This window comes from Pongo abelii, chromosome 3 (genome assembly GCF_028885655.2).
Source record: "Pongo abelii isolate AG06213 chromosome 3, NHGRI_mPonAbe1-v2.0_pri, whole genome shotgun sequence".
NCBI lineage: Eukaryota > Metazoa > Chordata > Mammalia > Primates > Hominidae > Pongo > Pongo abelii.
The window spans coordinates 140186944-140392181 of NC_071988.2; the positions used below are offsets into that span (position 1 = coordinate 140186944).

Consider the following 205238-nt stretch of genomic DNA (forward strand, 5'->3'; position numbering starts at 1 on the left):
CGCTGCCTTTAAGAACTGTAACACTCACCGGGAGGGTCCATGGCTTTGTGCTTGAAGTCAGTGAGACCAAGAACCCACCAATTCCGGACACAATCCTTTTACAAATTAAATCAAAACACTTTAATTCTTGCAATAATTCTACTTTTCATGCTACGGTCCTTATAGTGGCCTGGAAGGCCTTAGGTGATCTGGTATCCATCACCTTTCTAACCACAGCTCCTCTTTTTCAAAGTCTCTCATTCTGCAGCAGTTGCACTGGCTCCCTTGTTGACTATCTTATTTAAGACATTTGTGTTAACATGCCCACAAATATCAATGTGGCTAACTTGTACGCTTTAGTTCAGTCTTTCCTCAGGTGTCATTTTTCTCAACAAGGCCTACCCTGACAACCTTACATAAAATTTCACCCTTCCTCCCTACCCTGACTCCTGATTCCTATTACTCCAAACTAATCTTTTTTGAACCATAGCACTTATAATCTTATAACTAATTGTATAATTTACCAATTTTATTAGATCTTTTGTCTTCTCCTACTTGAATGAGCTTCTCGAAAGCAAACTATTTGTCTGTTTTCTTTCATCAATATATCCCCACATCAATGGGTCTAGTCTCTGAAATAAGTGCTAAATAAATACTTGTTGAATTAATTAATTTAACAATAAGTAACTGGAAAAGGCAGATGACAGTTTTAACATATATATGTTGTTATATTTAAGTGCTACAAAAAAGTATAACTTTTCATAAAAATCAATAAATTTGATTAACAAAAATATATATTTCCCCAATCATACAGACTTAAAACTGTCTTCTAAATAACAAAAAAAAATCGATTTTAAATAATAATTAAAATTAGCAAAATAATTATTAAATGTAGGACAAAAAAACAAAACCTCTAACTTTTAAATGATAATTACCAGATAATTCTTATTAAGTTATCCTAACAATAATACCAAAAGGAAGATACTGCTGGTTTCCTTCTACAGATGAGGAAACAGGTTTGGAATGGATAGATAATTTTCCCAAGGTCACACAAGTAGCAAAGCCCAGACTTATTTTATACCTAGTATCATTTTTCTCCCTTTACACACAACACCAGTTAAGAGCATGGGCTGTGAGCCAGTGAGATTACATTCAAATCCACTTGAAACCTTAGGTTAATTACATTATTTCTCTGTGCCTCAATCTATTCATCTGTAAATTAGAGACAATAATTGTATAGTGCTCATACAATCGTTAGGATTAAATGAGTTAATGAGCACGTAAGTACTCAATAAACATTAGTTATCACCATTACTACTATCTCCCTTAGAGACTATAAATAATTGTAGTCAGGTGCAGTGGCTCACACCTGTAATCTCAGCACTTTGGGAGGCTGAGGTGAGCAGATCACCTGAAGTCAGGAGTTGGAGACCAGCCTGTCCAACATGGCGAAACCCCATCTCTACTAAAAATACAAAAATTAGCCAGGCATGGTGGTGTACGCTTGTAATCCCAGCTACTCAGGAGGCTGAGGCAGGAGAATCACTTGAACCCTGGAGACGGAGGTTGCAGTAAGCCGAAATCTGCCACTGCACTCCAGCCTGAGCGACAGAACAAGACTCTTTCTCAAAAAAAAAAAAAAAGATACTGTAAATAATTATTTTCAGAACTCTTTTGTGTTATTTTATATAATTTACCTTCTTAGTCCTTTTCGGTAAGTTCTGTTCAGTGCTATAAAGAATGGTGGGTATTTCGAAATTCGTATGGCTTTTATCAAATTTAAGTCCTCCATTCCAGAGATTTCTTTCTGGACCTTCTGTTTTCTAAGAAATACTGTCCATTTACATAAATTATCATCCTGATAAAAGGGTTTTAAACTAGAGAAATACAAAAGTCACTTATCTGGTTCTATTCTACTTAGTTTTCTATAGTTTTACTTATATAATTAAGAAATAACTACTAACACGTCTTACATATTAAGTTGAAGGTTTTTTTAATGATTGTTCATTTGGAGCTAAAATATATTTATTTTTCTCTGTATAGTGTAAGTATGACATTTATTTTAAACTTTTTGTTTGAAACTTTACAAAGATGGCAGAAAACAAGTCTATAGACCAATCATATTCCTGAATAAAGAGGCACAATTCTCAACGCAATGTTAGCATGCAGAATCCAGAAACAGGTTACAGGTAGAATACACGGTGACAGAGTGAACTTTAAAGAATGAATATGGAAAGGCTGCTTGAGCACTGTCCCAGGAAGGCAGAAATTAATCTATTCATTTATGACTTTTTAAATAGACCTTTTGAGGGTGTATGATTAGCTACTGTAAAACTCACCCAGGTGAAGTGTACATCTCATAACTGCTGAGTCATTAATGGAATTGAATAGCCATCATGGCGATCTGATGTCAGAAGATCTCTGACACCCAGATAGAAGGCTGACAGACGGGGTTCCTCATGCCCATTTGAAGATAAGCCCTGCCCCCAACCCAGCCCAGTCAACCATTGATCTGTTTTCTGTCACTATAAATTTGCCTTTTCTGAACATTTCATATCAATAGATTCATACAGTATGTAGTCTTTTGTGTCTGGCCTCTTTTCACTTAGTGACATGGTTCTGAGTTTCATCTATAGCATGTATCAGCCATAGCATGTTTTTTAAAAAAAACTTTTATGTTAAATTCAGGGGTATATGTGCAAGATGTGCAGGTTTGTTACAAAGGTAAACGTGTTTCATGGGAGTTTGTTGTACAGATTATTTCATCACCCAGGTACTAAGCCTACTCCCACCCTCCGCCTCCTCCCACCTTCCGCCCTCAGGTAGGCCCAGTGTGTACCGTTCCCCTCTATGTGTCCATGTGCTCTCATCATTTAACTTAAATTGGATTTATTCTTATATAGCATCGGAAGTCTTTTATTTTACGTTTTTTATTTTTTATTTTTTTGGAGATGCAGTCTCACTCTGTCACCCAGGCTGCAGTGCAATGGCACAATCTCGGCTCACTGCAACCTCCACCTCCCAGGTTCAAGTGATTCTCGTGACTCAGCCTCCTGAGTAGCTGGGATTACAGGCACCTGCCACCATGCCTGGCTAATTTTTGTATTTTTTGGTAGAGACAGTGAAGACCTATTCCAGTTATAAATACTAACTAATAGGAATTAGTTTCAAAGTTTGCCATAGAATTTTCTCTCTGAAATGATTTCCATTATAAAATTTGAAATATAGTCCTACTGCAGGGGGGAGACTTAATTTAAACCTTTTGGCAAAGACAGAGGTAAGATGTGCCTGAGGCCAAAAGAGTTAGTCAACTGTGCCTTAATATACTAAGCTACATTCAAAAAAGTTTGTCAGTTTTGCTTAAATGTACTACCCTGCATTCATTTTTCCTTCTGTACATTATGTATAATTTCCCAGAATTCTTTTTCACTTTTATCATCCTGGCTTCCTCATTCAACAAACGTTTCATTGAGTATGTTCCAAAGTACTACTGCAGGTAAGATGAATATGACTACATTCTTGCCCTCCAGTAGACTGGGCAGAAATATTTTATTTCTCCAACAGAATCATTGTCTAGTTTGATATATAGCACATTAACAGTGTATTAACTACTTCAGACAGTAGGAAATGAATTAAATCTCTAATTGATTAATTCAGTATGTTAAAAATCTGTATATCAAGTTCACATATTAAAAAGGTCTGGTGTATTCCAATGGTATGTTTAGAATATGCATCTGGAGAAAGTTGTTCCTTTCTGGTAGAACCTGAAGTTTTCAATATTCACTGTAGACATTCATCATATAAAACTAGAGTCCAGAGGATAGGCTTTTAGAGATACTAGATATGCTGACATTTTCATGTTATTATCCACATATACATTAATACATTCATGCACAATGAACAAATGTATTTAATTCAAAGGGCTTTAAACACATACCTAAATAATAAGGTAACAAATTCAAAGGGGTTTAAACATATACCTAAATAATAGTGTAACAGAGCCATCTAGTGGCCACATAAAAACTTGTTTCATGTGATTTTGTTTCATTCCATCAAGTTTTACATAAACGTAAGTTTATCTTCCCACTAATACAGATATTTATAATGCTTATGGATAATGGGCCAAAGTAATTTGGAGCTGGGGTACTAGAGTAAATGTTTGACATCCTAAGACATCTATAATCTATATTGTGTGTAGAAAAAGGAGAATTTTAACAAGTGATCATTAAATTTTCAAATTATCTTAATAGATATGGGATGAAAGCATTAGATGTTTTTAAATTGTTAGTTTACAAATACCCCAAAACAAGATCTTCTCTTTTAATATGCCATATTAAATGTTAAAATAAATAACACTCTTATTTTGCATAAAGGCAAGTAAGCAAAAAAAAAAAAAAAAAAAAAAAAAAGCCTCACTAGGAAATAGACTAAAGCAAGGACCACAAGCCATCTTCGAAAGAAAGAAAGAAAAAGTCAAGCTTTTGAGATGTTAAATATTTAATGAAAAATAAGTGCAGAATCTCACTGACGTGCAAGCTTCTACAACCAAGTCAGGCATTCACTCTTAAAGTGCTGGAGGCCAGTTTGAGATCATAGAACACATAGGCAATCCAATTTTTCAGGCTAAACCATAAAAGGTTCACCATGTTGCTTGCCAAACTTTTCAATAAATTTATATTATAAATGCTTCACAATGGCAAACACTCTAAAATCCCAGCTCCAAAATTCTTGGATCACCATCACCTCAACATTCATGGATCCAACTTAAACCACATTTTCAATGTCCCTCACTGTTCTCAAGTATTAGCATCTCTTCTTGTCTAACTTAAATGCCATGGTAAATCAATACAACCAGTCCCTTGCATGCATTCCTTTTCCCTTCCATCACTTTGCTCACTCTCTTGGCAAACTACAACTTGGTTAACTCCAACTCCCTGTCAGCTCCATACCAGCACCTATGCAGCTGAGCATGATGAAGAGAAAATACACAATCATGCTAGAGATTTTGACTTTGAATTCATTACAAGAACTCAAGTGAGCTCCTAATGTGACCGGGGAAACCCACTACTTTTCCAAGTCTATTGATGCTATCTCCTAATTATATTTTTTCCTCTCTCCTCAAGTTTCCAACACTCTCTCCCCGATCCTCACTCTCGGTTGATGGCCTGGTTTCCTATTACCCCGGAAAAAAACATTAGTAGATGAGAACATTCAAAGTTCACACCACCCACTCATCCATACAAGCACCTGTATCCATGTACTCCTATTTCTATAGATGAACTGCCTAAACTATTATCTTAGGGTAATCCCTACTTTTGTGCACTAGATCCCATCTCATTTCCTAAGCAGTTCATCAAATCTCTGCTGCATCATTAATTTTTCCATTTCTACTGGATCTTTCCCATCAGAATACAAACATACTTTAAGTTCTCCTATCCTTTAAAAATGACCCATTCTTGATCCCACATCCCTTTCCAGATATTGCTGCATTTTTCTTCCTCTTTACAGTGTAACTCTTCAAAATAGTTGTTCCGAATCCATGATTTCCAATACTTCTCCTGTTCTCTCTGAAATTACCCTTAACAAGGTCCCAAGTGACCCTCATATTGCTAAATCCAACGGTCATTTCTCAACTTCCATCCTACTTGTATCATAAACAATTGACCACTTTCTTTTGAAAAACTTTTTTGACTTTTAAGGTATCACACTCTGCTGGCTTTTCTCCTTACATTACTTCTCAACATCCTTTGCAGGTTCCTACTGTTTTTCCTGGTAGATTAATATTGACAGGCTCCAAGGCTCAGTTTCTTATCCTATTTTCTTTTTTTCTTTCTTTTTTTTTTTTAAGAGATGGGGTCTCGGTTTCATGCTCAGGCTGGAGTGCAGTGACATGAGCATAGCTCACTGCAGCCCCGAATTCGTGGGCTCAAGCGATCCTCCTGCCTCAGCCTCCCGAGTAGCTGGGACTACAGGTGGGTGCCACCACACCTGGCTAATTTTTTAAAAAAATTTTTTGTAGAGACGGAGTTCACCATTTGCCCAAGCTGGTCTCAAATTCATAGGTTCAAGAGTCTTCTCTCTCAACCTCCTAAAGTGATGGGATTAGAGGTGTGAGCCACTGCACCTGGCTTCTTATCCTACTTTTTATCTATCCTTCCTTCCTTGGTACAATTATCTGATCTCATGGCTTTACATACCATCTATAGTTTGACAATTCACATATTTCTTTCTTCAGCCTAAACCTCTCCCCAGACCTCCATATTCATTTATTGAACTCTGTACTCAACATTTCCACTTGGATGCCTAAAAAGCATCTCAAACATAACATATAAAACTGTGCTCCTAAATACTTCTCCCCGAAAACCTGCTCTTCCTGCAGTCTCCATCTCAGCAAATCACCAAAAACCTTAGTCATTTTTCTCATACCCTATAATCCCTTTATCTTATATACTTTACTATATCCAATCTGTCAGCAAATACTGTCAGCTCTACAATAAAAATATTTCCAGAATTGAATCATTTATTTCTTTCACTGCTACCACTAACCCAACACCATTCTCTCATCTTATTATTGCACTACCCTAACTGTTTTCCCTGCTCCACCACTATCTCCATCACTACCCTAGAATTTTTTTAAACAGAGCTTTGAGAGAGAACATGTAAATCCTAAGTTAGATCATGTCATTCTACTCAAAACTCTCCAAAGGCTATCCAACTTATTCCAAAAAACTAAAAACTGTATAATGACCTATAAGGCCGTAAGTAGCCTATCATTACCTTTCTAACTTCACTTCCTACTTGCTTACCTCATTCCAGCCAAACTGGTCCAAATTTTATTCTTCAAACATGCCAAGCTGAGTTGTCTATTCTTTCATAACAAATTATCCCAAAATGTAGTAGCTTACAACAGAATTTATTATCTCACACACTTTCTGTAGGTCAAGAATCCATGTGTGGCTTAGCTGGATCTTCTGCTACAGTGTCCCTCCCAGGCTGCCATCAACAGCTGGGGCTATAGTCATCTCAGGGCTCAACTGGGTAGGGATCCACTTCCAAGCTCATTCACATGGTTGTTGACAGAATTCAATTCCTCATGGACTACTGGTCTGATAGCCTCAGTTCCTTGTGGGATGTTGGCCAGAGGCAACTCTCTGTTCCTTGCCACATGGGCCTCTCCAACATAGCAGCTTGCTAGATCAAAGCAAGCAATACAGAAAGGCACAAGAGGAAGTGGTAGCAAAACACAAGTCAGGTTTTTATACCTGGTCTCACATTGCACCACTTTGCCATTCAAGAGATTACATAAAGGAAGGAATAACATGAGGTGGGGTCACTGGGAACTTTGCCTACTGTATCAAGTATGGCCCCACTGAGAAAGCATTGGTTGCTTCGAATATTCCTCTTCCAAATGTCTGCATGTTTTCCTCCCTCATGTTCTTCAAATTGTTGACCTTGTGTCACTTTCTGAATGACATTTCCCCTGAACACCTTTTTAAAATTATAATTCCTAACTTCCAAACACTTCTCATCTTCTGTGCTCTGTTTTTCTCCATGGCACTTATTGACTTTAACATACCATATAATTTACATATTGTGATTGGCTTCTACTTTAGTTTAGCTAAGCTAGTCCTACATTTCCCTTCCCTTCCCTGAATAATTCCAGGTTCAAAAAGACCACAAGAGACATTTTGTATGAGACTTGGCAAATGAAAGTAAAGCAGCATACACTTTTTACACTTGGAAGGTCAGTGTGGGGCATGAGGCAATGTTGCAGATCATGCAAGTTATCACTTATCTACTAACCATCTTGTAAGTGTGGGGCAGTAGCCAGATCTATAGCTTCTTCAGTCATCCCAGATCTTCTGTTTCAACTTCAACAATCCCTAAGTCTGTGACAAAGGGCATCAGCTTCTCTTGCAGATCACCTCCATCATCAAAGCTAAACCCTTGAAACCAGGAAGAGATTGGTCCTGATTCTAGTTCATTCTCAAGGATTACAGCTCATTCTTGTAGATGCCAATTTTCCTTGGTCCCTCCACTGTACAATTGTGTAAGGTCAGATTCTACATATATGATTTTAATCATACGTATTTCCTAGTAGTTCTGATTCTGATAGAACTCTAATACTCTTATTTGCATCTGTTTTCTGCCACTAAAATGTAAGCTCCATGAAATTTTTTTAAATTCTATTTTGTTCATTCTTTCTAGCCACAGCATCTATGACAGGACCTGGCATATAGTAGAAACCCACTATTTAGTGATGAGAATTTTTTTTTAATGTACAGTACAAAGAATAAGTATTAAGGATGGCAAAAATGAGATGAGACCAATATTTTCTAATGTTCTAAAAGAAAGATTACTATAAAAAATAATAAGAACTGAGATGCATCTTAAAGGACGGGTAGGAAGAATAGGTAGAATATTCTATTCTATGAAATAGCATGAACAAAAATAGGAATGAGCATGGTAAGTGTAACATACATTGTATGTTGGCCTGGGATGAGGAATTTTACGTGATAATCAGTAGGAAAGTCATTACACTTTCTATAACAAGTGCTTGACATGTAGAAAATATTTCTGGAAATTTAATCTTTCATTAATATACTTAGTTGATTGGAAGACAGAATTAGAAATGTAGGGAGACAGCTCAGACATATTATCTTAGATTAGCAGTGTGATATGGTTTGGATTTGGATTTGTGTCCCTGCCCAATGTCCAACTGTAATCCCCAGTGCTGGAGGAGAGACCTGGTGGGAAGTGATTGGATCATTGATTCCCCCTTGGTGTTCTTGTGATAGTGAGTTTTCACGAGATCTGGTTATTTAAAAGCGTGTAGCACCTCCCTCTGCTCTCTCTTCCTCCTTCTCTGCCCATGTAGGATGTGCCTGCTTCCCCTTCCGCCATGACTGAATGTTTCCTGAGGCCTCCCCAGCCATGCTTCCTGTACAGACTGTGGAACCATGAGACAATTAAACTTCTTTTCTTTACAGATTACCCAGTCTCAGGTAGTTCGTTATAGCAATGTGAGATCAGACTAATACACAATGTAACAATAGAGAAAAGATAACTATAAAAATAATGTAAACAGTTGTAACTTGGCCACTGTAGAAATCATTAGTGCTATAATAATATATTGAAATACTTCTGATTATCTTCCTTCTAATCACACAGTAGGATTCCATTTCCCCAGGCTTTTGGAGTTAGGTGTGGCCATGGAACTTGCTTTAGTCCATAAATATGAGTCAAAGTAACATATGTCACATCAGAATGGAATCCTTTAAGAACATAATGACTATTTTCCCTTCTCCCTTTAAGTTGCCTACAACCATTACAAATGGTGAAGGCCTCATTAGCCTGGTCTCTAACATGAACATAAGCATGACAAGAAACAAACCTCCGTTGTTTTAAGCCACAGAGATTTTGGATCTTTTGTAACTGCAACACAACTTCATCCATCCTGACTGTGACACTTTTAGAATATGTCAACAAAATTTTATACTCCCCTCAAGATGGGCTAATTTCCCACCCCTTGAATGTGAGCTGGCATTAATAACTAACTTCTAACAAGTGATGGTGTGTAGGCCATAATAAAAAGTGCTGGAGCTTCCTGTCTTGAGTCACTCACTCTGAGGAAAGCCAGCTGCCATGAGAATCATGAGGACAGTCAAGCAGCCCTATAGAGAGATTCACATGCTGAGGAATTGAGGCTTCCTGCCAACAATGAGCATTAACTTGTTGGGTCTGTGAATGAGAATCCTGCCGCACCAACCCCAGTCAAGCCTTCAGATGGCTGCAACCCCAGTCAACATCCTGACTGCAACCTCACAAGAGACACTGAGCCAGTTAAGCTGCTCTTAGATTCCTGACCAACAAAAACTATTTGAGATAGTAAGTGCTAATTTTTTTTAAGCTACTAGGCTTTAGGCTAATTTGATATACAGCAATCGATAACTAATACATTGGTTGATACAAAATATTTTGATACAAAAATATATCAAATACTGAAAATAGAGGATAGGGAAAAATAAGAACTAATTTCTTTGCTTTGAACTTTGAATGATTTGGAAAACATTGTAACGGCACTAACTATAAGTTACTCATATTCTCAAGTCTTGAGGCAAAGGCCATGTCTGCTCAATAAACATTTGCTGGAGTCTAGTAAATGTTTAACAACTGAACAAGATGTTCATAACTGACAAGAATATTTTAATATAGATAGGAGGGAACGTCCATCTCCTCTCTTTTGGACACTATGCTCTTTTTTAACACTACATCATACTGCAATACACTATACTTTTATTACTGCAGCAAAACCAATTTTTACAGCAGAAGTATCATGCTGCTAGTATACACTGGAAGTTTAGATTTCCTAAGTGTTTTAAGATGGAAATAAGTCCACAGGTTATTTCCTCACTATATTTTCTCCTATTCATCTCAGCATTCATATGACAGATGTGCCATTCTATGTTAAATTTTTCTGATGACTACCAGTTTCAGCACTAAACCACAAAAGGAAAAAAGATATAGTGCAGGGAAAAGCACTGTTGAAGAATAAATATTCTATAATGAACTGTTCACTCCATGTATCAAAAGCAGAACTGAAATGTTACCTAGTCATCATTTGATCAGTTCTAACAGGTTCACCTTGCATTGTATCTTTAAAATCCTTAGGCTGGGCACAGTGGCTTGCACCTGCAATCCTAGCACTTTGGGAGGCTGAGAAAAGAGGATTACTTGAGCCCAGGAGCACAGGAGATCAGCCTGGGGGCAATATAGTGAGGGCTTGTCTTTCAAAAAGAAAAAGAAAAAAAAAACCTTAAAAAAAAATTAGCCAAGTGGTGGCACACGCCTAGCAGGAGGCTCGCTTGAGCCTAGGAGGTGGAGGTTGCACTGAGCCAAGATCATGCCACTTCACTCCAGGCTAGGCAACAGAGCAAGAATGTTTCTGAATAAATAAATACATAAAATAAAATCCTTAAGCCAATCTTCATTTACCAACCAATTTTTAATTCTTCTATTTGTTACCACATTGTCTCTCCTGAATATCCTAAGGCTCAAAGCCTTGGTTTGAATACAGCTAAATTCATTGGGTTTGATCTCAAATCAAACTTAGAAATACTGTCATCTCAGCCACAAATTTCACACTAGATAGAAACCACTACTAAATTACTACTTTGTCTTAAAATAAAAGTATAATAGACTGTAAGGGTATAATTGCTTTTTTAAGTTAAACTTTGTTTTACATTTACAGAAAATTTGCAAAAATGGAGTCCCCACACATCCTTCATCCAATTTCCCCTACCATTAATATCTTATAATACCATGGTATATCTGTCACAATAAAGAAATCAGTATTGGCACTATTACCTAAATTCCACACTTTATTCAGATTCGCTAGTTTTCCATTAATGTCCTTTTTCTGCTGGAGATCCCAGCCAGGATACCACATTACATTTAATCATTATGTATCATTTTCTCTGGCATAATAGTTTCTCAGATTTTTCTTGTTTTTGAGTAGTGATTAGGTAATTTGTAAAATGTACATCAATTTGGTTTTGTGTGAATTTTTCCTCATGGTTAGTCTAGGGTATGGGCTTTGAGGAATAAAAACATGGAGGTGAAGTATCCTCATCACATGGTAACAGAGTACACATTATCAACATGCCGTATCACTATGTTAAATATTGATCACCTGCAATCCGTAATGTGTGCCACTTTTCACCAAAGTTCAGCTTTCTCCCCTTTCCTTACGCTACCCTTTGAAAGCAAGTTACTAAGCACAGCCCACAATAAAGCTGGTGCTGGTATCAGAAAGGGGAATTAAACTCCATCTCCTGGAGAGAAATGGCTTTCTAAAGTAAACATAAAACCTTTTTGATTTCAGAAACATATTGAGTACTTCAAAGCATTCAGTAATGCAACTGACTGTTCATATAATGAAAGTCGTTCTGCTAGGCACTTTAAATAAGAATTAGACATAGTCCTTCACCACAGTTTATAATAAAGACACTACAAGAAAAATGTGAGTTAAGTACTATAGTATGTTAAAAAAAGGAAAAAATCAAATTCAGTTGAAGTAATGAAAATTTTCATAGAACAAGATATTTGAGCAAAGCACTGAAAGCTGAGTAGAATTTTGACAGATAAAAATAGATGAGAATGTAGTCAAGATGGAGAAAAGATCATAAAATATGGGGGTAGAAAAGAACAGATTTTCTAAAGTCCGGTTTCAGACAAAACACAAAGTTCTAATCAAAGGCCAGGACACACGGGTGCACACAAGCGTGCATGCACACATGCTGTCATTCATGTTCATTGGTGTTCTAACACCTTAAGCCAATGGAAACATTAATTTCAAATCTTCAATCAGACTTTTTAAGTTAGCATAAATGCATGGTGTTTTGAGCCAAACTGTGCTTCCCAAAACTCATATGTAGAAGCCCTTATCCCCAGCACCTCTGAATATGACTGTATTTGGAGATGGGGTCTCTAAAGAGGTAATTAAGGTCAAATGAGTTCATTAGGGTGGGTCTTAATCCAATTCGGCCAGTGTCCTTTTAAGAAGAGGCAATTGAGACAGGCAGGTTCAAAAAGAAAACGATATGAAGATACAGGGAGAAGACTGCCATACACAAGCCAAGGAGAGAGGCCTCAGAAGAAACAATCTAATGACACCTAGATCTCAGACTTCCAACCTACAGAACTGTGACAAGTTTCTGTTGTTTAAGCCACCTGGTCTGCGGTATTTTGTTATGAGAGTCCTAGCAAACTAATACAGATAATTATTTAGATTTAAATAAAATGTAACTTGGCAGAACTCCCTCCTGTGATTCAGTATGCAAGCCTTGTTATCTTTTCGGTTCATTAGTGGAATGAAGTGAGTGAAGTAACAAGACAAAGTAAGATAGGGTGAAATATGGTGAGCCTTAGAAGCAGCTCTGTTATCTCAAATAAAAATGTGTCTCCTAAAAGCTTGTCCATTCCAATCCGAATGGCAGTTACTGCTCTAATTAAATCTCTCCCCCCAAAAGTATGTAATGACTTCATGTTTTTGCAGATCTCCACTGTACTTTATTCACTCGTCTTGATACCTTTTTCCTTAACAGCAATTGCTACAATGTGCTGCTCCAAATGGTCCAGCACTAAGTAAAAACTTCACCTGGTTTGTTTCATACAGGAGGAAAAGGAAAACAGAAATTTAGCGTTCTGTTAAAAGCACGTGTCTAACAAAACTATTCCTAAAGGTTGGAAATTCCACTTTACAATGGCGGTAGCTCTATTTCATTGCATCCTCCAGGCAATGTACAGCGGGTAAGACTGAGGCGTTCCGCTTTCAGGAATTAAGAGTCCAACGGCGGCCAGATGTGGGCAACAAACTGCAGGTCAGGGTCAGACTGCAACATGGGAAACGTGCACACGCGCATGAAACCGGGTGTCTCCTAGGCTCATCGGGTCTAACATCCTTTCATTTTTTTTTTGAGACGGAAACTCGCTCTGTCGCCCAGGCTGGAATGCAGTGGCGCGATCTCAGCTCACCATAACTTCTGCCTCCCGGGCTCAAGAGATTCTCCCACCTCAACCTCCCGAGTAGCCGGGACTACAGGCGTTCACCACCACACCAGGCTAATTTTTGTATTTTTAGTAGAGACGGGGTTTCGCCATGTTGGCCAGGCTGGTCTCCAACTCCTAACCTCAAGTGATCCGCCCGCCTCGGCCTTCCAAAGTGCTGGGATCACAGACGTGAGCCACCGCGTTCGGCCGCTTTTTCTAATATTGTCTAAAATAAGTATCCTAAACAGGAAATACCAAAATAATCGCCCTCGCTTTCGTGACCTACACCGGTAAGCGTCAGGATCTTTCGCTATGCGAGAATCTTTTGGCTCTCGTATGTGCGCATGCGTCTGGATCCGGAGGCAGGTGACCCGCTCAGACGTGGACCATGGGCGGGGGAGGGGGGAAAGGAGCCGCGGAGCGGGTGGTAGACAGAACAGGTGGAGCCGCGGCGGGGCTAGGCGGGGCGGCGAGTGAAACAGCGTAGGCTCCGCCTCTCGCGGCGCTTCCCCCGGAATAGCGTCATCAGTTCTATAAGAGAGCGTGTGCCGAAAGCCTCGGCCTTTCACATTCGGGAAGCGTCGGGATTAGGTGAAAGTACGCAGTTGTCTTTCGTAAGTTAAAATGATAATTGAGCTGAAACTTACTGCCTTACCTGAAAGGCAGCGCAGTCAGGATATTGGTAGGTCGGGGGCGGCTTTGGAAACCCTTAAGTTTACAAGCATGCGCGGACTTGAGTGCTCATTAGGTCGCCGGACGGCCACATGCAGCCCTGGACCCTGAACCCCGGCGTGCGTGGGCCGTGGGCCCTCGGGGAGAGGTTCCGTGCAGTCGGGGACTCCGGGGAAGCCTGTTTCGCCGTCTGTGTCATGTGGCCATCTTGAGTCTACTCTGTCGCTCTTGTGCCATAGCACCCCGAGAACCGTCAGTTTGAGCCAGATGGTGAGTAATAACCTGTAGCAGTTTGCTTGCTGGTTAATTCTGGATTGTGAATCTCCATGTATCTTTGGGACCTGTCAGCCGTGGCAGTCTCCCTTCCTAGCCATGGAAGAGCATATTCTTGTTTATTGGCAAAGCTGTCACCATTTAATTGGTATCAGATTCTGACTTGCACAAGTAACATTATTCACTGTTAAAAACCTAGAGGGTGCCGCGTTATTGGGCAAACTTTTCTAAACCGTTGTTCAATGTTTCTAGGAAGCTGAGCTGAACATATTACGATGGATGATGGAAACATAAGGTACGTTTCTTTTTTGATATTCCTGAGTTAATCTGAAACGCCTTAGCGCCAGGACGTTGGAAAGCTAAAGTTGGCCCGTTTTGCTGGCTTTTGTAGTTTAACAACCAACTGAATTAGCTGATAAGATCTCAAAACAGTGAGGTAAGTACACAGCTCGGAGTTTTATAATGCTTTTTTTCTCTTGCAGACTATCAAGAAATCCAAAGTGGTAATGGGCGAAGTTTATTCAGCATCCGGCAATGGACTTATCGTAGCTGGGGAAACAGGTGTTCCGAATAATATCCTGGAAGTTATCAGGACACCTATTTTAAATATAGGCCTGAATTTTTTAAAGTAATATTTAAGGTGGTCCGTGATAATTAAATAAAATGCTTAATTCATGTGGCTACTCATTGTTCCTTGACTGAGTGATTAATAAACGGAAAGGTAGTTAATAGTGAACATAATACCTATTTAGTGTTACACGCCCATGTGGAAGTAGTGTGAATGAGTACAGTTCTAAGGTTATTGTAGCCTTTGTGAAAAATGTAAAATATAAAAATTACCAGGTTACCCCCCAAGGGAGACAGCAGTCTTTTTAAACCATACAAAAATTTAAGGCAACTATACAAGGTGAAAAATTATGTATTTATTTACACAGATATGCACAGAACACTTGTATCTTTCAAAAGTCACACTTAAGACAGTTGGTTATAGTAAAAGCATGTTGTATGAACAATGTATTCTTAAGGATTGAGCAAACTGCAGGCTGCTTGCTGCCCTTTAGGTTTGCCAGTCCCTGATGTACTTGAAACATGGATGTTGCTTGCTCTCCAACACTGTAGTTTAATTATAAGGGCAGCCTGTGAGAAAGTTTCAATAGACATTTTTCTCACCTATATCGCATGTTTTTCTGAAGCCCTCGTGCCAAGTGTGTGTGCCATGTGTACCTCTATTTACATATAAACGCTGCTTTAAAAGTTTATCAAAATCATGAGTTTTTACAAAAGTTTTTAATGCTCATCTGCATTATATGCAGCATTGGAAATCTGCAAAGTAGTAAAACTATAAAGCACCTTTAGGTTTGCACCAGTTATTACAGAAATGGGGATTTGTGAAAAGGATGTAATTTGATGTAGAAGAGTAAAGTCCTTTAATGACTGGCATTCAAGAGGATTACTTAAAACAATTCGTAAGTTCATGCTAACCTCTTATCTATATTTATACTACTGGGACCTGGGGAAGGATCCATGACATTGAAGTATCTTGAGTGTGCCTTTTAAATTTGAGCATTACTGCTAAGAATGTTCTGTAAAGGTGCATAGTTAAGCAGCTATCCCTTAACTCTTGGAGAAATAGCCATAGGGAAACCAATCATTTAGGTAGGAGAACCATGGGGAAAAAAATCCAGCATTTTTTCTGGAGTTTGGAATCAGTGTTTCACCAACTGGTCTCACTTTGAGGCAAGCCTGTTTTCCCCCATTTGAAAACAAGGGCTGCTACTATAAGATCTACTGGCCTTTTGCAAATTGTCAGTGATGTGCAAAGCTGCCTAATGCAGTGCCTGGCATATATATGTTCTAACTGCTGTATGCATTAGAACTTTTCAATGTGTAGGCCAGGAAAGCATTTTGACTAGTATATCTTAAGATTGGATTGTATCAGGTTGGTCTTGGGAAAACCTGCAGGTATAAGTCAGTTACAGGGAAGTGTCAGTGGGTGGCACTCTTACATCATGGTCGGGGAACGTGGACTATGATGAGGTGCTTGTTAAAAGCAAATATAGTAGATTTGTTAATATGTTGGAGAAACTAGGTTGTATGTCCAGCTGGCATTTAGTTACCAGAAATCCTTTCAAATTTTACTAGTTTATACGCTGTAGGTAGAAAGTATTTTTATCTTACGGTTTCTGTAGCGCTTGGTACTCAACAAGGATACTTGTTTCCAAATATCATATCACTTTGAGAATATATTGTGACAGGCAGATGTCCTTGAGGCTTTACTACTCCTATTCAGGCCTAAAAGTTTATAGTGGAATTCCTTAACCATTGATTTCCTCACTTGACAAAGGCTACAGAGAAAATGAAGACTTCTTGTCAAGTCTTTTGAAAACATCTAAGCATAAATATGCCACTCTTGTGAGTGTAGTAAAGGGTACCGCATTTATGTCAAATGTGGGTATTTAATATGATTTCAGACACCATTGATTCAATTAAAAGGGGTTCTCAGTTCAAATGTAAAAATGATCTTTTGTGAAATCAGCATAAAATGATTTTGAGAAATAGGCAGGGGATAGATGAGGCTTAGAAGAAGTCACTCCAGTGAAATTAGGGTAGAAAATGTTCATTTAAGGATTATCACTTCCACTACACTGAGGTCTCTGAAAATGTTCACAAATTTCTCAAAAGCAGCAGGGGGTACACAATTTTTTACCACAGCATAAAGCAAAAACATGGATCTCCCCCTTTGTTGTCATTCTGCTGAGTGCTAATAGTGGGGATTCAAAGTTTTCCATTTGTTTAAATGCTGCTTTGAAGTTTCCATGAAGAATTACAGTTTGGTGACACTTTTTATCCAAGGTACAAAGGCTGAGACTTTGGTATAAACACCAGGAGAATCCTTGACTCCACAGCCATACCCCCAGGAGGTCACCCCATACACCACCCAGCTCTCTCCGGGCCGTTCACACATGAGTGGTCCTCCGCTGTCTCCCTGGCAGCTGTCCACGCGTTTGTGTTCATGGAGGTTTCCAGCACAGAGCATTCTCCCTGTAAACCGACCCTTATAACGTTCTTCACAAAACCTCTTAGGAAGTAAGGGAATGGCTGCTTGTTGTAGTGTTCTTGAATAGGCTCGTCCTACTCAGACCAAACATCCGATTAGTGGCATTCCAGATAACCATCACAACATTTAACAGTTACTGAGCATGTAATAGTCATGAAAATAAAATCCCTGTTGTGGCATTAGTGTAGTTTAAAATGAGCAATGACTAACTGGTATGTACTATTGTTAGCTGCCTTTTTTAGTGTTGACACAATCTTAACCTTTACAAATTTATTTCTCAGTACTGAATTGTCTGAGGAATAATGAATAACATTTATGGATTTGTAGAGTAAGGTGACCTAAGAAAGCACATTTGTGCAGGCTTTCGTATTTGAATTCTGTATATTAAAAAGCATAGAATGCATTAATGCTGGTTTCGCATTAGCACATCAATTCATATCTACTTCACTGAATTAAACTTAGTTCTCAGTTTATGCTAAAGTTCTCATTAGAACCAACAATACCTCCAGAATATGTCTCAATTATATGCATGCATTTCACACTAAGCAAAATTTCTCCAAATAAGTGAATCCATTTAAGATCTTACTGCCCATTGCACACCCAAATATGTGGATAATACCAGACACAAAAAGGTGCCCTACTTTTTTTGATTATGCCTCACCTGTGTCACCCCATCCTGTTATGTAACAGTTGGATGCTGTTTTCTGTGGCCTCTCTCTCCAGAGTGGTAAACAGGCTGGCAAAACGTGGCTGCTGAATCTGGCACATTGCTCTTCTGGTCCTTGTAATCTAACCAGGGCTATGTCATAATCACTGCTGTCGGGTCGATACTCCCGATGAATCACAATCTGTTGAACTCCAACTTCTTCCTCAAACTCCTCTGGTACCAGAGTATGATAATCTCCAACCCTAACAGCATAGTTCCTAGTGCTGTTGCCATACCTGAGAGGCAGACAGTACTAATGAGAGACTTGCTTCAGATACTGAAAATTATTGTCAAGAAGGAAGACTAATGAAGATACAAGCCTTTCTTCCAAATCATCAGCCCCTTTTGTAAATTCAACCTTTCTTTCCATTTATCTGACCCATCATTCCTGATCCTCTACTGCAAACCCATTGTCATAACCTCTTGTCTTCATTTCACTATGTAATCTGTTCTCCAAGAATGAGCAAATGTGGAGGATGAGTGGAAAATAAAGACTAATCATTAACCTGTCATTTCCCAAATGAAAAGGGATCAAAACAGGAACAAATAGGTCAAAATTATTGTCCTGTGTTTGCCATTTTTGTTGCTCTGTTATTTCCAAGAATTGTTAATTTGTCATGAAGCTCTGTGAGGGCAGAAACTAACATTGTGTCCCTCAAAGTACTTAGTACAATCCACTTCACTCTTGCAAGGTGGACTTAAACTCCTTCCCTTTCCTCTAAAGTGAATGCAAACCCAAACTGTACTTTCAGATAAACATATATTCATTCTATCCTTTCCCCTCTTTTAAATCTTTATTCAGATGTCACCTCAATGAAGCCTACTTTGACACCCTCATATTTAAAATTGCAACCCATCTTTCTTTGTCCTCCCATCATCAAACACTCCCAATATCATTCATCTCTACTTTTCCTCTTTTTTAAGCATCACTTTCTAACAAAACTATCTAATTTACAATTTATTACATTTATTCTCCTCCCTGCTTGAGTCAAAGCTATTCCAGGTCAGAGATATCTTTATTGTGTTCACTGATTAATCTAAAACACCTAAAATAGTATTGTGCCGTTAATTAGGAATGCAAAAAATTGATTGTTAGTGAATGTTTATTATTAAGGTATACTTTCTATATTCCATTAAAATAGAAGCAATATTTACCAGATGGATAGTTCTCAGCCTGTTTTTCAGCCATCATACTTTAATTCTGATACCGAACCCACCTAAAGCAGGGTTTCTCAATCTCAGAACCTATTAACATTTTGGACCAGGTAATTATCTGTTGTGAGGGCTGTCCTGTGCATTATAGTGTGTTTAGAAGCATCCCTGGCCCCTATTCACTAGACGCCACTGGTACATGGTACACACACCCTTCATCCCCAGTTGTGATTACCAAAAATGTCTCCAGACATAGTCACGTGTTCCCTGTTAGGCAAACTGCCCCCAGTTGAGAACCTCTGACCTAGAATGCATGACACAACCCATCTCCTAGTTACTTCCTCTTTTTCACAGAAGACTAGAGCTCCATGCTCATTGCATTCCACTACTTATAACATTCTTAAGACTTAATTTCCAATAACTTTTCCTTTGTAGTTCCGTGACTTACTCATCTGCAATGAGTGTATTCTCCACCTCATCTCAGCCACCCATTTACAATGTAAGACCTAGACCTTGTATTCACCAGATAACCACACACCTCTGAAATCTTGATTTCACACATAACATATTTCTGCCTTCTGTTTTTACAGCTCTAAAATCCTTCAAACCCATTGGACTTCTATCCTTTGGCCCCACTATTTTTTCATTTCAGTCTTTTATTACTTCCCTTATTATCGGGCTTGGATTCTACCATCTGCCCATTACAACAATCACTCTTGAAAAACTACCCTGCTTGTCTTTTACCTGCCAAAACTCCAGCCCTGGTTTCATCAGCTCCACCTATTTTGTGCTGGCATCTAACTGTTAAAAGTGGGGAAGCATGCATGTAACAACTTTCACCTTAATTTTTTTTTAACCAAAACTTGGGTTTTTATTGTTTACAAGATCTGTACTTGAATGTGAACTTAGAACTGAGTTGGTATTCAAAAGCTTGGCATTTTCTACTGTCTATTTAAAATAAAACTTCCCACTTCTATAAAATTACTGGAGGTTATGAGATGCCTGAATATTCTAATCCTTAAGTAGGGCTCTGACCATCTTGTATATATAATTAACTGTCAGTGCTCAAAAACTAAACAGTGCAATAAAGATGATTTGGCTTATACAGCTACCTACTGTTGATCTTTAATATTAATAGTTAATCTGTGATTTCTTGAGACTCAATCTTAAATCATCACATATCTTTAAAGTTCAGAGGCTTTTTAATATATTGTGCCTAAAGTATATGCTCTTATAGCTTCCTTGAAAATTTAAGTGAAATTTAGGATTATTTCACATACTGAAACTAAAAAGTAATAGGCATGGAGAGTAATCAAGTACTTATTTTCCCTTCTACTTTCTGTGTGCTAATAATATCACTAGTATATTCATTAAATTTTATTAACAGTACATTCATGTATTTAAAGTAAAACCCCAAATGATTTAACACTTTTCCCATGAGAATTATTGTAAATACATCCTTGAAAGTACTGCTGAAATGTTGCATTTATATTTTTAATAGAATTTAAGAAATTATCTAGAGCTGTAGTGCCCGATATGGTAGCCACTAGCTAACTGTGGTTATTGCAGCACTTGAAATATGGCTAGTCTGAATTGAGATGTGCTGAAAGTACAAAATACACAGAATTTTGAATACTTAGTATGAAAAAAATACTAAAATATTGTCCCTATAGATAAGAATATTATCTATAGGAATATTATAATAAGAATCTCATAAGAATCTCAACTTTTCTATTAGTTACATTTTGCAATGATAATATTTTAGATACACTATGTTAAATATATTATTTAAAGTACTTTGACCTGTTTGGGTTTTTATCTTTTTTTTTTGAGACAGGATTTCACTCTGTTTTAAGTCTTATTGCAACAATATTTTCCATTCTGTAAGAAACAGCTGTGACGCTTGGCTAAATTAATCTTTGCAGCTAAACTGGCTGTATAAATCTATTCCGCATTATCTATAAAAATTGAGTCTTCATCCAGTAAGCAAAGAAACAGGACATTACTAGCACAGGCAATTTATTTTTAAAATAATATCAATGTTAAAGCCCTGGGCAATCTTGCCTTAATGTGTCATTTCATGCCAAGACTATTGCAGTAGTTGCCTGAATGGACCTGCTGCTTCAAGTTTTAAATTTTTCAACCCATCCCTCATGCTGCCGCCAGAGTGATGTTTCTGCCTGATAATATTAACTCCTTCTGAGTACCCTTCAAGGGATCCCCAATCTATGTGAAATTCAAATTCCTTAAATGATACACAAATCCATCTAAGAACTGGTCCTTGTTCCCCTCTCTGATACCAGCCTGGCCCCTGTGCTCCTGTCATTTAAACCGTTTGAAGAGTTGTCTTACAAACCCACGTCATTATCCAAACTATGTGCAATGTTGTTTCTCTCATCCCCTCTATCCTAATATGGCAAAACCTGATTTTGTCCTGATCAAGTCAAAGATCTCCTAGGAGGCTCCTCCTAATCCTCTGCTCTCCTGAAAGCTAGCCAATCCTTTTGAACACTCTCAATTCATATGTAACAGTTTCTAGGACTTAATTAAAGGCTTCTCAAGGGCAAGGACCATGTCATGATCACTATTGTATCCTTAGCACCCAGCAAAGTGCTTGGCACAGAGAAAGCACTTAATAAATGTATATTGAATGAGTTATTTTGAAAGACATTCATGTCCACATACATACACTCTCATCCCTAACTTACTGAAATTAAAAAGAGATCTTACCAATTACCATACTATAACAAAACTATCAAAAAAAGTTTCTATTTCATATAAAAACCCCATGAAAATCCAATGTTCTTGTTAATGCTGGCTATTCATCAGAATCACCTATACCACTTTAAAAAATATAAATGTCCAAGCCATACGATCTCTGAGAATATAAATTAATACGGCTGGTGTAGGATCACAGGTGGTTCAGATCCACAGTCAGACTTGGGAACCACTGAACCAAAGACTCAAAAGTGTGGGCATAACTCCTGCCTGTACATGCCCAGAATTTCACTGGATGAAGTAAGCATCCTAAGAGATTACTAATAGAAACCAAAATGCAAAAAGCATACATGTTCCATACATACATTGTGTTCTTGGATCAAGTAGATTTTGGCAGGTAAACCCCAGAATTTGTATGCTCACCAATCAGCAGTTAATATTAAACTGAGAATAAAAATATTTACCTAACAAAAAGGCAAACAGTACCACTCTTGTCAAAATGAAGTTCTTTGTTAGTTCATATGTATATATGGAATACACACACACACACACACACATTTTTTTTTTCTTTTTTGAGACAAGGGTTCACTCTGTTGCCCAGGCTGGAGCGCAGTGGTGCGATCACGGCTCACTGCGAGCCTTGATCTCCTAGGCTCAAGCCATCCTCCTGCCTTAGCCACTCAAGCAGCCGGGACCACAAGTGCGTGCCACCATGCTCACTAATTTTCAAAAATTATTTTTTGTAGAGATAGGGTCTCACTATGTTGCCTTGGTTGGCCTCAAACTCCTGGGCTCAAGTGATCCGCCTGCCTTGGCCTCCTGAAGTGCTGAGATTATAGGTACTGCACCCGGCCAGTACCTATACTTTTAAAGTTGTCCTAATTTAGGGAAATGTACCAGCTAAACCTAAGCATGGAGTCTCACACTCCTTTAACTCCAATTATTCTTAGAATATATTTTGTGCTTAGAAGTTGAAGGGCATCTGACACAAGATTGGAATAGTTTTCCAACCAAATTTTTGTCTTCTAGTGTCACCTCTCCTAGTGGGTATGATTATATGCTTTAGGGATAACACTTTGGCTGAAGTACTCAATATGTGTGTGGACTTCAGAAGTATCTATTATGGTTCTAGGCTTCTCATGACAACATATAAAGCAATCTTCTTTTGCAATGTATTTTAAGGTCTTTCTAGTTGAACTTTTGTTATTTTGATAGACTTTATTTTATCCAAAAATGCTTCTAAAACAAACATTTCAGGTTTTGGCTGACACATCATTCAGTTGTTTGCTTTGCTGAAATGCCTTCAACTCCCCCTCAAATAAAAATTGGATGAAATTCCCAGAGAAGCTTGAGCAAGAGAGGATCTGAGACACAGTAGTTTATTAAAATCCAATGTCCAAGTTTCTCTGAGACTCTGAGGCTAAAGTAAACAACAACAACAACAAATTACTAGAATTAAATGTAGAATTAATTCAGGTTGCAGGGTCATATTCTTTGTGTTTCTTCTCTACATGGATTCGTTTCTACAGGAAAACAATATTTTACATCAAGCCGTGCACATCTGCTACTACTAAAATCTGTTTTTCCTCTCTGGATGAAACTCAAAAAGTAGTTGACTAAAGTTGTTTATGTAAATGGTTCCAATTGCTTACAGAGAAGTAAACCTCAGTAGAACCTGTGTTAGCCCTTACACATACACAAATACTATGTGTACTACAGAAATAGTTTTAGCATGATTGGTGATATGTGTATTACTGAAGACTATGTTCCTAAGAGCTCTGTTCTACCATATACTATGTCATGATGAAACATATATTAGGCACCTGACACACTGTGTTCTTAAAAAGTAAGTCCCATTACCTCTGTGGCCATCTCTCTAATTAGAAATATCTAGTCATTTCTAACAATTTCCAGCTACTACTGCATTTCTAGGGCAAAAAGTCAATGAGATAAAGTCAGGTAAAGTTATATTCTTGAACAAGTCCACTTTGGAGTAAAATTACAGAAATAAGAAAGCCCTTCTTTCAGGTACATTTATTCCTGCAAAATCATGTTTGTTATCAGAATAAGCAATTAAAAGAAATTAATATTCAGGAACTTTTGTCTCAGTTATATTGCTGCACCACAATAGACATGGAAGGTCATTTCATGGTACTTGTAGTTACAATCTAGAATAGAAAGCAAAAATTAGCAATTTATATTATGTAAGATTCACGAGCCAGTTACAAAAGAACTTAATTTATCAAAGTTTCCACTTCAAATTGCCAACAGGATACTGCATTCCATGTGTATTGCATTAACATTAAGAAAAATGTGAAAAATGAGATAGCCTTTAATAGTGATTTACCAACTACTTCAGGTGCACTTGTTACATTGGCATGGAAATGTGTGAAAACTATGAGGGAATAAGGGTTGAGTTACGAAAACTTTGCCAGCCTTCACATAAAGCACCCTTAAAGAGACTACTCCACATGAAATGAGTGTAATTGAGGCTAGTGGCATTATGGCATTAATATGGCAGAGTGGAATTATGGCATTTTGATCTCATCCTCATCAGGCCATCATTCCTAAATTATTCTGATACAAAGATTATATAAAAGAGTGACTGCTATGAAGGCAAACAAATAAGCATAAAATGTTCTCATCCTGTATAATAAAATAACACAAATGGTAATAACAATCTATGCCTTATTGTCCAGAAATGGCTGCTCAAGAACACTGGCCTACATCACTGCAAGAATTAGGTACCAAGGAAGCTCTGATGAACAAGAAATCTTTAGGTATACAGAAACCCAGTAGTTGATAAAACAGTGGAAATGTCAAAAGGGGGTGAGGGGAAGCTAATTTCGAAATATGAAAACCCGTTCCCCTACCTATAGGCCTTATATTAAACTAAGGTATCTTTCACCTGGCATCTAAAAGGACAGGAACCTCTCAGAGCCCTACTACATTGCTTCTGTATTACAGTCTGTATTTTGCAAATTTCAGTGTTTCTGATGATGAAAGGAGGATTTGTTTTAAGCAAAAGTCCCTAAATCTAGGAAAACAAAATTTGGAGCTTGTTCTAATCACTGGTAACTAGCTGTATGCCTTTTAATAAACTTACTTCAATAAAGATGTGAGCTGTAGCCTCCTTAGGCGCTTCAAACAGGAAGTCTATGAAATCCGGCAAAAGGTAAAGGCCAAGTCAGAAGGATATATAAAACATTTGCAAAGCAGTTTTTTCCCTACTCACATTAAAAGAATCTTATATTATAGCCAAAGCATATCAAAATGCTGCATATCATAATCTGCTCCTCTGCTCTTTAATCAACTATTTTTATCTTAAACTGTGCAAATAATGAGAAGAAATTCCAAATGACATATGGAAGGAATTATCTGTTGATCTCGGTTTAAAAATATCATCATCCTCTAAAAAGTCCAACATTCTTAAATATATTCACTATCTGGCAACTGAGCCACCACTTTCATCATGCAACAATCATTCAGAGTATCTACTATGTGCCAAGTCATACAGTAGACACTTGGTGTATAAACACAAATGAGAAATGAGACGATTACTGACTTTAAGCAATAATCAAGACAGAGCAGGCCAAAGGAGAAATAATGACATGTAAACAAATAAATCCAACAATAACAACAACAACAAAAAAAAGAGCCCATCCAGGGAACCCAAAAGTTAAAGTTTTTAACCTCAAGTGCAACTTTTGAGCAATCTTCCTACTTTAATACTTTAAGCCTTGAACTCCTATGACTGTAACTTTTGGCTGAAATTTGAAAGACAAGAAATCTTGAATAACAGGAAGATAATAGATTATTTTGCTTAAATTCAAAGCCCCAAAATAGGCTTCTTCAAGTTCTTTGCAGTTTTATACCTTATTCTTCTCCATTAGTAAGTGAAATAAAATCATCCTCAGTTCCCTACTTTCAGTAATACGTCTTCAATTCTTGCCTTTTTAAACTCCAACATAAAAATAGCCAATGTTTGTTTTGAATTTTACAGTTTATAAAATACTTTCACATACTTTGCAGATCATTTGTTTCTCACTGTGGAACATTATTATCTTCATTTTACAGATGTAAAATGAAGTAACCTGAGACTCCAAGAGGTTAAATAATTTCTGCAAAGTTAAACAATTAACAATTGGAAGAGCTAGAATTGTAACCCTGGTCTTGGTGGCCAGATCCAAGTCTCCTTATGTTGTATTGTACCAGGCTCTACTGATTTCTAACAGCCTCTCTACCTTCACTCCCTCCTTTCCTTTTCACCTATTTCTATTATTATAATAATCTTATAACAACTGGTCTCCCTCCAGTATAAAAGTATAAAATTAGGTCCCTTCCTCACAGTCCCTCCAGTTCCTACTTAAATCATTTGGTAACACAGACCAATTTGCCAGAAAAAGGCATGTAAGTACAAACATATACAAAGATTTTTTTAATATAATATCAAGCCCATTCACAGATGCCCCCCTAGATTAATAACTTTGCCTTACCCCCTCAGATATATGCCATAAGTCTCCAAATGACTCATCTCCTGAAACTCTTCATTGATCATCTTTCAAGGCTCAAAACTTAAGTGGTTTCCCACTGCCTAGTAAATGAAAGAGAAATCCATAACCCTGGCATCCCAGGCCATTCTCATCTCTCTCTTCTAAGTTCACTAACAAATCCCAGATCCTGTATTCTAGGTAATAATTGCCATCCTTCAAACATAGCTTTTGCTTTCTCACCACAGTACTCTAAACATTACATCTTATCTACCACCAGCCTCTACCTTCACATGAACCTAAGCTCTCTCTGCTTAAACAGACTCCTTAACAGAACTCGCTTTTCCTCCCACATATAGCCCATTCCATCTTTGAACTGTCCTCGTGTCAAAGAAATAAAAAATAAACAACAGAAGACTCTTTTTTATGTTAAAACAAAAATTATCTTATCTCCCTTTAACATTTGTGGTATCTGAAGCAAAAGGCAACAAATCTAATCCAGTCCCACACAATCTTTCCTTTCTGCTTGCCCTTCTTAGAGCACCATGTCCTTTTCTCATCGTGTGGCACACAGAACTGAGCACAGTTCTCTCTGTTTGATGGACACAGTGCTTTTCTCCCTGACAGTTGCTTGAGCACAGAAAGACAGAATAGCAAAGTTCTTCACTGCTTTGTCCGGACACCGTTCGTCAGTGCTACCCAAGACTGAATTAATTTCATGGGCAACCATATTGTATTGCTGAGTCTTATTAAAGTTGCAGGACACTAAAACCAGTGAGTTTTTCACTTGTGCTGTATTTCAGCCAAATTTCCTGGAACTAAAGGCAGCATTTTATTTCATCCTTATTCCATATTGCTTGTTAGAATCAGCCTATCAAGATATTTTGCCAGATAAGGGTAGGGAACTTAGAGGACCAGTCAATAAGTGCAGCAAACCACGATGACATGCGTATACCTATGTAAGAACCTGCACGTTTTGCACATGTATCCTGGTTTTTTTTTTAGAAGAAATTTTTAAAAATTGGTCTTCCCATATATGAAAAGAAAAGATATTTTGCCATCATGATCCTACCTTCCAACATATTACTTGGCCCTCCCCTTCTTCTGGCACCCAAAAATATAATCAATTTACCATCAGTGTCCTTTATCAGTTTAGCAATTAATATGTTGAACACGATAAAGATAAGCGTCTGTCAATTCCACTTATTCTTCCCCATCATCATTCTTCAACTATCCTTTCTCTAAGCAAGTGGGTCTTAACCTAAGCAACTCCTGGGTCTCATCTCCAAAGATTCAGCAGATTTAGAGCAGAGGCTCAGGAACCTGGACTATTAACAAGCTAAATGAATCTAACATTGTGGTAAAAATATCTCACTTTAAAAATGGTGCCCTAAACTTTTTCTGGTCATATCAGCAAAGTCAACGTCTCCTTCCTCTCAGCTCCTATAACTACATAGTAAACTCTGTAACAGCAAGGATTCTATCTGACTTGTTCTCCACTGTATCTCTAGTACATAGCAGGTGCCTGAGAACATTAAGGGCTCAATAATTATTTGTTAAGTGAATGAATTAACATGATCTTTATTGTTCATGCCACTCAGGTAACACAGGAATGTGTTAAACCCACTAGTAAACAGGTGGACTCTGAAGCTCAATTATATCCCCAAATGGCCACTGTTATGTAAAATACAGGTTTGGTCAGGCTGGGAAGGCAAGGCGGGCAGATCACTTGAGGTCAGGAGTACAAGACCAGCCTGGCCAACATGGTGAAACCCCATCTCTATTAAAAATACAAAAATTAGCCAGGCATGGTGACGCACACCTGTAATCCCAGCTACTCAAGAGGCTGAGGCGGAAGAATCCTTAAACCTGGCAGGGCAGAGGCTGCAGTAAGCCAAGATCGTGCCACTGCACTCCAGCTGGGGCAACAAAGTGAGACTCCGTCTCAAATAATAATAATAATAATAATAATAAATAAATAAAATACATATTATCTGCAGCACCTTGAATGTGGAAGATGACTGCACAAATATTTACTGAAGTACAAAAACAGAAGAAAACAGAGATCCTAGGAACAAGGATATATGAGAATTTGGCATATGACAGCATAATCAGTGGGTAAAGACTAGAATATTTAATAAAAAATGCTGTGAAAACTATCCATAAAAAAAAGTATAAGATTAGGTCCTTTCTTCATACCATATACTATAAACAAAAATAAACTGGAAAAATTAAACTTCTAAATATTAAAAGCAAAACTATAAAGGTAATTTTTAGGAAAAAAAATAAGAGAATATCTTCACCAAATGGGGCAAAGATTTTTTAAATAAGAAATACAAAGCTTTTGTAAAACTTTTAAGAAAATGATGACACTTTTAAATATATTAAGATAGTTTTGTAAGAAAAAGACCATAAACAAGTAAAAGGACATGGTCCAGACTAGGAAAAAGTACTTGTAACACCTGACAACAAAGACTTAGCCCACAGAACATATCCAAAAATTTAAAAAATCAATTACAAATAGACAAATAGCCCAATACAAAAACAGGCAAAGTATATAAACAAAGAATTCATGAAAGAGGAAGACATTGGTCAGGTAAATACAATTAAAAAGAAACCCCAAAACTTTGTGATTGGCAAAAAATTTAAAATTTTGATAGTATCAAGTTTAGGTGGAGTCGTGAGGAAACAGGAACTTACACATTGCTGGGTTATAAACGGATACAATTTCTTCAAAGGATAAATGGGTAAGGCTTGAAAAATTGAAGGGAATCCATATTCCAGGACCCAGAAAAATGTCCCCATGTGCACACACCCAGTGAGACTTGTACCTGGTTGTTTATTGCAACATTGTTTTCTATCAATGAAAGAATGGAAAGCAGCTAACTACGCAGCAACAGGGGAATAAATAAACTGGTTCAGTCTTTCAATAGCAGTTAAAATTCATAGAGCAGTTAAAGTGAATGAACAAATCTGCATGAATGGATTACAAGTACATAATGAGGCAAAGGTATGTACCATATGATATCACATAAGAAAAAACAGAAAAATTTCTGCTTGCAAAAATGTTTCAACAATGTGGTACACATTTTTTTAAAACTTCATTGTGACAATGTTCAAAACACAAAATTAAAATACTATAATTAAACTCTGTACTCAATACATTGCTTTAATAATTATCAATATTTTGACAAGCATTAGTATACATATTTAAATACCAAAATCAATGCTGAGGAAAGGGCCATTAACCAAGGCCCACAAAAAAGCACTAAACAAGAGAAAGTAGAGCCAGTTCTACTGCAGGATCTGCCACCATGAACTCTGTGACTCTGGTGACTGCGTGACCTCTCCTCTGAACTGGGAAGACTTCAGAAAGGACTGATAAAATGTTTGGGACAAGAAGAAATAATCAGGACTAAACTACAGGAAACCAAGAATGAAACAGATGCAACCTTTCTCAAAGGTACAAGACACCAAGACTCAAAGAATCAAAAACACTACAACTGCATTCCCTACTCCTTATCATTATAACTAAATAATCCGAGGTCTATTCTACCTCTACAAAGATATAATTTCAGCCTCAGATATGTTCTTGGGGGGAGCACTGACATTGCTGCCTCCTCTCCAAAAACCCCTCTTCTTCTGTTCTCCCTAAATCCAGAGTTTGTTTTAACACCAGGGTAGCAAGTGGCCTTCTAAGGGCTCTCTTTGCTCCTTTTGTCACTCCCTTATTCCACAGGGCTGCTGGCACAACAAGCAGCGAAAGCTCATAGCCTGGCTCTGACACCTTGAGTGCTGTAGAGCATGAGGGGGTTGGAAGAACTGATGAATAGAAGCTACACTGGGTTGTTTGGGAAGGTGGACACATACCTCTTGAAACAGTGTGCTGCTGTGAGGACCCAGCAGCTACTCAGGAGAGTAGCCCCGCAGAGGAGCCTGCCATCTCCATGGGATGACTTCAGCCGGAGGGAAACCTGCCAAGGCCAACCACCCCTAAGAAGAAAATGAGCTACACATCAACGTCAGTAAAAGGCAAAAAAGCAAAGGAAAGCACTGGTTAAAGCAATGGCTTTAATAACTTTAATGCCTTGCAGGTGGGGGAAAAGGAAAGCAAAAGGGACTCCAGGATACAATCCCTTCCTACTTTGAGAAGGAGACCCCACAACTCCAAGCAGGCCTGGCATCAGCAACTCTGAAGATTTGCTTATAGGCATTTGTATAGATCCCACCTATCTGACACTCTTAGAAACAAGTTGTCTTCTTTATATTTCATGATTTAAAGTGTAATTTCTCTCCTCACTCTACCTCGCCTATGCAGTCTGAAGAAGTATTTAATAAAGTTTTCCATGAGTAAATTCTACAAACAAAAAACTTAGATTAAACTGAGTCAAGTCTGAAACAAATACATTCTAAATTAGATGAATCTTTGTAGTTATACACACTTCCAGGTCTCCTGTTAAATTATTTTGTTTCTGCCATGTAACTTTTCAGCAACACATCTAATCTCTTAAATCAGGCTGGTATAAGAACATGGTCTATAAAAAGTAAACATAGGTCAAAGGACAGTGAAATTATCAGTGAAATCTGAATTTAGTTTAGAAAATAAAATGAGTACAAGTCCCTTATATAACAGAACATCCCCAGTTTGTAACACTCTATGTATATAAATAATTCTGTAATATAAAAAATCTCTTCTGGAGGAAATTTTACCTTAAAGAATTTTTCCCACCAATGATCCGCTTCTGCCGACGGTGCAGTAATCTCAAGCCACAAACAGATGAGAGGGACTCTGAAGCAGAAATAGGTCATTAATTAAACTATCACATTGCTGACGGAGGGGTAAGACGATAAGTGACATACTCCACTGATGCTTCCTCCTCTATGTCAAAATGCCTTTTCTCTGCAAATTAAAATTTTTCTTGTAACAAAAATAGTTTTCTCATTTGACTAAATGACAATAATTTGCAAGTAGACAAGAAACATTATGAGGTTTCCCATTCTTCACCTCTGAGGGGTTCATGGGCTGCTGACTGGTTTGACTCTGTCCAGTACTTTATCCTGGTAGGTACCTATATCTCCTGCTGCTGCTATTTGGTGTAATGTGTGGAACAAAATGTATGGAACATTAAACAAAATAAGAGAACTGCAAAGGCAGTAATGGCCTAAATTACTTACTTTCCACATACAACACTGTTCTAAGTCACATAAAAAAATGTAACTCAGAAGAGCAAAGCACATTCCCAGGCTAGAATTCTGATCTGAATTTACATTTACTTAGCATGTCAACATATGGAAAGGGTTTGCTAAGCCAATTGAAGTGGTAAACTATGGTTAAGGGTATACAGGCAAACCTCCCAAGGTAACAGACTTCTGTCAAGAACATACAAAAAAGAAGAATTAAATTAAAAATATATAAAAAGGTGGTATATGAAAGAAAGGCAAATGCAACAGGTATGACTAATTTTTAAAATATTTGAGAAAATAGGAGAATTTATATAGAGGTACTTTGTTTCTTTGGTTAAATATATGTGTATAAAGTATAGATATGTACTGTTTTTCTATCTAAGAGGAGGAGGGTGGGAACTGTGCCAAGAACAGGAAGACCTAATCAACACTAATGGTCTCCCATAATAACCAGGTAGAAGAGAGCCCAATAGGGAATCAGCAATAGTTATTTCTTGATGGAGAAAGAGGTTCAACAATGTGTACGAAGATGATTAATTTGCGAAATGATCTCAGAGGTATGCTTTCAAACTTTAACCTTCATTTCTTAGAATATGAGTCCTCTGGATGACACTGCAAATTGTAAGATATTAGAAAAAACATAAGTTTCCAATAATGCTCCAAGTTGGGTCAATGTATATGATGCCAAGAGAAGGAATGATGTAATGTTTAAAACAAGCAAAATTTTAAGTTTACATCATTCTGGGGCAAAGAACCAGACTGCAAAAAAGTAAACTCTATTTAAAGTCATACACTATTATTTAAAATTTTTTAAAAGAAAAATGAAGTTCATTTATAAAAGGAACCCATCAGATGACCAATAACCAATGGCTTCAGTTGGAATCACCTTATAGATGTCACCAGGTCCTGAGTATCAACGTAAAATCAACTGGTTAATATGCCAGATTCTGTAATCTGGCATCTAGCTGGGCTAAGATGAAATCTTTTTACTTGAAGTATGGTAGCATTGCCATAACCATGGAAAGATATCAAAAAGAATATTGCTATAATTCTAGGAAGGCATTAAAAACAAACATATAAATAATGTTTTTTATGTTTTTCAACTGCTTACGGAATTTCACATAATTCAAAGAATCAGTTATATCCCATTTGTAATGGTAATTTAAATTATTAAAGGGAATTTAGTAAATTAAGTTATAATCAGTATTCAGGGGAAAGGGCTGGCCAAATCATTCACATGTATACATATATCTATACACACATTCATATATAAAAATATGTATATATATTTAATATATATGAATAGAAAATAAAGTGAAAAGGATTGTAAGTTTTCTTTTCACAATCAGAAGCCCCTCAGACAGCAAAGAATCATATTAACGACATCCAATTCATTTATTGCATTGTCTTTGGCAGTTATTAAAAGGTGTTAGAAAAAGAAAATCCTCAAATATAGGTGCACTTGATTTTAACAAAATCCAGTGTATCAGAACTATAAACTTTCAATCCAGATAAAGAGGTGACTGTTCTTTTCATAAAATATACCACAAATTTCTCCAAAATAGCTCATTCTCTCAGTCATTTAAAGAATGTTTCATAAAAATTAAATAGGCCAGGTGCGGTGGCTCACGCCTGTAGTCCCAGCACTTCAGGAGGTTGAGGTGGGCAGATCACCTGAGGTCAGGAGTTCTAGACCAGCCTGGACAACAGGTGAAACCCCCGTCTCTACTAAAAATACAAAAATTAGCTGGGCGTGGTGGCAGGCGCCTGTAATCCCAGCTACTCGGGAGGCTAAGGCAGGAGAATCGCTTGAACCCGGGAGGTGGAGGTTACAGTGAGTCAAGATCGTGCCACAGTACTCTAGCCTGGGTGACAGAGCAAGACTCTGTCTCAACAAAAAAACAAAAACAAAAAAAATTAAATGTATGCAGAGCTTTCAAGAACTCTATTCAATTAAAGTATGAAACATTACTGTATCATATGAAAGGATTACTTATCATTTTCCTTAAATTTTTAAATTTCAGAGAATAAAATCTACAAAACATCATTTTCTTTTTGAAATTCATTTTAAAATCCTTGTTTAAAATATTAGTAAGACTTTAGAAATGCCTTTAATTCATTTCTATATTTTCATTTCTTTCCTTTTTATGAAGTCAATATCAATTCTGAATCTTCAAAGATAGCAACAAGCATGAGAGCTTTATTACATCTAAAAAAGGAAACACAGAAATGGCTAAGAAAGTGAAAAGGGGATGATCCCAAAGATTACAAGGCCCTGTAAATCCACTCCTACCCCTGAACCTTGTTCTGCCTGTCAGCCCCACCTAGGCAAGTTTGCCAAGAACTACCGGATCTAAGTAATAGCACAAGACATGGGCCTGTATACGTTCTTGTTGTACTAGATTTCTGTTATCAAAGTACTGCTTACAGTAATGGAATGGGAATTAGTATTCCTTGACTTGTTTAGGGCTCCAGAAGGTGACTTACCTTTATTACTGTTACCTGAGGCCTTCTTGCCAAAATAATCACAAATAACTCCTGCATCTTCACTGTGGCGGCAGTTGTGTCTTCCAATATCTTGCTTGATACAGTCAGCCAAGGACCTCTCATTTCCTGTGCACCTCACATTATCCACATGGATGGGTCCTTTTCCTTCTCCAAAATAAGCCATGGTTCTTGCTCTGGCAGGACCCCTGAAGACAGAACATTCTTAATCATGTGAAGAATCAGTCAGTCATATATCTGAATAAATCACAACATGTATTCAATTTTATTCCTTAATTTTTACATATTAAAATTAGCATCTGCATGTGCTAAAAACCATTTGTTTCATGACTGTTAAAAAAATTAAATAAAAAAGGTAATAACTATACTTTCTCTGTTGCCATACTCCACAGCTACTTTATTACATCACTTGCCTCTAATTTAGCTTTTTCTAAGAAACTCACATTTAATGGCACATCAAAAAATCATGATAGTCTTTAACTCTCATTTAAGCAGGAAAAAATCACCTCTAAATTTTTTACCCTCTTAAAGAGTACAATACCCTCTTAATACTGGTATAATATTGCAAAGAAAATGATGAGATTAAATAATAACCTACAGAGCTAAGAACTAATTTTTTGCCTCCTTTAGAAGAAAAATGTACAATTTTTTTAGGCCGGGCATGTTGGCTCATGCCTATAATCCCAACACTTTGGGAGGCCAAGGCAGGCAGATCACCTGAGGTCAGGAGTTCAAGACCAGCCTAGCTAACATGGTGAAACCGTTTCTACTAAAAATACAAATTTTAGCTGGGCATGGTGGCACGTGCTTGTAATCCCAGCTACTTGGGAGGCCGAGGCAGGAGAATCACTTGAACCCAAGAGGCAGAAGCTGCAGTGAGCCGAGATCGTGCCATTGCACTCCAGCTTGGGCAACAAGAGCAAAATTCTGTCTCAAAATAAATAAATAAATAAAATAAAATAAAATAAAATAAATTAGCTGGGCATGTAGGTAGTCCCAGCTACTCTGGAGGCTGAGGTGGGAGAATGGCTTGAACCCAGGAGGGAGAGATTGCAGTGAGCCGAGATCACGCAGTTGCACTCCAGCCTGGGTGACAAGGCGAGACTCCGTCTCAAAAAAAAAAAAGTACAATTTTTTATATTTATTTACTTTTTTTTAAAGACAGTCTCACTTTGTCACCCAGGCTGGAGTGCAATGGCGTGATCTCAGCTCACTGCAGCCTTGACCTCTTGGGCTCAGGAGACCCTCTCACCTCATCCCCGCAAGTAGCTGGGACTACAGGCGCATGCCACCATGCCTGGCTAATTTGTTTGTATTTGTAGTAGAAACGGGGTTTCACCATGTTGCCCAGGCTAATCTCCAACTCCTGACCTCAAGCGATCCACCCACCTTAGCCTCTCAAAGTGCTAGGATTACAGGAGTGAGCTACCGCACCTGGCCTAAAAGTACAATTTTTAACAGAGACAGAGAAAAACAGGAATCATGACTAGATGGCAGATTTACTTTTAGTTTATTAATTTTTTGTTTTAATAACACATTTTAAAGTATGCAAATACAAAAATATTTAAATGAAATAAATATTTCAAACTAACGCCATATTTAGAACTCAATTTCTGATAAATTAATGAAATAGTTATCAAAGGCAAAAGCTTTCAAGCAAATTAATGAAATAGTTATCAAAGGCAAAAGCTTTCCAGATGAATTACTGGAAAACTATCCTTGAAATCTCAAGTTAGGGAAAAACTTAATAAAGTGGACATAGAGGGTATAAACTATAAATTTTTAAATTGATAAACTTAAAAATTAAATTAAGAATGTAGCTTTCCTAAAAACTACCCTAAGGAAAGTGAAAAGATAAATTTAAAAGTTGATATTTCTAGAAATATATTTGTTGGTGAATATACTTTCTAGTAGAGAAGAATGGCATACAATAGACAAAGAAATCATTTAAAAAATAAGTAATCTGTTTTTAACAAAACTCTAGGTGATTCTTCTGCGGATAGTTCTGCATCAAACTTTGGCAAAGAAAACTAAGTTATTTCTCCATTGTTGCACATATGTTTTAAAATTATTAGACTTCTTACAATTATGTATATATCCTTATACATAAATCTTTGTGGGCAGCTTAGATTTCTTCCTAGAAGTTTTATTCTATTTTTTTCTATTTTTTAATTAATTAATTAATTATATTATTTATTGTATTTTTTTAATTTTATGTATTTATTGTATATCACGGTTCTTGTCTGTCTGAAATTTATTTCTTACTATTAGTGTTAGTAAGAAATCTAGCTTTATTTTTGTCCTTAAAGTAGTTGTCCCAATAACCTGCTGATTTGAAAGTCTTTCTTATTTATCATGCTATATGCACACAAGCCATTTCTTGGTCTTTACAGTTCAGTAATTCACAACCTTGGCTACCCATCAGAATTGCCTTTGAAAACACTTAAAATATAGCACAACCTGAACCTCATCTCACATGAATTAAAGTAGAATGGGTAGTATTTTTTCAAGTTCCAAAATGATTTCAATCTACAACCAAGGTTGAAAGCCACTGCTGCAGTGTCACTGACCTCTTTGACTATTCCTGTGCCAGTACCACATGGATTGGATTTCAGATGAATTTGGAAGTCAAATCCCCCTCCCCACCCCATATGCACACCAAGAAAAATGAAAGATTTTTACTAGCATAGTATTTAATGTATAAATTTATTTCTATTTTGTCTTCACATTCAGGATTGCGGTACATCTCTTCATTGATAAGGTCTTCTAGCTTTAGTAAAGACTTAGGTTTTTCACATAGGTCTCAATTCGTACAAAGTGTATTCCTAGTTTTTGTTTTGTTGTTAGTTTTTGTAACTTCTACAAATCTGTTTTTCTTTTTATTTTCTACTTATCCCACAGGCAGACCATTGCCTTTTAAGTATTTATGTTTTATCTTGTTACATTAATAAACACTAGTTCTAGTCTCTTTCCAGTTGATTCTCTTGGGTTTTCTAGGTGAACAATCATATTATTCATATAGATATTCTGACCCTTCCTTTCCAATACTGATACCTCAATTCTTAAGGCTTTAGTGCAACCTCCAGACAATGCTATCATTGCAGTAATGGCAGGGACTCTTTTGTTCCTATTTGATGCTTATTTGTGATATAAAATTAAAGCAGTTTAATTTTGTTCTCAGCTTCCTAAGAAGGAATGTTGATTTTATCATACAACTTTTCAACATTATTAAGATATTTGTTTAATCATTTATTAAAATTATTGTATATTTATGGGTGACACACTGAATTACATTAATTGAATGCCTCAGTTTGAATCACTCTTACATTCCTACAACAGACTCCACTTATTGGTGGTATATTGCTCTTTTAATACATTGTTGAATTAAATTTGCTAATATTTTGTTAGCAAAATAACTTTGTATGTAGATTCATTAGATTGAGGCATAGTTTTCTTTTTTGTGTGTTTACTTACCTAGTCTTGAAATCAAATTAAATTAGCTTCATAAAATAAATGGAAAGATTTCCATAAGTTTCTTTGCTCTGCAACAATTCATGTAATTCAGAAACTGTTTCTTAAGGACTGGTGAAAAGTCCAGCAAAAAAAATCAGTCATTTCTTTCATAGGCATTAATCTAATTGGGTTTTCTATCTCCTGTATCAATTTTGATAATTACATTTTTATTGAAAATGTAGTTTCCCAGATAATCATCCATTTCATCTAGATTTTCAAGTGTATTTGCTAAAAGTAGTTCGTATTATTAAACTTTTTTTTTTTTTTATGAGATGGAGTCTCACTTTGTTGCCCAGGCTGGAGTGCAATGGCACAATCTCAGCTTACTGCAACCTCTCCCTTCTTGGTTCAAGCGATTCTCCTGCCTCAGCCTCCCAAGCGGCTGGGATTAGAGGCATAAGCCACCACGGCTGGCTAATTTTTGTATTTTTAGTAGAGATGGGGTTTCACCATGTTGGCCAGGCTGGTCTTGAACTCCTGGCCTCGAGAGATCTGCCCGCCTCGGCCTCCCAAAGTGCTGGGATTACAGGCGTGAGCCACCGTGCTCAGCTGTATTATTAATCTACTAGGGTTTTTGTTTAACCTTCTATATATCTGTGCTTAAATTTCTTTTCTGTTCTCTATGTTTACTTGTATTGTCTCTCCTTTTTCTCAGGCAAAATTGCGTAAGATTGTTGAGATTGTTGTTTATTAACCTTCTTTAAAAATAAAAATAATTGCTGATAAGGTATAGGTATAATGTAAAGAAATTTGAAATTCAAATCGGCGTAATTTGAAGACAATAAAAAATTAATAGAATTTGGAAACAAAAATTCCAGATGATTCCCAGCAGTTTCAGAGGTGAGAATGGGTGGAGGTAGAAAGTAAACCACAGTATGTTAAATGTCTTTATCTTTTTCAGGAAGGGGAAGTTACAGATCACAATTTTTGAAATTATTAAGAAAATATGTTTCAGTATGTTTGCTAAAAATTTAAAGAGAACTTCCAGAAAAACAATAAGAATGTTGAATTTCTAGACCACTGAGAAAAAATGAAAATTGAAAATTGAATTAATCATGCAAATCAAAAAACAGATGATTACAGAAAAAAACAGAAAATAAAGCATGATAAATAACATAAAACTAGACGGCAGGTAGAAGTAGACATACAGAAAATAAAATTTAACTCATTTAAATAAACCAAAAGGAACATTTCTTAGGAACTGATCAACTTGCACAAACTAAAAAAAAAGCACCATTTTAGATATATCGATAAGTAGAAATTAGAGAACATTTTAGCCAATAACAGCACATGATTAAATAAATTCTCATTGATATAGTGAAATCTAATACATTTTCTTTTGACTACTCTTTCTTTAAACAATTAAGGACTCTGCCATCCACAGAAAAAAGGGAAAGGTTTCTCACTGGTTTACTGAATCTAGTAATTCACAGCTGAAAATTTCAATGACACAACAGTTTCTAATAATTAGTCTTTAAACTGGATGTCAAGTGCTCCTGGTAGATAATAACTTTCCAAGGGATACACAGGCTCTAAGTGAATCTAATTTTTATATCCTCAAATTTCACATATATTATTTCTTAAAAATAATCTTGCTGCTATCAAGATCAAACTTCTCTTTCAAAACTTCTCTTCTCTCACTTCACAAAAAGCATATCTTGCACTCATTCCAAATCCTACCACAGTGCATTCCTCCAAAGTTTGAAAGCCTCTAAAGGGGACAAAAGAAAAATTCAAAATATATGATAGCGATGAAGCTTCCTTAATCCAAGCAACACAAACCCAACCCATTGGTCTAATTAAGAAATGAGAGCTTTGGTAAACTTTTATTTTCTATGTTTAATAATTATTTAATAATTTTATTAAATTTTTTGCTGTTTATTATCAGTTGTATACTAGAAATTATAAATTCTAGAGAAACCTGAAACTTGTTAGCATAATTTCTCTCTCTCCATGTACATATGTGTGTATATCTGTATATATGCATACATGTGTATATGTGTGTATGTGTGCATATATGTGTGTGTATATACATATACACACATATTTTTAAGGCATAATAACACTGAGATTCCATGGGGGAAGAAAATTTAAAATACAATTTCAAGGAGAATAAAAAGCTGTAAAATTTCTGGTCAAAGAAGTATTTTTTGTTCATGTATTTTTTAAAATGGATAGCAGAATCAAATTACTATATTTGTATTTCACTGGATATAATTAAGAGTGGTGTAACTGTTTTATATTCAAATGTCATACAAATACACCAGAAATTAAGTCCTTTGCAGCTATTTAAATGTAAAATAGATATCAGATATACTTAATTTTAGATCTCTATTAAAGCAGTGAGAATATACAATTTTTAAAATTTTTTAAGGATTAATACGCTAACAAACATGTTCAAAAACAATGCTATATTGGAACATATGCTACTGGATCCACATAAAGTGTAAATAGAATGGAATTTCCATCATGACTACTTAGTCTATCTCAATGAATTTAACTGATCTCAACACATTCTCTATCAACAATCTACAAACAATATGCTCATATGCTAGACTTTGTCAGACATTATGTAATGCATCCATAAATAATGCCTTTTACTTTCTGTTCACTTTAAGCATATCTGTATTAGTTACCATTCACATTTCCTTTTTTATTATCTCATTTCTGTCTTTCCCATTATGAAAAGCCTCTCTAATACTATTTTGATTCTCAGTGTTTCCAAGGACTAATCCTCATGCATCACAGAACTGGCTGGAGGATAGATCTCTGAAATTCCTATTAATGAGGCTCAAACCTTATAACAGCTTCAAAGTTTCCTGGATTGATTTCTACAAGTCCTTTATTAAAGATTTTTTGTGATTCAAAATAGACATGATGAAAAAAAGATCCTCGGCACTAGTCACATACCTGTTTATAATTATATATATATACACACACATATATACATATACACTGAAAATATACGTATATGTTCTTATATGAAATCCAATTTCCCTTCAGTGGGAAATTATAAAAATATTCCAGTATATTTAATCAAATAGCTAAACAATTCTCACTTAAATACTATTTGATGGCAAATTGCAGATTATGTTTTCCAATTTGTTATAGTAACATTAAATTACTGAATTACTTGTAAGACTATTTAAAATGCAATTATAAAGTCTTTTGATGCTTTTCTTGATTGATAAGTATTACAGAAATATTGAAAGCTGCAACAAACTTTGTTCACTTAATCTAGATTGTGTTTCTCATCTAAAATCACTTCTTTTTTAGCTTTAATTAGGTATAATTGATATAAAAAATCTTCATCAGTTTGGACATATGCATGTATCTGTGATACCATTACCACAACCAAGGTGCTAAATATATCCATCACCTCCAAAAATGTCCTTGTGTTCTTTTCTGAGGTTTGTTTGTTTGTTATGTTCTGCTTCTGTTTTCATTTGGCTTTGGTAAGAACACAAATAAGATCTATACCCTCCACATATTTTGAACTATACAGTACCATATTGTTAACTATAGGTACTATATTGTACAGTAGATCTCTAGAACTTATTCATCTTGCATGACAGGAACTTTATACCCATTGAAAAATAATTTCCCATTTTCTTCTCCTCCCAACCCCTGATAACCACCATTCTATTTCTGCTTCCATAAGTTTGACTATTTTAGATATCTCACATAAGTGGAATCATGTAGTATTTGTCTTTCAGTAACTTTATATACATACATACATACCACATTTTCTTCATCCATTCATTTAGGCTGTTTCCATATCTTGGCTATTGCAAATAATGCTGCAATGAACATGGGAGTGCAGATATTTCTTTGACATCCTAATTTCAATTATTTTGGCCATATACCCAGAAATGGGATATCTAGATCATATGGTAGTTCTACTTTTAACTTTTTAGGGAACTATTTTCCATACTGTTTCCATATTATTTTCCACAGTGGCTGTACCATTCTACATTCCCACCAACAGTGTGCATAAGGGTTTCAGTTTCTCCACATCCTCACCAACACTTGTTATCCTTTGTTGTTTTGACCATAGCCATCCTAACATGAGGCTAAACTCACTTTGAGTTAAATGTTAAATGGACTAAATGATTGTGTTAGGCCATTCTTCCATTGCCATAAAGAAATACCTGTGACTAGGTAATTTATAAAGAAAAGAGGTTTAATTGGCTCATAGTTCTACAGGCTTTACAGGAAGCATAGTGCTGGCATCTGCTTGGCTTCTGCTGAAGCCCAGGGAGTTCTCAATCATGGCAGAAGGTGAAGGGGGAACAGGCAAGTCACACAGCAACAGTAGCAGCAGAAAGCGGGGTGGGAGGGTGCCACACACTTTTAAACAACCAGATCTCATGTAAACTCAGGGCATGAGCTCATTTATCAGCAAGGGGATGCCCTAAGCCATTCATGAGGGATCTGCCCCCATGATCCAAACACCTCCCACCAGATCCCACCTCCAATATTATGGATTACATCTCAACATGAGATTTGGGTGGGGACAAATATCCAAACTATATCAATGATGATAAATAAAAAGCAATGAACAATTTAGAAAGAAATCCAAGTAATAACACACAATTATATGTGTGTTGATGATGCCTGATGAATATGCTTAGAAAATTTTTCTCTCCTTAAACTTAGCTGAGACACACAATTTGAAGATCAACTTTGGTGCCAATGTTTCCTTTTGTATTTCCAGAGGTAATACTACGTTTCTTGGATCACCTCCACCAAGACAATAAAATTAAAATATGGCCAATAAACCAGTCTCAAAGAGCAATATCTTTTAACGGCTGATTTTGGGTGAGGAAATGTACCGGGAATGTAATGCAAGAACAAGAATAATTTTTTTTTCAAATGGAAAAAGGAGTGATAGAAACACAGTGAGCAAAAGAAATTTAAAATTAACCACTGACTAAATTCACTTTCACATCTAATATAGACTCTCCCTACTTTACTGCCCCATAGTTTGAAAATTGAAAATTTATATCACAAATGAAGGATTAATTGGCTGTAGGACAACTGGAATTGCAACTGGGTCCAAAACTGAGCCATAAATTGAAGCAGTATCGAGTAACCAGAAACAACTTTGATTTTGAAGTTTACCCCCAACATGTGAACTTTTATTAAAACGGAAATGCTTTTTAAAATAAACATGTATTCTTTATAGAAAATAACCATATGAACTGTTCAATATTTAAAATGAACATAGATATATAATTAAGGATATATTTTTAAATCCAAATTACTATTAGTAATCTACTCTGAGCTAGGCAATATATATATATATTATCTTAAATTTATAACCCTCTGAATTATAACATTTTCCGTATTTTTGTTACTTCAAAATCATTACTTAGGGTGCTTTCACAGTCATTCATGACATATGCAGAGCCAGTAAAATTTTAAATTACCCAGCTGAGGTCTAACCAACAGGAGATGATCTGCCTTCTTTTTTGCTCCTCTCCTACTGTAAACAAGTGTCCTTTTCACATTCTATTTAGTGCCATATTCTTATTGTAACTCACGCCTGAGGGAAGCTTATCTAATGCATGCATTTTCTCTCTAAGTCACACCACAGCCTTTCTGCACTTAGGAACACTATACAGCACTTCGGTACTATAAATGGGGGCCAATTCAAACAGTGAAGTCATCAGCAAAGCAAGCACAGAAATGCAAAAAAAAAAAAAAATTGGCACCACACAGACTGTAAAAGAGGACAACTGTTTACAAGTATGAAAGCTGAAACAAGAAGGGAGAGCAGTGACCTCAGCTCTAGGAGCAATGGCTCAGCATTTGCTAATTCAGTGTCCACAGTGACTTTATAACTACCAAGAAAAATGAGAACCAACAGTAATTTCAATAACTCTAGAGTCCCTTAAAAGGCTACAGTGTTGAAACATCAATCACAGAGAAAAGGTTAACTGATAGAAGCTGATACAAGCAGTATTATGACTAGTCAGTTATTAGACTATTTTGTTATTACATAAAAAGCTACATTTCTTGTGTGACATAATATTTCCTGTGAGTAGAAAAATGTGAATAGGCTCTACTTACTACTTCTTCATAATTCTGGATCAAATCAATATGCGGCCAGTATTTTCAAATGAATGACAGAAGCTCATTTTAAGTAAAAAGTAACTCATTAGATTAAGCATTTAAAAATTCAGATATGCTCATCAGTAACCATCCCAAATAATTAGGTTTTCCTTACTTATAGCCAAGCTGACGACAGATCACAGCTGCATCCTTATCAGTCCATCCATCATCACAGATTGTTCCCCACTGGCCATTGATAAAAACCTCCACTCGTCCTTCTTTCTTATTTTCTCCATCCATCAGTCTGACAGGAAAACCTAAGTCATGATTCAAATGTATTAGAACAGCCCAAACAAGCAAACTGATTCTAAAGCATGAGTGACTCTACAAAACACAATTGTTCTTTTTAAATCAGCTATAAAATCAGATGGGAAATACTTTTTTGAGAGAGAGGAGATATAGCAATAAAAATTTTATCCACTTTTGTATGTCTCTTGCAGCCTTGAATTCAAAGTGCTCACCTTGCTCAACCTTGTATCCCCAGACTGTGGAATGGTGCCTGGCATACAGAGGATATGCAATTGCTGTTTGTTGAATGAATGAATAGCATTATAAAACTGTGAATTATTTTATTACACCTTACTTCTAAATAGTAAAAGAACATTAACTTGAGGTTGTTTTTGCTTCATGTCTGTTCATTTACCCATGAACAGAGAGCTAGAAGTTTATATGCCGAAGACAAGATTTTTAGAAAGATATAAATAGACACAAGCTTGGCATTCATAGTTGGGTAACTTGATTCAAGTCTAATGCTGGAGGAGGCAAAAAAAAAAAGAAAAGAAAAAGAAAAAAAAAGCAGTAAATAGGGACAATTTCCATCTAAGGCTTTCCATTGATTTTAAGGGAAAGAATTAAGTCACAAAAATTACTGACTTAAAAGTTGAGAAACTGAACTCTAGCAAATTAAGATTTATCTAAGTTAATGCAAATGAAGGGATTTGTAAAGTGTCACATATCACCACACCAATAATTATGATTTTGAATCGAAACTCCTCACTGTGACTTGCATGGGTTGAATTGTGAGGTCATTAGGGTGGGCCCTAATCAAATACGCTGGTATTCCCATAAAATGGAGAAATTTAGACATGAAGAGGATGATATGAAGAGACACAGGGAAAGGACTGCCATATACAAGCTAAGGAGAGAGGCCTGGAGCATCTCTCTCTCACACAGCCCTTCCCTCACAGTTCTTTCTGAAGGAACCAACCCTACTGACATTTCATTGTGGACTCCTAGCCCCCAAAACCGTGAAACAATAAATATCTGTGTTTAAGCCACCTCTGTGGAACTTTGTTACAGCAACCCAAGCAAGCTAACACTCACACATCTGATTACCTAGTTACTAGAAGGGTCTGCAGCTTCAGGGCCAAGATTTGCTGGTAAGGATTTAGGGAATACAATAAAGCATGGTAAAATTATCAGCAGAACTAGGGAGGTAGACGTCTGCAGGTAATGGACAACATATTATTTAACATATGTTTAAACCAATATGTAAAGTTACTAAATCAACATTGGTTAACTAAAAGAAAATACTGTTAGCAAGATGGACACACTCTATTTTTATTCCTCTGACCCATTTTTTACTTCTCCATCCTTCTGTGTTGCCCCAAGAGTTGTTGGCTCCCCAGTGTCTATCCCTAATCATGTTCACTTCATGGGACCAGGCAGTATAACAGAATCACAGAGCAAAATCAAACTCAACAAATGTTTATGGCATGCCAACTCTATGTATGCACTGCTTACTATTAGCTGGATAAAAACTTGGAGTTTTAGCTATGTCATAAAACACAATATTGAAACTTCATATTTCTCATTAATATATCTGAAATTTGGGAGTTCTTTGCAAGAACAGAAAGTGAAAAAGTGATCCTCAGATACCAAAATCAAACAAATGAAATTCTTTTATTAAAGTTTTCACTTTTTATATTTTTGGATATTTGGTTGAAAATTAAGAAAACATTTGCACATGAAATTAGATCTACATGTTCCATTCTGGTACTTTTACAGGCACATTTTCATATACTCTGAAAATAAAAATGATAAAGTGTTTTTAAAGTATAACTTGCATGGCTTTGTAAAAATAATGCATACAATATTTCTGAACCTAATTTTAGCCATTCATTCTACAAAATCATTAAATTCTTAATTCTTGAAGGGAAATTGGAAGACAAAAGTCATGCCACCCATACGTTGTCACTATTAAGCTTGCATTGTTACAGAAATAATAATACATAGCATGTTTTATTTCCAAAATCTTAAATATATAAAGTTTTTGGGAAAGCTAAACAATCCTATCGGTATACAGTTATCGTTAATATATATCTCAAGCTGACTTTCAGTACTTTTCTTCAATTTTTCCTGTAACATAATACATTATTTTTATAAAATAATACTGTCTTTTAGAAAAAAGATAAATTCTAACATGCATACATACACAGTAAAAGACTAATTTTAGGCCTGGCTCAGTGGCTCACACCTGTAATCCCAGCACTTTGGGAGGCCAAGGCAGGCAGATCACCTGAGGTCAGGAGTTTGGGGCAAGCCTGGCCAACATGGCAAAACCCCATCTCTACTAAAAATACAAATATTAGCCGGGCGTGGTGGCAGGCACCTGTAATCCCAGATACTTGGGAGGCTGAGGCAGGAGAATTCCTTGAATCCGGGAGGTGGAGGCTGCAGTGAGCCGAGACTGCGCCACTGAACTCCAGCCTGGGTGACAGAGTGAGACTCTGTCTCAATTAATTAATTAATTAATTTAACTAAGCCTAATTTTATACTGTAAAATTGAGTAAGAGGCAACAACCTCACTGGGAAAGAAATCTTTGCCAGGACTTAATACTCTGAACTTTAGAATTAACGTAATATTAAAATGAGAAATCCATATTTTTACCATCCCAGAAATTTCTGCCAACTCACTTAACTGTATTTTTACTAGAATTACTTTTACTAATCTAGAATACTGCTTTTGAGCATTCCACCTACCACAGACCCAAAAGAGTGTCTATAGGGCTATAACTAATTTTGAGAAAAGTTTCCCTTGACATATAAAGTTAAGGTCCAGAAATTATCCTTCAAATAGCTGAAAACAGCAGTAGTCCAAGAGCTCATCACTGCAGTGCCAAAGAAGTAAAAAATCTCCATTGTTTCCTAAATGCTGTTATTCATATCGTTATTCCGTTATCTCCTCCTCTAAGCTTCCCTTTTAAATATATAGTAGTTTTTAATAGGTGGAAGTAATGATCTATGAATGAACAAATAGTAATACGATTCTATCCCAAAAGGATATTTGGCTCAGACATAACATTCTTCAGACAAATGACTTTAGTTAATAGACACATTACTGAGATTAGAACCCAAGAGATTCATAATAATGATCATATGTTTTGTTAATAATTATCACCGTCAGGTTTTTCAATTTTTTGAAAACACATCTAGAGTCCTAGAATTAAAAAGATTTTCAAGGGAACAGAAAAGATTAGTTATTCCAACCATATGATGTATTTAACAACACATGCCTACAGAGAACTCAGCTCACATAGTATTTCATCACTGGGAGCTCACAGAGCATATCTGCGTAGATCATCCCATGATTCCAATACCTGCTATCTGGGGCTGAGAGAATCCATTTCCAGCAAACAAGTTCTATCTCCCTCAACCACATGTAATCATCCACCACATAATCCTGGGAGGATCACAAATCTTTCACAAGAAGAAGGGGCAAGGGAAAAGGAGAACAAAATGAAAAGAAAGAAAAATGGAAATATGGCCTGCAAGAGATGGAATAAAAACATGTATTTCAACTTGGTATAATGCTAGATTAATGCAGTGTCACTAAGCTCTCACAGTGTAGAGTACAATGAGGAATCAGCCACAGACTCTGACAAATTTAAAGTATGTAATATGGTTAATACTCTGAGATTCAAAAAGTTGTTACTTTATAACATGAAGATTTCAGCTTCACAGTCTCCAAACAGGAGAATACAAAGAAGTTGATTCAATCCAAGGTTAAAAGTAAAGACCACCTAAGGCTATTTTAACATCTATTCACACACACACACACACACACACAGATATATATAATAAAGCTATGATAGCATACAACAAAGTATTTTGAATATTTCCCTCTGTATTTTTCATTCATATATATTCTGCCCTCCTCACCAGACATTAAGAAATTTATCAAGAATGTTTAACTGCTATCTACTCTCAAGAGGATCTTTATCTATAATTATTTCAATACAGTTAGAGGAGCTAGTTACCTTTTACCCAACAAGTCTAAAAAAGTGTAAATGAAGAGTAACAGAGGTCCCTGATGGGTTTCTAAAATAACAAGTTACACTAGAAAGATGGGTGAGCTATTAACTTTAATTAATCCACTTAGAAGACCACTGAGAAACTTAAAAGAGCAATGGATGGTTGGTGACCAACGAATGACAAGGCTTCAGGACTAGAGAAGAAATGAACCATGAGGCAGGGAGAGGAAAATATTCTTATTTTAAATCCTGTCCCAAATAGCTCACTAGAATTCAAGGTAAATGAAAATCAGAATAAGTGACCAAGGAGTAAGAGGAATAGGTACTGCAGCTTCCTTATTCCATTTTGCAGATACAGATGATTGTAAACATTGTTAGTGAGGAACTTAATTTTCTAAGTAAAGAAAAACAATTTAAGGGTAGAAATTTCATAATGTTGGTGCAGAGACTCAAAAGATTATTTTTCTCTGCATAAAAATTACTGAAAATTAGACAGTTATGGGAAATAGACCCCAAAAAAAGGCAAAGATGAGAAACACTTCATATTCAAGGCCAGTGGTTAGAGGTGCAATGGCTACTGAAAGATGGAAACTTGAGAGCTGCAGCCAGTCCTCACCCAGAGAGAGCCTGTGTCCCTCGCCGCCAGGGTAGCAGGCAATGCTAACATCTTCGCGGTGGCTGCAGTCATGCCTTCCCCACTGTCGCCTGGAACACTGAAGAAATCTGGTTTCCTTTCCTGCGCAGCTGACGTCATCCAACCATATGGGCCCTGTGCTTTCTTCAAAATGGTTGGCAGATGCTTGTTTACCAAATCTGTGACAATTGAATAAACACTGTGTATAGAACTTCTGTCTCTTGGTTCAGGGAACCACAAAGCATTTAACACAAGCAACTTAGTTCTGTGACATGACTTCAGAGGGTAAGTATCTGTTCTTTCTCCTACCTTGAGGACGCAGTTTAGAGCTATGTTCACCCATCACATGTTTTAATCACCTTAAAAATGTTTGATTATTTCAACAAATAACAAACGAAAAATTAATACTTTTTCCCATTCATTCTTGTGTTTTGTCTACAAAACCAATCAGAGAGAATGCAAAGAGATCAATCTCAAATTCCTGACCATAGAAATTGTGACCAGAAAGTGAGAACATTTGTCTCATTTTGCTTCTGATGCTCCCTCTGAACTCATTTGATTTCAGCAGCTTCTCTTTGGTTTTCTCTCTTTCGAAATAAAAAGTGTGGATTAGTTCAGTGATTGCTCAAGCACTATACCTAATCCATGATTAAATTTAGATTTCAGCCCATCAAAACCAGAATTATAATATTCTTAGCTTTTCATAAGGTATACAAATTCAACTTTAAAATTTTTATCAATTATATTTGTGTTCCAATTGAGTGTATTTGTAACACTGCACTACAGAAACAAAACCTAAATGTATAATAAATATATATGCTGCAGAAAGAGATCTGAAAAATTTTTTAATTAGAAATTAAGTCAATCTGCACCTTCTTTCATCCTCCCAATTTTATTTCCTTTTGTTCCATAAAATCCAAACCTCCAGAAATCACGGAGCTTAAAAATCTTTAAGAAGTCTTTTAGTTCTAACAGTCTATAAGATTCAACTCTTACTCATAATAATAATTCCCTACTTGATGTTTTTATTATTTCTGTACTAAGAATATGAAGAGATCTTTCTATCTGACATGAATTTTCTTCATTTTTTATGCAAGTATTTATTAAATTTATTTGACAAAATGAATATTTTAATAAATTAAAACAATGAAAATTTTAATCATTCTATGGCTTTTCTTCCTTCTATTTTGCTGACTAATCAAGCCTTGGCTAGAAAAGTAATAAGCCTAAATCACATATTGCTCACTTTTAACTTATAGACCATTTTTTCACGAAATACATTAGATTATCATCTGTCCATAGCAACTACATAACAGATAACAGGAAGTCATTTTACTTTGGAATTGCATTTGTACAAAGAAACCCAAAGTTTACTTTTTCTCATTACAAAAGAATATTCTTTTTCAAAAATTCCTTTTTAAACTAGAAGCAAATGTAGCACATGCTTTGACTACCTTCTAACACAATCATTTAAAGTTTTTTACACACATTATTGAGAACATTTTTTAAACTAATAAATGTGAATACTCTGTGCATAGATTTGTGAAACAAAATAAAATATGAAGAAAAAAATCAGTGTTGTTTTCATTAATAAGAAAAAAATATGAAAAATAGAAATAACAGGATTTATGAATCTCTCTAAATGTGAAAATAAATAGAAATGACATGATTTTATGAATCTCTCTAAATCTGTGAAAACAGAGTATAGTTGGCAGTCTAACAGAGATTTACTTAAATATAAAGTGATATTTATTAAGTAATTCTTATCAATTGTCAGTATATTGTATTTATTTGGCTGTCATATCATACCCTTTTACACAAAAATTACAGTAACTTCTCTGCCCAAGACAAGACAAAATAGGGGGAAATTATATGAATATTATATTTTCATGATAGCATTACCTATCATAGGAAAAATTATGCTGACCTAATATTAAGTAAATTACAGTATGAAAATTCTATGGATATTGTTATCATTAAAAATTGTGAGTATGTAGCAATATAAGGTTAAAAATGTGGATAAAAATTACATGTCCATTACTAGAGCTGATATGAAGTTATGTACCCAAATTATAATGATAGCATAAGGATAAAAAAGTATGGAGTTTTTTATTTTCATCATTTTCCAATGGTTTTACATTACTTTTATAATTTTTAAAATATATGTTTAACATGGCTTTGCCTAGCTTGAATGAAGGTATGTTTTTAAAGTGTAGTGAATATCTGCAATCAGCTCTAATCAAGCTAAAATGAAATATTTTTGCCAGGTTTTTTAAGCATAAGACGATTACTTCAAGCATGACAGAGAAATATGGAAAACAAGAAAGAATGGGCATTCATAGCTTTCATTCAAATATTTAACTCAAAAGCATCATTTGCAGTTACTTCGACCAACTTAAGTCTTTACTCTGGAATGCATTATGTGTGTGACATAAAATATATGTCCCAAAGTGTGATACTCAGCTTTCAAGAGAGTGAGGTCAAAAGCAAGTTCTAAAGGTCATCTCCTAACAAGAGGGCTGTTTTTCTCAAATAAAAGTGATAATTATTATCACATTCTGAGAAAGGGAATAATGTAATACCAAAGCATTTGACACTAGACTTCTCTGCAATTTTAGACAATGATGTCAAAACTAAAAACATCCAATAGTAATGACGTGTCAGAATAAAAATGAGCATTCAAAGTCTTACTTGAATAGACACAAGGGGACTTAGAGGTCACCCCTGGCTTCAACTAATTATTCAAGAAGAGGGGTCATGGCAGGAAAGGTAAATGAAATAAACAGCAAGAGGTGGTTATTCATCATCCTAGAAAATGTCATTATTTTTCATTGTTGTACTTCCATACACAGGTAGGAGAGAACAGGTATTTTTATTATTATAAAAATTACAAGTAGGGATTAACATAATAAGACTTTTAACAATATAATCTGGCATTTAACTGCCTTTATATTAATGAACCTTACTTAAATCCCAACTGTCGACAAACCACGTATGTATTCAGCTCAGTCCAGCCATCATCACAGACAGTTCCCCATTGGCCTCTGTAATATACCTCCAAGCGACCCTCATGGCTGCCTTTCCCACCTGCAAGTCTGATGACCCCATCTGTGTTAAGGAGGAGACACAGAGACTAAGCAAATCAACTTTCAAAAAAAGGCAAAACAACATTTGTATTTCACAAGAAATATCAACATATTCAGGCCTCACTCTAGGCCTTTTGCTAAACTTATATTACATCTGTGCTAAATGACCCTCTAGGTTATCATGCTGTTTCTGAAGTTTGACATAACACATTTCTGTCCTAATAAAATATTCTTTCCAGCTGGGTGCGGTGGCTCGCTCCTGTAATCTCAGCATTTCGGGAGGCTGAGGCAGGTGGATCACCTGAGGTCAGGAGTTCGAGATCAGCCTGGCCAACATGACGAAACCCTGTCTCTACTAAAAATACAAAAATTAGCTGAGCGTGGTGGTGCGTGCCTATAATCCCAGCTACTTGGGAGGCTGAGGCAGGAAAATCGCTTGAGCCCAGGAGGCGAGGTTATAGTGAGCTGAAATCGCACCACTGCCCTCCAGTCTGGGCAACAAAGCGAGAATCCGTCTCACGGAAAAAAAAAAACAAAAACATATATATATATATATATATTCTTTCCTTTTTATTGGTACTCCTATTCTCTATGTAGAAAAATATATCCTGATATAATTCCAAAGTATCTATTTAGATTTCTCTAGATTAACATTTGGGAAATTTCATATAACTTTAGTCTCAAGTCAGAGCAATACATGTCATTTGAATTTAAAAAGAAAATATAGTAACTTGGAAATAGCTCAGAATTTTAACTGCAAATGAAAAAAATACTGAAATAGGATGACAGAAAAAACTATTCTGGATAAAAGACAGTCTGTCATGTCAATGCATATATTCTTTGTTAGGCATTCATGAATTATAAAAACTGGAAGATATGTCTCGCCTTTGTTCTTTTATTCATAATACAGATCTGAATTTGAATCTTATTAACTCAATAATAATTAATTTGCCTATAATTCTATAAAGAGCTTCTAAGCAGATAAATAGTATAATAAATTTAATTCCCAAAAAAGTAGATTTAAAAGCCATTTTCAACCAAAATAACCCAAAAACTCTCAATGAAACATATAAATAATCTTGGGTAAGGGTCATACTTTTCATGAATCTCAGGGATCTTTTAAAGTAAAGGTCTCTGAGCAACAAACCTTTTATTAATATAATACTTTACTGTCTGCAAAGCATTATGACATGTATTATCTCATCTGAGCATCACGCGATGTTACAAGACTATCCTCATTTGAAGGAGGGAAAAATGGCAGTTCAAGAAAATGAAGTGCTCTGGCTAAAAATCTGGTGTAAATACATTTCTATGGTGTATTAATGTGTTAATCTGCTAATAAAAACAACTGCATGTATAGAAGTATGTGAAGAGAAAGATATAAATCTGGTATTTCATAGATTCTAACAAGTTATTGATTTCCACTAAAGAAATATGTAAACAAAACATTTTTTTCTTCAAGTTCTTTTTACTAAATGGTTTCTGATGAGTCAATTTCTCTTGCCTTTTCCATTTCCTTCTTCTTCTCCCTAAACATGTAAGTACATACACGCACACCAGTTTGTACTCACATATGCCCTTCTTACAACACATGACACATTTTGACAGGCATGCTGTCATTTGGAATAGTCTGGAAATTGTGCATAGCAAAGTTAACTTGGTTTCTTTCACAGTGTGCTTTAATCAACAATTGCATCAATACCAGCTCTAAACACATTCTGAGTCAAGAAACGTTAATAGATGAATGCACTAAAGATGGAATTATTACACCTAATATCTGGAATGTATCACTGCACACTGATTTTGACTATTGGGTACTATATACTGCAACAAAGTCCTATTTTCTGATCTAGCTTTACAAGACTATAAAGCCTTAAATTGAAAAATTCAGGAATAACTATGAATAAAAAGATGGTATTTTAATATATGGTTTGCATTCTTTTTGTTTGTTTTATTTGGTGTATTTATTTGTATGCTCATTTGGTAATGTTGTTGAAATTAAGGAGAAGGGAAGCTGTGGCAGGCCCACATGGTACTGGGGGCAAGAACTGGTATACTAATGGAGTGAAATCCTTACCTGTTAAAGGGGTACAGGACACTCCAGCATCTTCTTTATGGCCACAGTTATGCTCTCCCCAGGAGCTCTTTGGACATTGCTCAATTGAAAGCTCATTCCCAGTGCAGCGTACTTCATCCAACATAACTGGGCCAGACCCTTCCCCAAAATATGCCTGATGCCATGCTTTGGCAATGCCACTGAACAAATAAAAGAATATAAGGATTCTGGATTAGACACCAAAGATTGGTCTTTTATTTTTTTTGTCCCTAGTAAAAGTATTATTATTAATCCCCACTTATTAATTCACTTCATAGGTCATGCATGACTTTCTGTATTTCTTTGTTGTGTATTTGTTTGTTGTCCTTTATATTTTCAGCCATTACACGTTTCAAAGCTAGGTACTCCCCAATATTTAACCTCCTTTTCTTCATTAGTAATGGAACCTCAGATTTTTAGAAGGACAATGGCTATCCAAAATTAAGATCACATTTTGGCCTCCCCTCCTTCTTGATGACTAAGTTTGTTTGTTTGTGGTAAAATAAACATAACATAAAGTTTACCATTTAAAACATTTTTCATTTATAGTGCATTAAGCACCTTCACATTATTGTACAATATCACCACCATCCATCTCCAGAACTTTTTCACCATCCCCAAATAAAATTGTGCTATTTTAAATGCCTAAGTTTTGTTTTTGTTTTTGTTATGTTTGAGTCATAGTCTCACTCTGTCGCCCAGGCTGGAGTGCTGTGGCATGACCATAGCTTACTGCAACCTTTAACTCCTAGGCTTGAGCAATCCTCTCACCATAGACTTTTGAGTTGCTAGGAATACAGGTATATGCCACCACACCTGGCTAATTTTCTTTTTCTTTTTTATTTTGAAGTGGTGGGGTTTCAGTATGTTACCCAGGCTGGTCTTGAAATCCTGGCCTCAAGCAACCTTCCCGCTTCAGCCTCCAAAAGTGCTGGGATTCCAGGTGTGAACCACCGCACCCAGCCATAAGTTCTGACCAGTGATATTTAGGTGGAAGTACCATGTATTACTTGTAGGAAGTATCTTTGTTCCACTTCCTTCTCCTAACTGCAAGGATGGCTGGAGCCTAATAAGTTATCTTGGGCCGTAGGGTCCCATTCTAAGGATGACAGAAGTGCAAACAAGAGAGATTCGGGGCCCTAATAATTGCAGAACCACCAAACTACTCTTGAGCTGGCTACCTCTAGTCTCTTTTCCTAAACATAAAATACACTCGACTCTAAACTTGTTTAAACTGCTGTTATTTTCAGTTCTTTGTTACTCACAGCCAAATCTATTTCTTTTTTGATGTTGTTGTTATTTTGAGACAGGGTCTCACTCTGTTGCCCTGGCTGGAGTGCAGTGGTGTGATCATGGCTTAAGGCAGCCTTGACCTCCTGAGCTCCAGTGATCCTCCCACCTCAGCCTCCTCAGTATCTGGGACTACAAGCGCATACCACCGTGCCAGTGAATGTTTTATTTTTTGTGGAGATGGAGTCTCACTATGTTGCCCAGCCTGGTCTTGAACTCCTGCACTCAAGCAATCTTCCCACCTCAACCTCCCAAAAGTGCTGGGATTACAAGTATGAGCCACCATGCCTGACAGCCAAGTCTATTTCTAACAAAAATATCTCTTTACTGAAGTTTATTTGTAGTTAATTTACTTCTCCCACAATTCAAAGCAATAGCATATTCTTAGTACCCCAGATTTAAGTGAACATCACAAACCTGTCAAAGTGATTAATAATTTCAGATATTGCATTTTCAGTCCCTTTTAGGCTTTTAATTTTTAGACTATAGCATTTATACTTTTAGTTTGTTTTTCAATGATACTGCATCTATTCCCCCATTATTTTAGCTGCTCTTTTCTTATAACATTATAACTTGAGAATTTACAACAAAAATATATTGAAGAAAAAAAGTGTGCTAAATGGCTGTAATACCCCAGTAATGGTAAAGTCTTAGACATCAATTTTGTGGCTAAAAAGGAGCCTGATTGACTATTTCTACTAGAAAACATGGAAGTTTCTTTTAAAAGAACACATCTAAGAAAACAAAAATATCTAAAAGTTAACACCTATTTTAATATCATTAGAGGGCCAGACGCAGTGGCTCATGCCTGTAATCCCAGCACTTTGGGAAGCCAAGGTGGGTGGACTACTTGAGCTCAGGAGTTGGAGACCAATCTGGGCAACAGGGCAAAACCCCATCTGTACAAAAACATACAAAAATTAGCCAGGTGTGGTGGCACACACCTGTGGTCCCAGCTACTCAGGAGGCCAAGGTGGGAGGATTGCTGGAACCCAGGAAGTCAAGGCTGCAACGACCCGTGATCATGCCACTGCACTCCAGCCTGGGTAACACAGAGAGATCCTGACTCAAAATAATAATAATAATAACAAGAATATCATTAGAGCAAATGCTTAGGGAATGCTCCGTCATCACCTGACTCACTTTGAGTTTAGAATTCAAAGAGTGTGCCAAGAGGAAGGATAAAAGAATATTATAGGAGGTATACAGGAAGCTGAGGAAAAGAAGATGGCTTAAGCAAAATATTTTTATGGAGTTAACATTTTAAAATTTAGAATCCTGGCACTTGAATCACTATCTGATATTTCTAACACAGTGGACTCTGAGCAATCTGCCCCAACAAAAATTAAAGACTAATATCTAGAACTAATAGGACAAATGTAAGGAAAACATTTGGAATTCTAACACAAACAATATTGGAGTCCTAACACAAAGGAATCCTAACACAAATGATATTGTCAAAATGACAATTTTGTGAGTGAATTTGTTTGTTTTGCTAAGGGAAATGTAATGACAAAACAGAAAGTCATGTCTACTCTGGAAAGAGTCAATAAATGCTCAATTAATAGAATTGTTCTAAATAAAGTTTTCAGTTGTTTCAAAGTATGTCTACATGCCTAGAGAAGAGTGCACTAATCATGAATAAATATTCGTATATTACTGACCATGTCAAAAAGCTTACTTTTTCCAAGCTCAATCTTTGAAGTGGAGAAGTATATGTGGACACAGACTCTGAGCTTCCAATCTGGGCTCTACCTTCAACAAGCTGGGCTACCTTGGGGAAGTTACTAAAACCTTCCAGGCTTAGGATGCAAAGCTGAACACAGGGATGATAACGGCTAACTTGCAGGTTGTAGGAATTAAACTGATGCAAAGTAGGAGCTCAATAAATGCTGGTTCCCTTCCCTCTTCTGGCACTGTTAAGGAATCCCCACGTACCCCCGACAGTTGATAAATATTTTTCACTGCTAAGCAATTTATCTAAAGACCATTTGGTACTTAGTTTAAACAAACACCATGGTTGTTACTTTCCTTCATCCCCAAAAAGTAAAGTTGGGGGAATGGTAAGGAAGGGAGAATCAATCAATATCTTAACATTTCCTGGTTTTAATGTTGTTTTATTTATTTATTTATTTTAAAGTAAATTTCAAAGAAATATTTATGGAAGTAATTTATGGCCTATAAGAGACTGAACGAATACCTGTATGTGTTATTTTTTATTATAGATTATAAGGTTACGGCCCAGAAGACTATTAAGTAAGCTCTGACTTGCATCACTAAACTTCAGATTTTCCTGTGGTAGAGATATATCTAATCAGAGGCAAACATTTTCAAATATTTGAATGCACATAAAGTATTTTATTTAAAAAGGTTGTTGTGCCAAAATAAAACGTTTTGTGCAATGAAAGCACTGATGTTCCTAGAAAAATATGTTTTAAACCAAAATGATCTTGCAATAGTAGTGTACAAGGCTATGAAAAAACTTCAACTGTTTTAAAGATTACTTACAGTAGAAAAAATATCCTCTCCCAGAGAAAATATGTTCATAAAACACTTACTATAGGCTGGGCGCCGTGGCTCACAGCTGTAATCCCCGCACTTTGGGAGGCTGAGGCGGGTGGATCACCTGAAGTCAGGAATTTGAGACCAGGCTGGTCAATGTAATGAAACCCTATCTCTACTAAAAATACAAAAATTGGCTAGGCATGGTGGCGTCTGTAATGCCTGCTACTTGGGAGGCTGTGGCAGGAGAATCACTCAAACCTTGGAGGTGGAAGTTGCAGTGAGCCAAGATTGCACCACTGCACTCCAGCCTGCCTGGGTGACACAGCGAGACTCCCTCTTAAAAAAAAAAAAAAAGAAAAAATACAATAAATTAAACAAGGGAACAATTTAACACTCACAGAAAATAAAATTCAAAAGTCATGTAAAAGCTGTAATTCCCACCGTTTGGGGATGGAGGGTGAGTTACTGAAATGTATTATTTGTAATATGTTTATGAATATACTAATATTGGTTGAAAGAAGAAAACTGCTTGGAGTTGTGTGCGTGAGACCTGTGGTTCCTTTTTACAGGGAAGATACAGGATAGGAGAGAAGAAGCCCTACGCCCTAGAGGAGAGGTCAGCAAAATATGACCTGTGCACCAAATCCAGTATGCTATCTGTTTTTATATTGCTCATGAGCCGAGTGGTTTTTAAATTTTATAAACGCCAGGAAAAAAAATCAAAATAAGAATATAGCTTGTGATGTGAAAAATCAAGTGAGATCCAAATTTTACTGTCCAGAAACCAAGTTTTATTGGAATGATGCCACACGAATTCCTAAGTTATTGTCTATGGCTGCTTTCATGCTACAATGGCCCAGCTGGGTAGTTGCAAAGTCTATTTACTCTCCGGCCCTTTACAGAAAAAGTTTGCAGACCCCTGCTCTAGAGGAAAGAGATTAATGAAAGCAAATGTGGAAACTGACTTAGAGAACACTGAGAGTTGAACGACAAAACAGGAGGAGACAGGATCACTGACAGAGAAGCCAGATAGGAAAGCTCTAGAGAAAGGCAGATTAACAGACTTCTTGGATCTTTGCCCTGAGATAAATGCCACCAAAAAAAATCTATTAAGGAAAATTTCAATGGGTATAATTCATTGAGCCATGATTAGGTGCTAGAAGGAAACCTGAGATCAATATGGAAGAACATAAAATTTGATCCCAAACTGGTAACAAAAAGATGAAATCCAGATGGCTTAAATATAGGGAAAAAAAAGAAAAGAAAGAAAGGAGGGAGAGAGAAAGAAGCAAAAGGAAAAAGGAGGAAGAGAGGAGGAGGGAGGGAGGGAAGGAAGAAAGAAAAGAAAACTAAAAAGTTACTAGACTAAAATATAGGAACATAGTTTTTATAACCTTGGATGTAAGAGAGAATTCCTAGGAAACCCAGAAGTCAGAAAACAAAAACTAATAAAGTTAAATTTAACCACATACAAATTGAAAACTACCATACAGCAGAACACACCATAATCAGAGTCAAAATGCAAACGAATAGGCTGGAAGAAACATTTGCAATTTGCAAAAAAAACTCCTAGAAATGAATAATAGTAATAACTTGTTTTTTATATATATATATACACACACACATGCACACACATTTCAGTTACAGTTTACTTATATAAATATGTGTGTGTGTGTATATCTAGATAGATAGATAATTTTTTAAAGACAGGGTCTGGTTCTGTCACTCAGGTTGGATTCCAGTGGCACAATCTTGGGTCACTGCAAACTCTGCCTCCCAGGCTCAAGCCATCCTCCCACCTCAGCCTCCCCAGTAGCTGAGACTACAGGCACATGCCACCATGCTCGGCTAATTTTTAAATTTTTTGCAAAGATAGGGTTTCTCCATGTTGCCCAGTCTGGTCTCAAACTCCTGAACTCAAGCAACCTGCCCACCTCAGCCTCTCAACATGCTAGGATATTATCACATTTTAATAAAAGACAAAGCAATCAACTTACAAAAATAGACAATAGAGAGGATCCAATTATGCACAGAAGAAGAAATATCCATGGCCAATGACCACAGGATAAGATGCTCAAGATCACTAGTGGTAAAATTAAACAATAATGCATGCTTACCTATCACATTTTTGGAGATTTAAAATATTAATATCACTTTCATACAATTTTTAGGCAAAAAGACAACCAACTGAAGGCTTTTTAATTCCCTAGAAAAAGTAACAAACAAACCCTAAAGTCACGCTTTGGCTGAGAATACTCTGATAGGCTGAGAAAGGGGAGCTGAAGTATATTGTGTTTCAAATACATTAATTATTACATGACACACATTCAAGGAAAAAGCAAAAGTTCTGGTTAATTGCCTTTGAACTTGGCCCGTTCCTTAAAGGAGATTACAAGATAAGACAGTAGAAGCCCCAAACATTGACTCTGGGGATGCTATGTATTTTTAAATCCTCTCTGAAAACACCACTTGGTGCAAAGGACATGGTTTCATTCTCTTGTTTTGTTTTGTTTTTGCTTTTGTTTTTTGAAGACAGAGTCTCTGTCGCACAGGCTGGAGTGCAGTGGCACAATCTTGGCTCACTGCAATCTCTGCCTCCCAGGTTCAAGCGATTCTCCTGCCTCAACCTCCCGAGTAGCTGGGATTACAGGCTCCCACCACCACACCCACTAATGTTTGTATTTTTCGTAGAGACAGGTTTCACCATGTTGGTCAGGCTGGTGTCAAACTCCTGACATTGTGATCCACCCACCTCAGCCTCCCAAAGGATTACAGGCGTGAGCCACCACGCCCAGCCCAGTTTCATTCTTTTTTATGGCTACATGGTATCCTATGGTATACACATGCCAATATTTCTTTATCCAATCCACCATTGATGAGCAGCAACATGGACAAAGCTGGAAGCCACAGTCCTAAGTGAATTAACACAGGAACAGAAAACCAAGTACCACATGTTCTCATTTATAAGTGGGAGCTAAATATTGAACACACATGGACATAAATGTGAGAGCAACAGACACTGCAGGCTACTGGGGGATGAGAGATGTGGGTTGAAAAACTACCTATGGGTACTACGCTCATTACATGGGTCCAATATACCCATGAAAAGCTGAAAATTAAAAAAAAAAAAAATACTACCTGGGTGTTTTATTTTCTTCTCATCCATTTCTGTATTTTTATTATTTTAACGATACAAAAATGTTTAAAACAAACTAATCAGAATAACCAGCAGAATAAACTTGAGAACAACGACAAAAAACATTAACCAGGAAACTATAATGTAACACAAAATCAGGTTTTCTGGCTAACTTTTTAGTTTATTTAAGTTAAGAAAATAGTATTTACATATTCACACATTTCTTCAGCCAGTCACTAGTATTTCCTGGTACTCAGAACTGTGCTGGCTTTCAAGAGAATACCAAAATAATTAATGACTCTGCTTTTAAAGAGTCATGAATTACAATACTGAGGAAATCAATGTAAAACTCGTGAACTGTTCAAGTAAATGTGAATTTGATAAAGCTGTGTGTTCTCTGTCCTTTATGGAAATTATTTCCATACCAGCCCCAGCAGTTCATCTGTAATAAAAGCTCTAGTGTTGCCTAGTTTTTTACCCTCTGACAATCTGTAAATTTTTGGGCAGAAATACTCTGATCTAATACCCTGAATTATCTTCTGTGTAAAAATATTTGACCTACATAACAGCAATCCCCAATAAACACTTACTGAACTGGTTCTATTTCCGATCCCTATTCAAAACATTCTTAAATATATTTAGCTAATCAAATTGTATTAATACAAAATTTTTTCTTTTGTTTCGCCCTTACATACACAGAAAAAGGCCAAATAAATGGCACCATCTGACTAACTCAATCCCCAGGCTTAGCTACTGCTTTGAGGTAGACCTAGAATAGAGTTAGGCCATTCTATTGTACAACAAAATTATTTATTAGGTTATAAAAGATTGGCTCTTTAACTGCAATTATCAGTTTGTGCCATATCCAGAGTTTGTAATCCATGGATGAAAAAACTCATTTTTAATATCCCAGATTTCTCTCTAGAAAACAATCCCCGCCATCTCCAATAATGATGTTTGATGTGTATCAAATGCTTGCTGCATGCCTGGCACTGGTCTAACAGTGCTTTTAGATATATTAACTCATTTCTTCCTCCCTGCAACCCAATGATGCTATTATACCAAATTTACTGATAAGGAAACCGAGGCTCAAAAGTTAAATAACTTGTCCAACATTACACTACTACTAAATGGTAAAGTTTGTCTGACTACAGAGCAGACCGAAACACTGAGCATTCTTGCAGCCTTCTGGAACGCTGTCACTTGATGGCTGATGGCACCTCAAATACAGTCTATCTAAAACATGGTCAGTATCATTTTCTTCTTAAATTTAACTTTCTCTCTTAACTTCCTTATTTCTTTCGGCCCTATATTTGTATTTATTCTTATTAACACCTCGCCATTTTACAAATAATGTAACATAACAGAAAAAATCCTAAATTGGGAGACATAAACCTCAAGACTCTGCCTCCCACTAACAGACTTCGGGAATACTGTGTAATCTCAGTGGGCCTAACTTCCTCAACTGTTAAACAAGTTATCTTTCCTGCTCAATAATTCCATACACCAGGCTATCTTTGTTGTAAAGTTTATACCAGGGGTGTCCAATCTTTTGGCTTCCCTGGGCCACATTGGAAGAAGAAGACTTATCTTGGGCTACACATAAAATAGACTAACACTAACAATAGCTGATGATCTAAAATAAATAAACAAATAAATAAATAAATAATGTTTTAAGAAAGTTTACAAATTTGTGTTGGGACACATTCAAAGCCGTCCTGGGCTGCATATGGCCTGCGGGCTGTGGGTTGTACAAACTTGGTTTATACAATGTTTTTTAAAATTTAATGAACAGTAAAATAAAAGAGCAAAGAAAAACAATTTTTTTTTTTTTGAAACAGGGTCTCACTCTGTCACCCATGCTGGAGTGCAGTGGTGCAACTGCAACTCACTGTAGCTTCAACCTCCTGGATTCACGATTCTCCTACCTCAGCCTTCGAGTAGCTGGGACCACCAGTGTGTGCCACCACAACCAGATAATTTTTTTTTTCTTGTAGAGATGGGGTTCTCACTATGTTGCCAAGGCTGGTCTGGAACTACTGGCTCAAGCAGTGCTCCCACTTCAGCCCCACAAAGTGTTGGGATTATAGGTGTGAGCCACCATGCCTGGCAAAAAACAATTTTTAAAGAGTAATTTATATGGGAAGAATTTGTATTCTACTAGTCAATAATATGGTTCTATATAATTTTAGAGCAAAAAAGTAAAAATGAAAGCACCCTAAAAGGAAAGAAAGTATCCACAATTTTTAAATTCCCAAGTAAATTATGGCACATCCACAAAATAAAATATGATCTCACAGTACAAAGCTATGCTTTTAGGAGTTTTTGAAAGACATGGAAAATGCTTTTAATGTTAAGCACATAAAAAGGAACTTTAATTAAAATGTCTCCAACTAAACTTCACTGGGCACATATGCGTTCTCAAGTTATCTAATTTTCTAACACCTGGCTACCTCCTTTCCCGCTGCTCATCTTTCTCCATGTTCTGGGTTAATCAAATTTAAGTATCTTAAGTATAATAATTCCTTTTGTATTTAGGAAGTTTGCCAGCTACCAAAATATACAGACACCATTAAAAGATGAAGGTCAACAATGACAGCATCTCATAAAGAAACTGTAACCACTACTCCAGAAAAGCATGATGTAGTTTCCCTGTGGGAATTCAACAAGGCAGATAAAACTGAGATGAAATTTGCTTAAGAATGAATCATAAATTGAGACAAGCAACAATTATGTGTCTGCTATCAACCCTGTGCCATTAAAAAACGATCCTCATCTGAAAGTACTTAGCCTTTAAATGAGCAAAACAAATTATAAAGAAAGAAGAGTCGTAGAGTACTGCTTTAATGCAAACTTATGAGAGAACTATAAAATCAAGTGCAAGAAAAGTAAACGAAGAATGTCAGCTCAGAGCATCAGAGTACTTATAATAAAAACAAATCTCTATAAAGCTGGATTGTTATTTGTTACAAGTGCTTGTGGAGGATTTTTGTTTGTATATTTTAATCACTTTTCCAAAGAATCCCCTCATACGAAAAGCAGCAATGAGCTAGTGTTTGAGAAAGGCGTTAATACTTTACTTAACCCATAAGTGTGTTCAACATTAATATGGCCTTCCTTGTGATTCTATCTCTACATTTTTTCTATGTAACTGACTATCCTTGTCAATATGGCCTTTGTTTAAAAACTGTTTCTATTTAAGTGAAAAAAATATTTGTCTCTCAAGAAAGAACTCTACATTACAACAACAACAACAACAACAAAAAGAACTCTACATTACAGCATGAATTTCTATTTTTATATTTTAGAAAGAGAGTCTTGCTGTCTCATCCAGGCTGGAGTACCGTGAGATCATGGCTCACAGTAGCCTCAACCTCCCGGGCTCAAGTAATTCTCCCACCTCAGCCTTCCTAGTAGTCACGACTACAGTTGTGCTCCACCACACTTGGCTAATTTTTTCTTTTTCTTTTTCTTTTTTTTGAAACGGAGTCTTGCTCTGTTGCCCAGGCTGGAGTTAACAGTGGTGCAATCTCGGCTCACTGCAACCTCTGCCTCCCGGGTTCAAGCAATTCTCCTGCCTCAGCCTCCTGAGTAGCTGGGATCCCAGGTGCCCACCACCACACCTAGCTAATTTTTGTATTTTTAGTAGAGACAGGGTTTCACCATGTTGGGCAGGCTGGTCGCAAACTCCGGACCTCGTGATCCACCCATCTCGGCCTCCCAAAGTGCTGGGATTACAGGCGTGAGCCACTGTGCCAGGCCTATTTAAAAAATTTTTTTTGTAGACACAGGATCTGGCTATACTGCCCAGGCTAGTCTTCAACCTATCCTCCTGCCTTGGCCTCCTAAAGCATGAGCCACTGCACCTGGCCACAACATGAATTTTTGGAATCACTTCAATAACTGTAATGTAACTAATATTCAGTGTGTCACTTAAATGTTCTATGGATTTTTCTAAGCAACAAAAGCTTGCCTTTACCCACAAATATATTAATAATCAAAAATGCCTTTTACCTTAAACTTAGAATAACCCATATTGTAAGTGATAAGATTAAAAATGCTATTACTATACCCTAAAAGTTCTTAATATTTTTGGCAAAGACATAGGTTTCTTAGTAACTCACATGAAAATCAATTAGCACATCACTGAACACATAACTGATAACCCACTGAATACACATATATACACATTAGAGTGTTTTAAAAATATAGAAGTTCAAGATAACAGCTAACTAAATAGAAGTTCCAGATGGAGGAATAGTGTTTGATGTTCTGTCATTACCAAATGTTGGTTACTTTGAATGTAAGCAATAAAGATGTTTAACAACATCTTTAAAATATAACAGTACCTAATTAGAGTGCCCTTGATAGCCAATGTATATGGTACTTACTATGTGTGCTAACTGCTTATAGACACAAAACCCTATAAATTAAGAAATACTTTATAGATGAGAAAACTGCAACTAAGAGATATTCTGTAGCTTTTCTCAACTCCAAAAGTGGGATTTAAATGAAGGTTTTTCAGTGTCCAGAACACATGCCCATAATCATATGCTATGCTGACTCCAACAGCAGGCACCGGGAAACTTTGAGAAAATTGCTCTTGAAATTGATACCCAATCAAAACACTTTTAAAAAATCTTGTCTCAAAAACGTACTTGTTAGTTTTTTCAAAAGAAACCAAGAGGCCATATTCCTAACCAACCCAAAGAAAATGATCATACCATAGTAGACAATGCCAGTAATCACAGCAAAACCTGTTGACACAGGATCTGCTGCGTTTGTTCCTGTCCCACATGTGAACTATAAATTAGGATTTAGGTCCCATAGTCAGTTACAGGAGAAAGTCTAACTTCACAGTAAAGGATCAGGCTGATGTCACTTAAACCAGTGCTCAATTTCAGCTTCATTTGTGGGGAAAACTAGAGCTTTTCATGATTCCTGGTGAAATGCAAGATGAGAATACATCACCTGTGATGATTTCCAGACAAAATGTTTGCTTTGATCTAATCAAGCCTTTAAACCTAAACTCTAATTTTATGAATTACAAGAACCAGAAGAGTAAACTAAATGACACCAGAAGGAAAAAAATGAGACAAATTCAGAAGATGGGACAGTCTCCAAAACAACTGGCCTGGGCTCTTCAACAAGTCAGCATTATGGAAAACCCAAACCAAACCAAAAAAACAGCAACAACAAGAAACCCAGGCCTTTCTAGAGTAAAAGAGACTTAAGGAACATAATATCCAGATTGGTCTTGGACTAAATTCTGCTTCAGACAAGCCATCTGCCAAGGACACTGTAGGGGCAACTCTGAAAATTTGAATAAGATGAAGTATTAGACAATATTAAAAATTATTACCAATAATTAGCTGTGATAATGATAATCTGGCTACGTAGAACAATGTTCTTATTTGTAAGAGATGCATGCTGAAGTGTTTATAGACAAAGTGTTAAAATGTCTATATTTTACTTTAAAATACTTCAAATATAACATAGAGTTTTGAAAAAGAGAGCCAATTATTTTAAAAAATTGCAAAAAAATTGAACTGTAAAAACTGTTCAAGGTTCAACAATCATGCTCCAGTCAAGGATTATGGTTAACTGAATACAATGAACAGGGAAGAACAGGCCTCCCATCATTGGACCCCTCAGTGCTAAATGAAATATTTTTAAATTCTGAAGTAAATGATTAACTAAATATTTTTAAAAATCTGAAGAAAATTATTAACTTTTAAAAGATCCCCCAATATAATTTTAGAGAAACTTTCAGGCTTGTTATACCAATGTTCAGAATCACTAAACAGAGGGATTAGAAGGTCTAAAATTATAATATTCCAGAATAATCCCAACTGAGGCAACCTGGAATGTTGACTTTCAAACTGCTGTTTTCATGACATAGGCTTCCTTTCCAACCCTACAGGGGAATTATTTCCTCTGTACATTAATAAATATCCTTTGTTCTAAGCACATACCTAACAAGGAAGTGCAGTTCAAAAGTTTAGACAATATTTCATGACTAGAATTTAAATTTGAGTTACAAGCTAACAACTAGTTTTTCATCATATGGGATTTGATTAAGTCACTATAGTTTACAGTGCTGGTTACTACCTGGGAGTAACGTAAAGATTACTAATGAGAAGTAGTAAAAGCTTAGATTCTTAGTGACATAAAATCAGCCTAATTCAGATACAAGCAGGTTAAACCTACAGAGTACATGTAACTGCTCTTCAGGAAGCCTACAGCCCTACTACAAAGATCAAAAGGTAACTTGTTCTATTTGTTCAAGGAAATGTGCAATTTAAACAAACAGCACCTGCCTTTGGGTATGGAAATAATAAGATTCAAAAGTTTAAGCAAAACAAGAGTAGTAAAAACAAACCTGAGGCCCAGCTGCCTACAGATCACTTCTGCATCGGCATCATCCCATTGGTCATCACAGACGGTTCCCCACTGGCCAGCATGGTAGAGCTCCACCCGGCCTTCATGCACACTGCTGCCTCCAACAAGGCGAATGATGGGGAACGTTGGGCCTGTGCAATATGAAATTAAAAATAAGCAAAACCTAGGCATTTACATTGATTGATAAGATTAAGTATATTCTATATTTTTGCCATTCTCAATAATTAAATAATATTTATAAAGCCACACCAGTGATATGGACATACATATATATATCTAATATATTATGGTAATCTTGGCCAATTAAAATATCCCAAATTGAATTATATGAATACAATAACTCTTAGGAGGAAATGTGTTTAAATTGACTTTTCCCCAACAACCTCAGAAACTAGAAAAAGCACACTCAAAGGCTGCGCGTTACTGGAAACGTGTTTGATTTTTATAGTGTTACGGTGGTGGCATTGATTTTTTTTTATTTACGGTAACTTGAGCATTACCAATATGTCATTATTAAGAATGACACTTATGTCCATAACATACTCGTTTTCAGTATAGAATTATTTATGTATTTGTAGAAATCAAGTCAAAGTTAGTATCTAATTCGTTATAACAAGTTGCTGGACATCATGGCCAGTACCTCAACAGAACAACATTGAAACTTCATTTGGGCATGAATCAGCTCATATCCGTTTTTGCTGATAAGGACTATCAAATGTGACTACCTTCTCATAATCTACAGCCCTGATCTAGCCCTTGTCAGACTGTGAACTTCTCTGTCTCTTCTCTGCCCTGGATAAGACAGCACACTGAGGGACTTCCTATTACATTGCCTAATTTTGTCTTCCTGAGAGTATTTATCTAAAATTGTCACTGATTTACTGTTTACATGTCAGTTGTCTCGCTCCTCTTGGCTAGAATGAGGACAGAAATACTGTGTTCCTTTACACCTATGTATTTCAGGTACCTAGTATATACAGGCATATAATAATTATTTATTGACTGCCTCAACTGACAAGCAATGCTAAATAAACCTAGAAAAGATACCCCAAACAAGAAAAAATAATTGGCAACATCCATTCATTAATTTCTGATTAACAAACAGATACCAGACATATGCCTTGTACAAAGTGTTATGATCAGTGCTGCAGGGCATTTGAAGGGACACTAGACAGAACCTGCCCTCAGGAAGTTTACTGCCTAAAGGCATCGATAAAAGGAGTACAGACAAGAGATTATCAAAAACCCTAAGGTGGTTCAGAAGCAAAGGACCTTACTCATGGTTGGGGGTACTTAGGGAATCACTTGTGAAAAAGCTGTTTTTTTAAGAGGGCCAAGATAGATGGGATTTGGAAGTCAGAGATGAGGGAAGCGTGTTCAGGCCACTTGAACATTATGAACAAAAGAAAGAAGCACAAAGCTGAATGAGTCTGGCAAAGAATAAGGCAGTCTAATTTTACTAGAATAAAGGATGTAATATGGTAAAAATTAACAGGTTGGTCCTCTATTATGAAGTCTAGTTGTACTTTTTGCCAAATACTAATCATTTATCTGTATGAAATATGTATCTAATTTTCCACAGTGTAGCAGTCAGTAAACAGCATTTGGATATTCACACTTAAATTCAAATACCATATTTGAGTTTTGTACATGTTCTGCCAAAGCAAGCACTCATATTTGAGTTTTGTAGCAGAAATTTAGATTAGTGACTATCTGCATATACTGTTTACTTGTATAAGTTAACTAGCACTTAAAATTTGTTAATGGATAAAGACAGGTTTAATATATATGGCTGAATGATGGTAATAAAATTCTCACAAATTATGATGTTTATTTTTCCTTTAAAAAGCTTACAAAATACAGAAAAAAATACAGAAAAACATGTATACATTTCTTAATATATTTTTCCCCACCTGTTAAGCTTGGAGAAAACAGAAAAACAAAAATTTTTAAGAGAAAACTGAAAACCATCCAGGACCTAGACTGTTTATGGCATACCACCTTTCACTTTTCTATGTTGTGTTTTATTTTAAAATGTGGTTTCTTTTTCTTTTTTGGATGACTGTTAAAATATAAAAAATACAGAAAAGCACAAGGACAAGATTTAGTTAACAGCCCCATCCTTCCAACAAACACAAAAATCATTTGAAAGAAAATTCAGTAAATCAATGGACTCATATTTAGCTTATAGATAATTAAACTCCCCACGTTTTCATTTAGATTGCTGCTATTTTCTGTATCCAAGTTGTATGCAATCTTCTACTTTGTAAATGTTTAAAAAGCTACAAGTACAGAATGACAAGACACTAAGTGTAATTCCCAAATTTAAGGGAAGTATACTAAAGATCTATCACTATCCCTTAAGGTGAACTCAATGTTCGCTGACTTCAGCTATACAACTCCACATTCTCATTTAATATACCATGAGAGAATCTTTTTAAATTCTCACTTCTAATTTATCATAACTTTCTATATTTTATATATGTTTATAGATGACCATAAAATTATCTTTGCAACCAGAATATAAACAGATGAATAGATTATAGAAGGTGGAAGGAGTAAAAAATGTAGATAGATATCCTGAAAAAAATTATAAGTATTTTTAAAATTTTTTACTTTACTACTTGAAAAACATTTTATCAATCAGGTTGAGCATAGAGTAAAACCAATAATCTACAAAGAGCAATAAATTATTGGGCCCAGTTCACATCATCCTTGAAGCAGCATTGGATTTAGCAAAAGTAGCATTACCCAAAGGTAGAGAACCAAAAGAAGGAAAGGGAAAACTTACAAGACATCAAGGTTTAACATATGCCTCTCCCAGTCAAAAAAAAAGGATTACAACTCTCAGAGCATACACCTGGACTATATCCCTCCATTGGCTCTTCCAGCCAATCCAGAGGAACTACTCCAAACTGGGTCTCTCTCTGTTTTGTGGTAGGAGCTTCCTTATTCCTCCCCCTGATACTTGTACTCAAACAAAAACCACTGCCCTGGGCTGACTGCTACCATTCCAAGTTCTGGGATATCTGGTCATGCCGCTATCACCAAGGAAAGTGCAAAAAGGGATACCGTGAGAGTATGGTGGCTTCAGGTTGTGATCATTCATTAAAATACACCATGGTACCCAGAAAACTCTTTCACCATCTTAAAGGCAGTTGTTCCTTCCTCTACTTCCATGAATATAAACATATCTGTACACGGAACCCATACTGATAATTACCACATACCTACTCTATGGAGTTTGGAAGAAGCCCTCATTCAAGCCAACAATCCATTTTTAGGGAAGGTGCTCTCTCCAGCCCCAAGAACACTGATGCCATAATTATATTGCATTACACAAAGTGAAAATATTTTGTTGTATTTGCTGTATTCTATATTTGCTTTCATGATTATTTTCCAGCTTGATTCCATCATAATTTTCCACGACTAAAATATGTGTTTCATATACAATATATTATACAGTATATATATATTACATATAGAGTATACAATATTTATTTGAGCAAATTATATAAAATAGAAAATATGTTAAAAATGAGATACTACTGGAAAATCAAATGGAATTCAAATTAACCATACTCATACTGAAGACTAATTAGATGGTAAAATATTTTGACTCACACTTATTTCTGTAATTAAAGTCTTTAAGGAAATGATTTAACTAAGACACTTTCATCATCTGGAATCATGTTTAAAACATAATGAAAGTAAAACAACAGAACTTTTTTCTTTTACCATGGGAAAAGCTACACGTGACAGCAGCTGCCATCTTCTGAGGACACACCCCACCCTGCCAGATGTCTTTTTCACAAAGCAGTATATTTTCTTCATCTCCTTGGCAACGGACATTGCTCCAATAAATGGGAATAAGGCCCAGTCCAGAAAACGGGGTTTGTTTTGCTATTCCTTTTCCTCTGGAAGTACAATGAGCGACATTAGGTTTATCAAATGTAGGCAAAACTTTTTATCAAAACATTTGGATTTGAAAAAAAATGGAAGAAATCAACAAAGATGAATATGGAAGAAAAGAAGAAAGAAAGAAGAAAAACACAAAAGACTACATAAATTTCAAGGAAATCAAAACATCAGATCACAACGTGGGTTGCCTACCTATGGAATTCTTTTCATCAATCTTGAATAACTACTTTATGTGCCTTTACCATCAATGACTGATTTAGAAGAAAATGGCCAAGTACTGCAGACATAAAAAGTAAGGCTGTGTGCAAGAGGTGTGTCACGAGCTTCAGTGAGGCTTGGACTCCAGTCTGGACTCAGCTAAAAGTCATGCCAAGCTGCAAGTAACTCGAAGGCTTTGTCTCCTAATGTGTCTAAAGAAAAATCTGGATGCTTGAAGATTCTTTCTGACTCTAACATTCTAGGCTAGCATTTTCAAAATTATTATTACTACATCTAAGCACAATAATATCACAGGAGGCAATCCATTTATGATTTTTAAACCTTACACTGTATATAGTATTTGCTAGCAAGCCTTTGAAACCAATTAATAAAATAGCAACATGCATCTCTTTCCTAATACCAGGAGAGTATTTTTAAAAGAAAAAATGAAAATAATAACATACAGATGGGCTCTGCTTTTAGCTCATCTAATCCACATATTTTTGTAAGTAACCTCTGCTGTGTACAAATTGGCATTAAATTTTAAAAAGATGAAATGCTTATCTGATTAACATGGTAATCTCTACAACTGTCTCCATGCTGCAGCATTCCATCAACCGAACTATAGATATTTGGGGCATATCTAAAATGTAAATGTGTCTTCACAGCAATAAAGCTGGGTTTCTCTGATTTTATTGTGTGATTCCTTTTTTTTTTTTTAATGGACTACTGAGAGATGATACTATATAAGCAGCTAGATCAGCTTATCTGAAGTTTGTTTGCAAAATAATAGTTTACATACTTTCATCAATCAAAAGACTAATAAACCACACAGTAGTTCACACCTCCACTATAGCGTTCTTGTTTCTTTGTATCTCACAGAAAATTTTATTCCTTTCTGATTTTCCGGGATAATAAAAGCACAAATAGGTATGTATATAAAGGAAGACACTGACATCGGCCTACAAATTTATTACATCTCTTGCCCCTCAAAGGAAAAAGCATGAAATCAACATTCTTTGTGACCTGCCCACCTGCCAATGTCTGTTTGCCAGAATAAGTATTCATGATAAAATCAGTAATTAACATTTCCAAGCACCATAACACTTTATAGGCTCTGGCCTTACTCCTTCTTTCATCCTGATTTATATCAACTCCTCAAAATAATTAATTTTAATTTACTATGATAACCCTATTTATTGCTCTAACAGCATCAAAAATCTAAGCAAAATTTAGGCCTTCAAGCTTTGCCTCTACTCAATACTCATTCCTCAGCTTCCTAGTGGGAAGACAAGAGAAATCTGGTAAAAGTTCTACTTCTTCATTTTGTGTCATCATATTACCACTCTGATTATTAATGCAAAATACTTGCAAACTGCAAACCTCTTTTTTTTCAGTCTTTTAGACTGTATTTTTTAATAACAAAATATTTTCCATGCTTTCTAAAGATCTCTGGTGATAAACGCCAAGAAAAAACATATGTTAAGTGTGCTTAGAAAATATAAAGGAGACACACACACAAAAAAATAAGAAAAACAAAAATAAAACCTGTTGTCCCAACAAGAAGCCTTCTGCTCCTGGTGAAACTCTATGGCACAATGAATAAAGATGCTGGGACTGATGAATTCAAAATACACTGACTTGTCGTAAAGACGGTGCCTAGGGTTACAGCAGAGCCAGTTCCCAGGCTGGCAGCTCCTCAGGACGGCAGGACACTGCCAGAGCTGACAGAAGCTGCCATCTTCCACAGGACCTCCTCAGCACCAAAACCTGAGGCCTGGGACATCACCATTTCCCCATCAAGGACAAGGGCACTGGTAAACATTGCCCCTTTCACAGACAAATGGAAACTTGTGGGTGGATAAAAGTAGAAAGGTAAAATCAAACGACAACAACAAGTTAAGGCTGTGCTAATTAATTAATTATAATTAATAATTAGAATAATTATAATTAATTCATTATAATTCTAAGAAATTATAATTTTTAGAATCAAATTTTTGGAATCTGTAAAGGCAAAACTTGCTTCAAAGGCCTCAGTATTTTGTTAAAGACAAAGACCAAAAGATGCTTTTAAATTTTCCCACTTAGTATTTGCCCATTTTCCTAGTTCAGCCCAGGTAGTAATATGTGAAGTACATTTGCATGTGAGAGAATTCATTTCTTCCATTTGGGGCCCTTTCTTTATAGCTCTCTTGTGAAAAGTGAGAATGAGGAAAGTGACAGTAAGAAACAAAGATACAAGCTTTACAAAGCAATGACGGGCAACCAGCATTATTCTCAAATACTAGCAGACTGATTTGGTCAGGGATGGGTACACTCACCCCAGCTGCAGCTGGTGACAAATGACTGATGCATCAGAATCATCCCAGTGGCTGCTACAGACAGTGCCCCAAACTCCTCTTGCATATACTTCCACTGTGCCTTCAAACTCATTTTTGCCACCACGAAGTCGTACTGATCCTAAAGTGGAAAAGAATCCCAAAATCTTTTAATAGTAAATAATCATTTGAACATATTGAGCCAGTCCTGGGTTAACATGATTTTTAAACTTAAGTAGTAAGGGATCCAGGCAGAATGATTTAGCCTCCACTGTGTGCGGCATGTGTTTCTTCAAGTGAGGATTTAGCAAGCTCCTTCTTTTTTGTAATTAACATCTTGATGTCAATGCTAATTATATTTTCTTTTTTATCTAGGCAAACAGACAGTCCTATTATAATTTTTTTCTTTATTCCATTATCGCCTCATCAAGAAGCAACCACTGTAATTTTCAAAGGGGGAAAAAGTGGAAGAGTATGACTAATATCAGATCTCGTATCTCAAATACTAGATTACATCACACATGAAGTTTTTATTATTTATTACCTTCCTCTTCTCATGAGGTCATCAATAAGAAACACAGAAACAAAATTAAATGTTCTGCATATGAATTAGCTGTAATTAGCTGTGTTATATCTTCCATTTGATTTGTTCATCCACTAAGAAAAAATAAAATGTGTTTTCCCCTTTTAACTTTCAGTAGTAGTCATTAAAATTCTGAAGATTATGTCCATAATCTTCATTTTGAAAATATTGCCTAATGCTAGTCTTGGAAAAATAGCCACTAGGTAGTATGTAAAATTGAATGCCCCCGGAAAGTCACCTCCTCTAAATATACCACACCCAAAGAGCTGTCCCAAAGTCCACAATTTAAGTCATTCCTTTCGGTCTTTAAAAGAGCCAAGATTTAAATTCAAGCACCCTTGGGAAGGATAACACTTTGGTCTTAACCCTTAAGTGTGGTTCAAGGACCTACATTCCTCTTCTCATTGGGACTGGTTCCAGAGCAGGCACTGGGAGGCAGCAAGTGGGACAATTGAGCAGTGACAGAATTAACCTCAGACAACTTAAGAATTGCATAAAATTCTGTTTAAAATCACCTACAATGGCCTTTATTTCATAGGTAAGAAAACTAAGAAATTAATTTAAAAAATCAATCTTACCCAAAAAATCTAGCACAATTTGCATATTTCAAAGTTATGTATGGCTTCATAATAACTTCCAAAAATATTAGATTCACAAAGTACCCATTCATTTCATTTGTACAGGCTTAGTCATCCACCACTATTATTTTCCACATCATCATCCTTTAAAAATGTAAGCATTTAAGAAAAACATATTATATTTCTCATGACAAAAACAAAGTCTCGTTTAATTCAAACAAAAGGCAATAATAAATGGAGGTGAACATTGTACAGTACTGCCAAATCCTGAGTATTCAGGAATGAACAGGGCATGGGTCATTCATATGACAAATCATCTAAAACTCATTCATATATTCTAAACTTCTTTAATTCACACTAAGCAAGAGGAAGTCCTGCCTAGCTCAGTGAAGTATGAACTACAGAATATTTTTAAGGAAGTATTTCTGAAGAGTTCAACTGATCTTTAATGATTTTTTATATCACAAAACCTCTTCTACAGAGGTCCACATAATATTATGCACATCACAAATGCCAGCAGTTTATTTTAGTCAAAGAATTCATTTGCTGACCTCAAGCAAACTTTATTTGAATTGATATTTAATCTATTATTTCTTTACTAATTCCTCCCCTTAATCACGAAGTTACTCAGGTCAAAAGGGCTGGAAGATAGTTCTAGTAATGAAAACAAAGGAAATATGTACTTATGCACATTAAGTGATCATAAGATTTAAAATAGTGCCTACATCAAAAAGCTATCAAGAAGAAATGATATACACATAGAATCTAAATGATTGAGGCACTTAGAGGTGAGAAGGAGAAAATCCCGAGTAAAGTATAATTATGACCATAACAATATAATGGCAATGATAGAGCTGGAAATAGTTTCCAGGTCAACTATCAGCTGCACCATCATTTTCTCTAACGCTCCAAGCACACTGTGAAAGCCTGGATTCATTTAGCAGTATCTGCTATATGGCAAGAAATGTGCAGTGCTCAACCAATTTTCCTTTAACAAATGAAGACAAATATTTGCAATTCTTAAAAGGCAATCTGCATGTCAATGACTAATGAATTCTATGTCAGATTCCACTCCAGGCACAGCCAGCCCCCACACACACCTTCCTAACAGTGTCCTCCACATGGTTTATCCTTTCCTAAGGGCCATAAAAATGTCTATTCTGAGGAAACCATCTACCTAGGACTCAGAATGAGTATTTATATCATTCTATAAAGCTCAGTTCTTCTAATAATTATTTGAAACACCTTTTTTAAAAACAGCATTCAAATATGCTCTAAAAGACTAAAAGTTTGAACACACGATTCATTCTATTGTAGGAGCCAAGAGCACTTTCTCTGCCTTCTGAAGGTTCACTGACAAGAGGCATATTATTAGGATAAAAGGCATATAAATTTATTCGATCGTGGTTTTACGTGATGTGGGAGCCTTTAGAATGAGAACCCAAAGCTATAGAGGATATTGCCCATTTTTATGTTCAGGTTTAACAAAGTGTGGACAGCCACGTAGAAATACGTTTGGACAAAATGGGTAGGATCTCATCTCAATAGACTGAGTGGGGAAACACAGTAAGGCTTATCAGTTTAGATTTTTCTTGGCCTCTTTGAGTTTCGTTTTGTTTTTTTCTGGGTATGAAGAAGAACCCTCTCTGGAATGGGGGGTCTTATGACATGTAATCAAACAAGGTAGGTCAGATAAATTTTTAAGGCCAGTCTTTACACAGAAAGCTGGGACATGAGGGGAGTTGAGTAATATTTTTAGGTTTTATGGCTGACTGTGGAAACAAGGGGTTCTGGTGTCTATAGCCCACCTTGGAAAAGAGGAATTCTAGTTTCTGCGGCTAGCCTCAGGGGAAAATGAAGGCCAGTGACAGGAAAGTAGGAAAAGATCAAAGGAAAACTTGTTTCTGAGACCACTTCTGAGGGCTTCATTTAGGGATATCATTTTCTGAGAGCCAACACTATATACATTTAAGATAAGTAGTAGTTTTCATTTGTTTTCTGGCTTTATTTTGTTCTTGCTGCATTTATTCTCTTAGAAAAGCTGAGGTGGTCAAGATCTTAAAAACTATAATTTATGGCTGGACACAGTGGCTCATGCCTGTAATCCCAGCACTTTGGGAGGCCGAGGCGGGCGGATCACCTGAGGTCGAGAGTTCAAGACCAGCCTGACCAACATGGAGAAACCCCGTCTCTACTAAAAATACAAAATTAGCTGGGCATAGTGGCACATGCCTGTAATCCCAGCTACTTGGGAGGCTGAAGCAGGAGAATCACTTGAACCCAGGAGGCTGAGGTTGCAGCAAGCCGAGATCTCACCACTGCATTCCAGCCTGGGCAATAAGAGCAAAACTCCTTCTCAAAAGCAAGCAAACAACAACAACAAAAAAAAAAACTATAACTTATTTCCTTCTACTTATGGATGAAGAAGCTACAGACCAAAGCAACTGAGCAGTTACAGAGCCATGATCAACTATCTCCTAGTTCCCTGCCCTGGTTACTGACCTTCTGCCTCCAAACTTAAGCAAAGACCCTAAAATACAATAAGTACCTTTCAAAACTCCAGATATTACTTTATGCATTATATATCACGTTAGTGTTCACCATCCTACTGAAAATACTGCAACTAATCCACCAAATCTTGTATGGAAATAAGCCAACTAGGCAGAGAAGCATAAAGTAGCCTGAAGTTTCTTTACACTGTGGAACAGGAGAGAAGTGGCTTTCTGGTGCTCCTATAGTTGACGCAGATCCTCCAGTAGAAACTGATTTGTCCCACAGCTGTACAAAGTTGTGGGAGGACTATGAACGTGTGTGTGTACACATTTGCACAAATGTATAGGTACACAATTACACAATGGAGAAAGGAAAATAACCTTAGCTCAAAGAAATCCGCGAAGCCCAAAGCTAACCAAGTGAACTAATTTCTATTGCTGTACCTAACAATAAAGTGATTTGCATAAATTGTAGACGAAATACTTTGTTTGGCAAATATTGTTCAATTGTCTAATTTTTTATTATCAAGAATTGATCCCTCACCTTCCGCCCACATTATCCTACAGCAACCAACCATTCTTCGATACTCTAGTCAGAGTTTGTGTCCCTGGACCACACCCCAGTGTGTGTGATCTAGGGTTGCACTGTCTTAAAGTCTCTCAAGTGCCACGTGCACAGAAAACATTCTATTCTACATATTTCTATCTTTAAAATGCGTTAAGAATAATAATTTAAAGTCTCAGGCAGAGGTTTTAGGTCAATTATATTAAGCATTATAAACATGCAGACCAAACTAGTAAAGGAAGAAAGTCTGGAATTGTACCACTATGCGTGATGGCATGTCATGCAGTGGAGGTCCCAGAGTTCCTGAAATGAACGGCTACCAAAAAAGAAAAAGGTCAACTGTCTGGTGGTGGTGTAACTATTTAAAGGCAAAATGTTCCAATGTACAACAATGTTCAGAATTCTACTATCTTAATTCCTTGATAAAAATGTTTAACTGTTAAACATTTACAGTAAAATAGTTTACAACTGTTTTCCTTCTAAGTACGTAGGCCTCCAGTTTTATAAAGGAAAGAAAACATAAAAGGTTCGTGTAACAGAAATTTGCTTGATGCACAACTTCGCCAGAAAACAGGAATTCCCCAAATAGCGGGACAGGCATTCAAGAAGAGTTCTCTTTAACCATCTTATCCATCTCAGTCAATACAGGTAAACTAGAGAACAGCTGACTGGATAAAAATTCCCTAAACAAGTCTCATTGGTTTCTGAGCTTTAAGATATAAGACTAAGGCAAGGCACAGTGGCTCACACCTGTAATCCCAGCAGTTTGGGAGGCCAAGGCAGGAGGACTGTTTGAGCCCTGGGGTTAGAGATCGGCCTAGACAACAGAGTAAGACACTGTCTTTACAAAAAAAAAAAAAATTAAAAATTAGCCGGGCTTGGTGGCCCACATGTGTAGTCCCAGCTACTCAGGACACTAAGGCAGAAGGATTGCTTGTACCCAGGAGTTCAAGACTGCAGTGAGCTATAATTGTGCTACTGCATTCCAGTCTAGGCGACAGAGCAAGACCCTGTCTCAAAAAACAAAAAACAAAAACAAAAGCAAAACAACCTTCCTTTCCATATTCCATATGTGAAGGAAACCTAAAAGAAATAGGAGAAAAGGAACCAAATGAGTCAACTATCTTCACTCTATATACCCAGCTTATTCCATAATAAAGCAAATGAGAAGATATCCCTGTTTAGCCTAGATAACATAGCAAGACCTCACCTCTACAAAAAATTTTAAAATTAGCCGGGCGTGGTGGCCCGGGCCTGTAATCCCAGCTACTTGGGAGGCTGAGGCAAATGATCGCTTGAGCCCAGGCATTCAAGGTTACGATGAGCTATGACTATGCCACTACACTCCAGCCTGAGCAACAAAGCAAGACCCTGTGGTGGGAAAAAAAATGCATGCCTGCCTATTTAGTTAACCCCTCATTAAAATGTACTTATAAAATAGCATTCCTTAATTTAAAGAGAAAGAAAATGCAGTAAAAACAAAGACCCATGCCAATAGTGTTTTCTGAATAAAATTAGTAATAAATATTTTAAAAATCTTTTTTTAAAAAATCACAGTTTGATAAAAGAGTAAAAAAAACTTAATGCTTTCACACAAATCCTTTCTTGTCTATTATTGAACCTTACAGATGCATAAAATAATTAGTTTTAGTCATTTCTATTGTTCTAGTGGAATAGAAAGAATGCATACTGGCAACATCCAGCTAGTGTTCAGATCCTTGACAAAAAGTACACTTAAAACTGTGAGTGATGCCGAAATTTCAATTTATGACCTATTCAAAATAATAGAAAAAAAACCATTACATGTTGAACAATTTAGTACACATATTTGACATTAAGTTAAATATAATACTATGTCTTATACCAAATGCAACACTATAAAAATATACTAAATGACCATTCTCTATCAATTATAAAATACATAAAAAAATTACAGTATCTGAAAACAACTGAATTGGGGGACTATTGGTTGAATTTTTCAAGTACAGTAGGGGATGCTAGGTTAATTTTTATGTTATTTTCTTTCTTTACCATATTCTACAATACTAAGTTATACTATTTTCATCTATAATTATATTTACCCATTAATTAAACCTGCTATATCTTTGCTAAATAGTATATTTTATTCAAGTCATCCCAGGCCAAGATGAATCAAATCATTTTTAACATACAAGGCATTCCCCTGAACCAAGATCCAACTGAGCTATATTTGCCTCCATTAGTTCACATCTATAATTCATACTAATTGTTCATTTATTATTCATGTATACAACTTAAATGCTGAGAAAAAAAATCAGTTGGTATAGTTCAAAACGAGAGTGCATTCTCTAAATTAGCAATTCTACCCGTTTACATTGTGCTTATTAGAAATTTATAAATCTTATAAATTATTCCTTAGTTTAAAACATTATACGATATCAAACAAAAAAAGATGACTCTGTCCATGGTTAAGCTATAGTAGGCTAGCAATACATGCATATAACCTCAACAGAAGGTTTCACAAATTGTGTGTCCCCAGACCATCTACAAATAAACAAATGGTACGGGTATTACCATTTTATTGTATAGCAGTGAGTGATGAAATTGAAACCAAACAATAATCTCCTTGTCTCCCAGATCATGCACCACAGGGAAGGTAATGAAAATGCGTATTTTTCTTCTGACACCTCACCCAGAAAATGGCTGTCCTCAACCAGAGGACAAAGGTGAATTTCTGATTCATCTTTATCAATGCTGCACCTAGTGTGAATGCAGTAAATGTTTAATGAATAAATGAAACCTATCCTTACCCTGTTAGAAGAATCAGCATTACACTTTGTATCCCCTCTGCTGATCCTAATAAAAAGTACTGAGGCTAAATGTGCATGTGTGGCTTGTAGGGGGGTAAATATCATTACTTTAGTGTTTTGCATACAATAATTTTTTTATTAATATTGTTGCATTGATTTGTAAGAAGGAGAAGGAGGGGAAGAGGAGACTGCCCTGGAAAAGGAAGATGCTAAAGGGGCAAAAATAAACATTTCTTTAGTTTCTAATGACAGCAGACCAACCGTGTAGACATCAGTCTAAATCAATTGTTCATATAATGCCTATTTACTATGCAGCTAAGGAGAGAGGCTTCAAAGGACTGCTTTCTTTAAAATTTAATTCAGGGGAAAAAAACCTTCAAAATTAGAATTAAATCATATAATCATGTTTACTTAATAAATGAACTAACTTCAGCATTCTCATCAGTTATGAAATTATTCATTTCAGATATAAATGTGTCATAATATTTGCCTGCAAATAGCATCTTAAGACAAGGAAATATGCTTTGTTAACCAAACCAGAGTCTAAATGTTATTCATCCAGATATGACTAAAAAAAAGAATGTAACATTTTACAGCACTTTATAAATTACTTACTATTATTTTTTAATTGCATTAAGTTTCCCAAATATAAGGACAAGTCCCAACCATACTCCTTAGCAAACCCTTTTGGTTCTGATCAACAACTACCTTGTTTCCTCCTTGCCAGTTGAATCCCCAGATGATTCAGCGGTTAAGCTAACTAATCTATGTAATCATGGTAATTGTACATTTCTTTCCAAAGAGTGTCAGGAAGGAACATGTGATCCAGTCTGGGCAAACGAAATGTGGAAGTCTGTGGGGGAAATTCCAGAAAGGTTTCCTTGTTGTTTCAAAAGGACATTCCTGCAGAGGGGCTTTCTCTTTTCTTCTGCAGATTGTTCTATCTGTAAGTGAAGCCTGGAATAACCACCAGCCTAAGAATAAAGGCCACGCTTCTGAAGAGCATAGAGGAGACAAGAAAGTAGCAGAGGAACAGAAGTGTACCATGCTGGAGTCTGCCCATGATATGGACTTCTTGTAATAGGAACAATAAGCCTCCTTATTGTTTCCGTTTTCTATTCTTTGCTATCAAAACCACCCAAATTGATTCAAGACACATCCATACCCAAATTCATAATTATCATGTTTTCTTCCAAATCTTCCAAAAGCATCTTTATTTTCACAGTCATAATGTATATATATAAATTTCATACCCTTCTTTCCCCTAAACATTATCATAAACACTTTCCTTTTATATATATATATAAAATATTTACAATAATTATTTTAGTATCTGCATAATATCCACCAAATGCAGGTACCTGTGAGTAGTACCATATTACTGGATATTTCATTTTCCCTTCAGTTATAAACCAAATTACTTCTACATAGGCTACCTTATCACAGGGGTCCCCAACCCCCAAGCCATGGACAGGTACAGGTCCGTGGCCTGTTAGGAACTGGGCTGCCCAGCAGGAGGTGACCAGGAGGTGAGCAAGCGAAGCTCTATCTGTATTTACAGCCACTCCCCATTGCTCACATTACCACCTGAGCTCTGCCTCCCATCAGATCAGCAACAGCATTAGATTCTCCTAGGAACTCGAACTCTATTGCGAACTGTGCATGCCAGGGATCTAGGTTGCATGCTCCTTATGAGAATCTAATGCCTATGAAACCATCCCCCAGGTCCACAGAAAAACTGCCTTCCACAAAACTAGTCCCTGGTGCCAAAAAGGTTGGGGAATGGTGTCTTAACACATAGGTGCACACATGCATGCGCATACATGCACACACACACACCACAGTGACCACATAAGTAAATATACACCCCTGGACAATAGCTCATAAAAGGCAATAGTAACAGGATATCTTATTTTCTTCTCTAAAAAAAAAAAAAATCACACTAGCTAAGAATCAGATAATGCCCCCAAATCTAAGTATTTGACATCTGCCTTAGTCTGAAAAGCAGATTGAGCTCAATATTTAAAATCAACCAGGAAATGTATCAAATCTGGTATTGCTAATAAACGTTTTTCGGCACTGCTACATAGAACCAAGATGTAGCACTTAAAAGTGGCAGGGGACAGCTTTCAGCTAACTTTTTAATTAACATTCACTACAAACAACAGACGGAGTTCAATGAGTACAGCCTGTAAACAATAGTACTTGGCCCACATGTCCTCTATCTCTATTTCAATCAAGAGATTTTGGGTGGGTAGGTGCACATGAACAGATGAGCATGACAAGACAAAAAGTCAGATCTCTGACTCATCCTCTCCTCCAAAATCTCAATGATTAAAACTTTCTCATTTACTTAATCTGTTTTACCTCTCAATCATCAGCCACCTATGGTTGGCTTGTAAAAAGGGAGGTTCTCAGCACAGTGTCAAGCAAGTTGCCCCATCTGCTATGCCAACCAGAGACTAGAAAAGTTACTGCCCCTCCTAGGCAGGAAACACCAAGTTATTGCAAGCTATTGTGTTTTGTTGTGTTTGTTTTGCTTGTTTTAGAGACAGGGTCTCCCTCTGTTGCCCAGAATGGGGTGCAGTGTCATGACTATAGCTCACTGCAGCCTCTATCTCCTGGCCTCAAGTGATCCCCTTGCCCCAGCCTCCTAAAGTGCTGTGATTTCAGGCATGAGCCACCATGCTGGGTCACAAGCTATTGTTGAGGGAAATCAGTTGCCTGTTAATTCTTCCTGTAGAAATGCAAAAATAACCTAGCTCACATTCAATTAATAACCATATTCTGGGCAGCCATGGTAGCTCATGCCTGTAATTCCAGGTACCTCCCGCCTGGGAGGCCAAGGCAGGAGAATCACTTGAGCCCAGGAGTTGGAGACCAGCCTGGGCAACATGGCAAAACTCCGTCTCTACAAACAGTACAAAAAAATAATAATAAATTAGCTGGACTGTAGTCCCAGCTACTTCAGAGGCCAAGGTGAGAGAATTGCTTGATCCTGAGAGGCAGAGGTTGCAGTGAGCTGAGATGGCACAAATGCACTTTGTCTCAAAAAATAAAAATAAAATAACCATATTCCGGTGAACTAGGTTATTACTATCCTACACTGGTCAAAGGAAAAACCAGAAGTGCCATTTCTAAAACCACACAAAAAGTTACCATTGGCATGCCTTACACTTGCTCCTAAAGCCTAACAGGGTTAAGTCACAGAATGGTGGGCTCAGTTAGTCTACATCATCACCTACCACTATACATTTTAGGTGGGTTCTAATGCCCTTCCATGTGTTCTGCCTGACTGTGACAGAGTTTTCAGCATCTAAATCACTCTGACTGCTCAATAGAAATGCATGTTCCATTCCTGATCCAGATCTAAGAATCACTCAGAGCCCGAGCTACAGTCTAAGAATCTGCATTTCAACAAGTCCCAAGGTGATTCTAAATGCTCATAATGAGACCAGCTCCCTGAGCTGATTCAGCGTATTCCCAAAGCCAGAATGATTTTTTTTTTTTTTTTTTTTTTTGAGACAGAGTTTCACTGTTGTTGCCCAGGCTGGAGTGCAATGGTGCGATTTCGGCTCACTACAACCTCCACCTCCCAGGTTCAAACGATTCTCCTGCTTCAGCCTCCCAAGTAGCTGGGATTACATGCATGCGCCACCACGCCCGGCTAATTTTGTATTTTTAGTAGAGACAGGGGTTTCTCCACGTTGGTCAGGCTGGTCTCGAACTCCCGACCTCTGGTGATCCACCTGCCTCAGCCTCCCAAAGTGCTGGGATTATAGGCGACAGCCACCGTGCCCAGCCCTAGAATGATTCTTTAGTATTAATTTGCAAGTTTCATAAAACCAGGGCCCAAGTATCATGTTTCCTGCTCTCTGACATCTGAGCCACTGGAACATCCACGCCCAGCCCTGGCTCACCTGAGGTTCCCACCCTGCCCCTTCAACTTGGCTTCAATCAACTCTTCACCACAGAGACACCAACTTCCTCATTTTTCTCGATGCAACAAGATATGTGACTCTGGCCAGCACTTTATTTTTTAAAGGAGGGATCACATTACTATAAATTGTTATTTTCTTTTGCCCTGGATATCTGTAAAGAAAAAAATATGTCGGGCATGGTAGCTCTTACCTGTAATCCCAGCACTTTGGGAGGCTGAGGCAGGAGAATCGTTTGAACCCAGGAGGCAGAGGTTGCAGTGTGCTGAGGTTGCGCCACTGCGCTCCAGCCCGGGTGACAGAGAGAGACCCTGTCTCAAAAAAAAGAAAAGAAAAGAAAAGAAAAAGATACCAGATATCTTTTAAGCATACGAGACTGTAAATTATGTGCATCGGGCCAAACATAATTCCCTTTCTTCCTGTTAGACTAGTCCATAAACTACAAAATGAGGATTACTACACAACACAGATATTTCTACTTGTATATGTAAGTAAAGAAATACAGCAAAATGAGCTGTGAAGTAAAAATACACATATCTAACACTATTTTCTCCTACACTCCTCATAATACATCTTCACATATTTTCATCAGTAAAATGTAGGAACTCACTCATAAGGTTGCTACAAGAATGAAATGAGGCTGGGAGCGGTGGCTCACACCTGTAATACCAGCACTTTGGAAGGCAGAGGCGGGTGGATGGCCTGAGGTCAGGAATTCAAGACCAGCCTGGCCAACATGGTGAAACCCCATCTCTACCAAAAATACAAAAATTAGCCGGGCGTGGTGGCAGGCGCCTGTAATCCCAGTTACTCAAGAGGCTGAGGCAGGAGAATCGCTTGAACCAGGGAGGCGGAGGTTGCAGTGAGCTGAGATTGTACCACTACGCTCCAGCCTGGGTGACAGAGGAAGACTCCTGTCAATAAATAAATAAATAAATAAAAATAAAAGAATGAAATGAGAAAATGCACATAAAATGTTTAGTCCAGCATTCAACACAGAATGAATGCACAGTAAGTCCTAGCTAATATGATCAGCCCAGGTTGTTTTGCGTACACGCTCAGTGCTGCAAAGGTCTTTTAAATTAATTTACTCAAAACTTGCTTTTCTCCTGATGAGGGAACCAAAGCTCTAAGAGTTAAGAGTCTTACCCAACGGTGCACAGCTACTGGCAGAGCCAAAGCAGACACCAGTGTTTTCTAAAGCACAATTCAATATTCTTTTCACCACTCCATGATACTTTTGTTCACACCCCTAATTGAAATGTAGGACCAAGAGAGCCATAAGGTTCAAAATATGCCAGTCATCTCAAAGCTATAGATTATGCCCAAGCAGACCTGGAGGAGTAAATGATAGAATAAGATTGAGTCTGTGAAAGTAATTCATTATTACACAGCTGATCGTTTTCCTATTTTTTTGTGGTGGTGGGAAGGGCATTTATCTCCCATCTTGAGTGGTTTCTTTTGTTTCTCTTTTGTTCAATCACTTTACTCCAGGAGGTACAAACAACTATTATGCAGTATTTGGGATTTTGTCTGGTGAGAGTTAGCTAGGAACATAAAGGCGTTCAAAAGATTTACATTTCTAGTCAACTGAAGAACGTGAGGTGGCAGGAAATCCAAGGACAAGTTACTCTCCATGTCTGAAATATAAGGCTGAAAGAGTTATGTCAGAAAGAGAGCAACAGATCACTATCATTTTTTAACTTTAAATTACTTTTCTTGAGTCTGTGCTTATGTACTTAAAGAGAAGTTGTATATTCTCTCCTACACATTCATTCTCTAATAATTCTCCACTCTTATCTATTTATAAAACTAAGAATAATATGAAGATGAAAAAAGTCAATGTTTGCTAAACCTAAGATTTTACTATAATCTCTTATGGTGAATAATGAGACAATGCTAGCACTCTGTTTGACATCACCTCAAATTTTTTATAGCTACATTGACATTCTGTTCATGAAACACAAGTAAAGCGATGACTTCATTCCCAAGGATGAAGGATAATTGATCTTAACCTTCCTATCACTTTTCCTTAACTCAAAGCACTAATGCAATTGAAGGTACTGATAAATAAAATTTCTCCAGGAAATGAATGACATTGTGACAGATAACCTCCAAGTTACCTCCAAAAAGTACAAAGTACAATATGATTCAGGATCTCAATTCAGGAAACCCTTGCCCCACAGTGTGAATGGAAAGCTGCCAAAAATATTTTGTTGAAAAGAAATTCAAACTTTGGAGGATATTTTTTCTTCCTCAGTTTTTAAAGAAAAAAAAACTAATTTCAACAAAATCCCAACAATTCAAAATGAAGCAATGTTCAAAGCTGGATTATTCATTTACATTAAATTTATTAGTGTGATGCTTTTATTACCACAAACCTAAAACATTTTGCCACCTTTATCTCCTGATGTTACCAACTAATCCTGATAAAACATATAAAGCTAAGTAACGGCTCTGGAAAACTGTGTATGACTGTATCAAGTTGCTACTTCACCAAGATAGTAGTATTCCCATCTCTTTTCCCTTTCTTTTTTTCCAGTCACTAATGATACTTACCATACTGAGCTGGAGTATGTGAATATCGCTGATTTTGGCCACTTAATTTTGTCATACTTTTTAAAACAGAGGTCAACAGTTAAATTAAGGCAAAAATTTTACCACATTTTTCCAAATCGGAGTCTAAAGAATGGAGGGAAGGTTATTGGTTGTCACGTTAATGTAACATTTCCCTTTCCAGAACAAGTAATTATGCCTCTTTAATGTAAATATGGTAACCCACTCAACGTAAGCTAATCTAGAGAACAGACGCCCAAAGCACACTGTCACCCAATACACGAGCGCACACACACACAGTGGCCAGAGGACAGAGCAGATCCAGAAACCGAGAGCTCAGCACCTTGCATAGAAACTGTCACCCCTGACAACCTTCACACAAGCACACCTGGCTGGCTGGCTCAGATTTGCAGCACCAGTATACCTTACTGGTAACCCAGCTGCAGCCCACCATCACAGCCCGCAATGCAAGCCCACAACCCCACACCCCGTCACTTTCTCCAAGAGACCTGTACGCCGGCCCCAAGCCTCACTGGCTCCGGGTCCGTCCGGAGTTTCCGCGGCCGCCCCGAGGCCACTAACCGTGCCTGCAGTCGCAGTAGCCCCAGTCCACCTTGCCACGGGCGTCTCCGTAGAAACACCAGGGTCTGCCCGCGCCGTCGGGGCTCCGACAAAAGTTGTGGCGCTGTCCTCGCAGCTGAGCCCAGCTCGCCGGGGGCGAGCGCTCCAGGAAGGGTGGCACCTCCGCCCACTGCAGACACGGGGCGCCGAAGTCCGTCACGCTGACCCATGGCTCGCCGGCAGGGCAGCCCCAGGGGTGCGGCCGGGGCGTGTGCCCGGCCTGGAGGGCATGCGGGCGCTGGGCAGGGAGCGCCCGCGGGGGGCGCGGGAAGCGCGGGAGAGGCGGCGGCGGACGCGTCCTCGGGGGCCGCTGCTGGGTGGGAAGGTAATAGGGGTACTGCAGACCCGGAGGGGGCGAATGGCGGTGGCGGTGGCGGTGGTGGAGGGAATCATTGAGGACAGAATCAAAGCCGACCACTTCGGGGAGCGCCCCTAACACCAGGGCCAGCACGAAGCGGGCAAGCGTCATGGTGCCAGCGCTGCGGGGTCTGGTCCATGCTCCCCAGCTTCTCGGGCTTGGAGCGGAGACGAGGAGGGGGCGGGGGCGGGGCTGCCGCGTCCCTCGAATCCCCCAGCCCCCTTCCGCCCCCGGGCGCGGACCGCCCTCGCCTCCCCAACCTCGCCTCCCGCCGCTGGTGCCCTGCCGTGCCTCGGCTCCTCTCCCCCGGCGGCGGCCGCGGGTGGGGAAATCTGGAGCTCAGCCGAGCCCCGGCCAGCGGAGAGGACCGGAAAAGAGAAGGCGCGGACGCAGCGGGGAGCGGTGGAGCCTGAGCCCCAGGTAGCGGCGCAGGCACGAGCCCGGGAACTCTGCCCCCTGGGGGCGGGCGCTGGCCGCGCAGGCTGCCCGGGTCCTCCGCTCGGCCCCTGCCAGGCCCACCGCAGTCCGCCCGCACGGCACTGCCAGCTGCCTGGACCGAGCTCGAGGGTGCCCGCACGGAGCACGGTCTTGGCTGCCCCTTGCCAGCATGCAGCACCAGCACAGCCCGGCGTTGGCGGCTCCCAAGTCTGGCACCGGCCCCTGCCGTCATCTCTCCTCCAACCTCGTCGCCCCGTATCTTGTTTCCTGTGTTTTGAAATCTTTACCAAAGTGTGGATGGATTTAGATGCAGCTCTCTCCTTACAACTCCCAGGATAAAAGTTATCAAAACCCACGAGGAATGTTAAAGCCGTTTCACTGAACTATAAGCTCTTCAAGGACAAGACCTCGTTTTATTCAGCTTGATATCCCCGTGCTTAACACCGTGCCCCAATAAACATTGGCTGAAATTAAATTCCTGAACCGACTCAGGGGAAGGAGCTTGAGTCTTTCTGCTTCCTGCCTCCCACTTTCCAGCCGATGCCCTGGACAACACCAGTTGTTTGGTTATTATTGGGATTCAGTGAGGCTCTCTTAATACCAAATTTCCTCTCTAACCAGAGAAGACTTCATCCGTCCCGGTTTCCATCCTATCCAAAAAGTCCATCCCCCTAGCACCTGCCTTGTTTTTTGCAGGGCAGAGGACTTCAGTTAAGCCTATTCATTTGCCTCTCCAGGGTAGACTCTGCCTGCTGACAATTTTGAAGCTTCACTGTTGGCTCGACCTCAGCTTAGGAGGGCCCTTTCAACACTCCTCGCCCCCCTCCCACAGGCTCCAAAAAACTGTTGGCTTAGAATTTAAAAAAAAAGTCACTGGAGCTGGATGTTTTAGTATTTCGCCTTTCAGTTATTTCTGACTATGCTACCAAAGTTTGACAAGGAAAAGGAAGCCCGTAAAGAAGGCAGCATTTTATTTTCTGGCATGGTCATGTTTCATTGTGAAAAAGCAATGCTGTCTCATAATATAATGTACCCTGAAGAAAACTTGAACAAAATTAAAATGTTTATTGTTAAAACCTAGAGTTCAATTAGGAACTGAATTAATTCACTACTAGCTTTAAATAAGCCATCTTTAGCCGGGCGAGGTGGCTCACACCTGTAATCTCAGCAGTTTGGGAGGCCCAAGCAGGCGGATCACATGAGGCCAGGAGTTAGAGAACAGCGTCGCCAACATGGTGAAACCCGCCTTTACTAAAAATACAAAAAGTCGGGGGAGTGTTGGCGCGCGCCTGTAATTCCAGCTACTTGGGAGGCTGAGCCAGGAGAATCGCTTGAACCTGGGAGCAGAGGTTGCAGTGAGCCGAGATCGTGCCACTGCACTCCAGCCTGGGTGACAGAGGGAGACGCTGTCTCAAGAAAAAAAAAAATCCATCTTTAATTTTTGTGGGTCGTTTTGTTTTTTGTTTCACTCTTATTAATGAAATATTTGATTTTACTTCAGAGAGAATTGGGTAAAAGAAATGATATTAAGAGTCCAGGGATGTATTTGTCAAATCTTTATTCAAGATGTTTTTATTCCAGTTGTTTTTACCCATTATTTTTTTACTAATACTTTTCTGGCTCCAAAAGCATAGTTAAATCTATACTTGTGGAAGACAATGAAAGATAAAATATATATCTGGAGTAGTCTATTTGTTCATTTTAGTAAGGGTTGGCAGAGCTCACCAATCACAGATTTTTGAAATAATAGGTGACAGTTCTATCAGGGGTCAGCCCTTTTTCTTTCTGACTGTCTCTTCCACCTCAGGCTACACACCTGATGGCCCAGGGAAGGCTCATTTTAGGACTGTGGGGAGGCTGTTTGGACCCTGCTCCCGTCCCTTCCCACATTGACCCCTACAATCATTGCTTCCATGCTTCCTGGGGGTCCAGAAGCAGACCCAATTTCCATGCATCTACATACCTTGCAGACAGGAAAATAATGAGAGAGAAGTGAATAAAACAGAAGACTTATTAGATCTGAGCTCCAGAGAGGAGCATGGCCTCGGGCAGTCTGGCCTCTCCTCCCCTTCCCTGTACTCTGAGGTCACTTAACATTTAACAGACTATAAAATTGACATACACAAAGTGGAGTTACCCACAGAAAATTCCACATCCGGATTTCATCATTTAAGTTTTAAAACATACTTTTCTTAGAAAACATAAGGGCATTTATGTAATTATGATTTGAGGGCCTCAGCTTGGGTTTTGCCTTCTATTTGACAGGAAAAGTGTGTCTTAAATAGCTCTCTTCTTGACATGTTAGTCCCCTCCTCTGCTAATATTTTCTCTTCCTCTCTTCTTTCATTCCTCCTTGCTGCTGCCAACATACAGATGTTTAGAATTTCCAATTCCCAATTCAGTCCCTGAAATGCATTTCTCCCTGTTCTACCTGTCACATCACAGGGTGTGTGGAGTTGGGAGGAATTAAGAGTACAGGGGTTTGCAGGAAGAAATCTTTTCCTTCTATCTCTATTAAGGCACTACTTAGTCAAAGCTCCCTTTGACTAAGGGATTTTCATCACCCTCTAGTATAGATAACAATGCCAAAGGAGAGGAGAGGCAATTCCGTCTTGTTACAACTGTAAGAATCCTCGTCATGTGCAGTGGCTTAAGCCTATAATCCCAGCAGCTGGGGAGGCCAAGGTGGGAAGATTGCTTGAGCCCAGGAGTTCAATACCAGCCTGGGAAACATAGTGGGACTCCGTCTCTCTAAAAAACATTTTTTAACAACAAGGAGGCTGAGGCAGGAGAATTGCTTGAGCTCAGGAGATTGAGGTTGCAGTGAGATGTGATCACGCCACTGCACTCCAGCTTGGATAGCCGAGTGAGACCCTGCCAAAAAAAAAAAAAAAAAAAAAAAAAAAAAACTCCCGCAGCTGATCCTCTGCTTTCCCTTCCTTTCAGCAGCAACAAAGGAGCAAGGAAAGGGACAAAAAGAAACAAATGACATCTTGCAGGCACTTCTCATCTCAACACTTAGAAGTCCCAGGGAGGCCTCCATAATGGGACTCTGTCACCTCTATCACCTCTGATTTCATCAATCCTCTGTCATTGATTTGGGACCTAAGAATTCAACTCTCCTTTGCCACACAGCCTATTCTGGTAGGGCCTAGATCCAGAACAACAACTGGAAACCTAGGGAAGTGAAGGGAAGAGTCTCCCTGCACACACAATGGCAGGGAGGGGGTGAGGGTGCAGTACACATACATCTGTATATCTGTACTTTCCCACGGCAACTATGTTATACATGAACATTTGGTTTTGTGGTAGTTTAGGGGATCATCTTACTTCACATAAGTGATGGGCTGAATAGCTCTTGTGTAGTTTGATTTGGAAACATAGCCGATATGTATATTATTTTTAGAGAGTTCCAAAAACCAATATACAAAATAACTTTTGGAAAAGGCCCATTTACAATTTAGATAATGCCTGTATTTAGAAAAGCTAAGAACTTTTAAACAGATGGCTAAGAACAGTATTTACTTTGACAATTCCAATGGCAAAAAAAAAATTGTCAAAAGAACACTGAGCATTGCTCTTTCACATCAAAGGAAAAAAAAGTCAAATAATATGAGGAACTGTCTAGGGACTGTAGGGCACTCAAAATTATAGAACATTGTCCAGCCTATAGAGAGGTGAAAATAAAATTAGATGACAATATAATATTTTATGTAAAATTCAAAAAAAAAGAGAAACATCCAGAAAATAAATGATGTATTGCCAAATGAATAGCACAATGCTTTGGCGTCAGAAGTCCCTGTTGGTAGGCAGTCTCTGGAAATACAGGGAAAGTCTCTACCTATGCCTTGTATTAGTCACACTCTTCTCTGCCCGCCCCAAACCATGAAGACATCTGAGGGCCAATGATTGCAACAGTAGTACCATAGGAGTCATTTGATCTTGATTTTTCTCATGGTTTAAGGTTGAATTTCATAAACAGAACAAAATATTTTTTAAGTTTGGATTGATGTTTAAAATTCACCTGAACTTGATATAATTCCTATGCAGAAATTAGTTCTACAGACTCATTTTCAGGGTTACCCAATTATATATGTAAGGAGTGTGTGTGTGTGTGTGTGTGTGTATGTATGTGTGTGTGCCTCACACTCTCTCTATATATATAGTTCCTAAACTTGGTTACTTTGGCCTTGGCATCAAACCTGTGCTTGATCTGCACACTAATCAGTAGGGAAATTCAGACGAGTTTCCTTACCTCCTAAGCCCAAGGCTCCTCATCTGTGGAAAGGGGAGAGTGACAGTACTTGCATGCTAGATCTCTGTGAGGGGTAATTGAGATAATGCATGTAAACTGTTGAACAGAGTACTCCATATTGTACGGTGGAATAGCATCAGTAACTGCCATTGAATTCTTAACCCCTCAAACTAAGTCACCCGGTGAAAATCTACATCAGTGTTGCAGGAAATTTGTGTAGATTTTCCCTCCCCATCATGCTCTGCCTCTTACTGCACCTCAGCAATTTCTCCTTTAAGATTGATGGCAGTCATGAGGCTGCTGTAGCTCTGCTCACTTGAGCGCTTGTTCTCTTTGTATGTTTTCTCTCTTCCTCTCCACAAGTTTTGTCCCTGAAAGCCAATGAAATACTAAGTATCTCAAGTTAAAACACTTTTCCAGAGGAGTTTGCCTAAGTATAATGAGTGGTTTTCAAATCCCTCAGCCTTCTAGTTGCAACTGGGCTGTGATCACAGAGGAAAAGAGTAAACAGATTGAAAGAAACACAGCACCAGAACTGCTTGCCAATGATCTGGGAATCACAGAATCTTAGTGTGGAAAAGGGCTTAAAGCTCCAACTTTCTGTCAAATGCAGGAATCCTTCCAGAACTTTCTGACAAACGGACCTCCATCTATTTCTTTGTTTCTTTTTTCTTTCTTTCTTTTGGAAATGGAGTCTTACTCTGTCACCCAGGCTAGAGTGCAGTGGCACGATCTCGGCTTACTGCAACCTCTGCCTCCCAGGTTCAAGTGATTCTCCTGCCTCAGCCCCTGAATAGCTGAGATTACAGGCATGCACCACCACGCCTGGCTAATTTTTTGTATTTTTAGTAGAGGCAGGGTTTCACCATGTTGGCTGACTGGTCTCGAACTCCTGACCTCAACTAATTCGCCTGTCTTGGCCTCCCAAAGTGCTAGGATTACAGCCGTAAGCCACCATGCCCGGCCCCATCTATTTCTTTAAAATTAATCATGGGAGAAATTCCTACTTGGGAGCCAGCACACTCTTATCTCTAGAAAATCCAAATTGTTCAGAAAATCTTCCCTTCCACAAAGCCAGAAGTTCCCTACAGGTAGAAACCTACTTTATCTAGCTGTAATTCTGTTTCTATCCTCCTACTGATTTGGGGGAATGGAGGTTATTTGAGTGGGCAGTAACAGTTGTGGAATCCACCCCACCTGGGTTCAAATCCCTGTTAAATTATGTATTCGCTTCTTGGCCTCCAGGGGATGCTAAAGACTCTTTTCTTCCCCATTTCTCTCTGTCCTCAAGAAAGAGGAGATGTGTTGACTTGAGGGAGGGGCAGATCGAAGAGCAGTAATTAGTCCACATTACTAGGGTCCATTAGTAGTATTATCATGTGAGGTATAAATAAGTCTGTATATGGCTGGGAGCAGTGGCTCATGCCTGTAATTCCAGCATTTTGGGAGGCCAAGTTAGGAGGATCATTTGTGCCCAGGAATTCAAGACCAGCCCGGGCAACATAACAAGACCCTGTCTCAATAAAAATAAAAATAAATAAGTCTGCATAAGCATAAGTAATCAGTTTCCTATTTTACCTCCTTTTGCTTATTGTGTTTTTCTTTACTTTATCATTGGAATCATAAGAACCATCAAGCTGAGGTTTGGGTAACAGTTGTAGTAAAAGGTAGGAAAAGGCGCTGTTTAGTTATTTGGCCTAGGTATTAGTAAACTGCTTTGGGGTTTGGGGGCAAAATTCCAGTTAATTTTAAAAGCTTGCATTTGACTAAGCTTGTCCTCTACATATAGATGTCTCCCAGGGAATTCACTGGGAGTGGGGAGGCATGAAGATCGTGTCAGAAGTGTTCAAACCAGAGCAACTCCATCTTGAATAGGGGCTGGTTTCTTGGAGGATGAGACCTGCATTCCCTAGAGGTTAGGCATTCTTAGTCACAGGATGAGATAGGAGGTCAGCAGGACTGGCTCCATAAGATACAGGTCACAAAGACCCAGGTGATAAAAACGAGATGTGGTAAAGAAGCCAGTGAAAATCCACCAAAAGCAAGATGGCGATGAAAGCAACCTCTGGTCATCCTGGCTGCTCATTATACGCCAATTATAATGCATTACCGTGCTAAAAGACACTCTCACCAGTGCCATGATAGTTTGCAACATCCAAAAGTTACCCTGTGTAGTCTAAAAAGGGGAGAAACCCTGTTTCAGGAACTCCCAACCCCTTTCCCAGAAAACACAGGAATAACCCACCCTTTGTTTAGCAAATAATCAAGGAATACCCATAAGTATACTTAAGCAGCCCATGCTGCTGCTCTACCTGTGGAATAGCCACCCTGTTATTCCTTTACTTTTCTTAATAAACTTGCTTTCACTTTACTCTGTTGGCTCACTCTTGAATTCCTTCCTACATGAAGCCAAGAACTCACGTGGCCTCCCAGTTTTGGGGTTCACCCTGTGACAACATGATTTCAGGATCCTAGCTTCCCAGTAATCCATCAATTACTGATAACCTCTCAAAATATAGTTTGCCTGTCCATTATATGGAGGTAACAATTCTCCTCTACAGGATTAAAAATATTATGTTGGACACTAAGCAAATGACTATCATTTAAGTTTGTGAAAACAATTATCAGGGCTTTTCTGCTTTTTCTAGACTAAATGTACTATTTTTCCTTCTACCACTTCTTATTTTGATGCCTTATGCTGGAACCCCTTCTCTGGTTAAGCTCAAATGCAGCAATATGCTCATTAAACTGTAGCTCATAGAATTAAAAAACAATACTTTAGATATTATTTGACTACAGCAGATTTCAAGAGAATAAAAATGTTCCCCTTGTTTCAAATATCATACTATGATTATATTAACTTGTTTACAGCCACATAACATTTGGTTCTTATACAATAAGCACAACATTACTTAAATTCTTGTCAGCCTGAAAATTGTCAACAGCCCTGTTCAAACTGTGAAATCTTCCCTAACAAAATTCTGGTCTCAAAATATGTGTTAGCCTGGCACGCTATACACACAGAATTTCACAATCATAATCACATTAATCCAGAGCTCTCTTCATTATAAGCTCTTTAATGGAAAGAATTATGTACTCCACAGTGACTGGTCCTTAACTGGCAGCCAATGAACAGTCATTGAACAAATAAGGTTTTTAAGTAAAGTGCAAATGAGTTTTTTCCTTTTTTTTTTTTTTATAATATGGTAGTGTAGTGTCTACAAAATACATCACAAACCAGAAGCCAGCAAAATGCATATGCCATCCAGATATGTTTTATGTGCTACCAACTCATTTTTTTTTTTTTTTTTTTTTTTTTTGAGACCAAGTTTCACTCTTGTTGTCCAGGCGCGAGTACAATGGCATGATCTTGGCTCACTGCAACTTTCGCCTCCTGGCTTCAAGTGATTCTCCTGCCTCAGCCTCCCAAGCAGCTTGGATTACAGGTGCCTGCTACCACACCTGGCTAATTTTGTATTTTTAGTAGAGATGGGTTTCACCATGTTGGCCAGGCTTTCCTCGAGCTCCTAACCTCAGGTGATCCACTTGCCTTGACCTCCCAAAGTGCTGGGATTACAGGCGTAAGCCACAGTGCCCAGCCCCAACTCATTTTAAAAATTAAATTTCATTCATGATTTTAAGATGAGTAGCTCACACATAAAATTATTGATTTCTACCTTCTTTTATGGAACTGTTAGAATACTTTAGGCTGCAAGTAAAACAAACCTCAAGCTGCCTTACAATAAGGTTTTTTAAGGACCATATAGGTCTCATAAAATAGGAAGCATCAAATTCCCCAGGGTTAATTCCTTCAATGTCTAACTAACTATGCTCTTGAGGTCCCAGGCTCCTTGTCTTTTTCTGCCTGCCCATCTTACTGTTAGCTTCACCTTCATACTGCCAGCAAATGGCAAGACATCATATTCAGATAGAGCCTGTGTTTAGAGGAAGGAGACTTGTTATTTCTGTACCTCTTTTTTAGGAGCAAAGAAATCTTTCCCAGAAGCCTCCTTGGAGATTTTTTCTCTAATGTTGTTGACCAGAATTGGGTCACATACTTGTTCAATAAACATTCTCTGGCAGGGAGGATAAACATCCTAGGATCAGCTTGGACTAATTATCTGGGGTATAATGGATGCTTGGGAAGAGATTAATCCAACCTATGTGTACTACCTTGAAAAATCAAAAGATCTGGCAACACTGCAATCCAGATTCTCACATGGCAACAAACGTCGAGAGCTGTTTCTATCCTCACAGAGACCTAGAAAATGATCCTCAGTTCCCCATGGTCCCCACTTGCCTGGCCTTTGTAACCATTTGAGTTTTACCACACCTAGTTTATACTTCTTTATCTGGCAGGAATTTCATGCTAAGTTATAATGTTTCATGGGTATTTTAGTCTATGGATTTTTCACAGCAAATGATTTGTAGGTAATTGTGTGAGTTATCTATAGCACATAACAAATTGTTCCACAACTTAGTGTTTTAAAACAACAAGCGTTTATTATCTCACAGACTCCTGAGGATCAGAGCTCTGGGCGTGGCTAATCTGCAGCTCAGATCATGAAGTTGCAGTAAAAATGTTATTGGGACTGCAGTCATCTGAAGGCTTGACTGAGGTAGAGGAACTGTTTCCCAGATCACTCATGTGGCTATTGGCTGGAGGCCTCAGTTCCTTACCACATGGACTTCTCCAAGGTGGTGCTTAAAACGTAACATTAGCTTCCCCATTGCAAATGATACAAAAGAACAAGCAAGACAGAAGACACAAAGACTTTTATAACTTAATCTCAGAAATGGCATATCATCACTTCTGTCATTCTCTATTACTCACACAGTAAATTAGCCCTGGTACAGGGCAAGAGAAGACTATGAAATGATGTGAATTCTAGGAGATAGGGATTGTTGGGGGCCATCTTTGAGGCTGGTTAACAGTTATATTCTGCAAAATTGCTCTAAAACAGAGAATTTAAAAATACTGTGTTTATAATGTGGCCATATGTATTTTCTAAATGCTAAATAAGTAAGTGCATTTTCAATGAAACAAGCATTTTAAACAAAACATAGGGTCAGTTCCAAGCAAAAGTGTTTTAATTTCCCTACAATTGCATCTCCCACTATACTTTATGAGCAGGATCATTCTTGTTCTATTATTTTTCTGGTTACAAGAAAGCAAAAGATTTTATCCATGAATTTAGGTATCCGGACTCACAGTAGGACTCCAGAGTGTACCAGCTGCCTGATAAGACTTAATATGTCAATCAGCCTCGAGTTATTAATATCTTAATAGGGACAAAAGAATGCATGAAACTGACAAGGGAACTACAGGATTTCAGGCACCCTCTGAACTGAGTCCCGAGGAGCAGAAATTTGGGTAAGAAAGATGCTTCCTGAAAAGCTATCACTTGTAAGGCCTCTCATATTAGAATACTGCTAAAGACAAAGAATTATAAAACAAAACCAAAACAACCATGATTTAATTTGACAAAAAGATTACCAAAGTTTTTCAGTTAAATTATATTCGCTATCTGCAAAACAAACAACTCTGAGTATTTTGTAATGCATCAGAATTTCCTGTCCAATAAATTAAGCTACACACATTTCTATTGCCTCCCAATACACTCTCAGCCAAACAAAAAACCCCAAAGCGTCAAAAAGTTTATATGCATAATGCAGCTATAACAACTAGAAACAAAATTTGCTGGTACAGCTAAATCAGAAAGAATTTCTTTTCCCCCCCTTTCATAAAACAGCTACATTGTGAAGGACATATGCCCTCATTTTGGTGCTGAAAGATTGACACAGTTTTGAAACAGAGACTCATTGGCAGTATTAACAGCTGAGCTGTATAATAAAACAAACTCAGGTCATTAAAAATATGACGCTACCCTAGACTAGTCTTTATTTTTAGAAGGCTTAGAAACCTCTATCCAGTGTAAAAGGCTTTTTCATATGACTTCATGTTCTTTGCTATCGAATGGTCATTTAAAAGATGAAATATGGTCATTAAACAAGTAAGACAGTATTTGGCACATAGCATTAGTTAGTTATGTTGCAGTGCACAGCTGAGGCTTAGCAGACAGCTTTATATAAGTTGCTAGGTTCCATCAGGATTCTAAAATAAGAAATGGTAACTGGTTAGACTTTGTTCTGTGAAACAATGCCTATTAATGCAATGCATATGTGTTGTGGAATGTTCGTCTTCAGAAATATTTTAAGTAAATTATTTTGGAGAATCAACAATAACTTTGGATAACATTAACCTTTGGACCTTAATTAGCTCAAGGCATATAATGATTAAAGCAGAAGGAGACGACCTGTTAAAAAATAGATCTCTAGAAGGGAGGAATTTAAAATGTTTAAACATTGAAAACACACAAAAACCAGATAAATGACGAGTTTAAGAAGACAAACGTCATGATTTTCATTTTTGATTGTGATACACAGTGTCTTTGGAAGCTATGATTTTATACTTTTTAATTTTCTATATTGTTTTATTTTCTAAATATGTTTGATAAAGATCTTTAAAGAGAGAGTGCAAGCAGAGTAAAAATATCTTTAATGTACACCCATCTAGTAGCATCCATTTGATTACTTAAGGATATACTGACTTATTCATAATGAAGAAGAATTTTTCTCAAGTGGTTGGATGGATTTGTGTTGACTGTAAGTAAGCTTTTGAGGGAGATATTGGATCTTATTCATTTCCAGATCCTCATTTAGTGAAAGCTGCTCAATAAATATTTTTCACTGATTCTATCTCCAATCTCTTACATAGTTCTCTTTATGGTCAGTGAATTAGATTACCTTTGTGAGATGTTTGGCTGGAGGTAAATGCATAGAATGTAGTGAATACAGGGTTACAAGGTTGTTGTTACTGTTTCCTACAAATTTAATAGATTTTATGGGAAATGTTAATGAAAACTTACTTTGTTTAGAATATTTTGCTAAAAATATACATTTTCCACTACATTTTCTTTCTAATTCTCTCAGAAAATGGATTGGATTATCCATTCTAGAGGCTTTGAACAAGATGGATTGTAACCTACACAATTTATAAAAGCATCTGGATATGAATTTGGAACAACAATAATTTGAAAAGTGCTTTAAGCAGTCAGACATATGCTAAATCAATCAGAGAACACACAACCACCTACATTTCTCTTTTGCAAATACAGAAGAACACTGGGATTTTACTGTTTTTCATATAGCTTCACTCTAGCCCATGGGGCTCATGAAGTTGCAGTATATTAAAATATCTAAAAATATTTCTGCATGCAGTATAAATTACTGTATTTAAATCAGCAAAAAAAGCATATGCTATAATCAGGAAAAATAAATGAATAGATCAGATATTTTTGGGAAGTTAAAAATCTGACAGAAAAGATGTAATTAACGGTACTGTTTTATTTCAAACAGAAACTCTCATTATCTACACTTCATGACTCATAAGCCTAAGTTACTCTGAGGGGGTTGAGAATATTTACCTTTGCTTGCTTTTTATTTGCAAGGATTAAAGCCAGATTATTTTCTCTTTTTGTATACCTAAGTATCTAGCAAGGTTTGTTCCAAACTACACTATGTTGTTAATGCCAAATCAAATTTTAGGTGAAATAAAAAGGGACAAACTATAAAGAAGAATTATAAACAGTAAATCTAATAAATAAACATTAAATTTTTTTTTTTATTTTTTATTTTTTGACACGGAGTTTTGCTCTTGTTGCCCAGGCTGGAGTGCAATGGCACGATCTTGGCTCACCGCAATCTCCGCCTCCTGGTTTCAAGCGATTCTCCTGCCTTAGCCTCCCGAGTAGCTGGGATTACAGGCATGCACCATCATGCCCAGCTAATTTTGCATCTTTAGTAGAGACAGGGTTTCTCCATGTTGGTTAGGCTGGACTCAAACTCCTGACCTCAGGTGATCCACCTGCCTTGGCCTCCCAAAGTTCTGGGATTACAGGCCTGAGCCACCATTCTCAGCCATAAACATTAAATTTTAAAATCTATCCTTATTCTTTCAGATTTGTCTGTTTGTTGAACTCTAGCTCATGTTCAAAGCTTGCTTTAACAGCATACCAACTATAGACAGGGGAAGAGTCAAAGTGAATATCTTGACAATTTAGAGAAAATAATAAGAGTTGGCATTAATTGAACACTTACTCTGTTCAAGACCCCACAATAAGCATATCATCAATCATATCAATCATTCATTTTATGTATGTTCATTAATTCTTCCCAAAGCCTATAATATAGGCAGACAGGCATTATTATCCAATGGAGAAAAAATAATAATAAAAGAAAAGAAAACTGAAGCTCAGAGAGTTTAATCAACTTGCCTAAATCTATACAGGTAGTAAGTGATAAAGATGAGATACGCAGGCAGGACCATAACCACTTCATTGCAGAACAGAAAATAAGCTTCTTTTTCTTTTTTTTCTTTTTTTTTTTTGAAACAGAGTTTTGCTCTGTTGCCCAGGCTGGAGTACGGTGGCGCGATCTTGGCTCACTGCAACCTCTGCCTCCCGGGTTCAAGTGATTCTCCTGCCTCAGCCTCCCGAGTAGCTGGGACTACAGGTACCCGCCACCATGCCCAGCTAATTTTTGTATTTTTAGTAGAGAAGGGGTTTCACCATGTTGGCCAGGCTGATCTTGAACTCCTGACCTCAGGTAATCCACCTGCCTTGGCCTCTCAAAGTGCTAGGATTACAGGTAAGCCACTGTGCCCAGCCAATAAGCTTTACTTGCAACTAAATTATCCTAATTGTTATCTTCAACTATAAAATTCAGTACAGATGCTCAATTCATGATTTCTCAAAAGCAAAGATGAAGATCCTAGTAGACTTCATTAATCTACAAAGTTATATTAGACTGAAGTCTTACATCGGGTTTTAGGAATTGTAGCCATGCAGCCATCCAATTTAGAAAAGCAGATTTAAAGAACTTAAAATCTTCAGGTCTCTGGTGACTGAGTTTATCAGGCAAGTTTTCACACTTGAGCACCAGCTGAATATAAAGATCTGGACTTTGAAAAGCTGAAAAACCAAATGGGAATATTACAGCTAATGAGGGGCCACCACTTGCCACTGAGCTGAATGCCTGACCTGGTTATGATTTTGTCACATAGGTGAGTTTCTATGGCATAATTTGGCAGTTACCAACCCAAGCTATGAGCTCACACAGCTTGGGTTCAAATTCATCTCAGCTGCTTATTATCAATTTGAGCATTTTGGCAAGTTATATAACTGCATTAAGCCTTTTAAAATTGTCATAAGAATTAAGTGGGATAATTTTTGTATATTTTGGTATAACACTTATTTTAGGTCTGACTTTTTTTTTTTTTTTTTTTTTGAAATGGAGTTTTGCTCTTGTTGCCCAGGCTGGAGTGCAGTGGCACCAACTCGGCTCACTGCAACCTCTGCCTCCTGGGTTCAAGTGATTCTCCTGTCTCAGCCTCCTGAGAAGCTGGGATTACAGGTGTGCGCCACCACACCCGGCTAATTTTTTTGTATTTTTAGTAGAGACAGGGTTTCACCATGTTGGCCAGACTGGTCTGGAACTCCTGACCTCAAGTGATCCACCCACCTCAGCCTTGCAAATGCTGGGATTACAGGCGTGAGCTACCATACCCAGCCAGGTCTGACTTTTCAAAAAAAAAAAAAAAATATATATATATATATATACAGAAGTATTAATTTAAGGAGAAAGTGAGAAATATTTAGTTCATAAACTGCTCTTATTGAAATTAATAGGTTGGACACAGTGGCTTATGTCTGTAATCCCAGCACTTTGGGAGGCTGAGGCAGAAGAATCACTTGAGGCCAGGAGTTGGAGACCAGCCTGGGCAACAAAGTAAGACCCCATCTCTACAAAAAAAAAAATTTGTTTTTAATTAGCTGGGGTTGGTGACCCACGCCTGTAGTCCCAACTACTCAGGATACTAAGGCAGAAAGATTGCTTGCACCCAGGAGTTCAAGACTGCAGTGAGCTATTATTGTGCCACTGCACTCCAGCCTGGGTGACAGAATGAGACCATATCTCTTGAAAGAAAGAAAGAAAATAACAAAAATAGTTATTTGAAAACTACTGGCCACTAACACACAATTTCAAAGAAATTTTGCATATATTATGTTATATTATGTAACGTAGCAATTAAGGACTGGCCTTCAAGAGGAGTCAGAAAAAGTTTGTGTTCAAAATTTAACTCTGCTTCTTACTTAACTTGGATGACATCAAGCAAGTTGCTTAACTGCCTTTAGCTCAGTTTACTTGTCTATAAAATAAGGATAACTCTAATACTTCAGCAGTAATTTTTTTTAATTTTAATTTTTTTGTAGAGACAACGTCTCCCTATGTAGCCCAGGCTGGTCTCAAACTCCTAGTCTCAAATGATCCTCCCACCTTGGCCTCTCGACGCACTGGGATTACAGGTGTGAGCAACTGTACCCAGTGGGTAATCATTATTTGACGAATAAATAATGAAATAACAGCATGGTACCTGGCATATAATACACTTTAGATAAATGTCTGTTAATAATGTTAATGAAATTATTATTGTTAAAGTATAAGTACAAAATAAGAAATCTAAAGCTCAAGTAAAGGGAAGTGAAAAGGACTTTGGCTTTTTCTCCCTATTGCTTGCAATTCAATTTGGCCACACACTGGGCCACTAGACTGTCTTCTGAGAAAAGAGGTAGGAGAGGGAAATGTTAGACATGGTTTAATGAAGTCACATGTTCAATGACAATTGAGACTCAGCCTGCCCAGGAGCTAGGTAAACATTAGGCTCTCTGGCCTCAAGTAGTTGGTGCTTAAGAGCAGGCATAACAATCTTCTGCCAAGGGAAAATATTGATCAATAAACATAAACGTTACCTGAAAGAGTTCTTAACATTTCAGTGATTATTTTGTTAAGAAAGAAAAAACAAAGATTGTTTGTTTCAGAAATTTTTAAGGTGCCCAGCCTAGGCTTCTGTGTGAATTCCTGAATAATAACAGGCCAAAAGAATTCAAGGCTGGGTGCGATGGCTCATACCTGTAATCCCAACACCTTGGGAAGACAGGGTGGGAGGATGGCTCGAGGCCAGCTGTTGGAGACCATCCTGGGCAATATAGTGAGACCTCTCGTCTACAAAAAATTTTTAAAAATTAGCCAGGTGTGGTGGTGCGCCTCTGCAGTCCTAGCTAGTTGGGAGGCTGAGGTAGGAGGATTACTTGAGCCCAGGAAGCCAAGGCTGCAGTGAACTATCATCATGCCACTGTACTCCAGCCTGGACAACAGAATGAAACCCTGTCTGTCTCCTTTTCCGTCTGGCGGCAGCCATCAGGTAAGCCAAGATGGGTGCATACAAGTACATCCAGGAGCTATGGAGAAAGAAGCAGTCTGATGTCATGCGCTTTCTTCTGAGGGTCCGCTGCTGGCAGTACCGCCAGCTCTCTGCTCTCCACAGGGCTCCCCACCCCACCCAGCCTGATAAAGCACACCAACCGGGCTACAAGACCAAGCAAGGTTACGTTATATATAGGATTCGTGTTGCCGTGGTGGCCTAAAACGCCCAGTTTCTAAGGGTGCAACTTACGGCAAGCCTGTCCATCATGGTGTTAACCAGCTAAAGTTTGCTCGAAGCCTTCAGTCCGTTGCAGAGGAGCGAGCTGGATGCCACTGTGGGGCTCTGAGAGTCCTGAATTCTTACTGGGTTGGTGAAGATTCCACATACAAATTTTTTGAGGTTATCCTCATTGATCCATTCCATAAAGCATCAGAAGAAATCCTGACACCCAGTGGATCACCAAACCAGTCCACAAGCACAGAGAGATGCGTGGGCTGACATCTGCAGGCCGAAAGAGCCGTGGCCTTGGAAAGGGCCATAAGTTCCACCATACCATTGGTGGCTCTCGCCGGGCAGCTTGGAGAAGGCACAATACTCTCCAGCTCCACCGTTACCACTAATATAAGTAAAGTTTGTAAAATTCATACTTAATAAACAATTTAGGACAGTCAAAAAAAAAAAAGAATGAAACCGTCTCCTAAAAAAATAAAATTAAAATAAAAAAAAAGAATTCAAGAAAATTCCTCTTCCTTAATCACAGATGGATAATGCTTCTAGGGCTTCCATGCAGGCTATAGTTAGCTGCAAATGATTTTATTCTTCCTTCTTTCCCCAGGCCTCCAACATCACAAGCTCTCTTTGAAATATAACCTTGATCTTTAGCAGGTTTCTAACCATTAATTTTCTGTCAGAAGAAGGGAATATTTCAATAAAGGTGATCATTCAAAAGGTGGATTTACTTATTTTTTCTTAACATTAAATTATTCTTTATATTTATTGTTATATTTAAATAAGGAGATACTATGTTGCCTCGTGGATAGCACATAGATTGGCAATCAATGGACATTATGTCAAATTCTACTTGGCTATTTTATACCTCAGACTTGCTGTTTTTGATTGAGTTGCATCTGTAGATGACAATATCACCTCATAGTAATGTTTTGCAGAGATGCTGTAAAAAAAATGCTGTTTGTTACTTCATATGCACTCAACAGATGGTATGTTTTTGTTCCTGTTTGTGTGTGTGTGTGTGTGTGTAAGGGGCAGGAGAATTGCTTGAACCGGGGAGGCGGAGGCTGCAGTAAGCCGAGTTTGTGCCACTGCACTCCAGCCTGGGCAACGGAGCGAGATTTCGTCTCAAAAAAAAGAAAAAAAGATAAATGTTCATTCAATATTATTAGAGGATTAAATGTTTGCTCCTTTCCAAAGCATGTGTCAAGAAGCAGTTTTGCAATCCAGACTGAAATGGAACTAGTCAGGAAAAGTTGTTATAAACCCTTGAGAACACGCTAACCTTTAGAAAAAAAACTCACCCCGTGTTTATTTGGGACCCTGAAGTCCAGTAAATAATGTGTACTTAATTAAAATCTTAGCTTCTTTGGGAAGGAAGTGAACTTTCTTTGTCGTTCAGATTGGTAGGCAAAGGAATTTAGACCAAATTAAAGTGTTGTTGAGCCTTCAAAATACAAAACAAACAAAATAATTCTTCTAAGGACTAAATTATATGCTGATTTTTTTGTCTTCCTACACTGACATTTTAACTCTTTTACTGTATTAAAAATATAAAGTGGCCAGGCGCAGTGGCTCACGCCTGTAATCCCAGCACTTTGGGAAGCTGAGGCAGGCGGATTGCCTGAGCTCAGGAGCTCAAGACCAGCCTGGGCAATATGGTGAAATCCCGTCTCTACTAAAATACAAAAAATTAGCTGGGTGTAGCAGCGTGCACCTGTAGTCCCAGCTACTCAGGAGGCTGAGGCAGAAGAATTGCTTGAATCCAAGAGATGGAGGTTGCAGTGAGCTGAGATCGCGCCACTGCTCTCCAGCCTGGGCGACAGAGTGCAACACCGTCTCCAAAAAAAAAAAGAAAAGAAAAAAGAAAAAATATAAAGCATTTAGGCCATTGAACATTATCTGTGATGCAGTTTCATAAGTATTTCTTGAAGGAATAAGTAAATGAATCAATGATTGTCTTTACTCTGTTCTCTACCTATCTAAATCTTATTAATCAATGTCCATTTTTCCCCTATAAATGTCCTTCCAGAGGATTCCAGCCCAAAATGTAGATTAAAACAAGTGCCCTCATTTTCAAAAGTACTAGACTACCTTTTAGAATTCACTACCTCTCTGCCCTAAGTTTCAATTGCTAGTCAACTCTGACTCAAATGATCACCTCTGAGTTTAGGTTAGGCCCAATCAATTATGTTCTCATAATCAATTCTCAGAGACTATTCAATGAGTATGTAATCTCAAAGCATTAGTCCCAAAATTGAACTCAGGACTCTTAAGGGTGCCACCATGCTATTCCAGACAGTCAATTTTAGGAGGAAGTACAGTGTAATCCCTGACTTTTCATGCCAGTCTGCTCAAGACACTGAGGAACCCCATCCAGGCCAATTCCAGTCCTGGCTGTCAACAGACATCAAACCAAAGTAAGCCCTATGTAAAACAGATATTTTTAAAAAGTGGCCGGGAGCGGTGGCTCACGCCTGTAATCCCAGCACTTTGGGAGGCTGAGGCAGGTGGATCACCTGATGTCAGGAGTTCGAGACCAGCCTGACCAACATAGTGAAACCCTGTCTCTACTAAAAATACAAAATTAGCTGGGCATGGTGGCGCATGCCTGTAGTCTCAGCTACTTGGGAGGCTGAGGCAGGAGAATCGTTTGAACCTGGGAGGCAGAGGTTGCAGTGAGCTGAGATGGTGCCATTGCACTCCAGCCTGGGCAACAAGAGTGAAACTCCGTCTGAAAAAAAAGAAAAAAAAAGAAATCTGTGCTTCTTGCTTTTCCATAGTCTTCACTTTGGTTACTCTTGCCCTCTCTAAGAGTGTGCTTCCTGAATCAGATCCCAGGGCCTACTTTCCTAGGTGTGGTGCTTTCTAGAGACTCCTAATTAAAAGGCAGCCTTAGGAGTACAATCGTTGAGTTACAATCTTTCCTCTTTCTGTAATTCCCTCAGTGCAAACACTTTGTTGTGGACCATATCAGTCTCTTGGTGTTTTCAAATAGTACCAGTGAATCTGATAAATTCCATTGTGCTACACTAAAATAACCTTCAGGGCCTCTTCCCTATCTCAAAAAGTCTTAATGATGGTTTTTTAATGATACTTTGGTTTGCCATCCAAAGGAATGAGAGAAGAGGTTAAAATTCTAGACCAGGTGAGAGGTGAAGGTGAACAGGTTGAGACATACTTTTTGTGAGTAGCTTGCTGAGGAGCTTGATTCTTCTGAGTATGTGGCCAACAGCTTTTTCCCAGCTTTCCAGTGCCTGCTAAAGAATGAACTTGGCCGGGCACGGTGGCTCACGCCTGTAATCCCAGCACTTTGGGAGGCCAAGGCGGGCAGATCATGAGGTCAGGAGTTGGAGACCAGCCTGACCAACATAGTGAAATCCTGTCTCTACTAAAAATACAAAAATTAGCTGGGTGTAGTGGTGTGTGCCTGTAATCCTAGCTACTCGGAAGGCTGAGGCAGGAGAATCACTTGAACCCTGGAGGCAGAGGTTGCAGTGAGCCGAGATTGCACCACTGCACTCCAGCCTGGGCATCAGACATCTCAAAAACAAACAAACAAAAAAACAGAATGAACTTGAGCAAGTCATTTGGGGAAAAGGAAAGTTTGCCGCTCGATGTTTGTTATTTTCTATGGTGATTTCTAAACATCTCCATTCCCTATTGTCCTTCCCTCTTTTTCTCAGCCATTTTTCCTCCTGAATGCTCTTTGTCTCTTCCCACACCCACTTCAGTGGTATTTTTTTCTGCACAGCTTACTAAGCCTGAAGTTCTCCCACTTCCTTTGTTTCTATCTTCGTCTTCCACGCACATGTTCTATCATTCTTTAAGATTCTTCTTTTTTTGGGGGATGGAGTCTCATTCTATCACCCAGGCTGGATGGAGGGTACAGTGGCACAATCTCAGCTCATTGTAAACTCCGCCTCTTGGGTTGGAGCAGTTCTCCCACCTCAGCCTTCCGAGTAGCTAGGATTACAGGCGTCCACCCCCATGCCCAGCTAATTTTTTTTGTATTTTTAGTAGAGACGGGTTTTCCCCATGTTGGCCAGGCTGTTCTTGAACTCCTGACTTCAGGTGATCCACTTGCCTCGGCCTCCCAAAGTGCTAGGATTACAGGCATGAGCCACCGCACCCAGCCTCAAAATTCTTCTTTTGAAATCTGTTACTTGCATAATGGACATGCCAGCTCTGAAATTTTCCTCTTGGGACTGGAATAAAGGGAAAAACAGGAGAAAAAAAGATAAAAGAAGCATTAGCTCTGTTTCTCATCTTCCTCTGTGGGACTAAAGAGAGACAGAAACCAGGCTCTCTCTCTCTGTGAAAAACCCATGAACCTTGGAGGTTTCTTTATCTCCCTTGACAGATTGAAGCCTTAAATATCTGTCTAAAGTCATTAGACTGTTAAAGTGTTTACATTTTATTTATGCAGTATTCTGTTAATATTATCATTACCATGATTGATCATATTAAGAGAAACAATGCTATTTCCCATTTTTTTGTTATTTAATCTTATCGAATCTGGTATAATTTGTTGATATTATTAAAACAGAATAGTGTAAAATGTCAACATGTTAAAAGACTCATAAAATGATTACATATTTCAGTGAGGCATCCAATTGATACTTTAACATTGTAGACATAATAAAAGAGTTCCTATGACAATTATTTATCACAAGGTATTTTGCCACAAACTCATAAGAAAATTCATGACATCAGCTTTCGGAGTGAAAAAATACATTGAAATTTAAATTATAAAATATATGAGTTGTGATTGTGAGATTTTTATCTCAGTTTTTCTAGAAAGTATGCAAAAATGAAGCATTTTTACCACTGTGACATTATAGTCACTTGTCTGCTGAAATTACAATGAAGAAGAAGTCTTTTGTCTTAATCTATAATGAGTTCAGTAGAATGGCTGCATACTTCTTCAAGCTGTTGAGCATCCGCTTGTTGCTAAAGAGATTTACGTTACTATCTAGTGAGGTTTAGTTAGTGTGATAATGAGGGCACAAGGGAAATTTTCAAAAAACAGTTGGGTTTTAAATAGATAATGTGAATTTAGCTACAAAGAGGCATAGATCACAAATATCTAAAGATAAGAGCTACTACTGTGTCCCAACAGCACAGTGGTTAAAGGTAGTAGGAAATGAATTAACATAAATGTGAAATAATTCAACCTAGAATACCAAAATGGTACTCAAATTTCTCCACTTAAGATATCACATAGAGGGCTGGGTGTGGTGGCTCACACCTGTAATCCCAGCACTTTGGGAGGCTGAGGAGGGCAGATCATCTGAGGTCAGGAGTTCAGGACTAGCCTGGCTAACGTGGTGAAATCCCGTTTCTACTAAAAATACAAAAAATTAGCTGGGCATGGTGGCGCGCACCTGTAATCCCAGCTACTCAAGAGGCTGAGGCAGGAGAATCGTTTGAACCCAGGAGGTGGAGGTTGCAGTGAGCTGAGATCGCACCGTTGCACTCCAGTTTGGGCAACAAGAGCCAAACTCTGTCTCAAAAAAAAAAAAAAAAAAAAAGATATCACATAGGATGTGATATGTTATCACTTAATGAAGGTATCACATGGAATGATAGAGAATTGCATATTTTAGAAAAGTACTGACTGACTATAAATACATAAATAAATAATTCTAGTGGAAAAATCATCCAGCATATCCTGACCAATGGCTTAAAGTCTGCTTTTTGTTTTTGTGCTAGTTGGATAGTAACAGTGGCCACTGCTTGATTAATTACTGGCAATGATAAATCAACTTAATATATGTTACCTCACTCAATCAACCCAGCAACCTGTACAAGACAGACATTTTCACATAAGCATACTGAGGTTTAGTGAGGTCGAATAATGTGCTACATCTTAAAAGGTGAAACCAGGACCGAAGCACTTGTCCTTCACTGCTAGGACACCTGTATGCAGGGAAACTTACAGGCAATGAGATGGTCACAAGATTTCTGCCCATCTTCAAACAGATGCATACAGTACTTTGTGAACTCACTAGTGAAAAGCTAAATGAAAGCAAAAATATGAGTGCACTGAGGTTTAAAATAAACCTAAACAAAGCCAGTGGATTTCATAGTCTGAGCTTTGTCTGGTTTCCTGATTGGTGATGAAATATAGTTGAACTTATGAGCCTCTCAGAAAAACGGAGACATTTGTGGGGGAAAATATGGAAAACATGATAATCCTCTGGACTGTTGTTCTCATAAAATATAGACATCTCTCTCAGACAGCAACAACATTAGCCATGACCTACACATTCTTTTTAAAATACATCACTGAGTCCATTTAAAGTTACAAAATGTGTTACTCAGTGCACAAATAGAATAACAGTTGTTCAAACCAAATTAAGGGCTCCCCTCAGATATCTCTTTTATTGACAGTATATTGGTACACAGGAACTACAGCCATTAAATAAGTACTGTATTCTCAACCTAGAAGATTTGGTGGGAAATAACTTCTGAAATTGATGTTGAACAGAACAAGTGGCTTTCTAGTTAATGTTTACAGATACTTTGGTTCTTCCTGAATGACTTGTGAGTTCTATCACATTCCTGCAATCACTTGTATACATCTTTCTCTTTTACTAAACTGAGAACCACTGGAGTGTGGGCTCTGAGTGTGATTCCTCTTTGTTTACCCAGATTATAAAAATAATTCATGAGTTTATAGTGATACTAAAAAAGAAAAAAAGGGAGAAAGTGAAGCTACTCTTCAGAGAAGAATGTTAGATAATGAACATAGAAAAGATGATAGAATTAGTAAATCACCATTTTCCAGACACCAACATAATACCATTCAGGAAAGTATCATTAATAGATGCTAAAACTATTGAGTGGTTAAAATATTGTTGGAGAACGAGATATTTACTGTCAAAGAATCAACCACACATTCATTATAAACTATTCAGGAATAAACATTTCCTTTACAATTGGAAAAAGATAGTAGACACCTAAACCAAGTGACAATAATTAATATTAGCAATAACTGGAGAGATTCCTTCTTCCTCTTCTCCTTTGATATGTTTTGGCTGTGTCCCCACTCAAATTTGATCTTCAGTTCTAGCTCCCACAATTCCGATGTGTCACGGGAGGGACCCAGTGGGAGTTAATTGAATCACGGGGGCAGGTCTTTCCTGTGCTCTTCTGGTGATAATGAATAAGCCTCATGAGATCTGATGGTTTTATAAAGGTGATTTCCCCTGCACAGGCTCTCTGTTGCCTGCCACAATATAAGACATCCCTTGCTCTTCTGCTATGATTGTGAGGCCTCTCCAGCCATGTGGAACTGTGAGTCAATTAAATGTCTTTCGTTTTTAAATTACCCAGTTTCAGGTATGTATTTATTAGCAGCATGAGAGCAGACTAATACATCTTTTCTTGACAGAGCCTTTCTTCATGTGCCAGGCTTGGTGTGCCTGAAGCTATGCTTTCTAAATGGACCATTCTGCTTCTTCTTTCCTATGTTGTCCTCCTTTTTTTCTTCTTCTTCCTTCTTCATCAGGCTGAGATATTTCAAATAGGAAGGACCAGGAATTTGGTTACATATAGAGAAAACTGGAAATAATGGGAGCAAAGGAAAAAGGAGTACTAATATAGAAAAAGGAAATGCTGGAATGAATCCTGTGCCATTGGATTGGAACTGGAGATATCTGTGTAAACTCATTGTTTCAAATAAATTGATAGCTTAAGGTATAGATAGATATGGATATAGAAATAGATAAAATAACAGAAACAAGGTCGGGCACTGTGACTCATGCCTGTAATCCCAGCACTTTGGGAGGCCAAAGCAGGTGGATTTGTTGAGCTCAGGAGTTCAAGACCAGCCTGGGCAACATGGCAAGACCTTGTATCTACAAAATATTTGAAAATTAGCAGGGTGTGGCGGTGCACACCTACAGTCCCAGCTACTCAGGAGGCTGAGGTGGGAGGATCGTTTGAGCCTGGGAGGATAATTTGAGGCCAGGAGGTTGAGACTGCAGTGAGCTGTGATCATGCCACTGCACTGGGCGACAGAGTGAGACCTTATCTTAAAAAACAAAAACAGCAACAACAACAACAACAACAACAAAAAGCCAAAGGAAACAACCAAAAAAAATAGAAACAGGAATAAACATATGTATGTGTGGTTGTACATACAGCTGTATGTCCAAATATGCACACATATATTTTGTAACTCAATACCCTGAGAAGTCCAAGAAGTAAAGAAATCACTTTAGCGACAAGCATACCTAGTGCCTAGATCTAGTTTTCTAGAAATAATTCCACTAGAAGGAACCTTGGAGTTCTTCTCCAAGGGGGACCTTGGAGAAATGGCTGATCCCAGGGACAGAGCAGGCATGCCTTGCTGGGCTAGAGAATAAGGAAAGAGCAAAGAATAGTGGGAACATATCAAAAGGACACAGAAACCAGTTGGAAGGGGCTTCACTGGCCAAGGGTCAGACAATTCGAGCAGCAAAATAAAGGAGGTGAAATCTGACTTCAATTTCCCTGAGTAGCTGGTGTATGACAGGGTAGGACAGACAACTCTAAAAGGACCAAACCACAGCTGTCCTCAAGCAGCTCTGGCAGAGGTTCAGCCTCTTAAGCACAGAGGCCTCATGCTGCTCTCCAACAGCTAGAATAGTGGAGATGTGCTTGAGGCAGAAGAGGAAACTAGAAGAGATGGCACCAGGAAGTGAGGTCCAAAACAAACCAACAAATAAATAATGATGGTAATGGATGAAAACTCTTTGAGTAAAGTAGAAAGCCATGAATCTATAATGATGTTAACGAACTAATTAGGTTCACTGGCACAAAGCATAATCTCAACAGTGTTGTCGAATGTCACAGTCCATATTCAGGCAAGAATAATAAAAAAATGCTAAAACTGATGGGTGAATGTATTAGTCTGTTCTCATGCTGCTAATAAAGACATACCCAAGACTGGGTAATTTATAAAGGAAAGAGGTTTAATTGACATACAGTTCCACATGGCTGGGGAGGCCTGACAATCATGGTGGAAAGCAAAGGAGGAGCAAAGGCATGTCTTACATGGTGGCAGGCAAAAGACCATGTGCAGGAGAACTCCCCTTTATAAAACTATCAGATCTCATGAGACTTATTCACTATCATGAGAACAGCACAGGAAAAACTGGCCCCATGGCTTAATTACCTCCCACCAGGTCCCTCCTGCAACACATGGAGATTATAGGAGCTACAATTCAAGGTGAGATTTGGGTGGGGACACAGCCAAATCATATCAGTGAAGTATGATGAGGAATAGGACATTCACATAGCCTCAGAGTGTTTTGTTAATTACTTAGTAATTAATAACGACAACATATTTAACCAATTTTAAAGTAGAGAAAACTGAAAGACACCATCTTAACCAAGTTTTCAAAGTTAACATCATCAGATAAAGGACAAATTGATAGCTTGTGGGTCTTGATATGATGCACTGAGGAGACCACATCATTTATGTGGTATTTCTGTCAAAAATGCACAAATCATGAGAAATCAGACAAAACCAATTTGGGGGACTTTCTACAAAGTAACTTTTCAAAAGTAACAAGAGCATGAAAGAGAAAGACAGGAAATGTTTCAGACTGAAGGGATCTAAAAAAGCATGTCAACTAAATGTGTCATGTGATCCTGGATTAGATCTAGGACCTATGATGGACATCATTGGACGATTGGTAAAATTTGAATGGGGCCTATGGATTAGACGGTAATTTACAATGCTAATTTCCTGGTCCTAGTGTGATTTTGTAGTAGATTGTCCTTGTATACACGAAACAAACACTGAAATATTAAGAGATAACATGGTATAATATCTGCAACTTATTCTCAAATGGCTCAGAAATATTATCAGAGGATCTGGGTGATAAAAACAAAGGGGAAACTTTTGTTTGAGATGTCAAAACACGTATCTATATAATTTATGATTTCAAAAGGTAACCACAATGGAAGCTGATATTTAGGACTGAATGAAAATGAATTTACTTATGCAAATTTGTAGAATATAGCTATGATGGTAGTTGAAAGCAATTATAGCACTTGAAATACTTATATTAGAAAAAAATATATGTGTCATTTGTGACAACATGGATGAACCTGGAGGACATAAGTTAGGTGAAATAATTCAGGTTCAGAAAGATAAATGCCACATGATCCCATCTGTGAAATATGAAAAAGTGAAACCTCATCAGAACAAGGTGTAAAATGGTGATTACCAGACTTGGGAATAAGGGAACTGGGGAGATGTTGATCAAAGGACACAAAATTTCAGTTGGACAGGAGGAATAAATTCAAGAGACCTATAAAAAATAGCACATCATGGTGACTGCAGTTAATAACAATATATTGTGTATTTGAAATGTGCTGCCGGGAGCGATGGCTCACACCTATAATCCCAGTCCTTTGGGAGGCCAAGGTGGGCAGATCATTTAAGGTCAGGAGTTCGAGACCAGCCTGGCCAACATGGTGAAACCCCTCTCTACTAAAAATACAAAAATTAGCCAGGCATGGTGGTGCATGCCTGTAATCCCAGCTACTTGGGAGGCTGAGGCAGGAGAATTGCTTGAACCCAGGAGGTGGAGTTTGCAGTGAGCTGAGATTGCACCACTGCACTCCAGCTTGGGCAACAAAGCAAGATTCTGTCTCAAAAATAAATAAATAAATAAATACATACATAAATACATAAACAAGAAATTTGCTAAGAGAGTAAATTTTGTGTTCTCACCACAAGAAAATAAGTATGTGAGGTAATTCATATGCTAAATAGCTTGAATTTGCCATTTCACAATGTATGCATATACCAAAACATCATGTTGTATACCATAACCACACAATTTTTATTTGTCAATTAAAATAAATCAACGAACTTTTTAAAAGAAAATAAGAATATAAATAGGACAAAATGATATTATGTACTTCCCAGTAATGTCATTTGAGAAAGACATTATATCATCATTGTAATATTTTTGGCAAAAATATTTCAACTGATTCTAATCATGAGGAAACAATCAGACGAATTGAAACTGTGGGACATTCTATCAAACACCTGGCCCAAATGCTTCAAAAATGTCATTCTCATGGAAGTCAAAGAAAAATAACAAAAACAAACACAGAACACTCCTAGAATAAAAGCTAGAGAAACTCATGATCTAAATGCAATGCCTGTCTGGTCCTTGTTTTGCCCTGGATTTTTTTTAAAAAGCTATAAATGTCAATGCTATTATTTAGACAATTGGGGACATCTGAACATAACATAACAGTATTACATAGTATTAACTGTATAGCTTGTGATAATATTATATTTATGTAGAATAGTATTTTTTTTCTCAAGAGGTGATGTGTCATGACATCAGCAATGATAAACGGACAATAAATCTGACAAATGTTAATACTTGGAAAATCTAGGGGATGAGTACTCTGATAGTTGGATGTTCATCGTATTGTGAGGTTATTTTCAATGTTTCTTGAGGTTTTACATTTAAGAAGCATTTGTTAAGCACTATGTGCTGGAAATACAAATAAACAAGACCCTTCCCCAAGGAAATCCAAGTTTTATGGAAGATGTGACATGATGAAATTGCTGTAGTGTATGCTGATAGGTGCATGAATACAGACGTTAAAAAATACACATTGAATGGAGAGTAAATTTTGTTAATAAAAACATCAGAAATAAAGCTTAGAAAATTAAAATTCTCATATGCTATAGTCCACAGATAATTATTGTTAACATTTATGTATGTTCTTTCTTTCCTCTCCCTTCCTCTCCCTTCTCTTGCTCTCTACCCCTGGGAGATGGGAGTACTAAATGGAAGTCACATGGAATTTTCAGTTCTGTTCTCTGATTTTTTCACTCATTATATCATTGCAGAGTATTTTCCTTGCCATTAACATTTCTTTGAAATTTCCATTTTGGCTGCACAATATTTAATTATACTCCCCCATTGTTGAAGATTTTTACCATTTCCAAATATTCTCTATTATAAATGATTATAATAAGGAAATGATTAATAAAAAAGGGGTTTGGATAGCAAGAGAAAATGCTGGTCATAGTATGAAAGTAAATAAATTTTTAATATATTCCTTTTGATATATTCCTTTCACTCATTTTATAACAGGAGATGCTACCCCTTATCTAATTTTCCAGTTAGTTTATATAATGATTTTGCTGAATTAGCTCATGGTGGTATTTTATATTGAAGTAACAATATGGCAATATCAGGTTATATGTTAATACTAAGTATTTGTAATGTGAAATTATAATTCTTCATTTGATTTTTCTACTTCTGAAAGAAGTTTTAATATAAAATGCAATTTAAAGGAAACACTTTATTATATTAAAAATAATTTTCCTTATTTAATATCCCTCTCCCTTTAACCTTCCCCCTTAAACTTCTCTGTGGATTTTATTATCTCTTGAAATGAAAATGTCTTTGGGCATTTATATATCTGAAAGATAAAATGCCTAACACACTAACAGTTAAAGATAATTTTTCACCTACTCTGTTGAGGAAAAAAATTCAGTGTTGGGTTTTTTTGTTTTTGTTTGTGAGACAAAGTCTTGTTCTGTTGCCCAGGCTAGAGCACAGTGGGGTGATCATGGCTCACCGCAGCCTCAGCCTCTTGGGCTCAAACAATCCTCCCACGTCAGCCTCTCAAGTAGCTGGGACCACAGGCACACACCATCACATTCAGCTATTTCTTTCTTTTTTGTGTGTGTGTACACTGGTCTCCCTATGTTGGCCAGACTGGTCTCAAACTCCTGGCCTCCAAAAGTGTTGCCACTACAGGTGTGAGCCATTGCACTGGGCTACAGTGTTGTTTGGAGAAATTTAAAGGGGAAAGGCACTCTCACATACCATTTATGGGAGTGTAATTTGATATAACTTTTTTGTAGGATAATATATTTAAAATGCTAATATGCATAACCATGTTCTTATCCTTATTTTAAGGTTTTAAAAACATATACAGACAACTTTTAATTGTCCTTGGGAGAGAGAGACTAATATAGAGACTAATATAGCTAACGGAAACATTAAAATCCACTGACAGTCACTTTACACAGGCACTTCAGTGCCCTCTTTCCTCAAAGATTTTTTTAAATCCTCTAATAAATAGCAAAATGATGGACAACATGATCCCCTGCTTTCCTCTATCTCCAGACTACTCTTGGCAGATGTATCAGTGATTAGTGAAATAGCTAAATAGCCACAGTGAGACAAAGTAAAGGCCAAATGCTCGTATAATCCCCAAACAGGACAGGTAGCCACTGAATAATTAAGGTTTGACTATGCAGTAGATATAAATTATGCCTAACAAATCCCTTCTGCTCAGCCCTTTCATTATATAGTACAAAATGGATTGTATAGAGTAAGTCTTTCCACAAATGTTTCATAGCAGAGGATGTTTCAATGAGGATTCTAAATTAGTTAAATGGTCTAAGTACAGAGGAGACAAAAAGGATAATTAGAAACATGCTAAATGGTTGGCCAGTACTAAAGTCTCTAATACCTCTTCGGAGACTCCTTTATGTTATCTCTATTCCTATAAAGAAATGGTAATAAATCAAATAGATTATATCCACAGAAGGCATTTTACAATCATACAAGTGTCCCTAAATGGCAACTTAATTGGAAATAAATAAAAACTTTACCTTATACGGTTATAACCCACAATTTTCTTAATGAGCAGAGCTGCCTATTGGGTTTTTATAGCTAGTCTTTCCCACTTTCAAACTCTGAAGACATGAAATGTTCTTTTTGTTATAGCCCAGAAGCTTTTTTGTATTCTAAATGTACCCAAAATATTTTTATTTGAGTGTCTGTGCACACTGTGTATCTCAACACAAATGTGACGGGTCCTCCAATGATGGGTCAGGAAGCTTGGAAAGTAAAGTTACCTTATGTGCTAAGATCTATTTCTTCCAACGTTTGACAGTTGTTTACCTTTAAGATCTTAAAAGGTTAAGTGAAGCATCAGTATTGTCCTCTCGATGTTACTCTTTATATTTAGATTAATGTCTTTTATATTGAAATGCAATTGCCACTTATTTTATCAATATCATAGAGTCTGAAAATACTTCTTTTTCTCCTTAATCTATTATTGTATTATTTTACTTGTTATACTAAAATGCAACTCCTTGATTTAGTGTTATTTATGCACTTTTGTAATGTAATCAATTACATCCAATCCATAAGTAGCAGCAGGATTATTGACAACATTCAGCACAAGCAATGAGGTTGATTTTTAGATTTTAGACACTTGGTTGGCTGCTAAATAAAAACAGCAGTTTTGGCCAGGTGCAGTGGCTCACACTTATAATCCCAGCACTTTGGGAAGCCGAGGTGGGAGTTTGAGACCAGCATGGGATCAGGAGTTTGAGACCAGCCTGGCAAACATGGAGAAAACCCGTCTCTACTAAAAATACAAAAATTAGCCAGGTTGGGTGATAAGTGCCTGTAATCCCACCTACTCTGGAGGCTGAGGCAGGAAAATGGCTTGAACCTGTGAGGCAGAGGTTGCAGTGAACCTAGATTGTGCCACAGCACTCCAGCCTGGGCTACAAAGTGAGATTCTGTGAAAAAATAAATACAAATTAAAAAAAAAAAAAACAGCAGTTCTAAATTACCAAGTTAATGATTTATCCTTTTAACTCATTTCCTTTTATTTCACTAGGTCTAGTTTTTTTATTTTTTAAAAATAATTAATTAATTATTTTTTTTAAAAATAGAGACAGGCGTCTCATTGCCCAGGCTGGTCTCAAACTCCTAGAGTCAAGAGATCCTCCCACCTTGGCCTCCCAAAGTGCTGGGATTACAGGTGTGAGCCACCATGCCTGGCCTAGGTCCAGTTTTATTTATTTATTTTTCTTAAAAATTGATCATGCTATATTATCTTTGCTCTCCTGTTGGTAGACTCAAGATAAAAATACAACAAACATTTAATGAGAGTCAACTACTCATCTTGCCTAGGGTAGGAAAAACTTAATGAAGTTCAGTTCTGGAAATGCCATTATAAAGTGGAAATGTGTGAAACAGACTCTGTTCCAATTGGTAGATACAATATTATAAGTGGATTATTAATGATTCATCAAAGAACTTGGCATTTAAAAATATAGAAATGTATTATGAATATCTAACAATTAAAAAATTTATCTCAAACCCATAAAATTGAGCTGTAAATTATGAAATTATAGATTAGATTGCTAGAAGGTACTTGTCGATGAATCTAATTTAATATCTTCATTTTACAAATGAGGAAACCAAGGTGCAGATAAGTTAAATAATTTTTTTTTTTTTTTGAGACAGAGTCACACTCTGTCACCCAGGCTGGAGTGTAGTGGCACGATCTTAGCTCACTGCAACCACTGCCTCCTGGGTTCAAGCGATTCTCCTGCCTCAGCCTCCCAAGTAGCTGGGATTACAAGTGCATGCCACCACACTCAGCTAATTTTTTGTATTTTTAGTACAGATGGGGTTTCGCCATGATGGCCAGGCTGGTCTCGAACTCCTGACTCAAGTGATCCACCCGCCTCAGCCTCCCAAAGTGCTGGGATTACAGGCATGAGCCACTGCACCTGGCCCAAGTTAAATAATTCTAATCAAAATCATACAATTATACTGCAGCAAAGATGGGGCTACAAACTAACATATCAAACTCTCAGTTTGATGCTCATTTTAGTGCCGCATACTGAACTCCTTATATGAGTAGTGTATATGTGTAGTCCAAAATCCATTAGCCTCAAAAATGAATGGAAGAATCTATAAATAAGTAGACGCTGATTCTAAAGATGCCCTATAACACAGTAATTATTATATTACTAAAGCATATTAGTAATTATTTTGATTACTAACATCTTAAAATTTCTTTTCTCTTTCTTTCTCTCCCTTCCTTTCTTCCTTCCCTTCCCTTTCCTTCCTTCCTTCGTTCCTTTCTTCCTTCCTTCCTTTTTCTTTTTCTTTTCTCTTTTCTTTCTCCTTCCTTCCTTCCTTTCTCTCTCTCTTTCTCTCTCTGTCTCTTTCTTTCTGTCTCTCTCTCTCTTTCTTTCCTTTTTAGAGACAGAGTCTTGCTTTGTCACCCAGGATGGAGTACGCTGACACAATCTGCTCATTGTAACCTTCAACTCCTGGGCTCAATTGATCATCTTGTCTCAGCCTTCCAAGTAGCTAGGACTACAGGTGCACACCACCACACCCAGCTAAATTAAAAAAAGAAAATTGTAGAGATGAGGTTTCACTATGTTGCCCAGACTGGTCTTCAATTCCTGGCCTCAGGTGATCCTCCCACCTCAGGCTCCCAAAGTGCTTGAATTAAAGGCATAAGATACCGTGTCTAGGCTCGTCTTAAAATTTAAAACTACTTCTTTCTCAGTAATCTCCTTGGAGCAAGGTGTAATACATTTTTCAGCCAATCATTTCTTTTTCACAATAATAGCCTTTGCAACATCTTAGCAGAATCAACAAATATTTATTGAGCATCTTTTATTTTTGAACCAGGGACCGTTCTAGGCAGTTGGGATGCAGTGGTTGAACCAGACAGAGAAGGTTCCTGTTATTACAGAGCTTACATTCTAATATGTGTGCATGCACACGTTTGTGTGTGTGTACATGCATGTAGTAGTCATAGGGAGCAAACAAAATGAAATGAGAAAATATCACTGATATTGTTTCGATGCTTGTCCCCTCCAAATGTCGTGTTGAAATGTGTTCCCCGATGTTGCAGCTTGGAGCCTACTGGAAGGTGTTTGGGTCATGAGGGTGGATCTCTTATGAATGGCTTGGTGCCCTCCCCATGGTAATTAGTGATGTCACATTCTATTAGTTCACACGAGAGCTGGTTGTTTAAAAGAGTCTGGCATCTCCTCCTCTCTCTCTTGCTCCCTCTCTTGCCATGTGATATACTGGCTGCCCGTTTGCCTTCTGCCATGATCGCAAGCTTCCTGAAGCTTTGCCAGAAGCTGAGCACATGCTGGTGTCATGCTTGTACAGCCCGCAGAACAGTGAGCCAAATAAACTTCTTTTTATAAATTACCCAGTCTAAGGTATTCCTTTATAGTGATGCAAAATGGGCTAATGGAATCACAAAGTAATAAAGGCTCTGAGGAATAAAAGGATGATGGAGAATAACTGCAGGCTACTCTAGTGTGGAAAATAAAGGTTTCTTGAGGAATTGAATACTAAAGAAAAGAATGACTGTAATCCCAGCACTTTAAGAGGCTGAGGTGAGAGGATCACTTGAGGCCAGGAGTTCAAAACCAGCTGGGTAACATAGTGAGACCCCTGTCTCTATAAAATAAATAAATAAATAAATAAATAAATAAATAAATAATTGGGCTGGGCATGGTCACTCACGCCTGTAATCCCAGCAATTTGGGAGGCCAAGGCAGGTGGATCACCTGAGGTTGGGAGTTCGAGACCAGCCTGATCAACATGGAGAAACCCCATGTCTACTAAAAATACTAAATTAGCCAGGTGTGGTGGTACATGCCTGTAATCCCAGCTACTTGGGAGGCTGAGGCAGGAGAATCACTTGAACCTGGGAGGCGGAGGTTGCAGTGAGCCAAGATCACGCCATTGCACTCCAGCCTGGGTAAAAAGAGCGAAACTCTGTCTCAATAAATAAATAAATAAGCCGGGCATGGTGGTGCAAACCTGTAGTCCTAGCTACTCGGGAGGCTGAGGTAGGAGGACCACTTGTGCCCAGGAGTTTAAAGTTAAAGTGAGCTATGATCATGCTACTGCACTCCAGCCTGGGTGACAAAGTGAGACACTGTCAAAGAAAGAGAGAAAGAGAAAAAAAGAAGGAAAGAAAGAAAAGAAAGAAAGAAAGAAAGGGAAAGAAAGAAAGAGAAAGAAGGAAGGAAGGAAGGAAAGAGAGAGAGAGAAAGAAAGGAAGAAAGAAAGAGAAAGAAAGAAAGAAAGAAAGAAAGAAAGAAAGAAAGAAAGAAGACAACTAGAAAATAGCTGTTAAAGAACACCCCAAGCAAAGGTGAAAGCTAGTGTAAAGGTAGGGAATAAAGTTGGCCCACTCAAGAAACAGTAAAAACAAAAAGAAATAATACTGATTAAAACAGAGATAAATAAAATAGAATAGGCCAGGAATGATGGGTCATGCTTAATCCCAACACTTTAGGAGGCTGAGGTGGGAGGATTGCTTGAACCCAGGAGTTTGAGACCAGCCTGGGCAACATAGACCCCTGTCTCTATAAAGAAATAAGTAAATAAAAATTAGCTGGGTGTTGGGTGTGGTGGCACATACTTGTGATCCCAGCTTCTTGAGAGGCTAAGGTGGGAGAATTGGTTGAGCCCAAAAGGTCGAGGCTGCAGTGAACCATGATCATGCCACTGTACTCCAGCCTGGGTGACAGAGCAAGACTCAGTCTCAAATAAACAAACAAATAAACATAAATAAATAAATAAAATAAGAATATAGAAAGACAATAGAGAAAATAAATAAAACCCAAAGTTGTTTCTTCAGAAAGATTAACAAAATGACAAACGATTAGAGTGACAAAGAAAAAAACAGAGAAGACTCAAATTACTAAAATCAGAAATGAAAATGGAGGCATACCAATTTTACAGAAATAAAGAGATTATAAAAGAATGAAACATGAAGACTGAAACACAAAGAAATAGAAAATCTGAATAGACTCATCACTAGTAAGAAGATTGAATTAGTAATCAAAAACCTCAAACAACAACAAAAAAAGCCCTGAACCTGAAGTTTGCCACCTCCACTGGCAAATTCTATTAAACATTTAAAGAAGAACCAACAACAATCCTTCTTCAGCTCTTCCAAAAAAACTAAAGAAACATCTTCTAACTCATTCTATGAGGCCAACAACCCTCTAATACCAAAGCCAGACAAAAACTACAAGAAAAGTACAGACCAATATCCCTTATGAACACTGATGCAAAAATTATCAACAAAATACTAGCAAACAGAATTCAACAGCATATTAAAAGGATTATACACCATGACCAAGTAGAATTTATTCCTAGAATGCAAGGATGGTTCAACATATGAGAATTAATTAACATAATTAATTAACATTAATTATTTAACATTAATTCACATTAACAGAATGAAGGAGAAAACCCACATGATCATCTTAATTGATGCAGAAAAAAGCATCTTACAAAATTTAATACCCTTTCATGATAAAAATGTACAACAAACCAGAAATAGAAAAAAAACTACCTCCATGTAAAAACTATATATGAAAAACCCACAGCTAACGTAATACTCAGTTTGCCTTTTCATGGGAGTAGTTTTGAATGAAGTTTTAAAACAAATAAGATTTTCCCAATATTGTTCTATTCCACTTGCATTCTGTTGGTCAAAGCTCATCAAACATACAACCCTGATCCAAAGGGAGGGAGCTGAAAATTTACATGACAAAGGATGTGGATACAGGGGTATAAAAAGTTGTGGGGATCTGGCAATATATCACATCCATCCTCATGTTTGTAATGGATTTTTTTTTTTCAGGCCACACACCATATATTCAGCATATTTTCACCAATTGTATTCCAATTTCTTTTTGGTGAACTATTTCTTCCCCAGTGTATGCACTCTTGGTAAATTAAGCTATTTTGTGCTCCTGTGTAATCTAAGCTAGGGGTGGCAGAGCAGGACCAGAACTAGGTTAAGGCAAGTGAAGTTCTTAGGGTGCAAAATTTAAGGAGCACATGTATTTATATAACATTGAGTGTATTAATCGTTTTTTTATTTTTTTTTTTCTGAGACAGAGTCTCACTCTGTCACCCAGGCTGGAGTGCAGTGGCACCATCTCGGCCCACTGCAACCTCCACCTCCCGAGTTCAAGCCATTTTCCTGCCTCAGCCTCCCGAGTAGCTGGGATTACAGGTGTGCGACAGCATGAGTGGTTAATTTTTGTATTTTTAGTAGAGATGGGGTTTCACCATGTTGCCCAGGCTGGTTTTGAACTCCTGACCTCAAATGATCTGCCCACCTCAGCCTCCCAAAGTGCTGGGATTACAGGCGTGAGCCATCACACCCTGCCAGTATTAGTCTATTTTCACACTGCTATAAAGAAATACCCAAGACTGGGTAATTTATAAAGGAAAGAGGTTTAAATGACTCACAGTTCTGCATGGCTGGGGAGGCCTCAGGAAACTTACAATCATGGCAGAAGGTGTAGGGAAAGCAAGGCATGTCTTACACAGCGGCAGGAGAGAAGAGAGCAGGGGGGAATCTGCCAAAAACTTTTTAAAACCACCAGATCTCATCAGAACTCATTCACTATCACAAGCACAGCATGGGGTAAACTGCCCCCATAATCCAATCATCTCCCACCAGGTCCCTCCCTTGTCACGTGGGGATTACAATTCAAGATGAGATTTGGGTGGGGACACAGAAACAAACTTTATCTCTGCAAGTGTCTCCTTAAATTTTGCACCTTAGGCAATACACTTGCCTCATCCTAGTCTTTGCTCTGGTCCCCAGCATTCACTCTCTTCTTCCATTTTTTAGCAGTAGAATATTTTCAAGTTTTAGTTTGGAGACCACATTTCTAACTTTACTTCCAGATCTGTGTATGTGTGTCTAGCATTCAGGAAACGGGAAATGAACAGAAATATTATATTCAACTTCTAGGTGGCAGCATCTTTTAAAAGAATTAAGCTGCTTATCCACTAAGCTCTGTATCCCCGGTTCATGTGAGCCGTCTATGGTTATCTGGCTAGTCGACAGTCCATAAGGGATGACAGTACAATGAAACAAAAGGGACCACGTGGTCTTTGAATGACATTGTGGGACAGATTATCTGCCTTGAACTATAATCTGGAGTGTTACATGAGAGATAAATAAATTTATATTTATTCTTGATCCACTGTATTTTGGAGTGTTCATCGCTTTAAAACACAAAGTCAATCAGTCTTTTGGGTTTTTAATCTTAAGCTCAGTGAAACCAAGACAGAAAAAGCAGTTGGAGCTAATTCCAGTAGCAGCATATTGACAAGAGATTTTAGGGATTTCTGTAGCCTGGACAATCTACACTAGAGCTATATTTCAACTCCTGTTCAATCTTGAACCTGTTTTAGAAATGTTTCATTAATTTTGTGACTTCTCTGTTATCTTTTCTACAAATACAATTTGCTGAATTTTGCCAGAATTAACTGTGTTACCTGTAACAATAATCACATTCATACTTTCCCATATTTTGGAATATTTTCTAATGATAGATTTGCTAGCGTTGGGATTATTGAGTCAACATTCTTGACAGTTTTTCTAGACTTTGATATAAATACCTGTCTATGTGATTCCAGAGGCCAAACTAAATAAAAAAAAAATATTCTTTATACTTGCAGGAGATGACAAAAGTAAAGTAATTGCTTTCTTTACAAGGTAGGTATTTTAGAAAAAGAAAAAGGAATAACTTTTTTCCATATGACCTTCTGTGATAATGTGTGGCTATTGCTGTAATTGTGCCAATGAGATAATTATGCCTAGGTCCTTTAGTAAAGGCAACATGCTAACATTAAACTTTAGGTATACAATAGCTTTATACCAAAGACACAGCTTGGTATGTGTATAGTATGTAGTTTGACTGTGTTGTGAGAGGAGGGAAAGAGTCTGAAAAGGGAAGGCTAGAGTGAAAAAGACACGTGGAGAAAAGAGATATAATAAAAATGTGCAGGGCATTGGTATATTAACTGGTTCACCTCCTAGTGAATCAGAAAGCAACGCTTTGGTTGTAAGGACGACTAATGTTAACGATTCTTTGCCTATTGTTTACAATCTAACTTGTAGTTCCTTTTATAAATGAAAAGAAAAATTCTGTGATTGTATATTCAATTACTCTGCTTTGGAGGTCCAGTACCAAAAATGAACACAGTTGTGGGTTTTAATAAACATTTGTTTAGAATCCATCCCATTCCTGGCCGGGTGCGGTGGCTCATGCCTGTAATCCCAAAGTGCTGGGATTACAGGCACGAGCCACCGCACCCGGCCCTCATTATTTATTTGTAGACTTGCCCCTCTAAAAAAGAAACTGAACAGTTTATCTTTGAATTGCTGAGAATTCTTACTTTTCAAAAATTTAGATTACATATTATTCACTATCCAAGGGTAATTTTTATGATGTGGGAGGTTTAATTTACTTATTAAAAATTAGCAAATGAAGTCTGTGTTAAATGAAAAACAGGTTTGTGACTTTCCATGAAGGTCAGGGCAACCACATTTTGAAATCATTAGCAATGCTACTTGGTTTAGAGAGTTAGTTTATCGCACATTTTTAAGGCAAAACTCTTTAATTTACTTGGGAAAAAAAAGACATTTTTCCCCTGAGATTCATATTTCTTTCCTGCGCAGATTTAGCCAAGGAATTGACACATTAAAATTTTAAAAGGATAATAAAAACATGACACTTGAAAGTTTTCAAAACTTGGCTTATTTACAAATTTTTCAATATTTTATTATACATTATTTCTGTTCTATTAAATCTGAAAACAAAGAATCTTCACTGTTTATTCAAGTAATATTCACTCATTCAAATAAGACACATTTTTAATTTCCTTAATTTTTTTTTTTTTTTTTTTTGAGACAGAGTCTCACTCTGTCACCCAGGCTGGAGTGCAGTGTCGTGATCTCAGCTCACTGCAACCCCTGCCTCCTGGGTTCAAGCAATTCTCCTGCCTCAGCCTCCCAAGTAGCTGGGACTACAGGCATGCGGCACCACACTGGCTAATTTTTGTATTTTTACTAGAGATGGGGTTTCACCATGTTGGCCAGGCTGGTCTCAAACTCCTGACCTCAGTTGATCTGCCTGCCTCGGCCTCCCAAAATGCTGGGATTACAGGCGTTAGCCACTGCATCTGGCCAAATAAGACACATTTATTGAGCACCTTCTACGTACCAGGGAGTGAATAAAGCAGAGAATGAAAGAAATGTCCTGCTCTCATGGTACTTATAGTCTAGTGAAATATGCATACAATAAATATGAAGACATATACATATAAGCCAGGTGGTGATAAATGTTATGAAGAAAAATAACGCCAGGCAAAGGGACAGCAAGCAACAGAGGTGACTGCTATTTTATATAGATTGTCCAGGATCTTCACTCTTATGGTTTATAATCTCATTTTGGAGATCAACGTAATTTAAGGGTCTTGCTAATAATTCCAATGCCCAGGTCCTACAAAGATTCTACCATATATAATATATAATACATGCACACACACAAATCTTTTAGAAAAGACAGTATTCAGCCAGGTGTGGTGGTATATGTCTGTAATCCCAGCTACTTGGGAGGCTGAGGCAGGAGGATCACTTGAGCCCAGGAATTCCAGGCTGTAGTGAGCTATGACTACACTCCACTGTACTCCAGCCTGCACTGCACTGTACTGTACTGTACTGTACTGCACTGTACTCCAGCCTGCACTGTATGACTGCACTGTACTCCAGCCTGGATAACAGAGTGAGACCCTATCTCACTATCTCAAAAAAAGCAAAAAAAGGGCTGGGTACATTGGCTCAATGCCTGTAATGCCAGCACTATGGGAGGCCAAGTCTAGAGGACTGCTTGAACCCAGGAGTTCGAGACCAGCCTGGGCAACATAGCAAGATCCCGTCTCTACAAAAAATAAAAAGTAAAAAAATTAGCTGGGCATGGTAGTACATACCTGTGCTCCCAGCTATTTAGGACGGTAAGGTGGGATGATTGCTTGATCCCAGGAGGTTGAGGCTGCACTGAGCCATGTTTGCACTGCTGCACTCCAGCCTGGGTGACAGAGTTAGAGTCTGTCTCCAAAAAAAAAAAGCTAAAACAAAAAGAAAATATTAATACTTGACCTGATGATTAATTATATATCTAAGCACAGTGTTATTTGGCAATATAAGAACTATGAAATATGAGGCTAAGTGAATATGGTTTAATTTTTGAGATACTGAAAATCCTTTATTTATAAGCAAATTGTGTTTTTAAAAGTTCATTTGTAAATATGTATTTGGATCTATGAACATTTTCCCATAGAAACAATATTAAGTATAAGGATGTATATCCAAGTTTATTATTTACCTGAAATGCTGTTAATAGCAATTGAAGAAATAATAGAAAATAATATTGTTTCTGATTATAGTCTTTAAACAAGTGGAGTATCTATACAAAAGAATCAGATTTTTTTCCTAGGGGATAACACTGAAAAAGATTGAGTTCATTTAGTGGAAAACAGAGAGAGAGAAAAAAAGAAAGAGACTGTTGAGGGGACTTAGGGATTTTTAAGGTCTTTAGAGGTTGCTGGGATCATTCGTTATGTCTAATTGCTTTTTATATTGCTTATTCCTCTATTTTTGAGAAATCATGTTATTTAACACTATTCATATTAAATCATGATTGAAGCTGATTTTTTTCTCTTTTCACAAATCTAATTAAGAATAGAGGCAAAAAGAGAGTAAGTTTTTTTTGTTTTTTTTGTTTTTTGGCTTAGAAATAATCAAAAAAGAAAAATAAAGTTTATTTATAAGAATATTACAGGCTGGGCATGGTGGCTCACACCCTGTAGTCCCAGTGATAGGTGAAGCCAGCTGGACTGCCTGGGTAGAATGGGGACTTGGAGAACTTTTCTGTCTAGCTAAAGGATTGTAAACACACCAATCAGTGCTCTGTGTCTAGCTAAAGGATTGTAAACGCACCAATCAGCACTCTGTAAAAATGCACCAATCAGCACTCTGTGCCTAGCTAAAGGATTGTAAATGCACCAATCAGCACTCTGTAAAATGGACCAATCAGCACTCTGTAAAATGGACCAATCAGCAGGACGTGGGTGGAGCCAAATAAGGGAATAAAAGCTGGCCACCCCAGCCAGCAGCCACAACCTGCCCGTGTCCTCTTCCACGTTGTGGAAGCTTTGTCCTTTTGCTCTTCATGATAAATCTTGCTGCTGCTCACTCTTTGGGTCCGCACTACCTTTATGTGCTGTAACACTCACCGCAAAGGTCTGCAGCTTCACTCCTCAAGTCAGTGACACCACGAACCCACCAGAAGAAAGAAACTCTGGACACATCTGAAGGAACAAACTCTGGACACACCATCTTTAAGAGCTGTAACACTCACTGTGAGGGTCCGTGCCTTCGTTCTTGAAGTCACTGAGACCAAGAACCCACAAGAAGGAATAAATTCTGGACACACCAGCACTTTGGGAGGCTGAGCTTGGTGAATCCTTTGAGCCTAGGAGTTCAAGAGCAATCTTGCCAACATGGCAAAACCCCATCTCTACAAAAAATACAAAAGTTTAGCTAGGTATGGTGGTGTGCTCCTGTAGTTCCAGCTACTCAGGAGGCTGAGGTGGGAGGTTGAGGCTACAGTCAGCTGTGAGGTTGCTTGAGCCTGGGAGGTCGAGGCTACAGTGAGCTGTGGCTGTGCCATAGCACTCCAGCCTAGGTGTTACTCAAATCCTGCTTCAATGCAATATTACAATGCAATATTGAAGCACAATTTGAAATAATGAAGAGTTGAAAAGAAACTTAACATCCGCTAGTAGGAAAATAAGAAAGAAATTTAGACTTAGAATATATTGAAAAAGCCACTAAAGAGAATGGTTCTGAAGAATATGTAATGAAGAAGGAAGAAAACAAAATATGTTTACTGCAAAAGAAAAGGAGAAAAAGCTGGTGACAAGAATGTCTGATTCCATACAGATTTTTCTAGAAGCTTTTAAACCAAAAAACTTCAAGTGTTATTTCTAGGTGATAAAATAACTGGTAGTTTAAAGCTTTTTCTCTATATTTTTTAGATTTCTAAAATGAACATTATTGATTTTATAATTTTAAACATACTTTTCTTAGTAATAGTAATAAATGCAACTCATACTTTTCTGAGTATGAGTTGCATAGGAAAAGTAAATAAGAAAAGGATTTACAGTAACTATACTAAAACTATATATAAACTATATATAAATATATAAACTATATTTTAATGAATCTATATGAAGAAGAATATTTCTAAGAAGAAAGCAACTGAAAAGAAAATTTTCATTTACCTCATTCTTTTTTAAATGAAAGAAACAGCGTGGGGGTAAAGATTCTGTTGACAGAAAATCATGCTGGCCCCAGATTTCAGGACTTTTGTAACAGATCTCTGTACTAAATTACCTCTATTGAACTACCTTGTGAGGGCTCTATTTTTCTGACTGGATGCTGATTAACAGTAGTATTTTTCTTCTAAGTAGTACTCCTGAATAACAAAAATTAGATGTGCAAAATCATTCTACATATTGCATACCGAGCACTTTTCTCTCTCTGTCTTCTGTGTGTTCGAGCATAGTCAGCACACTCCTTTGTGCAACGTGTGCCCCTCTCATCTTCCACCAGCTATCCTCAGCCAGAAACCAGGTGGCTCTGGCCATGAGTAAAATCTGGATTGGGATCAAAAAAGGGGTTTAAATCCTTTTTTTGGATTAGCAGAATCCAAAGATTTTATGGAAGCAGAATCCTTGCTTAAAATATTGTTTTAAAAATTCAAAAAACAAGTAGTATATTCCAGAACATAGCGCCTATTCTGACATGCTATTTATTGCCAGTGTAATAGATCATCAGGACCATCTAATCTAGGGTCTGTGTTTCCTCCAGGCAGCAAATTTTTTTTTACTGGTGCTCTGACCTTAAATGAATCTCACTATATTGCAGGAATCATCAGATAATTCTCATGAATGTCCTTGTTTTTAAAGTTTTTTAAAATGAGCCTTAAAAAGCAGCAGGCCAGGCAGCTCACTCTGGTAATCCCAGTGTTCTGGGAGGTCAAGGCAGGAGAATCGCCTTAGCTCAGGAGTTTGAAATCATAATGAGACCTGTGACTGTGTGACTGTACCACTGCACTCCACTTTAGACAACAGAGTAAGACCCTGTCTCTATTTAAAAAAAAAAAAAAGCAGCAGCAAACTTTTTTTTCCCTGTGGGTGAGTTTTCTAAAAAATGTCAAAGACTGAATAGATTGTTTTGTTCAAAATATTGAAACTGAAACGTAGTTTCCCTGTAACTATTTCTCTTATTATCCTTTTAAATTAAAAAGAAAAGCAATACAATAGTAAGAAATTGTTACAGTAAAGATAAAAGTTTTAAGGCGCCCTCCTTCATTCTGTTCCACAAGTACATAAAGGACTAAATGTTTCCCTTTGTGGACCAGTGTTAAGAGAGCTAGGATTCAAAGCCACTCATGCATCTAAAAAATTCCTGCTTCGAAGTTATTTGATATTTCCTTTTATGCCTTGGGTGGTAAAATTTCAACAATTACATGAATGTTAAAGTGATGTAGAACAAGATACAATAATTTCTAAAACTGATACAAAAAAGAAGCGTGCTTAGTGACCTTGCATCTTTGAACTAAAGTGGAACAATAAACGGCCTGGTCCCAGCAAATGCAAGCAGGAGAACCTCCTCCACCACCATTGAATGTTGATCTATGGAAAACACAGACAGAGGTTTGAAAAAGGCAGGCTGGAGACTCACTGTCTCATCGGAGCTGCTGTGGATTATTTTAGAATTTTCACTTTTTACAATTTCCCTCGGGGTTTCCCTAACTGTAATGCACTAAAGATTAAGCTGATTGTATCAGTGGCAAAACATTGCTTTATTTGTATAATTAAGTTACCAAATTTGCAGATTTTCAAAGAGCTATTGTCTTCATGCAGTCACATCTTTAGTTGAGGCTTCCAGAAAACAGTATTTTCCTATTTTAAATGCCTGTGAGGTAGGCATATTACTATTCTGATTTTATGGAAGAGGCTTAGAGTGGGTCAGTGACTTGTCTAAGGTTCCATGGTAGGTGACAGAGACAGGATCTGATCCAGAACTGACTCTAAAACCTTTGGTGTCTTTACACCTAGGACTTGCTGCCTCACTTTGGATGCTTACACTTTTTCACCATTATAATCCAAGTTACAATCAAAATATTTTTAGTAACATGTTTGATTATTTATCCTCAGAAGAAATTCCTGCAACAGAAGTATCATTCAGAAAGCCCTCACCTCTTAGTACACCGAAAGAGATCAGAGCCTGGTTCAAATCTTGACCTCCAAAGCTAAGCTGCTTGTACTTAGAGCTTCACTAGCTGTACATCCTTGGATTAGTTAATTCATCTGAGTTCCCCATCTATATGATAGAGTTAATATGAATACTTAACTAGGATTATTGAGAAAACCAAATGAGTTAATACATTTAAAGTCTGGCACATAGTTGGTTATAACTATGTCACCAAATTACCCTTGAGACAGTTGATATGCATTTGCACTCCCTAATAGCAAGTGTTTTTATTATGTTAAGCCACTAAAATGTTGCATTTGAATTTACTTCTCTGGCTCATACGACCTCAGGTGTGCATGCCCAATTTCTGACCTGTTTCTGGTTCTTAGGTTCCTAACTCTTGTCCCAAAAAGCCTCCTTCTTTTAATGTTCTCAGAGCTCATCACTCTTTACCATTCTAAAACTACCACCCCCTGCCCATAGCCTTCCATCACAGTTGTACAGATTGTCTGCAATAAGGCCTTGAATGGTTTTCAGGCTTTTGATCAGTTTCTGCCCTCTGAAGACCTTAGAGCAGTCTGCAGGATGTCTTCAGTTTTAGTCTTGTCACAGAGTTCACTGATTTCCCCAAATCAGCAGTGACCCCCAAAGGTTCCGTCTGTAACCAGGTGTACTAGGCTTCATTTTGCATTTATCTGGCACTTATTTAGTATGTGTTTACTGAGTATCTCTTACGTGCTAGCACTGTGCTAAGTGTTGGGAATAGAGAATGAGGTAAGCATAGTCCCATTCTTCCAGGAGCTTGCAATGTAGTCTAACCATGTCCCCACCATTGTCTTTAACATGTCAGTTAGCTGTAATTCTAGGGAAGGAAGCAATCTTTGGAGTACACAGACAATGCACCAGGATATAACGTTGCTCCTTGAGGCTCCAAAAGGAACCTGAATTCCATAAAGCCATTCCAGGCTAGAGGTGGAATGATAGGTTCACAATAACATTCCTCTGTCCTCAACCTGTTTAAAAGCCTCCGACATTTCCTCACATTTCCAGAGGCCTTCTCATTTGTTCTCATGGCCTCAGACATCTCACTGATTATATCTTGCCCTCTCCTCATCCTCTGGTTTAGTGCCCTGAGGAAGCTATCCCTAAGCCCTGAAAGGAGAAGTCCGACTGTATTCCTGCTGAAGTTGTAGAAATCACTCTTCCATCACTTTACTGATAAACTCTGATATCTGGATTTCAAACATTAATGAAATTAGGTTTTCATTTGCTGGTTGGTTACTGGGAAGAGTTTTTCATATCCATTCACTGTCCTCTCTCCCCAGAACTTACATGTGGGTCTGTGTGGCTGGCATGAATCCCAACTGGGAGCCCCACTCCACCTCACAATTCTCTCTCCTGGCAGGCCTCAGCAAGACCTTGAGATATGCCCAGACGTGTCTGAGTTCTAGTGTGAGCCTAGTTTATTCTGAAACTAGGAACTTTGCTCTACATGTTTATAAAAATGACTGTACGTTAAAAACTTTGTAGGAATAATTATGCCAGATTCTTAAAGGAATTGTGTTGGGTGTAGTGGTATTATGTGTGAAATTTGTCCTTATTTTCTACATTTTCTAATGTTGTGTCATGTAATTATGGCTTTTATCATGCAAAAAAAAAAAATGTATAGCCATACCAAAGAAAGGCTTTCTGCTTCTGGAAAATCATGCCCTCTCTGGCAAGGCTTCAGCTGTTCTGGGCAGATGTGAGTCTGTATTCTAGGGTTGGGGCTTGCACAATATTGGTGATCCAGCCCATCTGTTACAGGCTGAGGTTTTGGATAGAACTCCAATTGTTCTAGTGAGGAAAAGGACTGCTAGACAGGGAAACAGAGGTAGAAAACCAACTTTACATGTTCTGGGCATGTATCTCTGATGAAGGAAACCAAAATATTCCTCTCTAAAATACTGGGGATTGTTGAGCTAAAATTAAGGTTGAAAGGCAGGAGTACACTGTGCCCCTCCCCTCTGCCTTTCGCACCTGAAGATGGGCTCCTTTGTTTATCAGCTCAGAAACAGAACTCAGAGATACTGGTGCCAGAGGATTTAGGAGCAGACTTTCCTTTTCCCATAAATTTACCTTTCCACATTTTTTTGCCTTTTGGAAACGTGAACATACTCTTTTCTATTACATCATGTTTAGCCTGAAGCTGCCTCCTTACATATTTTAAGTTCAGCCTAAAGGTTTCTCTGTACGTAGCCAACTATAACTTACATGGAGGTGTACACAGACTAAAGCCTATGCTTGTGCAGTTACTGAGTTTTGGTCAAAGGGGGCCAACTGTTGAAACCATATTCAATAAAGTAAATGCCAAGCTGTAACCAACCCAGCTGTTTCCTATTGCACTTCCATTTTCTGTATGTCACTTTCCTTTTCTGTCTGTAAATCTTCTTCCACCACATGGTTGCACTGGAGTCTCCCCGGCTCAGGAGGCTGCCTGATATGCGAATTGTTCTTTGAACAATTAAACTCTGCTAAATTTAATTTGGCTAAGATTTTTCTTTTAACATTTCTTTGTCTTGTCACTACATAGGATTTATGGGCCATTGTTAAAATACCATTTCAGCAGGCCCCTAAAACACTACCTTGAAAGATAAATGTTTGCCCTGAGGCCTCTCCCACGTAATGGGTACAAGTGTTAGTAAACTTCTGCTTATTTTTCTTTTGTTAATCTGACTTCAGGAGAGTGTCTCAACCAAGAGCCTAAGAAAAAGAAAAGAAATTCTGTTTTCTCCCCTACAATAGCATGCCAAGTACTAGGTCAATTAGCAAAAGAAGTAATTCCAACTCTCATCAGCCAGTGGGATGTATTTCTTGACTGGTTAAGAGTGGCTTGGGACTTGCTAGTGGTAACTTTTAGAGACTCTAGCCTGTGGGAAGAGTCTCATTTTCACTCTTGAATAAGAAGCCCTAGTTATTTCCTGATCCCTTTACAACTCAACCTCGAACACAGAGACAAAAGCACTGGAAAGCACAGTGTTTGCTGAGTTTCCCTGTCCTCTGAACATGTTTTAAGCCATCTTTCAACGGTTTCTTTGTCAGAAAAAGTAATTTTTATTATTTTTTTGAAACAGGATTTTGCTTTGTCACCCAGGCTGGAGTGCAGTGGCACAATCACGGCTCACTGCAGCCTCACCCTCCCAAGTTCAAGTGATCCTCCCACCTCAGCCTCCCAAGTAGCTGGGATTACAGGCGCACACCACCATGCCCAGCTGATTTTTGTGTTTTTTTTGTTTTGTTTTTTGTTTTTTGTTTTGTAGAAATAGAGGCTTGCCATGTTGCCCAGGCTGGTCTCAAACTCCTGGGCTCAAGTGATCCTCCCGCCTTGGCCTCTCAAAGTCTGGGATTAGGTATGAGCCATTGTGCCTGGCCCAGAAAAAAAATTCTTATTTACTCCAGTCTAATTTTTTTCATTTTAATGTCCCCTCTATTTACCTGTACTAGAACTTCAGACAAGAAATAAGGATACTACTAGCAGCCTGTGCTAAATGTGGTAGTAGGATGACTTGATAATTTTACTATATTTTAGAATGATCCACAGTTACAGTGTTTTTAATATGTCTATTATCTCATTTATGTTGGAATAGGAAAGACTATACCAAACATCTTAAAGGGACTGTGTTGGGAGTAGTGGTATTATGTGTGAAATTTATGCTTCTTTTATAAATTTTCTAATTTTATAAATTATTATCTAATTTATATATTAAGCCTTTATCATTTATATCAATTTTTTTCTTTTTATGAACAGTAGCTATATATGTTAATTTCATATGAGTCATTTCATTTATTTCTTTTTTCTGTTTGTAACTTTCCCAGTCTATGCAGATTGTTTTGAAATTCTGAAAAATTAACATAATTATAAAGTAAAACCTAATTATTGCAGAAAAGTTAATAAATGCAGAACAACATTAACAATTTAAATAATTCATAATTCTACCACAATGGAAAATCATTTATATATTTGTGCATCATTCAGTTTAGTGTTGTTTTTTTTTTTTAGGATGGAGCAATCCTTTATTTTTACACACTTTGACAAGGAGGTTTTCTGTAAACAACCTTTCCAGTGGAGAACAGAGAACATGAAATCAGCCCCCAGACATCAGCAGCTGCTCTGCTCAGGGCTGAGGCTCCCCCTTGCCCACATGGTGAGGTGGAGGGGTGCACTTCCTTTCCTTTATCAGCTTATCCTGCTGCTTCCTCACACGTCTCATGGTTTTCTGCCTAAGTATACTCTCTACGAAATCATCATATTCTATCTTGCACTCTTTCTCTGCCCAGATACTACTGATTCCATGTGCACTTTCTATCCACTCTTTTTCAAAAGTATGACATCGATCAGGAATCTTGTAGGGCTGTTCAGCACTTTGGATTGTCAACCATCGATCTACGTTAAGGCCGAACCTTTTCTGCACGTCCAAGAAAGGCATGGTGATCTGATGCTCACAGCCTTGTCTCTTCTCTAATTTAGTGGTTTTTAAAAATCACAATATAATTACTGGATTTACGGCTAAGCAAGGCTCAGCACGCTCGCCATGCTCATAACATTCTTCTAAGTGATTTCTTTCACCTAAATTACTCTCCTGCTACTGTATGACCTGCTTGTTGGCTAGATTTGTTTGGTCAGAATAGGTACTGCCCTCAAAAGCGAGGGGGTAGGCATAATAATGGTCCCTTCATAGATCTCCACATCTGAATCCCTGGAACCTGTTAATATGTTATGTTACATGCAAAGGGGAATTAAGATTGCAGACAGAATTAAGGTTGCTGATCAGTTGACAGATTATCCTGGATTATCCAGGTAGATTCGATGTATCCACAAGGTTCCTTAAAAGTGGAAGGGAGAGGCCAAAAATGAGATTCAGAAAGAGATATGACGCTGAAAGCAGGGTCAGACAGTTGCTGTGTTGCTGGCTTTGGAGTTGGAGAAGGGGAGCCATGAGTCAAGGGATGCGGGTGACTTCTAGCAGTTGAAAAGGCAAAGAAACAGATTTTCTCCTATGGCCTCCAGAAAGGAATGCTGCCCTGTTCACACCTCAATTTTAGCAGAGAGAGCCCCATGTGAGACTTCTGAACTACAGAATTGTAGTTGTTTTAAACCACTAAGTTTGTCGTAATTTGTTACGGCAGTAATGGGAAATTGAATTCCTTCCTTCCTTCTACTCTCTCAAAAAGTAAGGGCTCCTCAATGCCAGGCACTGTATTAGGTGCTGGGGCATTATGCTAGATGCAAGAAACAGCAGTGAAGGAACTAACAGAAGGAAACAGAGCAGAGAAAAAAAGAATTAATGCCACCCTTAATTCCACAGTTTAGCAATCTATCGGAATAGCTGCAGCCTCTCTGCCTCTTGCTTTACTGTAAGAAGAGAGTTTTCTACATAGCCCACATTTCTTTACATCTTTTGAGAAGAAGCACCTGACTGCCTTTGTTCAAGACTGTATTTTCAAGGATGTTTCTAGGGCAGACATCAGAATATACAGAACAACAAGTAAAATATAGGACAGAAAAAAATGACATTGATATAATGGCAAAAAAAAAATAAATTTCACAATGGAATATTCATTTTATATGTATAAAAGCAAGTTAGGTGGGGCGCGGTAATCCCAGGACTTTGTGAGGCCAAGGTGGGTGGATCACTTGAGGTCAGGAGCTTGAGACCAGTCTGGTCAACATGGTGAAACCCTGTCACTAGTAAAAATACAAAAATTAGCCAGGCATGGTGGTGCATGCTTGTAATCCCAGCTACTTGGGAGGCTGAAGTGGGAGGATTGCTTAAATCCAGGAAGTGTAGGTTGCAGTGAGCTGAGATCACGCCACTGCACTCCAGCCTGGGCAACAGAGCAAGACTCCATCTCAAAATAAATAAATAAATAAATAAATAAATAAATAAAATAAATAGAAGCAAGTTAGATGAATTTAAAATCTTGATTATAAAATGTGAGAACAAGTTTAGTAAAGATAAAAATAGGAAAAACTAGAAATGTTAACTAAGCTATTGTATTAGTCTATTCTCATGCTGCTAACAAAAACATAGCTGAGACTGGATAATTTATAAAGGAAAGAGGTTTAATTGACTCACAGTTCAGCATGGCTGGGGAGGCCTCAGGAAATTTACAATCATGGTGGAAGGCCAAGGGAAAGCAAGGCACCTTCTTTACAAGGCAGCAGGAAGGAGAAATCCAAGCAGGGGAAATGGCAGACACTTATAAAACCATCACATCTGTGAGACTCACTCATTATTATGACAGCAACATGAGGGAACCTCTCCCATGATTCAATTACCTCTACCAGGTTCTGCCCTTGACATGTGGGTATTATGGGGATTATAATTCGAGGTGAGATTTGGGTGGGGACACAGGGCCAAACCATATCAGAAAGTTGAGGAATTATCTGGTTTCTGGAGTTTGCTCTGAAAATACTTTCTGGTTGGAAAACCAAGTAGAATGCAAGTTTATATATTGTGATTATATTTCTATTTAATATTTCTTCAGAGCTAAAATATTGGCATTGAAATGATGGGATCAAAACTGAAGAAGTATGTGTTTTACAACAGCAAGAAAAATACCTAACGAAAATACTTGGGTAAAACTTTTGAAATGTCATACTGAAATTATGACTTCTCATGTATTTGATAAATTACTTTTAAACAAAGTAATTCCTGAAGCACTGAAAGAAGCAATGCTTTGATGTTTGACTGTGTTTATTTATCTACTTTCAGATGTAAAATCTGTAAGTTTTCAGAGAAATAATCATTGAAAGATATCAAGTAATAAACATCTACCAAATAAAGCAGAAAAGAATTTTAGAGTGCTTTTTGTTTCTTTACATTGATTCCACAAGTGTGATGTTCATCTGATTTCCTTTCACGTGTTCCTACATCAGTAAGTGAAATAAAACAGTTCAGAACATTTACTCTAGTTTATTTAAACAAAAGATTTGCAAATATAAACTTAAGCTTAAAAGGCATTTTTCCTTATTTATCCAGGAAATTTATGCATTCTTAAAATTTTCCCCATGATCATCATAGGAAACAAAAGAAATAAAAAATCACATGAAGTTCCACCATCCCGAGATAAACACTATTATATTTTGCACATTTCCTTCTAGTTTTTTGGGATCATATATTTTATATGGCATCATATAGCAAAATACAATACACAACCTGATTTTTCACTATAAAAGTAGTATATTCTATTGTAGAAAATTTAGAAAAATTGTAACATAGATAAAAAACTTTAAAATACATAATTGGGTTAATGACTTAAGTCAAATTTACTATCAACTATGAAAAGTTCGGTGGGTGGGTTCCAAGATGGCTGAATAGGAACAGCTCCAGTCTACAGCTCCCAACATGAGTGATGCATAAGACGGGTGATTTCTGCATTTCCAACTGAGGTACCGGGTTCATCTAACTGGGGCTTGTCAGACAGAGGGTGCAGGACAGTGGGTGCAGTGCACCGAGCGTGAGCTGAAGCAGGGTGAGGCATTGCCTCACCCGGGAAGCACAAGGGGGCAGGGAATTCCCTTTCCTAGCCAAGTAAAGCTGTGACAGAAGGCACCGGGAAAATCGGGTGACTCCCACCCTAATACTGGGCTTTTCCAGTGGTCTTAGCAAATGGCACACCAGAAGATTGTATCCCGTGCCTGGCTCAGAGGGTCCCATGCCCACTGAGCCTTGCTCATTGCTAGCACAGCAGTCTGAGATCAAACTGCAAGGTGGCAGCCAGGCTGGGGGAGGGATGACCACCATAGCTGAGGCTTGCTTAGGTAAACAAAGCAGCCGGGAAGCTCGAACTGGATGGAGCCCACCACAGCTCAAGGAGGCCTGCCTGCCTCTGTAGACTCCACCTCTGGAGGCAGGGCATAGCCAAACAAAAGGCAGCAGAAACCTCTGCAGACTTAAATGTCCCTGTCTGACAGCTTTGAAGAGAGTAGTGGTTCTCCCAGTATGGAGTTTGAGATCTGAGAACAGACAGACTGCCTCCTCAAGTGGGTCCCTGACCCCCGAGTAGCCTAACTGGGAGGCACCCCCCAGTAGGGGCAGACTGACACCTCACACGGCCGGGTAGCCCTCCGAGACAAAACTTCCAGAGGAGCGATCAGGCAGCAACATTTGCTGTTCAGCAATATTCACTGTTCTGCAGCCTCTGCTGCTGATACCCAGGCAAACGAGGTCTGGGGTGGCCCTCCAGCAAACTCTAACAGACCTACAGCTGATGATCCTGACTGTTAGAAGGAAAACTAGCAAACAGAAAGGACATCCACACCAAAACCCCATCTGTACGTCACCATCGTCAAAGACCAAAGGTGGATACAACCACAAAGATGGGGAAAAAACAGAGCAGGAAAAACTGAAAATTCTAAAAAGCAGAGCGCCTCTCCTCCTCCAAAGGAATGCAGCTCCTCACCAGCAACGGAACAAAGCTGGACGGAGAATGACTTTGATGAGCTGAGAGAAGAAGGCTTCAGACGATCGAACTTCTCCAAGCTAAAGGAGGAAGTTCGAACCCATTGCAAAGAAGTTAAAAACCTTGAAAAAAGATTAGACGAATGGCTAACTAGAATAACCAATGCAGAGAAGTCCTTAAAGGACCTGATGGAGCTGAAAACCATGCCACGAGAACTATGTGACATATGCACAAGCTTCAGTAGCTGATTCGATCAACTGGAAGAAACAGTATCAGTGATTGAAGACCAAATGAATGAAATGAAGTGAGAAGAGAAGTTTAGAGAAAAAAGAATAAAAAGAAATGAACAAAGCCTCCAAGAAATATGGAACTATGTGAAAAGACCAAATCTATGTCTGATTGGTGTACCTGAAAGTGACAGGGAGAATGGAACCAAGTTGGAAAACACTCTGCAGGGTATCATCCACGAGAACTTTCCCAATCTAGAAAGGCAGGCCAACATTCAGATTCAGGAAATACAGAGAACACCACAAAGATACTCCTCGAGAAGAGCAACTTCAAGACACATAATTGTCAGATTCACCAAAGTTGAAATGAAGGAAAAAATGTTAAGGGCAGCCAGAGAGAAAGGTCAGGTTACCCACAAAGGGAAGCCCATCAGACTAACAGCTGATCTCTCGGCAGAAACTCTACAAGCCAGAAGAGAGTGGGGGGCCAATATTCAACATTCTTAAAGAAAAGAATTTTCAACCCAGAATTTCATATCCAGCCAAACTAAGTTTCATAAGTGAAAGAGAAATAAAATACTTTACAGACAAGCAAATGCTGAGAGATTTTGTCACCCCAGGCCTGCCCTACAAGAGCTCCCGAAGGAAGCACTAAACATGGAAAGGAACAACCAGTACCAGCCACTGCAAAAACATACCAAATTGTAAAGACCATCGATGCTAGGAAGAAACTGCATCAACTAACGAGCAAAATAACCAGCTAACAAAATAATGACAGGATCAAATTCACACATAACAATATTAACCTTAAATGTAAATGGGCTAAATGCTCCAAGTAAAAGACACAGACTGACAAATTGGATAAAGAGTCAAGACACATCAGTATGCTGTATTCAGGAAACCCATCTCACATGCAGAGACACACATAGGCTCAAAATAAAGAGATGGAGGAAGATCTACCAAGCAAATGGAAAACAAAAAAAGGCAGGGATTGCAATCCTAGTCTCTGATAAAACAGAATTTAAACCAACAAAGATCAAAAGAGACAAAGAAAGCCATTACATAATGGTAAAGGAATCAATTCAACAAGAAGAGCTAACTATCCTAAATATATATGCACCCAATACAGGAGCACCCAGATTCATAAAGCAAGTCCTTAGAGACCTACGAAGAGATTTAGACTACCACACAATAATAATGGGAGACTGTAACACCCCACTGTCAACATTAGACAGATCAATGAGAGAGAAAGTTAACAAGGATATCCAGGAATTGAACTCAGCTCTGCACCAAGTGGAACTAATAGATATCTACAGAACTCTCCACCCCAAATCAGCAGAATATACATTCTTCTCAGCACCACACCGCACTTATTCCAAAACTGACCACATAGTTGGAAGTAAAGCACTCCTCAGCAAATGTAAAAGAACAGAAATTATAACAAACTGTCTCTCAGACCATAGTCCAATCAAACTAGAACTCAGGATTAAGAAACTCACTCAAAACCGCTCAACTACATGGAAACTGAACAACCTGCTCCTGAATGACTACTAGGTACATAAAGAAATGAAGGCAGAAATAAAGATGTTCTTTGAAACCAACAAGAACAAAGACACAACATACCAGAATCTCTGGGACATATTTAAAGCGGTGTGTAGAGGGAAATTTACAGCACTAAATGCCCACAAGAGAAAGCAGGAAAGATCTAAAATTGACACCCTAACATCACAATTTAAAAGAACTAGAGAAGCAAGAGCAAACACATTCAAAAGCTAGCAGAAGGCAAGAAATAACTAAGATCAGAGCAGAACTGAAGGAAATAGAGACACAAAAAAGCCTTCAAAAGATTAATGAATCCAGGAGCTGGTATTTTGAAAAGATCAACAAAATTGATAGACCGTTAGCAAGAGTAATAAAGAAGAAAAGAGAGAAGAATCAAATAGATGCAATAAAAAATGATAAAGGGGATATCACCACCGATCCCACAGAAATACAAACTACCATCAGAGAATACTATAAACACCTCTATGCAAATAAACTAGAAAATCTAGAAGAAATGGATAAATTCCTCAGCACATACACCCTCCCAAGACTAAATCAGGAAGAAGTTGAATCTCTGAATAGACCAATAACAGGCTCTGAAATTGAGGCAATAATTAATAGCTTACCAACCAAAAAAAGTCCGGGACCAGACGGATTCACAGCTGAATTCTACCTGAGGTACAAGGAGGAGCTGGTACCATTCCTTCTGAAACTATTCCAATCAACAGAAAAAGAGGGAATCCTCCCTAACTCATTTTATGAGGCCAGCATCATCCTGATACCAAAGCCTGACAGAGACACAACAAAAAAGAGAATTTTAGACCAATATCCCTGATGAACAACATCGATGCAAAAAATCTCAATAAAATACTGGCAAACTGAATCCAGCAGCACATCAAAAAGCTTATCCACCATGATCAAGTGGGCTTCATCCCTGGGATGCAAGGCTGGTTCAACATACACAAATCAATAAACATAATCCAGCATATATACAGAACCAAAGACAAAAACCACATGATTATTTCAATAGATGCAGAAAAGGCCTTCAACAAAATTCAACAGCCCTTCATGCTAAAAACTCCCCATAAATTAGGTATTGATGGGACATATTTCAAAATAATAAGAGCTATTTATGACAATCCCACAGCCAATATCACACTGAATGGGCAAAAACTGGAAGCATTCCCTTTGAAAACGGGCACAAGACAGGGATGGCCCTCTCTCACCACTCCTATTCAACACAGTGTTGGAAGTTCTGGCCAGGGCAATCAGGCAGGAGAAAGAAATAAAGGGTATTCAATTAGGAAAAGAGGAAGTCAAATTGTCCCTGTTTGCAGATGACATGATTGTATATCTAGAAAACCCCATCATCTCAGCCCAAAATCTCCTTAAGCTGATAAGCAACTTCAGCAAAGTCTCAGGATACAAAATCAATGTGCAAAAATCACAAGCATTCTTATACACCAATAACAGACAAACAGAGAGCCAAATCATGAGTGAACTCCCATTCACAATTGCTTCAAAGAGAATAAAATACCTAGAACTCCAACTTACAAGGGATGTGAAGGACCTCTTCAAGGAGAACTACAAACCACTGCTCAATGAAATAAAAGAGGATACAAACAAATGGAAGAACATTCCATGCTCATGGGTAGGAAGAATCAATATCGTGAAAATGGCCATACTGCCCAAGGTAATTTATAGATTCAATGCCATCCCCATCAAGCTACCAATGACTTTCTTCACAGAATTGGAAAAAACTACTTTAAAGTTCATATGGAACCAAAAAAGAGCCCCCATTGCCAAGTCAATTCTAAGCCAAAAGAAGAAAGCTGGAGACATCATGCTACCTAACTTCAAACTATACTACAAGGCTACAGTAACCAAAACAGCATGGTACTGGTACCAAAACAGAGATATAGACAAATGGAACAGAACAGAGCCCTCAGAAATAATGCCGCATATCTACAACTATCTGATCTTTGACAAACCTGAGAAAAACAAGCAATGGGGAAAGGGTTCCCTATTTAATTAATGGTGCTGGGAAAACTGGCTAGCCATATGTAGAAAGCTGAAACTGGATCCCTTCCTTACACCGTATACAAAAATTAATTCAAGATGGTTTAAAGACTTACATGTTAGACATAAAACCATAAAAACCCTAGAAGAAAACCTAGGCATTACCATTCAGGACATAGGCATGGGCAAGGACTTCATGTCTAAAACACCAAAAGCAATGGCAACAAAAGCCAAAATTGACAAATGGGATCTAATTAAACTAAAGAGCTTCTGTACAGCAAAAGAAACTACCATCAGAGTGAACAGGCAACCTACAGAATGGGAGAAAATTTTTGCAATCTACTCATCTGACAAAGGGCTAATATCCAGAATCTACAATGAACACAAATAAATTCACAAGAAAAAAACAAACAACCCCATCAAAAAGTGGGCGAAGGACATGAACAGACACTTCTCAAAAGAAGACATTTATGCAGCCAAAAAACACATGAAAAAATGCTCATCATCACTGGCCATCAGAGAAATGCAAATCAAAACCACAACAAGATACCATCTCACACCAGTTAGAATGGCGATCACTAAAAAGTCAGGAAACAACAGGTGCTGGAGAGGATGTGGAGAAACAGGAACACTTTTACACTGTTGGTGGGACTATAAACTAGTTCCACCATTGTGGAAGTCGGTGTGGCGATTCCTCAGGGATCTAGAACTAGAAATACCATTTGACCCAGCCATCCCATTACTGGGTATATACCCAAACGATTATAAATAATGCTGCTATAAAGACACATGCACACATATGTTTATTGCGGCACTATTCACAGTAGCAAAGTCTTCGAACCAACCCAAATGTCCAACAATGATAGACTGGATTAAGAAAATGTTGCACATATACACCATGGAATACTATGCAGCCATAAAAAAGGATGAGTTCATGTCCTTTGTAGGGACATGGATGAAGCTGGAAACTATCATTCTCAGCAAACTATCACAAGGACAAAAAACCAAACACCGCATGTTCTCACTCATAGGTGGGAATTGAACAATGAGAACACATGGACACAGGAAGGGGAACAACACACACCAGGGACTGCTGTGGGGTCGGGGGAGGGGGGAGGGATAGCATTAGGAGATATACCTAATCCTAAATGACGAGTTAATGGGTGCAGCATGCCAACATGGCACATGTATACATATGTAACAAACCTGCACGTTGTGCACATGTACCCTAAAACTTCAAGTATAATAATAATAAAATTAAAAAAAAAATAGCTATGCAGTAATTTGTGGTATATTGCTTGCATAACAATGAATAATAGGGAACATTTTATTGATAAATAAAAGGTTTTGTCAGTGAGTACATGCAATGAAATAATACCAGAAGAAAAAAACCTGATACTTTTTAAACTACTGCCTGACAGATTACATGAAACTAAATAAAAAACAAGCTTTTGTCAGGATATTTGTGTTTTCCAGATTTACAGAGCCATTCTCTTTGAATATTAAATAACCATACTTTTAAATTTCTACTCCTCTCCTAGACTGATTGCTGGAGGCAAATTAATTTCAGATTAATTTCCAACACTTCTGAGGGAGGAAAATACCTAAAGCAAGAATTTGTGTTAATCACATATCCATCCATCTTCTACATAAGGCCATTCAAATCCTCCCAGAACCTGTTTTAAAACCAGTGCTTCCTTTTGCTGAGAACATTAACTTAAATATTCCTCCCCAAATTAGGACACACATGCATTATCTGTGAGTCATACAGCTCTCAAATACACAGATTTCAGATTCCATCATCATTATGAGTCCATACAATGCCCCTGTTTTATTTCATTATTCTTTCCCCTTTGTCGTATTCATTCTCATATACATCATCTTTCCCATCAGAGATATTCACATTAATATATCCAATGTTTCCTTATGCATCTGAAAATACAGCCCTGAGATATAACATATGGTTGTTTTCTGTGTATATGTGTATTTTGAATATATAAAAATTGTTTTGTTCGATAGAATTCATTCCATATTTCCAAGATCCATCTACATTCCTATATATAAAAATGGTTAACTACTTCTTCCTGTGTTTTATCCCATTGTGTGTACATGCTATGTATTCTGAGTAGCCATTTCCCTAGGGATGGACATTAAGCTGTCTCTAATTTCTTGCTAACACTAATAATGATAGGATACCACACTCCAAAATATCCCCTTAAGGATTTGTACACAATATAAACCCAGGTGAGGGAATGATAAGTATACAAATTATATGAATAATTAATTTCACTAGGTATTGTGAGTTACACTCCCACCAATAGTGCATGAGGTTTCTGATTTCTTGACATCCTAGCCAGCAGTTAGTATTAGCTGACTTTGTAATTTTTAGCAACTCTTTGTTGACTTAATTTGAATTTCTCTGATTATAAGTGAAGTTGAACATCTCTTCATATACATTTTGGCTATTTAGAATTCCCCTCCCATGAATTGTCTATTTTAGTCCTTGTTCAATTTTTGAGTTTCCTTGTAGATTTTAGTAGTTCCTTATATGGTCTACATGTTAATCACTTTTTAGTGTTACACTTTAAAAATATCTCCTGCTAATGTGTCTGCAACCAGCCTGTTAAGTTTGTCTATCATATCTTCTTTGTATAGAAATATTCAGTTTTAACATGATCACATCCATCAATTTCCACCACCCACCTTTAAGGTTTGTACTTTTTGGGTCTTGTTTAAAAATCCTTCCCCATTCCAAGTTCACAAAGAAAGCTTCATGTATTTTACTAACTTCATAGTGTTGCCTTTCATAGTTAGGTTTTTAATCCATTCAAAATTTATTTTTGTATTTGGAGTGTGGTAAGAATCTAAGTTTATTTTTTTCCTATGTGTTGAGCCACATACTAAATAATCTGTCTTTCCTCTATGAGTTATGATGCTAATTTCTATTATATTCCTTATTCTCATATATAACATAGGCTTGTTTACTGGTTTTCTATTCTGTTATATCAATTTTTTTGTCCATTCCTATACTGGTATCACACTATTTTTATTGCTATGGTTTTATATGTCTTAATATATTCAACTAGACAAGTTCCCTCTCTTTGCTCTTCTTTTTAAAAAATTCGTCTTATTTATTTGTGGTCTATTATTATTCTATGCACATTTTATAAGCTAATTAATTGTCTAGTTCTTCACAAAGTCCGGATGAAATTTTCATTAAAATTGCATTGAATTTATAGATTAATTTAGGGAGAATGATATTTTTACAGTATTCATTTGTCCCATTCATGAACGTGGTACTTTTTCCTTTTTACCTAGATCTTGTTTTATGTCCTTTAATAGAGCTTGAAAAACTCTGTTTTAAAGGATGGGTTCATTCATTAGTTTATATCCTATATACTTTGTAGTTTTTACTGCTATTGTGAATGAAATTGCATTTTATACTAATTTCCAGTTGGTCACTGCTGATACAGAAGAATGTTACTGATTTTTATATGGAATTTAAATGAATTAATATACATAAAATATTTATAAAATTTCTTATATATGAATTAAGTAAATACTATATGTGTTCACTATTGTTTTGTTGCCTATCATCAATCTTGCATCTCCACAGCCTTTCTGAGCTCTCCTATTAGTTCTAATAGTTTGTCTATTGATTCAATTGGGTCCTCTGGTATAAGATCTAATAATCTGCAAACTGTGAAAGGGTTGGGTTGTCCATTCTATCCAATCCTTATACTTCCCATTTTTTTGGAAGGAAAAAATACTGTGTTGACTGAGAACCCCTCACCATATTCAATGGAAGCCATGCAAGACTCTTTCTTGTCCCTAAAGATGATATGTCACAATTTTTTTTCCTAAGTTTCCTAATAGATATTTATTAAAAGCTTTTGTTAAGGCCAGGAGTGGTGGCTCATGCCTGCAATCCCAGCATTTTGGGAGGCCGAGGCAGGCGGATAACCTGAGGTCAGGAGTTCGAGACTAGCCTGACCAACATGGTGGAACCCCGTCTCTACTGAAAATACAAAAATTAGCCAAGAGTGGTGGCGGGTGCCTGTAGTTCCAGCTACTCTGGTGGCTGAGGCAGGAGAATCGCTTGAACCCAGGAGGTGGAGGTTGCAGTGAGCTGAGATCGCACCACTGTGCTCCAGCCTGGGCGACAAAGCGAGACTCCGTCTCAAAAAAAAAAGCTTTTGTCAAATTAAAAAATTATCTTCTATTCATAGTTTTTTCTAACACTTTAAAATATCTCATCATTAGATGTTAAACATTATCAAATGGTCTTTCTCCATATGTTGAGTCATTTTCCCCCCTTTAGTCTACTAATGTGATAAATTATATTAATATCTTTTCTGGTGATGAACCTCCTTACATTTCTGGAATAAAATTTACATTGCCATATTTTATTAAAACGTGGTTGAAATAAGCTAATATTTATTTAGAATTTCACATTTTTGCTCAAAAGTGAGCTAATAACTCACTTATGGCTAACAAGTAGCTAATAACTTTCTTTTCTTGTACTGTCCTAATCCAGTGGTTGTCTGAAGATTATAATTAACTTCTTAAAATGAGTTGAGAGTTGAAGATTTCAAATGAGTTGTGCAGCTGTCCTTCACTTTCTTTTTTCTGGAACACTTTGTATAAACTAGACTTAGCTCTTCTGGGAAAGTTTTGAAGAACCCATCTTTAAAACAATCTGATCCTGTAGATTATTTTTTCAGTCTTGTTCCAACTGCTTTATAACATATAGAGACTGAAAGTAAAATCTACATGTTTTAGATTCTCTAGCAGTTAGGATTCTGAATGTAATTTAGGTTCTGTTAATAATATTCACTTGTGGGAGATTTTGATTCAAGATTGAATTATGTGGAAACAGGGTACAATACATTTGGTTTTATAGTATAGATTGTGGCAGTGGCAGCGTGATACTAAAACCAGTACTGCTGGTGGCAAATTCCTGATCATAATAGTGGCTGCAGTTCTCTTAGTTGTTCAGTTCTGCTGGGTTTTGGAGATCATTCTTGGAAACTAAATCAGAGCCTGTTACTTAAGTCTTTCTAGTACTTCTGTGATCTGTATACATTTCCTTTTTAAAATTTATTTATTTGTTTATTTTCTTTTGAGACAGAGTCTCACTCTGTCGCCCAGGAGTGCAGTGGCACTGATCACAGCTCACTCCCACCTCCGCCCCGTGGGCTCAAGCCATCCTCCCACCTCAGTCCCCAAGTAGCTGGGACTACAGGCACGCACCAGCACACCTGCCTAATGTTTTGTGTGCATTTTTTGTAGAGATGGGGTTTTGCCATGTTGCCCAGGTAGGTTTCAAACTCTTGAGCTCAAATGATCCACTCTCTTAGGCCCCCCAAAGTGCTGGAATTATAGATATGAGCCACCATGCTGGGCCTCATACATTTCTTAATAAAGTATTTTCAGATTATAATAGCTAGAGTGGATTTGCTTAACTAGAATAAAGAACTTTGACCATAACAAACATTACCTGCACCGGAGGCCTGATGGGTGATTAGAAATCAATTTCACAGCTAACAGGAAATTCAAGTTTTCTACTTCTCAGGCAAATTATTCCTGGAAATTTGTTTCTTTTTTCATTGAAGTTTTTCAATATTATTTCTACATAGTTCATTACTATTTTTGAAATCACCACTATTTCTATAGGTGATTCTCTTTTGGGGGTTGAATTTTAATTTTTTAGTCTCTTATATTCTTTGTATTAATCAGGATGAGAGAGAGAGAGACAGAAAGAGAGAGAGAGAGAGAGTTTTTTGCTTTATGTAGGCCCCAAGTTGATTGGATGGTGCCTGTCCACATTGAGGGCAGACCTTTCTTGCTTGGTCCCTGACTCACATGCCAGTATCCTCTGGAAACATCTGTGAGGAGACACACCAGAGGTAACACTTTACCAGTATTCTAAGTATTCCTTAATCTAGTCAAGCTGACACCTAAAATTAACCATCACAATTTGTTTGATCAACTTTGTCAGATACATGTACATTTAAAAAATCTCTTCAAAGAAATAGGGTTTTGATTGCTAAATTATCTCCACTAATTTTTTCTTTACCATTTTATTTATTTTCTCTTACTTGTATAATCTCGTCTCATCTTGTTTCTATATATTTATTCCTTTGTTTCCTTTTCTAGCTCTTTGAGCTTTATATTTGCTTTATTTTTCTCAATCTTTCTTGTTTTTTGATAAATGTATTCATTCAGCCTAAAGAATTTTTTAATTTCCCCATTTTAATCCAAGGGACATTAATTACTTTCAATTCCTAGAGTTATGAGATTTAAAAAAATCCATCTTTCTAGTGTTTATTCTTTTCTTTTTTTGTGACAGAGTTTTGCTCTTGTCGCCCAGACTGGAGTGCAATGGCACGATATTGGCTCTCTACAACTTCTGCCTCCCAGGTTCAAGTGATTCTCCTGCCTCAGCCTCCTGAGTAGCTGGGATTACAGGCATGCAACACCACGCCCAACTAATTCTTGTATTTTTAGTAGAGACGAGGTTTCACCATGTTGGCCAGGCTGGTCTCAAACTCCTGACCTCAAGTGATCCACCTGCCTCGGCCTCCCAAAGTCCTGGTATTACAGGCGTGAGCCACTGTGCCTGGCTTTAGTGTTTATTCTTAATTAAATCATATAATGATGAAATAACATAATCTCCATTTCATGAATTCTTTGAAATATATGAAAGTTTTCTTTATGACTTCATTCATGGTGATTTTTCTGGATGTTCCATATGTATTTTAAAAAATATGTATTCTCTGTTAAGATTCTACATCTTCCTTTATTAATTTTAGTTTATTAATCAGATAATGTTATGTAGTTTTGATTATATTTTTTGGTAGGCTTATTCCTTCAGTATTTAAGAGAGGTGGGTTAAAATCATTAACTTTAATTGACTTGTTGGCTTCTTCCCATAGTTTTGTCCGCTGCCTCCTCTTATCACTCAGCAGTGGTATACTAAAGGATGGCATAATCTCTATTAGTCTCTTCAAGCCATTCCCAACATGTTATTCTTTGATATGGATATTTTTCTCAATCTTAATATAAAAAATTTCTTGCTATGTTTCAGATTTCACAAAGCAACTAGGCTTTAAGACATTACTACATGTGAAATTTCCATGTAGTATCAAAAAGAAACCAGGGACCAGGCGCGGTAGCTCACGCCTGTAATCCTAGCACTTTGGAAGGCCGAGGCGGGCAGATCACCTGAGGTCAGGAGTTTGAGACCAGTCTGACCAACATGGTGAAAACCCGTCTCTGCTAAAAATACAAAATTAGCTGAGTGTGGTGGCACAGGCCTGTAATTCCAGCTACTTGGGAGGCTGAGGCAGAAGAATTGCTCAAACTTGGGAAGCAGAGGTTGCAGGGAGCCAAGATTGTACCACTGCACTCTAGCCGGGGCATTAAGAACAAAACTCTGTCTCAAAAAAGAAAGAAAGAAAGAAAAAAGAAACCAGGCACTCCCTAGACAGCATTACTGAGCTAAGTAAGACCTCTTCTCTTATTCTAAAAGCAGCAGCCCAAGATGCTATTAACTACCCTTTTGCACATCTTCCTTTTGATGATATAAGCATATTAGCAACAAACAATTATCTGAAATGAATATTAAAGTTTTAAAGGCATAAATCCCTTTCCAAATATATATTCTGTTTGCGACCAAATTTTCTTCATAATACTTCTACCAAAACAACAGGAATAAATGCAAAATGCGAAACATGAATAAATGCACAGCAGAATGAATGCAGAAAAAGATATATGAATCCAGCCACCTTTTATTAAGCTAGACATTAAACAGGTTTGAAAAAATGTAAAACAATTCTTAAATTGTTTTAAGATAGCTTCTTAAAAAAAAAGCTATCTTTGGAAAATACAGTTTTTTTTATACAATATACTGCTTATGATAACATGTAATAGAATATTTACTTATTTTTAAATGAATTAATCAGTAAGTATCTCAGTTTTTATCTTAATGATAGTTTTAATTTCTAATATGGTAAATAATGATTGATATAATCCACATAAACATAAATTAAGCTCTTTGAGGTCCTCAGTTTTTAAGAGGGAAAGGTGTCCTTGACCCAAATGTGTGAGAATCACTGAATTATTTCATTTCCTTTGAATTGCAATTGAGGAATCTCTAATACAGTGTGGCTAGATGACTCAATTCAAGTCAGAAAGCTAGTTCATTTTGATGACTTCAGAATTTTAAAAACCTATTTTATATTTGTAAACAAAAATTTTAATTTGATAAATGATTGATTTTGCTGAATTCTATTGCAGTATTATGGCTACTTATAGTAAAGTAATTATAAGGCTCTTTTGACATTTTAAAATCTTTGAAAAAACTCCACATAATGCATCCTATCAAACTATATTTATTGCAAGTCCCAGTTTCTTTGAGAAAGATGGATAGTACCCATTCAGAATCAGAACTATATCTTGGATAAGTTAGCAATCCTTTCTCCAGCTCTATTGTTTTGTTGAGTTCCACAGGGTCTTAAGAAAATGAATGCTAATATCAGAAAGTTTTTTCATTTCAAAATAAGGAATGTGTCTGCAATGCTCTATTTATATAATACATAAAACACATAAATTTTATAACTTTATAAGCTTATAAGGCATATTTCCTGGATTTTCTACTAAAGTTTTGAGGCTCTCCTGAGATATTTAGGCATATTTCCCTGATTTTCTACTAAAGTTTTGAGGCTATCCTGAGATATTTAAGTGTCATATTCTAAAAACACAATTTAAAATGATTTGAGACAATTCTTCAGCCTAAATTCCAAATTTGTCTTTAGATGTAACTGCAACACAATCCCCAAAATTAATTAGTCATATGCACTATAATCCCTCTAGTATCTCCAAGAATTTGGCATCCTTCGTGGCACAAAATTTTTGATGCCATCATGTAATCAGTGTGTTGTTCCACACCAATAGACACAAAAATCATAGAGTACTTGCAATAAATAGAAACTGTTTTACATAGCATCTTGGTGAGGTAAGCTTGTATTAAATCCCTTTAACAAAATAAGAAACTAAGCTGTAGAGACCTGTTCAGGCTTGCCTAGGGTAAGTCATAGAATTACTGCTGAAGCTGAGGATACAAATTTACATAGTTTTTGGAGTTTGTGACTACACAATAATGGTATCCTCTTGCAGTTGGAATCAAGATATACTTGAGATATATTTTACTCTACATTATATTTGCGTACCTCGGGTAACATGAGTAAAGGACATGACTTAGTAGCATGAGTTAATTTATTCAGAAACTAGAATTCTCTTACCTTTTTTCCTCTAATTAATTAGCGTGATTACAAATAGTTTCCTTTGAGGACATGTTTAATCTACCAGTAGCTGAATACTCAAAAGGAAATTTGCTTTTTGAAAAAGAAAGAAGTGTTCAATATTTAATAAATATTAACTGAGTGACCGCCATGTGCTGGGAGTTTGAGATGTAGGGCTGAACATGACAGGCAAGGTCACTGCTCTGATAGCTTACATTTGACTAGGGGTATGCAGACTAAACAAATAAATAACTTCAGCTAATAAAGTGCTATATAAAAATAAGAGTCATAATACAAAGTGATGAGAAAGATAAGCTACTTTACATATGGTGATGAGTGAAGGCTTCTTGGGGAAGTTGACATTTGAACTGAGTTCTGAATGAGAAGCTAGTCCTGCAAACGTTGGGGAGGGGCCTTCATATACAAGGACCCGAAGTGAGAAGGAGCTGGTTGTGTCTGAGTTGGGTGAGAATATAAACAAACAGAAAGGAGTGTAGCTGTAGTTTAGTGCACCACAGTGAGATGGAGGGAGGTGGGAGTAAGTGCATCAGGGTGAGTCCAGATGGGGCAGGTTCCTGTAGACTGTGGTAGAGTTTGGATTTCATTTTAAGTGTGAATGGGAAACCTTTGGGAGATTTTAAGTTATGAGGTCACATGACATAAGGGAGACCAACTGAGTGAGAGATGACGGTGGTTTGAAGCTTGGTGATAGCTATAAAAATGGAGAAAGGTACACACATTTAGGTTATATCTTAGAGATGGTGCTGACAGGACCTGCCAATGGACTGGACATGGGAGGAGAGGGAATGAGAGAATGTATATATTTCCACACATAAAATGTTAACTATTATGTCATACCAAATGCATGATCCAAAAAGTAAAACCTAAACTTCATCAAAATTAAAACTCATTCCGTGAGGCTGGGCGTGGTGGCTCCCCCTGTAAACCCAGCACTTTGGGAGGCTGAGGTGGGCAGATCTCCTGAAGTCAGGAATTTGAGACTAGCCTGGCCAACATGGTGAGACCCTGTCTCTTCTAAAAATACAAAAATTAGCCAGGCGTGGTGGTGGGTGCCTGTAATCCCAGCTACTCAGAAGGCTGAAGCAGGAGAATTACTTGAACCCGGGAAGCGGAGGTTGCAGTGAGCCAAGATCAGACCACTGCACTCCAGCTACGGACTGGGAGAAAATACTTAAAAACCACATATCCAACAAAGGACTAGTATATGGAATACACAAAAAAATTTCAAAACTCAACAGTATGAGAAAATCCAATTAGAACATGGACAAAAGACATGAAGACATATTTCATGCACACAGTAACACAGATGGCAAATAAACACATGAAATGATGCTCAACACCATTATTCATTGGGGAAATGCAAATTAAAACCACAAGCTATCAGTTTGGTAATGAATTCCTATAATTTTATACTGCTTTGGCATCCACTTTAAATATAAGCTGGGCTTTCTCACACCGGAGGCAGGACTCTGTCACCTTGGACACAGTTTTCGGTTTGATGCTCCCTTCCCCCAGTTCCTCAATGTGGTGGATCCAGATATCTGCCTTATACAACTGCTCTCTGGTGACTACTTCCCTAGGTGGTGGCTAGATGCAGGCTGCTTGACTGGCCCTGCTGATCCTCACACATGGAACGAACTATGCAGACATGCCATAGTGACTACCTCTCCGTCACAGTGTGGCCCCCTGGAACTCATACCTGCTTGCTTTAAATCCACCAATTAAACTCCCTGCTAGAAACTTGTTTGGATAACTCTCTGGACCCAATAAGGGTACTGGCCCACAGGTCCCTTTCTCTCCCTGACCTCTGTGTATATGGCCACCACGAGTGTCATGCGCCCTCAACCTGTAAGTAATAAAATCTTTATTTCCTTCTTTGTCTCTCCTAATCATTGAAAGTGTGCTGTCTTAAAAATCCTGAATTGAAACAAACTTACATCAAAACGAGTAAAATAGGCCAGGCACACGTCTGTAATCTCAATAACCAGGCTGAGGCGGGAGGATGACTTGAGCCCAGGAGTTTGAGACTAGCTTCTCCAACATAGTAAAACCCCATCTCTGCGAAAAGAAAAAAGAAAAATCAGCCAGGCATGGTGGCAGATGCCTATAGTCCTGCTACTGGTGGCTGGTGCCCCACCCTACTTCCAGCACTGAGGTGGGCAGTTCACTTCAGCCAGGAGGTCACACTTCAGTAAGCCTTGATTACGCTACTGAATTCCAGCCTGGGCAACAGAGAAAGACCCCGTCTCAAAACAAACAAACAAAGTAAAAGAAAAAAAAACAAAGACAATTAAGGCTAGAAAGGATGTAGAGAAACTAGTATATGGAATATATAAAAAATTTTCAAAACTCAACAGTATGAGAAAATCCAACTAGAACATGGACAAAAGTCATGAAGACATATTTCATGCACACAGTAACACAGATGGCAAATAAACACATGAAATGATGCTCAACATCATTATTCATTGGGGAAATGCAAATTAAAACCACAAGCTATCAGTTTGGTAATGAATTCCTATAATTTTATACTGCTTTGGCATCCACTTTAAATATAAGCTGGGCTTTCTCACACCGGAGGCCATTGATACGTTGCTGGTGAGAATATAAAATGATACAGATGCTCTGAAAAACTGTTTGGCAGTTTCTTTAAAAAAGAAATATGCAAATACCATGTAACCCAGTAATTGAACTTCAGTCATCTCTTCCAAAGAAATGAAGACTTACATTAATACAAAAACCTGTACATGAATGTTTATAGTAGCTTTATTCATAACAACAAAAACTGGAAACTATTAATATATGTCCTTCATTGAGCAAATAGTTAAACTATGGTACATACATACAATGGAATACTGTTCAGCAGTAAAAAAGGAATGAACTATTGATACATGCAACAACCTGGATGAATCTCCAGAGAATCATGCCGAGTGTAAAAAAAGATAAGCCCTAAAATACATACTGTATTATTCCATTTCTACAGTATTCTTGAAATGTCAAAATTACAAAAATAGAGAACAGATAAGTGGTTGTTATGGGTAAAGGAGAGGGTGGCAGCAGGAGGGAAATGAGTGTGGCTATAAAAGGGCAACATGAGGGATGTTTGTGGTGATGGAAGGGATCTATCAATGCCAGTATCTTGGTTGTGATATTGGACTATAGTTTTGCAAGATATTATCACTGGGGAACTGTATAAAGGCTAACATGGGATCTTTCTGTGTTATTTCTTACAAGTGTATGAGAATCTATAATTATCTCAATATAAAAAATTTACCTTTTTAAAAAAGTTAACCATTTGACATGGTTCTAATATATATCTATATCTATATCTGTATCTATCTGTCTTTGACATGGTTCTAATATATATCTATATCTATATCTGTATCTATCTATCTATCCATCTATCAATCAAATAACATCTTTCACTTAAATGCACCACAGAATTTGTCGTGGAAGTTTTGGCTAGGGCACAAGGTGAGTAAATGCAATATTTGCACGTGAAGATTGAGATCACCTGGTTGCCGGACTTGTAGAAGAAGTAGAGCATAACTGGCTGTAAGGCTTTAAATTACATTACCCACTTTGAAAGTCTAAACTGGTTGAGAATTAGAGGTTGGAGGAGAAAATTTTTGGAAATTATTGTTAGGCTGCGATACCACCCCTCTCCTCAAGAGGAGGGGGTAGCAGGCAGTCCCTTTTCACCATAATTCAAGGGAGGAAGCTTAAAGAGACCCACTAGAAGAACTTAAGATCTTGGAGACATCGATGTGTTGACCTCTCATTTGGAAAATCCAAAAAGCTAGAGTTGGCTAGTTCCTCAGGGGGCAGAGACAAAAAGGGGGTAATGTGAATGTTTAGAGAAGCCATTTTGTAAAAGGATTTTTGGTTTTCCTTAATTCCAGCAGTAAAATAAATATTACTTCCAAAGTTTGTTGGGGACAAACTATGTGGTTTTCCCATGAACCAAATGTGGACCACTCACTTAAAGCCAGCATGAGTCTTGTTAGGTTATGCTCAAAAGGATGGCCCATAAGGGTGAACAGTCCCTAGAGAAAGAAGCCAGGTAAATAAAGGTCCAGAAGAAACAGAGATGCATTAATCCTTGTCATGGGAACTCACAGGTTGGGTAATGTGGATCTCAGAAGAACCCATGAAAATGTTGATGAGAAAAAGAGTTAATTTTAAATATCTGTCAAGTCCAGAAAGTTTCAATACTAGATCATGAAAAAAGTATCAGTTTAGTTTGAGCATTTCCCTTAAGCTGCTTCCATTAAATCTTCTCCTTCCCCACACTCCAAACCTGGGAAGCACTGTAAGCCTGGTGAAACCAAAGTTGGCGCATAACCATGGGGAAAGAGGGGAGCAGCAGAGATGTGTCCTCTTGTCTCTACCTCCCAGACTTCTGGTATCATGCCTGCAACTGGCCTGGAAGTGCAGCAGGAGAGAGAAGCCTTAATTCTGTAGCCAGAATTAAATTTTAACCTCATATTTTGGTTATTAAATTGACACTAAAGGCTAAATAATCAAATAACTATTTCTAATACTTAGGAATGAACACAAAATGCATAGAAAACTGCTTAAGTTTACATTCAGGGGCAGAGGAAGAACCAAATCCATAGAAAGGGCAGTAGAAGAAAAATAATTTTTCTTAATTTTACACTATGAGTCCTACTTGTTCAATATTCTGAATAAAAAGGTTCTCTTCCTATATATCTTAGCAAAATTTTTCCAGATTATACACTAGCATATATGTGTGTGCACACATGTGTATACATACATACATTATGTGTTTCCTACCATAGTATGAATACAATATTGGTTTCCAGCAGCTGTGAATGTAGACTTAGATATGGATGTGGCAGAGGTGCTTCTTCATAGTACAATTTTCAGTTTTCCTGAATACAGTACTACCAATGTGAAACTATATTTTTGCTTGAGATAAGTATTGCCATACACAAGGTTCAGACTTCAGAGAAACAGCAAAACTATTACAGTTGGAAGGTTAAGTTGGAATCCAGTTCATATCCAGGATGAGAAAATATCCAATTTATTTCCTTTCAGTAAAGCTTTTCAAGTTTCTGTGGCCACTAGCTGAAGCTGTTTTTCTCTGCTAAATTTCACCAGAATCAACATGTTTTGGCTTATTGTACATTTGACCCATAAATGGATGGGAGAAAAAAACAGTAGATGTAATTCAAATCAGAGGGAATTCTAAATAATCAATGTCTGACCGGTGAATACTAATTCTGCTTCACTCATAAGTTATCTGATATAAATGCCCAGAGGAGAATGCTGGGAAGCCCACAATGAACAGCAACTCCAGTGACTACTTTTGGATGCACTCATTCATAATCTGAAACAGATTTAGTGTGTTTGCCATAATTTAGTTTTATCATCTTTCTTTTGAGCATATGTACAAAGATTCTCTTTCATATTCACTCAAAACTTAATTCTTTGGGGTAAAAATTACAGTATTTGTATTGGCTATAATAATGTTACATACGTTTTAAAGAATGTATACAACTAAATCCATTTTTGTGGTCATCTAGTATAAAGTAAAAAAAAAATTTAGTAATTTTCTAATTTATAATAACATATTTTTTAATGGCACAAAGTTTACCATTTACAAATAGTAGCGTGTAAATTTTTAGACCAGATCTTTTATTGTTCTGGGTTATAAAATGATATAAATATTTAAAATCCCAAACATATCATTAATAAAAATAAGTAGGACTTAATGATATTATATTTTCAGTATCTCTGAATGCAAGCTCTATTTTTGATTCATCATAGAATGCACTTCTTTTTTCTAATTGTTTTTACCATTTTAAATTTAACTTAGGGAGAAAACACTCAACTTCAGGGAAAGAATTAAGTTGTAAAAACAAACAAACTAAAAACACAGTGTTAAAGTATTCACACAGTTTGAAAAAGCTACATTACAGAATTTCGCATTCTTTAAACACCACAAAGTTAATGCCAAGAAGTATTTGCCTGATAAACAATTTCATTTCTTACGTAAGTATGGTAACTTGTTAGAGAGATCCCTACAAGCAATTTATACATACAGCTATTTCACTTATCTTGACAAGTTTTTAACTAGTCATTTTCTGTAATGCATAGAGATACAGTGACCTGCTAAAGAAAATAAATTACAAAAGAGATAAATTACCAATTACAAATAAATTACTTTTTTTTTTTTTTTTTTTTTTTTTTTGAGATGGAGTTTTGCTCTTTTGGCCAGGCTGGAATGAGTGCAGTGGCACGATTTTGGCTCACTGCAACCTCCACCTACTGGGTTCAAGCAATTCTTCTGCCTCAGTCTCCAGAGTAGCTGGGATTACAGGTACGCAACACCTTCCCCAGCTAACTTTTGTATTTTTAGTAGAGATGGGGTTTTGCCATGTTGGCCAGGCTGGTCTCAAACTCCTGACCTCAGGCGACACCCGCCTTGGCCTCCCAAAGTGCTAGGATTACAGGTGTAAGCCACCATGCCCGGCCTACTTTCATTTTAAAGGTATATTTCATTTTACTCAATTTTTTATCCCACAAATATTTAAGATAGGTGCATTATTAATATTTTTTTAGATAGGAATAAATTTATAGGGAATGTTTCAGTAATTTTATATAAATAATAAAACTTTTAACGAAAGTAGTATTTTATATGCATTTCCTTCCTAGTTATAGGTATTTTTTAAAGCCTATTACTTTTCTGTCTTTAAAAATGTAGTAAACTTTTTTTTTTACAAACTTGTAATGCTGTGTAGCATGAATTAAAAGAAATTCAGGATAGGCCAGGTGCAGTGGCTCATACCTGTAATCCCAGCACTTTAGGAGATCAAGGCAGGAGGATCGCTTGAGGCCAGGGAGTTTGAGAACATCGTGCATCACATAGTGAGACCCCTGTCTCTAGAAAAAATAAAATAAAAAATTAGCTGGGTGTGGTGATGTGCGCCTGTTGTCCTAGCTACTTGGGAGGCTGAAGTGAGAGGATTACTTGAGCCCAGGAGTTTGAGATTATAGTGAGCTGTGATCACACCACTGTACTCCAGCCTGGGCAGCAGAGCAAGAGATTCTTTTTGAAAAAAAAAAAGAAGAAAGAAAAAAAGAAAAAGAGAGAGACACAGAGAGAAAGAAAGAAAGAGAGAGAGAAAGAAAGAAAGAAAGAAAGAGAAAGAGGAAAGGAAAGGAAAGAAAGAAGAGGAGGAGGAAGAAGAAGAAGAAAGGAGGAGGAGGAGGAGGAGGAAGGAATCAGGGATGAGTCCACTTGTTGGACCTTGTAGTATTTACCTCTGAAACTGTTATTTTGGTCTCAGAAATAAAGTAGAATTTGTATCAATGACATTTATATATTGCCCAAACCATGTCTTTCTTTCTTGTCTCATTCCTTTTTCTATAAATCAATTTAGAAAAAAATCTTTTCCACACGTTGTCTTTTGGTTTGTCCTTTACTTTTTTGGTCTTCCAGTCTATTAATGACACAATTGGTGAGTACCTGTCTTTCTCCTCTTCAGATTGCTTTCCTTTATGCTATACAATGCTATGTTCTTATTTTCTAAGTTTTTTGTAGTTGTCATGAGAAATTACCTTGATGCAATGGTGACCTCCAAGTATACTACAAGGCAAGCTATCCCGGAAGTCACAAAACAGGCTCAAAGATCAAATGAAGATGTTTGAATCACATAGTTTATTAAATCACTTTAAAGCACATAATCTGAAGCAAGAGGAAAGAGATGGGGTAACTTTCCACACTTAGGATAGGGTTCAAGTGGGAAGGACCACACGAGGTGAATCCTCAGTTATGCTATGTTCATACATCCTGTGTCTCTCTCCATCTGCAGCATCAGCCTTCTTCACTGATGGTCAGATTGAAGTTTGAGCCAGGTCAACAGACATAAGGTGCTTGGGGCCAATGATACACACTTGCTCTATTAAAGAGAGACAGTGACAAGTATGCCTGGCCACAGCCATAACTTGTCAATCAGTCTGCAAAAAGCTAAGGGTACTAAGGATTTCTTAGGTAGAGCACATGTGGGCCCAGAGTAGGACCATAAGTGGCTGGCATAAGTGGCTGGTTCTTTCCATCCCTTTCCATCTACAAATAATATAGTAATATAGTAAAGATATTTAATATAGTAAATATAATAAATATAATAATATAGTAATACAGTAAATATAATAATATAGTACATATCAGTCTATATTTAGTATATTATGAATTCTACCTATGTCTCACAAGCTACTCGCTTACTCATTATCTGTGCTTAGCACATCCTATGGGATTAATCCACCTCATTCTGTGCTCTACAACAGAACTGAAATTTCTCAATTAATAGAGCAAACTCATGTTACACTAATCAACCTTTAAATATTTTCTCATGTATGCAGTTAAATGTATTGACATTACTTGTAACATTTTTGTATTATTTTATTCTATTTACCTTGTCATTTCTCACTTTCCTTACAGTTTTTGTCATTTTGAAGAAACCAACAGGGATGTTTGGTGCAAATTCTCAAAATAATTCAATCCAATTCAATTCTCCACATTTCCATTTGACATTGACATACAGGCTGTGAAATATATCTCTTCTTACTTTACATTCCAGAAAATCAAGCCTTTAAAATTATTTTTACATGCCTGGGTGCGCTGGCTCACACTTATGATCCCAGCACTTTGGGAGGCTGAGGCGGGCAGATCACCTGAGGTCAGAAGTTTGAGACCAGCCTAGCCAACGTGGTGAAACCCCATCTCTACTAAAAATACAAAAATTAGCCAGGTGTGGTGGCTGGTGCCTGTAATCCCAGCTACTTGGGAGGCTGAGGTAGGAGAATTGCTGGAACCTGGAAGGCGGAGGTTGCAGTGAGCCGATATCGTGCCATTGCACTCCAGCCTGGGCGACAACAGGAAACTCTGTCTCAAAATAAATAAATAAATTAAATTAAATTATTTTTATGTAATCGCAGTATCCTTTAAAAATGTATTGACAAGTGATGAGAAAACAATCTTCATCTCTGTTTCTTATGTAGTTCATTAATTTGACATATGAGGCTTGATAAACATTTTCTCGTGCCACATGTGCACTAGACCTCAGCAGTTGTCCTGCTGAGCACAATAAATTCATGAACTGGGGAGTCTTCTGCACTTAATGACTATAAATAAAGCTCCAAGGATGATGTAAAATGCTAGGGGCTCTCTTCCAATTTCTACCCAATATAGGTACTCACAGTTTTTCCAACAAAGCTCAGAAAAGTTAGCGAGTTATCCTCAACCAACAGGTTAATCAATAAGCATCTACTGAGTGTCCATTCTTTACAAGGCACTGGAAGAAAACAGAACTTATCACCGGATTCTGACACTCATTTTATCTTATGTGAATTCCTGGAAAAAACTTTCTGCTTACAAAATGTATTTTTAGAAAAGTCACTTTGGAGCCCATCTCTTCATTGTAGGAGAATTTTCTCCTACTCAATTATAAATTTACAACAAGTACAAGAAAAAAGGCATGTTTAGGAAAAAAGACAAAACTTTAATGTGCTTATAAGATTGGGTAGATAAAGGAGAATAGAGCAGGCTGAGTGTTTTAGGCCATTCTTGCATTGTTATAAGGAAATACCTGAGACTGGATAATATATAAAGAGAAGAGGTTTAACTGGCTTAGGGTTCTTCAGGCAGTACAGGAAGCATGGTTTTGGCATCTGTTTGGCTTCTGGGGAAGCCTCAGGAAGCTTACAACCATGGCAAAGGCAAAGAGGGAGCAGGCATGTCACATAGCCAGAGCAGAGGCAAGAGAGACAGAGAGTGGGGCAGGGGGAGGTGCCACACACTTTTAAACCACAAGATCTCAAGTGAACTCAGATAGAGAGCTCTTATTACCAAGGAAATGGCCCAAGCCATTCATGAGGGATCTGCTCCCGTGATCCAAACACCTACCACCAGGCCCTACCTCCAACATCAGGGATTACAATTCAACATGAGAGTTGGTGGGGACATACATTTACACTCTATTAGTGAGGCAGCAAATTATTGTATAAAATGCTAAGTGGTTTAGAAATTTATCCCCTTGAACCCAGACATATGCTATCTAATACGGTAGCTACTACCCAAATACAACTAATTACATTTAATTAATTACAATTAAAGATTCAGTAATCTTTATTTTAAAATAATAATACACTAGCCACATTTTAAGTGTTCAGTAGACACATATGGCCGGTGGCTACCATATTGATTAGTATAGAAATAAATGTTAGTAGAACATTTCTATTATTACAGAAAGTTTTATTGGATAGTACTGTCCTAGATATTCAGGAAATATAAAAAAAATTTGAGCAGAGTTTAAAATGATAAAATTACAATTTCCCACAAATATCTAGGAAAAATTGGATAGATTGGAAAAAGATAAGACAATTAGGATACTAAACAGAATACATGTCATCCACAGGTTGTGGTTATAGAAATGAAGAACGGTATGTGTCAGTGGTGCAACCAGAAGCAGAACTACAGTCACAGAGCAGATATGGAGGCTGAAGGAGAGGTGGAATGCTTCTTGTTTAGGAAAATGGGTGGATATTGACCCTATTTTCTGAAATAGGAAATGCTAGAGGAGTGAAATTGATTTTTTTTAGTGGATGATAAATTTAGGTTTTATTCATGTTAAGTTTGAGATTGTCTTAGTCCAGTTGTGCTGCTGTAATAAAATACCACAGACTGGGTAATTTATGGAGAACAGAAACGTATTTCTAACAGTTTTGGAGTCTGGGAAGTCCAGGATCAAGTTGCCAGCAGGTTTGTTGTCTGGTGAAGGTCCAGTTTCTGCTTTCAAGATGGCATCTTGAATGCTGCAACCTCCAGAGGGGAGGAATGCTATTCTACATGGTAGAGGGTAGAAGGGCAGAAAAGGAACTCTCTCTGACAAACCCTTTTTATAAGAGTACCTAATCCCATTCATGAGGGCAGAGCCCGGTATAATTAAATCACCTTCCATACACCACACCTCCCAATATTGTTGTATTGGGGATTAAGTTTCAATACGAATTTTTGGAGGAGACAAAAACCTACTGCCAGCCTCCACCTCCAAATTGGGGATTACAATTCAACATGAGACTGGGCAGGAACTTACATTCAAACTGTATCAGTGAGGCAACAAAGTATTGTATAAAATGCTAAGTGGTTTAGGTATTTATACTCTTGAACCCAGACATGTGCTGATTAGTACAGTAGCTACTAGCTATGTAAACCATAGCAGAGATTGTGGAGGGCATTCTAGTAAGATGTATAACAGGCAACTAGCTACACAGGCAGTCCCTAACTAACATAGGTTCCACTTATGATTTTTTTTTGTTTTTTTTTTTTTGAGATACAGTTTCGCTCCTGTCGCCCAGGCTGGAGTGCAATGGTGCCATCTCAGCTCACTGCAGCGTCCGCCTCCCCAGTTCAAGCGATTCTCCTGCCTCAGCCTCCCAAGTAGCTGGGATTATAGGCGCCCAACACCTCGCCTGGCTAATTTTTGTATTTTTAGTAGAGATGGGGTTTCACCATGTTGGCCAGGCTGACCTCCTGACCTCTGTTGATTCACTGGCCTTGGCCTCCCAAAGTGCTGGGATTACAGGCGTAAGCCACCGCGCCTGGCCCACCTAACGATTTTTTGACTTACAATGGATTTATTGGGACATAGCCCCTTCATAAGTTGGGGAGCATCATGAGTTGTAGAGTATAGGTTTGGAGGAGGCAGTCTCCAGGAGCCTGGGGAGAGATGCATAAATTATAATGTGGATCTCTCTTTACTTCCTTAAATTAAGTGCCTAGAAGTAAATTGCTTCTTCAAAAAGTATGAATTTTATGTGAGGACTTTCCAAATTTCTTCCCCCTCTTCCTGCCACACACACTCCCTAGTGGCCTTTATGTTGTCATAATGAACAGATTTTACTGATGGGCATGTAAAATTCTCTACAAGTATGCTGATGTGGTCTGGTGTTTTAAAATTCATTAGTTGGGAGACAGATTTCAAAATTATATCCCCTTCTTTGTAAAAACTGCAACAACCCTCTGCCCAACTCCAACAGTTTTGTAAATATTACATGGAAGTACATATCTGCATCAGTACAGTTCCAGGCAGGAAAACAAATCATTAAAAGTATTTTAAACAGACCCCATTCACTGTGGAGACATAGTTAAGCAGATACTGAAGGCTAGAAGAGCAAAAAGGGAGAAGTAAGATTAAATCAGAAATTTTAAACTGCAGGATGGCTACCAGTCCTTGAGCTGGTGGAACAGAAGGTAGAAGTAGTATTATCATAGCACAAGAGCAAACTCACTCACTGTTAAGGGTGTCACTTTCTTAAGGTAAGGAAAGGAGGGGCTGCTCCAACTGGCTCTAGACTTTGTAAGGGACATAGCCATTGCTCTAGATGCCAGAAGCAGAGAGTAAAATAAATGGACCATAGCTTTCCCATGTTCCACCTTTTGATTTCCTGCCTGTGCCTCCTGTGGGCAGAGTCTTACAGGAAGCCATTTAACAAGGAAGGCTGGGAAACGTAGTTTGCGGATTCCCTGCCTAGCCATCATCTCGAAGCAGAGGGTAGGTGAGTATGCGGTTCAAGATTACAGGCAAGTAACCTGCATAGCACCTAATCAGGAAAAAAAAAATCCTCCATTAGACAGTAAACTCCATAAAGAAAAACTGACTTTAGTTTTTAATCTTTGACAGACTTTATAGACTCTAAGGCCTATCACAGTGCTTGCCATATAAAATGCTCAATCAATATCAACAGATATTTAAGTGAATAAATGCTTATTCTCACCATTGGTAAAATTTAAATCAGTATTCAACTTAAATGGTTGCCAGATAATACAACTGATTTTTAAAGAAATACACTTTAACTCATATGGACATAAATATTTTACAGTATCCAAGTAGTGCTGACATTACTCAAGGAATTGTTTAGGACTATTCGTTCAAAATTGACTTTCAGACCTAGTTCTTGGGAAATACATTATTTCTATAAAAGTGGGCATGACTAGTGGAATCTAGTCTTGCCCACTTTTGGCCCAGCCTGACTCAACTGGTTTTGATCTGGATGACTTAATATTATTTCTGAAAATTAAATCCACTCTGAAAGAACAGACTTATTACTAATTTTGTTAAGTACTTACCACGATTTCCAATTAAACTTGAGGCAACATGATGTCTTAGTCCACTTCCGCCACTGTGAGTTTGAAATAAAATGGCAAATGTGAATAATAATGGTAATAACTCAAATAAGACTTTGGCCTTTGCTGCCATCCTATGAAGACAGAATCACCACCTGCCAGCCCTCACTCCTCACCCCCGCAATCCGAGTAATTTCAGGAAGATATTTGTTTCCTTACCCTTGGGTTATTTTCAGTTAAGACAAATGTACAAGCACAAAAAGGAGTCCCTTAGCTTCTGACTCCTAGGACATAAACCAAGACACACTTTACTATCACACACTCATTTCCCTAAAAGGAAGAAGCCAAAAAATGCATACTATAGTAAAATGGGAAACATTTCAAGGGACAGTAAAGTGTGGGGAAGAGTGGGCAGATGTTGTGGCTGTTACCTGCGTGAAGGTAAATAAAATATTAACAATAATAAGCACTTCTACACCGCTATGTGCCAGGTGCTATTTATCCTTTCAATCACAGCTCTGTGAGGTAGACACTTAGAACTCCCATTTTACAGATGAGAAAACTGAGGCTCACGAAGGTGGTTAACTAGCCAAGGCCACTCGGCTAGAAAGTGAGAGGCCAAGGTTCAATCCTAGGCAATCTGGCTTAAGTTTGTGTTCTGTTAAAAAAAAAAAAAAAAATTAAAGGTATCTGGCAATTTTTTAAACGTCAGGACTGTCATCTGTGGAATCAATTGAAAAGGGAATCAACACTTCAGAGACTGTAATACACCAAGGGAACCTGCTATCCTGGGAAAGAGAGATAAAGGAGAAGTCAGCTGACTGTCCTCCTTCAGACTAGCTCAGACCACCCCAACCCGCGAGGGCCCTGGAGACCCCTGTGGCGCAACAGACCCCTTACCGGGTCCCTTCTAACTGGCGTCACAGAGCAAGCTTCCAGAAGGAGGCGGGACTTCCGGGCCAAGCGAGCCAATTCCGGCCGCGCCGGAAGTCTCTTCTGAGGAAAGATGTGAGGATACTCTGTTCATAAGCTCCCGGTGAATATTGTGTTCCACAGGCTCGGAAGAAAGGTTGGACGAGGGTTCACTGGCGATTGAGAAGTAATCGGGGTAGTGAAAAGCAGGAGTTGGAACATGGATAGCCGCTTGCAGGAGATCCGGGAGCGGCAGAAGTTACGGCGACAGCTCCTCGCGCAGCAGGTCCGCGGCCCTGGTGGCCCCTGCGGGAGGGATCGAGAATGCGAGTGCGCGGCCGCCTCCTCCCTCCACACCCCGCCTTTTTCTGTCCCCTCTCTACCTGCCGCTGTTAAGGCCTTTCTGGTCCTGTGATCCTGATCCCTGGTTCTCCCTTTGTAGTTCTCAATTTTCGCGGTGCTGCGAATGTTTTTCCAGTTCCTTCCGCGGTCTTTGTGATGCTAAACCGAATGCCAGGATTAGCCTTTAAGCTTTGTGGAACTCCCACCGAGTGTCTGGCATGTTCACGCCAGGATGAGTGTCATGTTATCCCCTACATTTCTCTTCACTATTTAAATGGTCATCTATTTCTTTCTTTTCTTCGTCGTCAGCTCCAAATTCTTGAGATTGTGGTTTCATTATGAAATACGTTTAGATTATTTTCTTTGACATCTTTCTGAAGACAACACTGGAAGTAGCCTGAGTGTAAATTTTAGATTCTGCATCTTATTTAGAGTATCCTTCTCACATTCACAGTTAATATTTGAAATCTTACTCTGTGTTAGTCACAATAATCTCCTGAAACAGGTATTATTACCTTCACTTATCAAGTAATGAAATAGGCTCCATAGATTAAGGAATTTTACTCCTAGTTGCTCACTTCTCTGCTGGGAAATAGAACCTAGGTTTGTCTTCCCAAAGCTTGTCTTGTAAACCATCGTGTTTCACTTCTTTCTTGTGTATGAGTAAGTTAACATTTGCTGATTAGTAGAGTGCACATGCAGAAAATACAGATTGTGCACATTTCTACTTAAGATCGAGGCTGTGTTTTCCATTCTACTACTCAGATCAGTAAAAGTGATAGGAGCAATGCTCATAGACTGTAATTAGTCATCTTGCTGTTATTTTTTAGTAATGAAACTTGGTTTTAGTAAATGGACTTCTGAAACCTATCCTTTTTATGATCTGATGAACAGATTTGTGGAATATGGCTAAAACCGTGGGAACTTGGAATCAGATTTGTTCCTTTGTTCCTTATCCCGCTGGCATTACGATCTTGGGCAAATCAAGTATCTTTTCTAAGTCTTCTTTTCCCCAACTTCTTTTATCGTATTATCTTCAAAAATGTTAAGTAGCTCTTTGTTGCTACCACAGAAGATGTTTTACTCCTTAATATTGAATTTAAACTTCTATTTGACTCAAGACACATTCATAGGACAATTATTTGTTGAGTGTTTTACACTCAGCAGATGCCAGGGGCTCTAGCTTTTAAAGTCTTTTATGAATTGGTTGCAGTCTGCTTAGCCAGCCTTATAACCATTATTTGTTTACATTTGTTTGTATTTTGCAAAATTTTCCCAACTGCCAAACAAAATTTATGTTACCATTTTAAGGTAGTAAAATTCAGCCTTGTGTCTATAAATAGTAAGACTTAGCTTGAGTAAAACTGGATAGATTTTTATTAGAGCATAGAATAAATAAGTTACATAATATAAGTTGATGCCTACAAAATGTTTAACATGGTACCCACAACCCTGTGCAAACACTGTCTTATCTGCTTTTTTTAGTTATTGCTATTGCAGGTTGAATATCTCTTAGCTGAAATGCTTGGGCCAGAAGTGTTTTGGATTTCAGATTTTTTTCAGGATTTGGAATATTTGCATATTACTTACTGGTTGAGCATGCCAAATACCAAAACTCAGAATCTGAATGCTTCAGTGACCATTTCCTTTGGATGTCATGTCACTACTCAAAAAGTTGCAGATTTTGGAGCATTTTGGATTTTGGATTTTCAGATTTGGAATGCTCAATTTGTATTAAATCATGTATATTACTTCACAGGAAATTGCCTAAGTGTCTTATTTTCAAATACAGATGGTTCCAGACTTACTGTCATTTGACTTAACAATCAACTTTATGATGGTTTGAGAGTAATAGGCATCCAGGCTGCTCATTGACTTACGATGGAGTTATGTCCTGATAAACCCATCATAAGTGGAAAATATTGTAAGTTGAAAACGCACTTACAACGTTTATTTTGAAACAGATTTACTTTCAACTTACAATGGGTTTATCAGGACATAACCTCATCATAAATCAAGGAGCAGCTGTATAACTGAAAGCATAAAATGTTTTGCCAGCTGTCAAACTCATTCTTAATTAATGCAGTTTTTTTCCAGGGTTTTTCCAGTTTGTCTTGCAAGCTGATTAATTCATTGTTTTGTGTGTGTGTGTGTGTGAATTAAGGTGTTTTTGTTTTTTAAGTATTTAATATATTAAATGCTGCTACAAATGCCCAGAAAGGCTATCCAGTGCATTGTAATCTAATTTCTGATTTTGCCTTTTCTCAGTTGGGAGCTGAAAGTGCCGACAGCATTGGTGCCGTGTTAAATAGCAAAGATGAGCAGAGAGAAATTGCTGAAACAAGAGAAACTTGCAGGTCAGTCAAATAATTCTTTTTTTTTTTTTTTTGAGACAGGGTTTCACTCTGTTGCTTAGGCTGGATAGGCTGGAGTACAGTAGCATGATTATGGCTCACTGCAGGGTTGACTTCCTGGGCTCAAGTGGTACACCTGCCTTGGCCTCCCAAAGTGCTGAGATTACAGGTATGAGCCACTGCCGAGGCAGGTGGATCACTTGAGCCCAGGAAGTCAGGAGTTCGAGGCCAGTCTGGCCAACATGGTGAAACCCCATCTCTACTAAAAATACAAAAATTAGCCAGATGTGGTGGTGGGCCCCTGTAATCCCAGCTACTCGGGAGGCTGAGGCAGTAGAATTGCTGGAAACCGGGAGGCAGAGATTGTAGTGAGCTGAGCCAAGATTGTGCCACTGCACTCCAGCCTGGGAGACAGAGTGAGACTCCGTCTCAAAAAAAAAAAAAAATGTGAAAGGATTACTGTTTTAATAAATAACCCTAGGTAGGTATGCAGTGTATTAAGAAAAGCATCAAAATAATGATTTTAGACACAGTGGTTTTTATTGTCAGTTCATTAATTATGAAATATTTGTTTTCTGAGGATAGTAAGTTCCCATTTGTAAAGTACTTAGAAAATGGAATGTTAGACTAAGAATTAGCATATATACTATAAAGAAACAAGTATATTTAAAAATTTTTTTTTGGAGTTGGAGTCTCTGTCGCCAGGCTTGAGTGCAGTGGCGTGGTCTCGGCTCACTGCAACCTCTGCCTCCAGGGTTGAAGCGATTCTCCTGCCTCAGCCTCCCAAGTAGCTGGGACTACAGGTGCGTGCCACCACCCCCAGCTAATTTTTGTATTTTTAGTAAACATGGGGTTTTATCATGTTGGCCAGGCTGGTCTTGATCTCTTGACTTTCTGATCCGCCTGCCTCAGCCTCCCAAAGTGCTGGGATTACAGGCATGAGCCACCATGCCCGGCCTAAAATTTTTATAAAAGAAAATATACTTTATCCTAAAAGTGGTATTTATTTGGTAGTTCAGAAAGCATTTCAAAATTTTTTCACTATTCTAGTTTTCAATTTGGACATCTGTTTTGCTAAAAACAGATTAAAATAATACATACTATATAAATTTATTTTCAATATGTCCCTTATAGCAGCTTATTTTCTCATTCGGTTGCTTTCTCATAAAAATGAAACACAGAATTATCAATCAGGTTATTTGACTTTTTGGATGACTTATAAACTGCATAGATAGATATTCTTTAATCAGGAAAAATTTGTCTTGTTCTGTTTTTATAACCTGTTTATTATTATTAATAGATACATTTATACATCTTGTATATATTTGTGGGTAATATTTCTGTTTATTTTTCAGGGCTTCCTATGATACCTCTGCTCCAAATGCAAAACGTAAGTATCTGGATGAAGGAGAGACAGATGAAGACAAAATGGAAGAATATAAGGCAAGTAGAGAGTGAAATAAGTTTATGGTCAAAGAAAACATAAATCCAAATGATAGATTCATATCCAGGAAAACAAATTTGATGGAAAGCCTAATTTTAAGATGTGCTAAAATAATTCTCAGTGGCATATGTTATCACCAGTTACATTAAGACCATTGTATCAGTTTTCTTATCTTTTTCTTTTCTTTTCCTTTTTTTTTTTTTGAGATGGAGTCTCGCTCTGTTGCCAGGCTGGAGTGTAATGGCACAATCTCGGCTCACTGCAACCTCCGCCTCCTGGATTCTAAGGGATTCTTCTGCCTCAGCCTCCCAAGTAGCTGGGACTACAGGCGTGCACCACCATGCCCAGCTAGTTTTTGTATTTTTAGTAGAGATGGGGTTTCACCATGTTGGCCAGGATGGTCTTGATCTCTTTATCTGGTGATCCACCTGCCTTGGCCTCCCAAAGTGCTGGGATTATAGGTGTGAGCCACCATGCCCTGCCAGTTTTCTTATCTTAATGCAAGAGTTGTGTGGATTAAATTAGGTTTTATATATATGAGGCACTTAGCATAATGTCTGGTAAGAACTAGGTAATAATATTGGGTTTTTTTTTTGTTTGTTGTTTGTTTTTTGTGAGACAGAGTCTCACTCTGTTGCCCAGGCTGGAGTGAGTGCAGTGGCGTGGTCTCAGCTCAGTGCAATTTCTGCCTCCCGTTTTCAAGCTATTCTTCTGTCTCAGCCTCCCGAGTAGCTGGGACTACAGGCATGCACCACCACGCCCAGCTATTTTTGTATTTTTAGTAGAGACAGGGTTTCACCATATTGGCCAGGCTTGTCTCGAACTCCTGACCTCATGATCCACCCGCCTCGACCTCCCAAACTGCTGGGATTATAGGCGTGAGCCACCATGCCTGGCCAGCAGTAGGCAATAATATTCTTAAAGATGACGGAGGATATAAGTGTATCATAAACTTTGGGCCAGGTGTGGTGCCTCACGCTTGTAATCCCAGCACTTTGGGAGGCCAAGACGTGCAGATCACTTGAGGTCAGGAGTTTTAAGACCCTCTTGGCTAACATGGTGAAACCCTGTCTCTACTAAAAGTACAAAGAATTAGCTGGGCATGGTGGCACACGCCTGTAATCCCAGCTACTCAGGTGGCTGAGGCAGGAGAATCACTTGAACCCGGGAGGCAGAGGTTGCAGTGAGCCGAGACCATGCCACTGCACTCCAGCCTGGGCATCATCAGAGTGACTCTGTCTCAAAAATAAAAAAAACCACAAAACTTTGGGTACTTGATTGGATCAGATTTTGAGACGCTGCAGTAGTCTTTTTTGAGGAGTTGTTATTCCATGTTAACAATATTGGATAGTACAATCAAGATATTTTTAGGATTTATGGCCTAGACTACATTGTAGAAATATTTCTGAAAGAGGCTCAAGAAAAACCCAACTTCTAACTTGTAATTGCAATGTTTAGTTGAAATAGTTGAAAGTATTATGGTCCAAAAAACTTACTTTTGTTTTTTCAAGTTAATTGTATATAATAGAGATAAGAATGTATAGTTTCAATAAAATCTCTAGAAAGTTCAGAGAAATAATACCTAATCTCGTGAATATTGTCTTATATGTTACAGTTCTGATAATATGTAACTTAAATGTTTGTGACTTTTTTTTTTATTAATTAAAATGTTAGTGATTATTTTAGGTGGAACTATATGCAGTTGCTGATATTCTAACCTTTTTGACCTTTAAGCATAGCAGTTTCATATTGCAACATTGGTGGTCATATCTTTCATGACTCAAACTAGACTCTAACACTTATAGTATTGTATATGAGATAAATAGTTTTAGACAAATCAATCAACAAAATAGTAGCTACAGTAATTATTATTTATGATAGGAAATTTTTTAATGAAAATAATCAACTAGCTAGATCTAATGATGGGAAAGCAAAGACTTCAATGTTTGACTTTAATGCTAATTTAAAACATTTATTAAATCTTAAGGAAATAAAATATGTTGAGTTTTAATCAGGATGTGATAATTAGAGAAATAACCCCCATTTGTAAAATATTTACTTAATCTTATGTTTTTCAAGGATGAACTAGAAATGCAACAGGACGAAGAAAATTTGCCATATGAAGAAGAGATTTACAAAGATTCTAGTACTTTTCTTAAGGTAAAATAAATAATTTTCAAATTTTGTAACTCTTCATATTTAAGCTCTATACCTGAAAAGATTTTAAATACCTGTTTGTCTTCAAGATGTTTTTCAATTATTGAGGGATCATTGTTATAAAATAAAGATTATTTAAAATTACTCATGAAATAGTCTTCTGATATTTGGCTATTTAGTGTGAGATAACAGTATATTAATATCAGTAGCTACTGAAAAGTAATAATTTTAGTTGTATTTTCAAATATTACTAATTTTTAAATCTACCAATTGATTGCATTTTATATGACCTTGTAATAGAAAACAGTACAGAAATAATTTATCTGCCATTACAATGCATGTTACAAATTTAATTTTGTTTTTTAATTTAGGGAACACAGAGCTTAAATCCCCATAATGATTACTGCCAACATTTTGTAGACACTGGACATAGACCTCAGAATTTCATCAGGGATGTAGGTATGTCAGGTTTGTGTGGAATATGCTATTGCTGACTCTCAATTACATGCATGTAATTTATCCAATTTATGGATATTTCTAACAAAATTATTTTTCCAGCCTGACATCTTTTTTTCATTCTCAGTGCTTCTGGTATACCTTATTTTTCTTTTCTTTTCTTTTTTTTTTTTTTTTTTGAGACAGAGCCTTGCTGTGTTGCTCAGGCTGGAGTGCAGTGGGGTGATCTCTCTTGGCTCACTGCAACCTCTGACTCCCAGATTCAAGTGATTCTCCTGCCTCAGCCTCCCAAGTAGCTGGGATTACAGGCACCCCCCACTGTGCCTAGATAATTTTTGTGTTTTTAGTAGAGACGAGGTTTCACCATGTTGGCCAGGCTGGTCTCGAACTCCTGACCTCAGGTGATCTGCCTGCCTCGGCCTCCCAAAGTGCTGAGATTACAGGCATGAGCCATCGCACCGGGCCCTGTATACCTTCTTTTTCTATAATCGATATTACTATTTTTTTGTTTGTTTCTTTTTGGCTCCAGTTTGGTACTATGCCTATTCTTGCATTTTAGACAGATTTATTGAGATGATACTTATATACTGTACAATTCACTCACTTAAAGAGTTTTTTTTTTAATGTATCCACAGAATTGTGCAACTATGTTCACAGTCTATACTAGAACATTTGCATCTCCCCTGAGGAAGCCCTGTACACATTAGCAGTCAGTCCCCATTTCCTCTCTCTCACCTACCCCTTCTCAGCCTTAAGTATCTGCTGATCTACTTCTATTTCTATACGTTTGCCTATTGGACATTTCATGTAAATGAAATTATACAATGTGTGGTGGTTTGTCACTGGCTTCTTTCACTTAGTATATTTTTAAGGGTCATCAATGTTGAAGCATGTGCCTGTACTTCATGTTTTTAAATTGCCAAGTAATATGCTATTGTATATGTTTACCTTTCTGACAACTACTCACGTGTTTCCAAGCAGCTGCACGATTTTACATTTTTACTAACAATGTATGATGGTTCCAATTTCTTCACATCTTTGGCACTTACTATTATCTGTTTTTTATTGTAGCCATCCTAGTAAGTGTGAAGTGGTATTTTATTGTGGTTTTGATTTGCATTTGCCTAGCGACTAATGATATTGAGCATCTTTTTTTTATGCTTATTGGCCATTTAAATATCTTTTTTAGAGAAATATCTTAATACTTCGTGTATTTTTAAATTATTTCACTGTCTTTTTACTATTGAATAACAAGTCTTTTATATATTCTCTTTGTGTGTGGGTGTGTATGTTTTACATATTCTGAGTACAAGTCTCTTAACCTGATGAATAATTTGCAAATATTTTCTCGCATTCTGTGGGTCACTTTCTTGATAGTATATGTTGTAGCACATTCTATTTTTGATATAATCAAATTTAGTTTTTCCTTTGTTACTTGTAAGCAACATTACCCTTGAAGTAGAGAAACTAATTTTAATGTTTTTATAAGCAAAATGTAGATGTAGCATAAAAATTTATGGTTAAACTGTATAACCAGATTTAGATATAAACTGCTCTGCTCTTAGGATACCTGCCTCCCCAAGGCAAAGAAAACATACTTAGAGAGCTATTACAGATTGAGGAAAAGTTGTACCTTCTGTTTTATAGATGATTAGAAGCTGACTTTGCTGTCTTGAAACTTGACTATAATAAAATCTTCAAATTCATTTTATTTGAAATGTGATCTGCAACCACTGACTGAGGAAGCTTTACAAAATCGTATTCTTTTTTTCTTTGATATTAAAGTTACTAATATTTGTACTTTTGGTTTTTAAATTAGGAAGTTCATATAATTTATGTTGTTATAAATATGCTTCCTGTTTGGGAAGAAAAGAAACACTCATTTTCTTTGCTTTGAATAACTATCCAAGAAATTAAGTAAAAATCTTAACAATCAGGTTCTTTAGGATAAGGATTTTTTTTTTTTTTTTTTTTTTTTTTTTTTTTTAGCTAAGAGGAAGGGGGAAAAGAATCACACAAGAAAGGTAGTTTTTTTTTTTTTTTTTTTTTTTTTTCCTGAATGTTAAACTGGATGCTAGGGGCGATTGTTTAACTTAATAAATATGTGATATTAAGTGGCTTATTGACTTGGACTGGGTTTTAGAACATCTGGGTTTTTACTTGCATGTCATTAGTTATGAAATCTGCATACATATTATTTAAAATTATTAGAAATTAAGCTTCCTTAAAAGATATGAGTCAAGTGGCATGTGTATTATTTTGTTTTCTTGAGAGGGCTCATAACTTTTGAATTACTGATATTAACTTCAGTTGAGTTGAATTCAGAATTTACTATTTTTTCTGCTCAGGTTTAGCTGACAGATTTGAAGAATATCCTAAACTGAGGGAGCTCATCAGGCTAAAGGATGAGTTAATAGCTAAATCTAACACTCCTCCTATGTAAGTGTTTTTATTCAATTACTGTTTATTCCCAACTCAGGCTTAAAGTATCAGTTTGTTTATCCTATAACCTTTTTTCTTTTTCCTGAATTCAGCACTTTGTTAACATGCTTTAGTACTCTGTTTCTTCTCACTGCCTTTTTGTTTTTTAAAGACTGGTACTCATTATGTTGCCCAGGCTTGTGTCCATATCCTGGGCTCAAGCAATCCTCCCACCTCAGCTGGACTATAGGCATTTCAGCCATCACTCCTGGCTCTATTTTTCTTTCTTTCTTTCTTTTTTTTTTTTTGAGATGGAGTCTTGCTCTGTTGTCCAGGCTGGAGTGTGGAGTGTAGTGGCGTGATCTCGGCTCACTGCAGCCTCCGCCTCCCGGGTTCAAGTGATTCTCATGCCTCAGCCTTCTGAAGAGCTAGGATTACAGGCACACACCACCATGCCTGGCTAATTTTTGGCACACACCACCATGCCTTGCTAATTTTTGTATTTTTAGTAGAGATGGGGTTTCACCATGTTGCTCAGGCTGGTCTCAAACTCCTGACCTTCGGTGATTGCTCCCCTCAGCCTCAAATGCTGTGATTACAGGCATGAGCCACCGCACTGAGCCCTATTTCTTCGTTATAGCAAAAATGTTAATTTGAAACTCTGGTGCTGAGTTCACAGTGGGCTCTCAGTTTTTTTTCAGCTTTTCAGATAATTTGCTTAAAGTGCCTCTAAATATTTTTTCTTCTTAAAAGTCATCCAAGTTGGGCATGGTGGCTCACCCCTCTAATCCCAGCACTTTGGGGGGCTGAGGCAGGTGGATCACCTGAGGTCAGGAGTTTGAGACCAGCCTGCCCAACATGCTGAAACCCCGTCTCTACTAAAAATACAAAAATTAGTCGGGTGTGGTGGGATTACGCCTGTAATCCCAGCTACTCGGGAGGCTGAGGTAGCAGAATCGTTGGAATCTGGGAGGCAGAGGTTGCAGTGAGCCGAGATTGCACCATTGCACTTGAGCCTGAGTGACAGAGTGAGACTCCATATTCTTGATAGCTTACTTAAAATGCCTTTAAATGACTTCTTGTCAAGTAATTTGTTTGTTAAAGGAAGCTTAGAAAACTTAGATTCAGGAAAGGAAGAAAACAAATATTAATTACAGCTTAGCATTCTGAGATAGTATTCTTAACAATTTGGAATATGATAATTCATTTCAACTGTTGCTAAACAGAATAATGTTTTCCTCAGAAATGTATATGAGATCTTTGAAATTGGAGAATTTAGCTTTGAATGTTTTGTACATTTAATGATATGATAAAATTTATTTTGGGCCGGGGGTGGTGGCTCACACCTGTAATCCCAGCACTTTGGGAGGCTGAGGTGGGCGGATCATTAGATCAAGAGATCAAGACTGTTTTGGCCAACATGGTGAAACCCTGTCTCTATTAAAAATACAAAAATTAGCTGGGTATGGTGGCGCACACCTGTAGTCCCAGCTATTCGGGAGGCAGAGGCTGAGACAGAAGAGGTGGAGTTTGAACCCAGGAGGTGGAGTTTGCAGTGAGCCGAGATTGTGCCACTGCACTCCAGCCTGGTGACAGAGTGAGACTCTGTCTCAAAAAAAAAAAAAAAAATGTATTCTGTAAGTCATTAGAAGCACCACAGAATGTTTTAGTATGTGGAGAGGAAGTCTAAGTATACTCTAATATTCATCGTGTTTTAAAAAACACCTTTACTTGCTTTCTTATTTACTTATTTATTTATTTAAATAGAGACAGGGTCTCACTGTGTTGCCCAGGCTGGTCTCAAACTCCTGGGGTCAATTGATCCTCCCATGCTGGCCTCCCAAAGTGTTGGTATTACAGGCATGAGCCACCATGCCTGGCCTAAAATACACCTTTAATGAGATGTTGAGGTGGGAAGATCACTTGAGCCCAGGAGTTTGAGATTGTAGTACTCTATAATCAGGCCTGTGAATAGCCGCTGCATTCAGCCTGAGCAATATAGTGAGACCTTGTCGCAAAAAAAAAAAAAAAAAAAAACCAAACAAACGAAAACCCATTTACATTTAAAGTATTTTAAATTTAAAATATTTTCATGCTATGTGAAAATAACTTTTCAGTTAAGGCCAGTACTAACTTATATTATGTAGCTTGAAAAGACTCTTAATAGAAACATTTTTACTAATGAAAAAGCTAATAAATGAAAACTGTGTTTTAGGGGGAAGAATTTAAAGCTTACAGAGAAATGGGTTTTTTAACTGAGCAATTGAGAATAAAACAATGTGATATTCCTTAGAAAATTCAGATGAGAATGGAAAGGGGTTCAGAGACATATCTGAGTATGGATTTTTAATATTGAGAGAAGAGTATATTCTGGGTGTACATGGGGAATAATAGGACTTTTACTATGTAGTTTAATTACATTCATGTCTTAAGAAAGATCACTGGTAGATGGTTTAAGTCTATACCGAAGGAAAAAAGACTCAATAAAAAGGCCCTTAGTAATTAGCTTACTGATTACTTTGTAAATAGTGTTTAGTAATAATGTTTAGTGATAGGTAAGACATTTCTTTCATTACCATCTGTTAAGGTACTTGAAAATCTTATTTAAAAAGCATTTTTTAAAAAGCCTCATTTTTAATGCTTTAATCAAATAGGTACTTACAAGCCGATATAGAAGCCTTTGACATCAGAGAACTAACACCCAAATTTGATGTGATTCTTCTGGAACCCCCTTTAGAAGAATATTACAGAGAAACTGGCATCACTGCTAATGAAAAATGCTGGACTTGGGATGATGTATGATCAAACTTTCTACATTGTAATGAATTACTTATTTTCAAATGAATATATTTATTTGGTCAGAAAGTGAGATAATAAATATCATCCCTACTTTTGTAGGGATTATAAATATAGATTTATGGTGTAAATTATAGCTGAAGGTCCAAGGTACATTGACTAATATTACATTATCTTTAATTTGATTCTTCTTTTTAAGGCAAAAATTGAGCAGATAGCAAGTGAATAGGCTGTAGAAGACTTAAAATTTTGGTCTTAGAGTCCTTGGCTCTATAGTTAGAGAAGTTTGAAAACAGATGGAATGATTCATAATTCATTCTGCATTTGATTAGTTTCAATAAACAGAGTTTGTTTATATATATAAAAACGTGATTTCTACTCTTTAAACAGCTTACGGTGTAGTAAAGTATGGATAAATAGCCTGTATGGACACATAATTACAATTTTGTTGATTAAACGATGGAGTCCTGCATAAGATGACATGAGAACAACTGACCAAGCCTGGGTAGATGGGGCATAGGAACATAGAGGAGGTGACACCTGAAAATATAAATAGATTAGTTGGAATTAGCCAAGAAAGATGTGGGACGGGGGTTACAAGCGGAAGGAACAACAAGAACAGAAGGGATGGAGGCAAATGACTATCTGGTTGTAGGGTGGAGGTCCTGTATGTAGGTTGGTATTGTTGGAGTACAGATTGGGACTATCTTGAGGTGATGTGTTAGCAGTTGGGACTTCTATTCTGAAGACATTAATAAGTCCTTGAAGAGTTTTAACCAGTTTAGTAAAAAGGTCAGATTGGTGTTTGGAAGCTGGGCTAGAGTCTGGGAAAGAATTCTGGAAAAATGGCCGGGTTGGTGGCTCATGCCTGTAATCCCAGCACTTTGGGAGGCCGAGGCGAGCGGATCACAAGGTCAGGAGTTTGAGACCAGCCTGACCAACATGGTGAAACCCTATCTCTACTAAAAATACAAAAATTAGCTGGGTGTGGTGGCACGCACCTGTAATCCCAGCTACTCGGGAGGCTGAGGCAGAATAGCTTGAACCTGGGAAGCAGAGGTTGCATTGAGCCGAGATTGCACCATTGCACTCCAGCCTGGGTGACACAGCAAGACTGTCTCAAAAAAAAAAAAAAAAAAAATTCTGGAAAAAGGAGAGAGCAATTAGAAGACTCTTTCTTAGAGCAACCTAATGCTGAGATGAAGGGACGCTGAATTAGGGTAATAGTAGGAATGGAAAGAAGGTGATACATTCAGTAATGTTTAGGAGGTAGATTTGGTAAGATTGAGTGATTGAGATGAGGGGAAGAGTTAGGGATAACTCAGGGTTTCTGTCTTGGGATAGGTGGATTGAATTATCACCAACTGAGAGTGAGTTTCAGAAGATGAGCAGGATTTGAGAGGTTAAATAATACTGAACGAGTTGATTTCTAGGTATATGTGAGACATTCAAATGGAAGAGGTCATAGGAATAAAATATGAAACTCTAAGGACAGGCAGATCTGGTTTCAAAATACATATTTTAGAGGATGATCACATAAAATCTACGTAAATAGATGAGTTTATCCTGGGATCGTGTCTCAGGATAAAAATGTGGACTGACAGTAAAGCCTGGGAAAACATTTACATTTAAAGACTACATATAAAAGAAATTTAAAAACGAGTTGTTCAGTGATGAATGAAGAGAACCAGGAGAGTATGAATGTAATGGAAACCAAGGGAACAGTGAGTTTCAAGGAGAGTGTAATCAGGAGCGTCCTGCACTTCTAGAAAAGATGTGGGGCAAGGAAAGGACTGAAACTGGAAGAGATGTTTCTTAGGAAACGGATTGGAATCTTTGCATGTCCCTTTCTGAGTTAATGGTACTTACTACTCTTAATAATATCTATTTTTCCAAGATTTACCTCTAATTCTTCCTCTTCCTTGAAGCTTTTCCTATTAGCTTTAATACTCCTAGCACTTTTATTTACATTTGTATGGCTCCTATAATGTAAAAGTTTTTCCCCTTCCCTGTTTAAAGTGTTATCTGTGTTTATTGTTGAAAAATCAGAAAAGTGCACAGAATGTAGTATTTCTAAGACTTAAGATTAAAGACTTAATGCTCTTGATATTTATTGCAGAGAAGTTTTCCAGATAGGTAGAAATTTACATTCCTTTCAGTAGTGTTTAAGAATGTCTAGTTAGCCATATCCTCATTAAAGTTGAATATTAATATTAAAAACCATTTTTTATCAGCTTGATCAAAAGAAAAAATTTAAACAATAAATCTGATTATGTCCTTTATTAATAATTAGGCAGAATTTTGTTTTCTGTAGCCAATCCGTGAGGTTTCAGCAGTGAAGGTACAAGAGCTTCAATTATATGTGATAAACTAATACAGTTTTTAAAATAAAGAAATTCTATTTTATGTGCAAATTCTTGATTTCAGTTTAATTTCACTGTACTTCAACTCTGGCTGGCATACTGAAAAATTTTGTCTGGCCCCAGAGCCCTAAGTTCTTTAACTTTTATGAGATACTGTCCTAAAGAAAGTGCCAGTAATTAATGTAATAAACAAAATGTAAATAAGAAAAGTGTTTGGATTTCACAGGTATTCTTTTTCATGTTAGAGAGTCGGTAGTGGTCATTGTGTTTTACTTAAGAACACAAGCATTAAAGTACCAACACTTAACTTTTAGAATTAGTGTCAAAAGAGAATAATTTTTTTTTGGCATTCAGACTTAAAGTAGTAATCATAGCAAAATATGTATATTGATTTATTGAGAAGTTCTTCTGTAGACACTGGATATCACAGTCCTCCCGAAACATTTATTGTTATATTTTATTTTAATTTTGTCCCTAACATTGGGCTCAGTTAAGTGCTTCATTCTTTTTCAGTAAATGACAAAACATTGCTGGAGAATCTGTCTCAAGCTCCATCTTAAAAGATTCCATAAGTCTATAGCTATTGTTTCCTATAAGCTCTTCCCATATAAAAGCAAGTGTATATATGTGTATATGTGCACACGTGTGTATGTTGTTTGTATATAAAGTAACAAAACAATAGAACAAGTAATTTTAAGGATAACATTTATTTTCTATTATAGTTCCTAATGGAAACTAATACACTTAAAGAACACATCTATCCTAATAAATCTTTAATTGTTGTTCTTTTGGATTTAGGATGAATGGGAAACAAAATACTTTTATGCAATATTGTTTTGATTTCTTACAGATTATGAAGTTAGAAATTGATGAGATTGCAGCACCTCGATCATTTATTTTTCTCTGGTGTGGTTCTGGGGAGGGATTGGACCTTGGAAGAGTGGTGAGATGGTGCTTTTATAAAGTGGATTTTTAAATTAATAAGAAAAAAATGTAACAGTATGTTGCATAGGATGTTTGAAAGTGGATGTTATTTCATCCTTTGTTTCTTAAATAATTCTAAAATAGTGAGAAAAAAAAATGTCCAGAAAAGAACATAAGAAAGGCAATACTTGTAAGTTAGTTTACCAGCACTAGGGATGAATGTGTAGCTCTTTCAAAAGACACTTCATTGCAAGTACAGGAAGAGAACAGCTTAAAGATTTGAAACTCTAAATGCTAACTCAAAAATGAGCTGCTTGGTATCATTTACAATTCTTTATGAGTAGCTAAAAAGTGTTCTACGAGTAGCTAAAAGTATTCAGGAGCATTGGGTCCTGAAATCCAAATGGAAGTCAAATAAAATTGGAAAAGTAACACAGCATATGGAAGATATGAATGAATGAGAAAGAAGTTATAATACCTGAACTTATTTTAAGTATCTAATATTTAATTGTATTTCACAGCTTTTTTATTTTTTATTTTTTTATTGGAGTTTTTTTTTTTTTTTTTGAGACAAAGTACCAACTCTGTTGCCCAGGCTGGAGTGCAGTGGCACAATTGTGGCTTACTGCAGCCTTGACCTCCTGGACTCAAGCAGTTTTCCCACCTCAGCCTCCTAATACCTGGAACCACAGGCACACCACCACCCCTGGCTAATTTTTTTAGTATTTGCAGAGATGAGGTCTTGTTATGTTGCCCAGGCTGGCCCCAAACTCCTGGGCTCAAGGGATCCTCCCACCTCAGCCTCCCAAAGTGTTAGGATTACAGGCATGAGCCACCACCCTTGGCCCTGATTGGCCTTCGCCAAAGGGAACAAAATAATATGTATGCTGTTTTAAACAAGAATAACAACAGTATTATGACTAGGTATCAGGAGTCTTAATTTTGCTCTCAATTCAGCCGCTATGCAACAGTAAGACTTTGGGCAAAAAGATACTCACTCTTGAGGGTCTCAATTTCGTCACATTTTGTTGGTTGACACTTTTTGTTTTTATGACATATTATTTATTATACACCAAACTATCTCACTTAATGATTCCAGTTTGGGGAGGTATCCATTGGACAATTGAAAAATTTAAGTAGGATTATATGAGATAATAAGTATGATTATATGGAAATAAGATTGTGCCCAAATTCTGAAATTCTACGATTACTGTATATTCTTTATATAAATAGTAAGGCTGTTGGGTAACATCATTGCTTCCATCATATTAACTCCAAGGTAGACTATAACTGTATTTCAGTTGGATATCTCCATTTTTTTTGGTGGTGGCTCTTCAAGATGCTATAGAAAAGAGCGAAACATACATGTTTTTATAAGTATATTGGTGTTTACTTTGTTTTAACTTTAATATCTGACTTTGATCTTTCCTCTCATTCCCCAAATTAGATTGAAAATGATTAGGAGGTTTTTATCTTTTTTTTTTTTTGAGACAGAGCCTTGCTCTGTCGCCCACGCTGGAGTGCAGTGGTGCGATCTTGGCTCACTGCAAAACTCTGCTTCCCAGTTGAAGCAGTTCTCCTGTTTCAGCCTCCTGAGTAGCCATCCAGGAGGTTTTTGTCTTATTTGCTTATGTAGCAGTTTATCATACTGGTGAGAGTTTGGCGAAAAATGATATAAAAAAAAATTCAGCATGAGAAATACTCATGAGCTTTTGATAAATTAGTGAATTAGGGCATGTAGAATTTAGGTCATAGTGATGTTAATGACACCTGGTGCAAAATAAATATTTAGTAACAGGAACACATATTGATCTTGATTTTGGAGATTTTAAAATAAAATTCTGCTGGGCGCAGTGGCTCATGTCTGTCATCCCAGCACTTTGAGAGACAGAGGCGGGCAGATCACATGAGGCCAGGAGTTCAAGACCAGCCTGGCCAACATGGTGAAACCCCATCTCTACTAAAAATACAAAAATTAGCATGGCATGGTGGCACGTGATTGTGGTCCCAGCCACTTGGGAAGTTGAGGCATGAGAATCACTTGAACCTGAGAGGCAGAGGTTGCAGTGAGCCAAGATTACCACACTGAACTCCAGCCTAGGTGAGACTCCATCTCAAAAAATAAAATAAAATAAAATAAAATTCTAAGTTTCATTTTGAGGTGTTATCTTACATTACCCAATAAGCATTCCTGAAAAGTGTATGTTTTATACTCTACTATATCTTTTTTTTTTTTTGGTTCGGGGGAACTCCCAACAGGATTTCCTGTGATGGAAAGGAAGCTTGTTGGAAGGTTTTATTATTATTATTATTATTATTATTATTATTATTATACTTTAAGTTCTGGGATACATGTGCAGAACGTGCAGGTTTGTTACATAGGTATACACGTGCCATGGTGGTTTGCTGTGCCCATCAACCCGTAATCTACATTAGGTATTTCTCCTAATGCTGTCCCTCCCCTAGTCCCCAACCCGCCTCTACTATATCTTTATATGTACTTGATCATCATACCAGCAATACTGTACTTATTTATTTATTTTTCCCTCCTTTACTCTTAAGTTGATGGGGATAGGGACTGTGTCTTATTCATGTTTCTATTTCCAGCAGCTAACCAGCACTGGCATATGGTAGACTTTCAGATGTCACTGCGAGCAGTCATTTAGCTGGTATTTGTTTTATGTTAATGTATAACAGCTTCTAGGACATTAAGGTTCACATATCTATTTTCTAGATTATGTAGAGATGAAAGTACCATTTTATCCAACAAAGAGATACACATAACAATTTTAAGTTTGAACATTTTTACAGTTGTATTAAATATAGAAATAAGGTTTTATAAGACTCTCATTTGAAGTTAGCATTTAGAAAATTTTCAACAGTATATAGCTTTGTCAGAGAATAGAATATTGAGGTGGCAGGAATCAAATTGTGTTTTGGATTATTTTGTGATTACAGAAGGTCTGAGTGCTTGCAATTTAAAACCCTGTGTCCCTTGATGACAACAGAATGTAGAATTGGGAGATGATGTAATCCTTTCTATGTTTTGATATTTAACTATATATGTGACATTGATATCCAAAAGATATATATGCATTCCGTATTATGGCTATGTATTTAAAGACTGGCATTTCTTTTTATATTCTACACTGAAACAAAATTACCTTGAAACCTTGGAATATAGTGTCTGAAACCTCTAGAAAGTTTTTTTTAATGCTGGCGGTTATTGTAAGTATTGTTTATTTCTTTAAGTTAAGGATTTGTGTTTAAAATTCTTTTGTTTCTAGTGTTTACGAAAATGGGGTTACAGAAGATGTGAAGATATTTGTTGGATTAAAACCAATAAAAACAATCCTGGGAAGACTAAGACTTTAGATCCAAAGGCTGTCTTTCAGAGAACAAAGGTATTGCCTTTACTGATTTGTTTTTTTAAATTTTCATGATTTTCTCTCAAGCTTTTCCAAATCACTATATACTGTTTAATTAACTTTAGTGAAAAAGTCCTTTTCTTAGACTTGTAAAGACAGCATTGAGCATTACAGGAATACATCCAAATTCGTTTTAAAATGTTTTATTCATTATCTTAGATCAACCCCACCATGCTAGAAAGGGGAGTATATATTCCTCCATGTCCTAAATGCCATATTTCTAAGTTAGATAAAGGCTTTTGATCACACTGACCCGCAGAATTTTTCTAGGCTCAGAAAGAAGAGATAGCAAGACTCTAGCTGGCCAGCTTAGAGACGTATTTCTCTCTTCTTTCCTTCTTTATCCTTTACAAGAACCCCTGAGAACTTCTGTTTCTTGTGACTCTGCCCTGCTAGTATCAGGCTTTAACAGTTTTTGTTCTTACTTTTTAGGGAGCCGCTGGTGGGAGGGTCTTTCTTATTAAGTCTTTTTTGTACTGGAATCATGCCTAGGTAATGAAGCCTCCGTAAAATCCCAAGACGGGTTGGAGAGCTTCTGGGTCGGTGAACCTGTGGAGTTTCTGGGACGGTGGTCCGCTTGGAGAGGGCACAGCAGCTCCATGCCCCATGCTCCATGCCCCATGCCCCATATTTTCACTGTGTGTCTCTTCCATCTGGCTGTTTTTGAGTTGTATCCTTTTATAATAAATAGGTCATAGTAAGTAAAGAGCTTTCTTGAATTCCTCGAGCTGTTCTAGCAAATGATCTAACCTGAGGAAGAGGTCATGGGAACCTCTGATTTATAGCTGGTTGGTCAGAAGCACAGGTGACAATCTGGACTTGTGATTGGTAGCTGAAGGTGGGGCATTCATGTGGTTCTCAGCCCTTGACCTGTGGGATCTGCACTAACTAGGTAGATAGTGTCAGAATTGAATTGAATTATAGTGTTGATGGAGAAGTGGAGAATTGCTTGGTATGGGAAAAACCCACACATCTGGGATCAGAAATGAAGCATTCTGAAATTACTGAGTGTTGTAAGTGAGTGTGTAGAAAAGAGTTTGTTTTTCTTATTTACATGGCAGTCTTTCCTCACCCAGAGATCCAGGTTTTCCTGTTGTTTTGTTGCCCATAGAACTGTATCTCACCAGAAATGGTGGCTCACTTCTGTAATCCCAGCACTTTGGGAGGCCGAGTTAGGTAGATCACTTGAGCCCAGGAATTTGAGACCAGCCTGAGCAACATGGCGAGACCCTGTCTTTACAAAAAATTTAAAAATTAGGTGTGGTGGCATGTTCCTGTGGTCCCAGCTACTTGGGAGGCTGAGGCGGGGGGATCACTTGAGCCCAGGAGGTCAAGGCTGCAGTGAGCTGAGATCGTGCCACTGTACTCCAGCCTGGGTGACAGAGTGAGACCCAGTCTCAAAAAGAAGAGAAATAACTGTATCCCAAAGATTCGGAGAAATGAGGATTGTTTTAGAATTGAGGACATCAGAAATGTGAAAGGTTTTGGAATGACTGTTGATGAAAACAGATTAATTGGTCTGCTCTTGTTATTTAGGAACACTGCCTCATGGGGATCAAAGGAACTGTGAAGCGTAGCACAGATGGGGACTTCATTCATGCTAATGTTGACATTGACTTAATTATCACAGAAGAACCTGAAATTGGCAATATAGAAAAACCTGTAGAAATTTTTCATATAATTGAGCATTTTTGTCTTGGTAGAAGACGCCTTCATCTATTTGGAAGAGATAGTACAATTCGACCAGGTAGGACCTCAGTTAACAACAACCTTATGCTTCTTTGGGTTATGCATGTCAAGAAATAGGACATGGTGCTGTGTAAAATAAAGTTCTTATGCATTTGATTCCTTTTCTTGCTGTACTTCAAATATGAACAGTTTCAGGTCCACAGCAAAATTGAGAGGAAGGCACAGAGACTTTCCATATACCTGCTGCCCCCACACATGCATAACCTTTCCAATTATCAATATCTCCCAACAGAGTGGTACATTTGTTACAAATGATGAACCTACATTGACACGTCATAATCACTCAAAGTCCACAGTTTACATTAGGATTCACTCTTGATGTAGTAATTCAGTGAGTTTGGATAAATGTATGATGACATCTATCCACCATTATAGGATGATACTGAATAGTTTCACGGCCCTAAAAATCCTCTGTGCTCCACTTATTTCTCCCTACCCACAACTCTTGACAACCACTTATCTTTTTACTGTCTCCATAATTTGCCTTTGTCAGAATGTTATATAGTTGGAATTGTATAGTATGTAGCCTTTTTAGATTGGCTTCTTTCATTTGGTAATTGGCATTTAAGATTTCTCCATTCCTTTTCATGGTTTGATAGGTCATTTCTTTTTAGTGCCGAATAATATTCCATTGGATGTACCACAGTTTTTGTATCCATTTACCTACTGAAGGACATCTTCTAAGTTTTGGCAATTATGAATAAGCTACAATGGAAATCTGTGTACAGGTTTTTGTGTGGTCATAAGTTTTCAGCTCCTTTGGGTAAATACCAAGGAGCACAAATGCTGGATTGTATGGTAAGAATATGTTTAATTTTGTAAGAAACTGCTAAGACTATTTTCTGAAGTGCTTGTACCATTTTGCATTTCCACCAGCAGTGAGAGTTCCTGTTGCTCCGCATCCTCACCAGCATTTGGTGGTGTCAGTGTTCAGGATTTTGGCAATTTTAGTGTGTGTGTAGTGGTATCACATTGTTGTTTTAATTTGCATTTTTTTGATGACATATGATATAGAACATCTTTTCATATGCTTATTTACTATCTGTATGCCTTTTTTTGGTGAGATGTCTTTTAAGGTCTTTGGCCCATTTTTTATTTGGCTGTTTGTTTTCTTATTGTTGAGGTTTAAGAGTTACTTGTATATTTTGGAGAATAGTACTTTATCAGATTTGTTTTTTGCAAATATTTTATCTTATTCAGTGACTGTCTTCTCATTGCCTTGTTGCATGTTTATTTTTATTTAATTAATTTCTGCTTTTTTATTTTCTTTCTACTTTCTTTGGATTTACTTGCAGTCTTTCTATCTGAAGTATTTTTAGGTTGATATTCAGGTTAGGGGTACAGGTTTAATTTTGTACTTGTAAACTACTAGTATAAAAAGAAAGAAATTGAACAGGCAAGAGTTTCAAGAAAGAAACTCTTGCAAAAATTTAGTATTAGCTACATGCAAATAAGGAAGAAAAATTTGACTGATCAAAGTGTAGATGTTTGGGAGTTAGCCATATAAATAATAGTATGTGCAATTGAGAGTCTGTTCAGGAGACCTTAATTTATGGCCAGGCACTGTGACTCACATCTGTAATCCGAGCACTTTGGGAGGCCAGGGTGGGCAGATCACTTGAGGTCAGGAGTTCGAGACCAGCCTGGGCAACATGGTGAAACACTGTTTCTACTAAAAATACAAAAATTAGCTGGGTGTGGTGGTGTGTGCCTGTAATCCCAGCTACTTGGGAGGCTGAGGCAGAAGAATCGCTTGAACCTGGGAGGCAGAGGTTGCAGTGAGCCGAGATTGTGCCACTGTATTCCAGCCAGGGTGACAGAATAAGACCCTGTCTCAAAAAAAAAAAAAAAAAAAGACCTTAGTTTATTAAGTTGCTCCTCAAATACACTTCAAGGAAATAGCCTAAGGTATTTCACATATACCTTAGGAATACAATTTACCATTGCTTTAAAATAAAATTTACAGATAACTATGTGAGTCAAATACACTCTGAAGCCAGACAATTTTTTTTTTTTTTTTTTTTTTTTGAGACAGGTTCTCACTCTGTTGTCCAGGCTGGAGTGCAGTGGCACGATCTTGGCTCACTGCAACCCCCACCTTCTAGGTTCAAGTGATTCAGCCTTCTGAGTAGCTGGGACTGCAGGCGTGTGCCAGCACGCCTGGCTAATTTTTTGTATTTTTAGTAGAGATGAGGTTTCACCAGGTTGGCCAAGCTGGTCTCAAACTCCTGACCCCAAGTGATTGCCCGCCTAGGCCTCCAAATTGCTGGGATTACAAGTGTGAGCCACCACACACCCAAGCCAGACTATTTTAAACTTACTCTGTTCTTAGTAATACCTTTAGAATTTCTAGTAGAACACAATGTTGCTGTGCAGAATTTGGAAGAGAGGGGAATCCCTTGGACTTCTATAGCCAGTTTACTCTGCAAAGATTTCCATGTTTTATGTAAGAGACAATATAGCAAGGGAGACAGAGTATTAGTTGTTTTTATTACATCTTTAAATTTTCTGTTTCTTATTCCTTGTTTGTGGTGGTGTGTTCCATATATATTGAATATTATCTTCCATAATACCACAAACATGCCAAAACACAAACTAGAAGGCAGCAAATAAAAATCTCATGGATTTAATAGTCAGTGAGAGCCCATAGGTGAGGAATGTGCTTTTTGATCATGGTATCTGCCAGGTAATACATAAAAGACACAGTATAATTGACCTTTTTTTCTTCAACTGTTACAAATCTTACTGTATTCGTGCACTTTTAGAAACTAAAAATGTTTTAAAAAACAATGAACTAAGCATTGTACAGAAATGGCTACTGTATTTTAGAATGTGATCCTAGTGAAATATTTTTCATTTTATAGCTTTTTATGATGCATCTACTTTTCTAAGAAATAACCTAAGGACGATGGGGCAGATATATTATACACCTAATTTTGCAGATAAATAACCTAATTCTTACAGATAATTGAACCTGTCCCAAATAATGCTGTGTCTCTTGCAATGCTCCAGAGGCATATTTTCAGGGTCCCCTGCAAAGGGCATGTCTGTAAGAGTCACCACACCCAAAGAACCCCAGAGCATGGTGTCTGTATTGGGTATTTGTAGTTCCTTCCATTCTAAAGACAGTTTAATCAATCAGAAAATACCCTTATTACAAGCAAAGTTGTCTAGCAATATAATTGGCAAAATAGCTTTTTACCTACAGAAGTATAATGTGCAGTGGAAATTCTGAGAAAGAAGAAATAATTTTCATTTCATGTATGAAATGAAAAAAGAGGTGGGATTTTTAACAGGTTGACAGGATAGAAAAGGAAATAATATGGGCACAAAAATCGGGGTTAGTATAGAAGCAGTTACTATAGTATTTCATTGTTTTACTTAGAGGTTCATGAAAAGCATTAATGAGAAGTGTTATTGGAAAGTTCATTCAGCCATCATTGTAAAAGATCTTAGATTTCATATTTATGAATTTGGGCTTTGTGGAAACAGTTGGAAGGTTTTTGAGCAGAGAAGTGACATGTTTTAAGCTTTGCTTTAGGCTTTCCACTTTTAGAGGGAGGAGAAGCTATAGGTTGGGAGATCATTACAGTATATATGTGTGTCTGTTACACATGTGTTATATGGTAGGGTATTGACCTTGTAAAAAAAAATAAAGGCTTAAATTTGAGGGTGGCGGTAGAAATGGAAAGATAGGAATGAGTGGGAGTACCATGGTAGTGGTTGAATTTCTCTGACCTATCAACTGAGAATATTTTCTAGTTAGCAAGTGTAGAGCAAAAGTTGGTTCCAAGATTTTAATCAGAAAATGGCACCATTTACATAAATAGGAAGATTATATATAATTTATTACAGTTTCACTAAACCCAAACTCAGTGTAATGTATAGGATTTTTTTTCTCTAAGTTCTATTCTCACAAAAGATAGTACATGGATGAGGAGGATATATTACAAAAGTTACAATCTAGGAGGAGAAACAAGATATATACCTGTGAAATCTTTAAAACATGACCACAATTAAGTGCCATTCTGTAAAAGAGATCAGTATGGGATGAATGATGGGGACATCTTTAAGAATGCATTGGGGATTTGAACTAGCTTCTAAAGAATTAATAAGAGAAGAGAGAATTGCAAATAAAAAGAATAATCTTTTTTTCCTCCATTTCAGGCTGGCTCACAGTTGGACCAACACTTACAAATAGCAACTACAATGCAGAAACATATGCATCCTATTTCAGTGCTCCTAATTCCTACTTGACTGGTTGTACAGAAGAAATTGAGAGACTTCGACCAAAATCGCCTCCTCCCAAATCTAAATCTGACCGAGGAGGGGGAGCTCCCAGAGGTGGAGGAAGAGGTGGAACTTCTGCTGGCCGTGGACGAGAAAGAAATCGATCTAACTTCCGAGGAGAAAGAGGTGGCTTTAGAGGGGGCCGTGGAGGAGCACACAGAGGTGGCTTTCCACCTCGATAATTGTTGACGACACTGAACCTATTCATCCTCCTCTAACCTTCTTAATTGTAATTAAATTTCAAATGGGAGACTTAACTTTAGAACTCACTTCCAGCTTGCACTTTGCTTTAATTTCTCTGAGCTGCAGGAATGTCTTAGCTAGCCTCGCTTGCAGTTGTCACACACACTGTCTAGTTTTTTTCAGGATAAATGAATGATTCTGCCTTTTGTTGTTATGTGCATGAACAGAATGGAACAACTCAAGTAGCTTCATCTTCAGAGACTGAATTTATTCTGATAGACTTCAACTAATTACAAAGGATTTTGCTAATTTTGGGGAATAAATAATGGAAAAAGATCCAGTCTGTAGTATCATGCTAGTGCTGACAGGAGCTGGTAATGCACATCCGGTCACTGCTGCTATAGCAAATGGGGAGCTGTTTGGGGCCTTGATAGAATAGAGTTGGAAAAGATGGTAAGCTTCTGTCAGGGTTTTAACATTTTCTTGATGAAACAATAAAAAGAGGTAAGCTTTTTCCTTCTTTTTTTTTTAAGTTTTAAATAAACTCAGATATAATTTGAATACTGAAGAAATTAAGAGACTTTGAACAAAATCACCTCTTCCCAAATCTAAATTTATCAAGGGGAGGTGGAGATTCCAGGGGTGGGTGAAAGAAGAGATAGAACTTAGCAGGCAGACTTAAAAAAAAAAAGTTCATCATCATAATCTCAATTTTGTGGCTATGACTCCTAATCACGCTTCCTAAGAAGCAAAGGAGGACAAATATTCATGTGCTAGATAGCGCTGTGGTGTGGACTTGAACTTGGATTGACCTTAAATTTTATATTCATTAAATAAAAGAGAGGCAGCAACAAGATACCTCATTATCAGATGCTTGGTTTAAACATCTTGGGACTAAAATACTTGGTGATGAAATGACATACACCTTTAAACTTGTTATAGAGATAGTTTAATGTAAAACCAACTACAGAAAACCCTCAACTTAAGGATACAGCTTGGAAATTGGAACTGCAATTGCCTTTTATTAAAACCATATGGTGTGATGTTTGTTTTTAAAATTATGTAAGACTTTATGCTGTCACTTTTCTTGCTATACTGTAATTCATGTTTTAAATGAATTTGATAATGAAATCATACTATTATTGTTCTTGATGAATACTTTTCTTATTTTTATGATTTTTCTAATGAAACTTTAAACTTTTGAGATTTGAGAGTCTGTTTTCTATAAGTAGAATTGCTGTTGTTACCAAATGAAAAACGACTGACCTAAAATCGGTCTCTTCTTTTGGTCTGTGATGGATTTTAATGGCCGTTCTGTGCTCATATATACCTAAGATGAGATTATATTACATCCACCAAAGACTCAGTTTGAAGATAAGGAATGAGTGATAGAAGAAATAAGGCTGAGATCCTTAAAAGCCTAATTAATTTAACTTGCTTAACCCATTAGTACTATCTAGTACAAGACAACATTTTTTTTTGCTGAAATTATGGTTTTTGCTGAAATTATGGTATATTTTCAACTTCACTAATTACAAATTATCTAGATTTAGAACTCTGTATGCCAGCGTTGACCTGGGAGTGAAGTCAGGATAGAGAAATTCCACTTGCCTGTGATGGGTCCTTAGAAGTATCAGCTAAGGAGTGACCCTGTCCTATACACAGGGCTCTCTATTACGTTCCATACCCTGGGCCTACCCAAGGTGACATTCCTGGAGGAGGTGACATTCCTGCTGTTTACATGGCATAGGCACCTGTGAGATCGGTGTCACAATTTCATCTTAGAAAGAGGTAGGTATGGCTGCTTTGTCAGTTGAAAGTTAAGGGGAGCCATGATCTACCATATTTAGGAAAAAGTTATTTACAAAAGAGTAGATGGTGGAAAAAGAATGTAAGACCTAGAATTTATCCCTTTGACAATGAATCTGGCCTTTTTAATAGCAGGATAGAATTGATTCACTAGTTTTTGCTAACTTTCACTTTCAGTAAAGGTTGAGGTGTTGTTTTTGCAATGACTATGTATTCAGAAGAGGTTTCCAATGAAATTTCATTACTCTGACCTCTTCTAATTTTTGATCTTTATATTTACATGTCTTACATTCCACAAAATTATGTAGAAATGCTGGGCATGGTGGCTCATGCCTGCAATCCCAGCATTTTGTGAGGCCGACGTGGGTGGATCACTTGAGGTCAGGAGTTTGAGACCAGCCTGACCAATATGGAGAAACCCCATCTCTACTAAAAATACAAAATTAGCCGGGCATGGTGGCATGTGCACGCCTGTAATCCCCGCTACTCGGGAGGCTGTGGCAGGAGAATTGCCTGAACCCAGGAGGAGGAGGTTGCAGTGAGCTGAGATTGTGCCACTGCACTCCAGCCTGGGCGACAGAGTGAGACTCTGTCTCAAAAAAAAAAAAATTGTGTAGAAATAAATTTTTAGTTGCTTTATGCACTAATTCCTTACAGGGGATAGAAGCTAATTATTGTGAAATAACCTAGTTTAGAAGTTAGAAGATCAGCATGTCTGAGTTTTTACAGAATTATAATTCATGGTATTCCAAACCAACTGTTGATATTTATTTACAGTGAGAACCATTTTCCCACTGACCTTCCTCCTTTCAGAGGATGGGGATTAGGAGGCCCAAAGTACTGATTGAGTAGGAATACTTTTTTACTCTTCTTCACTGTGGAGAAAGAAGGGGGCAGGTAGTTGATGATGTCAGGTAGAACAGATTTTATGGTGTGGAATACCATACCCAAACACAAATGAATCAGATTAGACCACAGAATTGTGGTGATGGCAGTCAGAATGTAATAAGGTCATCATGAAACAGCACAGTGTGAGAGGTCAAGGTGTCAACCTGGGAAGTGAGAATCAAGCAGGAGTGTGGCATGGCAACCAGCTCACAGATCCAGAGTTGAGAGGGATCACTACTGCAGCAGCTCTGCTCTGTTACTCTGGTAAGTAGTAGAGCCACTTTATGAGCCCTTATTTCCTATCTCCCTTATTCTGAGGCCAGGTCAGTGATATGCTATAGTTTCATTTAAGTTAATAGAGTATAAAGATGGGATACTTGGGAGCTACATTGTGTATCAGGGTGTCATAGCTGCTATTAGGAGTTACTCCTTTTCATGTCTTTTAAAATACTTTTCTACCCATCTTAATTGCAAAATTATCTTTCAGTTAGTTATAGCAGCTTATTTTAAAACCTGTACTGTTTTCATCCTGAATTTAGAACATAAGATTTACCCTTTGAAGTATAGTTTCAGACTTTACTAATTTGTTTAATATAATCCTTATTAACTTGACAAAATGAAAACCCAGTTGGGACTTAGTCTAAACAGTAGTCTTTGATCTGAAAGTGTCTCGTATTTTGTGATCTATTAAAAACATAAACCTTTGCTTATGCGAAAGGTCTTTCTTAGAACAATCCTGTAATCTTAGAGTTTGTGTGTGACTTTAGCATTATCCGCTGTTTGATGTTGGGTAATAGGGGCTGAACTTCTGCTGGATTCTCATGTATATATAGTTAGTTTTGAGGCTATAAATCTAGGACTTCTCAAAAGATTAGAACATTTATCCAGCAAACTGACTCCATTGAAGATTTCATTTCTGGAAATACCACATTGCTTCTGCTCTCAATAACTCTCATTTACTCGTATAAATATTGCTAGCAGTAATGCACAGAGAAAAACTACCTCATTCAATCTAGATAATTGGGACATCCTTTTCCAGTAAACCCTTTTTCCACTATTGGACAAAATATTAAAATGATCAGTTTGAGTGTATGTTAGAGTTCATGTTTCTGTAACTAAAGGTGCTAATAAACTGAAATCAGATAAGGTAGGTTTTTCCAAAAATACTTCTAAATAATTGAGAACCTAGAAGTCAACAATGTAAAATGCATATGGGACTCTACATTAATAGAGAAGCAGGCCAAGAACTTTTTAATGGGATAATGGTCTTCTTTAGGCAAATTGTTTGCATATTAACAACATGGAAATATTTTCACTCATTTACTTTCATCCATTTATCTGTGCTTTTTCTCACTTTGATGAGTTCTCTCAACTCCTTTCTAAGAAAAGCAGAGAAGAGCAGCATAGATTGCCTTAGTAAATGGCCACTGACTCTTGGTCTCAGGCCATAACAACTATAGAGAGAACAGTGGGGCTGGAGACCTCATACCCTGGGTAAAGTGGACATCACTTGTCAGCTCCAGTTAATTGTCACCACAGAGAGAAGAGGGTAAGTCCGAGATGTTCATGTGGCATTTCCCTACATTTTAGAGGTTGATAAAATAGTTTGTGATTTTTGCTTACATTTGCATTCATAGAACTAAAAAAAATTTAAATTAATTTGGCTAGCAAAATACCACATGCATATTTTCTTTTTTCTTTTTATTTTTTGAGACAGAGTCTCTGTTGCCCAGGCTGGAGAGCAGTGGTGAGATCTTGGCTCACTGCAACCTCCGCCTCCAGGGTTGAAGCGATTCTCCTGCCTCAGCCTCCTGAGTAGCTGGAATTACAGGTGCCCACCACCACACCCAGCTAATTTTAGTATTCTTAGTAGAGACAGGATTTCACCATGTTGGCCAGGCTGGTCTCAAACTCCTGACCTCAACTGATCCACCCACCCTGGCCTCCCAAAGTGTCAGGATTACAGGTGTGAGCCTCTGCGACCGGCCAACATGCATATTTAAATTATGCATGCATTATAGCTGTATACTGTGTGACCACATTTACTTAAAAAAGAGGAAAAAAGGTTACTTGCTGGAGACGGGAAACTATCACTTTTGAAAGCATATTAAGTAGTTGGCTTACTTTGGAACACACAGTAGATTGAAAATGTGAACTAATACTTTAAAATTGCCATATAATGATGTCACTGCAAGCCATTCATCTATCCAATGGGAGAAAATGTAGAGGTCTAGGCTTGTGTTGTCACAAAATACACCTTTTAGATAATCCTATACCTGTACAGATTTTTATAACTGTTGTTATCATAAGAGAATGGCTACATCATTATGCTGCCTTTTCTGTGTGTTTATTTTGTTGTTTTTGAAAGCAGTGGACAAAACCTCAAAACACAATTTTGTTCAGATATATCCAGTTCAGTAGTTTATGCTGGTTAAATGATCAAAGTAATTGCTTAAATGTCTTGTGGAATTAGCTGTCACTTTATAGTTTATGTATTGTGGTGGGTACCTTAATAATAAAAAGATTTTTAATGTAATATTGCTCATAATTCATGTAAGCTACATGGGTAGTTGGATTCTTGTTTTGTCTAAGAAGCTAGGTTTATAGCATGGTAAATAAAAACTCAAGATTATAGCTTTCTTTTCTACTATTAAGCTCAATTAAAGGATAATGCATGATTAAAAATATATTTATAAAAATAATTCCAAAGCAAAATTTAGAAAAATGTAAACACAAATGTAAGCCCATCAGCCAACTAGCTCCTTGAATCTTAACTCCATATCCTTCCTCAGATGGTGCTGACAAGATAGTGGATCAGGATGGCACCAGCGCCTCTTTGGGGACCTTTCCCAGTTCTGATTGCTTTCCTTTACCCTGATTCAAACAGAAAGCTTGCCTTTTCATCTGATACCTGCATTTGTCTACTCACCTAGTCCTGAGCTTTTACCCTGCTGCTTGGGCTCTTATGACTTAGTTTTTGTCATTAGCTTTATAAGGGCAGTGGTATGCTTTCTCAGCTTCTAATGTATGGCATATAATAAGTGCTCAATAAATAGTCCCTTTCCCTTGCGGCTTGCTTAATAATTGGAAATAACTCCCAGGAGATTTTTCATAACCTTCCCTTGGCAGCTCTTTTCCCTTCTACTGATGCTTTCTTGCTGCGTAAGAGGACTGTTTTTCTAACAAAGACTTTTTCTCTGTCTCAAATAAAAGAACATTATCTTTGGGGATAAAGAAAACAAAGCAGTTTCCACTGAATTACCATTTATCAGAGGTCTTGAACAGAACTAACTTCCCCTGGTCTGACTTTAAAGGAACCTGACTCCTTCCTTAGAATGTAAATTTTCAATTACTTCTCTGCCAAGGGCAACATGTTAAAATAAGGAGAGTGATTTAACTACACCTGTGTCACCTTGTTTAATTATAGCCTAAGTGGAAAAAGTAGATTATATTTCTCTTGTGAATAATAGAGACAGTAGATTGCCTGAGTGAGGGGGCCGGACAGGATGGTGGAGGATGGGTGTGGGGTGGCACCCAGGAGTCTTAGGAAACTGCTGCTGGTCAGCAACAATGGCCCTAGGAGAGAGAACCTCATGGGGAAAGAGCTCAGTGGCACGGAGCTCCACTGGGAAAGTAGCTCAGCCCAGATCACTCACTCATTTTCCCCAAGCATGGTATGAAAGCAGAGAGCCCTGGACTTCACGAAGCCATGGGGCACTTTGACACTAGTCATCAGTGTGGATGAAAGAGAGTAAAGATTCCTTTTCAGTCCTGTGGGATAGAGATTCAGATTCAGTTAGGTTGATTTTAAAAATATGACATTTTTGCACACCAGAGTTTACAGTTGCAATTCATATCTGCTTGAAACTTCCCTAATTCATAAAGGTAATAACCTTTTTGACACATAGGCATATGAAGTGGGGTCCCTAAAACATTGATTGGGTAACATTAAACCCCATTGTGTATCCCAAAATGGTATTCTTCAAACATGAATAATGTGTGTTTAAACAGTTTTTCATGGACCCAAGGAATACCTCAGATTGAAAAATACTGACTAAAAAACTAGAGTCTCGTTCTTCAGAAGGTCTTAAAATTGCAAATCTCATTGCAAAGGAGTTGTTTTTATAACTGGTAAGAGAATTTTTTCAACTTTTATTTTAAATTCAGGGGATACACATGCAGATTTTTTATCTGGGTATATTGTGTGATGCTGAGGTTTGGGGTATGAATGATCGTCACTCAGGTACTGAGCACAGTACCCAAGTTTTTCTTTTTCTTTTCTTTTTTTTTTTTTGGTGGAGCAATCAGAACACATACAACATTTATTGATTAGGGTTTGCCATCTTATATGGGTGCGGTTTGTGGCACTCCCAAAACAATTATGATAGTAACATCCAAGATCACTGTTCACACATCACCATGACAGACATAATAATAAACAGGTTTGAAATATTGTGATAATTACCAAAAGGTGACACAGAAACACAAAGCGAGCACACACTGTTGGATCGTTTTTGAATCCTTGCCCCGCTCCCTCCCTCCCGCCTCAAATAGTTCCGTGTCTATTGTTGCCATTTTTATGAGTAGCAAATGTTTAGCTCCCACTTACGAGAACATGTGGTATTTGGTTTTCTGTTCCTTTGTTAATTTGCTTAGGATAATGGCCTCCAGCTGCATCTATGTTGCTGCAAAGAACATGCTTTCATTCTTTTACATGGCTGTGAAGTATTCCATAGTGTATGTGTACCACATTTTCTTTATCCAGTCCACCATTGATGGGTACGTAGGTTGATTCCATGTCTTTGCTATTGTGAATAGTGCTGCTATGAACGTGTGTCTTTTTGGTAGAATGATTTATTTTCTTTTGGGTATATACTTAGTAATAGGTTGAATGGTAATTCTGTAATATAATTTTTTAAAAAATTATCAAAGCCAGGCATAATGGCCTGTAATCCTAGCTATGTGGGAGGCTGAGATGGAAGGATTACTTGAGCCTGGAAGCTGGACACCAGCCTGGGTGACATAGTGAGACTTCATCTCAAATAATAAGAAAGTGGAAAAATAAAATCAAAAAGCATTCCCTAAAAATTCTTACACAACTCGGCCGGGCACGGTGGCTCACGCCTATAATCCTAGCACTTTGGGAGGCTGAGGTGGGCGGATTGCCTGAGCTTAGGAGTTCGAGAACAGCCTGGGCAACAAGAGTAAAACCCCGTCTCTACTAAAATACAAAAAATCAGCCTGGCATGGTGGCATGCACCTGTAGTCCCAGCTACTTGGGAGGCTGAGGCAGGAGAATCGCTTGAACCCGGGAGGCGGAGGTTGCAGTGAGCCGAGATCGCGCCACTGCACTCCAGCCTGGGCAACAGAGCAAGACTCCGTCTCCAAAAAAAGAAAATTCTTACACAACTCATGTATTCTTGAGACTGCCTCTGTAATCCACTTATAGTTTCCTTAATGAAACACTAGTAATTTGTCTCCCCAAATTGACTTTGTTCTTTCTGTGATTCAAAACTAGATTCTCATGTATTAAGTTTGGATAACAATGGCTCTGGAAATGTTTATGAGGGTACATTTTGGAAATTGAGGGAGTTTAGCTTGCACAAGAAACATGATAGAGATATGTCTTTGAACTATCCGAAAACTGCTATTCATTGGAGGAGGAATTCACCTTGGGAGGCTGAGGCGGGAGGATTGCTTGAGCCCAGGAGTTTGTGACCAGTGTGGGAAACATGGTGAAACCACATCTCTACAAAAAATTAGCCAGGCACATGCCTGTAATCCCAGATACTCAGGAGGCCAAGGCAGGAGGATCACTTGAACCCAGGAGGTTGAGGCTGCAGTGAGTCATGATCTTGCCACTGCACTCCAGCCTGGGCAACAAACTGAGACCTTGTCTCAAAAAACAACAACAAAAAAAGTGATGAGAAGATTACTTTCCCAAACAACCATTTATGAACAGTTCTGTTAGAAAATTATATTTGGTGGACTTTCCCTAAAACTTCTCATTTTGGTACAAGTACTCACTTGTCTTTTGAGGCCAAAGATAGACTGAGATCATACCTGCTTTCATTCCACACTAGTGATTCATAATGGCAAACTCCCTAAGTTCTTTTTCTAACATGTATTGTTTCCAAGAACGATATCCTGCATATGCATTTGTTTTTTGGAAACAAATCTAGATGATTCTTAATTATTCTCAGTCTACTGCCATTATGTTAGACTTTTAGAAGTGAACCTTCTAGGAAAGTTGCCATTTGGTAACCTCAAAGATGTGCCTTCAAAAAGTGAGGGAACTCATTTCTTTTTTTTTTAATAATGGTTCCTTAACATTTGAAATACAAGTTCCTGTCTTTGGTTTATATATTATTGAGGTTTTGGTTTTTAGCATTTAAAGTAGTTTAAGCTGCAAGTTTCTCATATGGCAAATTTATTCTAATCTCTGAAACCATCTGTTTATTGGAATTTCTATAGCATTTAAAGATAACTTGATTTGGAGGATGTCAATTATGATACTGGTGGCATAGTAGCAAATCCAATTAGGAGTCAGATTAGTCCTAGTTTTTATGATCCTTAGCAAGTTTAGTAAAAAAACTAATAAAACAATAACAGCAATGAACACTTAAATAGCAGCATTATGTGTCAGACACTGTTCGAGGCCCTTTATAAACTTTAATTCTTGAAAAAACTGGAGGAAACAGACACAGAAAATTTTCTAACTTGCCGTGGATCACACAGCTAGTGGTGGAACTAGTATAGAAACCCATGTCGCTGGGTCCAGAGCGACATGGGTCTGAGCGGTTGTGCTCCACCAGCTCTTCCAGTCTGGGGAGGGGGAGCACCGTTTCAGAGCAGCACTTACACTATTTTTGGCAAGTGGTCATTCAGGACTCACTGGAGCATTTCCATTACATATTGGGTTTCTTCTACCATGAAAGCTAACCTCACCATTTGTATTATATTGCCTCTGTTTTCCAAGGGTCTTGCTCTTTTGAATATTTTTTCTCTGTCTTCAATCTTCAACATTCTTTGTAGTACAGTATTGTCACTATGTGTATTTTTTCAACATAATACTGGCTTCTTTCCACCAGCATTTAAATGGCAAATCCCTTAAAATTTAAAATTAAAAAAAATTTTAAAATTTAAAAAATCCTCCCTTCTGTGATCCACCCGCTCGTCGCCTCTTGAGTTGCCTCCATTCTGCCTCCCCTTCTTCAACCTGTTGTAATCTAGCCTTTAGCCTCACTGATTTAGAGAAACTGCTCTTCACCAAAGTCACCCATGACCTTTTACTAATCCCAACAAACATTTTTGTCTTTGTCTTTTGGAAGCCTGTAACTTGGCTGCCCACTCTCTTCATGCACCCCCTCTTTTACCTTGAGGTTTGTGACATCTTCTAGCCAAGTTCCCTTCCTACCTCTCTGGCTCTTCCCAGTTTCAAGGTTTCTAGTGACTGCCGTAGGGATTTGCTTCCTTCCCACTCTACAGAGTCAGCCTAAGTTTTTTCAGCCACTTGTGTAGCTTCCTTTTCTTAATATACATGTAGATGGCTTGCAAATCTTTAGCTCACAGCTCTCTGCTGAGCTTCACACCCATATTTTTAGGTCTTATAGTTTATCTCACTTGGATAGCTTGCAAGCTACCTTAAATATGTACAATCTGAACTATACCCTTTACATACACACTGACATACACAAGCTGTTTTTATTTCTGTTTCCTCTCAGAGAATCATCTGTCTACCCAGTTGCTCAACACAAATCATTTTCTGACACTTTCTCTTCCCTTACATCACCTCTCCCCCAATTCCCCCACCCCCAACTAAATACCATTATTTTAATTCAGGCCATCGTGAACTCAAATGAACTATTCTGATAGCCTCCTAAATGGTCTGTCTGCTGCAAGTTACATCACCTTACAACCCCAAAGTGATCTTTCTAGAGTGATCCTGCTGCTCCTGCTTAAATTACTTTGAAGGTCTTCACTTTGTCATTAGGATAAAGTCCAAACTCTTCCTTGGCTAAGTCTCACTCTACTTGCTTCTCCAACTTTATCTTTTACGACTTTGTCTCTCCTTGATAGTTCCAGCCAAGTTTAAGTTCTTTAGTTTACTGAAAGGGTGATGTGTACCCTCTCCACTCTGAGCCTTCGTGCTTATTTTCTCTTCTGCTAGCATATTTACCAATACTGCCAATTACCTGGCAAATGTTTACCATTTTTCGGGTCTCATCTTCAATGTAATTTCCTCTGGAAAATCTTTGCTGACTACAGCTTGCCCCTCCGGCTAGACCAGGTCAGATATCCCTGCTGTGTGCTTACTGTAGCATTTTATGGCATTTCTGAAACTTTCCTATAATTGTAGAGATGGCAGGGACTTTGCTTGTGCTGTTCACTGTTGTCTCTCCAGTATAGCGCCTAGTGTTTGGCACCTAGAAAATGTGCAGTCAGTATTTGTTAAATGAGAAGATACTACTTCCAATGGTATATTCTTTGAGCACCTAATTATTTAGAAGTTTCTTGTGTTAACTGGCACTTTGTAACTTTTTTTTTTTTTTTTTTTTTTTTTGAGTCTAGCTCTGTCTTCCAGGCTGGAGTGCAATGGTGCGATCTCAGCTCACTGCAACCTCTGCCTCCCGGGTTCAAGCAATTCTCGTGCCTCAGCCTCCCAAGTAGCTGGGATTACAGGTGCCTGCCATCACGCCCAGCTAATTTTTTGTATTTTCAGTAGAGACGGGGTTTCACCATGTTGGCCAGGCTGGTCTCAAACTCCTGACCTCAAGTGATCCACCCGCCTCGGCCACCCAAAGTGCTGGTATTAGAGGCGTGAGCCACCGCACCCAGCCTGTCACTTCTATTTAATGGTTCTGGTTCTATACCCTAAAGAACACAAAGAACAAATCATTAGACAGCCTTCAAATGAATAAAGGAATGTGCTCTGTGCTTCTATTTCACATAGGGCATGGTGCCTAGAATTGAACAATCACCTAGGTGTGGCCTGACCTCAGAGTAGAGTGGAACCATCACTATGCTCATTTGACAGCCTATCCTAGTAATAAGGTAGATTGAGATCATATTTGCTTTCATTCCACTAGTGATTCATAACGGCAAACTCCCTAAGTAAGTTCTTTTTCTAACGTGTTGTTTCCAAGAATGATCTCCTGCATATGCATTTGTTTTTTGGACACAAGTCTAGGAGCTTACATTTCTTCTTGTTAAACTCATCCAAGTTGATGATGTTAAACTCATCCAAGTTGATGTTGAAGCAACATGCCAATTGGCTAACATGGGAGGATTTTAGTTCTGTCACTGTATTATTTGTTTTTCTACCTACTTCATGACATCTAATTTATAAATAAACCTTACTAGCCATATAATCAGAGACAAGGTACTTAAGCCTGTTTCTTCATGTGTAAATGGGGCTGATAACAGGATCAGGGTTGCTGTGAAGAATACATGTGCATATGTTCACAAAAAACATAGTGCAGTTCTTGGGACACGATATGTACTCAATATATGTTAGCTATTATTATTCATATAATTGATAACAAA

At 37.6% G+C, this 205238-nt stretch overlaps 4 protein-coding genes, 1 long non-coding RNA gene, 1 other non-coding gene and 1 pseudogene across 18 annotated transcripts; 4 read left to right on the forward strand and 3 right to left on the reverse strand.

Moving 5' to 3' along the window:
- Positions 1-11350: 11350 nt before the first annotated feature.
- LOC100935852 (uncharacterized) lies at positions 11351-15158 on the forward strand. The gene is made up of 3 exons (XR_150647.4): positions 11351-14472; positions 14728-14770; positions 14958-15158. It is a non-coding gene; the product is annotated as an uncharacterized LOC100935852 (long non-coding RNA).
- Positions 14525-14655, forward strand: LOC112133272 (small nucleolar RNA SNORA24). Its single transcript, XR_002914942.1, has one exon. It is a non-coding gene; the product is annotated as a small nucleolar RNA SNORA24 (small nucleolar RNA).
- Positions 15159-15378: 220 nt separating the features above from the next.
- On the reverse strand, positions 15379-88647 carry PRSS12 (serine protease 12). Of its 4 annotated transcripts, none has more exons than XM_003776519.5 (13): positions 87840-88647; positions 73760-73898; positions 71058-71236; positions 67300-67450; positions 53969-54147; positions 51772-51913; positions 48788-48984; positions 44034-44175; positions 34271-34476; positions 31310-31388; positions 30470-30592; positions 18195-18475; positions 15379-17607 (listed from the first exon to the last, which is right to left on the reverse strand). In XM_003776519.5, the coding sequence occupies exons 1-13, from the start codon at positions 88345-88347 to the stop codon at positions 17300-17302; spliced, it is 2634 nt and encodes an 877-aa protein (XP_003776567.3). In that variant the 5' UTR covers positions 88348-88647; the 3' UTR covers positions 15379-17299. The 4 variants fall into 4 exon arrangements, with proteins under 4 accessions (XP_003776567.3, XP_024102254.2, XP_024102255.2 ...); XM_024246487.3 differs by lacking the exons at positions 15379-17607; positions 18195-18475 and adding exons at positions 22665-24277; positions 25216-25265 and having other exon boundaries at positions 87840-88645; XM_024246486.3 differs by lacking the exon at positions 30470-30592.
- A 15582-nt stretch (positions 88648-104229) lies between these two features.
- LOC100442632 (large ribosomal subunit protein eL15-like) lies at positions 104230-104945 on the forward strand (annotated as a pseudogene).
- Positions 104562-168070, reverse strand: LOC112133113 (uncharacterized). 10 transcript variants are annotated; one of them, XR_010139774.1, is made up of 8 exons: positions 167180-168070; positions 165681-165769; positions 163252-163346; positions 162468-162937; positions 160841-160935; positions 158327-158451; positions 155964-156084; positions 145996-150588 (listed from the first exon to the last, which is right to left on the reverse strand). XR_010139774.1 is itself a non-coding variant. In XM_054554403.2 (6 exons), exons 1-6 carry the CDS (start codon positions 167307-167309, stop codon positions 108646-108648), a joined length of 612 nt encoding a protein of 203 aa, XP_054410378.1. In that variant the 5' UTR covers positions 167310-168070; the 3' UTR covers positions 105170-108645. The 10 variants fall into 10 exon arrangements, 3 of the variants coding, with proteins under 3 accessions (XP_054410378.1, XP_054410377.1, XP_063579686.1); XR_010139770.1 differs by lacking the exons at positions 145996-150588; positions 162468-162937; positions 165681-165769 and adding exons at positions 104562-105159; positions 105352-108691; XR_010139771.1 differs by lacking the exon at positions 158327-158451.
- Positions 136545-137045, reverse strand: LOC100443000 (NADH dehydrogenase [ubiquinone] iron-sulfur protein 5-like). The gene has a single exon (XM_009240276.3). It carries the CDS (start codon positions 136931-136933, stop codon positions 136622-136624), a length of 312 nt encoding a protein of 103 aa, XP_009238551.1. The 5' UTR covers positions 136934-137045; the 3' UTR covers positions 136545-136621.
- A 107-nt stretch (positions 168071-168177) lies between the features above and the next one.
- On the forward strand, positions 168178-195413 carry METTL14 (methyltransferase 14, N6-adenosine-methyltransferase subunit; the record flags this gene model as incomplete). Its single annotated transcript, NM_001133254.1, is given in 11 exon segments — positions 168178-168374; positions 170699-170787; positions 172140-172227; positions 174308-174388; positions 174757-174844; positions 177190-177280; positions 179917-180058; positions 183272-183364; positions 186633-186749; positions 188310-188520; positions 192690-195413. Coding segments are annotated over 11 exon segments (1371 nt in total). The 3' UTR covers positions 192995-195413.
- Between the last annotated feature and the right edge of the window lie 9825 nt (positions 195414-205238).

Bases quoted from the DNA above. Each gene is read 5' to 3' on its own strand.
- PRSS12 (XM_003776519.5), bottom strand. From the start codon at position 88,347: ATGACGCTTGCCCGCTTCGTGCTGGCCCTGGTGTTAGGGGCGCTCCCC. The intron at 44,176-48,787 runs GTGAGGACTGGC...ATCATGACTTAG, and splicing joins GGGACACAGGCTCTCTCTGG to GTTTTCCTGTCAGACTGATG. The intron at 34,477-44,033 runs GTAAGGAAAACC...TTCTGTCTTCAG, and splicing joins TGTCGTCAGCTTGGCTATAA to GGGTCCTGCCAGAGCAAGAA.
- LOC100443000 (XM_009240276.3), bottom strand. From the start codon at position 136,933: ATGCCTTTCTTGGACGTGCAGAAAAGGTTCGGCCTTAACGTAGATCGA.
- LOC112133113 (XM_063723616.1), bottom strand. From the start codon at position 167,309: ATGGCAGCAAAGGCCAAAGTCTTATTTGAGTTATTACCATTATTATTC. The intron at 160,936-163,251 runs GTGAGTACCTAT...TATTTTTTCTAG, and splicing joins TGAGCTTTGTTGGAAAAACT to AGACAGGGGTCTCACTATGT. The intron at 156,085-158,326 runs GTTTGGAGTGTG...TTCTTTTCGCAG, and splicing joins AGGCTTACAGTGCTTCCCAG to AGATGGGGTTTTACTATGTT.